General features: G+C 37.0%; 3 protein-coding genes across 6 annotated transcripts; all 3 read left to right on the forward strand.

Moving 5' to 3' along the window:
- Positions 1-42,431: 42,431 nt before the first annotated feature.
- On the forward strand, positions 42,432-165,821 carry lrp4 (low density lipoprotein receptor-related protein 4). Its single transcript, XM_079840089.1, has 38 exons — positions 42,432-42,716; positions 96,964-97,110; positions 102,866-102,982; positions 108,595-108,708; positions 113,448-113,564; positions 113,822-113,950; positions 115,325-115,444; positions 115,523-115,648; positions 118,182-118,307; positions 118,454-118,588; positions 121,161-121,286; positions 121,382-121,612; positions 124,977-125,133; positions 126,681-126,898; positions 132,269-132,445; positions 133,281-133,406; positions 134,379-134,587; positions 137,805-137,886; positions 138,062-138,167; positions 141,818-142,019; positions 142,110-142,299; positions 143,192-143,323; positions 144,443-144,583; positions 145,353-145,439; positions 145,564-145,735; positions 148,228-148,390; positions 148,580-148,805; positions 150,784-151,087; positions 151,274-151,492; positions 152,584-152,718; positions 154,743-154,851; positions 155,133-155,277; positions 157,122-157,235; positions 158,089-158,191; positions 158,287-158,351; positions 158,444-158,531; positions 158,603-158,744; positions 164,392-165,821. Exons 1-38 carry the CDS (start codon positions 42,659-42,661, stop codon positions 164,728-164,730), a joined length of 5,697 nt encoding a protein of 1,898 aa, XP_079696215.1. The 5' UTR covers positions 42,432-42,658; the 3' UTR covers positions 164,731-165,821.
- Positions 165,822-172,896: 7,075 nt separating this feature from the next.
- On the forward strand, positions 172,897-181,485 carry psmd9 (proteasome 26S subunit, non-ATPase 9). Of its 4 annotated transcripts, none has more exons than XM_079837944.1 (7): positions 172,897-172,933; positions 173,079-173,218; positions 174,277-174,379; positions 180,369-180,556; positions 180,789-180,890; positions 181,038-181,126; positions 181,334-181,485. In XM_079837944.1, exons 2-7 carry the CDS (start codon positions 173,087-173,089, stop codon positions 181,359-181,361), a joined length of 642 nt encoding a protein of 213 aa, XP_079694070.1. In that variant the 5' UTR covers positions 172,897-172,933; positions 173,079-173,086; the 3' UTR covers positions 181,362-181,485. The 4 variants fall into 4 exon arrangements, with proteins under 4 accessions (XP_079694070.1, XP_079694071.1, XP_079694069.1 ...); XM_079837945.1 differs by having other exon boundaries at positions 174,280-174,379; XM_079837942.1 differs by having other exon boundaries at positions 172,909-172,937.
- Positions 181,486-187,509: 6,024 nt separating this feature from the next.
- On the forward strand, positions 187,510-208,770 carry ywhae2 (tyrosine 3-monooxygenase/tryptophan 5-monooxygenase activation protein, epsilon polypeptide 2). Its single transcript, XM_079810313.1, has 6 exons — positions 187,510-187,779; positions 194,478-194,677; positions 201,199-201,305; positions 202,315-202,521; positions 205,198-205,334; positions 206,318-208,770. Exons 1-6 carry the CDS (start codon positions 187,716-187,718, stop codon positions 206,374-206,376), a joined length of 774 nt encoding a protein of 257 aa, XP_079666439.1. The 5' UTR covers positions 187,510-187,715; the 3' UTR covers positions 206,377-208,770.
- The last annotated feature ends 605 nt before the right edge of the window (positions 208,771-209,375 follow it).

Genomic DNA, 209,375 nt, shown 5'->3' on the forward strand with positions numbered 1-209,375 from the left:
ACAGCTTGTTTTTAAATCCATCTTTCACGACAAGCCGTTGTGCGAATCCTTCATTGAACTCGCAAAGATTGTGAAAGCTTTCCTCCGTGAAATGTGCAGCGGGAGCCGCGCACGCCCGTTGTGCATTCACACTGGCAGTGTTTGTCTCGCGCAGCTGAACCGCGGCTCGTGTATTGCAAATACAGACGAATATTGTCCATTATGTCACATTTTCCGGTCTTCTCCTCCCACCCCTGTATGTCTCATGCTTTGATTTATGATGGGCAGCATATATCTGCTGCAAATGCGACCGGTTCCCCTCTGTCTCATACACACATGCATATAACATGTTGTATGTTAAACGCACTGCAACACACCCCCGTCCCTAGGAAGGCTGAACAAAGTGGACCTGCAATCCGAATGAAAATAACAGCGTTTCGTCAGCATTGCGGCAACAACACTCCAGCCTACTAACTATACCACAACAACGCTTCCCTGCAGCGATACAAAATGGCCTCACCCCCCCCCCCCCCCCTCATTTAATATTCTCAGAGGAGGGGTTTATGTAAATATTGGGGCTGATGATGTCAGAGACCCTGGAGGAATGTCTAGTAGTCCCTACTGGCCGTTTGCTGTAGTCCTTATAAATTGATTTCTTTAAAAGCAAATATCTCCCTTTGCTTTAAACTTTGAACGTTGTAACTTTGCAGATGTTGTTTATGCTCAAACAGAACATTACACACTCAGGGTTTTTCCTACATTGAAAATTTTTTGGCGGCCGCCAAAACAAATTGTTGTCCCGCCAAAGCCTTATTTGATGAGTTATTGTGATTTAGGAGTGATGTAGAATAGATGACCGCTGCCCTTGCGTTAACTGAGTGTCAGAGAGAACGACCAGAGAGCTCCTCCCCCGCTCGCACGCTCTCTGTCTTCAAAATAAGCATTCTTAGCTTTCTAATATTTCACATATTACGTTAATCAAAATCAAAAGGTCGGAAGACCGAATCCATGTTGCACGTGGCGCTATCAGACAATGTTTTCCTTTAATTACCGCTGGGTGTGAAATGCGCTCAAAAAACATTGACTGATTCTCTGACCAGCTGACATAAAGCATACTTTCAATAAACGTGAAACAAATCCTATCCGGCTATGAAGTGTTTTCTGTGTGTTGACAAATCTTTCGCGATGTTCTAACAGAAGGGATTCACACACAGCGCGTCAGCCAATGTCCGATTCGCCACATTATGACTCCTTTGAACCGAATCATTTTAACGACTGGTTAGAACGGATCAGTCCAACACTGAACTCATGAATCAGTTGAATCATTTACTCAGAACACTTGAAATGAGAACACAAGTGTGCTTACCCACTTTAGCAAGAGTGGATAGTAAGAATTAGCTTTAATCATCCACAGTCTTTCAGCTTATTTATTTGGACAATGTGTAGTAAAATAAATAGCCTAAAATCATTTAGTTTAGACTGGAGTGAACCCAGAACAAAGTTGTGGTTAGCTAGCTGATAAAATTTATGAAATTGTATATAGCAGAAAATTAGGCTATTTGTTCATTTTTAATACTACTTTTTAATATTGATATGATTATATACCAAAACAACTATCAGTAAATAGTGTAAAAATGAGGAACAAAAACAAACATCAAGGTATCAAAATAAGATAAGCAAAAATTACAAATTTTCTTTGAATTTATTTAAAATGTTTTGTCAGTATTGCACTTGCAGATCACGTGGGTAGGGAACTTTTTTACTGTGCGTGCGTGCGTGCGTGCGTGTGTGTGTGTGTGTGTGTGTATGGATGACCATGTCTGTCAGCCACCACCGAAGACCATTTTTGACCCAGGAAAAACCCTGACACTAGCTAAAGTTAGAAAAGTGAAATCGTGGTTTACCACCCCTTTAATGCAAACTAAATTAACCTTATTAAAGTGACAGCCCTATAATTCATTAATACAGATTTGGGATGTATATGAATATAAGTAATGCATTAGGTATTCTGAATCCAGCCTTTTCTGAATACATATGTTTTTTTAAATACAAAATTAGATGGATGTGAAAGAAAATCAAGTGAGAAACGTGGCATGTTTGTCATCTTGCTCTCCCTTCCCCTAAAAATTGCCCTCAAAAGAAGTATTGTAAAAAGTTTATCACAAAAAGTCACCAAATATGGAAACTTAAGACGTATTTTTACAGTTCTCCAGATAGAGAGATAAATAGATAGAAAGATATAGTTGATAGATAATATTTAGTTTAATGGTATCTTTTTATGAATGAAGGTCAGTATCACTGACACTAATGTCTCTATGAAACATCAATGACATTACATTACAGTATACCTGAAAGCTACCAATTTCAATATTTATTAGGCTTTTAAAAATAACAACTTTTAATTTAAGTGAATTTAAAACAATCTTTACATAAACCCATTAGTCTATAATAAATGTTATATTTACCCTTGGCCTTCCCTGTTAGACATAGCCTATACAGAAATGTAATAGTTATCAAACACCTTTCTTAACTGCATAAATAATACATTAAATATAGATTAATCATCATTAAAGCAACAATTTTCTCTGTTCCCTTTGTTCTTTGATGAACATTAAAGGTGTCATGAACTGGCTTTTTATATATTATATATATATATATATATATATACACATATACTGTTGTCTGAGGTCTACTTGTGACGTTTGTGTGGTTTTTACATTCAAAAACATCATAATGAATAAGTAATAGGCTATTTTCGACCATAGTTTTGAGCCTCTCTCAAGACAAGCTCTGTTTTAATAGGCGTGCCGCAAGACTTGGAAGTAAATGCCCACGGCTAGGATTGGATAAGATTTGCATATTTAATGAGCTTAGGCTCCCTGGTGAGTATGCATGAGGCATTGTTTTGAAAGCAGCAACCGGAATGATTCGTCCCTAAGGGCTCACAAAATGTCTTTATCAAACAAACACAATGATTTATCTCTCACCCACCCGCGATTAATATGAATGTTATTTTATATTACTTGGCCCGCCCGATCAGTGGATATAAACGCAAACTGTGCATCACACACACACAAACACAAACACGCGCACGTGCGCGCCAAGTACGTGGCAAACAGCAAAAACTTCCGCAATTGTATTTTTCCTTCAAATATCAAGTCAAGAGAGTGAACAATGCACATCCCCGGGACGTTGGGCTTTGCAAGGAAGTTTTCAGCTCTGAAACTTACAGGATATTCTTATATCACAATGAACTTTTATATATCAAAGGCTCACAGGAAAGTAGATTTTTCTGTTCATCACCCCTTTAAAGGGGTGGTAAAGCACGATTTCACTTTTCTAACTTTAGCTATTGTGTAATGTTGCTGTTTGAGCATAAACAACATCTGCAAAGTTACAAGGTTCAAAGTTTAAAGCAAAGGGAGATATTTGCTTTTAAAGAAATCAATTTCTAAGGACTACAGCAAACGGCCGCTAGGGACTACTACACATTCCTCCAAGGTTGCTGACATCACCAGCCCCAATATTTACATAAATCCCTCCTCCGAGAATATTAAATAAGGGGGGGCGAGGCCATTTTGTATCGCCGCGGGGAATAGTTGTTGTGGTAGGCTAGTTAGTAGGCTGGAGTGTTGTTGCCAATGCCTACGAAATCAAAGCACGAGACAGACAGGGGTGGGAGGAGAAGACCGGTAAATGTGACATAATGGACAATATTCGTCTGTATTTGCAATACAGGAGCGCGGTTCAGCTGCACGAGACAAAAGCTGCCAGTGTAAGCGCCGCTGATCCGCTGGAGCTCACAACTACGAAAATGCCAGATAAAAATTTACAAATAGGCACTCTTTATATAAATAAACCGCAGATTTGAGCTTTAAACAACTACGTTATCGACTGAAAAAGTCTTAAAACAACGTTTTGTCACACATTAACAGTAGATTTTAACAAAAAAAGACGTGTAAACACAGCCCATGTCAGCCATTTCTCACCGAGACGAGCCGGCTGGCAGAAGTCCCTCCTATGACGCAAATTCGCGTCTGTTGTGCAGTGAATGTCACGCGCGAATGAAGCGAGTAAACTCAAAATGTTCAAATGTCCACCTTCGCGCGAATAGCGCAATTTATTCGCGTCCGGTGTGAACGCCCCATGAGACGGCCACGAGCGGCTCCCGCTGCACATTTCATGGAGGAAAGCAGACAGGAAAGCAAAAGTAACAGTGCCATTCAGTAGCGATCACTATAGATCTGCAGTCTTTACTCTTGAGGACTGAACAGGTTCTGCTCGATCATCTTCACTAAAATTGTCTAGGTCTGATTCGGGCTCAAATTGGTATGGTTTTATTGACACCATTGCACTACCCAAAGCACAGGCTAGTAGCCTGAGGCTACCGGTGAAGGTAAGGGGCGTGACGTTTCAGACAAACGTGCACTAGGCGGTTAGCGAATCACAATACACTGGGCCAGCTAACCAATCTGAGCCCATTGCGTGTTTTTGAGGGACTGGCTTCATAGAATCCGGAAACCATCAGACCGTTTTTATAAGGAGGGACAGAGCAGTGTAGAATATGAAAAATAATGATTTTTTTTTTTAAACGAAGCATGAACACATGTTGCAGTGCACCCCACAAACACAATCAAGCCTTCGAAAGAGTGTGTTTTACCACCCCTTTAATGACAGACATCATCAGTGCTGCTGTCACTTTAAGATCGGCCGCTGCCGAACATGACGCGGATCTGACGCGCTGTCACACACATCTCATCTCAATTGTGTGTGTCCCTCAATGAGCTGACTGAGACGCAGCCACACAGACAGGACACTGACAGACAGCGTGTTCTCTTGTCACACAGATGGTATTAAAGCATTTACATGAATAAGAGCGTAATCATATAATCTACCACTGGGCAAAAATGTATATAAAAACTGGTGCTGTGTTAATTGCGTTAAATATTTTAAAATGAGTTAAACTGAAAAAATTAAATCGCCCGCGTTAATGAGCTAATTTGCCCTGCACTAATTTTAAGTCATCAAGTGTATTTTCCACGTACACTGAAAAAAATTAATAAATAAGTTGTAAATTAATCAGATTATTTGGAGTAAGAAAATGCTATTTCAGTCTTTCAAATTTTCATATTTAATGTAATGTTACATTTATATAACGCTTTTCTGGGTATTCAAAGTGCTTTACATTTGGAAGGTGGGAATCTCCTCAACCACCACCAATGTGCAGCATCCAACTGGATGATGTGACGGAAGCCATATTGAGCCAGAATGCTTATCAAACATCAGCTTATTAGTGGAGAGGAGACAGAATGATGAAGCCAATCAGTATATTTGGGTATGATTAGAGGCCATGATTATGGACAGAGGCCAATGGGCAAATTTGGCCAGGATGCCGGGGTTACACCCCTACTCTTTTTCCAAAGGACATCCTGGGATTTTTAATGACCACAGAGAGTCCTTTGTTTAACATCTCATCAAAAGGACGATACTAGCATTGTAGGAAGTATACGAAAACCAATGCACTACTAGTATAGTTGTAAGAGTATTTCAATACTTCTTGGAACTAATAGGCCCACTTTTAGTGTATAAAAATATACTGTACTTTAAGTGCACACTGTTAGACTTTACCGCAATTTTACAGTTACTTACAGCAAAAAAGCCCAGTAAAATACCATTTATTTTATTTACGGTTAGCTATTGTAATATGCACTGCATTATGGGTCTTTTTATTAATTATATAATTATAAATTTACAGTAACTTACTGTATATGGGAATTTGCAGTATTTTACTGTTTACGTAAAAGCAGTAGTGCTACTGTAAACAAAGAATACACACACACACACACTGGATGTTTAAAAGTTAAATAAAAAACATGTGGATGAAAGGATGTAAAATGAGTTCTTTGTGAGAGACAAAGAAGTAGTTTTTATATTTAGTATTTTGTCCTAGACCCTTTTCACATTTTCAGGTTTCTCAGAGCAAAAGTCGTCATTGTTGGGTTAACTTTTATAGCGGTGAATGAGAAAATACATTAAATATATATATTTTTTGTGTGCCCATTTGCTCAAATAGCAAAAGAAAAACTAATAATGATTAAAAATAATGATTTCACAACTTTCGAAAAGAGGGAAAAAATAGAGTATAGAGTAAAGTATTAGTGTTATAAATGTACATACATTTTTAAAAAACGTATTAGTGTTAAAAATGTTCATACATTTTGTAAAAATGAAAATACAAAAAACTTTGCAGGATTTACGATATTGATGACCGTTAAAACGAGTCATCACAGTCTGTATAAGGATCAGTCATTCTAATTTATTTATTATTATTTTAATGCCAGAGTAATAACAGTACAAGTGTGGTGATATAAATGTAATTTTTAAATGATTAAAAATTTTTTATAAAAACTTTGTTTACACCTCACAGAATATAAATTGTTACTCTCGTGCAAAGCTCGCGCAAATGAGGTTTGTGTAGAGTGCGCGCATAACTGACGTCCCTGCCTGTTGATCGGATCGCCAGACACCAGCTGTGAGTTTTCCAAAATGTTTTCCAATTTTTTAACTAGGAAACTAGTTCAGTAATTCCGATAGCACATGAAGGCAGCATTAGATGCCAGTTGAACAGGAGGTGACGTTTGCCTACCACACCACAGGTGATATGAAGTATATCATATCATGAAATTGCGCTTATAGTGTATGAATGCTTTTTACAGAAAATTTGCAGGGGGAAAAGGAAAATGTTTAAATGAAGTCATGGAGACGGTGTGAACATGACCTTTACATGTTACAGCGTGAGCTGGAGGTGTCTTCTGTCAGTAGCTTGCTTTCTGATTGGGTATTGTTTCGTTTCACATGATAATCTCCAGAGCGCGCACGCTTGTCCTCGGGATAGATAGATAAATAAATAGATATATTTAATAAGTATAACTACGAATAACTGCTATGGAAGGATATCGCAGACAATTTTCAAAAGAAATTGCAAATTGTTTGCAATTGTGTTTTCAATTTGTGGACGCATAAAATGTGACATAATCCAAACGCAATTCAAATCGCGCATTGGCTTGCATTTTCGTTTACGCGAACGCACAACGACTGCCAAATTTCAAATGGAAAAGCAAAGTCTGTTTGCAATTGCATTTCCAATGTCTTACAAGTTATGACCCTGCCATTTTGAAATAGCAATAGAAAATCACCTATTTGCTCTTTCATTTCCTCTGTGTCCTGCCACAACCTGCACAAAATTCAAATGGAATCGCAATCCCCTTTGCGTTTGCATTTCCGATGCCTAACACAGTCAACTGTCAATCAGGCTTGAGGGCGGGGTTTATGTAGTCCGAAAGTAGGCCACGCCCTCAAGTGGTGGAAAACAGGGGATTTGGATTTAAACTCTTTAGTTCAAACAAAGTCAAAATGTAGAACTGATTGTATGTTCACCTGCAACCAGAAAAACCCAGCAAATAAGAAAAGTGACATGACTGCATTCGGTAGGCTATATATCCAGTCCCTCCAGAAAAACGTGATTATGCGATCGCATGATTTAATGCATAATAAGCCAAAGTCCGCATATTTATGCCCTTTCGCCGCATAAATTGCCTATTTCCGCGTGCAAAATATGCGGGGCTAGCATGATTTCATAATCCCCGCATTTTCTTTGCAAAAAAGTAATATATATTTGCAGAAAGTTGAAAAATGTTTGTTTACTTCACACGAGAGCCGCCGTTTCCCCCTATTGCCATGGGAACGTTTTGAAGTGACGTAATTACCCGACGCGAATGTCATCAAAAAACTGCAAACCCCGTGGCGAAACCATAGATATCGGTGAAACCATGATGAAGCACGCAAATTCCCATTTACCAACAAAAATAATAGCAAAAGAGCAAAGCAGTTTCCCGTTGTGTTGACCGATTTCAAAACACAGCATCATGAAGCTTTGAAGCGTTATGAATCAGCGAGTCGATTCAGCGGTTTGGATCGCCAAAGTCTCCTATTTCAGCAGTTTGACACACGATCCGAATCATGAATCGACTCGCTGATTCATAATGCTTCATGATGGTCTTTAGTACCTTTTATGGGTCTTGAGAGTGTACATTGTGCCAATGGAGGCCTTTCTGAGCCATTGGATTTCAACAAAAATATCTTAATTTGTGTTCCGAAGATGAACGGAGGTCTGACGGGTGTCCAACGACATGAAGGGAAGTCATTAATTACATAATTTTCATTTTTGTATGAACTAACCCTTTAAGAGATTGCTCTTTGTGCATTGGAAGCACTCAAATGTCTGTTTTGTGTAGCTACCTCTGTAAAACAGGAAGTTATTTATTCATTTTTTCAGAAGTTCATATTCCTTTTGTAAAGCTACAGAACTTGTTTGACTCGATGTTTTGTAAATTTGAGCCATGTGTTTATTAAGGTCTTCAATAAAACAAGATGAGAACTTAAATATTCCCAGCACTTTCTGTGATGTAGTGCTTTTTTTTTTTTTTCATCAAACCGCAGTTTTTGTAAATTCCCGCAATTTCATTGCATAAATATCCCACATTTTCCATCACATTTTTTTAAGAAAACATGCCGCATAATCAAGGATTTTTACCCGCAACAATCACAAAAAAAGACGCATTTTTCTGGAAGGACTGTATATCAGACAAATATCATCATATTCCAGCAGACACAGTAAATTATCATGAGTTAAAATCAGAAAATCTATAGAAACTTGACATGATGCGAGTGGTGTGTTGTCCATATGATTCTGTGCTCAAAACTTAGATTAAAAATTAAATTAGCCAACTACTAACATGGCCAAGACCAAAGAGCTGTCCAAAGACACTAGAGACAAAATTGTACACCTCCACAAGGCTTTGATTTGTTGTTATGGATTCAGTTCTCTAATTTTAGTTTTTGTTTTTGTAATTGATAGTGATGGTGAATAAAAAATATACTGATGTACATGGACTAAAGTCTCTTATTTGGAATATATTAAATGTATTATTTATTCTAAATCATTCATGTAAAATATTCAAAATAAAGATTTTGTAAAATAAAGTAAAATACATTACAGTACAATTACTGTAAAAATTATACTGTAAAATGAAATTGCGGTAAGGGCATCATACTGTAAAATGAAATTGCGGTAAGGGCATCATACTGTAAAACACATTTACAGGTAAGCTACTGTAAAGGGGCAGTAACAGTAACTTACTGGCAATAGTGCTGCCAGTAAGTTACCGCAAAAATACAATAAAATATCTAAGTTACATGAAACAGTAACAGTTTACATCAAAACTTTTCTTTTGTATTGCAAGTATGCTATAAACTATAAAAGTGTGCTGTAAACACATATACATATTATATATATATATATATATATATGAGGAAAATAAGTATTTGAACACCCTGCTATTTTGCAAGTTCTCCCACTTGGAAATCATGGAGGGGTCTAGAATTCTGACCCTCAAAGACCTGTTAGTCTGCCTTTAAAATGTCCACCTCCACTCCATTTATTATCCTAAATTAGATGCACCTGTTTGAGGTCGTTAGCTGCATAAAGACACCTGTCCACCCCATACAATCAGTAAGAATCCAACTACTAACATGGCCAAGACCAAAGAGCTGTCCAAAGACACTAGAGACAAAATTGTACACCTCCACAAGGCTGGAAATGGCTACGGCGAAGTTGCCAAGCGGCTTGGTGAAAAAAGGTCCACTGTTGGAGCAATCATTAGAAAATGGAAGAAGCTAAACATGACTGTAAATATCCCTCAGACTAGGGCTCCATGCACGATCTCAACTCGTGGGGTCTCAATGATCCTAAGAAAGGTGAGAAATCATGCCCAGAACTACATGGAAGGAGCTGGTCAATGACCTGAAAAGAGCTGGGACCACCATTTCCAAGGTTACTGTTGGTAATACACTAAGACGTCATGGTTTGAAATCATGCATGGCACGGAAGGTTCCCCTGCTTAAACCAGCACATGTCAAGGCCTGTCTTAAGTTTGCCAATGACCATTTGGATGATCCAGAGGAGTCATGGGAGAAAGTCATGTGGTCAGATGAGACCAAAATAGAACTTTTTAGTCATAATTCCACTAAACGTGTTTGGAGGAAGAAGAATGATGAGTACCATCCCAAGAACACTACTGTGAAGCATGAGGGTGGTAGCATCATGCTTTGGGGGTGTTTTTCTGCACATGGGACAGGGTGACTGCACTGTATTAAGGAGAGGATGACCGGGGCCATGTATTGCGAGATTTTGGGGAACAACCTCCTTCCCTCAGTTAGAGCATTGAAGATGGGTCGAGGCTGGGTCTTCCAAAATGACAATGACCCAAAGCACACAGCCAGGATAACCAAGGAGTGGCTCTGTAAGAAGCATATCAAGGTTCTGGCGTGGCCTAGCCAGTCTCCAGACCTAAACCCAATAGAGAATCTTTGGAGGGAGCTCAAACTCCGTATTTCTCAGAGACAGGCGAGAAACCTGACTGATCTAGAGAAGATCTGTGTGGAGTGTGTGCAAACCTGGTGAAAAACTACAGGAAACGTTTGACCTCTGTAACTGCAAACAAAGGCTACTGTACCAAATATTAACATTGATTTTCTCAGGTGTTTAAATACTTATTTGCAGCTGTATCATACAAATAAACAGTTAAAAAAATCATACATTGTGATTTCTGGATTTTTTTTTTAGATTATGTCTCTCACAGTGGACATGCACCTACGATGACAATTTCAGACCCCTCCATGATTTCTAAGTGGGAGAACTTGCAAAATAGCAGGGTGTTCAAATACTTATTTTCCTCACTATATATATATATATATGTGTGTGTGTGTTAAATAATATACTTTTATAAACTAAAATTGGACCAGTTTAGTCCCAAGTATTGAAATAGTACACTTACAAGCAGTGTCGGGCACGTTACTTTAAAAAAGTAATTAGTTATAGTTACTAGTTACTACTTACAAATAGTAACTGAGTTAGTAACTGAGTTATATCATTATAAAAGTAACTAATTACCAGGGAAAGTAACTACTGAGTTACTTTTTTTTTTTTTTTTTTACTTGGATGCCCCCAATATTAAATATGTTAAATGAATGAATTGGACACTAAATAGAATTATGAAAAAAAAACGCGCTGCAGGTTCGACTGAAAGAGAGCCTGTTCGGATGAAAACCGCTTCAGTGAGCTCAATTATAGTAACGCCGTGTTTTTTTCCCCTCAGTAACGCTAAAGGCGTTATAACGGGAGAAACAGTAATTCGTTTAATTACTCGTTACTGAAAAAAATTAATCCGTTTGTAACGCCGTTTATCTATAACGCCATTATTCCCATTACTGCTTACAATTATACTAGTACATTGACTTAAAGCAGGGGTACCCAGTCCTGTTCTTGGATATCTACACATCTGCAGAGTTCAGAATCCAACACACCTGTTTGTGATTATCAAGTACTCCTGAAGATCTTCATTAGATGGTTTAGTTGTGTTGGATCCATGGTTGGAGCTGAACTTTGCAGGAAGGTAGACCTCCAGGAACAGGATTAGGCATCCCTGACTTAAAGTATACTTGGAAAATATACTTGAACTTAAGTTTATTTAATTAAAGGGGTCCTTGATAATGATTTCACTTTTTTTACTTTAGTTTGTGTGTAATGTTGCTGTTTGGGCATAAACAACATCTGCAAAGTTACGATGCTCAAAGTTTAAAGCAAAGGGAGATATTCTCTTTTACAGAAATCACTACAACAAACAGCTGCCAGGCAGTGTTGCCAGATCTTGCGAGACAAATAAGTAACCAGGCCTGTGAAAACAAGCCCAAAACAAGCAACTTTTTCTACGGAGCCCCCCTAGGAAAAATAAATAAACTGTGTGCACGGTTTTACAATCCGTGGGGACGGATTTTAAACTGTGGGTTCAGATTGCCAATTTACATCCATGTGGACAGATTGGTAAACTGTGCGCATTTTTACAAAACTGCACACACCGTACAGTTTAATTATTTTTCTCCCCCTGAGCTTGAGGACAATGACCACAAGAAGGAGTTAAACCACCTTTTAACATTATTTAACATTAGAAAACTGATGGGATATCAAATATAGACTGATGTACCAAGTACATTAAACATCTGATAATTAATGAAAATAGCCAAAGATACAACGTAGTTCCACAGAAAGTTTTTTTATTTCGCCATTCAGCCGTTCTCTCGCCCCCACAATAAACCCCCACAAGAAGAAAAACAACAAGTCACACCGACTCACGCGATAATACATTCTTGTAGACTCGCGATAATACATTCACTTGCACATGAAGTTAACAATCTCCCTCTCTTCTTTAAATAAAAAAAAATGAACGGGTGACTTTGACATATTAAACACCGTCACCAAATACAAAACAGTTTTCAGAACACAGTAACATTTAAGTGAGCTTGAGTATTTAAACAAAAAAACTGTACCAAGATAAATGCTCAATAGTCCTGATATTACAGTTTCCATACACCCTCATACAGCGCTTTAAGAAGCATAAGTGAGGAAGCACCTTTCTTCGTCAAACAGTCAGCAAGTTGTGACTTGCCTTCTGACCAGCACACTTCTTTGATTTTGTTAGCATGTAGGAGCTCTTTGACACCGCTTATTTCTAATCTTAGTCTCTTCTCTGTGACCTGTTTTGTAGACTTAAGTGCGTCAAACAGAGAATGGTTATCAGTAACACAAATAAGGGAGAGAGCATTAAGATCAGCTTTACCAGTGGTAAGCTCAGAGTAGAGCATAGCCAAGAACATAGCATTGTCAATACCATCTGACATGGCAAGGGTTTCTGCTGCCAGCGTGCTTCTTACCACACGTCTGATTTTCTTAGATTGCCAAAACAGAGGAGAGAATTTTCCTGTTTTTGCCATGAGAGCAATTAAAGCCCCTCCCTGTGTACCTCCATCTGGAAGATTGCCCAGTGAAGCATCACTGAAGACCACCAAACCCAAATCATCACTGTTGCCCAAGTGTTGAAACTTAAGTGTGACCTTCTCTGACTTGAGTTTACGGATCACTTTGTTCACTTCATGTATGGACTGAACAGTAGCATTCTTAATGTTGGATGCTAGGCTACATGTGTCAAACATTACATCTGGTCTTGTCTGTTTAGCAACCCACAGAATTTGTCCTATTTTGGACCTGAGTTGTTCTCTTTCTTTCTCGTTTAGTGGAGCCTCTCTCTGTACAGCACGTGCTGCCTGTAAGTGAACTGGTTGTAGGTTTTCAATGTAACTGTGCTGATGCACCTGCACTACACCACCCACAGTTGCAACGTCCATCCCCACGTATGAAAAACTGTCATGCCCTTCACGACCCACGTGAAATGAAGATTTAAGTACAGGGATGACATTAGTTACAAAGTGCTCTGAACCTGCCCAAAAAAAATCATCCACATGGCATGCCAGTACTCCTGTTACCTCAGACTGCTCATTCTGCCAATAAAACACTGCAGGATCAACCCGTGACATTTTACCACCACTGTTCAGCATGAGTTCTTTGACCTTGTTGTACCAGTAGAGGGAAGCGTCTGCAAGTCCATACACACATTTCTTTAGTTTCCACAATGCATTGTTTACACCTGCTTCTGGTGGAGGACGAATGTAAATGTCTCTTGTGAGTTCCATTCCCTGCAAAAAGGCAGACTTAATATCCATAGAATTTACTTTCCACTTGTTTTGACAAATAACAGCTAACAGCAGCCTAAGTGACTCTGATGCACATGTGGGAGAATCTTTTTGTAATTCATGAATATTGACTTCTTCAAATCCTCTCGCCACAAGGCGAGCTTTGGGAACAATACCATTAGAAGTCTCCTTCAACGTACAGACCCATCTAGTAGAAATACATTTCTGACCCCTGTCTGTGACCTCTTCGTAAACATCATTCATTTGCCAGTTTTCAATCTCTTGCTGTTTAGCAGCATCAAAAGAGATGTCTTTGGTAATGAGTACATCAGCATCGGTGTCATCACATTCAGTGAGAAGATCATCAACTTGTGACATGTCTAAAGCTTTCTTTTGACCTTCGCTGCTATTTGGCTCAAGATACTGCACATTGTACCAGTTTTTATATTGCCCTTTTGCTTTTCCTGCTCTGCCTAAAACTCTGGCAGTGTGCTTAATACCATCATCTCTGTTTGTAAACGTCACTGTCTGACCTGTTCTCAGTTTGACACCAGTGGAAGCCACTGTATTAGTAGCATCACTCTCTGTCTCATTAGTTTGTCTCACGTCTTCTCTATCATCTGTTTCTGTGTTTTCAGGGATTTGCACGTCTCCATTAACACTCATTTCATCATCTGAATTCTCTGACACATCAGTGTGTATTACATTTGCCTTTTCTTTACTATTTTCAGGAATATCAGGTAGTACAGGTTTATCCTCATCCTGTGCATTGACTCTATTCAGCCTGGACTGGTGTACTCTGACAAGAATCCCACCATGTCTGATAAACACTACAGAGCCATCCTGACCGATAACTACAGCAGGGCCTTTCCACTCTGTACTGTCTGCTCGTTTGTAGTACACTCTGTCTCCTGTCTCATACTTTTCATCTGTAGGCCTGACCTGCTTTCGTAAAGCTCTTCTTATTCTTTCTGAGCATTCCACCTCTGTGAATGCTCTTCTGGAAGCATGTAATGCTGCTAGATGCTGTCCTACTCTAGTACTCATAGAAGTGCTCTCTAGAGCAGGCAGTTTATCAACCAAAACTGAGGGAAGATTAGGACTGTGACCAAACACAAGCTGGTGTGGACTATAACCATGCACATTGATCATACTGTTTTTGGCCATTAGAGCCCAGTCTAGAGCAGTCTGCCAGCCACACCCGTTTTCTCTTTTCACCTTCAGGAGGATCTCAGTCAGTGTCATGTTGTGTCTCTCCAGCAGCCCGTTGCTCCAAGGACTGTATCCCGCTGTAGTCTTCATCTCAGTGTTGAATTTTTCTGCCATCTCTCTCATCTCCTCGTTGTTGAACTCGCCACCGTTATCTGTGTATATTCGTTTGGGGGCACCATGAACACTTATCCACGAGTGAAGGAAGGAGTTAACGATCTCCGAGGCTTTCTTTGTTCTCACTATGTTTCCAGCACTGAAGCGTGTGAAGTGGTCGATGATGTGGAGGTACCATACGCCAGGTTCCAGCTCATGTAGATCCATTGCCACCGTCTCATTGTACTCTGAGGCTAAAGGCAAACCAACAGCAGGCCTGGGTCCTGCTATATCTTTGACATACCTCACAGTCACGGATGATCTCTTGCAGAATAACTGGACAGTCTTTGTCAGTATTTCCAGAGCTGAGGATGAGCCTCTGCAGCCGGTCTGCGGAGGCGTGGCCAAACTGCTTATGGAGCTTCAGGAGAACTTTACGCTTCTCTTTTGTAGACATCTCTGCTGTAACGACAAGGATTTCACTTTCATTGGTGTTCGCTTCAGTATTATCATCTCTAATGTCAACACAATAGTGTCCCGAACTAGTGAGCTCAAGAGGCACTGGTTGCTTGAACATGACAACTCTGTCATTCTCCATGTCTAAAACAGTTCCTGCTCTCTTTAGAGACATTTTGCTCAGCAGTAAAGGAATATCAGCAGGAACAACTTCCGTTTCAATGTGACATTTTGTTTGTCCGATCTTAGCAGGAAGCTTCACCCTTTTGTTGGAGTGTACCATTTGACCGTCACCAAATCTGAAAGGTCTGCTGCTTGAAGATTCTGTTTGCAGCAGTTTGTTTATTTGGCTTTGGCTCAGGTCTTTCATGTAACTATCCAGCCACTTCTCGCCACAAACTGTACGTGTACATGCAGTGTCAATGATAGCTGATCCCAGCGATTCAGTTAGAAAGATCTCAGAGTCAGTCATGACTTTTGTAAATAGTGTAATGTTACACTCTTCCACATCTTCTGCTAGCTTTACTTCATTTCTCCGATGAGGACAGTCTTTGGCCCAATGGTATGTGCTCTGACAAATGACGCATTTTGTTCTCTTACCATATTTGTCGAGTGGGTTTGTACCTTGCTGTGGCTGCCGCTGTCTGCTCTGCGACGGGCCGTTCTTTCGTCTGAATTTGTCCGATGGCCTCTGCTCCGTGAAAAATGCCGCATCTTGAGTCTCACTGCCGCCGCTTGCGCCACTGGTTTTTCCTCCGAAAATCCGCTTCAACGCTGACTTCATGGATGCGAATGTCAGATCCGTGCACGCTGTAAGTGCTAGCTGCCTACTCTTCTCCTCGAGGCAAGCCGTGTCCAGGAGTTTAAACGCTAACACAGCGTCAGGCAGTGTCATGTTGTACTTTTTCATGCGGTTGTATCTCTGCTCAAAATCTATGATGTAGTCCGTCATGGACACCGTACTGTCTTTGGAAATCGAGTCGAAATGAGAGTATGCTTCATAAGCGCGGTCTTTTTCTTCTCTCAAGAATATCACGTCCAGCTTAGCTAGCAAGGTTTCCATACCGTCATCTGTGTTAAGATCGTTCGCGGGTATTTCCAAAGCGGTCTCTCTGGCTCGCCCCTCGAGCCCCAGCACCACCGCGAGTGCCTGTTTCTTCTTTTCTAAGTCCGTGACAAGTCTCCACATACTAACTTCATTTTTCCAGCACTCGTACGGTCGAGCTTCATCAAGCTTAGGCGGTACTCTGTAGTTGGAAACCATCCTCTGCTACCATTTGAAAATAGCCAAAGATACAACGTAGTTCCACAGAAAGTTTTTTTATTTCGCCATTCAGCCGTTCTCTCGCAATAAACCCCCACAAGAAGAAAAACAACAAGTCACACCGACTCACGCGATAATACATTCTTGTAGACTCTCGCGATAATACATTCACTTGCACATGAAGTTAACAATTAAAATGTGCACACACAAATAAATATCATCCTGAATTCACAAATTCTTTATTTATTATTGCAGGGACTGCAGAAGATCCCTTTTTTAAATAACTATAACCCAGAAACAGGAGAAATTATTGATGATCTTAGTGTGCAGCAATAAAGTGACTCCTGCTCTGATAAACAAATGAGTGAGTTTAAGAAAAGACTTAAATAAACTAAACTTCCAGTCAAAACCATTTGAACAGGTGAGGATGAGGCTTGGTCTAAAACATTTTTCTTAAGACTCATAACACTTTAGCCTCATATATATGAAGAATAACACCACCATTATCTTTCAAGCTGCTTCAGGTACCAAGGTGAAAATTAAACATATTTAACAACATATCAATTTGTCTGAGCTGAACCTATGATATATCTGAATCCATCTGATGCGGAAATAAGGCGAAAATGGCTTGTCGCTATCCGGAGGGACAACTTTACAGTTACTCCCCATACCCGAGTATGTAGCTGGCATTTTAAAAAGGAGGATGTTCGTGAGCCAGGGTCCGAGACAGGGAGACAGCTATTAGTTAAAGGTCCCATGGCATGAAATTTTCAATTTATGAGGTTTTTCAACATTAATATGAGTTCCCCTAGCCTGAATATTGTCCCCAAGTGGATAGAAATGTTGATCGGTGTAAACCCGAGTTCTGTCTGTCTCTCTCTGCCCTTGAGAAAATGACAGGCCAGACGAGCCAATCCTGAAGTCTCCTGGTTTGACGTCCAAGCAGGAACAGTTAACTCCCTTTCCTCCGCCCAGAGAATCTGGCACGCCCATGCAAACGCTCGAGAGATCATTGCATCATTGCTTGTGAACGAGTGAACGCTGGCAGTTTCTCAGTGTTTGGATGTACAAATGAAAACAGAAGTCTTTTTCAGTTCCTTCTGATCTGTGATCAGTGATTTCTGATGTGTAGCTAATTATTTATTATTCGTGCACACGCAGCGGCTTCTCTCTCCCCCGACAGAACGGTGTTTTCGTGTTTTCTATCTTGTGAGTCAGTGTTTTTGTACGTCCTCGTCGCGTCTATCGGTTCTAAAATGTGCATACAGTCATGAGTTTCTGCTCAACATCAGCACATCTTTAGAGATAAACCTCACACACGCCGAAGCTCGGCCTTCAACATCCCCGACCCCCAGTACTGCATCTGGCCCACAGCGGAGGCACCAAACGCGGCGTGAGATTAAGCAGAAGGGGGGCAAGCGTGAGGGTATCCGGCTAGGCTAGCTAGCTTTCCCCACAATAAACTGGATTACATTCGATTACTGCTGTTGTGTCTTTGTTTGCGCTGTGTACTCAACGCGCGTCACTGACGCTTTTATTTTATTTTAAAAATAATGCTATTATCAACACTTACTTTTAACTCGTTCATCTCGACAGCTGTAATGGTACTTTGCATGTGTTACAAAGTTGGTAATAATGATGAAGACTCGGTGTGACTGGGACTCGTGTTTATTCAGAACTCTCAGATACAAACACAGTAAACTCGCGCTGACTGACAGCGCTCTCATAACTCAGTAGTTACTATAAATAACTTTGTTAGCAATCGCTGAGCTCCAGCTCTGGTACATTAGTGATGTCCGGTTCGCGAACGATCTTTCTTTTGAACCAGTTCTTTTTAGTGAACCGAATCAGTTCACCAAATCGGACTGAATCATTCTAAACGGTTCGCGTCTCCAGTCAGCGCTGATCCATAATTTACTAAAGTTACTAACTTTCTGACATGAGTGACAGTCCCTCCGACTAGAAATAGACTAATAACCTGAAGTATATGCTGTAACTACAACAGTTCAGACATGCTGAGAACTGATGTGAAGCGAACTCAGGTCCATCCGTCTCTCTGGCAGCAGCTCGTGCCTGCTCGTGCCTCGTTAAACCACGCCCCCTCCGCTCATTTAAAATGCAAAGATGTCAGCCAATCACAACAGTGGGCGTTTTTACTGAAGTCTCACAGCGGACACGCCTCTTGAAGCAGGGCATTCAGCCACAGGGCAAACAGCAGTATAGAAAAAATGCCTTTTATTTCTAAATTGTGACATTTTATGATGTAAAAGTCATACTAACAATATAAGTACACCTCAGGAAACATTATAAAATAATAGAAAAATGCCATGCCATGGGACCTTTAAGGGAGCTGTTCCAGCATTGTTTGAGTGGAACAATTTCACCCTTCACACTTCAAGACCGGGGGTATGGGAGGATGTGGGTGGGAAAAAACTCTACTGTCTCTTGTGTGTATGGGGAAAGGGGAGGGACAGAGAGAACAGGCTAGACAAATTCCTATGTTCAAATAACATATAGAAATTGATAACTTATTATGGAGCTGGGATCAAGCCCAAATAAGCAACTACACTTTAAGGGTCCTGCACACTGTGCGATTTTTTAAAATCCTCTGCGAATGTTGCTTGTCAGACTGTACGAACATGATCCCGAATATAATACATGTCACACTGTAGGATCTCAGTTGTCATTATGTCAGACTGTACGACAGTCAGACGCGAAAAACGGATGCAAGCAAGAGACTCGTACGGACCGAGTTTTACGTCTTCAATCCGTGACACGTTCGGTAACGGTGAGCCACATTCACAGACACAATGGTAGCATTCAGCAAACAACAAAAACAAGCGGTGGCATTTTTCATTCACCTGACTCTTTTCGACATGTTCCCTGTTGTGATTTGATGTTGTTGCATGAAATGCAACATCAGGTTCTGCGCTCCTATTGGTTCTTGGTTTGACGGTCGTCCTAGGAGAAGTCGCATTGCAGGATTGCGCCTCAAATCTTCTGACACTGCCAGAATTTTGTCCGAGGTAAAATTTGATCGCAACGGTCATTAATCGGTTGTCGGTGCACATGTCAAACTAAGGATCAAAAACTTCAGATTTAAGCCTAGGATCAGAGAAATCTTTTAGGATTTCAAAATTTGTCTCAGACGGCTAAATCGTGGCCAAAATCGCACAGTGTGTACCCGGCTTTAGAAACAAGCCCAAAAAAACACCAAAAAAAGCCCAAAGTCACTTATAATAAGCGGACTTGGCAACACTGCTGCCAGGGACTACAACAAGCTTCTTTCAGGGGTTAGTGGCATCTAGGGTGACCAGACATCCCGAAAAATTCGGGACAGTCCCGAAATCTAAACTGTTGTCCCGAATCTGGCCCTAATTGTCCCGTAAATTATACTAAAGCAAAATCTTGAGTAGTTATTGTCTGATAAACATTAAAAACTGTCTACGGAGGTTGAGTCGTCCTGCAACCAGCCCCCTGCTGGCTGCTCATTGGCTGAGGCATCTTTTTTCTAAGTTAAAAAAAAAATACTGGCTAGGCGCGAATTTAGATATGCATTGATAAGCTAATTTTCATTAATTCCGTTGGCATGGCTGGTGTAGCTTCAAGGAACCCCAACACGCTGCTAAAAAGCAAAAACGCCTCTGCAGGTACCGGGAGGAGTGGGTGGGGAAGTATCCATGGATTGCCACAGCCTTAAGCGATGAAAGTAAAGACAATACGACCTTTTTGTCCCCTTTTTGTTTTAAAGGTGCCCTAGAATGAAAAATTTAATTAACATTGGCATAGTTGAATAACAAGAGTTCAGAACATGGACATCACAAACAGTGAGTCTCAAACACCATTGCTTCCTCCTTCATATGTAAATCTTGTTTGTGAAAAACACCACGGAAAAACAGGCGAATCTCAACATAACACCGAGAGTTACGCAACCGTGTACACTAGTGATGTTACGTATGACACTGAAGCGTCGATGCGCGTATCGCGCATGCGACACATTTTGTAGTAAAGCTCCGTATCGGGGTGTGTATTGGTTTCCTAGAGTCACGTGACCGTTGACAAATGAAGCCTCACTTTCTGTCCAATCACGTGCGTGTTTCACTTTGCGTGTCAGAAGCTTCGAACCCCCAGATCTTACTTAACAAATCCTTGTTGCCTCAGTCTGGTTGATGGTTTTGTGAGGAGAGTGCTGTACTTTGAAAGTTAAATAATATATTACATTTAGATAAACATTTATTTGTCACTATTTATTATTTTTTGTTTGTTGGAGTTGTGTCTTTGTATTTTGGTAAAATATTTGCCTTACTGTCATTCCTACTGTTACACAAGCACTATCACTACCAAGTGTCATAAGCACATTTAATTACAGATGATCCTATCACACAATGTCCTTATTTTGTGTGTGTGTGTGTGTGTGTGTGTGTGTGTGTGTGTGTGTGTGTGTGTGTGTGTGTGTGTGTGTGTGTGTGTGTGTGTGTGTGTGTGTGTGTGTGTGTGTGTGTGTGTGTGTGTGTGTGTGTGTGTGTGGAGAGAGAGTAGGCCTACGTTACATCTTATTGAATCATATAAGCTCATATTATATTTTATTGACACACTTTAATGGGTAAATTAATTTATTTACTGGACACATTAAACACAAACATATAAAGCTTTTATTTGTACACATAGCATTGAAACGATGGAGTGTGTTGTGGTTGCTTCATCTGACAGAGGTTCTTCCACAGACTTCTGCCTGCTTTATTTTAAATAAGCACCAGATTGCGCTGTTCTTGACACTCTCGAAGCTTTGAATCTTTTCCCGAAACAGTCAGGGTAATAAAGCCTCACTGCTTCATGAGGCTTCATTTCCACATCACTAGTGTACACCCACAACATTTGTATATACCAGCACATGTAAGGCCAAGCGGAACTGCACAGCCGAATCATCGAGAGTTCTGCAGGTATTGTGAAGAAACAAGCGTCACGCGAGGATAGCGAAAATGACAGCTCATGGAAATAAATGTTATGTTCCAGGCTGTGCAGGGGACATGAGAACTTTTCATACCCTTCTCACAGAACAAAACTGTCAACAGGCATGGTTGATGTTTATCTATAACCGGATACCGCGACAATTTAATTCAAAGTTGTTCGTTTGCTCGGCCTATTTCACCATGGACAGATTTTCTAACCAGGCTGGGACAATATCAAACAGGCTTCACTCAGTGGCTGATACTGGAGAAGCGGCAATTCAAACTATATTCACGCAAGCACTAAGTAGTGATTTTATCCACTTATTGACTATCTAATCTATTGTTCGCTGTTTAGAGTTCGTCAAAGGGAAGTAGTTATTAGGGATGGGCGATATGGACTTAAAAATGTATCCCGATATTTTCTAGTATTTATTGCGATAACGATATCAATGACGATAAATGTAGTATCATTCCCCATGTTTTTGGATACAAGTGAGAGCTGCATGCAGACTCAGAAAAACAAATGATCTTACTTAAAACGTACCTGTCATCAAATAGGCTCCTATAATACATAATATATATATATTTATTTTTTTTATGTAAAATTCCACACCAGCCTTTTCAGAAATGGAAAAGTTGCAGATATAATTGTCTTCTGTAAAAGTGCAGGTAATGTTTAAATAGTGCAACTGTGCTGAAAAACATCACACAATACAAACAATAATAATTCAAATCAATGACAAGTTTTAAATGTAAACCGATTCTGTATTCATACACTCATGGTGCAAACAGTAGTAAAAATAGCAGAAACAGCAAAAGTAATTATCCCAACCATGTCTTCAGATTACAAAAAAGTTACAAATAAGGATTTAATGATAGAACTTCAGTCATTTGAGTTGATAAAATAATACCACGAATTCTTCAACTAATAAAAATAAACTGCACTAAGGATTAATGAGCTTCTGGGTTCATGAAAATTAATCACGTTGTCAGCGCTCATTCGAACTGATTTGCTGAAATCAAAACAGGCACAGCCTATGAGATTCCCGTTTGGTTTGTGCATTCGTCTCTTCCTGTTCACGAAAGGCTGAATAATTCCAAATAAACACCTTTATTTTACAGGAAAATACAACAAAGGATATTGTTTACATGTAGCACGTCAATTCTGTGTTGTGTAAGACTCTCTCGCTCTCTCTTTGAGTGTGTGTGAAACACTGAGCGCTCTCAGTCGCGCGCCTCACACTAGTGTTTAATGTGCGTCAAATACACTGCGCGCATTCATTGAGATGAACTGAAATAGTGTGCTTTACCGATCGATTGAGACGGAGCGAATCTCTTAAGCGCTCAGTCCAAGTGCTCAGCGAGTGAAAATACATCTGTATGTACAGGTTCAGATTGCCCTCAGGTAGCCCCTCATTTAGCTATGAACTCTTCCGCAGCTCTGCACGTGAGATGCGGATTCAGTGCCGCCGCTCCCATCACGCGCTCCGCGTAGGGCACCAAGTGCTGCGGGGAGCACCACAAGAAAAGTTAATATATACTAAGTGACGAACGCAGCCACCACGGCCATCATAAATTAATAACGCTTAGGGCATCAACACGGCCAGCGACGGCACTGTGCGGATGGGTCGCGCCATCAACTAGGCTTTATCGTTATTATCGCGGGAAGACAAATTCTTATCGTGGGGAGAATTTTTACCGGTATATCGCAAACGATAAGATATCGCCCATCCCTAGTTAGTTATCATTGTTAAATCATACGGTGACGCATTACAATGATTAAAATATTTTCACAATGCTAAAAACAAAGTTGTGACTACTGAAGTTATGAGATAACATGTTAAAAAGTTAATGTTATATGCTAGTTCACATGTCAGGCTATTGGTACTAACGATACGTTTTGCAGGTCTTACTGAAAATATAAGGCTAAACTTACCACTCAGAAGGTCCATTTCCAATCTCAAAACAATTAGCTGTTCCTCAAAAAAAGCATCATCGTCAGAAACAGGATCAAACATAAGGTTGGATGCATAATCTCTCCATTTTCATGACGGACAGTGTAGATCTGTTTGTTGTCACTGAAGCTACTGAAATCAGCCGCAGTGAAACAGCCAATCAGAGCAGAACTCCACATTAATATTCATGACCCTTCCAAATAAGGCAAAAACAGACCATTTCATTCTAGAGACTATTTCTGGGGTTGTAAATGGACCTGTAAAACCGTATTTGGACAATTTTTACCCGTAAATAACTCACATACCCTCTATGTAGATATCATAGAACAATTTAAAATATTGTTTCAACTCATTCTAAGGCACCTTTAAGCCTTGATGAAGAGAGCTCAAGTTGCTGCAGCCGCGAGGAGGACAGTAATGCACGCGTAAAGAAGTGATTGATTGTTCGCGGCACTGTGTACAAAAAATACTTCACTACACAATTATTTAGTTATTTTCGTTTAAGCTTATTAGCGTTAGGCTATACAGAAAGGTCTGATTTACGCACTGTTACAACAGTCATTGTTTTTGTTTTTTTTTCACAATGACATTTGAGTTCATGATTTTAATTGTTTTTTTGTGGCAGACTGTTGATCTTTGAATAAAAAAATCATCCCCGTTTTACCAACGTTTCCCCATATATTCTCGGTCTCTGTAGGCATTTTACAACAGTTCCCACACGTGTGATTTATAGATTATCATGACAGAACATGCTAATCGATGACTTGAAGATAGTTAACTCCACATCAGCTACATAAATTAATCAACTAACCATTCAGAAACGTCCTGTTGCATTCTACATGTTGTCACTTTTTAGTGAGTCTCTCCATCATTGTCCGACTCCGGTTTGAACATAAAAGGCTGAACAGTTTCTGACATTTTCAGTGCCTGTCTGCATGAGGTAATCCTGTTTCACGAGCAGACAGAGCAACACATGAGCTCTTAAAGCTCCGCCCACTTCTTGAAAGGAGGCCAGCAGCTCATTTGCATTTAAAGGGACACACGCAAGAGAGACGGCTATTAGTTAAAGGTCCCATTCCGCATGATCCCATTGTTCAAACTTTAGTTGGTGTGTAATGTTGCTGTTAGAGCATAAATAATACCTGTAAAATTATAAAGCTCAAAGTTCAATGCCAAGCGAGATATTTTATTTTACAGAAGTTCCCTTTCAAAGCCTACAGCGAACGGCCGGCTTGAACTACATCCTGGTACTTCCTTCTATAATTACGTCAGTATAGAACAGTAGAACAGACTAACCTCCGCCCACAAAGAATACGCGAAAAAGGGGGTGCGGTCTTGTTGCTGTCCCATGTGGAGAAGCGGACGGTCGCGTGGAGAAAAGGAACTGTTGCGTTGAGTGTGTGTGTCGCCATGTCATCGAGACGCTGTTATTTTCATCCAGGAGTCAAATCACCTTTGTTTGGCTTTCCCAGGGACGCTGTAGAGATTATTGAACGCATACATCTCTCCGTTAAGAGGCGTGACCTTTCCAACGTGCGCTAAGCTGCTGTCGAATCACAACACAGGAACCGCTGGCACGTGCGCTAAGCTGTGGTCGAATCACAACACAGGAACCGCTTGCACAATCAGAACTCGTTACGTATTTCTGAAGGAGGGACTTCATAGAACAGGAACTCACCAGCCGTTTTTAGGACAGTGGAAACAGCGGTACACAAATAAGTAAATTGTGTGAAAAATACTGTGTTTTTTTTACACGCGAAACATGAACACATGTTATATTGCACACTGTAAACACAATCAAAGCTTCAAAAAAACACGAAGAACGGGACCTTTAAGGGAGCTGTTCCAGCATTGTTTGAGTGGAACAATTTCACCCTTCACACTTCAAGACCGGGGGTATGAGAGGATGTGGGTGGGAAAAAACTCTACTGTCTCTTGTGTGTATGGGGAAAGGGGAGGGACAGAGAGAACAGGCTAGACAAACTCCTACGTTTAAATAACATATACTGTGTCTCATTTCATTAATTTCGCAGGCTGCGTCCTCCAGAGGACGCATCCTATGAAGGATGCAGTACACGAAGTGTCCTTAATCAGAATTTAAACGAGACGTCCTTCGTAGGAAGCATGGGCAGAAAAGGAAACCGGAAGTATCACGTTGCTATGCCAACACATTCACAGCGCTCTCTCACTCACCCCAGTTAAATGAATGAAAATTATTTATAACGTTGGAAAGTAATTTTTAAAAGATGTGTTCATTTGTTGTTGTTTTTTGTTCAATACTTGAGGAGCTGCGCCATACGTACAACAGATATCTGTTACAGAGAAAAAGGAGGAGGATATTAAGAAGAACAAAGTTTATCCATTTTTACCAGAGGAAGTTGTAGGGTAATGAGGCGATAATTACAAATACATTTATCTATACATAATAGTACTATTTTGGTCAAATACAATATTATTATAGATGAGCACTGTCTGTGAAACTGCTACAAATTACATAATTTAACCCAGTGTTCATGATTTTTAGATAATTTTAAGAAAAACTAAAGCAAAAAAGAGATGCTATGCAATAAAGTTGTTTATTAACATGATTAAACACAATAGTAAATATTAAGAATGAACATCTTTGCTTGCATGTGTAGCATTGTTATCAGTCGGTGCTGCCCTTTTTCAAATACAAAAAAACAAACATATGACGGTAGTTAATGGCGACGCAAAGAATTGTGGATTATCTGCAGCAACGAAGGATACATCTCATGCACACTCCGAATTCCTGAAAAGAAGGGCGCATTTGAAGGTCGCATTCGGAGTCTCCCACTTACTTTTTTGAAATGAGACGGCCTTCAGACGCATGCAGCCTTCAAATGCGACCTCCGGAGGATGCAGCCTTTCGAAATGAGACACAGCTATATAGAAATTGACAACTAGACAACTCATTTGCATTTAAAGGGACACACGCAAAAACGGCACGTTTTTGGTCACCCTCAAAAAGTGACAATTTTAACATACTATAAAATATTATCTGTGGGGTATTTTGAGCTAAACCTTCACATGCACACTCTGGGGACATCATTGACTTATTTTACATCTTGTAAAAAGGGGAATTATAGGACACCTTTAAATGAGCGATACTTGTTATGTAATGGTTACCATCAGAGTTACTACACTCCCACTCCCATAGACCTCCATAGGAACTGAGGAATGCGGAAGTAAAAAAAAGTTATATTCACCTGTTATGTAGCCTAAGCTTATGTGAGTATCATAAAATAACATTAGGATGTTAACAACATTAAAATTATAAAAGAAATGACCACTAGAACCAGTAGATGGCAGAAGAGGAACACTTGTTGGTTCATTAGCCATTTCCACTCCCTAACTCCTTCTCATGTTTTGCTTTTGAATAAATTTGTATAGATTAACAAATCACTATTATAAAATTAAAATATCGATTTTGGTCACATTATTTGTATTGAAGTGTTAAATATATAGGCTAATTGTAGGGAAAATCTGTGCTTTGTTTGTTATAATGAGAGGATTTGTAGATAATAAGAAGATTTGTGTAAAACGTAATCTTGCACTAAAATGCATTCACGATACTGAGGTAAATTAAAAATACACTCACCTAAAGGATTATTAGGAACACCATACTAATACTGTGTTTGACCCCCTTTCGCCTTCAGAACTGCCTTAATTCTACGTGGCATTGATTCAACAAGGTGCTGAAAGCATTCTTTAAAAATGTTGGCCCATATTGATAGAATAGCATCTTGCAGTTGATGGAGATTTGTGGGATGCACATCCAGGGCACGAAGCTCCCGTTCCACCACATCCCAAAGATGCTCTATTGGGTTGAGATCTGGTGACTGTGGGGGCCATTTTAGTACAGTGAACTCATTGTCATGTTCAAGAAACCAATTTGAAATGATTCGAGCTTTGTGACATGGTGCATTATCCTGCTGGAAGTAGCCATCAGAGGATGGGTACATGGTGGTCATAAAGGGATGGACATGGTCAGAAACAATGCTCAGGTAGGCCGTGGCATTTAAACGATGCCTAATTGGCACTAAGGGGCCTAAAGTGTGCCAAGAAAACATCCCCCACACCATTACATCACCACCAGCAGCCTGCACAGTGGTAACAAGGCATGATGGATCAATGTTTTCATTCTGTTTACGCCAAATTCTGACTCTACCATCTGAATGTCTCAACAGAAATCGAGACTCATCAGACCAGACTCATTGTACTTCCTCCGCCAACTGAGAAAGTTCAATCTGCCACAGGAACTGCTGAAATGGTTTTATTCTGCCATCATTGAATCCATCCTATGCACTTCAATTACCGTCTGGTACAGCTCAGCTACCAGATCTGACCTCAGGAGACTACAGAGGGTAGTGCGGTCTGATGAGCGAATCACTGGTACAACCCTCCCCACTCTCCAAGATCTGTACTTATCCAGAGTACGTAAAAGGGCTGGCAAAATCACTCTGGACCCCTCTCATCCAGCACACTCCCTCTTTGAACTGTTGCCATCCAGTCGACGCTACAAAGCCCTGAGCACCAGAACGACCAGGCACAGGAACAGTTTCTTCCCTCAGGCAATCCATCTCATGAACACTTCACAATAAACGAGAAACTCACACACACACACACACACACACACACACACACACACACCCACACACACACACACACACACACACACACACACACACACACACACACACACACACACACACACACACACACACAGAATTGTACATTCCTTTTATTCACTTATTTTTAACACACTTATTTACATTTCTAATTTAAACCTAAAATACGTGAACATAGAGAGGTAGTAAACCCTAGAAATGTGGGGTCCAGCGGGTGCTCTCCTTCCTCCAAGAGCTTTTGGAACTGGGCAGGTCCCCTTCCACGCTCAAAGTGTATGTGGCGGCTATAGCAGCGTTCGCTCAGACGACGCTAGGTAGCACGCTAGGAAGGAACGAGCTCATCATCCGTTTCCTCAGAGGAGCCAGACGGATGAATCCCCCGCGGCCCCCATCGGTTCCTATATGGGATCTGGCCTTGGTCCTAGAGGCCCTGAAGGCTCATCCTTTTGAACCACTCGAGACTGTGGAACCAAGGTTCCTTTCGCCAAAAACCGCGTTCCTGATAGCTCTGGCTTCAGTGAAACGCGTGGGGGATCTACACGCGCTCTCAGTGAGCCCGACGTGTATGGAGTTCGGTCCTAATGACTCTAAGGTCATTCTCAGACCGAGGCATGGTTATGTCCCCAAAGCGATCGGCACTCCCTTCAGGGCGCAGATTATCTCCCTCTCGGCTCTGCCAGCATCCGACGAGGGGGGCGGTGGCAATATCCTCTGCCCTGTCAGGGCATTGAGGGTTTATGTCACATGCTCCGCCGCCTTCAGGCGTTCTGAGCAGCTATTCGTTTCGTTTGGAGGGCGCACTAAAGGTCTTGCTTCCTCAAAACAGACCCTGTCCAGGTGGATAGTGGACACGATTGCAACTGCATGCGCTTCCAAACACCTGCAGTGCCCGCTAGGTGTCAGAGCACACTCCACCAGAGGCATGGCCTCTTCGTGGGCTTGGGCCAGAGGGATTTCCATCCACGATATCTGTATGGCGGCAGGCTGGGCCTCCCCGTCTACGTTCGTGAGATTTTACAATCTGGAAGTTCCTGTCTTACAGGCGAAAGTGTTATCAGTTCAATAAGGCTGTTGGTTCTGCCCAGTGTTTCTGCGCAGACATAGCTCACATACTGGTAGTAAGTTGTAACCACCCGTCAGTTCAAATGAAGTGTCCGTATATGTGGTGGCCCGTTTCCTTTACCGGCCACCCTGCCCGAGCAGTGTTTTCCCCGGTTCCCTGGGATACATATGCTGTATGCGAGGCGCGCACGGCGTTGACAATATGTTCCCGTAGCGTAAGGAACTTACGCAATACGAGAGAACCTCTCGTAAGAGAACGATACTCGGTTACTTAACGTAACCTCGGTTCTCTCTAGAAGAGGGAACGAGTATTGCGTTCCTTGCCGTGCGCCCCGCGGGCTTTTACGCTTCAGAACTACGAAAACCGAATATGCAGCCCGTGAGCCCTGCTTATATACACGTGGCCACGCCCCACCTGTAGGCAAATTAAGCCAGGTGGGCGCAAAGCGCCCTCATTGGTCGCCACGTCACGCGGGCTCACCGATAGGCTGCTGTTGTTGCCAGCAGAGCAGCCAATAGCACGCTGGAATAGCCTGCTATGGTCTGCCAGGCTGCCGCACTGCGTTGACAATGTTACAAAATTAAGGATAATTTTGGGTTTTTCATAAATCTCGAAGAAAGAATACTTTCCCGTAGCGTAAGGAACTTACGCAATACTCGTTCCCTCTTCTAGAGAGAACCGAGGTTACGTTAAGTAACCGAGTATCGTTATCATCATCATCATCCAGAGTTTTCAAAACTGTTCCAAATGCATAATCATTTCATTTGTAAACAAATCAGAAGGCCTAAATGAAAGGAAATTGAACTTTTATTTCTAATCACATCAGTGTTTGATGAAATTATAAGTGATATGTATAAGTAGATGATTATATACTGATCTGAGTTTTGTTTGAGTTGGATTTTCCGTTCAGTTTCCTGTGTTAGTTAATGGGTGTGTCTCAATCATTTCCCTAGTTCATAGTCTGGGCACTGATCCTGGGTAGTCAGCAAACGTAAAAGCGCTAACTAAAAAGTCCCACAATGCACTGTGAAAAAACAGGAAGCATTGATGCTCAATATGTTCAAAACATAATTTGTTTTATATGAACAAATTTATGTGAAACATAAATCACGTGAGCCAACTCACTACACATAATGACACATGATAGATGTTTAAAAAAAAATACAAACCATTATTCAATTATATGTCAGCATACAGCTAACATTTATAATTTATTTATGAACGAAATGTTGCATGTAAATGAAACAAGCATAGTATTTATCATAATGTACTTCAACAATAACATTAAAAAATAATATAATAAAAATATCAGTTTTGCTGTTGTTCATAAATAGCCTAATATCATGTTAATAAATAGCCTAAAGCCTCATGTTGTACAATGAGGACATTGTCATGTCGCTGGAAACAGTCAACAGTGAGTGAGTGTGTAGGGAGTCAGGGTCCTTACTGTCCTTTACAGTGCCTGAATTGTGTACACGATGTACTGGTTCATGACCTAGGAAGTTAGGGAGTTGATTGAGATGATTTTCCCTTCACATGTTACACCTGTGTCTTGTTAATTATCTCTTTTAGTCCCTGGTTTTTCGCTGTGTATTATAGCCCTAAGGCCTCGTCCACAGACACGTAAACACGTAAAAAAATCGGCCACATGACAACGCAAAAGCATGCTGTGAAGCGCTCTCAAGAGCATGCCAAACCAACAGGTGGCATTATAACCCTAACCGTAAAGCCATGTCGGCCAATCAGAAGCCTGGAAGGTTGTGGTTTTGTATACCCATGTTTGTGTGGACAGGGCCTAAGTTTCAGTTGTTCTTTGTCCGTTATCGTCATTGTTTGCTGGTTGCCCAGCGTAAGTTCTGAGATGTTTTTTTGTTATTTTGATTTGGTTATTAATAAAGACTGCTGCACATAGATCCTGCACTATTTCATTCATTGCTGCAACCATTGCGCCTTTACAGAATAATGGAAATTATTCATGGATATAGCAGCATTAAAGATCCTCCTCCTCTTACAGGGGGATCTTTCCCTCAGGTATACACACATAGGTTTTTTAGATCTGCACCATCTCATCCATTACGATGACGCTAGCCTCTGCATGTTTTTCCAGGCAGGAGATGGCCCTCAAGGGATATTCAAGGAGTATTTGGACTTGGAACTTTTCCAGTGTGGATTCCCCTACACCATCTGTGAATTTTGGTGGAATTGGACTGACTGGAATGGCTGATTAACTTGAGTGACATTGAGCCATTTCACCTCCTTGTTTCTGCCCTGGAGCATCCTTCTTTCTTGCCGTTCCCATCCTCCTGTTTAAATGTTTCCATTTCGTCCGAAGTCTTTCCTGCTCTGCTGGTTCCGTCAAGCTTCAAGCTTGTTTTTTCATGTTTAAATGTTACATTTCTGTCATGGCCAAGGAGGCTGTATCGTAACCCTTTGCCTATGCTACCCAGTTCTTCAGCTTTATCTCTGCTGGCTCCCTTAAGCTCCTCATTTGTTGGCTCCTCCTAGCAGCTCAAATCTGCCTTGGATTTCCAGTTCACCAGCCAGCCAGCCTGTTGACCAGTCGGCTTCATCTTGGTTCATCGCCCCCTCTGCTCCACCTGTGACCATCGTCCTTACAACACCACCGGGCTCCCTAGTCCCTCCAGCTTCACCTTGGTCAGTTGTCTACACCACGGACTTCCGGGCCTCTGGCTGTGCCTCGTCCCTCCACCCCTTCAGCTCTGTCGGGCTCCTCCTTCCCTCTGGCTCTGCCTCAGTCCTTCGGCACCCTGGCTCCATTTTGGCCGCTCATCACCATGGCTCCGCCTTGGCCTCCAGGTCCTTCATTGTTGCCCAGTCTCTTCAGCCCCGCCTGGCTCTCCACCTCCACTGGCTCTGCCTCTGTCAGTCAACTCCCTAGTTCCATCTTCCTGGTAGCATGGTTTGGGGTCACTCCCTGGCTCCTCCCTTGACTCCTCTGCCAGCTCCGCATCTCCGTCTAAGCCCCCTCCGGCCCTCCTTATTTTGTTAAGGTGCGTCAGTGCAACTTTTTGAAGGGGGGATAATGTTACGTTTGATCTGAGTTTGAGTTGGACTCTCAATTAGTTTAGCAATTTTTGTCCTAATTTAATCAAAATGAACTATTCAGACTGTTATTCAGCTATACAGTTACACTTTGTTTGTCAATTTACGGTGTCTACAAGCTGATACAATCTAGACCAGGCATTCACAACCCTTGTCCTCGAGGGCCACTGTCCTGCAGAGTTTAGCTCAACGCTAATCAAACACATCTGAACCAGCTAATTAAGCTCTTCAGGATCACTAGAAAGCTACAGGTAGGTGAGTTTGATCAAGGTTGGAGCTCAACCCTGGTCCTTGAGGGCCACTGTCCTGCAGGGTTGAGCTCCAACCTTGATCTCCAACCACCTAGAACCCCTGATCTAGACATTACAGCAACGTTATTTTATAATAATTAATTATTTCATGTATGCCGTCTAAGACATGAAACAAAGCCTTATTAAAAGAAGACTAATGCTGTACTCTTAAGACAAAGAAATTACTTTAAGAAGTAAGAAGTTACTTAGATGCACACCAACATATGCACTCACTCGGTTTCTCCCTTTCTTACCCCAGCCCCCACACCAAGTGCATAAAAATATTAATATATGTCCATTACAAATGAAACAGAGACAATTTCCTTACCTTGACCTTCTTAGACATGTTCACTGCCTAACAGTGGGGAAAAAAGGATGGTTCCTACTGCAACTGTCCCTCTGATCAATAATTCATGCTTGAATTCACAATGACTACATGTAGTTTCCAGTTACAGTTATCAGGTTAGTGACAGACACTATGTTAACAAACAACCTTCACAAAAAGTTTGGATCAGCTGTTTGTAAATTCTTGTAAATGTCGAGATGTGTAATTGTTAAAGGGGACCTATTAAGCTTAGAGTTTTTTTGGTCGATTAGAATAGGTTTTCAGGCTTTAATGTTCAAAAAACAAATTTTTCACATATTTTAGATTACTCTCTTCCCAGTCTGTCAGTGCTCTGTTTAGTTCCTGTCTCTACTAACGCAACTCAATCACTTTTTACACTTATTTTAAATAAGATTGTAAATATCTAAATAGGTTTTCAAACTGTGGTATTAGTATAAATTAAAGGGTTAGTTCACCCAAAAATTAAAATAATGTAACTTTATTACCCCCATGCTGTTCCACACCTGTAAGACCTCCGTTCATCTTCGGAACACAAATTAAGATATTTTTGTTGAAATCCGATTGCTCAGTGAGGCCTGCATAGCCGGCAATGACATTTCCTCTCTCAAGACTCATTAATGTACTAAAAACATATTTAAATCAGTTCATGTGAGTACAGTGGTTCAATATTAATATTATAATGCGACAAAAAAATGTTTTGTGCGTCAAAAAAAACTAAATAACGACTTGTATAGTGATAACCGATTTCAAAACACTGCTTCATGAAGCTTCGGAGCATTATGAATCAGCGTTGATTCGGTTGAATAATGATTCGGATTGCGTGTCAAACCGCCAAACTGCTGAAATCATGTGACTTTTGAGCTCCAAACCACTGAATCGATATGCTGATGTGATTCAGAACACTCCGAGGCTTCATAAAGCCGTGTTTTGAAATCGGGCATCACTATATAAGTAGTTATTTCGTTTTTTTGGCGAACCAAAAATATTCTTGTCGCTTTATAATATTAATATTGAACCACTGTACTCACATGAACTGATTTAAATATGTTTTTAGTACATTAATGAATCTTGAGAGAGGATGTCAAAAATATCGATGAACGAGGTCTTACGGGTGTGGAACGGCATGAGGGTGAGTAAAAAATTACATTATTTTCATTTTTGGGTGAACTAACCCTTTAAGTTGGTTTGTAATGTTTGAAATGGTTTGCAAAATCATTACAAAACCTTAAATGCTACTATTGTGGCATATGTGTTTTTAGATGCTGATAAGGCTCTTCCACAAATCTGCAGTCAAGGCAGTATGATTAATGAACTATAGCAATATTGGTGTATGTTGCCTTAAACTTACCATTATGAAAAAGAAGTGCACACAATTTTATTGAACACTTGTGTACTTTAAGACCTAAAATTAAAATAAAAAAAACTGTACTTGCAGATAATATATAATATTGATGAAATAAAAGACCACTTAAGTGTACTTAAAGAGAGAACACTTTCATGTTTCTTAACACACAGTAAGTACACTTATACAAAAGTGCACTTTGTAATAATCAAAATTAAAAGTTTTACTTTAAAGTACATTTTAAGTCATTATGTTTTAATAATCTTTTATCATGCTTCAAAAGTAGTAGTCATTTTGATGTGTTGACCAACATTCTAAAGTACTAGATTATCATTTTAACCAGTGCTATTCAATATTACATTTAAAATTTTAAATATATTTCAAATGTACTAAATTGTAAATGTGTAATTGCAAATATTTAAATGCATGACATACTTGACATTATGAGGGATATGACATTAAAGTATATTTTCAATCGTAAAATGGTTCAATCATAAATGGTTGTCAGTACATTCAACATCACAAACCATATTTCAAAAACAATAGCAGTAATTTTGAAATTACACATAAAGATTTAGACAGAGGCAGAGCCAGTGGAGGTGGAGAGCCAGGCGGGGCTGAAGAGACTTGGCAACAACGAAGGACCTGGAGGCCAAGGCGGAGGCATGGTGACGAGCAGCCAAAATGGAGCCAGGGTGTCGGAGGACTGAGGTGGAGCTGGTGCGAACTGAGGCAAGTGTGTGCAATTAAGTCCTACTTAAGTGGATCAAAAAAGGCCATTTAAAGTTCAGCCAATAGCATATCAATTTAAACAATACATTTTCTCTTAGTTGGATTTAACATGCAATTATGTGTCCAACCTTGCAATCAATGATGATCAAAATTCTATTACATTCTGAGCATGGTTCTCAACATATGAAAACTGAACCTTAGATTGTATAATCAGGACCACGGCTGGGGTCAGTGGTTTTGAATACAAATAATGCCGATATTGCTCAGGTAGTGTTTAGATGAAGAAAATTAAGAGAAAAGTTAAGCGTTGATGTGGAATAGATCTATGAGTTCCACTGAGACCCTTCCATTGTATAATAGGATACCAGCCACCAGTGGTAAGGGGAGCCCAGTTATCATCCAGCAAAAATAATATGGCTGTCAATCAGGGCTTAAGTGGCCTAAGTCCCAGGTATATTGATCCCTTTACGATCCTAAAACAAATCAATCCAGTTCAAGGAGATTTTGTGACCTGAGATTCTGTGGCATGCAGCTCCCTCTCCAGCCCACCAGAGGGAACTCTCGCCTAAATATTAATCCAAAGCCTCAGTTTGATTCACAACACTTGTTTGTTATAGGCTACTTCCTGTTTGGAGCATGTTGTATGTCATTCTCCTGCATTCCATTGTCAGGTGTGCAAGAGTACAATAATGATGGAGCACAACTTATTTAAATAATAATTCTCAGTGATATACAGAGTGTATAAAGAGAGCTATAGTAGCTTACTGTATTATCTAAATATGCTAGTGTACATTTCTATGTATTGAAATGCATTTGAGGGCAGGTATTGGGCCTGCAAAATTGATAAAAGTTATATTTTTTATATAAGTTATATATATATATATATATATATATATATATATATATATATATATATATATATATATATATATATATATATATATATATATATATAAGTTATATATATAACCTTTTTTTTTAAATCTCACTAACTTCTGGTTAACAAATGGATAAAATAAATGGTTGATCAGGAAAATAACTTGCTTTTTAATGTCTATTTGTACATTTTAGGTCTATCTCATCTAACTTGGGTATCAGCTTGTTGAACAAACTAAAAAGGTTATTTCTTTACTCCAAAACAAGTTGTGTATGTGCATTAATTGGAATTGGAATAATCCTAACCGAAGAGAAACACAAATCACTCTAATTACAAAATCTTATCGAAAACACTACATGGCGCTAAAACATCTGTTTAATTCTGAATAACAAATATTTAAATCCCCATGCTTTGACCAAAACACAGATTATTCCTGTGCATCATCAGTGATCAAACTGAGCATGTTCAGAAACGCATTAGTTCGGTCTGTATATGATTTTTTTTTTTTTTTTTTTTTACATTAAATTCATCTTCAAATGGGTATGAGAAAAAATAAACATGCTTGCTTTAGTCTAGATATGGACCGTCTTCTTCCCCTATGGTTTTATGCATGTCATATCGTCTCTTTTGCCGACTGCTTTTGAACATTTTTTTTGTTACTTTTTGAAGTTTTATGCAGAGAATGCTGTCATGTCCCGGATTGGAATCAAACCATAAATAATGTAAACATGCCCTTGTGTGTTCTCACTGTCTGTTTATTTTAGAAGTTAAAAAAGAATAATAATAAAAAACTTTTTCCATGAAACCATGCATTTGTATAGATGTACACTATCGTTCAAATGTTTGGGGTAAGTATGTCTTTGTTTTTTGTTTTATGAAAGAAATTGAGACTTTTATGAAGCAAGGATGAATTAAATTGATCAAAAGTGTCAGCTGTTCTTTCTTTTTATCAAAGAATCTGAAAACATGTATCTCAGTTTCCACAAAAAAAAAAACTTATTTTTTTTAACATTTATAATAATAAGAAATGTTTCTCGAGCATCCTGTAAATGATATTGAAGACTGGGGTAATGATGCTGAAAATTCAGCTTGCATCAAAGGAATAAATTACATTTTAAAATATATCCAAATAGAAAAAAAAATATTGTGATAATATTTCACAACATTACAGTTTTACTGTATTTTGATTAAAATAAATGCAGCCTTGGTGAACTAGGGAACCTTAAAAACATTAAAAATCTTACTAACCCCAAACTTTTGAATGGTAGTGTACATCATTGTTTATCATAATATGAGACACATGCGTATCTGTTGTCTCAAAAAACAATATATTACAAGTATTTGTGAGATCTTTGCTTTTGTCATGCAGTTGATTTCTACCACTCTTCTGTAGTGTGGTTTCAATGAGAAAGCAGTGAACTTTAAATCAGTTTCTTCGACTATAAGTTTTTCCTATAGAGTTCTAATAATAATAATTTGTTACATTTATATAACGCTTTTCTCTGTACTCAAAATGCTTTACATTTGGAAAGGGGGAATCTCCTCAACCACCAGCATCCAACTGGATGATGTGACGGCAGCCAAATTGCACCAGAACGCTTATCAAACATCAGCTTATTGGTGGAGAGGAGCCAATCAGTATATATGGGGATGATTAGGAGGCCATGATGATGGACAGAGGCCAATGGGCAAATTTGGCCAGTATGCCAGGGTTACACCAGCACTTTCGAAGAACATCCTCTGATTTTTAATGACCACAGAGTGTCAGGACCTTTGTTTAATGTCTCATCCGAAGGACAGTTCTCTTTTTTTTTTGACAGTATAGTGTGCCCATCACTATACTGGGGTGATAGGACCCACACAAACCACAGGGTGAGCACCCCCTGCTGACCTCACTAACAGTTGTTCCAGCAGAAACCTATGGAGGTCTCCCATCCGGGTATATTGACTAGGCTCAACCCTGCTTAGCTTCAGTGGGCAACCAGTCTTGATCTACAGGGTGATAGCTGCTGGCTTTTTAGTTACTTTTAGTTGTTAAATCTTTTAATTTAGCTTTTTACACTTTCAATATTCAATACAATTTGCTGTAAATTTACTGCAGTAAATACATTAAATTCATCCATTTTCATCCATCAGTGTCTCTGCAGGGAAACACCCTGCATGGATGGCCTTGATTTCCTTTTTTATTCAGTCAAATTCATTTAGTAAAGATATTAAGTGTTATAAGAATTAAGGTTCACTTTATTTTACAGTATTTAAATGGCTAGGTCAGCAAAAAAATAAAAGTGGTTCACCCCAAAAAAGAAAGTACTGAGTAATATAATGTAACTATACTTAATATGGGTTGGGCTCAGGGTTAGGTTCAGGTTAATACCTAGTAATTATAGTAAGTATATATAGTTCCGGACTGTAAAATAAAGTGCTACCAAAACTATTTTAAACATTGAGTGTCAACACACCTCCACAGAGGAACAGATGGTGTTGCAACAGTGTTCAATATTCATTCTGTGAATGTTATTCAAGTCTTTGCAAAGTAGTGGCGTGTCCTTGATAAAACAGATGGCTTCTGAATATGCAATTCCTTCAAAAAGACTTGCAGACATCACACAACAGACTGTGTTCAATTTTCTCACCACAAAACTTTTGATTAACATCACTCTAGAAATAAAGTCAGTAAAGAAACATTGTCTGTAAACCTTTTAAAAAACCTTTTGCTCAACATATTTTGTGAGTGTTCACATTAGAGCTTGGTTAGTCTGTTAATTGATATAAAGCAGAAGTAAAATAAAATGTAAATACTGAAAAAATTAATCTACATGAAAATTTGAAAAGTTGCCTTGGCATTAAACTGAAATATGTTTAAGTTGGAGCACTACAGTTATAAATTGAAAATAAAAACTAACGAAAACTAAAATAATAACACAACTGAAATAACATTGGAATGTTATGCTTGTGTGTGCACTAGCGAACCAAACCTAAGTCTGCTTAAATTCAAAGGGGACAACTACTTAAATAACACGGTGCTTAACTACAATAAACAGTAAATGCTAGTACTGCTGGTGGCACTGGTTGTGTGATAACATATCACCCAAAAGTAAAGTGAAAAGATAACTGCAGGGAGAAGGGGGGAAATTGTAAGAAAAGAAAAAAAAGAATAAGTGCATGATGTACACTCTCGCTACACAGTTTATTGATTAGTGCTGATACCATGATATATTATTTGCATTTGAAGATAAAAAGTCATAATTTAGCAGCCAAATTTGTAGAAACCATTTCAAGACAATATGGTCATCGGAATTTCTATTTAGTTTGTAATGAGAGTTCTGTGAGATCCTCTTCTGGATGGGGTTGACATGAAAGGAAGAGACATTTTTTTGCATAAACACAGGACAAAAATATGCTATTGATGTTATGAAATATTCATTGTTTGTTACCACACACGCCATGTGCTTCATACAACCTTGAAGGTTGCATTGTTACAGTTCTCCCAAAGACCAGCAGTTGATCAAAGTTGTGTTTTGACCTAAAGTTGTCTTGTCCAGTAGTTTAAATTTTTATTTTTTTGTTTGGAATAAAAATAAATAAATAAATAAATAAATAAATAAAATTAAAAAAATTAAAAAAAAATAATAAAAAAATATATATATATATACACTCACCTAAAGGATTATTAGGAACACCATACTAATACTGTGTTTGACCCCCTTTCGCCTTCAGAGCCTTAATTCTACGTGGCATTGATTCAACAAGGTGCTGCAAGCATTCTTTAGAAATGTTGGCCAATATTGATAGGATAGCATCTTGCAGTTGATGGAGATTTGTGGGATGCACATCCAGGACATGAAGCTCCCGTTCCACCACATCCCAAATATGCTCTATTGGGTTGAGATCTGGTGACTGTGGGGGCCATTTTAGTACAGTGAACTCATTGTCATGTTCAAGAAACCAATTTGAAATGATTTGAGCTTTGTGACATGGTGCATTATCCTGCTGGAAGTAGCCATCAGAGGATGGGTACATGGTGGTCATAAAGGGATGGACATGGTCAGAAACAATGCTCAGGTAGGCTGATGTGGCATTTAAACGATGCCCAATTGGCACTAAGGGGCCTAAAGTGTGCCAAGAAAACATCCCCCACACCATTACATCACCACCAGCAGCCTGCACAGTGGTAACAAGGCATGATGGATCCATGTTCTCATTCTGTTTACGCCAAATTCTGACTCTACCATCTGAATGTCTCAACAGAAATCGAGACTCATCAGACCAGGCAACATTTTTCCAGTCTTTAACTGTCCAATTTTGGTGAGCTTGTGCAAATTGTAGCCTCTTTTTTTTAATTTGTAGTGGAGATGAGTGGTACCCTGTGGGGTCTTCTGCTGTTGTAGCCCATCCGCCTCAAGGTTGTGTGTGTTGTGGCTTTACAAATCCTTTGCTGCATACCTCGGTTGTAACGAGTGGTTATTTCAGTCAAGTTGCTCTTTTATCAGCTTGAATTAGTCGGCCCATTCTCCTCTGACCTCTAGCATCAACAAGGCATTTTCGCCCACAGGACTGCCGCATACTAGATGTTTTTCCTTTTTCACACCATTCTTTGTAAACCCTAGAAATGGTTGTGCGTGAAAATGGCAGATTGTGAAATACTCAGACCGGCCCGTCTGGCACAAACAACCATGCCACGCTCAAAATTGCTTAAATCACCTTTCTTTCCCATTCTGACATTCAGTTTGGAGTTCAGGAGATTGTCTTGACCAGGACCACACCCCTAAATGCATTGAAGCAACTGCCATGTGATTGGCTGATTAGATAATTGCATTAATGAGAAATTGAATAGGTGTTCCTAATAATCCTTTAGGTGAGGTGATATATATATATATATATATATAGTGTGTGTATATGTGTGTGTGTGTGTGTGTGTGTGTGTGTGTGTGTGTTTTAAATTGTAATAAAAACATAAATAAAAAATAAAGGTAGAAACCTGACCTAATTAAATTCCATCCAGAATAAACTCTTTCATAAAAGTCAGTATTTTGAAGATAAACATACATCTATATGCATGTAGATATTAAACACATACACACACACACACACAAAAATAAATATATATATATATATATATATATACACATTAATCTCTTTCTATTCACAAGCCTTCTTTCTGATACATATTCAGCACATTTCCTCCATTTTTCCAGGAACACAATCCTTCCTTTAAATGAACAAAAAATTGTATCTTTATTGCCTTCTTACTGGCTGCCAAAAGCACACCCAGGCATCTATTTATTGATACAAGGGCATGGGTTTGATTTTGAAATTGGTGGGGACAGCCCCGGAAGCTTAGGATTCATGAAATGAATAGGATAATGTATTAAAGTTTTTAATCCATATTGACCTTAACAATATGTTAATTAATTAATTATATAATGTTACAGGTAACTAATAAAGATAACGAGGCAGTTTGAAAGAAACGTAACTTTACTCCATTCATAGTACACTGCCCGGCTGTGTCGCTATTTGGTTTTAAATAGACAAATACTTAAGAGTCAACGATTGGATCATTATTGCAGTGATTATTATGTTTCTAGCATGTTATACGTTTGGCAACAGTTCTTCTAACCCTAATTGATAAAGTGTGTAGAAGACACATCATGGCCATATTCCAGGATGACAATGTCAAGATTCATCAGACTCGGACTGTGAGAGAATGGTTGTGAGGGAGCATGAAGAATCAATTTTCACACATGAAGCATCTCTGAGTCCAGACCTTAAATGCGTTGAATGTCTTTGGGGTGTGCTGGAGGAGACTTGACAGAGTGCTGGACTCTTGCATTGTCAATACAAGATCTGAACCAAACATTTATGCACCTATTGATGGAAATAACATCACAGCATTTATTTTCATCAAGAGGTGCATTCATTTTTGGTCAAGATCATATCAATGCAAAAAATAACAATACAAAACATTGATTTAGAAAAAAAAAAAAATGTATGAGACTATTTTAATAGGCTAATAAATATGAAGGTCTATTTAGAGCCACCACATGTATGCGAATCTAGCATTATAGTAATAGTTTGGTATGCTTTTCTTTGTGACAGAACTAGTGGTTGTAAACCATTCAGTAAATATTCTGGGCAGATAAAACGTGCTTTACAACTGTAATTGAAGGCGTCAGTGTCCAAATACCGCCAACTGGCCTATTGACGTCTCCTTATTTGACTTGGATTGCCTCACTTTGTAGAAGGGCCGCTGCACACAGTCCACCGTTTGAAAAGGGTTCAAAGAACTTCAAAGTTTCCGTGGCGAGTTACGAGCAACGAGCAGTGTCACGGAGGAGTTGTTTTCATTGGACTTACAGAGCGGTCGAAACCTTGAGTGCGAAGTTGGAACAGTTTCTTACTAGGAAGCGGTGATTTGTGATTTGTGCCCTCGGTTTCCCTCTTGATACCTCGCGCTGAAGTTGGAACTACCCCTGAAACACACATGGTACAATCCAATGCACCTTTTGATCATTCCAGCAGAAGCAGCAGCGACTGACTGTGGAACAACATTTCAAGGTTCTTGGTGGAGTTGCGGCGTCCCGATTTGTCTGTAGTTTAACTTAACCCGTGAGCCAACGGGATCACAGACGCCTTAAACAATGGTTTTTAAAGAGTTATTCGTCTAATTCAGTTGATCTGAAGGGTGCTGGTACTTGAAAGAAACATTTGCGAAAACACAGCACGACCGAGAGAGGATTCTTCACGATGAGGCTCACTGCGGTGCTTTGTGGCAGTCTTTTAACTTTAATGCTTCTCGCCGAGGGTAAGTGTTTTGGAGTTCTTTGCCCTTGCTTTGAGAAGTAAACACGTCGTTACTTGTAAATACAGTCGGCAGTGTGCGAAAATAGCCTAGAAAACAGTCTGAGCGGACAGAATTAAACCGAGTGATCCTCAAAGAGTTCAGCAGACATTTACACAAACAAAACAAATCAGAGTCGTGATAGATTCAGACCGCGTTAAAGCAGAAAATCACCCCACGTTGGTCAATTTGCCAAGATATAAACTATTACTAGCTAATATGTAGTTGTTGATGTAGCCTATATAAAACAATTTTAATTTACCGTGCAGAGAAATTATGCTGAAACGAACTTGATGCCTTTCGTTTACGTAGCCTAAACGTGGACGTTTCTACAATATAACATGTGAACTAGTCTATCTTTTGAATACCATGTGTCTTTTATAAAATGCACAACCACCACCACTTCGTTGTAAGTCAACATCGCCGCTCGCACTGTATTTGCAACATGTTGGAACAGCCGCTGCACGCGGGCAGGAATGTAGGCACTTCAAAGCGCAGGTTCGGCCTTAATAAAGAAATACAAGGACGCAGAATTACACAGATAGCTACATTACACAGGGTTGCGTCAGTTAAAATGCATCGATAGCCCTGTAAATGTCAATTAGATGTCTTCCCTTGTATATCTGGAAACAAAAGACCCTTGGAGCGATTGCAAAAAAGTGTGCGTAAATGTATCTCTGCGAGTTACATTATTCACTGTATGCTTTCCAAACAATTTCACCTCTTACATAACACTACGTGTAATTATATGTATCTGTGCCTCGTTACATGCATATATTATATTCACATTATTCTGAAAATCTTTCATGATTAAATGTAATGTTTCTCTAGCTTGATGTCTTGTTCAATATTATCTAAAGAATAAACTTTATCTCTCAGGTCACAAACTGTTTTAAATTTTAACTACGCATGTAGGTTCACACACTATTCAAGATGTAGATCATGTTTTGTTTTGGGGGCACAACTGAACTTTCTTTTTTTAAGTGAACAAAACCCTGTGGACCTCAAAACCAGTCGTAAGGGTTTTTTTGTACCTAAGATTTATACATCATATGAAAGCTGAATAAATAAGCTTTCCATTGATGTATGGTTTGTTAGGATAGGGCGTAATCTGGAATCTGAGGGTGCAAAAAAAAAATCAAAATATTGGGAAAATAATAAAGTTCATTATGAACTTTAATGTTGTTAAAGTCCTTAGCAAAGCATATTACTAATATTAATACATTTTTTATATATTTACGGTAGGAAATGTACAATATATCTTCATGGAACATGATCTTTACTTAATATCCTAATGATTTTTGTCGATAATTTTGACCCATAAAATGTATTGTTGGCTATTGCCACAAATATACCCATGCGACTTATGACTGGTTTTGTGGTTCATTGTCATGTATAGGTTTGGTAGGACACTTCATCTACAATTTTGTTAGGGTTAGTCACATGGACATAATTTGTTTATTCACTCTAGGTTCTTTCTTTGCAAAACATTGCAGAAGAATCGACCACTCAGACATACTGAAATTGAGTTGTCTATTGTAAAAGACTTATTTCTAACGTTTCTGAAGTTATAAACTGCCATTGCACAAACCAGCCAAGTTCAACACATGAACCAACATCCACATTCTGCATGACCTTTGAACTTGTTGCTGTGTGGTACTGGTTTTATAAATTTTTTTTCAGTAATGTTAAAGACGAACTATAAAATCTGTATCGTCCATGGGTCTAGTTATTCTGAGATGTTGAAACCTCATAACAGGTTGATTCTATTTGGTGTATTCTTAAGCTGACGCTTCCTTAATGTTTGTTGCGTTTATAGTCACTGGCAACCATATAGCTCTATCAATGTCCTGTATGGGCTTTTTATAAAGTGTGTGAAAATGTGTGGCAATGTCTTAAGTTTCTCACAACCCCCCTGGGCATTAGCTCTAATGTCATGATCCCATTCAACTACTCTTAAGATGCGTATATACGGTCCTAATTGCCTTAGGAGTCCTGCCGTCAAAAACAGCCCAAGTTGAAGCATTTTCAGTAACACAAGGGAAAGATTTTGAATATTTGTAATAAACCAGTAAATTAATTCTTCTCATTAAAAACTTGGTCTTTAAAAGAAAAAATGCATGGGCATTTAATTATGCAAGATAAATTGGTTATGATATTCTAAATAAAAAAAATCTATCAATATTTCAAAAGAATAAATATTGTCACATTTATATTTAAAAAAGTGTGAAAATCAGAAAAGGGAAGTGACCAATAGACTTTCAGGTTACAATGACTGTGTGTTGAGGATAATCTCTATTTGTCTGTGCTAATAATCAGTCAGATATTAAAGACTTCAGCAACATCTCATTATAGGTGAGTTGGAAACGTTTACACTTATTGTGATAAGGGCATTTTTGTTCTTTCTTTGTCTTATTTGGAGAAGAGTTAACATTTCATCAAAATGCTGTGAGTTCTTAGTGACTCTTGAATTATTTGTTGTGTTGACATGCATAACATTTTGTGTAATTATTATTATATATGGGTCTGCATGAATGAATTAGTAATTGCGTTACAAGTTCGTACACTATACGTTTTTAAAAGAAAAGGTCTTATAGGGTTCTGTCAGGCGCTTCATAACCTTTTAGGGGTTCCAATGATAGGATTATTTTATGGATTTAGTTTTAATTAATTAATTTTGTTAATTATTTTCATTTGCAGGACATGTTATGAATACAGTAGCACGTAAACGTACTTTAACACTACTAGGCAAAATTGAAATAACCCTTTAAACATGAAAGTATTTCGCAATCATTTAAGGCATTTCTCCTTATATAGAGCCGTTTTGACATAAAGGATTCTTTAAAATTGAGTCAAGAACCCTAGGGTTCTATATAGAAACCTGAAGATTAAGAAAAATATGTCAAGCTTGAGGCATTTTAGAATATGGGCTTTTGAGGCATTTTGGAAAATAAGCTTTTGTTAATGAACATGGTGTCTACATGTAAGTACATGTTCGATAGTTAATGCAGTAATATATTACAGTCCATTTTTCTGTTTGATTTGGAGAATCCATGTAAATAATGGGAAAACAATTGTGCCTAGGGGTGGGCGATTATGTGAATCTTATTTTACATGCGAGTCATTTTATTTTCATAAGTTATTTTTATTTTATCTTTGTTAATTTAAATAATAAACCGGTAAAATAGAAGACAACAAGAAGTTTTCAGGTGCAGTAGGTCTATTCAACAAAATCTCTTAAGTAGGAATACTACAGAAATGGTAAAAATCAAACATTCAGTGCATGAAACCTACAAAAAAGTTATGAAGTAAATTACAGTGAGTGATTTTTCTCCTTGTCTTGATTAACACGACACAATAATGACTCATACCGCAGCATTAGGCTGCTGTCACTTTAAGACCAAATGCACAAATCCAATATATTGGATCCTGTTTTTTCCCCTCAACTGTTTACTTTCACTTAAGAGTTATCCAACTGTGATTGCATGAATACTCGCCAAGACAGGCATTTTGACTCAATTTGGTGTGAATTTGACCATACGAGCGCAATAAAGACCAAAGTATACTTTGTTTTTATGCGGATGCCAGGGTTTAACACTATGCCAGGGTTTTACAGTGTGCATTAGGGCTGTCAAAATTGCAAAAAAATGACGTTCGAATATTCCCTCTAAAAAAACCACGAATATTTGAACATCTGGTTGCATTACGTCAATAACAGGACAAATTAATACAAAGAGACATAACTACTTGTATAGGTAGTCTATTTAAGTTTAAACATATTTGACAACGTATTACCTACACAAAAACAATTAAATCAACAAATGGCCAAGACTGCAGACTCTCTCTCGCCCTCACCCTCTCTCGCCCTGACCCTCACGCTCTCTGCGCATAACGGTTTAAATGAACAAACACATTTTGAGTGCTGATCAAGAGTTTTGTGCAAGCAATTTAAGGTCGCGACTCTTGTCCCAAATATAGCAGGCTTCATTCAGTGATTGAAACAAATATTAATATAAGTTTTACAGCATATTATTGAACGCTCCGAGCAAGCTGTGCTGTGGTAAACATGGAACTTTTCATTGACATGAAACGGTAAATAATCAAACCAGTGGAAGCAGTGCATTTATCCTTTATTCACGCAATATCTATTCAGTCAGTACCTCGGTTCCATTGCTTGACAGAACTCCCTGAAGCCTGCCCCATCCACGACACTGATCGGTCTCATGTCCTTACATATGAACGAAATTAATTTCTCCGTTATGGCCTCTTTTCGTATTGCAGACAAAGAGCTTGTGGCGGGCGATGCAAAGTAAGGGTGGTCCAGTTGCTTATATTTACAAAATTGGCCTACAAAAGCATAAACAAGCCCGTTTAATAAATTAAAGTTCACGAAACTAAGTGAAAACTCATGAAAGTGTTAAGTGAAATTAGGAAACATTTAACATTTGTACACATTTGTTACATTTCTACATACATTTTGTTCTCATGTCACAAGTAATATCAAGGTTTATTTTGATCTGTTTTACATGGTTCTTTTGTAGTGTGGTTTTCGGTGAAGTGTTCTAAAATAAATATCGTCACCTGTGTATATTAGCCCACTTCTTCTCGACAATGTTTCCTGATGGTATATAGAACAATTACTCCGAGTCGCCCTCTATCGTTTCAAAGAATAGCACAACAGCGAGCGCGTCAAGTATAAACGCCTCGTTCGTTTTGGGAGGAGCGCGCGCAGTCAGCGGGGGCTCGCGCTGCGGAGCCAGGCGAAAGTATAAAAAAAGCAGACAGCCCCGCCTCTACTACCGCGGGCATTTTTTTCCAATTTTTAAAAAAAATTCAAATATTAATTTTCACCTTCGAAATTCTTTTTTTTTTTTTTACTATTCGAATATATATTCACATTTAGAATATTCGTTGACAGCCCTAGTGTGCATGACGCAAACTTCGTCACAAGAATTGTACGTGCTGCCTGTTTTTGTAACAACACTTACTTTGGATGCAAAGGTCGCACATGCACATTGAATTTGTTTTGCACATTTGTTTCACAAGGTGGCAACACTGGCCTGGACTTTTGTTTCACAGTAGAAAACTAAATTAAAAAGACAAAACAACAAAATACTGAGGACAATTACTGCAACAACAAAAGACTCCCGCATTGACAAGCACTTGTGTGAGATTATGAGAGAGCTGCAACTTTAGTTAAAAGAATATAAATAAATTTTTATCGTTAATATACAATAGCGCAGACACTGGTCAAAGAGCACATGTCGACCGTCTGCGCACGCTTTCAAATGGAGTATACTTTGAAAGGCTATGCGTTCGTCTGTACACATACGCTAGCGCACGCGTAAAAACAAAGTATACTTTGGGCTTAAAGGGTTAGTTCACCCAAAAATGAAAATTCTGTCATTAATTACTTACCATCATGTCGTTCGACACCCGTCAGACCTCCGTTCATCTTCGGAACAGAAATGAAGATATTTTAGTTGAAATCTGATGCCTCTGAAAGTCCTCCATTGGCTCAATGGTACTCTACACTCTCAAGACCCTTAAAAGGTACTAAAGACGTTGTTACAAAGTCCATCTCACTACAGTGGTTCTAAAATAACTTTATGAATCGGCGACAATAGTTTTTGTACGAAAAAACCCCCTAAATAACGACTTGCATAGTGATGACGATTTCAAAACAAAGCATCATGAAGCTTCGAAGCGTTATGAATCACTGAGTCGATTCAGCGGTTTGAATCGCCAAATTTCAGCAGTTTGGCGGTTTGACACGCAATCCGAATCATTATTCGGCTCAGTGATTCATAACGCTTCGAAGCTTCATGATGCTTTGTTTTGAAATCGTCATCACTATGTAAGTTGTTATTTAGGGTTTTTTTGCGCACAAAAACTATTGTCGCCGATTCATAAAGTTATTGTAGAACCACTGTAGTGAGATGGACTTTGTAATGACGTCTTTAGTACCTTTTAAGGGTCTTGAGAGTGTAGAGTACCATTGAGCCAATGGAGGACTTTCAGAGGCATCAGATTTCAACTAAAATATCTTCATTTCTGTTCCGAAGATGAACGGAGGTCTGGCGGGTGTCGAACGACATGAGGGTAAGTAATTAATGACAGAATTTTCATTTTTGGGTGAACTAACCCTTTAAGTCATGAAAGACAACTTAAGCTGGGTGCACACTGTACGATTTTGGCTATGATTTGGCCGTCAGAGACAAATTTTGCAAATCCTAAAAGATTCCTCTGATCCTAGGCTAAAATCTGAAGTCTTTGATAGTTAGTTTGACATGTTCACTGACAGCCGATTAATGACCAGTCCAATCAAATTTTTACGAAATTCTGGCTTTGTCAGAAGATTTTACTCGCAGTCCTGCAGTGTTACTTCTACAGCGACCGTCAAAATGTCATCGTTTTTCAAGACAAGCCATGACCGAAATTAACATTAGAAATTTCTTTGTAGCCACCATTTCAATCCTGCGTGTAATGCTCAGTCTCAACAAACGTGTCATTGATTGATTTAAAACTCCAGACGAGTTTTCTTGCGTGTGTCTGTTTTTAAACGTTTCTTGACTGTCGTACAGTCTGACATTAATGACAACTGAGATCTTAGAGTGTGACATGGCTTACAGCAGGGATCATGTTTGTACAGTCTGACAAGTAACAATTGTAAAGGGCTTCATAAATCGTGCAGTGTGCACCCGGCTTTAGTTCGGCACTGGCACATTGACAGATAGACCAAACGTTCAGAAGGCTATTTAAAGAAAACCCAGTTTTAACTTATTGGTTGATTTGACTGGTTGACTTTAATGTTCTTTGAGCCACCTCTAAATGTGGAATAATTTGGGTAAAAAGCTTTCTGGCCCGCTCATTCCTACTCTCAGCCATTCTTATGTCTCAGAAAGTGGATGTGTTGTTGTGCTGATATTTTCACCCTGTGAATGACATTATTTTATTTTGTGCAGTACACAATGGCATTTACTAGGATTTTCAATCTGCACACCACCACATTTAAAGGGATAGTTCACCCAAAAATGAAAATTAGCCCATGATTTAATCACCCTCAAGTCATCCTAGGTGTGTATGCATTCTTCTTTCAGACGAATACAATCAGAGTTATATTAAAAAAGTCCTGGCTAATCCAAGCATTATATTAGCAGTGACTGTTGCTCTGTTTTTGAAGTCAATAAAAAAAATGCATCTGTCCGTCAAATAACGTGCTCCACACGGCTCTGGGGGGTTAATAAAGGCCTTCTGAAGCGAATCGATGCATTTGTGTAAGAAAAATATCCATATTTAAAACTTTATAAAGTTAAGTTCCAGCCGATCGCCTTCCGTGAAAAGTGTTGAAAGTGCCTTCTCGAATTCAAGATGCGTACGCGACGTCTGACGAGCGGACCTGGTAACGTAAGCCTTTGATCGGCAGAGGCACTTTCAACAGTTATTCTATAAATTGAATACGGAAGGCGATCGGCCAAAACTTTACTTTATAAAGTTTTAAATATGGAAATATTTAAATAAATATTTTTCTTACACAAACGCATCGATTCGCTTCAGAAGGCCTTTATTAACCCCCCAGAGCCGTGTGGAGCACGTTATTTGACGGACAGATGCATTTTTTTATGGACTTCAAAAACAGAGCAACAGTCACTGCTATTATAAAGTTTGCAAGAGCCAGGACTTTTGTAATATAACTCCGATTTTATTTGTCTGAAAGAAGAATGTCATATACACCTAGGATGACTTGAGGGTGGGTAAATCATGGGCATAATTATCATTTAATCATTTAACTATCGCTTTTAAATATGGTAATTCAAAATTTTACCCTACCAAGGCTCATTGGAAAATGTGCCTGTGCCATTTCTGCAAAATATTACGTTTGCTTTTGTGTTTTGAAATGTCCAGTCAGTAAGTGGTGCTAAAAGGGCATTCAGTTTTATCCCAAATAGATGAACGTGAAGCCGGGAAGATTTTATTATGTTGGTTGTTGTATGTATTGTCAGTTTGGAAATGAAATGTCTTGCGAGTGACGCTAAAAGGTTAATGCTCTATTGCGTTTGAAAGTAACGTACACTAAACCCGACACTAACCTAACCGACAGTGTTAACAAAAGCAAATGTGAGATGAAAACACATTTGCTGAATCAATCATGCCATTTTAGCTGCTTCTACAAGTCTTTGGGCTCTTTTATCATGACAAGATTTTTGAAAAGGGATGTTTCACGGGACTTGTACCCGAGTGCTTTCCATTTCAACTGCAATGCTGTACCAGGTGAGCAGTCGAGCAAGTTTACTACATCAGAAAAGCCATACATATGGAGCTGGTTATGTGATGCAAACTTCAAAATGAATTAGTTTACAAAACCTGTACTATGGTAAAATCATTTTGAGGCCATAACATAGTATTGTGCTAGGAACCACTTAAAAAAGTCTTTATTAGTTGAGATTTTATTGACAAATATGCTCAAGAGAAAAATGAAGGTTGCTGTATTATGTAAATGTAATTTAAAAGAATGCAACATTAGTGTGTGCATTGAGAAGGTGTTTAGTGTCTGTAATGGCAAATTACCCTTTTTATCGGTATTTGTTGTATTCATTAGTGTGTTCACAATAGCTGGAATTCCTAGTGTTTAAAGAAAGCATTCTGAATCTAGAACAGCTATAGAATGAAGCAGTAAGTAATTTTATTTACTGGGTGCATTGTGTCTAATGAACTCTCACTACTCTTTTTCCCAGGCTGTCTCTGTCTTTCTTTCTCCCTGTCAAAGGCTTTCTGTGTCCTTGGCCTAGAAATCTTTCACTCATCCATGTCACGTTCAGTGGTCCCTCTTTTTTGAAACCCCTTGTCCAACCCCCAACACACACACACTCGCACAGAAATGCATTCACACCACTATGTCTGCATACCCTAAACCATCCAAGAGGCCTCAGCAACAGGCTCTGTTAAAGAGACAATATGGGTTTCTAATAGTAATAGTCCTACAACACAAGGCTTTAAGTAGCAGTATGCAAGTTAAAAGCTCCACTCACTAATGAAGTCAGAGAACTTAAGTGGTCCTTTAGTGTCGGGACAAAATGTCCAAACAAGCCAGCCTCTCTCCCTAGCAGTATAGGATGTATGCAAACAATAGCTTTTGACTCTCTGTAGTGTCCATGTTTGTTTTTTTCTCCCAATCAATGAGAAGGCAGTTGGAAAAGGGTTGTCAAACTTAGAAAAAAGTTGGGTACCTGCACAAAAAAACGGGTCTATACTGTAAAACTATTTTTTAAAATATTTTTTAAACGTACATTTTACAAGAAAACACTTTGGTAAATAGTACATTTCACTTACCCTTTCTTTGTAATTAATTGTACAATTTACTAGAAATTTCAGAGTGAACATTTTTTCAGTGTAGGATTTACTTGGACACAATTTTTACTAAGAAATTTCTAGTGCATTTCACAAATAATTACGAAGAAACTGCTTGTAACTGAATTAAATGTGAAATTTTGCAGGAGAAAGACTGAAATGGTGTTTTCTCGTAAATAGGGTTGGGTACCGAATTACGCCGGTACTACAGAGTACCGATTCACATTGAATTAATTGGTGCCAAATTTCAGTACCTGAGAACGCATCTGGTGATAGACTAGTGTCTGTGAATATTAAACCGCAAAAAGACTATTTAAATATGAACCCTGCATGTCCCACGCGTCTCTGCTAATAAATGGTGCAGACGCGCGGTTTAATTTACCTCACACACTCTGAATCGCGTGTGACGGTCGCATGTTTCCACACTGTAAAATCCAACAGTTGTTCTTACTAAGACTTTTTTAGTAAACTTTACTTAATGTCCAATAATTTGTTGAACTTACTTAAAACAATTAAGTAATCTGAACTATTTGCATGCTATGCCTTCGTTACTTAGAAAACTCAAGTAAACATTACTTGACTGATTTAAGTACCATTTTGCCAAAGCAAAAAAACAAGCGGGCGGGCAAAGAGTTTGAGGCGGGGCAATTTTTTATAGACTTTTCACTCATTTCCTCCTCTCACCATAATTGTGATTAGTGTTCCCTTTGGTTGGGCACTTGAAACTTCATTAATTTTATAGTAATTAACTCCCTATTAATGCAGCAATGCAACAAGAAATTATAGTCGTATGATTTCAAAAGAAGGGAAGTTCTATTTTTATACTATATATATATATATATATATAATGAAATATAGTTGTGTTATATATCATTAATGGACATTATATATATATATATATATATATATATATATATATAATGTCCATTAATGATATATAACATAACTATATTTCATGTCAAATAATGATCTTTAAAAAAAAAAAAAATTACTAATATTTATGGCATAACCTTTTAATTGGGTTGATATTAATCCTCTATATTTGTGACAATAGCAATTGACCATGCATGAGTGAGGCAAACACAGACTTCAACATTCAGCATGCAAAACACAACAATGGTAGCAAGGATTTTAACTATTAATAAGACCTTTACTATTTTTTGTTGTCGTTATTGTGGTTATACTGACAAAAGACAAATAGTAAAATAAAGCCAAAAATAGTAAAAGGAAGCAATTTATTTTATTCTTGCCACAATGCACTCTGGGAGTACACTTCCTCAGATCACAGATAGAATTAAGTTGACAAAACTTAAACAGTTTAAGTAAGAACAACTTAATGCAATTAAGTAATGCTTATTTAAAGGGATAGTTCACCCAAAAATGAAAATTTGACATTTATCTGCTTACCCCCAGGCCATCCAAGGTGTAGGTGTCTTTGTTTCTTCAGTAGAACACAAAAGGAGATTTTTAACTTCAACCGTTGCTGTGTGTCAGTCATAGAATGCATGTCAATGGGGTCTAATTCTATTAGGGTAAAAAAAAACATGCACAGACAACTTAAAATTAATCCATGCGGCTCGTGACGACACATTTATGTCTTAAGACACGAAACGATCGGTTTGTGCGATTAACCGAACAGTATTTATATCATTTTTTTACCTCAAATACAACACCATGTCCAACAGCTCTGAAAGCGCAGCACTTCCGGAAAGGAAGGTCAATGTACACGATCTAGTAGAGACATCACTTCCTGTGTGTGAGGTCTCTACACTAGATCGTGTACATTGACCTTCCTTTCCGGAAATGCTGCACTTTTCAGTCTTTATTAATCAATAATCTGCACCTTTAATCATAATTTGTGTAAAAAGGTATAAAAGTTGTTGGTGTTTTACAGACACTATTGTTAATTTCAGCTGGAAACTGCAGTGAATTGTATACATACAGCTGTTATTAAGATTATTGATAAAAATATTGTTCTTCCTCCAAGCTTCTTCAGAAGCGAAATATTTGCCAAACATCACAGATTTTGCGTAGGTTACATGTATAAGTACACAACTTCTGGGCAGGAGTGCTCCTACACAAAAAATGTCAGCGCAGATATCAATACATCATCTTCAACAAGTGTTTTTAACACCACTTTCTTTAATGACCTCATTTACATTAGTCTTGTGTCACCCAATCATGAGTGGACAAGGCTTAATACAGGCCCAGAATGTTTTGTGATCCAGTTACTCAAACCGCATTTAGAGGTAGGCCTAGTCAAAAACACATGCATATGTGGTGTAACTTCTCATCTCTTCTGATGCGATAACACTGAAGGACTGACTGAATTCTCATGTCAATCAACCACCTGAGTAAAAAAACAAATTTGCTTTTTTTTATTATTAAAAAGTCTTACCCACACTTTCAAACTGTATTGTATCAGGGTTTCTACAAAAATATTAAGCAGCACAACTTTTTTTTTATCATTGAAAATAATAAGAAATGCTTCTTGAGCAGCAAAGCAGGATATTAGAATGATTTCTGAAGGATCATGTGACACTGAAGGCCGGAGAATATTCAGCTTTGCATCACAGAAATAAATTACTTTTTAACATTGCTTCTAGTTATTTTAAATTGTAATTATAATACATAATTTACTGTATTTCATCAAATAAATAAAACAGGCTTGGTGAACATAAGAGACTTAAAAACAGTAAAAAAAAATCCAAGTTATTTCAAACTTTTGAAGGATGCACATTAGTTATGTAATAAAGCAATAAGTCCCAAGAAGCCCCAGCTTTAAAGGGCTTATTGTTTTTATAAAACGGTTATTCCACATACCTGGCAAGGTCTCATAAAATAAACACACAGATACAAAAATGTAATGGTATTGATAAAAATATTGTTCTTCCTCCAAGCTTCTTCAGAAGCGAAATAGTTGCCAAACATCACAGACGCTGCAACACAAAATGCTGTTTAAAAAAATACTATTTCAGTCTTTCTACTTCAAAATTTCATGTTTACTTCAATGTTTTATTTGTCGTTTCTTTATAATTATGTGCAAAATTAGCCATTTCTGAGTAAATCCTACACAATTCAGTGTAGAGTTGAGTTCTATTGTCTTGCAATTTTTATTTGCTGTTCTTCAACAGAAAATGTGCTCAAACTAAACAGCACAGTAAACATTCATGATTACAGCCTTCTCATCAATACCAATTATCTTCAGCCTCAATCTTCACTCCTACATTTGTAGTTCTTTTTTCACTTTTTTTTCACAGTCTTGTTCAAGCTCTGTAGCTTTTCAGCTTTTCAGGTAGCAGAGCCGAAAGACCATGAAAACCATGGCAACAGTGTTTTCTATGCTATTTTGCAGAAGGATTTCCAGTATGCTCAGTAGTTTCTTCACTGAACTGACTGCAAAAAAGGGGAAAAAATGGTAAAGCACAATGTATTTATTAAATTATATTAAAGCAGAGTCTTCATGCTTTTTTCCAAGTCGTGAGCCACTTTTAAAGCTTTGTCAACATATAAATATAATAATCTAAGTTATGAGATGATTATGGCTGTGGTTGCTTAGCAACCAGTATATGAGATTTGGAAATATGAAACCTCAGGCTACGAACCCATTGGAGCTGCGGCCCTGAAATTTCACACGTTTTTCTTAAAGGATTAGTTCACTTTAAAATGAAAATTACCACAAGTTTATTTAAACACAGCTCCAGGGGGTTGATAAAGGCCTTCTGAAGCGAAACTATGCATTTGAGTAAGAAAAATATCCATATTTAACACGTTATAAACAGGGCTTGACATTAACTTTTTTCCTCACCAGCCACTGTGGCTAGCGGTTTTCCAAAGTTACTAGCCACTCAGCATTTTCACAGGCCACAATTTTGCTGTTTGGAAATTACATTTTATATGGTTAAAGCTGACTTTGGCATGCTTAAATTACTTGATTTTGAGTAATTTTACTTGATTTAGAAGATTTAAAACCTTTTAAAACTTTCAAATGCAGAGTGACCACCCAAATCAAGACTACATTGTATATCAGCTGGTGTGTGCAGGTGTGCAAGGGGTGGGCAAGATGAGCATAGGCTAATATGGGAAATGTAATATGATACAAGTTATTTTTGTTAGGCTATATAAAAGAACAAAGAAGCAAATTACAAAAACAATAGTACATTTAAAAAATATATTTTTTCAGATACAGTAGGTTTATTTAATGTATACATTTATAAAAAAAAAATAAAAAAAAACGTGTGCGAAGGACTACACTTCACCGATTGAAACCACGGTCTATGGGTGAAACGGGTGTGACGTGGCCATGCACGTTTACCAGACGCCTCGCGGCTCGCGCTGATGTTTCTTTGCAGCCAAAATTAACTAGAAATACCACATTTGGATTATCATAAACAAGGTCGGAAATTAACAGGGGCTTGGGGCAAAAATCCCACCAAAAATGAATTAAGAGAAAATAATTTAAAAACGCTCCTGTATGAGTTCTTGATTTAATCTTTATCAGCTGCAGTCCATAACATTTATTGTGTTAAAAATGACTAGATGCATATGAGTGAGTACATCATGAATCAATTTTCCAAACCGTGTTTTTATCTTACCCTGAATCACTACGGTACACATACAATAAGTGTTTATATTCTGACTATTCAATTCCAGTTTGGTTCGCAGCTCTGTGGAGGAGCACAGTCCCTGTGTGATTTGCCATAGACATAAACAGAGAGAAGTAGCTCCGGCTGCAGTGTTCTTCCGCAAGACGCCTGCAGTTCTGTTTATTAAGCTCCAGAGCGCCTTAAGTCACGGACAGCTATTGCGCCGAATATTGGAATGATTGCAAATGTGATACTGATCTTGTAAAAAAGTCCAATAGACAAGTTGATATTAAGTAACAACGTTTTAGCCACAATACTGTTTATTTCGTGAAAATCAAAACTAGGCCTACATCAGAACTGTTGCGCATCTCCAAGCGCTTCGATCGAATGAATCTGCGTTTGAACGATTTAATGAACGACTCGCACATAGACTTGACGCCACCTACTGGCTGTTTTATTTTCATATTTATACTTTGCATGGACTTTTTTATTTAAAATATAAATCTTTTAACTAAGTTTAAGTTTAACTTGTACATAGCCTATTTATAAATTCAAAAACTTATATTTAAAACATTCATACAACATTATTTACCCATGAGCTGCATTAAATCTATGTAAATGTGTCTAAACAGCACTTCAGATAGAGCTGCTGTGCCACTTCTACAGTGCAAAGATTGATCTTTTGATGCTGATTTAATTAGATTGGTTACAGTCTGATTGTGTCTTATTGCTCTAACTGAATTTATTGTTTAAATTAACATTTTAAAAACAACTTTTCTATTTTAATTTCACGAAATTGACAAAAGATGATGCATACATTTAATAAGATTAGAAAACATTGCTCTTATAATGGTAAAAATGCCCCTGGACATTAATTTAAAGGGACAAAGATCGTCCTGTAATGGGAAAGTTATAATTGGAATGCGTGTTATTGATCAGAAAGTGCTCCTAAATTTTTGACTGTGCTCCTAATTTTTTTTAATTAGGAGCACAAGTGCTCCTCAAGAAAAATGTTAGCGTAGAGCCCTGTTGTGTCTCTGTAACCGGAGCAGACTGTGCGCGCGCTTCGGCCATTCACAATATAGTGAACTAGTGACCGATTTCAGCTGCAGCTTCAAGCGTGTATTTATAGTGTAGGGGCTCCGCGACTCTTTCGAATCTAGAGAGCATTTGATTGGACAGAAAATCTAATGAGAATCTGAAGTGCACCGTGAGAGCCCGCCCACACGCTGTTCTGATTGGCTGTGGGTTTTGATAGATTTTTGTCGCATCTCGTAGTTGCGTCGCATCTGGTGTAGACAGACAAATTGCTTTACGCTGGAATCTAATCAGATCGCGTTTACAAGGTGTAAGGCTAACATTTTCATAGTAAAAACCAAAAAACTTAAAGGGTTACTTCAGTGATTTAGCATTAAGCTTTGTATCAGTAGAAACCCGGTAGTATATTCGAATTATGGTACTTTCCCCCCTCATGTCCCCCTGAGCCGAGAGAATTATGCATTTTATTTCTGAAAAAAATCCTCCGGTGACGCAAATATCGTCATTTTGCGTCATCAGAGGATTTTTGTCCAGAGGCTAGAGACTACAGGAGCTAGTTCTGCATGTTATCAACCCGCCCACAGGGGAGGGATCTCACTCACAGAATGTAAATGCGCACGGCCGCTGCCGCTCGGCTCGGGCATTCATAACGGAGCGCTACGGATTAAAGTGAGTGTTTCAACTTTTCAATGAATTCCTATGAAAGTTTAGCTTCCATAGGCATGATCTGATAACACGCCAGACTGGACACACGCCGAGAATGACAGCCGCGTTTACCTCAGCTCTGCTCAGCTCTTCGCTCTTGTGATGAATGAAATCTGACTCCTGCCGCGTCTGTGACGTAACTTTCGTTCGGCTCACTCACACTTTATTGAAAAGACACGTTCAGTTTTTAATTGTATGATCTGTTCTCTAACTGAATGAAATTATTGTATTAATATGAATATCAAAGCAACGTTGGGGGCGGTGTCATGGTGGGCAAGTGATAACCAATAGCCGTGGCTTTGGGAGTAGCCTTGAAGGGGAGCGAAGCAAGTGCATTCTGGGAGTTGTCTTTAACAGAAGACAAGATGCTGAAAAAAACCCCCAATGCAACAACTAAAATGTTTATCTCATGAATATGTACATAGAAATATAAGGAAGAAAAGAGTTTTTGTGTGATTCTAGCGAGAGGGTTTCTATTTTGGCAACAGCTGACAGCTCAGGCACGGATTTTGATTTGTACAATATTATAAAATGGTTTACTATGAGTTTGTATATCATTGTTAATGACTTTAGTAGCCATAATGAAATTGACAATGAGTAAATTACCTCAGATGTTTGAGGAATACCTCAAGTGTATTACATGATAAAGATTGTATGTATCCATCCAGTTAGTATTTGGAATGATGTTAAAATGCTTTATGTATTTATAAGTCACAGCTGACAGCTCAGGTACTTATTGTGATTTGTATAATATTAAAATGGTTTAATTTGAATTTGAATTTCATTGTAAATGACTTTAATAGCTGTAATGAGTGTGATAATGGATAAATTACATTCAAACTGTGAACTGTAAAGCCTGGGACACACCAAGCCAACATAAAAGAACTAGCGGTGACGAAAGCTGACACTGTTGTTACCTCTCGACGGCTGCGTCCTTGCCAAAATGTTAGGCTTGAACACACCAAAAGGATTAAAGGCGAGTCAGGCAACTGTCAACTAGCATGTGTGTAAGTCTATATCCGGATTTTATCAATAGTCTATTTTCGTCATTAAAAAGGGAGAACTAGGACAGATATACAGATATACAAACCGTAAGCAAAGCTTGCTTAACATATTGAATATAAATGACGCTGATCACTTTCTTCATATTTTTGCATTTTAATGCTCAGGTAAGATGAGGTAAAACTATAACAGCCATCTGCTCTGCACAACTTTGCTTGCTTTCATCACTTTTGCATTTATTCTTGTGCACTGACTTGTTCGCTAAGCTGAACAGCCAATCAGAGTTCTCTCTCTTATTGATGACCCGACATCGATTCAACATGCTGAATCGGCCCAAAAAACCCTGCTGGTGTCTAACTAGAGCCATCGGTGCGAAACACGCAGAAAAAAAACTAAGCCGACGGACACTCAAAAAGTGTCAAAATGCTTTAATTTTGATTAATTTGATGTACTTATCCATTTAGTTTGCTTGCAGAGAGACTCCGCCTACACAATCTTCTGATTGGCTGTTTATTTTGTGATTGAATTCATTGCGTCTTATTGCTGTCTTGCATCTGGTGTGGACAGATAAATTGCTGGAAGTTGCTGGAATCTTATAGCATCAGGTCTAAATTGTTCTATCCTTGCAGACTCTCGTACATTTCATTTGTACAGAGTCTGGCCACTCTTCATTGACAAGCGTTTACTTCCTGGAAGGCAGGTACTCTGTTGAAGTTTATAAATATTGGATCAGCCCAGAGCCACTCTGGATCTGCCATAACCAATCGCTAAAATTTGGTCGTGGCGTAGGCTGTGTCATCTCAAACTAGCGCATGACATCAACGTCATCGTTCTCAGCCACTCCCTCTGTTCGCTGATTGGACCGGTTAAAATTTGACCGGAGAAAACCAGAGAATATACCGCAATCCCAGACGGAGAACTGAAGGAAAATGACTAAAAGGTTTACCTGAAACTCTTAATGCTGAGCTAAAAAAAAGTTAATATTCCTGTATTCACTATAGTACTAATAATACTAACTAATAAATAATATCTTGTGCAATGAATGGCACTTCCAAAGTATATGGATGGTCACGATACTACTTGGCATCATGATACTTCAGCTGGTATATTACTGTGATACTAAATGAAGGTATTGTGACACCCCTAGTCTCTACTGCTTGGCCAGTGTTGAGATACTTTGTCTCCTGCAGGTTTCATAGTGAATCATGGGGATTTGGGCTGGAATGTTGTGAATGTGCCAGTGTTCCCTCAGCCAGTCTCATACGTAAGCCCTCATTTACAGCTCTGACAGGTGCCGCGGCTTAGTTCTGTGTGTGCACACTTTTATCTATGCGGGTGTGTATTTGTCATGCTCCACTTTGTGCAGTTTGACATGCACAAACCGTATTGCATATGTGTCTAGAGACTCTGTTTTGTGTGTGTGAGACAGGTGCATGGCGCGGTCCAGTTGCTGGGCAGTCGTGGCAGTGGGTAGAAAAAAATGGCTCATTTGGTGCCTGCCTGGCTTCATAGTCAATGGTCAGATATTTTCCATTGGCAGCCTGCCCTTACTTCCACCCACCCTCTCTTTTCATGTGGTATTCTTTGAACTCTTCCCACATAGTCAGACATACAAAAAAGGCTTATACTTTTATTTCTAATTATTCTAAAACACTCTAAAATTAGTATTTCTGCTCAGTTGCCATGGTTTTTATATGCCCTATTGAATCCATCCTCCAGGCATTTTATCTGAATACAGTGAATACAGACATTGTTTTCAATATTGTATCAGTAATACTGTTTCAGTACTTCCTCATTTATTTTGGTGATAATTACAGTATACATTGTAAAAATACACTGTACACCTGGCAGCTGTGGTTGTGCCAGAATAATTCTTACAGAATAAATATTTACAGGACAACCTTTAAAATTTACAGTATGCAGCTGTAATTAACACAAAAAAGCAATTTAAATCCAACAAATCACTAGCTGCTACCAAAATCTATTTTGTATCTTAACATATACTGACAACCAGCATAGTAATGCAGGTGGTAAAAGAGGAAGCAACATGAAGAAGTTACACAAGTAGCCTTTCCATTAGTTGAATTATACTAGTATACAGAAGGTGCACCGAGTCATTCATGGTAACGCACATGACACTAAAATAATGCAATAAACATTGATTAAACAACAGAAGAAAAACCCACATGTGCATAACTGATAAAAAAGTGAAACATCACACGGGATTCTTGGAATGTCAGTTTACAGTTCTTCACTGTAAATTTATACATTGATTTACCTTTTTTCTTGTAAAACTGTACATTTAACAGTATTTTAGTGTAAAATTACATGAAATGTCCAGTTAGATCTTTTTACGCTCTATTTTTTTTTCCGTAGCATTTTTACAATATTTTATACTAATTTTTTTAGTTAAATTCTATTTAAAGCTTAAATGTGAACTGAATGTAATGTTTTTGGACTGACAATGAACAATACTTCCACTGCATTTATTAATCTTAGTCAATGGCAATTTCATCATTTACTAATAATTAACCACCAAACCATGCGCTTCACCGCGGTAAGAAAAAATCAACACCCTTAAAGAGAGAGCGAGAGAGTCTTATATACCACGCAGAATTGACGTGCTACATGTAAAAAATATTCTTTGTTGTATTTTCCTGTAAAATAACGCCGTTCATTTGGAATTATTCAGCCTTTATGAACAAGAAGAAACTAATGCTCAAACGGCAATCTCATTGGCTGGCACGCACCTATTACTGTCCCTGTTTTGATTTCAGCAAATCAGTTCAAGCGAACGCAGGCAACGTGGTTAATATTCATGAACCCAAGCTCATCAATCCTTAGTGTGCTTTATATTGTGATTAGTAGTAGAATTCGTATTATTATTATCTTATCAGTAATATTGTTATTTTTTTTATATATATTTTTTTTTTATAACAGAAACACTGAATGACCAATGTCTTAAGCACCACCCCCAGTCCTAAGTTCAGTTAAAATGACAAATATACATTCATACGTTTTCAAGTTTTTGTTCAAATTACTTAAGTTCTATCATTAAATCATTATTTTCATTTTTTGTTTTTGTAATCTGAAGACATGGTTGGGATTATTACTTTTGCTGTTTGCATTTCAAATTTCTCATTGATTTGAATTATTATTATTATTTGTATTGTGAAATTATTATTTTTGATTTTTTTTTTCTTTTAGCACCCTTGCACTATTTAAACATAACCCGCACTTTTACAGAAGAAAAGTATATCTGCAATCTTTCCATTTCTAAAAAAAGGCTGGTGTTTGGACAGTTTTTTTCTTTTATGTATTTTTTTATTACAATAGCCTGTTTGATGATGGGAACATTTTATCATAGTTTGATTTTCTGAGGTCTTCCCGAATGCATGGAGCTATCACTTGTAGCCAAAAACATGGGAAATGGTAGCACTAAATTTATATTGTCATTGATATCGTTATCCCAATAAATACCAGAAAATATTGTGATATTTAAGTCCATATCGCCCATCTCTAGTTTGACTGACAGTTTGAGGATCCAATGGAGTTAAAGGGTTAATCACAAGCTCTTTTTTTTATTGGTTAAATATTTGCAAAAACCCACTGACAAATATAAATTGTGACCGATAGTAATGATTTCTGGAAAAAATATGATTTCTGCCTGACAGTGACAATATTTTAAAGTGTATTGATTCAAAAAGTAATTGTTTTACAGAGTTGTCGCATTAATTACTGATTACGAATTGTAATTGCTCCCCGTGTGAGCATAGGCATGTGCCTAGAATGCATATGCATCCCACCTAGCTTAGATATTTTTGCTGTAATTTTTTTGGGGTGGTTTTGTGGCAAATGCAACAAAAGGGTCAGGTTCAGGTGTGTTGTGGCCCTCCTGGACCCGTTTTTGACCGTTTACACATTAGTTTATTACCTTGTGAGCTGCTTGTAAAATTACTCCGCTAACAATGTCGAGGCAGTAGCAGCAAGCAATGAATAGAGTTCAGATGAGGGCCTTGTGTCAGTAGTCACATGATTTGTAGAATAGCGCTAAGATCAAACAAACCCTTCGGCTTCTCCACAGTGAATTCATTCATAGGACTAAGATTCAAGCATGCAAGATAAGACTTTAAAAAAAGAAGCCCTCAATAGTGATAATGGGTGGATTGCCTTTGGCTTTCTTCCAGTGTCCCATGACTTGCCAGTGTATCACTGCATTATTTATTTGGGACTATGAAGACTGAGTTTTGCATTTTAGACAAGTTGCTGGTTGATTGTCATCATTTCTATTCAACGATGTGGTTTAAATTGATCCCCCCTCTTTTAATATCCGTAATAAGTACTATTAAAAGTATGCCAAAGTGTACTTCTTTTACAAAGGGATACTTGGGTCAGAAAGGTTTGTTTTTTCATCTTGTTTGTTTGAAGGCGAGTGTGTAAATTCTCCCACAGGAGGTCAATCGTTCACTTAAGCCATGTACTCTAATGGTGTCTGGGCGTTTTTCAAAGTGCCTCTCCACACCTCGCTGGAGCTGTTTAAGTATGCAGCAGGTACTCTGATCATTTTTTCATGAGCTCTGTGTCCAGACACGAGGAGGCTGCAGATGACAGGACATCATGGCAAATCTGGGTCAAAATTTAAAATGTGGCTCCCTACTGGAAGAAGAACTTATTTGTATGTGGACGGGACTCTTTGCTGCTCTGCCCTTTTCTGTATTCCTGAGTGTGCATTAAAATGAAGGTGGGGGATTAAGGTAGTCTGTCACAGGCATCACAGCTTTTATATCCCGGTCAGTAGCCATCTGTTTCCATATGTTTAGAGTGATCTCTAAATGTCCCCTCTGAACATGGGACACAGTCAACGAGGAAAGCAAAATCAGCATAATAAGCACTCCAACTTGCAAAAACTAAAGCTGATGTCAAAAGTTCAAAAGGACTGTTACTTCAGTACGAACTTGAAATACTACAGTGTAAAATATAACTGACCTGGGCTGGCAAAATGAGTCTGAATGCTCACGGGCTAGTTGTGAGCTACAGGCAAAACAAGCGAAAAATTACAATTTTGGTTGAACTTGAGGTTTTCAGAAAAAATTGTAAATTAAGCCCTTGTCTAGCCCTTGCCTATGCTCGAAGCAATTAATCTAAAGTATCTTTATTTGCACATTTTCTGAGATGAGTACCTCTTCTTTGTCCATGAAAAATGCTGGGGTTTTTTCTGCTCGCTTCTCGACGACTGGCGCTTCCTCTCAAGACAAGATTGGTATCGTTTTAAAGCACAGCATTCCAACTTTGTGAATTTTCGAATTCTCGATGGCATGAGACTGAACCAATGAAATGTGATTTTCAACTCATGCTGATTTAAAAAAAAACCTGACTGACGCATCCGAAGCATGCGCACAAAGACGCCTCTCAAACGGCGCACGATCCCGATATACACAGAATTTCAGTATTTCAAAATATCTGTCTTGGCGAGTATTCGCACACACATAATCTGACTTAAGTGAATGTTTGGTTAACCGTTGGGGAAAAGCATCTGATGTGTAACATTTATAGAAGATCTGTGCGGTACAGTAGGTCTTAATATATAGGCTGTCGATCTCATTAATGTTAATCAAACAATTGTGGTATCATGGGGAAAAAAAAGTTGAACACATTTTTCCCTATAGATATGATGTGTGCCAGATTTGGTGTTATTGTCACAGATTTTAAGGGATGGTTGCAGGGTGATTATTTTTTGTTTGATTTGGAACCTTCGGAAAACTTTTAACTTGATTTTTCTCAAAATTGACTTTGCTGACTCTATCGACTTCAAACAGGTTTAGCTCAGGAAATTTTTGTGTGATTGAACAAATGATACATTTAATTTTTATTTTTTTTTATTTTGCTAATTGCCACTCATTTTGCCAGCACGGGTGACATGAGACCCGTCTCCCTGCTATACTGGTAATTATAAAATACCACCTCAGGTTTGCTGTGCTTGTTTGTAGTTTTATTTGGCCAAAATGTTGTGATTTTATATATCAATACGGCGTTGTTGTTGTTGTTGTGTCGTTATTACAAAATTAAAATATAAAAATACTAAATATAAACAAAATAAGAAATATTTCTTACTATTTCTCATTTATTTGATAAAAAAATAGTAAAACGGTAATATTGTGAAGTATTGTTACAATTTAAAATAACTGTTTTCTATTTGATTATATTAAAATATAATTTATTCATGTGGTGAAAAGCTTTTTTTTTTTTTTTTGCATTTGTTTTCGATTAAATAAACACAGCCTTGGTGAACATAATAGACTACTTTTAAAAACATAAAAAAATTGTAATTATTCCAAACTTTTGACCGATATTATATTTAATGAAATCACAGCCTTTGCGATTTGACAATCGCACTAATACATATTGCCAATTAAATTTTATTTAGATTGATCATGCAATCTTAACTTGAGTATGTCTTTTTTTCCTCTAAATCTCTTTGGTTGATGCATCATGCTTGTCTTGCTGTTAGTTATGACTTTACCTCATCCCAACCTTCTCGTAAGGTTCAGACCAGCTGCTTGGAGAGACTGGCCTAATGCATGTTTCTTGAACCATTGTCTGATCTTCAGCTCTCTTGGGGAACCCCTTCCCCCTTTTCTTTACTCCACTGGCCCATCAGCTGTGCCCAGTCAATAGCAGTCAGTCCCTCTGGGACTCGCTTGAACTCGCACTCTGTTTTAGCACGTCCTGTCTAAAGGACGCACGGCCTGTCTCCTTTTGTTCTTCTGCAAATATGATCAGAGCTTTATTTTCTTTGCTCTTGTGTCTAGAGCAAATGACACATGCGTTACTCACAGGACTATTGGTCTTTGACAGGTCTATCAATCAGAGGCCCCATGAGCCTTCGCAAATACAGCTTCCATTCTGCTGCTTTAAAATGTGCATCTCTGAGCCAGCAAGGGCCTTTTGTAGTTGTTTGGCAGGTGGAAGTCAGTAAAAACGGACATTGTGTACACTGAAAAAGATGGGTGTAGAAGCAATTTTCTCTAAGAAATTGGCAAGTGAAACATTGAATCAGTATTGAAATTACGTAGAAAGACTGAAAATAGAATTTTCTTGTGAAACACTCTATTCTTTGGAGAAACAATTTTTTTACAGTGTAGTGTTTGAATACTAGCCTAGAAATCTAGACGCACCCTAGCGGCAGCAAATGTAATTTGCAGCCAGGGTAGTCTAGCAACTCTCCGTTGGCTTGCGAGCTGGAAAAACCAAACTCTGGTCAGGCCAATCACATCGTGTATAGAGTCGGTGGGGGGGCTTAACATAATGACGGCAGAGTTGCCGTGGTTCTGCGTGCTACTCGTAAACAAAAAAGCTGGCGAACAGCGGTCTTTCGAATCGGCTTTGGCCGCGATTCTGGAAGACTTGGAGTTAAGCTTTTCTTTGAGAAAAAAACGGCACTGAAGTCATTCTTAAGAAAGGAAGATGTGTTCGGAGTTTTGCTGACAGGATACAGCGAAAGTTTAATCTATCAACTAGCTCCGCTTCACCTTCTTCGCTGCACTGGTTGGTTGTGGCGTTATCCTATTGCGTGCAGAGGGAATTTGAAAGACAACCGTTTATCCCGCCCCTCTGATTGAGCCCTGCCAATGGTGTGTTCACAGACCCAACATCTTGATGTGGGTCTGGCTTGTCAGGCTATTTGAATACTGCATCTTCTATACTATTTTCCATTTGTCGCATGAAGCTGAAAGTGAATTGATTAGGTGCACTAAATTCCTATTCACACCAAGATCGATAACTATAAAGATAACTATATTTGTGTCCACACTAGCGGACAATATCGTTCTGTTTATTATAAGCATGCGCTGCAGTTGTTGCTGTCTGCAGCTTTCAATGTTCAAGCTCTTTTAAAGCAGGATGGATTTTGATTGGCTGTCTATGTTTTTATTGGTCAAAAAATATTTTTCTGTGCCATTATAGTTGTGGTGTGAATGCTGTTATTCTTTTATGTTTAGAGCGATTTTTTTTAGGACTATATCTTGATCTAAATAATTTGTCTGTGCCGTTATCATTTATAGTTGTGGTGTGAATGCTGCTATTTTTATATTTAGAAAGAATGATTTTTAGTAGATCTATATGTTATGGTTATCTTTTATAGTTATCCTTTTTACCAACATCTCGTCATGCATGCAGAATCACACAAGCTTTCGGCTACACTGATACCGGTTTAGAAATTATAACATAACACTATGCAGATAAAGTGAGTATTCAGCTGTGATCTCAACATGGCACACAGATTTTTCTAGGCCACTGATGTGACTGCAGTCTTAATCTTATGCTAGTGTACATTCTTTAAATGGGTGGAAAAGTTTACTTTTTTAATGCATAAAATTAGAACTGACAAAACCAAAATGTCTAATCTTCTAAATTATCTTTCTCTGACAATTTTTAACTCGAACAGACCTTATTATCCGTCTGCAGGGGACAGTTTATATCTCTTGCCACATTAGAAAGGCACAGAAAGCAGGAGCTTGAGACAAATGGTACAGGGTTTTTCCTGGCTCAAAACAAGCCAGAGGTGGTAAAATCCTGGTCACAGCTGAAGATAACACATTTTATACTAACACGTATTTTAATAATAAGATAATTAGATTTCTATTTTGAGAACACTATCATATACAGTGTTTCCTATAGTATTTTGTTAGACTTTGGAGGGTGGACTTAATTCCTTCTAGGGGAATCCGCTGTTAAAAATAAATCATCCACCCGAACCTATGATATTCTCTGATTTGGATATCTGATCATCACATTACAATTAATCAAATTCTCAGTCTTATGCATGATGATATGGTAACATATCACACTGAAGTAGACTGATTTTTAAATGAACATTTATTTAAAATAAAAGTTATTCTTTGGCTTAATTACGTTTCCTTAATAGCCTAAACACAGGCTTTACTCCCTTCAAACTTAAATTGTCGCTGTTTCATTAGGCTACATCATTGTTGGAAAACACTCTTATCAGAATAATTTCTGTTAAGCTTGTGTATATTTAAGTTAAAGGTCCAGTGTGTAGTATTCATGAGGATCTATTGACAGAAATGCAATATAATATACATAACCATGTTTACAGTGGTGTATAAAGACCTTACTTAATGAACCGCTATGTTTTTATTACCTTAAAATTAGCCATTTCTATCTACATACACCGCGGGTCCCCTTACAGTGAAATAGACATTTTGCACCATCATGTTTCGGAAGTAGTATGTCATCTGCCTACTGTTTTTCGAATACTATGAAATCGGACATACTACTCTTTTGGTGACATTTTTGTCCTGTGTCGGCTACCGTAGTGCTGATCGATTGCAATTCACAACATCACTGCTAGATGCTGCTAAAAATCTCACACTGCACCTTTAAGCAGTCCCTCCAGAAAAACGTGATTATGCGATCGCATGATTTAATGCATAATCAGCCAAAGTCTGCATATTTATGCGGGGGCGGCATTTTTTCATATATGCCGCACTTTCGCCGCATAAATTGCCTATTTCCATTGTACCAATGGAGGCCTTTCTGAGCCATCGGATTTCAACTAAAATATCTTAATTTGTGTTCCGAAGATTAACGGAGGTCTTACGGGTGTCCAACGACATTAGAGGAAGTCATTAATGACAGAATTTTTTGAAGAAGTTTTTTTTTCTCTTTTTCATCAAACCGCAGTTTTTGCTAGTTCCCGCAATTTCATCGCATAAAATTGATATGCTGCATTTTCCATCGCAAAAATGCTGCATAATCGAGGATTTTTGCCCGCAACAATCACAAAAAAAGCCACATTTTTCTGGAAGGACTGTTTAAGGCTGTTAAGTTATAAAGCAATATCTCATGTAGGGTTTTTCCTCTGTGTTTTATATAATGATGCTAGGCATATATTTTCCTTGATTGGTTTTCCCTGAAGAGAAATACTCCGAAAATGATTTAGTCCAATTTGATGAACTAAAGTTCACCATAAAGAACAGGTTCAAAAGAACGATTCGGTCACCAACTGGATGGACATCACTATGTTAAAAACGAAAGTAAAGAGTGACGCACGTTTGTTGCGTTTTACCGTGAATTGACAGTTCCGTGTATTTATTAAAATACACACATTAATGATTTATATCTCATCCACCTGCAATTAATCGGAATGTTATTTTTTTATTACTTGACCTGTGGAGTATCCGCAGACTGATATAACCGCGATCCGCGCATCACTATCGAGCGGTTTGAGAGAATGGACACAGGCCAGGAACACTCAAAAGAACCGTGTCGGTGAAAATGGGTATCTGAGCATGTGACTGCCTGTTTAAGTTGTAGACAGCCGGAAGCGACACGAAATTTGATGGACCGCGTAATTCCCTATGCAGGAAACACCCTGAGCTAGGTTTGATCTCAAATATATGCCCCTACACTGCAAAAATAATCATATTCCTAAAGGATTAGTTCAAACTTTAAAACGACTAAAATATCATCATAAAAGAGGTCAACATAGCTCATGCGCTACCATCCATTCCAAACAACAGATTTGTTTTGAGATCTGTCAGGAACAGACCTGAAATTTAAGTGTATATTATATACTCCATGTATTTAATTTTAAATATGAGCTCTTATGGATGCACTGAGGAAAAAACTCCTGTAAACTTCTCATCAGAGTTCCTTACTAAACTCTGTACGTCCAGTGTTTTTTATTTATTAATTTTTTGGAGAATGGGCCATAAACACTTTAATAGCCACTGTTTTATGCTGATGGGGAACATGAACACCAAGGTTTTGTGTAATCTTGGTGTCACTTTTCTGATTTTGATCATGCTAACGTGAAACCTTATACTTTTTGAACTCTCAAGAGAAGGTTTGCGTTTTCATGAGAAGTAGCTCTAGATTTATAACTGTTGTTTGTTGCAGTGATTCATATTACATTGTGTGAGCACATCAGACACTGCATAAAAGGTACCTTTGTAGTTACGGTAAATTGTACATTGTTGATTCATCAATGCTTCTAGACGTTAAACTGCTTTTTGTGTGTGTGAAAACCTTTCAGGAGTGCTAAGCTGTTTTTGAGTCCTGTGGCGAACTGGCTTTGTTAGTGTTTTGGTATGAGATTCGAGTATTTCCTACCTACAGCTTTCAATCAATCAGCCTCTTTCTTTTTGCTTCCTCCTTTTACCCCTTTTCTGTGGCTCAGGTTTTCTCCAAGGTGGGGGTTTGGGAGATGGGGGGACATTGAAAAGAGGGATAAGAAAGTGTGAGTTTCACGACTCCCTTCTACTTTTAACTGCAGCTCGTTCTGCCTATGGTGCTTTTGTTGGGCCCCTCGCACCCCTGCCGAGCATTGTGGGACAAACCCTCACTAGTAAAGGCTTGTGGGAAAAGCTGTGGGTTCACTCATCAAGGCTGACAAAATCAAAAGGTCCCCAGGAATCTGCTTCTCTCTGGAATAAGCGAGCAGTGAGTTTCACTTGACCACTAATAGAAAACTGCTCTTTTGAATTATGATTTTTTTTTTTAATGGAGCAGCAGATACTGCTCATATTCATATATTGTCAATATTTGTGTTAATTGACAAAATTATTAGATGCTAATTGCTTTTTACAAAGGATTTTGCATATAGAATTGCAATTAATCACTGTTTTTAGTTAATAATTGTTTAACATATTAGTTTGACGGTTGGTAAGATAGATAGATTGCTACCTACCTGTGTTATTAATTGTGATGCAATTACAGCCAGACAAAATGTGCAATACAGTATAGCTGCACGATTATGACATAAATCATAATTGTTGATTATTTCACATATTGTACACTGTAAAAAATTTTTTTTCGAATTTGTAAATTAAACCAAAATTATTGAAGTAGTTTTTCAAGAAAATACAATTTTAGTGTTCTTCAAAATGTCATGTTTATTTCAATTTCACTTGCCATTTTCTCAAATAATTGCAAAGTAAATCCTACAGCCTTTTTTCAGTGTAATTGTGAATATTAATGTAATAGACTATAAATTCAAATAATTGTGTAGGTACATTTCATGATGCCATATATTTTGTTGCACATTCAAAACATTCCGAAAACCATTTCTGAGTTAGATTATTGTTGTTGCGCATGGGTAAGTCAAGACTTTGCTTTGAAATCACTATATGTCAGTCATCGCAATTTTGATTCTCTCCCACATTTAAATGGTTGCCACTAAATATATATATGTTGTCAAAAGTACCAAGTCGGTACTGAAATTTAAAAAATATGACGCTTTGAGCGCTGTGGAGTGGAATCGTAAACACCTCTGACTGGCCATTGTGCTCACACACTCACCGGATATGTCTGTGATTGGCTACAATGATCAACGCACGGAAGTGTTTGAAAGTGTTTTTGAAAGCGGGAAAGCCATCAGCCTACCGGTCCGCTGATCGACGCCTTCTTGTGCTTTCAAACGCTCCCGCTTTCAAAACACTTTCAAACACATTTCCGTGCGTTGATCATGCTGCTTTCAAAAGCTCCCGTGTGTATATGTGCAAGCGCTCGGTGAAAAGTGTCATTGTTGTATATTTACAACATACTTTTGAAGCGCTGATTATTGTAGCCAATCACAGACATATTTGATGAGCGCGTGAGCACAATGGCCAATCAGAGGTGTTTACGATTCCGCTCAACAATGCTCAAAACGTCACATTTTTAAAATTTCAGTTCAAAATTTTGTAACAACACTAGTTGCCACTGCCGAGGTTTGTAGTGTGCACGTGGCCACTGGTCCGTGACTTTTTGCGCTCTAGCGGTTAATAAAAAGAACCGCATGCGTGTTGTGGAAGAACATTGCAGCCGGAGCTTCTTCTCTCTGTTTATGTCTATGGCGAGTCACGCAGGAACTGTGCTCCTCCGCAGCGGTTCCTACCAGACCGGTCTGAAATATAAACATTTATTATAAATGTACCATAATGATTCAGGGTAAGACAAAAACGCAGTTTGGAAAACGGATTCATGTTGTACATTCTCAGTATATCATTTTTGTAAATATTGAACACAAAAAAGTTACGGACAGCAGCTTTAAGCATTAAAAACAAAACTTATCCAAATAGTGAATAGATTTTATAATTTATTGTATACAGACAGAAACAAGCAAAGAACACTCTCTTTATAACTATCGTCGTGTGCACACTGTACGATTTTGGCCACGATTTGCTGTCTGAGACAAATTTGACCTCCTAAAAGATTCTTCTGATCCTAGGCCAAAATCTAACAGCCAACAGCCGAATAATGACCATTGCGATCAAATTTTACCCCCGATAAAATTCTGCCAGTGTCGGAAGTCGAAATCGAAAACCAGCGCAGAACAGGTCATGATCAGAATTAATGTTAGAGATTGTTTTTGTTTTCTAGGCACCGTTTTAAACACCAATCACAGCAGCACTACATTTACACGCACATATGATCCACTATCCTACCCTTGGGTGCACGCTAGGGTCAGGTTAACGCTTCAGTAGCATGCTTAACACACACACATTCACACCTTTACCGCATCCTTTTCCCATATCGCACAATAAACACACACAGACACCAGATAAGTCATCATGAACGTGTCACGGATTGATGTATAATTCTTCTTGTGCATGTCCGTTTTTAACGAAGATTGTCGTACAGTCTGTCATGGAAGACTACTGAGATCCCACAGTATGACATGGTTAAAATGAGATAGAAATGCTGACTATGCAGTGTTCTTAATTTTATTAGAGATCTTCAGATTGCTTTGGAGGTCCTGTGTTTTATTTGTGTAGTCTTGACCACATGCACTCTATTAAAAGCACGCCTGTCCTTGTAGGAATTCTTATGACCGATACTTTTCTAAGCAAATGCCATCACCATATGAACAGCTGATAATTTGGGCTATTTAAAACACAGTCTGACTATCCACCTCCTGCTAGTAACGGTCTTCAATCAATCTGGGGCCAGTTGCATAAACTTAGCACAGTCTTAACATAGTGACAAAGACTGAACTAGTTTAACCAAAGGGTGATCCATTTTACCTGTTTTATGTAACTGACTTAAAGTTATGACCAATTTAATAACTTGTAAGACTAGTCTAAGCAGTTTATCAGCTAAATTATATTGATCTAAAACTTTTTTCCCCGAAATTTTGTGTATCACATGAACACAAAATGTGACTTTAGCATATAAAGGGCAGGCCAAATGAGAGTGTGTAATCATGCTTTAGATACACATATTGCATTTTTATTTTTTTTAGTATTGAACTGAATAGGTTCTTTCACAAAACAGATGTTTACATAAATTCAATAAGACAAAATAATAACTGAATTTATATAAACAAGCCAGTAAAAAGTTGACATCTTTTCATTCACACAGAATTAATGTAAAAGATCATGATCTTGCCTACCAAAAAGTTACTTTGAGGAAAATTAAAAGAGTGACCAAGTAAAAATATTGATTTCCACCAGTCATGCTTGCTTGTGCCTAAAGGGCATATTCCAAACCTGTACATTTCTTTGTTCTGCTGAACACAAAGGAAGATATTTGGAAGAATGTTTGTAACCAAGCAGATCTCAGCAGCCATTGACTACCATAGTGGGGAAAAAATGCTATGGTAGCCAATGGCTGCTGAGATCTGCTTGGTTACAAACATTCTTCCAAATATCTTCCTTTGTGTTAAGTGTAAGCGCAACATTTTGTTATGAGAGAAGTAGCATTGTTATTGCTATATGGTGACGTTCCATCATAATTTCTCAATAATCATATTAATATGTCTGAAGGTAGAGTTTGTAATGCATGTAATATGTGTTAAATTTACACCTATATATATGCACAGCTAAAGACAATTTTGAGTAACTTTCAAAGTGACTGGAGATTGTAAACTCTTTTTGAACTAATGAATGAAATATATGAAATCATGTTCTGGGGAGGGGGTCCCAGTTGGCTTGAGATCACCGCAGCCCCCCCTTGACGCCGGGCCTGGGCAATGTTTGAAACTTTGTGTTGCTGTCACTACTTATTGCCTCCTTAAGATGAATCGCTTGGTGTGTTCCTCATTTGTAAGCATCTGCTAAATGAATAAATGTAAATGTAATGTAAATTAATGAAAGTCCTGTATAATGACTCCCAAGGACTCCATCGAAAGGAACTTTAACTCCAAATTCACTGACTACCAAAATCATTTTATTTGGCCACATGGCCCCCTTCTGTTGTGCACTGAAAGAAAATGAGAAAGACGCTTTAGGTGGAAAGAAAAGATATAGTGTCCCATTAACTGAGGACAATGGCAATGACTATTAGGCCTGGCCTAGCGGGAGACTGTGCTTTATGCTACAAATGAAGTTTAAAATGCTTAAAATGCATTTGAAATACTGTGGGAACTCTACGGAGTAAGCAAGTTTGCATACACACTGCGAGAAAGCAGCTTAAAACACGAAAGTGGCATTTGCTTTTACATGCACTGTGTTAGTACCTTGCTCTTATCACTTGTGTACATGCGGCTCTTTCGGTAAGCAGCTTTCTCCACACCTTTCCATTTCTTTATTTGTCCAACCTTTTCACACACACACACACACACACACACACTGTTCAAAAACCTGTTGGAATGACACGTATGTTTACAGGTCTGTCTTCATAGCTTCAACTTCATAGCTCACGAATCAGTATATCATGTACACAAATTTGAGCACTCGTAATGACCCTGGCTCACTACTGACACTGTATACATTAATTTTGTACTGTATACAAACTTGCAACATAAAACGTTTTTTTAATTTATTTTAAATAACAGACAGGTCCGGTATATTGATTAATTTAGATTACCGATATCTGAGATTTTTTTTCTTATGCTATCCGGGGGAAAAAAGTAGATTTGTTCTGTTAAATGCAGGACACTTTTAGCCGAATTTTAATTATCATTAAGTAGTTTAAGTTCACTACCTAGCAATGTGTCTTATTCTACTATATATTTAAATATATACACAATGAATGATGGAAATGCATGTCTACATTTACAATGTGCTTGATCTGATCTGAGGTGACTGTGTCCAAGTAATGGATTTCAGAAATGTACACCTCACGCAGTTGGCTAACAATGTATTCACTTAAACAATGTATTAATTTAAGGCAAAAACAACGAGCTCATTGAAGTAATGAATACATGTTGTTAAAGGGATAGTTCACCCAAAAATGTAAACTAGCCCATGATTTACTCACCCTCAACTAGGTGTATATGACATTCTTCTATTATTAGGCGATGTCCTGTTATATTAAAAATGTCCTGGCTCTTCCAAGCTTAATAATGGCAGTGAAAGGCTGTTTCTGTTTTGAAGTCCATAAAAGTGCATCTATCCATCCTAAAACTGTAATCTCTAACTTCCGCTAACTGTCGTACGTGTGTTCACGAGAGACTGGCGTTCCAGCGTATGACGTAGGACGCTCAGGTGAGAATATGCTAGTTCTCACAAGAACCAAGGTTTGTTTTGCTATATCCTCTGCGCTTCCGTGTTCGTCACCGGAACTTACGCTACGCCTGTTCTTACAACAGTTAAGCAGAAGTTAGAGATTACATATAGATATACATATTTATACATTTAAATATGGATATTTTTCTCACACAAACGCATCGCTTCGCTTCACTTCAGAAGGCCTTTATTAAACCCCCCTGAGCCGTGTGGAGCAGTTATATGATGGATAGATGCACTTTTATGGACTTCAAAACAGAAACAGCCATTCACTGACTGCCATTATAAAGCTTGGAAGAGCCAGGACATTTTTTAATATAACTCTGATTGTATTTGTCTGAAAGAAGAATGTCATAAACATATATTTGTTTATAATATAATATAATATAATATAATATAATATAATATAATATAATATAATATAATATATAATATATAATATATAATATATAATATATAATATAATATAATATAATATAATATAATATAATATAATATAATATAATATAATATAATATAATATAATATAATAAATATAATATAATATAATAAATATTATATGAAATTCTCACACACACTTTGATCTGTGCAATATACATAAAATGTATGTCTTATATAGAGATGCTTGGTTATGGCTTATGCAAAGTATTATTTATAATAGTATCAACAATTTCATTTTTGTCTGCTCTTGGATATTGTGCATGACAGCAAATAAGGATGGGCATGCCATCGCTGTGAACGATGCACAGAAAATGTCTAAGATTTATATGAAATAAGGTCAGTCAGGGTCCTGAGAACTCAGACATGTGTGAAACTTAATTCCCTGTCTTCTATTTCTTTGAATTTGTTTGTCTTTCACAAGACAGATTCTGTGCTGGAGGAAATGCTGATGCTGAACATGGTGGATGCATTGAGCAAGCCAGAGCAACATTGTTCAGAGCGCAGCCATAGCAGGCAGCATTGTTCATCTCTGTCTTTTGATGAAGACAGAAGCTTTCACACAGCATGCTCTGATATCCTGCTGGGCTGGCATGGGAAAGCCTTCTCAGTGGTTGATTTAAACTAAATCTGGATGATAATGCTTAGGAAAATAGGAAAGACAGACATTCTATTTATATTTTCTATTGTCCGTTGTGAAATATGATGTTTATTCTGGGCTTGTACTAAACCCCCTATTAGTGTTCAGTTTGGTCACATTTCCATTTAATTAAAGGGACAGTTCATCCAAAAAATAACAATTCTGTCATCAGTTACTCTCATGTCGTTCTAAACTGATCATTTACGCTCATCTTCGAAACTTTGCTACCACAAGGATCAATGAGGTTGTTTGTTATTGCATGTCAAACAAGCATGCTTGAGCTTCTCTTTACCATATTTGAGCGCTCTGAGTTTGCTGATCAATGTTTATTTGTGAATAAAGGTTTAATTTACATTTTAAATCCAATGATCAAGTGATCGCGTCTCTCAACTGCTCGATTCATATCTTGTGTCTTTGGGTGAATAGACTTTGAATTGATTTTATTAAAATATCTTCATTTTGTGTTCTGAAGATTAACAAAAACATGGGTTTGGAAGGACATGAGGGTGAGTAATTGATGACAGAATTTTCATTTAACACTTTATTTTACACTGTAAGAAAGAAATCTGCCAGAACATTATCTGTTAAGTTTCCTTTAACCCTAACACACAACTCCTGTGAAAAATAAATAGATATTTCCAACATATTAACACAATACATTGGGCCCAATTTTTACGTTGTCATTGGCACCAGTGCCCTGGGAATAACATCAATACAGTGGCGGAAACCATGTTGATTGTATTGAATTGTATTACGTTATACATGGCAATAACTATGACTACTTTTCTTTCATCACTTTCATGATGCTGTACGTTGCATTAGTAGTAACAGATCTGCCACTGTTGCTTCTTTACTTACAGCTGTTACCTTTCTTATTACGAGGGATGGTACGATAACCGGTTTCACCATGATAAAATGTACTGATGGTTAGTAATATCGTTTAAAAACGAATTATCATTAAAACCGGACGTGATTATCACGATTTTGAAAACTCGCAGTAAATCCTGTCCAGTCAGCGTCAGTCTGGTGCAGGCGCCGCAATGCTGTTTTTTGAATGAGAAGAAATGGCAAAAGGCAGTGATAGCAGCACTCAAGGGATTGTTCAGCCTTCTAAAAGGACCAAATCTGAGGCGTGGTCATATTTTGGCTTTTACAAAAGTCCTGAGGGAAACTTAATCGAAGATGGTCACCCTGTCTGCAGAACATGCCAGAAGAAAGTCGCTGTAAAAGGGGGAAACGGTTCAAATCTGCGAACGCAAGGCAAGTGTACTTTGACCTCAATACCAAAACTACGTCTGGTATTACTACCACTTACACTAGCCACTTTGGCAGTTGAACTTATTATAGTCTTCTCAAAAGCCATCTGTTATAATCGCGTTGCGCATTATAACCAACCACACGTGTTTCTAATAATAAGAGCGGTGTTCAGATTAGCCGGTGATTTGTTCAGAGCGTGCTCTCACTCACTGAAATCTGCACTCAAAATATGCGATATACCCAGGAGATTCATTCATCATACAGTGGTTGACTGTTTTTGTTCTATTTCAGCAGCGAAAATAGTTTCAAACAAACACAGCAGAACCATAGCGCATCTGATATGACTGGCATAAAGTTGGCTTTACGTTCGAAATGCGCAAATTTAGGGACTGTCTCTAAAGTTACATACAAGATTTGTATACACGTTTCTAACCAACAGCATTTGAAGAAAATGACTTGCAGTCATAAAACTGTTAAGTGTTCATCTAGGTGTCAGGTGTGATGCACATCTTTTTGGATTTTTGATATTTAATAAAAATAAACTTGTCGAATCATATGAAAATATGGATATGCATTATTTCAGGATACTGTTTGGGCTCGTACACAAAATATGCTAGATTTAAATGTGTCATAGCTTATTGAACAATGGTTAGAATATTGCTTGAATATATTTACAGAGATAATATTAGAGATTATATTTACACCAAATTATTATTATTTATGCTGTATGCGTTGCTATTGACGACGGCCATTATAAGGAAGGAAATCCCACAGAATCGAATCTATATTAAAAAGTGCATAGAGCTGCTTGATTTATTTGTTGTTTGTTGATTTTCAAAATATAAAACTTGTTGAAATGTTTTAAGTGTGTGCATCTATTCTTTTTGAACACATTTGTCTCATTTGAAGAAAACCGTGATAATATTGATAACCGTGATAATTTGGGTCACTATAATCGTGATGTGAAATTTCCATACCGTTCCATCCCTACTTATTACCCTACCTGTTCTGAACCAGGAAAGATGAATAAAGTTGTTTACTAAGTAAATGTAAGAGATTTTCAGATGCAAATAGCAGAAAGAAAGGATAGATTTTGTGAAATCACAGTTCTAACCTATCAGAGCAGAGAGATGAGCCGTAGTTCAAATGGAACAAAAGTGTCTTTGTGAGATGAGGCATGTCCGCAGGGAAACAAGTGACCCTTGAAGAAAGCAGTGCTGCTTCTTCCTTACGGACAGGATGTTAGTGAGTGCTGTCAGATGAGGGATTAGAAACAGGCATGCTAGATGTCTGAGCACATCTGTGAGTTTTCTGAGAAATGTATGCATTGTATCTTTGTGTGGAAGACATTGTGTCTGGACAAAAAAGCAACTGCTAAATCCTTTTTTCCTTTCATCTGACAACATCAAGACAAAAAACTGAATGTCATGAATCTCCATTAACTTTCGTAAATGTGTGCCTTTAACTCTGTGACGACCTTTGTGAGTTTAGCTATCGTCTTACACTTCTCAAGGTGAATTCCTCCCTGCTGATGAATGAAGACAACCGAAACATCTGGCACTGTATGCAAGTGATCAGCTGAGAAGCCATGACTTTATGCACAATGACATTTGTAGTCCTTAGCAGCAGGATTTAAATTGATGCAGGATTTTATACCAAACGTTGTGGCAATGCAAATTAATGCACACAGTAAATGCTAAGTGGGGACAACCAAAAATAAAGATTTGACAACACTACAGCAACCATAATGAAATGACCCTTCACAATAGATAATGCTTTACAACGAACTGCTACATATGGCATTGTATCTGTTCAGTAAAATACCTTACTCTCCTGTTGAGTAATAAAAACACCATATCTGCGAAAAGCCAAGTCAATGTCTATTCGTGATTACAATTACGGTTGCCACAAATTACATAATCGATGAAATTCGCAATTTTTTTGTAAGTTTACTTACATTAATCTGTGTGCTTAAGGCTTCACAAGAAAAAGTTGACGCGCTCTTTTAGTAAAAAGTAAAGAAAAGCTGGAAGTGTTTGGTTTTTAAATAGCACATGTCCACCGAAGCTTTTTTTAGCCAGCTGAAAACGCTAGGCGCTCTGCTGAAAGCAACTAGCTGTGAGCGCTTGAGGTCGTTTTGGCAGCGTAGTGATTTTTTTTTTTGCTTTGCTTGCTATGATACAAAATATCCACAGAAGTGTTACTAGTGTTATCTACTTTCACAAATAGTTGGTTTCAGTATTGTTTATATATAAAAATGCAGATACAACTGAAAGTATTTGCTCTGGCTCTTGAGCCTTTTAAAAAAATGTCTTCCGTTATTATGCTTGTTGTCATCTGCTGATGTTGTACAAGCAGAATGTGGTGGTTGGTCGGTGTTAGGGCTGCACAATATATCGAAATTATCGAAATATCGCAAATGTACATATCGCAAGAGCACGCAATATCTGAATGATTTTAATAGGCTACTTCAATGTTGTGAAAATTGTACGTTTTAGGTCGATGCATATAACAGAGAATAGACTTGGCACATGACTGTTACTTATGTGACTTGCTTGACGTTAAAAAGAGTTATTAAACACAATAACTTGCGAAAAACAACTCCTTGCAGTCTCGCGCTGTCTGACACACCCACCGAAACGTGCGCACAAGCCGTTCTTTTTTCTGTGTATTGTTACACACTCAAACTGTCAAATTCACACGCAGTTGTGTCAAAATGGCTGTCTTGATGAGTATTCATGAAAACACAGTCGATTATGCTTCAAGTGAACAATATCAGTCGGGGAAAGAAACCAAATGCGTGTCAATAGGATCCGTGCATTAGCTCTCAGCCTAATACAGTAAACCTGCCGCTGTTTGTCAAACAACAAAAGAGAAAATCACTCCGTGCTCTTGGCTGAATAACCTTTGTAGATTTATTATGTATCAGTGTATATTAAATTCATGTGAAGACTACTGTTTTTTGTTCTTATTTTTAATAACAAAGATAAATTAAAATAACAACAATAATGGTCCACCCCTAGTCCAGGTGTCTTTGTTTACCTGGATGTTCTTGATGTTAAGTTTTAGGTAGGGCTGAACGATTTTGGAAAAAAATCTAATTGCGATTTTTTTTTTTAACCAATATTGCGATTGCGATTTAATATGCGATTATTTTTTAAACTCTTTATCTTCTGTATTATTCAACAATACATAATTGTATAGTAATGGTGGAAATCTTTAATTAGTACTTCACGATCCGATTCCGATTCTGGGAGTCACGATCCGATTCCAAAACAATTCTTGAACTTTTTCCTTATTAATTAATCTTATTAATTTATTAAAAACTTAAATGTTTTTTATTATGATATATGTAATTATAAGCTTTTTAAAATAACTAGGACATTATAACATTTTAATTAAAACAATTGCATGTTAATAATTTTAAATATTTAAACTAATATAGCTGCAAAACATAAGCTAGTAAATCATAAAGAGGAACAAAAAACATATTACAAGCAATGAACAAAGAGTGCTTTCAGTATTTAAGAGTGTCTGAACTGTGAGTGATTTTTCTCTTTCTCAGCTTTACTGTTGTTTGATTATTAATCATGACATCATCATAGACAGCGGGAGACCTGCATTCACACTAATGCACAGATCTCTTTTGAAATATAAGATGTTTTTGCCCTGTCTGATTAATTAATTAAGACATTACTGACGGTGTTTACATTAATTTTGCGTCATAAAAGCATTTTGAGACTCACACAGACGCGTGCTCGCGAGCACTCTTCACAAAGCGCCGGGTGAGCATTTGAAATGGAAAACCTTCTGTCAGTGAGTTACTTATTTTTTTAATATACAAGCACACTGCATTCCTAACGACATGAATGAAGCCTTCGTTGAGCGTTTGTAAGGAAAATACCGGCGGGTGAGAACACGCTCTGTAAGCGTGACATCAAAGCTAAGTTTCTCACAGCGCATATCCTATGCAAAGAAGCCTGCGAATGTCATTGCGATTCGCGCCGTCAACCGTTCCGGACGTTATGAAATATTATTTTATGGTTCGTTTGTGTATGTGTGAGAGAGAGAGAGAAAGAGAGAGATAATGGAAGCAATCAGAATACGGGTGTTTCTAAAACACACGCAGCGCCTCCACGCACCTGCAGTTAAAATCTAAGCTCAGAATCGATCCAGAATCATTGGAGAAGAATCTTTTCTCTCACCTCTATTGTAGCCTATAGTATGAACGACACAATATTAGATAGATCAAACACAAACAGTTTTTTCCCCTTTTAGGCCAGGCATGTGTAACGTGCCAAGTTGCTTCTTCTGCAGACTTTACTCTCGCGTGTCACGTGACCAGACTAATCGCAGCCTTTGCGGTTAGGAAATCGTGTTTTATCATATCGCGATATTATCGCAAATGCAATTAATCGTTCAGCCCTAGTTTTAGGTTGATATAACTATATATTACCAAGTCAAGCAAAGAGTTTTTGGTATTTAAATATTGGAATAAAATTTTTTGTTTGTTTACATTGATGTTAAAACTATATTGTCAGATTTGTGTCATTAATTTGTGCTAAAACACTGCTGTCACTTTCAGAAGTTGTAGCGATGCTTTCTTTTCCCAGAAAGAATGTGAAACACAAAAATGGTATCATTCTCAGTTTGTAAATAATTTTTTTAATATAATTTAAATAGATTTTACACACTTAAAGCAATATCGTATCGAATATCGCATTATTTAACAAGAATATCGCATATCGCATTTTTCTTCAATATCGCACAGCCCTAGTCGGTGTTGTATTTGTCCCGCCCCTCCTCCCCACTGTGGTTGGTCGGCTGGGTAAAAGGTGGCAGTGATGAGCGCTGCGTTTTACTCAGAGTTGAACATTCTTCAACTCTCGGTGACCAGTAAAAAAAACGTCCAGCGCTTGAGCGTGAAATAGATGTTCAGCGCCTCATTACACTCATAGCGTTCTAAAAACATGGCTCTCCCATTGAAAACAATTGGATACCCCATCCAGCCGTGCGAAAAAACGCTTTGGTGGACGAAGTTGGTGTTTCAGAGTGTTTTCTGCTTGTTTATTTTCATATAAAATTATCTGCATCCAGTTGCTTCAAACAATGGTATAAAGCTATTCAAAACATCATTCAATGTAAATTGTAATAATCATAATTAATAATCCCAATTTCAAGGGAATAATTGACAATTACGTTTTTTTTTGTTGCCATAATCGTGCAGCCCTACTGCAGACTCTCCTCTGTTCTGAGTGTTTCCCCGGAGGTTGGAGAAAGGTTGACATGGACCTTTCCAGTTGACTAACCAGAGCAACTTTTCTGTATTTACGGGTATGACGAGACCCACGCGGACGAGTGACATATGCATTCAATTTCCCACAAAAAGCATCCCGCTTATTATAAGCTTACCATAATTAATCAGAGTAAGATAAAACACATTTTGGAAGAAGGATTGAATTGTTGACTCATTATTTAAATTTTGTTCATTTTGAACAAAAAAAAGTATGTAGTGTACCTTTTTAAATGTTTCTTAAAATGTGAAAGGTGGCTTTTTTTTTTAAGTTGGTATTTTATTGAGACTATTTCAGATAAACACACCCCGAAACTGCTTGTTTGAATCAAAACCCAACTTGCTTTGAAATAATTGGTCTTGGCCAGAATAAGCTGCAAAGTGGACTAGACCTCATGCCGATAGTCAAGTTTGGCTAGAAGATTGTAGGTTATCCAGACAAGCTACTTAAGCCTCAAGACAAATCATTTCAGTGCTGGAATTGTTTAGTCATTACATCTGCTTAGATCAGCTTGATCCAGAGATGTTTCTGTCTGTGTGTAGGGAGAGTTTGCTGAGGCATGCGTCCTGTGAAAGGCTCTCTGGGTGGGCTTACTTTGACACTGGTGTATTTTAGAGCTGGTAGCTCAGACAATGTAGAGCATTTAGCAGTGATTGGGTAACTGGAATGGAGTCAAACAAGTATTTCATAGTAAGAATATCAGAGGAATGTGGCAAACAATGACAAAAAAAAAGTACAGATGAGAAGACAAAAGAGGAAGAGATAAATGCAAGTAAGCTGAAATGGTGAATTTATGATCATGGTATGTAGATGTCGTAATACAGAGATTTACTCAAAACGTACACAAACATCAAAATGAAAAGCATTTGACTAAAATGTATTCGTTAAACATAACTATTGTAAAATCTATTGTGATGTTAAGTTAACCATTAGTATTTTGTAGGACTTCTATGGGAGATTAGGATAACAAAGTAATACTTTGGAATGTCATAGTGAATTATTACTTTTTTTTTTTATTTAACGTCATAGTCATATTTATGACCATATGTTCACTGTTTTTTTTTTTTTTTTTTCAGTTAATAGATACCTTATGTATAATTAGTTGTATAAGTCTCTCCTTTTATAATCCCCTGTCTCCTTTATTCTTCCCTAGAGGACAACTTAAGTATAGTGTGGCCCAGCTTACCCTAGTCTCCCTTAATAATGGCACTACTGATTTTGCATGACAAATTAACTCAAATGTTTAAAAATCTTACCATTGCTCATAGTGGTTTTACATTGTTGCAATTCATCTCAGCGGACTGTAAAATGATCCAAGATATTACAGATTCCTCTTCCAAATTGAGACTAAGTGACTATTAACTGCTGTGAATTTTAGTCCAGTTCCATTTGTAACAGAATTTTCACAATACATATTGTTCCAATGCAGCCAAAACAGACAAATGGTCTGTCTTGTAAAAGAGACTATTCCTAAGATGGGTTGGGTACTACACCAAGAAATCTTGGGAAGAATTGGAATTAAATCTCGTCTACCCCTCCAACTGCCAACAATTCTGTGGTTCTTTGTTGCATCTGAACACAAGCGGATTCCTTATTCTGCACGAACACGTTTGGAATTGGGGTCAGAGAAACAAAAGAAAAACACATCATATATTTTTTTTAATCATTTGTAAGCATAATTTTACAAAAAACGTGTAAGATGCCATGCAAAACTTTCTGGGAAAATTTTAAGTGTTCCATATTGCATTAAACAAGAAAATGTTTTGGGAACTAGTCCTTAGCCCAGTCTACATTCCCAGTGTTAAAGTCAAAATGAAATAAAAATCCACCCCATCTGTTTTCTAAATGCAAGGTATTGATCTTATTGTGAATGATTTACTTTTTTTTTTTTACCTCGTTATTTTTAATAAAAAATAAGCAGTACTTCTCTAAAATCCACTGCCAGCTCACATTAACATCTGCCTCCATCCAATCAACAACTTATAGATACGACTACAGTCACAATTTATTCAAAAAGTGTTCCAAGGCCAAACGACCAAAATCGATCACAGTCTGCATCTGCTGTCAAGCTCAGATCCTGGGTGCACACATTCAAAAAAACTGTCGTCAGAAGAAGCATTACATCAGCTTACATTGTGAAATGGCAGTGTGTCTTGTGACTGATTGCGTCGGTTTGGGTGAGTTTATCACAAAGCGGGATCATTTTTAGCAATTTAAAACCTCTATTCTACTCTGTTTTTTGATTCGATTGCACCCTATGACATTATTTTCCACCATTTAGAATTTTTGAACTCCTCTAGGCCGTTGGTCCGATTTTCATGAAAATTTAACCAGATCATCTCCAGACCATGCCGACAAAAAGTTATGGAATTCAAATTGATTCGTCGAACCGTACTTGAAGAACACGCAAACGAATTTGACGAAGAGTGCGCCAAAATGGGCGTGAGGCTATATCTTTGCAACGCTTTAGTGAATTCTGTCGAAACTTGGTGCGTTATGACAACCATGACTTGAGGTTACATGCACAGCTGTGCAACCTAGTGGTCAGGAGATCTGAACTTCTGAACGGTTTGGCCAAAACTGGTCTCTTTAGATTCGGTTTAGCATGTAGAGACGAACGATTTTCCCATAATGGCCATTTTGGGCATCGGCCATTTAGAATTTTGTCGTAAAATGCAATATCTTATGAACACATTGCCGTATCGTGAAACTCAGTATGTGTCTTCAGCACCATGCCCTGAAGGTACTCAAAGTTATGTCAGCTTAGATTTGTGAAATGGCATTGGCTCTTGTGTCTCGTGAACGATTGCGTCATTTTGGGTGTATCTTTTGAATTAAATTTCACAAACGGGATCATTTTTAGCGATTGACCTTAAGTTCCGCTCTGTTCTTCATATAAAGATATCGTACAACTTGTTTGCAATACTTTTATACTGTTGTTGGGTCAGTATTTACAAAAAAATAATGTGACAATACTTTTATTTGCCTTTTATTTTACTTTTATATATTTTTATTTGCATGTTTTATATTGTTTTGAAGTGGGTAGGTTTAGGGTAGGGGTGGTGTTAGGTGCTCCAAAATATTAGTAGTAAATATTAGTATAAATATTTATAAAAATATGGGTATTTATATAAATATGGGTCTGAAAAACAGTATCCCCAAAATATATTTGGAAAATTAAGACACACTTCAAGTATGAATTTCATTGCATTCAATTCAGTTAAGTCTAAATTTTGAATGATAATTGTTGTCATACTGATAAATGTATACCTTGAATGCTTTGTAAAGGTTAAAGGTGAACTATGTAGGATTTTTGCAGTAAAATATCCAGAAACCACTAGGCCAGTGTTATATATTTTGTTCAGTTGAGTACTTAGAATATCCCAAATGTTTTAAACTATTTGTAAATCGTGAGAAATTTGCTATTTTAACCAAGGAACCGGGACGTGTGAGCTATGCGTGTGAGGGAGTCGCCTGTCGATTGCGTCATATCTGCGTCACCCTCGGTCTCCGGTTTTATTCAGTGAAACACTTTACTCTCACTGCATTGTGAACAAGTGTCATAGCAGCCGCCGAGCGAACGTCATAACTTCCTTTTCAACACACTCAGATATATCTAATACGATAAACAGAGTTGGGTTACCTCAGACTCATGACTGGAAAAGAGGAAGTAGCGCCGGCAACCGTGTCATAATAAAAGTCCCGCCAGCGATTATGCCATAATAACAGTCCCGCTCTTCAATCGCTCCTGCGGCCTTGCTCAGCTCCACAACACTCGCTCCTGCTCTACTTCAGACTACAGTAATGTTAATAATCGCATCCATGAACATGATTTCTGCCCGAGTCCTATCCTGACTGTTTTCCACCGGCTGTGAGGTGAAGACCACATGTCCCGAGATTCTGCGCTCAAACGTGCCGTCATCAAACTACGCCTTTGTTTTGAACAGGCGACCTCTAGTGGACGGAAAAGTTACATAGTGTAGCTTTAAAAGCATCTACTCAAGATTATATAATAAAAAAAATGGCTTTTAGTATGAATGTTAGCTTTACTGTTATCTATAAGCTAGTGTGCTCCAAAACATTTACAAGAATCATATTTAGAAGATATAAGTATTCAAAACTTAGTCTCTCACTTCCGCTATACATGGAACAATGATTTTGATGACATCACTCTGCATTTCTGCTTCTCATCAGATTTATGTCCAATCATGTCCAATGTTCTCTAGAATCTAAAGCGTCCCACCCCCTAAATTATAAATAGACTGTCAAGCTGCGACTGAAATCGGTAACTTGTTCACACAATAACAAAAAATTTTTTTTGAAATGTTGAATAGCGCATAAAGTGCACTATAGGGGATATGGAACGATTCAGACAGTATAAATATACTTTCCATTGGGGCAAAAGTCTGGTATTGCGTCACAGGATGCTGTATTTTATCTGCCCGAGCTGTGATATAAACTAAACGCTATCGGCTATTTAAAAAAAGGGGAGGAGCTGTTTGATATGTCCCGCCCTGTCTTCCTGTCTCAGTGGAAATTACATTAACACATTGAATAATGCTGTGCGTTTCAAGGCACCTTCAGTCCTTTTAAGGTTTTTATTTTATACATTTATTTATTTACGAGATATATTTGTGAGAAATTCGATTTAAAATAGTCCCAAACATATAAATGTACTTTTTTGTCTTTTGTTATGTACGTACAAGCATACTGTACAATACATACATGCGTACAATGCATACGTACATACATACATGTAAACATACATACATAATGTTCACTTACAGAAATAAATTTTTCACCTGTTCAGCTGAGTTGCAAACATCAGGTCTGACCACTAAAGTTATCTTATTTTGTGCTTAAAGGTGCATTTAAATGCTTTCTGTGACGCTGTTGAGGTGTTTTCAGTACATTTTGTGGAACGACAACTAAAGTAACAAATGTTTCCGTTTATTTCCCATAATAACACATTCACTGATTGTTTAATCATCCTGCTCATGCTAAACTTATATCTAAATGTGTTACAATTAAACATTTCTTGAAGGCATCTTTCCCTCTTACCCTACTCAGTTTGGACTTGCACATTTCAGATTCAAACTGAGCCGAGGCTACTATTGCTGCATTTTGAACTCCTTTTCTCTCCTTTCACGTTCATGCCACCGTTAAACTTCCCCCTTTCCCATTCCTTCAGCCCACTGACTCTCAGCTCTGCCTCAAATGCAGGCTAGAACAGCCAAGTTCATTAAAAATGGCTGACTGATGGAAAAAAACCGACACTCAGTGACAAGCTCTATTTTTCTTTTCCAGTCCTATTTCCTTTTTTTTTAACCCTCTAAATACATCATATCTTCCCCCTTTACTGTACCTCATCATTCAAAACTAAAATTCTGCACTTGGCATCTGCAACAGGATACCCTCGTTTAAAATCTCAGACAAATGTCTCTTTCCGTTTTTAAAAAGGACTTCTGTTACAGTTGTGTTGTAGATATTTTAAACTTTAAAGCCAAAATCCAGTTCAGGTTATCTTTTCCCTCAACCTTTTAAAGGGTTTGTTCACCCAAAAATGAAAATTCTGTCATTAATTACTTACCCTCATGTCGTTCGACACCTGTAAGACCTCCGTTCATCTTCGGAACACAAATGAAGATATTTTTGTTGAAATCCGAGAGGTCAGAAAAGCCTCCATTGGCACAATGCACTTTACACTCTCAAGACCCATAAAAGGTACTAAAGACGTTGTTACAAAGTCCATCTCATTACAGTGGTTCTACAATAACTTTATAAAGTGACCAGAATAGTTTTTGTGTGCCAAAAAAAACTAAATAACGACTTATGTAGTGATGACCGATTTCAAAACACTGCATCATGGAGATTTGAAGTGTTATGAATCAGTGAGTCGATTCAGCGGTTTGGATCGCCAAAGTCACGTGATTTACACGCGTTCCGATTCATGATGTCGATTGTGTTGTTCTTTTTTTTTAAATGTCTATATTTTTTATAAGTTTATTTTAAATAACTTGAATAAAAATGTTCATTACTTGAAAGCTAGTTGCCAAGACAACATTTCTTTTTCATTTACATTATTTTTTACATTATTCTACATTAATTCGGATACATTTGAAAACGGCGTTTTCATTTTAAAACGCTCTCCGTCCACTAGCGTTACCAAGCGTTTTCCAAAAGTTTCTTGTCCACACTGAAACGTCGGAAAACGCTAAATTCACCTTAATGTGCATGCGTTAAACTTAATAAAAAAAGTTATAAAAATTATAAAAAAACGTATTAAACTCATAAAAGCTCACTTAGATGACAGACAGAACAAGACATAATCAAGTTATCACACAATTCTTCTGGCAGGATAATTTTATTAAGCAAAATATCTCCCCTTTCACTGATGTATCCAGGTCGCACTCACTCACCATTATATGTTTCGTATAAAACGCAACTGCTGTCATATTTTGCCACAGGACCGCAATTGCGAGTAATTTGTCATCTTTGCAGGACTGTGATATGAAGAGTGCGCGAAGTAACATATTTTGTACATAGCACAATAGCGGTATAATTATGAATACCTATGGTACAATATGCGTCACATGGCTAAACACGCATCATTGTTTTCAAATACCTCCATTTTCACAGTCCACACTACAACGCGAAGACGTTTTATCTGCTTTGGAGAGCGTTTTCAAAAAGCTGTGTTTTCGTTGACTTAAAACCCTGTCTCAGTGTGGAAGGAAGGCCAAAACGGAGAGAAAAATATACGTTTTCAAACAAAAATGTATTTGTGTGGACATGGCCTTAATAAGCTTGGTTTCAACAACTTGGATGAAGGCCTATTCACTCCATTTTAAAAGACACTATTAGAATTTATTTGCGCTCATTTCAAATGAGCGAAATGTATACAATATTCCATTTGTTCCATTTATCACACAATGAATAGATTAATCAGCTTGCATTATACAGCTGAGCTGTTGTAAGCAAATCTTTCATCAGTGCTGAAGAACTTTTTAAATGTGAATTCTTTCTTTTCTTGCTGAAAGGGTGGCTCCCGTTCATACATCCACAGCTGTGTCTTCATTTCGCCTTTGAGGGGTTAAGCTTAGAAGTCTGACAGCTTTCTGGAAGGACATGTTGATATATCTTTGTGGTCGAGGGGTAATTTCACAGTATAGAAATTAGAGAGAACGGCAGTTACACATGCACACACAGTGAGGTATTGGCATTTTTTGTTGCCAGTGTCTGTAACGGAGAGCAACCAATGCCACGGGGGGAAGAGAAGAGATTCCAGATGTGAGGGGTTTTCAGTAAATGGAAGGGTGGAATTGAGATGGAAAGCTGGAAAATGAGAAGATGATGTTTTTGATAATTTGAGTACAGACTAATCTGCTGCTCTTTTATTGTATAAGTGATCTCACTTGATTGGTCTCCTCAGCTTTCTATATTTATCTGCTTTGAGCAAAAATAAGGAAATTAATAAATGACTTTTTTTTTGGAAATGCATGTGTGGGTGCACGTCTGCAAAAACTATTTCCACCCTAATTTTGACATTTGCATGCCAACTTCACCAGTCCTGGTTCTGTGATGGTGCTACTGGATGCTAAACGTAACTTATCTTATATAACATAACATAGCTTATATAACATAATGCAAAGCAATCCAATATCTCCAACAGTACTAGTTACATCTTGCCAGTCAGTGTCCTAATCTGCAGTGCAACATTCTGCTTTCATGCTCAAGCATTTAGCTGGTATTATTAGGGTTGGGTATCGTTTGGTTTTTTTTCGATTCCGGTGCCAAACTGATACTTTTAAAATGGTTCCGGTGCCTAAAGGAACCGAAATCTGCGTTCTGATTCGGTCCGGTACATACCGGTTATATAAGCACCGGTGCCATATTGGAACCGGATTTCGGTACCCAACCCTAGGTATGATATTAGATTGACATAGAATCCAGTGAATCCTCTTACTCAACCTGTTGCTTCCGGTTTTTGCTTTGACATAAAGAGACCCATAACCACTAGTCTTGGTCAAATCAAAACCATAAATATTACTGAAATACGAAAAGATTACTCTAGATCAGTGCTAGATTTCTGGCAATTATTGCTTGCTGGGATTTAAGCACAGAGAAAATGGATTTAAGGGAAAAAAAATAAAGGCAGCATAATTAATGGATTAAAGGTCCCATGGCATGGCATTTTTCTATTATTTTATAATGTTTCCTGAGGTGTACTTATATTGTTAGTATGACTTTTACATCATAAAATGTCATAATTTAGAAATAAAAGGCATTTTTTCTATACTGCTGTTTGCCATGTGGCTGAATGCCCTGCTTCAAGAGGCGTGTCTGCTGTGAGACTTCAGTAAAAACGCCCACTGTTGTGATTGGCTGACATCTTTGCATTTTAAATGAGCGGAGGGGGCGTGGTTTAACGAGGTCTACGACGCACGAGCTGCTGCCAGAGAGACGGATGGACCTGAGTTCACTTCACATCAGTTCTCAGCATGTCTGAACTGTTGTAGTTACAGCATATACTTCAGGTTATTAGTCTATTTCTAGTCGGAGGGACTGTCACTCATGTCAGAAAGTTAGTAACTTTAGTAAATTATGGATCAGCGCTGACTCGAGACGCGAACCCTTTAGAACGATTCAGTCCGATTTGGTGAACTGGTTCGGTTCACTAAAAAGAACCGATTCAAAAGAATGATTCGTTCGCGAACCGGACATCACGGAGACTGAGCGATTGCTAACAAAGTTATTAATAGTAACTACTGAGTTGTGAGAGCGCTGTCAGTCAGCGCGAGTTTATTGTGTTTGTATCTGAGAGTTCTGAATAAACATTCCCAGTCACGACGAGTCCTCTTCATCATGATTACCAACTTTGTAACACATGCAAAGTACCATTACAGCTGTCGAGATGAACGAGTTAAAAGTAAGTGTTGATAATAGCATTATTTTTAAAATAAAATAAAAGCATCAGTGACGCGCGTTGAGTACACAGCGCAAACAAAGACACAACAGCAGTAATCGAATGTAATCCAGTTTATTGTGGGGCTAGGCTGGCTAGCCCGGATATGCTCACGCTTACCCCCCTTCTGCTTAATCTCGCGCCGCGTTTGGTGCATCCGCTGTGGGCCAGATGCAGTACTGGGGGTCGGGGATGTTGAAGGCCGAGTCAGTGCAGCCCGAGCTTCGGCGTGTGTGAAGTTTATCTCTAAAGATCTGACTCTGCCGATGTTGAGCAGAAACGACTGTATGCACATTTTAGAACAGATAGACGCGACGAGGACGTACAAAAACACTGACTCACAAGATAGAAAACACCGTTCTGTCTGGAGAGAGAGAGCTGCGTGTGCAGGAATAATAAATAATTAGCTACACATCAGAAATCACTGATCACAGATCAGAAGGAACTGAAAAAAGACTTCTGTTTTCATTTGTACATCCAAACACTGAGAAACTGCCAGCGTTCACTCGTTCACAAGTAATGATCTCTCGTTTGCATGGGCGTGCCAGATTCTCTGGGTGGAGGAAAGGGAGGAAACCGTTACTGCTTGGACGTCAAAACAGGAGACTTCAGGATTGGCTCGTATGGCCTGTCATTTTCTCAAAGGCAGAGAAAGACAGCCAGAACTCGGGTTTACACCGATCAACATTTCTATCCACTTGGGGACAATATTCAGGCTAGGGGAACTCATATTAATGTTGAAAAACCTCATAAAATGATAATTTAATGCCATGGGACCTTTTAAGCATTTATGTTTATCAATTATTCAAAATTAATTGCAATGGGTCTGAAAACAGTATCCCCAAAATATATTTGGAAAATTAAGACACTTCAAGTATGAATTTCATTGCATTCAATTCAGTTTTGTCAAAATTTTGAATGATAATTGTTGTCATACTGATAAATGTATACCTTGAATGCTTTGTAAAGGATAAAAGCATCTACTCAAGATGATATATAAAAAAAAAATGGCTTTTAGTACTAATATGTTAGCTTTACTGTTATCTATAAGCTAGTGTGCTCCAAAACATTTACAAAATTCACATTTAGAAGATATAAGTATTCAAAACTTAGTCTCTCACTTCCGCTATACATGGAACAATGATTTTGATGACATCACTATGCATTTCTGCTTCTCATCAGATTTATGTCCAATCATGTCCAATGTTCTCTAGAATCTAAAGCGTCCCACCCCCTAAATTATAAATAGACTGTCAAGCTGCGACTGAAATCGGTAACTAGTTCACACAATAACAATTTTTTTTTTTAAATGTAGAATAGCGCATAAAGTGCACTATAGGGGATATGGAACGATTCAGACAGTATTAATATACTTTCCATTGGGGCGAAAGTCTGGTATTGCGTCACAGGATGCTGTATTTTATCTGCCCGAGCTGTCATATAAACTAAACGCTATCGGCTATTTAAAAAAAGGGAAGGAGCTATTTGATATGTCCCGCCCTGTCTTCCTGTCTCGGTGGAAAATACTGTACAATACATACATACATACATGTAAACATACATACATAATGTTCACTTACAGAAATAAATTTTTCACCTGTTCAGCTGAGTCGCAAACATCAGGATTGACCACTAAAGTTATCTTATTTTGTGCTTAAAGGTGCATTTAAATGCTTTCTGTGACGCTGTTGAAAGTGAATCGGACCGAGCGCCACAACACACTTGTAGCCTATCAGCAGTAGGGGGCGTGTCCATTCACTCATGATGGGGGAGGAGAGCGAGTGAGCAAGAGGGAGATTTTAAGAAGGACTGTAGAAAGAGCGATGGCTGAGAGACATTACACAAGCCACGTTTCCACCGAAATTACCCGGAACAATTTGTACCAGGAACTTTTTTTACAGGAACTTTTTTTCCCCCAGATCTGCTACTGTCTGCGTTTCCACAGCGGTCTAAAGTACCGGGAGGATTAGGCAAATTAGTCCGGTGATGTAGGACAGCGCGCGGCTGCTCCTCCCAGTCAGAGATGGACAGTCCTAATCATTTTTGCGCGATACTGTCTGCAACAATAACGAGGAGCAGCGCTGCTTTTGGTAGTTATGTATTGGTTTAATAAAGAGGTCATTAACAAAACGGCGGAAAAGAGACGAGCACTGATACTAAAGCGTATTTTGAAAGCTCGTAAAGCTAGATTTAATGTTATTATCAGCTATTACGGACCGTGCGAATGCTGAGACAACGCGCGCTATCGGACAGACAGAGCAAGACTGATATTTACTGAACGCAGAACGAACCTCGCAAGACTTTTAAAAATGCCGGTTGAAACAAAATCCTTCGTGAGCTCAACCAATCAGCATGTTCAGCACCCAAGTCCCACCCTCGAAAGTTCCGGAACTTTGAAAAAGTACTACCTCGGAAGCAGGGCCGTTCGGAGGGGTAATTATTTACCCGGAACTTCATTTAGACCCTGGTTCCTGCGGTCGAAACACACCGAGTACCACCCCAAAGTTCCTAGTTCCTGGGGAAAGTTCCTGCGGTGGAAACGCGGCTATAATCAGAATATCACTTCAAAAAGAAGGGTTATGAACAGGCAAGAGCTTTAGGACCTGTGTTAATATTACAAAAGCTTTCCAGCGCTGAGAGACCGAAGTGGGAAGGTCTGAATACAGACTAAGAAATGCTGTTGTTGTAATGTTAGCTATAGTAATTGGACCGCTTTGAGTGTCATTGTTTGGAGCTGATGTGCTGCTTGTGACTAACAATGAACTCTTGCTTGTACCCTTGTTTACTTAATGCTAATTTTTTTGTTCTTCATTGTCAGCTTCAGCTATGATAAAGAGACATCCACTCTTGCATTGAGTGCTTGTGCATTGTGGGGGTGGAGAAATGAGGGGAGGAGTGTGTTTGTTTGGGTTGATTCTAAATGTCAACAGTTTTGCTCAGAATAATAATAATAAATGTTTTTTTTTTAAATGTGTGGTTTAAAGTCTGCTTCAGCTATCTTTAAAATATTACAAGCACCCAAATTTGCTTTGGGACTACATTTGTATATAAAATATATTTATATTTTATCAGTGATGTTGTTTACTCTTTCAAAGATATTAAGGAGTTTTTGACTTTGAAACCGAAATGGCAAGTCTTTAAAGCATACATGATGAATGTCTTGCTCCATTTAGTGACTAAACATGGCATATATAACTTGATCTCCCACAAGAGAAGGGCTGTAATTATTCAAGCTTGCCAAAAAGGAACACAGAACCATGTGCTTCACATGCCAAGTTCACTACTTGATTCTCCACACTTTTTTTCATTTGGTCACTTCTTTTATAATCTGGTCCAAAGCAAGCAGATTCTGATACAGTGAGATGAAGCAGAGAGGAACAAATAGATGCAAATGGTCTGAGTACATACATAGTCATTTTAATGAAACACATGATGAACCACATACTTGGAAGTTATTTAAAGACACTTCATTGAATTATTGTGAAGAAATTGCAAGCGTTGAAGCATATTGTTGATAGTAGTAAACTAGTCATTTTAGTTAGAACAAGTTGGATGAACTTGTTTTCACTGTATTAAGTGTTTATCTTGCCTGTGACATTATAAGGGACCCTTTTATTTTGTTTTAATAATTTGCCTCGTCTGATTTTTGGGAACATAAGCCAGTGGTGATATAAACGTTCTTTGAATTTAGTTCCCAGACTGACAGCCAGGAAGTGAGAGACAGGGAGGACAGGGGTTTTGAATTTAATGGAAAAGAAAAAAAGAAGATAATTTAAATGTATTATTTGTTGCCGGATGGATGCATTTAGAGTGCATTTATCACAGCATGTTATAATTTATATTTGCAGACACAGACTTTCAGACTTTCAACTCTGGGACTCCAAAAAGCTCACATTTTAAGTTTAACGAAATGAAATGAACTGAACTAACATAACACAACAGTTTTAAGAAATGCCATAATGATACATGTAATATTACGATTGGTCCATTTTGATTTAATAGTTACTTCATAGTTTGCACGCACGCACACACACAATCTGCTCGGCCAAAATAATATAAAAAAAAAGATTCTGTTTGTATTTAAATTGGCAAATGCTTCATTGTCTATGACTGGATCATTATTGCAGTGATTATAATGTTTCTAGCATGTTGTTTGGCAACAGTTCTTTTAACCCTAATTCTTAAACAACCATGTAGGAAGACACATCAATGGCCATATTCCAGGATGACAATGTCAAGATTCATCAGGCTTCAATAAAAGACCTTAATAGAAATAAATGTTGTGATATTATCAAATTGAGGTCTGAACTCAGAGGTGGCAATTCAAGTGTGAAAATAATTTTTCACAATATATAAAACATTTTTTATAGAATCTGTATATATTGAACAGCCCACATTGAATCTGCACACCCTTTTCACAGTTTCTGTCTAACGAACTGATTCAATTCCCTTTAGTAACTGACTTCATGTGTTTGTGTTTTCTGCAGGTGTTTTAAGTGCTGCCGAATGCTCCTGTGGGAGAAATCACTTCACTTGTGCGGTCAGTGCATTTGGCGAGTGCACATGCATCCCGGCGCAGTGGCAGTGTGACGGGGACAATGACTGCGGAGATCACAGTGATGAAGACAGCTGCAGTGAGTCGTTTACCATGCACGTTCATGAGAATGCAATAACATAATAATATAGTTATATAAAACAAATACACACGTGCGCACACGTATTTATTTATGCAAAGACAATTCGCTCCGAGGTAAAATTGTTATTTAGTCCTCTGCTTTGACTGCAAAAGTTATTTTGAAAGGTAGTGCATATGTATATGTTTGCTGGAATCTTTTTTTCAATTGTTGCAGTATTGAGCACACCATTAATTGGTCAAATGGGTTGGCAAAATGTTCTGGATTGGTTCGAAATCTCAGTTTGTAGTGCTTTCTCAGTCCTTAAAACAGTGACGTGATTCTTTTGAACACAGAGAACAAAAGGAGCACAGGGATTGAGTGACAATTTATCTACAATCAATTATAATTGATTGTACAATTGAATTGTACAAATTGAATACAATTGAAATTGATTGTACATCCCAAAGTGCATTTACATGCACTTTAAAAGTCAATTTCAGTCAGACTAAAACCATCATTTGTTTTTTTTAAAATGTCATGTAAATACTTTTAGCATGACTGAAATCATAGTCTGAGACAGTCAAGTCAATTTTTTTGTGGGGTATGACAAACAGATCTACATAATGCAGTTGTTGCGCAGCTTTGTCTTGCATGTATATACAACCCTTGTGAAAAAGATGTAGAGTTTACTTTTTATAAAGAGTATTTATTACTGAAATAATATACTTTAAAAGAATATACTTGGTGTGAACTGAATGTAAGTTTTTTGGACACTTGACATGAAAGTCATACATAGATTTATTATAGTTTAAATTTATATTAATGGCAATTAGCTGAACATCAGACTGCTTTTTTTAAACTTAAGTAGGACTTAAGTACATCTTTTACCCCCAGTTTCACAGACAAGGCTTAAGCTAGTCCTAGACTAAAATGCATTTTTGAGTTGTGTTAACTGAAAGAAACTTGCACTGATGTATCTTAAAATATGTCAGTGCCATTGTTTTGTCTTAAGATACACACCAGTAATGTTTTTTTTTAGGGCACATTTATAAAAGTTACTTAAATGTACTAATTGAACTAATGCCTAATCCTAGTTTAGCCTAAGCCCTGTTTGTGAAACCGGGCCATAATGTCATAATTACTACGGTTATCTTTGGAATATGGTTAAAGTGTACCGCTGAATGTACTGACAAGCATTTATGTATACTTCAATGTCATTTATATTTAAAACATATGTCATGTAATGATGAAATTTAAATATAATATATTTTGAATATACTAAATTGCAATGCAATTTGGAATATAAAATAAAACACAACAGTAAAAATATGTCAAATAATGTATATAAATACTATCAAATTAAAAGACATTTCTTTTAAATGTGTAGTACAGATTTTTAAATGAAGCAACAGCATATTGTAGGTAGGACAGAACAAGATATGCTATTAATATTCTTTCATTGTGCAAAAGTAATATAATATGAAAGGCTCCCATACAGAGTGGCACAAAGCACTTATGCACATCACGTATAATTAGGGTTGGGCATCGTTTTGATTGATTCCGATTCTTACTTTCGATTTCGGTTCTTTTCGATTCCGATTCTTTGAGGGGTGGAGTCAAAACATGTCACAGGCTCATTTCACAGAGGACATTTTTTTTATTCAATAATGAGTTTTAGTTTTGGGAGTTGCAGTCATATTAGGCCTGCTACTAGCGTGGGCAATTTGCGCAACGCTACATTCATCTACGTGGGAAAAAAAATAATTTCAGTAACGTTGTTGTTCACCACAATTAGCAATTTGGTCAAGGGCTCTGTTATTACACTACAATCACTTACCTGATTGTGACGAGGTTACGTTAATAACATTGGCACGTCAAACACGCTACACTCGTTAATTTGTACACCATGGAGGCGTAGGTGTTTAGTCAACACCTAAACATCTTGCATCTTCCCGAGCAAGAAATAAGCTTGTCACATGTGTTGCACTGTGCTGACCCAGGCTTTTTTAAAGTTAAATAAAGCCACGCTTTTGAGCGCTGCTTACCATGCTCCATGGCTGCAACAGAACAAGCGGGCGTGGCAAGCACTTCCGGACATCCGGTGGACACTATGGAAACCAAAACTTGCGCGTTTGGAACCGATGATCGGAATCGAAAACAAATTTTCTAAACAATTCCAATGGCATCGTTATTTTTTTAACGGTTCCAAGTTGGAACCGGTTCTCAATGCCCAACCCTAGGGATAATACGTAGACTGACATTGTGTGAAAATGTGGAGAGTGTTAAATCAAATGTGCCTCATAAATATATAAATAGCCTACAGTTATCGTTTTTTAACGCGTGGCATCAATGCATTATATCGTTAGACATTAGATCGATGTTACACCCCTACTAAACATATCGTAATTTTCAAATACCCCCGTTTTCACAGTCAACTCTACAACCACTTGGGTATGCGTTTTCAAAAAGCTCAATTTTCACTGGACACAAACGCTGTCTCAGTGTGGACGGAAGCCCAAAACCGAGAGAAAAAGATGCGTTTTCAAACAAAAACATATTTGTGTGGACAAGGCCTAAAAGTGTGCTTAAGTGATGAAAGAGATAGTTCACCCAAAAATGAAAATTACCCCATGATTTACTCACCCTCAAGTCATCCTCGGTGTATATGACATTCTTCTTTCAGACGAATACAATAGGAGTTATATAAAAACATGTCTTGGCTCTTCCAAGCTTTATAATGTCTATAATAGTGAATGGGGGTCAAGATTTTGACGTCCAAAAAGTGCATCCATCCAATTATAAAAGTAATCCACACGGATCCGGGGGAGTTAAAAAGGCCTTCTGAATCAAAGTGATGCGTTTGTGTAAGAAAAATATCCATATTTAAAACTTTATAACCATTTTTAAAACTTTATAAACTAAAATAACTAGCTTGCGACAGACGGTCATATGCATCAATTTACGTCATACATCGCGTCAGAGGTTACTCTTTAGGCGCAAGTTGACTTGCGCTACTTATTTTAGTTTATAAAGTTTTAAATGTGGATATTTCTCTTACACAAACCCATCTCTTCGCTTCAGAATGCCTTTATTAAAGGGTTAGTTCACCCAAAAATGAAAATTCTGTCATTAATTACTCACCCTTATGTCGTTCGACACCCGTAAGACCTCCGTTCATATTCGGAACACAAATGAAGATATTTTTTTGTTGAAAGCATTCTCGCGCATGCGTCGTGGAGGCACACACGGAAGGCAGTAACAAGTTGGAAAAAGGTGTTATTTTGATTTTTTTTGCGCACAAAAACTATTGTCGTCGCATCGTAAGATTATTGTAGAGTCACTGTGGTGAGATGGACTTTGTAACAACATTTTAAGTGCCTTTTATCGGTCTTGGGAGTATAAGTGTACTGAATGCCAATGGAGGCCTATCTGAAGCCTTTCTCAGCCATCAGCTTTCAACAAAAATATCTTCATTTGTGTTCCGAATATGAACGGAGGTCTTACGGGTCTCGAACGACATGAGGGTGAGTAATTAATGACAGAATTTTCATTTTTGGGTGAACTAACCCTTTAACCCCCTGGAGTCTTATGAATTACTTTTATGATGGATGGATGCACTTTTTTGGACTTGCCATTCACTCCCATTATAAAGCTTGGAAGAGCCATGATATTTTTTAAATATAACTCTGACTGTGTTCGTCTGAAAGATCGTCATAAACACCTAGGATTGCTTGAGGGTGAGTAAATTCATTTTTTTGGTGAACTATCCCTTTAAGTGCACTTAAGTGTCCTTTTATTTGTTTAATATTATGTTATTTGCAAGTACAGTTAATTAAAAATACAATTGAAGACGCTTCTTTTTCACAAGGAAAGGTTCACAGTGTGGCACAAAAGGCAAAATTCAGGATGGCTCTGACATCATTCTTCAACAGCACAATAGAAAGCATCCTTTTGGGCAGCACCAATGCCTGGTTCACAAACTGCACCTGACAGGGCTGAATGACCCTGCAGAGGGTGATGTGCTCAGCTGAGCGTGTCGCTCTTTACAGGACCATATAGAAGCCTTCTACCCTCACCTCAGGACACTTACTCCAGGAGGTTCAGAACAAACACTAGGAAAATCATTAAGGACCCTCACCATCCTAACAATGGCCTCTTGTCAATGCTGCGTTCAGGCAAAGTCTACCATAGCCTGAAAACACAGAAAGGCTCAGGAGTCTCTTCCTCCATATTCCTAATGAGGAACAAGACTGAAGAGCTTACTACACAAAGCACACACAGACATGCACAACATAACCATGCGCACACATTTCTATGGACATATACGCATATAGATGTACTGGTTCTGTACAGGCTGTTTTATGCACATACACTCCTGGGTAAAACAAGAAAAGAAAAAAAGGACCAAGCCCAAAAAGGCTTAACCCTAAGCTTTTAATTGTCTTAACCACAAAATATTTGTCAGGAAATTAGCACAATTCAAGCAAATGCACTACTTAAAAAGCCATTGGCGTCTCAGAAAAACATCAAAGACAGAACAACGTTTTTGGCAGAATATGGGAAGTTGTCTGTGGAATGATGAATCACAATGAAACATGAGTTCTGTGGTGATGCTCCAGAGCTGTGTCTTTGAAAATCTGGTGAGAAATATCACAATGAATGCATCTCTGCCACACGAAGCATGGAAGAAGAGTGTCATTGTGTGGAGAGCTTTTTTTAGCTGCTGGTATTGGTGAGCTACTTCACTGTGAAAATAATTGAATGCTTTGGAGTACAGGAGAATATTGTGATTGAAAATGAAAAACATTAACATATTCCTGTAAAAAGCTTTCTGCAAGTTGGGGAAGGCTATTCTAAGCTACTTTGCAAGAGAATACTTTATCTACAGTATTTGTGTAATTCTTGCTAATTTTCTGACCAATGATTTGTGATTAAAATAGTTAAGACCATTAAAAGACCACTAAATATTTTGCCATTTTTGGCTTGGCCCTTTTTTTGCCCAGGAGTGTATACAGATTGTGTACAGTAGAGACACACACAAACACACATAAACAAACACAAGTTGGGTTTGTATGCTTTATGGGGACTTTTTCCATTGGCATAATGATTTTTATACTGTACAAACTGTATATTATATCCCATATAACCCTACCTACATTTTTACCAGTGGTGGACAAAGTACACAAATCAAGTACTTGAGTACAGATTTACTCAAGACCCTATTAAATATTACTCAAGTAAAAGAATGAAGTATTCCTTTTTAAATTAACAAAAGTGCTTGATTTTTACTGTACTTAAGTATTAAAAGATGCTTGAGCATTAATTTTTAATACGTTTAGTTTTTACCTAAAATCCCAAGCCTGGACATGTTCCACATTCAAGCATTTCATACAATGGGCCTAGCAGCTCACCCTTTTACAGCAGATTTAGTTCACAAACAACTGACAGTCGGGACCTAAATATGATTTGATTTAAATATGAAGAATTCATTCTAAATTTCTGCATTAATAATTTACTTTTCACACCATCATCAGAGTTGTGAATTCCCTCTGACCGAATCATTTGAATCAGTGAGTTGTCGAGAACAGATGTAGTCGGATCGGTCCAATTCATGAATGAATGTATTCTACACTCATCAATTAACAACAGCTATTATTGTTATTTTTATTAATATGATAATAATTCAGATTTATTTATCATTCAAAATTGCAGAAGTTGAATTGTTTTTGTCTTTTTTTTTTTAATTGTTCTTAATTTCGTCTCATTTCTTCAGTATTGCCCACGTGCTCACCGCTAGACTTTCACTGCGATAATGGAAAATGCATCCGACGCTCCTGGTTATGTGATGGAGACAATGACTGTGAGGATGACTCTGATGAACAAGACTGTCGTGAGTACATTTTATCTTCTTTTTTTTTGTTGTTTAGTTTAAAGAGAAACTAAACTAAACTGTTTTGTTGTTTGTTCTTTCCAAGACTGATGCATGTGCGATGGACTGTGCTGAACTGCAATTCTATGTTTTACATTTTAAACAGTTAATGTAATTTATTTAAAACAGCACGTTTACACAACCCTGGTTTTGACCAAAACATTTTACGCTTTGATTTTTTACAGAAATGTTTTGTTTCATTGGAATGGTATGACACTTGGTGACTTATGTGGCACTTGCTATGTGAACACAACACACACAAAAATTGTGGACATAATTCAAAAAGATTAAGGTCCAAAAAAAGAGACTTGTACTCTTCGCGGTTAAATGATAACCGTAGAAATGAATTGGAAATAAAAATAAATGTACATTTTGGGAGTGTAATCTTCAAATCAAAATAGCACACCGCAATGAAGGGGTTAATTAAAAATAATGTAAAAAATAAGAAAAAAATTGTATGGATTAATTGTATTGTAAAAACTGTGGAAACAAATGGATCCTAATTATTGCATTAATATTACTTTGTGCCATTAAATCCCCTCAAAATACAAAATATTAAATAAAAAATATTGATGATCAAAAATATTACACTAATTTTGAAGTTACTTTTGAGGTGTTCTTTTACGTCCACTTTATATCAGGAGTATGAATGTGACTGGTTAAGAATAGTGTTTGTCACAAAGCCTCTCTTAGCCCTGTATACTTCCAATGAACAAGAACAAGAAAATGTTAAAAGGAATATTTTCCCAGCTATTTTATTCAGTCAATTAATCACACACGTTTGACCTTCTTATTTCTGTGGGGCACAAAAGGAGAACGTTTGAAAAATAAAATATTTTATTAAAGACTCATGCTGTATATTCTAGTGTTCTGAAAGCATGCGATTTTGGTGTGAAACAAACTGAAATGTAATTTATTATTTAGTGATCTTGACCTCAGCATGTACTCTCCTGTGTGCATTCTTGAGTGCATGAGAGCAGCAGTCCTATCATAAAATAATTATACTATAATTATTTTATGATACCTTTTGTGTCCACTCAAAGATGGTCACTATTGTGTTTTCATTAAAAAATGTGAATTTAACTTCACTCATATTCCTACTGTATAAAGTAGGATAAAGAGGGGTAGAACTGATGACCATATGTAGACTGTGGGAACTGTCAAACAAATTTATTTTAATTATTTCTATAAAAACCAATAATCAACGCAACACTTGTTCACATGCGAAGTGTAACATTTGTAGCATGCAAGTAATGATTGAGAACAGCATATAATTCCTATAAGACCCACATCCTAACCACAAAGTCTACACTTCAGCTTAATGGTAACCTCAAATGGCGGGTAACCTCTTAAGTCTGAATTAAATAAAAGTATATATAACCGTTTCCAGATCATTGAAGGACAACATTCGCTTCACTTTTGCCACAGAATTGATTGATCAAATTTTAGTACTAAATCAAAAAAATGTCATGTACGTAAATTGGAAGATTAGCAACACAAGTAACACACATCCCACTTGCCTTAATTATCTGACAGATTTGTGAAATAAAGCTTCAAAAATCTGTCGGCTAAATTCTAACCCAGCCAACAAAAAGAAATAAGCTACAAAGTCATACATCTAAACGTGTATGGGTCTAAAATGAACTTGGTCACATCTGTTGTGAAAGTTTACTGACCATAAATATTTTTTTACTGGCCATAAAACCGTAGTTTACATTGTTCATTCTCCTCCTTCACTTCTTATCCATGTAACATCTCGTACTGTGGGAAGTAGGGCTGTAATCAACCAAAGAAAATCTTGGTCGACTGAAGTCCTGAAATTTTCGACTAAAGATTAAAGGCACTCTTCTTATAAATAAACAACAGATTTGAGCTTTAAACAACTACATTATCGACTGAAAAAGTCTTAAAACTACGTTCACACATTAACAGTAGATTTTAACACAAAGACGTGTAAACACAGCCCATGTCAGCCATTTCTCAACGAGACGAACATGTGAAGAGAGTAAACTCCAAATGTTCAAGCATCCAACTTTGCGCGAATAGCGCGATTTATTCACGCCACATAAGTTCTTCATCTGAAACGCGGGCTAGTGAGAGATTGCCTGTTTGTCACGATGACGTCTAAAGTCCCCGCCAAAGGATGTAGTCCCTTTTAGCAACTTGTTAGCAACCATCGTTTTTAAGACACAATAAAGTTTTAAAAAATCACAAGCAGGTTTTAACTAATGTGTTTTATGTCATAGATCAAAACGTGAAAATATTTAGAGGCTTTGTTAACTACAGACCTTATTTCATGCGATTTAGCAAAAACCCATTCAAAAAACCCATAGACTTTAGGGCGAGGGAACCGGTAGGGCTAAAATGCTAACTCACTTCCGCGTTTTGGCCTACAAAGTGACGTCATTACTTCGGCACTCTATGGGCGTGCGTTTGAGCCAGCGGGGAATGAAAAACAAAGAACCCGCGAGAGACTTCTCTTCGCCAGCTGGCTGGGCTAATCCAAAAGAAGTGGAAACAATGGGGGTGTTCTGAAGGCAGACTGTTACCTGTGAAACAGGGTTGCTCTGAAAACACCCCTATTAGCAGTTAGTGCTTTCCACCTGATGAAATGAACGCGGCGCGGCAAAACTGATTAAATGAACGCAGCAAAACTAATGAAATGAACGCGGCAAAAAATCGACCAATCAGAATTTTGGTCGAGCCAGAATGTATCGACTAATAATCGACTAATCGACTGGGAGATTACAGCCCTAGTGGGAAGTACTAAAGAAGGAACACCACGTGGACCTTATCATTAATGTAAATGTGTGTTCAGTATATGTATGTGACCCATGCTGGCAAAATGAGTTGCAATGAGAAAATTTTTCAAAAATGTATGCAGTTATGTTAAAAATAAAATAAAAGCCAAAATGATGTATGATTTTTTTGAATCTGACAAAAAAAAATGGCTGAGCTACACCTGTTTGAAGTCGATAGAGTCAGCAAAGTCAATTTTGAGAAAAATTAAGTTAAAGTTTTCTGAAGGTTCCAAAACAAAATCACCAAGCAACCATACCTTAAAATCCCTGGTAATAACTCTAAATTTGACACACACACACACACACACACACACACACACACACACACACACACACACACACACACACACACACACACACACACACACACACACACACACACACACACACACACACACACACACACACACACCAAGTCAACACCAAATATCTATAGGAAATATATAAATATATATATAATCAACTTTTTGATTATATATATAGTATATATCCAATGATACCACAACTGTTTGATTAACATTAATGAAACAGACAGCCTATATATTAAGACCTACTGTACCGCACAGATCTAACATACAGTGCGTGCAGAATTATTAGGCACATTGATTTTCTAATTATATTTTTTTTCCAGGTACATTTTACCAATTCCAAACCACATGAATCTTAATAACTACTATTAATTTTGTATTGAATCATTAATAAGTGATTATATAATTGTTCATGAAAGCTGGAAATGAAAACGCCTTATATTCAGGTGTGCAGAATTATCTTTTACAGATAAAATGAGCCAAAAAAGAGATTTAACTCCGACTGAAAAGTCAAAAATTATCAAATGTCCATGAGAAGGATACAATACTAATGTAATACTAGAAATTGCAGTTAAGGCGTGACCATTGGAAAGTGAAAATCTCATTGGGTCAGCAGGGTCAGACAAAAACAGGTGGTGAAGAAAAGACACGTTAATTGCAAAATAATTAAGAATTAAGGTGAAGAATTAAGTGTGAAACCATCAGGAACTCTTTAGTCTCCAGCACCACCATTTTCCAGAACTGCAACCTACCTGGAGCCTCCAGGAGTGCAAGGTGTCAGATCTCAGAGACTTGAGTTAGGTAAAGAATCCTAAAAAATAACCCCCAATTCTGTGTATATTGGAATCGCGTGCTGTGAGAGGCGTCTTTGTGCTCGCGCTAGTGAGATTGTTTTCTTAGACAGAGGAAAGGTACTCCTCTGCGAAAATGTACAAATAAAGGAATTAACCCGTGTGCATTCTGACTCCTTTTGCCTATATAGTGTGTGTATACATGTGTATATGTATATGCATGTAGTTTACTATATGTAATGTTGTAAAGGAACAGTATGTGTGTCTGTGAGGCAGTGAGAGAAAAACAGAAGCATCTTTTGCATCTGACCCATATTTCTCAGCGCTGTACTCTTGAGGCTCTTCTCATGATGGGGGGTCTGTCTGCCATAAGCTTTCCATGAATTTTTCAGTGACATGCTTTGTACGGCAAGTGTCTTTTCTACCACACTGCTCTATGTCTGCCTCATCTCTTACATTCAGTATCTCGCTTTCTGCTTCTGTCTTTTTCCTGTTGTTTTATATTATCATTTAAATAGCATGATGTGATATTTCATGCTTTCAATACACCGCATGTCCTGTGCATTTTTATTCATTTTGAAGAAAAGCAGTTTTGTGCAAGCAAGACCTTTCCATCCCATGGTTTTATGTAACTATATGCGTTTTGCTACAAACTGTCAGGGCAATATAACAAGAGGTACAGTAATAAACATGAAAGAAATGTACATAAAGATTAAACGCCATGTAAAATACTGTAATATGAGACATGTTTTTTTTTTATATTTAATTTTTTTTGCTTTTCCAGTGTGCTTTGATGCAGTAGATTATTATGTTTTGTTTTGTTTTGTGCGTATGGCGAGTAAAAGTGCAGTGGTGCAGAAATAAATTTTATGTCTGGTGTCGGTCTGTCTGGCGCGGTGGGTGGTGTAAATACAAGCAGCATCACATTTAATGCTGCTTTTGGAGTCTCTACTGGTGTCAATAAAATGCTGTGAGCGCCACCAGTGCACTGGATTGTGTAGCTGCAGTGTGTTGCTAGCTTTTTCTGTAGCACTGAGAAGCACACGTTTAATATTTAGTTAATATATAACCATTACATTTTTTCCATTATTCCTTTTTTCCCCCCCCATTTTGAATTTTCTGGATTTGCCTGGTTTTTAATAGTTAAATTCCAATTTTTTTTTAAAAAGTCGTGAAACTTATACAATTTAACAATCATTTATTAAAAGTTGAACAAGAATTAAATTTTTTAGGGTCATATGAAATTGATTTAATTCAATTTTAATATTCAAAAAACATGTATAGTCAATTGAGTTCATACATTAAAAAAAAATGGCCCTTGAAATATTTTAAAATGCAATCAAATGAAAATTTAAAATGTAATCCTTTTATTTAATGATTTTAAAAAAAAGTTTGGCAAACAGTGCCATTAGAGGTTTACTGTTAAAATAATATATAATTTTATTATTATTATAACTTGGAGAAGTACATTCTACCGTACAATAGTAATATTTTTTGGTCAGAATTTCTTTGTTAAACCAAACTTTTATTAGGGCTTGATTCCGCGATTTATCCCACGTTTTCCGGCTGTACTTACAAGTGACTTTTTGCGAAAACAGTTATGTTTGATCCATCTGAACCCATTGCTGACAGTTATTCAATATCTGTCTTGTATTTTTTTTGTTTTTGAGCAGCACCGCGAGAGTGTGAGGAAGATGAGTTCCATTGTCAGAATGGATACTGTATCCGCAGCCTGTGGTACTGTGATGGAGACAACGACTGTGGAGATAACAGTGACGAGCAGTGTGGTGAGTTCCTTTATACTTCTTTCAGGATGAGTTGTAAAACTTGCGCTGTGCCCTAAATTGATATATATATATATTGATATATATTATACAGTATGCAAAACCCCCAAAAACCGTACACCAACAGAGTAGCATGTCCGAATTCCTAGTATAAAAATAAAACAGTACGCGAAAAGTACCCGGATGACCTACTACATCCGGAGAGATTCTGAAGTACAGGAGAAAGTCATGCTCAGGAGAGTAGCGTGGTGTATGTCAGGCTTTAATGCTTTCTCTAGTCCTCCTATTAACCAATCACAACAGACAGGTCGTCCTTGATTGTAATTGGGGCCAGCTGGTTTTAATCACTTACCTGCCAGGGCATAGTGGAAGGAGCAATATGCATTGACGTCACCTTCCTGCCGGAACAAGCCCCATCATCCGGACCGAGGGTCAAAAGAGCTGCATGACTGGATTTAATAGGGGAAACGCGAGTAAAACAAACCATTATCAGTTTAAACTAAAGGTTAGACTCCATATAGTGTTCCTTACAACTTACCAAAGATCGAGTGACCAATTGATATTGAAATGCAGCCAGGAATCGTGTTTCCTGACATTTATATGTGCCTGATTTTGACGCCGGGGAAATACATGAAGCATGTTTGCCTTTGAATGCTTTTATATAAATACAATATAGGTAGGTCTAAATCCGGGTGATCACTTATATCAACGTTATATACATCGTCATATTGTCCAGCCGACCAGCCCTAACACTTGTATAGTTTTTGACAGTGTTTATTTAAAAACATCCAATTATGCAGAATATAAGATGGTAAAAATGTAATTGATGAGTTGTAGGGGTGTGTCGAGAGAAGACGAGATTTTGACATAGTATTTTTAAGAAATCCTCAATGATGAAATACATGACTAGAAAAATTGTTTGCAGGTGCATTTGAAATGTTTTAACTCATCATCTTGTAATGAATGTCATTTCAGTTCTACTTTCGGAGTATGAATTATCATATGCAGTAAAAGCACTATAAAGGTTTTGCCAAAAAATCAACTTACTGGCTTCTCTTCTGTATGATTGTCTCTTCAGACCTTAGAACTGCACATGACTTCTTTTGACCTCCCAACTGAACTCCTTCCCTCAAAGTGATCAGTATTGATGCTGCCTTCACGTGCTATCGGAAATTTCCTAATTCCCACTTTAGAAGTCGTGATTACTAGCTTGTTGCATTCAAGTGCTTTGTTGTCGGAGTGAACAGGAATCATGGTGGACACCAGGGGCCTCATTTATAAACGTTGCGTACGCACAAAAGAAGGCGTACGCCGCTCTCTACGCAATAATTGGTATTTATAAAAAGCAAACTTGACGGGAAAATGTGCGGTCCTTCACGCAAGCTCTGACCCAGGCGTACGCACAAAAACGGGTGAAATGAGAAATGGCGACACCGTCGGCAGATGGAAGAAACACGTGAAAGTGTGTGAAACTGTAGACCGTTGTGTAAAAGAAATGGCTATGCCTCTCATAAATAACATGAAGACTTCACAAAGCAAGTCTTACAATGAACAGCCTACACGAACACCCGTTTGATTGATCTGCAGTGTTAAACAAACAAAATCAAACGAAAATTACAACATTAAATGCAAATTAACACATATTTGCAAAAAGAAAAGTGAAATATGTTCTGCAATAATATTGGCATGTTATGCATTGCAATTCATCCTCATAAATATGGTAAACAACGAAATAGCTAATGTACAAAACTGATATTCTCGTCAAGTGTCCGTCTGGCGGAGCAGATAGATGCAATTAGACAGATAGATAGATAGATAATTAGGGAGACATATAGATAAATAGATAGATGTATTAATTGTCCACTGGGGAAAGTTGTTTTCATAGTAAAATTTCTTCATCAGCTACGTTCATGGTATTCATGCATATTAGTTTTATTTTTGATAAAATTACGTATGTCTCAACCATTCAGAAATCTGCAAGACATTACATTTGCACGGAACTATTTCCCATTTCCACGTAGATTATAACCGACATCTGTAGCTTGTCAGATTCAATTGAATGGATGGAAATAAAATGCCCATCTCAATGCGTAATGACGCACAATGGCTGATCTTGTGCTCTAGAAGATGTGGCGAATGGAAGGATTCGGAGTGAACGCATCTTCAGACAGCAAGAGGACACACTCTGGCGATGGAGCACTAGACGCTTTTTTGCCTCGACTTTGATATCCGACCATTTCTTTTTTATTTCGGCGATAGTCCGAGGTTGTGAGGCTACAGCATTTACGGCGTCTGCAACCTTTTGCCACTCAAGTGTCTTTTTGGCATTAGTAATGCCCACACTGTGCCCTCCAAACAACACTTTTCTTCTCTTTTCAACCTCGCCAACGATAACTTCTACCTCACATTGAGTGAAGTTACGTTTTTTTTTTATTTCCTCTCTGTGTTTGCCATGATTTCGTAACCTATGAATATTAACTTGTGGGCGTTTCACGGACTATTTATGGGCAACTATGGGCGTGACATGAAGCCGCAAAAGCTGCGCTACATTTAGAATTGATTGTGATTTATTAAGGGAAAACTGCGTAGGATGTGCGTGCGCACGGTTTTATAAATCCGAATATTTCTGTGCGTACGCACGTCCTATGTTTCATCCGTACGCCACTTCTGACGCAAATCCTACGCAAAGTTTTATAAATGAGGCCCCAGGTTATTCTTGCCTATTTATTGGGAAAATCTTATTAAAACCAAGATCATTTGTAGTGTCCCATGCACCGTCAACCATATAAACATTACAGATAGTCCGCTTTCTGCTGGTTCTGTAATTTCAGTCAAATGCAGGCTATTTTCGCTGTGTACCAAACATACCATACGCTTCATATGATTACTCTTACATGTAAATATGCACTACATTAATGTCAAGACAAGACGACCAAGCTGTTTTGGGAAAAAAAACTATAAAATCACACCTGCCACAGCAGTCTAGTTCTCCCCGCCACCATGTTTAAAGCTTATGACACGCCCATCTCGGGAATTGGGCTATCAAAATTATTTCCGAACTTCCCAGTGGTAAACACGACATCAGAGGGCGTTCATGTGCAATTTTTACCTAGGAAACTCGTATTTACGATAATTCCGAGAGCACGTGAAGGCAGCATAAGTGCCAACAATAACCATAATATAATCAAAGTACTCAATATTCAAAGTGCATATAGAGACCACATTTTTCTTCAAGCATAATACAGAGCTAAGAGATGGTTACAACGAGATAGCTTTTATATTGGGAGATATTCGCGTGCCTCAGGGGGGCGCTTTCAAACAGCGGTAACGTATTGAAACCGTGTTTGAATGCGCGCTCTCGCTTATTTTTCACTTTCAATTTCGTGATTGTGCGTACTCTGAGAATAGGGAGTGGGTGCTGAATGCACATTTTAAAATATAAGTCTGACGCTTCTGCTGCGCAACGAATCCTCCGCCACGGTCCAGACCCCAGTTTGAAAACCACTGGACTAGCATACTAAAACACGTTATAATTTTAACTATTGTGTTATTTGATATTACATTGAAAGTTAATATATTTTAAATGAACTAAACTGCAACTTCATTGCAAAGGTGTAATTACAAATATATTTAAATAGGCCTACAACACATACAAGTTTCATATATAAATGACTTTTGAATTTAAATTTAAATGCAGTATTCTTCAAACTCGCTGTTCATTAAATATTCCTCCCCTTGCAGAAATGACAGCTGTTCAGACCTTGTGCTCTCTTGCTGTCGGTTTATTAATATATTCAGATGAAGTTTACAACATAAGGTTGTCTTATCAGTTCTTCAAGGTCTGCATAATGACTTTTTACCATTTAGATTTTTTGAAAAAAAAAATCTGCTATGTCGGTCCAAAATTTTGGCCAAAATATCCAACATCAGTAAATAGCATGAATAGGTTTTTCTCACACTGAGTGGGGCGTGAGCAAACATGCTCACTTTGTGTTTTCATGCTTGCCATGCTGGCCACTGCAATCAAAAAAATTATTATTTCTGGGAGACTAAGCTAATTAATTATTATCTTTAATAACAGGCATAAATTATAAATTATAAAAAGGTCATTTGTACCAATCATATCCAATCATATCCAATCATAACCAATAATAGCACGATGGAGGCATTACCTCCTCTCATGTGACTTGGATTATTTTCTCATCCAATTTATTTTGGAGGCACTGCCTCCCTTGCCTCCTCAGAGGAAACGCCCCTGTACAAAATCATGTTTCTCCTTGAGTACAGCATGAGCTAGATGTCTCTCTCTGTTCACTGCTACGCTTAGGACACAGCCATCACACAGCTTATGCTCCTAATGTGAATTCTGTAACCTGTTAATATAGACGCCAAAATAAAAATGTGCAGTTTGTGTGCAAAAGCTATGAATAATGGTCCATTTTGTCAAATCTAAATTTGTCTAAAAGGCTAGAGACATGGCACCAGCCCAGCAATTCTTCATAACCTTATATATAGACCTATATATAGCTTATACATAAGCTCTATATATATATATATATATATATATATATATACACACACCAATATATATGTTCCTATTCTTACAATTGGTTCTTGGTGCTGTATTTCCTTGTTACTTTTATTTCGGCTTTGTAAAACCTTTATAATATTACAGTACGGTCCCATCTGCACATCCCAAGCATCTCAAGCCCTTTTTGTGCATGACTTGTATGTGTGTCCAGATAAGAGGAAGTGCTCTGATAAAGAGTTCCGCTGCACTGATGGAAGTTGCATCGCAGAACACTGGTACTGTGATGGAGACACCGACTGCAAAGATGGAACTGATGAAGAGAACTGCCGTAAGTTGACTCTGAGTTTCTTAGTGCATTTATATGTCAAATGAGCATCCATCCATCCATCCCTTCCTCCCTCCCTCCCTCCTGCTTGGATCCCAATGATTGCTGCTCGAAACTGTATTTATTTCTGTGTTATATTTGTTTTTTCTTAATTTTATTTATTGCAAATAACTGTGCAGAGGGATTTGTTGGACTGTTTCAGGGTGCATGTGTGTGTGGGAGTGTGTGTAACTCATGTTACATAATTTCTCTCTCTCCAGCATCTGATGTGATGACAGCCACATGCAGTGTTGAGGAGTTTCAGTGTGCATATGGTCGTTGCATTCTGGACATCTACCACTGTGATGGAGATGACGACTGCGGTGACTGGTCTGATGAGTCTGACTGTTGTGAGGATCATTCATTCTTTCTTACTCGGTTATAATGTCTTTTTGTTTGAAATGCCTCTTTTCTCTCTCAACTCACAATCATTAGAAATAATTCTCTTTTTCTCTTGTGAAAAAAGAAATACTTTTTAGAATACTTATTATGGAAATAACATATTTAACTGTAAACTGAATGTAATGTTTCCAGACACTCTATTGTATGTTAAATGCAATTAAATGAAATTATATTTATTGTAGTTTACATTTATATAAAATGCACTTTGCTGCTTTTCTGACCCACCTAAAGTAGGACTTAAAAAGAGAGTTTAAAGAGAACAATTATCTCACTTACTCACCCTCAAGCCATCCTAGGTGTATAATATGACTTTCTTCTTTCAGCCAAACACAATCAGAGTTATAATAAAAAATATTCTGGCACTTCCAAACTTTATAATGGGAGTGAGTGGAGCTCCCAAAAGGGTATCAATCATAAAAGTAATCCATACGTCAGTTCTGAGGTCATTCTTCAGCCGGAACTAGACTCACGTACGGCCGTTACCAGAAGCCAGTAATGATAGTTTATGAAGTTATAAATGTTGATATTTTTCTTACAAAAACTGCTTCGCTTCAGAAACCCCTTGGAGCCGTATGGATTACTTTTATGATGGATGGATGTGCTTTTTTGAGCTTCAAAATCTCAGATGCTATTCACTCCCATCATAAAGCTTGGAAGAGACATTTTTTTAATTTAACTCAGATTGTGTTTGGCTGAAAGAAGAATATGTGAATAAATTATTGGATCATTTTCATTTTGGGGTGAACTATCCCTTTAATACATCTGTATTTATAAGTTAAATGTGCTTCTTTAAAAACTCCAGTTTAAAGTAATTAGAATTGTTTTATGCTGAAATAATTTAAATGAAACAACACCTAGTAGATAATCTAGTTTTTTTCTGAACGTGCTGTAGTGTACTTCAAATCTTTCTATTTTTAAAAACGGTCACTAAGTGTACTTTGAGAGCACACTTTCATGACTGTTTCTTAACACACTTAAGAACACTTTTAAAAACTGCACTTTGTAATAATGTAAAATATTTTTTTTTACTTTAAAGTACATTTTAAATCATTGTTTTAATGATCTTGTTTCATGCTTTAAAGACGTACACTTATTTTAATATGTTGACTAACAAACTAAAGCACATATTAAGTACTTGATTATAATTTTAACCATAGTGTGTTATTTTATATTATATTTAAAGTTAATCTATTTTAAATTTACTAAATTGAAACTTCATCATTACAAATGTGTAATTACAAATAGGCCTATATTTAGGGGTTTTAGGGGTGTGTATATCTAATTTGGTGTGTGTGTGTGTGTGTGTGTGTGTGTGAACGCAGCCTCCCACCAACCCTGCCGTTCTGCAGAGTTTATGTGCAGCAGTGGCATGTGTATAAATGCAGGCTGGAGGTGTGACGGAGAATACGATTGCGACGACCAATCAGATGAAAAGAACTGCAGTGAGTAATTGTAATAGGTGTGTGTGTGTGTATGTGAGTGTATTTTAGATCTGTCACATTCCTCTTTCTCATCATCAGGCACATCAATGTGCATGGCTGATCAGTTTCGCTGTATGTCTGGTCGATGTGTGCGGTTGTCATGGCGCTGTGATGGAGAAAATGACTGTTCTGATGGCAGTGATGAAGAAGGCTGTGAAAAGACAGGTGAGGAACACATACTTTTTTCCTCTTAAAGGCACAGTATGTAAGTTTCGCAGCTAGAGGTTGATTATTTTAAACAATAAGAAAGGGAAAGCTTGATGATGCCGTGAATGAGTGTGGAATCATGGGAGTCGTCGTCTTCACCTCCACAGACGATGTAAAGCAATGGATAAGCTAATGTATTAAAGTTTTATGAAGCAGGGTGAGGCCCAGAGCCTGGGACATTTTTTACGCTGCAGTTTTTATTATGCTTGTATGCCGCAGTCAGCCACCGCCACACCTTTCATTTTATGTATGTTTATTTTACAAAAAGTTATGTTTAACGTTTGCCGGTTCCTGTCGCCTCCTTCCCTGAACATTGTTAGTTAGATCTTAAATTTAAGATCTAACTAACTTAAATTGATCACTTAAATTTACATTGTATTTCATTCTAATGAAATAGCCGCAAGTGCTGAATTATTACTTATACAGGTCACTTTATTTGACAAATTAAAATTGTGGGGTAACTCAGCGCTGTTTTACTTGCACATTGCAGTAATCTGGATCGATATTAGAATATCATATTAATTAAAGCTGGATGACTTGTGTTGCTAAATGAAATGCAATTAATTTTAAAATATATTGTATGGTGGAGAAAATGCTGTATTACTGTTACTACAAATAGTTTACTACAAACATGTTACTCATGGTAAACAAGAAAACGGGATTTAAACAATAAGACTGTGTTGAGCTATATAACCATGATTAGTTTTCTGTCGATAAAGGTACAGGTATCTATAAAGTTGCTCACCTGTCTTATATAACACATTATACATTAAAGCTTCTTTGGTGTTTCCATTGTTTCTATGGAAGTAAAACTGGAAATCGAGGGTAACACAGATATGAAACGGTCCATTACACTGTTTAAATCCAGAGAAATCAGATATTTTAACCATTGCTGGAAACGTTTGGGGCACTGTAAGTACACAAGTCATCAAAATATATAACATTGTTCTAGTGGTTTTTATATATTTTAATCCAGAAATCTTACATATTGTGCCTTTTAAGAGTGTTTTTATTTCATTAATATTATATAACCTTAAAGTTTAAAAAAATAATAATTATTACATTTGCTGCCTTATGAAAAATCAAATAATCAAATAATTTTACATTAAATTTAAAAATTTAAAGAAATTATATTCTTACCTTCCTATAGACCAGGGGTGTCCAACCCTGGTCCTGGAGAGCTACCACCCTGCAGATTTTAGCTCCAACCTCAATCAAACACACCTGAACCAGCTAATCATGGGCTGCGTCCCAATTCGCCTACTTATACTACGTCCTAAAAGTATGTACTCTTTTTGTGAAGAAAAAGTACATACTTTTGAGTGTGTAGCAGAAGAGTATGCAAGCTTTGGGACATACTACTTCGTCATCTTTAACGGACTCTGTTACGTGCGTCCCGTCACCGCTTAAACTGTCAATCATCGTCACAGTTCAAATCCCCCACTTTCAATTTAATTTCCTACCGTATCGGAGAGAAATGTAGTCGCTCGTTGATCTGCCTTTCGTGGGTCTTTAGACTCCTCTCATGTGTTTGCAAAGTTAATGGCCAAACGTATCATTACAAAAGTTCTCAATGCTGCTGAAGGAGAAATATAATGTGGATAATATTGAATAAATATCTTTTCGTCAAGTTAAATACTGATAATTGCTCACTCAAACCACTTTATCTAATCCTCTCCACTTAACCGTCAGACTCGCGTAACCTTCATGTTTGTAGTTTTTTAAACACTTTTTATCCGCGTTTGTAGTTCTAATCGAATCCTCGTCCATCTCGCAATAGGTTGTGGGCAATATCAGCCGTTAGAGTGCGCATCGATCTGCACTACGGATTCTGACCGGAAATAGTAAACCATCCGGGAATCTTTGGAATACTCTTTTCAACATACTAAGATTTGGGACATACTAATTCTTTTTTCGAATACTATTTAGTACGGATAGTATGCGAATTGGGACGCAGCAATGGTGTTCAGGGTGATAGATAATTACAGACAGGTGTGTTGGAGCAGGGTTGGAACTGAAATCTGCTGGACGGTAGCTCTCCAAAAGCAGGGTTGGACACCACTGCTATAGACAATACAAATATTACTAGGTGTGACTGATTCTTTTCAATTAATGTGATGTGACCAGCTCCTTAATTGAGCATAAAGTCCATAAATCTGCCTTAGAATAGATAGAAAAAATAAAATGGATATAATTTTTTTTTTTATTATTTAGATTATTTATAAGATCTGGTAATTGATGCACATATGCTGTGCTTTGGGGCAACTAAATTTAATTAGTACACATTTTGTTAAAATGGGTTTGAATTTACCAAAAGTTGTTAAGGATTAAACGTTCACACGGTGCGCATAGTTTTGGTCTACATAGATATGTTGAAAATATGCGCAAAAAGCATTCATAATTTCTAATATCTGCTCAATTAACTTTTCTGCATTACTTGCCTTTTTATTGTCTTATTCTGTTTCTTTATTACATTCCCCTTGTTTCGTAGAAACCCCTCCATGCGCGTCAGATCAGTTCCTGTGTGAGAATGGCCGCTGTATTGGCCAGCGTAAGGTTTGTAATGACATCAAAGACTGTGAAGATGGGACTGATGAACATCCATTCCAGGACTGCCGTGAGTCTACAAAATGCACTATTGCATGCAGACAGATAAGTGCATGTGAAATCTTACATAAGACAAATAATGGTAGTTCCCCATTGAAAATATCACATTCCCTCCTCTTTGTTAACATTCAAATGTTTGCCTGTGTGTGTTTCTAGGCTCCAAGTCAAGTGAAGAAAATTGTAATGTTAACAACGGAGGTTGCTCACAGAAATGCCAGATGTCTCGAGGTCTGGTGCAGTGCACTTGTCACACCGGCTACACATTAACACAGGACGGGAAGACATGCAAAGGTGAGCTATAGACAAGGGGAAAAAAAACAAAGGACAGTTAAATGAGAAGACAGCAGAAAAGAAAGTTAGGTAGCAAGGGGATTTAAACTTTTGAACAGGATTATCTATGTTATATTCTAAATATCTAAGGGGGCTTTCACACCTAAACATTTGTTTCAGAACCTGGTGTTTTTTCTCCCTTGGGTCGGTACGTTTAGGCATATGTGAACACGGCAATAATGCTCGGATCCGCACCAATGCAATCGCTCCGAGATCGCCTCAACGAGGTGGTCTTGGCCCGATTGCAAACAAACTCTGGGGCGGTTAGCTTGAGGTGTGAAAGCAATCCGACCCAACGGACCAACTGGCATTATAATTCATAACAGGAAATGTGCTATATAAATAGCAGTCGTGTCTGATTCTGTGAGTGAGCACATTAGTTATCACCATTGAAAACCAAAAGAGTACCTCTTCATCCTAAAATGTTGTGTAGTTGCGCTTCTCTGTGGGTGAATGCTGTCCCGATGAAGCCTTGATTTCTTTCGTATAGTGTATAGTTTCGTATAGACATTCGTATAGTGTTTGTGTGTGCGTTGAAACAGTTATCCTCTCTCTGGAAGATCCAGAGAGAGCGCGTTTGAATTTGCTGCAGTATTGTTGCGAATGTAGAATATATTTTATCAGGAAATGACGGCTACTTTTGTATAGTGTTTGCGTTACAAGAAGCTCATGGAGTGAAGTTGTCAATCATCTTGATGGATGACGGAGAGGATACTCTGACCAATAAGAGGACCGTTGTACTCACATGTGACTTGCGTGAACACATTTTGGTACGCTTTGGAAGGTTGCCTTGTGAAATCAAACCGAACCAAGAAAGAACAAAACAAACAATTTATAGGTGTGAAAACGCCCTAAAATATTTGTGTCTCTTTGGCCCTGTTTACATCTGGTGTTAAGATGCGTTTTGGTTGATCGGATAGCAAGTTGGAGACACTAAATACAGGTGTAAACGGGGTCTAAAACCTTTTGAGCAACTTCACTTTTGAAGTGAAGAGAACTCATTCGACCGGATTGCTTTCATAGTGTAAACGCTCATGTGGTTGAATGCATTCAAACAGCCACAAAAGACCACCTACTCTCCACCTACTGACTTGATGTTTAAACGCTTGCCAGACGGGATTTTAACTTTGTCAGCTGACGACCCAAGTGTGGTTTTGAATTTACCAAGCACAATGTTCTTTCACCATTCCTGATTTCGAAAACACACTCTCAGCTTTCGCCTGGGTCTTGTGGCTATTAGAGCAGAAATGAAAGCTGCTGATTTGTGTTTTCTGTCATCTCCGGGCACGTTCATATGTTAATTGCGCAAGCTTATTTTGTCCATTAGATCAAAATATCTGAAAAACTCCATACATTTACTCACCCATACACCCTTTTTTTCTGTTTCTTCATCTAATCCCAGACAGACTGGATGGTAATGAGAGCAGATCTCATTATGGAGCACACAGTCTTTTGTCGTATTCCTTGTGCATAGAGAAATTAATGGCAAAAGAACAATGTTTGGCACACTAAAGCAAAAGATACCCTTGTTAAAAAAAATGTACTTGTTAAAATTTGATTTTTTAATAACTTTAAACGTGTACTTAAGTGTGTTAAGTAACAAAGTCATGAAAGAGTACTCTCTTTATGGACACTTAAGTGGCCTTTTGTTTCATTTAATATTATATTACCTGCAAGTACATGGTTTTATCGTCTTTTTTTTCTTCAAATCTTAAAAGTTAAGTGTTGAAGTACTTATTTAATACAATTGAGCGCTCTTCTTTCTGACACCTTTTATTTATATAGTGTTTTATACAATTGTTTAAAAGCAGCTTTACAGTGATAAACAGGTTATTTATACAAGGGTGGATAGAATCTAATGTGTCTTAGACTTCTGCACAGTACATAAACACCTAAAATACTGAGTGAGTGGGTGTAAGAAGTGTGTCAGTTTAGTTTCATAGATGTTACAGTACAATATCACTTTACTTTATTTATGTCCCCGAAGGGCAATTGGTTTTGCAGCAAGGCCAGCAAACAAAACAAGTTTTAACATGCATTTGAAACACCATTAAAAATGGCATCATTCGTTAAAAATAAATCAACAGAAAATGCCATACACAACAGAAAAAAAATCTATGACAACAACAGCCACAGACAACATTCCTACTTCCTACTACACCGCTCTCCACTCATACCCAAATTTAACAGAGAAATAGCAATGGGAATGAACGATTGTCTATACCTGTTACTCCTAAGAGAGAAGAAACTAAACCTAGATCCTGAGGGCAAAAGCTGAAACTCTGAATAAAGAGGGTGGGAACAAACTGTTAAAATAGATCAAGCTTTCCTCACTACCTAATAATTATACAGGTTTTAGGGGAACCTAAAACCTTGCTACTGGCATTAACTTTTTTCAAAAGTAATGTTAGAAATTGTTGCAAGTTCTAAGCTGTACAGTCTTGCAGTCAATCTGTGCTTGAATCATCATGTTATAACTAAAGGGGAAACTAACTAATAAATGTTTCTTTCCTGCTTCTGTGTCTGAACCAAGATGTGGATGAGTGTGCAGATGACGGTTATTGTAGTCAAGGCTGTACCAACATAGAAGGAGGATTCCAATGCTGGTGTGTTCAAGGTTATGAGCTTCGACCTGACAAACGCAGTTGCAAGGCTTTGGGTGAGGCTGAATATGTATAATAAAAGCAGCAAAACATTGGTGGTTTGGAACGGAGATGTCCAATTTAATAGTAACTTTCATGTTTTCTATTTTAGGTCCAGAACCGGTTTTGTTGTTTGCAAATCGGATTGACATCCGACAGGTTCTACCGCACCGCTCTGAGTACACTTTGTTGCTCAATAATCTGGAAAATGCCATTGCGTTGGACTTTCATCATAACAGCGAGCTGGTATTCTGGTCGGATGTCACACTGGACCGTATCATGAGAGCCAGCCTCAACGGTAGCAATGTGGAGGAGGTCGTGTCCACGGGTCTTGAGAGCCCAGGTGAGCAGTAAATATTTTATCAGTTTATCCATCCTTTTTCACAGTATATTCCTTATATGCACTGCTGTCATTTTAGGACTCTTGCTTGCTTTGCACTATGCACCACACTGCAAAAATTAGTAACCTGCAGTTGTTACTTAAAGGGTGCTTTCACACTAGCAATTTTGGTGCACACACGGATTCGATTGACGTCAGAGTTCGGTTTGTTCGGATGATGTGAGCGCTGTCTTCCGAACTCGGGTGCGCACCTGCGAACCGTACCCGAGTCCGCTTAAAAAGGGTGGTCTGGGGTACAGTTCATCTGAACTCCGGTACGGTTCGCTGGTGATGTGAACGCAATCATACTATACGGAAGGGAACTGCTATTGATGACGTATGAATTGATAAAAACGCGATTTCTCCTGGATCAACATATTTTGTTGATCCTGGAACAACAATTCCAATCAACCAATACCAAGTGACAAGTTTACAGTTAATGTCACAGCCAGAGTTAGGAGCTTAGGATCATTTCTCTCTGATTTTAGGGATAAGTTATGATTAGGGGTAGAGATAGGGTCATTTTTAAACTGAATTTTGTTTTTTATTAAGTTGTATGAACTTGTTCAAATTATCTTGATAAATTTGAAAACTGGGCAGTGAAAGTTCTAGTTTTCAGCATGATTTGCATAGGACTGGATATGGAGAGTAAATGTGTTATTTTGTTTTTTAGTAAAAAGAAAGACCTGTTAGTGTTTAATGCTCTTACATTTGACATTTTATAAGTGTTTCTGTTAACGTTTTTGTGGTTATCATTGTGCTGAATAATAGAGCTTGTGGTTATGGTTATGAAGGTATAGATTTGGATATATTGACCGGTAATGTCTGTCTGATTCATTAAAATTACAAATAGTTAGAAAAATTTAATTTATTTTATAACAACTTAAATGAATTAAAACAACTACAAAAGTTTAATTCCTCGATATACATTGTGTAGTTTTTTTTTTTTTTGTAGCCAAAATTTTTTGTGTACACTGTTGAGGTGCACTAGCCTGGATGCCAGCCGAACGTAGCCCCGCCCACAACATTTTTACTCGGGCAGTTCGGTCTGGACTTGATCCATAGAGAAGTAATTATGCCCGAACAGAAACTGTTCGGACCAATGAAATTGTCAGGGCGGGCTTTAGACGATGATGGACAGATGATCAACATTAACGTAATCATCCACGTCATCAAAGGCGCTTGGGTTGAATTTGTTCTAATCCTAAACGGAGAACTTGTTCGTATATGCATTCACCTTTACTATTTCTCTCAGAAATGATGATCGTGTTGGTAAGTACTCTGTGTATCCTTAAATTCTTTTTTTACAACACTGGCAAAGATCGTTTACACTCATCTTCTTCTTCTAACGTTAGGCAACTTATTCCAGCGTGCAGACAGGGTTGCCAAGTTTTTACAACAAAACCCGCCCAATTGCTAACGTTCCTCAAAACTAGCCAAAAACAAGCCCAATAGCTTTCCAGGGGGGGTTCTCCGGGAAAAAAGGCATTTGGGGGGTAAAATATGTGTTATTTTGGCAGGGCTGCCTGCTAAAAATCGCATTCCTGGGTCTGTATATCACATAATTGGGGTCGCTTCAACCCGCGGACATGGCAACACAGTGCAGTTGAGTTCTGTTGACATTTGACAACTAACGTTGTGCGTCGCTCCGTTGCTGTGATTGGTTGTAGGTCTATCCAATTGAGGTCTTTCCTGGTTCGGTTGAAACACGCCCCATAATCACAGCCCAACGGAGCAGAATCAGACTCATATTCTGACTAGAATTGAGTATGACGACGTCAGGCTAGAGGTGCACAATTAATCAAATAAATGGAGTATTTGTAGATGCAACAAAAGCTCCCATTACACTCAACAAGGCACAAACACAACGTGATTAAGAGATTTATACTGCAGTGTAGACAGCTGCGTTGATTATAATGGGACTGCAGATTTGAAACTACAGCTGTCTAAAGCAGTTAGTGACAATTTCATTGATTGATAATGGAAGAATTACAGTATTATGTTGTTCGCTTTGTGTATAATTTGTTCAAAATATAAATAATAGTTTTGTTCTTCATGCTGTTTAGAGAACCAATGTGAAGTTTGACAGTTTAGGCAATGTTGATTAATAGATGTATAAAACGGCAATAAAGTAAACAGTTATTGGCTTATTTTGAATACTTTTTAGCTTAGGTGAACAAAAACTTTTCTAATAAAAGCTTTTGTAAAAAACTCTGCGGACCCTGTATATACATCATCATGTATATACTTTCAATTTTAAATGTCTGTGGAGGAGCTTTACTGGAGATATGCATCACTTTGGCATTTGTTGTACACAAAGTAACTTATTTATACTAAATTACTCTGGAACCATCTCCGCCTGGATTTGGCATACCCAAATTGAAAAGCTTCCCATACCCACATACAGTGGTTTAAATTCAAAATGTTGGTGTCATTTTACAGGAAACCCTTTTGAAGTTACATAAAACACTGCTAAAAGTGATAAACATGTAAGTATATGTTGTCTGAGCTGTAATAACTCCCCAAAAAAGACCAAAAAGACGCTTTTGGATTTTTTTGGATATAAATTCATTTTTGAAAGTGTGTAACTGAGGCCCTATGTGCTCTAGCACCCTGCTGACCGTTTTGGCTGTTTCCACTAGATTCCAGAAAATACTGGAGAAAAGATTTTTGTCTGGATCATGTATGCAAGATTTATTCAAATGAATCTAAATGGAGGAATATGACCTTTTTTATGTAATTTCCTCCTGCCCCCCTCCCCCATACCTATATACAGTGGTATAAATGCAATATCCCGGTGTCTTTTTTACAGAAAACCTCCCTTCAGATCCATTTATTACCGTTTATTACAGACAACATATACTTACATGTTTATCACTTTTAGCAGTGGTTTATGAAACTTCAAAGGGTTTCCTTTTGAAATGACACCAAAATTGTGTATTTAGACCACTGTATGTGGGTATCGGAGGCTTTTCAATTTGGGTAGGCCAAATCCAGGCAGAAATCCCAAAAATGGTCCCAGAGCTTAAGAGGTTAAACAAAAGGACAAAAACAAAAAATATCAAGGACAATAATCAGCAATTATGTTTGTATAGTCGTACAGTACTGATACAGTCTAAAAGATTATATTACATTATAAAAAAAAAGAATTATAGGATATTAAAATGAAGTGAAATTTTCATAAGAGTTTGATGCTTTAATATTCTCTAATTTGATGCTCAGTTTGATTCTGTTTCCCCAAGGAAAAGAAGAAATAATACATAACATTTGAATAATAGTTACATGTAGATAACTTTTTTTTTTAATTATTATTATTCCAATATCTTAGGTGGTCTGGCCATAGACTGGATTCATAATAAGCTCTACTGGACTGACTCAGGAACGTCGCGTATTGAAGTGGCCAATCTGGACGGCACACACCGTAAAGTGCTTTTATGGCAAAGAATGGAGAAACCCCGTGCCATTGCTCTGCACCCCATTGAAGGGTAAATATTCAGACTCTTGTGTTTTACTTCACATATACTGTAAAATGCTATTTGCAAATAATGCTGGATCCTTTTAAAGGATATTCATCACAAGCTTTGCGCAATAAATACGCAAATGTTTCTTAACACACTTAGGTACACTTTTAAAAAGTGCAATTTGTAATGTCAAATGAAAAGTTTTACTATGAAGTACATTTTAAATCATTTTATTTTAATAATCTTTTGTCATGCTTTAAAGGATTTACTTATTTTGAAGTGTTAACTAACAAACTAAATCAGATGTGAAGTACTTGATTATAATTTGAACTGTAGTGTGTTATTCAATATTACATTTGATGTTAATGTATAAAACTTGTATGCAATGAAGTTGAAATTTAGTACAAGACATACACGATTCAATCGAAATGATTTTAGTGTATTTTAGTTGACCATGAATGCTTGTCAGTACATTTAACACTAAAGTTTAACCATATCTTAAAGGCAACAGAAGTGACTAAATAAACTACATAGAAATGAAAGATGTATGTATTAAATTACATATGAAGTCTTACTTAAGTGGGTCAAAGACATTCTAATGTTCCGTTAATTGCATTTAATATAAATGTAAAATCCATTAAAATCCCGTTTTTATTTAATTGCAATTAACATGCAATTAAGTGTCTGAAAGCACTACGTTTTACTTTTTAAAGTCCTCTAAGGTCTACCTCTTTTTCACAAGGGACATCAGACTCTTTCCTCATGCTGAGACCCCTTTAATTTTTGTTTAAATGCTGTACATTTATTATTTTTTATACTGAAAACTGTCACTGCCTCTTTGTTCTTTTGCATGGGGAAAAATCCCCTCTTGGGACCAGAAGTTGTTGTTATGTAATAAGCAATGGTAAGCATGAAGCCATTCTGGTGACTTCTGGCTAAACTTCGTAACTTAATTTGCCTCTAATCACAAAGGCTGTGCAAAAGTTTTATTCAGAGATTGTCACAAGGCTTGAGTTGTAGCCGACGCTCATCATGGCTCTTTGTCGTGGAAGACAGAGGGGTTTATGAAATCTGGCTTGAATTCTCCCTCTCCAACAAAATGTAGCCCTTGTTTGGACTGCCTTTGCGTCCACTGATTCTTACACACAGATGCATGTAGATCCTGCTGTATTTGAGAAAAGCCAAAGCATTACATTCTTTTTCTGAGGGATAAAATGCATGATAAAAGCAATAAATGATTATTTGTAGGGTGACATTTATTAGAATTTGTTTCAGTCCTTACAAAAAAAAAACACTCTTTTTATAGATTTGGTGCCACTAACATGGAAAACTTGGTCAAATCCAGTAACTAGTATTTCAAAAACACTTTTTGTTTTAGCCCTCACGGTAAAAACCTATGCACAGTAATTCCTGTAAATTGTATAAAGTCAAAATTGAGTTGGAAAAAGATGTTTCCAATGTAATGCCATTATCAAAAAGGACATTTATTATTTACTTCATTGGGTCCTACCTGCATATTATTACATTAAGATAAAACAATGTTTCTAACATCACTTATGCTCTGTCTTTAGGAAGATTTACTGGACTGACTGGGGAAATATGCCACGCATTGAATATGCCAACATGGATGGCTCTAATCGAAAAATAATTGCGGATACACACCTATTCTGGCCCAATGGACTTACCATTGACTATGCCAGTCACCGCATGTACTGGGTAGATGCCAAACACCACGTCATTGAAAGAGCTGACCTGGATGGGAAGAATAGAAAAGCTGTCATTAGCCAAGGTAAAAAAATAAAAACCTTTAAGCTTTATTAATTTCCAGATAATTCTATTCTCCTTATAGAGGTAAACATGGGGTTTGTTTTCACAATTAACATTTTTTATGTATGTTTTTGAAATAAGTATCTTATGTTCACCAAGGCTCCATTTATTGGATCAAAAATCCAGTAAAAGCTGTAATTTTGTAAAATATTATTACAATTTAAATTAACTGTTTTCTATCGGAATATATTTTAATATGCAATTTATTTATTTTAATGTAAAACTGAATTTTTAGCATCATTACTTCAGTCTTCAGTGTCATATGATCCTTTAGAAATCATTCTAATATGCTGATTTGCTGCTTGAGAAACATTTCTTATTATTATCAATGTTGAAAATGCTTTTTTTGCTTTGTATTTATTGTGTGGAAACTGATGCATCTTTTTTCCGGATTCTTTGATGAATCGAAAGTTCAAAAGAAAAGCTTTTATTTGTCTTTGCTGTCACTTGAGTCACTTTTGATCAATTTAATATGGGCTTTTGCTCCAGGTTGTTCTAGGAACTAGCCACCATGGTGGTTCCCCAAGAACTAAAGGTTCCCCTAGGAATATTTTACTGCTTGCATTTGCACCGGCAGTAGGAACTCTGAAGTGACATAAGCCGCGGTTGTCTTTTATTTTGACGGTGCAGCAGACCTTTATTTTAATGGTGCTGAGAACGCAACTCACACAGTTCTCACATTCTGTCTTCACTAGTTTAAGATCTGTTTAACAGTCCTGTCTAATACTGTTAAACAAAGAAAGTAGACGATATATGAAAAAGTATTAGCGTTTGCTGTGTGGTTGATGTCCAATGTCGCTAGCTTGGCAGAAATGCTTGTTCCCCCTCAAAGTTGCGTTGGATTTTCTCCTTAGCATAAAAGTTGAGAGGTCCATCTATTACTGTTTTCCATGTTCGTAGAACAGAGGCGGACAATAGAGAAGTATTTTTACATTCTACTCAAGAACATATTTCAAGTATATGTACTTTATCACTATTTTTCTTTGGAAAACTTTTACTTCACTACATTCCAAAGCATAATGTCCTATTTTTTACTGCACTACAATTTATAAATTAAAGGGTTTTTTTTACCTTTAATACTTAATTACATTAAAAAATTAGTACTTTCTTACTTGTCCTCAAGTAAAACTTTGAATTACTTTTACTTGAGTAAAAGTATACAGTACTACATTTTTAATGTAAATGAGTAATAAAAATTCAATATGAAACATTGTGCAGTAAAAATTACAATATTATGTTTTGGAATGTTGTTAAGTAAAAGTTTTCCAAAGAAGAACACTGATAAAGTACATATACTTGAAAAATAAAATTGCTTGGAAAGTAAAAATACTTCTCTACTGTCCGCCTCTGTCGTAGAGTTAGTTTCTGGTGTAAATATATCGGCTATAACTAATGTGTAGACTGCTTTTTTTTTTAAATGGCAGGTTCTGGTGTTCCACGTGCTTTCAGCCAGTCAGCGTACACTTACGTCACTGGTAGTTCCTATTGTGCTGGGTTAGACCCTACTCTGAAGCAGGAGCTTATTTAGTTCCCCCAAAAGGAGTTCCTAGAACTAAAATCATTCCTAGTTCCGTTGGTGCAAACACGCCAAGATCCGGGTACTTCCGCCAATAGTTCTGGGAACTATGAAAAGATTCCTACGGAGCGAAAGGCCCTAATGAATCCTTGCTGAATTAAAGTATTCATTGCTTTTTCCCCCTTTTTAAAAAAAAACCTTTGAATGGCAGTGTATCACGGTTTCCACAAACATATTAAGCAGTACAAAGCTTTCCAACATTGATGATAATAAGAACCATTATTAATAATTGAGCACTAATAAAAATGAATAATAAATCAGATGATTTCTGAAGGATCATGTGACCCTGAAGATTGGAGTAATGATGCTGAAAATTCAGCTTTGGCATCACAGGAATAAAATGCGTTTCAAAATGTATTCAAATGGAAAACATTGTTGTGTGATTAATATTGGAACAAAGTCTGTTAGTTTGATTTCACAAAAAACAGACTGATATGATTCAAGTCAGTCTAAACCACTTACTTGACATTTTAAAAAGACACATTATTGTTTATATAATCTGATTTAGTTTTCTGATTAAAATTGTACAGTGCGTCTTATGGACAAATAATTTTAAAACGCACTTTGCTTCAACAAAACATAAATTCCTATTGTTCGTTCAGTGTTTCATCAGCTGGACAGATTTACAGATTGTCCTTTAAGAAACTTTGTTAGGCTGCTGTGTTTTTTTTTATTGAGTATTCTGTTCCTTTGAGGATAAGCGTGTCTTGTAGATAAATTCAGATGTCTCTCTGATGTGTGATAGAGTGCAACCGATGTTCCCTCTTAATGGCACACTAGAAAGGAAGACTAAGCCTCGGGGTTTGCTGGAACAAAATACCTGTGCACCTGGGAAAGGTGGGGGAATATTTAGACGTGAAAACCGAGCTCTAAAAAAAAAATTCAGCGCAGATTTGCTTACAGTGGTCATCAATGACAGATTTACTAGGGAGGGAGGCACCAGCATTATATATAAAAAAAAATCAGAGTGCACACACACTGAGAAAACATATGCTGACTGGAAAAACAAGATCAAAAGTGAATGATGATTGAGATGACAAGAGAAAGGTACCAGCAAGGAGGGACAGCAGATGGCAGCGGAGCTGGAAACAAAAGAAAAAAGACGGAAAAGGCAAACAAACCTTCTAACTCAAACCTATGCTTGCTTCTCTACAAAGATAAGATCACAAAACAACCCGACGCTGTGTGTGTACACCTGGAGAAGGGTTGAAAGGTGCAGAAAAGGCGGCAGATACAGGCAGGGCACGTTACACGCCTATAGTTTGGCAGAGTGCCATGTTTAAAGAATAAGCTAGATTAGCACACAAGTTAGAGCAGAAGTGCAATGCAGAAAAGAAGAGAAGCAACTGAAAATTATAGGAGGTTTTAAGTATTTAGGAAAAAAATTGGTTATAGTACCAACTTTTTCGCTGCCACCTCTGACTGTTCCTCGAGGGGAAGGATTCTCCTTTGAATTCAGAGTTTACAGTACACCAGATTGTCATCATGTCTAATTTTATCCAAAAAAGCCCAATAAACCCTTGTGAAAAAGAAGTACAGTTTAGCATAATTATTATGCTTATTACAGAAATAAGTGTGAACTCAGGTGTGTGATGTTTTTGGACCCTTAATTGCATGTTAATTACAATTAAATGAAAATGTATTCTAGTTTAAAATTAGTTTAAATGATATGCAATCAGCTGAACTTTAGAGTACACCTTTATGCGTAATTTCATAATCACTTCTATTGTGTTTGAAATATGGTTAACGTGTACTGCCGAGTGTACTGAGAAGCATTTGTGGTAAACTAAAATATATTTTAATGTCATTTCTATTGAAACTTCATGTATTTATATTTGTAATGAAGTTGCAGTTTAGTACATTTAAAATAAAATATATAAATGTTAGATGTGATATCAAAAAACAAAATACAGTTAATTATAATCAAGTACTTTACATGTGCTTTAGTATGTTAGTATTGTTAGTATATAAAATGCACTTTAAAGTTCGACTTGATTAATTTGACATTATTACAAATGTCACAGGTGTGTTTAAAGAGTAAAGAGTAAACAGCTTTGAACCCATCACAGACGATCAGGGATTTGAATGGAGTTAAAATAAAATAAAAAAGTGCCTTAGAGCATCTGTGAGCCAATGAGAATCAAGAATTCTAGAGTGCCTTGATATAAATACAAATTGTGTGTGTGTGTGTGTGTGTGTAAGAGATCTTGTGACGCTCTTCACTCAAGAAAACGCAGCTGCATTGAAAACCAGCATTATTTACCCCTGGGTCAGGTTGGACCTGAACTTATGGATGTAACAGTAGAAAGTGTAGACATAAAGCTTGACATTCCATAAAGCCTACAACGTTTTTTACATATGCAGCCATTTACTGTAGTGCAGAACCCAAAAATAATTTGACCAAACATAACATTTAAGCTTGATTTTTCACTCTTAAACATAACAAGAGGATTATAAATCATCTGAGTATATTAGTTATTGGAAGACTTTCTGTAACCCGGTCATGTCTTTTAGGTATTGAGCTTTGGACTGCAGTCATTAATTCTATATTAGGGCTGTCAAAAGGAATTACATTTTTTCAGTTTAACACGTTACATTTTTTTAATACACTTAAAGCATTATCCTTTGGCTAGCTTGACATTATATGACGCTATTATTAATTCAAGTGCTATTAAACCATTCAAGCACGATAAGATGGTGGAAAAAATCGAATTTGTCTATGAAGCTGCTTTCTGTGAACAAACACCCGAAACGCGCGCACCGAATGCCGCTTCAGAGTTCTCTTTCGCACTTGAACGGACAAAAACACAAAATTGTTTCAAAATTCCCAATATTGGCGAGTATCCTCGTAAGCACAGTCTTAAATGAGTTCAAAAGTGTTAAATTAATGCAAAGATTTATGAGAAAATGGGATGCGTGTCAGGTCCGTTTCATGTGCGTCAGGTCTTAAAGTGACGGAAGCCTAATAAACCTGCTTCTGTCTGTCATTTATGTAACTCAAAGAACAAAAGACAAAGAGACAATCACTCACTGCTCTTCACTGAACTTTTGTAGCTTTAATAAGAATTAATCTATATTCAATTTATAATGTATGTGTTTATTGCAGATACAGAAAGAAATGATTACATTTCTGTATACTACCTGTTCGACCAACCTGTAAATCTTAAATCACTGTTTACAAGGTTACATGGGTCAAAAACAAAAACGTTTTTTGTGCATTTTGGCAGGACAAGTACAAATCTGGACCAGTAGGGAAAAAAAACTTAAAGTTGAGCCCTGATATATTAAAGGCACAGCTAAATATGTAATTTATTACAATGGGTTTATGAGAAGATTGTTTTAAGTTCACTTGAATTACAAGTTGTTATATATATATTTTTTTTACAAAATGTTAATTATGATAGCTTTCAATTATACTATAATGTTGAATGGCTATAATTAATGGCTAAAATTGAGAAAAAAAAATCCATGTATTAGCGTTGGTATCAGTGATACTGGCCTTCAATCATAGTGCTTAGTAAAACAGATGCCATTAAACAAATATTTAAAATATACCGTCTTTATGTTGTTTCTACATTATTTTGGAGATTCAATGTGAAAGTATTACAATATAAAAATATATTAAAAACTTACATATTAGGTGTGATTTAATTGTGATTAATTACAGAAAAATGTGCGATTTGTAAAAATAAAAAAATGTGATTGACTGCAGTCCACTCATAATTCCAAACTCTCAACCTTCTTTCCATCTTCCAGGTCTTCCACATCCTTTTGCCATCACAGTGTTTGAAGACAGTCTGTACTGGACCGACTGGCACACCAAGAGTATCAACAGTGCCAACAAGTTCACTGGCAAGAACCAAGAGGTCATCCGGAACAAGCTGCATTTTCCCATGGATATCCACACGCTGCACCCACAGAGGCAACCTGCAGGTCAACCAAACAGAAGTCTTTATTACTCATAGTGTAGTAGACAATGATTATAGTATACAATGTTTACAAGCACAAATCGTGTTAAAGTAAATGCAGCATCGGCTCATTGGCACTCCAAAAACGCACCTATACATACAATTTACTGCAGTTTTTAGCTGAAATCAACAATAGTCTCTGTAAAATACAAACAACTTTTATTCCTTTTCACACAAATTATTATTACAGGGGCAGATTATCGATTAATAAAGACTTATTGTCATCCAGTTTCTTGCACAATACGGTGTTATGACCTCAAAACACTTTTATCATATTGCATGATTTGTAAACTAATATATTAAGTTTAATATTTAAGGCTTATCTGATGTAGTATTGCATTTGTGATACGGAGCACTTGGGTAAGAGTACAGTGAAGCAAGTCATGATAAAAGAGCTGAAAGACAGATATAAGCAAGCTAAAATGGCATGGTTAATGTATTTTTATCTCTCGTTTGCATCGTTAACACTTGGTTCGGTTTAGTGTAGGTGGTAAATTATTTTAAAACATGATAGAGCATTAACCTTTTCGCGCCACTCACCAGACATTTCATTACTAAACTGCCGTGATACATGCATCATCCAACATAATAAAACATGGCCAGTCATATTTATCTGTTTTGGATAAAACTTAATTTATTCGAATAAAACTTTGACATTTCATTTTGAAAGTGCCGTGAAACGTGCATGAAGCAACTTAATATTATTTTGCAGAAATGTCACCACTGTCACATTTTTCCAATGAGCCTGGGTTGAGTAAATAAAATTCATTTTTGTTATTATTTTGTCTTGTTATTTTTAGGAGGGAGAAATCGCTGTGGGAGCAATAATGGCGGCTGCAGTCACCTGTGTCTTCCAAGCAATAAGACCTTCACCTGTGCATGTCCTACAGGCTTTAAAAGGGTGGACCACTATAACTGTGCCCAGAGTAAGTACTGCTTGTTTTAGTTATTGATCCTTATTTATGCTACAACATAAGCCCTTTACCCTGAGGGGACAGTTATGTGAGAAGTGCCATACAAACTTCGGGAAAGTGATTGAGTGCATCATTCTATTGAGACCACGAGAAGCCTTTCACTCACTGACAGCAGGCTTCTTAAGGGATTACAAGAAGAGAGGTGTAATGTAGTCTCACAGATGCATTCTGGGTAATTGACAGAAACTGAATTATATGTGTAATCAGTAACATGATGCATTCACTTCATGATAATGCGTAATAATGGTTATTTTAAAAGTCAAAATACTTTTTTAAAGTCTTTCCTTGCCATTGACGGACATTTCCGTCATTTGTGACAATTTATTGTAACATTACAATACAACAAATAACTAACCGTAATTACAAAACAACAGAAGTTGAAATGAAGTCAGCAAAGACCAAAATAATAGTACAGTAGCTGCACAATTTATTCATGCTGCAATGCATGCTGGGAACTCACAAACCCTTAACATTTCAGCAATATTGTTCAGTATCAAACCCGTTGTTCAGAAAAATTTAATTGGGACGACATTTGTGGGATTCTGTTGGTCTAGCATGGCGTTATGTAGTTTCATGAACAATGCATTTCTTTGTATTTGAGACTCAAAAGGTTTCACAAACTGGAAAATATGTAGTTGCTTTTTTATAGTGCGTTAATGTTTACACTCAAAAATAATACTTATACTAATACTTATACATTTTAATAATCATTCTGTCAATTGCAGCTGCTCTCTTTACCAACTAGCCATCCTTGTTTACATGTAACAAAAATGAATGATAAATGTTATTTAACAAATCCATACTAAATTTGTCATTTTCCTTTCATAATGATCACATTTCTGACTTTGTGAAATAAATGCTTGTCTGTACTGATGAACTTTTCAAATCTGGAGAACTGACAGGAGACCTTTGGTCTTTGATCAGGTCTTGACAAGTTCCTGCTTTTTGCCCGAAGGACGGACATCCGTCGAATCAGCTTTGACACTGAAGACAAGTTGGATGATGTCATTCCACTGGCTGATATTCGAAATGCAGTGGCCCTGGACTGGGATTCCAGTGAGCGATATATATACTGGACCGACGTCACCACTGATTCCATCAACAGAGCAAAATGGGACGGCACCAAACAGGAGGTTAGCAGGAATTTAGCCCGAGACCCAGAAACAGATTTATTGTTTTGTCTATATAAAAAACAAACTCATGATAATCGACCGTAAATGCAAATTGGTAATAATGAAGCAATAATGACACGTCCTTTAGAACTGGAAAAAGCATTAAAAAAAGCTTTAGATGGGTAACAGGTAGGTAGATCAGGTACTGTTCTTTGTGGCTGTTCATCGTATACTTGCATAATATAAAACGGTTGCTACTGCATTTCCTATTACACCTGCGATGCGTACAAAAGCTTTCTATTTCAGATAAATGCTGTTCTTTTTAACTTTTTATTAATCAAAGAATCTTGAAAAAAAAAAATTTGCACAACTGTTTTAAACATTGATGATAATAATAAATGTTTCTTGAGCAGCAAATCGGCATATTATAATGATTTCTGAAGGATCATGTGACACTGAAGCCTGTAGTAATGATGCTGAAATTTCAGCTTTGTAACACAGGAATAAACTGCATTTTAGAATATATTCAAATAGAAAAGTTATTTTAATAGTGCATTTTGGAACGAATAAATGCAGCCTTGGTGAGCAGAAGACACTTTTTAAAAACATTAACACATCTTAAAACGGATCTAAAACCTTTGAACGGTAGTGTCGGTCAAAAGTTTGGAAACAACATTAAGGTTTTTTTAAATATTTTTGAAAGTAGTCCCTTAGTCTCACCTAGGCTGTGTTTATTTAATCAAAAAACAGTACAGTGGCGTATTGTTACAATTTAAATGAACTGATTTCTGTTGTAATATATTGTAAAACGTAATTTATTCCTGTGATAGCAAAGCTGAATTTTCAGCATCATTACTCCAGTCACATCATATGATCTTTTAGAAATCATTCTAATATGCTGATTTGCTGCTAAGAAAACATTCCGTATGATTATTAATGTTAATGGTAGTTGTGCTGCTTAATTTTTTATTGTGGAAACAATCAGGTTTTTTTTTCCAGGAATATTTGATGAATAGAAAGTTTAAAAAAAAAATATTTGTAATATTTGTAATTATTTCATTTTAATAAAAATATTTTGGGTGTGTTTTTTGATCATTTAATGTGCATTTGCTAAATAAAAGTAATTAAAAAAAAAAACAATCCTACTTACCCAAAACTTTTGAATGGCAGTGTATCATTTCCTAAAAAACAAATAAGCAGCTAAAACAGCATTTTCAGCATTGATATTAATAAGAAATTATCTTAGAATGATTTCTGGACGATCATGACACTGAAGACTGAAGCAATGGCTGCTTTTGCAATTCAGCTTTGCATCACAGGAATAAATTACATTTTAAAATATATTACAACAGAAACTAGTTCATTAAATTGTAGTAATATTTCACAGTGTACTGTTTTTACTGTATTTTTGATCAAATAAATGCAGCCTTGGTGAGATTAAGAGACCACCTTCAAAAATACGTATGACCAGTAGTGTAGTCATACACACCATGTGTGAAAGTAGGGTAGCACTTTTGATATATATATATATTTTTTAATCCTCTATACTTGCCTTTGCTAATGTCGGTGGACATCACTGCTGTTGGATGTCTAATGTATGAACTATGCATGTTTTACAGTTTTTTTTTATTCGCTTTGGTACTATTTTCAAAAGCAAGGTGTACATTTTCAAAACTCATAGTGCTAATATCACAACAGATCATCAAAAGGGCACTTTTTTCAAACATTTCAGCATATTTTCAATTGTGTGAATACAATACACAAAACCACAAAGTAACCTTTTCACCACACAATATAAGTGTTTCATCTTTATAAATGTTTCATTCACAGTAACTGCCTTTCATAAAGCTCTTACTATCAAACTTTTGATTCGCATCTTTTCTTGTTCAGTTTAATACATTTGTCTATAATATAATCCAACTGACCTTAATGGTTAATCAATCAATCATTTGGTACACCAATAGATTTCTATAGATATTGAGTATATAGACAGTTTCTAATTTGTTTGCAATTTCCGAAATGGATAACCATATAACATTAATTATTTTTACATTATACGTGATTTATCTTAGATTATAAGGTGTGTGTGATAAATTCTACATTATGGGGACAAAATGTCCCCATAAAGATGGCAATATCCTACAGTAATATCCCTTGCAGGGACATTTTTTGGTCAAGCTTATAAATCATACAGAATTGAGTTTTTAAAAAATTTAAAAAATGCAGAAATGTTTCTGTGACAGGTAGGTTTAGTGTAAGGGGAGAGAATATAGAGTTTGTAGAGTATAAAAATCATAATGTCTATGGAGTGTGTGTGGGGGGGGGGGGGATAGGTGGGACAGAAATATTTGCAATTTGTGAATAGAGCAGAATAGAGTATAAGGGAATGGAAATAGTCAATGACGGTGTAACATCAGACTGATCAGAAATCAGAAGAATGGAGACAGATGGCATCAAATATAGCATTTTATATTACAGTATGTATATGCCATGTGATACTGTAAACCGATTACCATGGTAGAGACTGTCACATTACTGTAACTGTAACCCTTATAAAGCTCAACTACAGTAGATTCAGTCATATACAGTGAGAACATGTATTGGCAGCAAACTCTGATATAGCACAGAACCTCATGACAGTGTCATAACTTTATCACACCAGACAACACACTGAATACTATTACAAACATCATGGGTTCAATGACATAAGTTAGGTAATGTAAGTGTATTTTCTAATGAGGCATATGTAGCCTGTTACTGTAGATAATTCAGCAACGAGGGAGATTTGAAACATGTATCTTGCATTGTTTGCTGTTGGATAAACTGATTGTTTAAAGTACTAAACTGAAAGAAGATAATATTGTTGTGTTTTGGTGATTAAACCAAATGTTCTCATCACATATTATAATAATCTTGTGTTTGAAACAATGACTATGTGGACTGAAAATATGTGCAACTGAATGAAAGCATGAGATCAGGTTTTGAAAGAATGACTAGCTGTGTTACAAGTGTGAGCAGTTTGGATTTTTGTACCAAGAGTTTTGAAAATGTACACCTTACTTGTGAAAATAGTACCAAAGCGAATAAAAAAAAACTGTAGTATATAATGGGGAGAAATGTGTGAAATACTGTACCCTGGAGAACAAACTTGCAAAAACCAACAAATCCTTCTTTATAAAGTAGATGGCTGTAATGTATTTTCATGTAATTTCACAGATTATATTAAATTTGGTTGCAGGTTGTGGTGGACACAAGTTTGGAAAGCCCTGCAGGTCTAGCTATTGATTGGCTTACACATAAACTGTACTGGACTGATGCAGGTACTAATCTTTTATTGGTTTAATCTTTCAGACCAAGCGGATTATACATATGTTTATATTTATCTTTTTTCATATCTTTTTTTTTCTTTCAGCTAAACTTATATTCATTTTACCCAATGTTGTTAAGAAAAGATTGATTTATTATAATTTTTTCCCCCATTCATAACACTTTTAGGCACAGACCGGATTGAAGTTTCAAACACAGATGGAAGCATGCGTACAGTTCTGATCTGGGAGAATCTCGATCGTCCCCGGGACATTGTTGTTGACCCAATCGGCGGGTAGGTCAAGAAGGATCTCTTGTTTTGTTCACCACCTCATTTAATTCTTGCAACCTCCTTTTGCCAAGATAACAGCTCTGAGTCTTCTCCTATAATGTGTAATAAGGTTGATGAACACATGACCAGGGATCTGAGACCATTCCTCCATAAGGAATCTCTCCAGATCCTGTTACAGAAGTCCTCGCTTATGCTCAATCAACCATTTTTGTGTTGATTTTGAGGTGTGATTTTAGATCTAGGTCTCATTTATTAACCATGTGCGTTCACAAATTTGTGTCTAAATTCTGCGTAACAAACCATTTTACGCAGAAATCTTGAGTAACCAAAGGAGCATTATATCTCGAGCTGCGATAAGTTCAACAGCAACTCAGCCACAAAGTGGTAGGCCACTTCAAATCACAGAGCGGGGTCAGCGCATGCTGAGGTGCACAGTGCGCAGAAGGGGCCAACTTTCTGCAGAGTCAATAGCTACAGACCTCCAAACTTCGTGTTGCCTTCAGATTAGCTCAAGAACAGTGTGTAGAGAGCTTCATGGAATGGGTTTCCATGGCCGGGCAGCTGCATCCAAGCCTTACATCACCAAGTGCAATGCAAAGCGCTGGATGCAGTGGTGTAAAACACGCCACCACTGGACTGAAGAGACGTGTTCTCCGGAGTGACGAATCACGCTTCTCTGTCTGGCAATCCGATGGACGAGTCTGGGTTTGGCGGTTGCCAGGAGAACGGTACTTGCCTGACTGCATTGTGCCAAATGTTACGTTTGGTGGAGGGGGGATTATGTATGGGGTAGTTTTTCAGGGGTTGGGTGAATATGAAAGGAAAGGAACTCTTAACGCTTCAGCATACCAATACATTTTGGACAATTTCATGCTCCCAACTTTGTGGGAACAGTTTGGGGATGGCCTCTTCTTGTTCCAACATGACTGCGCACCAGTGCACAAAGCAAGGATGAGCGAGTTTGGTGTGGAGGAACTTGACTGGCCTCCTGACCTCAACCCGATAGAACATGTTTGGGGTGAATTAGAGCGGAGACTACAAGCCAGGCCTTCTCGTCCAACATCAGTGCCTGACCTCACAAATGCGCTTCTAGAAGAATGGTCAAAAATTCCCATAAACACACTCCTAAACCTTGTGGAAAGCCTTCCCAGAAGAGTTGAAGCTGTTATAGCTGCAAAGGGTGGGCCAACTCCATATTAAACCCTACGGATTAAGAATGGGATGTCATTAAAGTTCATGTACATGTAAAGACAGACTTCCCAAAACTTTTGTCAATATTGTGTATATACAGCCTGCTAAGAATCTATTACGTCCACCTATATAAATTGTGACTTAATTTGTATAGCACATTTAAAATGACACGTTAAACAATGTACTTTACATAATTTGTCAAATAACATCACAAGACACAAAACAGTCAGTCAATGGTTAAAATCCATAGAAGTTTTAAGCTGTGATTTAAATTCGTATACAGTAGTGGCGGCTCTAATATAATTAGGCAAGCTATTCCAGAGTTTAGGCACAGCTACAGCAAAAGCACAATCCCCTCTTTGATTTGCTTTAGACCTTGGAATTTTTAGTAGGTTTAGGGTATGTGAACTCATCTTCCAGACTGATATTTAGTCAGGAGATCAGGATGGTGCGACTGCGAGACCATTCAAGGATTTATATACTAATAAAAGGGGTTTAAAATCAATTATTTTACATACCGGAAGCCAGTGCGGTGAAACCAGGGTGGGGGCAATATGTTCACAGTTTAATACCCATCAAGAGTCAGAGTCTAGCTGCTGCATTTTGAACTTTTTGCTATCAAGAAATGTATTATTGACCTAATAGAGCGCATTGCAATTAAAGTCTTGAAGATTCTTAAGCGTCAAATGTGATTTCATCTTGGCTAAATTACGCAAGTGGAAAACTTTATTTTACAATTGTGTTTATTGTATTTTTATACAGGACAGGTTGTGCAGAAAGCCCTTATATTGAATTGTTTTGCTGTTTTATGCAAACTACTAACTTAAGGTACACGGACGTTCATTTAGAACACACTGAATTCCTTAACATTAGACCAAAGTTAAGAACTAATTAATGCACGTACACGCCTGTTGTGAATCGTTCTTGCGAGAAGTTCTTTTGTGCGTACAAAATGTGTAACAAATACAATAATCCACATATTTATTAGTGATTATGACCCAATATCCTGTCATGACGATGTTTAAGCTTCCTGGCAGGGTCAGTCAGGTGTTGATTTAATATCTGCTGGAACTTGATAGAGTCCATGATACCATGTTTCTTAAGTTGTCCAGGGCCTTTGGGAGAAATCCAACTGTAACATCAAACATACAGACTATATTTCACAGTTGGCATGAGATACTTCCATTGATAATAATTGGACAATGAAAATGGCCCTTTTCAACAATGGAGCTATTTACTTATAGCCATTTCCTGATTTGTGCAACTCAACAGCCTTTTGTCACACATTATTACTTTATTGGGTCTTTCCCATAGTGATGGATGAGTAAAGGAATTTGGCCTGTGCATGACCTCATTTTTGTATCCCAGTGAAACAGGATATCATGGATTTATCAGGCAGGTGAACTCAAAACATGTACATTTATGCATTTAGCAGATGCTTTTATCCAAAGCATTCAAGGTTTAGATTTTATCAGTTCATGCATTCCCTGGGAATCAAACTCATGACCTTGGCATTATTAGCTCCATGCTCTATAGAAATGCTAAAAATTTATAAAAACATATGAATTAGAATATGCAGTTATACTTTACTTGAAGCCTTTATGTATAATGCATTATAAAAGTATTCATAATGTAAGTCAAGTCACCTTTATTTCTATAGCGCTTTTCACAATACAGATGCTTCAAAGCAGCTTTACAGTGATGATAGGAAATTAATTTTGTTTTAGATGAAAAGCTAAAGTAAGTTTTTGATTGATTAATTTCTGTTGTAAAAACTGATTTCAAAATGTAAAAACGCATGTAAAAAAATATTGCACAAAATGAAAACAATAATGTAAATATTATTATATGTGTGAAAAAAATGAAAAGCTTATTAAAAAAATAAATAACAAGCATGATTTTGTCTCTTAAATGTCTTTAAATCATATTTTCAACATTTTATCTTATAATTATGACTTTTAAAATCATTTTTAAAGACTTTTTATCTAATAATGAGGACATTTAAAATCATTTTCAACATTTTCTCTCTTAATTATCTCTTAATTGTATCTCTTATGACTTTATGATGCTTGAAATGCGCTAATCAGTAATCATATAATGCAAATTATTTGATATAATACATTATAAATGTACAAGTTAAAATGCACTATAATTTTTGCAGATTCCTTGTTGCATAGGATCTTGGCTGTTTGCATTATACTTTCTAAAGGTGTAACAATGAATAGATAAGTATTTTAATGTACTATGCGGTGCATTACAGGGATGAATTGATGCATTAAAATACTTTAGATTTTTGTGTATAATTCAAATGAAAGACTGCTTTTAAGTCTATTTTCCAAGGATGCCAATATAAATGGAGGATGCTGTATACTCAATTGGATAGTATTACAGAAATAGATGTGGATGTTTACACAACACTATAAAAAAGGGTTCATAACCTTATTTGTTTTGTCTCACCATAGATTCATGTACTGGACAGATTGGGGTGCAAATCCTAAGATTGAGCGTGCTGGTATGGACGCATCCAACCGTACTGTTATCATCTCATCAAACCTGACCTGGCCTAATGGGTTGGCAATCGACTACCAAACCGAGAGGCTGTACTGGGCTGATGCTAGCATTAAGACCATTGAGTATGGCAACTTTGATGGGTCAGGCAGACAGGTAGAAATGAACGAGTGTGTGTGTTTCTTTTTATTTAATTAGGCTAAAGGTTGCAATTCATACTTTGTCACTTGTTCTTCTGCATTGAAGGTGTTGATTGGCAGTCAGTTGCCTCATCCGTTTGGGTTGACACTCCATGAAGACAGAATTTTTTGGACAGACTGGCAATCCAAGAGCATCCAAAGTGCAGACAAGCTTACTGGTTTGGACCGAAGAACGCTGGCAGAAAACCTTGAAAACCTCATGGACATTCACATGTTCCACCATCATAGAACTACAGGTAAAATGACACAATAGAGTTATGTATCAATAATCACAACTGTCATCATGACAATAGAGCTATTGTGTATCAATAATACTGGTACCGAATATACAATACATTTTTGAAAAGACGTGAAGATGTACTTAAAAAAGCCTGGTAAAATTCAGTTAATTGCATTTCATATACATTTAAACTATAATACATTTTCATTTCCATTGCAATTAAAATGCAGTTAAGTGTTTAAAGTATATTCATTTTATAAATATTTTTTCCCAGTTTTGATTGACTGTGTTTTGTGATTGATTTTTGTCACATACCATTTGGGCAAGCAAATAGCTAGTTGCTAAAATCTTGAATCCTGCCTGGTTAATACACAATGCTAGACTGAAATAAAATTACAACAATTAAAATTATTGTTTAAATTCAGTCAAGTTTGACTAGGGTGTATTTACATATCTGAACGTATTATTGCATATTTGAAAATATTTCAGTGCAAGCTATTTTTAAGGGCTTAAAGGGGGCAAGTTTTTTTAAATAATGTATTTTCAGCACATCAAATTATGTTAATGCCTTAACTGTATTCTATAAATTTAAATCAAATAAGCTAAGTATAATTCATTTTTAAGTTGGCATCCGTATTCTTTTTCCCATTGACAACTGAAATTCACACACATGCCTAGCAGATATGTGTTGAAGTGGAATGTGGGTCTCTGCCATATCCAATGTCTTGGGTTTTCAGACAGAGGATTAAGGCCAGTGATAACTGATCTTCAGTCTGGAGTCTCATTCGTGTATTATGATCTACCAGGATACCCAGAGGCCTGATAGGCATCTGTTACATCTGATTGAACGGCCATTTCGTCCCCTTTCTCTCTCACCTGTCTCCACTCTTTTTGCTTTCTGTCTAAAGTCCAGACGCCCTGTTCGGTGAATAATGGTGGCTGCAGTCACCTTTGCCTCCTGGCTCCTGCTCCCAAAGCCTCAAGCTGTGCATGTCCCACTGGTATCAACCTACAGGCGGACGGCAAGACTTGCACTCACGGTAATGCCGATAAGTCCGTGCTGCTCTACCCATCTCGAATATCTAAGGACCCAGCAATAACTGCTCATTCAGCAGCCATAACTCCACAATTGACTTGAAATTTAATGAAATGGCTGCAGGTGTTTTTTTGCTTTTGGGATTCCAGGTGACAGTTCAGTCCATGGTTTTTGTTGCAAGGGTAGAAGAATCTTTGAAATTTGAGGCTCGTTTTGAGTTGCCTTAGGGGTTTAGGGGTCACCGTAATGATGTGTCAGTGGTGATGTCATGGTGCATATCTGAAGGCGAGAGTCACTGACCGAAAACCATTTGGTTGGTTTTCAGTAGAGCATTTGTGTCTTTTTGCCCAACTTAATTGATCGGTGGGTCATTTTATGCCATCGATCAGATCTGTCACCAAATGTCACCTACTATCCCTGTGCATGCAATCAATTTATTATCTTTGTCATTATGATAATGACAATATGCTAATTTACATTACATGAAAATAGCCCATCTTGTTGGTAAAAGCTATTTTGCACTAGTTTTTCCCACCATTTTCGAGTCAGACAAAATTACAAAAGAATGTTTACTGGAACGTGTTTAAGGTCCACATTCGCTAAGATGATGTATTGCATTATTGTGAATAATTCTAAATACCATATTATGAATTTAGATTTTCGAATGCAACTTTTCCATCAACCTTTTAAAAATCTGTGTGGAACGAGTGGAGACAAACTGTAAAAAAAAATGCACATTAACTCCCTGACAGAATGGTGATGCTTATGGAAAGGCAGAAATAATGTGGTTTCCCGTAAACCAAATAGGCAGTGCAACTTCCTGTTTCTGACACTCGCTTGTCACAGAGAACAACGAAAGTCAAACTTTCAGATTTTTGTATTCCATATGGTTTGCATTTAAAACATTTTTACACTAAACGTGCCAGATATCTGAAAATGTTCCGATTTTTGATATAAATATATTTCTTCATATATTTTTGTTGCACTTTTCTACTTAATCAGTTTGAAACATGTTTTCTTTTAACATTTAAATTCAATTAATACACAAAATAGAATTGTTTTATTTATTTTAATTTTATGAAAAACACTTCATCCTTCATTATTATTCTCTCTTGTCTTACAGCAATGAACAGCTTTCTTATCTTTGCCCGGCGGACAGACATCAGAATGATTTCTTTGGACATCCCATATTTTGCTGATGTTGTTCTGGCAGTCAGTGTGTCTATGAAGAACACGATTGCCATTGGAGTGGATGCCGTAGAAGGTGCAAGGAAATTCTGAATAATATATAGACACTAGAGCTGCAGGATTAATCGTTAAAAGATTGCGATCTTAATTCAAACACCCACGCAATCTCATTCCTAAACGACAAAGATTTGCCTGTGTCTATTAAAACTGACAAAATCACACCTGAAACTTCAGATCCTCAAATCTGAGTCTGTGCTGCCGCCGAGCCAGAGAGAGCAGTTGTCATGTACAAGTAAACTGTTTTTCAACCACACAGTATCGTTATTTCTGTTACAAATATTCATATTATCACAGAAGAACTGGGATGAAAGTTTATAGTTCGAATATAAACACTATTATGATGAAGTGATCATAATATTGCAAAATACCTTTTGAAAGTAACATGGATGGCCACCAGGTGGCGACAAGTAACTGTTAAAAAGAAATTTCATTGAAACATTCATACAAGAGATTTGTTTAAAAATGCTGATTCTTCTAGTACTGAAACAATTAAGTATTTATGAGTGAGTCATTGAATCATTCATTCAAAAATGTTTTTTTTTTTTTTATAATTTATTCAGATTCATTAAACATTTTAAATAGACTGCAGCAATTAACATTTGTCAGAACCTTTAGTAAATTACATGTTATTTTGTTTAGTTGTCTGTTCGTGGGAGAATTGTGTCTGTTTAAAACCAAAAAATCGTGATTCTCAATTTATCCAGAATCGTGCAGCTCTAATGGACACTTTTGCATATAATGCTTATTTAGGGAAAATCATTTTGGAAATGTATGTGCTCCTGCAGGTAAAGTGTACTGGTCAGACAGTACGTTAAAGAAAATCAGCAGAGCCAATATCAATGGTACAGAACATGAGGACATTATTTCAACTGGTAAGGGACTATATTAAATCTACAGTTACCCGAAACACTACTTATTGTAATTGTATTGAATTCCTTTTATCTAGTCGCTCAAATTTCTCATTCATTCATTTGAATTGTTTCCCCTCTCTTTCAGGTCTAATGACCACAGATGGTCTGGCAGTGGATTCAGTGGGCAGAAAAATCTACTGGACAGACACCGGGACAAACCGCATTGAGGTTGCTAATCTCAATGGCTCCATGAGAAAAGTGCTTGTGTGGCAGAACCTGGACAGCCCTCGTGCAATCGCTCTGTTCCATGAGATGGGGTAAATGTTTTGCCCTTCACTGTTTTGTCTCCAAACAATTCATTTCTGGCCAGATTTAGTTTGTAGAGATTTTGAAGAAAAAAAAAATTAATTTATCAAAGATAGATTTGATAAAAGTATACGTTTAAAAAAGAGTACTTATCACACACTTATTCAGTTCACACACAAGTAAATGAGTTTAAACTAATGTGATGTTTGATTGTGATTTAAATGAAATTCAAATTTAAATGAAATGCAATTAGCTGAACTTTGGTGTGCTTTTGTACCAACTTTATTCCTAATTACTTCTATTTATGGTAAACTAAAATATACTTTAATTTAATTTCTATTGAAAGGTATGTGATGTTCTATTAAAAATGTAAGTCACATATTTAAATATATTTATAATTACACATTTGCAGTGAAGTTGCAATTTAGTGCATTTAAAATATATTAACTTTAAATGAAAGTTAGCACACTACAGTTAAAATTATATAAAGAATTTTACATGTGCTTTAGTATGTTAGTCAATACATCAAAAAAAGTGTAAAAATTATTAAAGCAATTATTTAAAACGCACTTTAAAGTAAAACTTTTCATTTGACATTATTACTAAGTGCACTTTTTAAAGGGTTTTCTCTCAGTAAGTACACTTTAAGTGGCCTTTTTATGTCATCAATATTATATTATCTGTATGTAGAATTTTTAGGAAAATACTATTAAGTTTTAAAGTATACTACAAGTGCACATTCAATACAATTGACCTATCGGTAAGCCCCGCCCCCCTTAGATACTGTTGCTAACTCGGACAAACAAACGGCGTTGCTAACAGTCTTACAATGACAGCTGTCAGTGTGAACACCTTATCCCAAGTTGTTTTTGGACACAGAATGTAGCGGACCCTGTCTGAATAATGGCCAAACTTTACAGATGGTTTATGAAGTTTATTACATCGTTTTTCACTCAACAAAAAAAAAAAAATTCACCGTAAGAGTTGAACAAACAAAGCAGAAGTGCGCATTAACATCTCCTTCACAAACTCTCTCTCTCCGTTGCATTATCATTAACATACACAGCAAATTATACAAAAACACTCATACAACTACTAACAGTAAACAAACATATACAGACCGTATGCCTTTTCAGGGGTGCTAATAAACTGTAAACTTTGTATCTGAAAACAACTCCGAGAAACTGCGAGCTCTCCCTTTCACCACCCATAGACTATAATACCCATCAAAATAGGAGTAAGACAGATAATGTAGACCTTTAAACATATCTAAACTCACAGAAATATAAAAAAATATATATACAAAAATTATGTGGCACAGAAGGACCACCTCTCGTCGAGGAGCATTCAAGTGGGACTTAAATATATAAAAGATTTTAAAATAAATTTGGGAGATTAATTTGGAAGCTAGGATTTACAGATCACAATGCAAACGGGAGAAGCCTCGTGTTACGGTCGTCATGATCGCTACAATGTACATCAACACTGTTCATGTTCTGCAGGGTAAGATTCAATTAATGTACATTTAACCAGTTTAATATGGAGACGTACTGAAATGCAGACCTTCGTTTATGTGTTTTTGACCTACGCTGTTAACGTTACATGACGTGAGAACAGTTAGTTATTATGTTAGCAGGGAATCACTAACTTAATCGTAACTTAATGAGAGTGTGACCACCAGAAAATCCTCTCAGGATACCTGGAATCAGTGTTGCAGTACCCCAGGCACATCCTTTTGCCATTTTTGTAGCATAAACACCATCAAACCGCTGAGAGATTCGGATTTTCCAATGCATCTCTATGGCACTGAAACCTAAAGATGTCCGAGTTCCGGTCCCAGCGCAACTGATATTCAACTGCCATTGGCTCAACTGCGTTCGAGGGGCGTGGCTTACCGATAGGTCAATTATGCGCACTACTTTTTCACAAGGGTACTGAATGAGTGAACAAAGGTAGGTGGTATTTCTAATAACTTTATTATATTCTGGTTCACATTTTTTTTTCTGGGTCTGTATTCCCAGAAGATAGAGAGACTGTAAATATTAAATGTTGACGTTTAGAATTATATGTGCATATAATGACCTTCAATATAATCAGACTAAAATGTTCATTTTAAGCCAGCTCGCCACCTTGGAATTATAAGGTTCTATCTGCATTCTGACTGGTTTGGAGATATTGAGCTTTAAAGTTTTTTGCATTCCATTTGACTGTGTAGAAAGAACCTTTTTATTTTCTAAATAAAAAGTTCCAAAAAACTTAAAACTTAAAAAACAACACCACATAATGTAAAGAAGTTGTCACAGAATAAGAATATGTGAATAACTCAATTTTGACAAAAATGTCAGATAGAACCTTATAATTCCAAGGGGACGAGCTGCAAAAAAACCTCTTAATTAAATCAAACCCCTCACTTATTATAACTATGGGTTTTCATAAAATAAGGGGTTTCTTGCAACTGGGCACAGGCACCGTATATGATTAATAATATAAAATCTGCTTTTAGGTACATGTACTGGACTGACTGGGGTGAAAATGCCAAGCTGGAGCGCTCCAGTATGGATGGTTCGGATCGTGTAGTTCTGATAAATAATAATCTTGGCTGGCCTAATGGACTTGCCATAGACAAAGCTGGTTCACAACTGCTCTGGGCTGATGCACATACTGAGGTTAGTGTCTAGCAACGATGCACACTTGTTTTTGATCATCAGTCATTTAGTGTATGATGCCCAGTGTTTTAAAATCTACCCTTTAATATAACAGCATGTTTAAGTTTCCCTACAGAAGAATGATAAGACTTGTATGAAAGCTTGCTGGTTGAATTAAATAAAACGATCTAATCTTTTTTTAACCATTAGCGTATAGAAGCATCTGATCTTAATGGTTCAAACCGGAGGACCCTGGTGTCTCCTGTGCAGCACCCATACGGCCTCACTCTGTTGGGGCCGCATATGTACTGGACCGACTGGCAGAGCCGCAGTATTCATAGAGCTGACAAGGGAACTGGAGCAAACACCATCACTGTCCGCTCCAACTTACCTGGTCTCATGGACATCCAGGCTGTTGACCGTGCAAGACCTTTGGGTAGGTTATTAAGTAGTACACACTTGTTGTTTTTATCTATCTTTTGGCTAATTTTCATTCTCAAAGCCTTTCGCATTGTGCATCAAATAGCCTTCATGTTTCAAAAGAAAAGTAGACACGAAAAATAATTTTCAGCTTTTTATATAACCAAAATTTGTAACCTGTTTTTTTTCTTGAATTAAAACTATTTAATGTTATTTACTATTTAATTTAAATGTTAATAATTATTTGAGGTAAAGCTAAAGTAAAATATAAATATTAGATTTATAGTAAATGTAAAAAATTATAAATATTAGAAATATAATATTAGAAATGTTGCCTTGGCAACTTAACTAAATAAAATCATTTTATTTTAAAATAGCTTAAAATTACTAAAACTGAAATTGAAATGATCAATTAAAGCTAAATAATTAAAAAAGTTAAAAAAAAAATGACAAACAAACAAAATTAATATAAGTAAAACTAAAATGAAAACTGAAAGTATAAATATAAAAGCTAATTTAAATAAGTATTAAGAAATCAATACTATAATGCACTGCCCGGCCAAAAAAAGTCGCTTTTAATGGGTCTACAAGATCTTTTCCAATAATTGGTGCACCTCTTGATGGAAATAACATCACAGCATTCATTATTGGCCAAAATCTTTTATTGACAATGCAAGAGTCAAGCACTTTGTAAATTAGAAGTTTCCCGCTCCCGCTATGTTCTATTCCGCGCCCTCCCACTCCCGCTTAAAATTCACTCTTGTGTTCACCTGCTTACCGCTTAGAATGCTTTTCTTCCCGACCCGACTGATCCCGCTAAATTTAGACCTCATTTCCAGATTTAAATGTCCCCTAAAGAAAGAGAGTGACTGGGATAACAACTATAAAATGTTGGCGGCTATACAATAATTTTATTTTTTTATTTGTCTTACCATGATACTTTCAACACTCTAAAAAGTGTCACAGAGAAAAATAAGCTAAATCAAATACAACATCCGTCACTCAAAATTATAAGCCAAAAATACAAATAAACGAAAGCTGTCGGCTTACTAGCTATAGCTACTGCAAAATGAAATTCTGTTTTTGCATGGATGTTTAAAAAAAAAAAGTCACTGACTGACGACCGTTTCATTACCGAACGGGTCTCCGCCAAAATCCGACCACAAAGGCTGAATGTTCTCTCTGAAGGTGCTCTCATGGACGGGATGCAAAGAACATATATTGCCAGGTTCAGGGCGGGGAAATGGGAACTCTGTGAAAGCCACCATTGCAAAAAGTTTTGTTCACTTCAAGTAAAGGCATTTACGCTCTTGTCAAAGGATGACGGGAGCGGCCGGGCTATTGTCAGACCACCCGTTCCCGTCCAAACTACACCAGAGTTACCGACCGCTACCATCTTTGATTTGGAAATTTACTCCCGTGCCGCAAGAAAAACGATCGGGTCCCGCGTTTCCGTGTCTTCTCCAGCACATCCCAAAGACTTTCAGTGAATTTAAGGTCTGGACTCAATTCATGTGTGAAAGTGATTCTTCATGCTTGCTCCCAAACATTCTTTCACAATTTGAGTCTGATGAATCTTGACATTGTCATCCTGGTATATGGCCATGATGTGTCTTTCTACATGGTTGTTTAAGAAATGAAATGCTACACACTCCATCAATGAGGGTTAGAAGAACTGTTGCCAAACGTATAACATGCTAGAAACATAAAAATCACTGCAATAATGATCCTGTCATAGACTCTTAAGCATTTGCCTATTTAAATCCAAACAGCGACTTTTTTTGGCCGTGCAGTGTAGTATACAAATAATATTAAAATAACACTAGTGTGCAGTTCATTCATTTTGTTACAGGAAATGCCTGCTAAATGTAAAGTAACCATTAAACACCAATGTGCTTGAAGTACTTAATAGGTAGTTGGTGAATAATGTTGTGTAGTTCATATAATAATAAAAAAAAATTACTTTTGCATAATCATCCTTCTTGTTCCTACAGGCTTCAATAAATGTGGCAGGAGAAATGGCGGCTGCACTCACCTGTGCCTTCCTCGGCATAATGTAACGTCTTGTGCGTGTCCCACGGGTATTCTGCTGAAAAGTGATGGAAGATCATGTGACAGTTTGCCTGAAACATACCTGCTGTTTTCGAATCGCATCAGTGTTCGACGAATCTCACTAGACACTAATGACCACACAGATGTGTACGTTCCTGTGCCTGAGTTGCATAATGTTATTTCCTTGGACTATGACAGCGTGGAGAGGAAACTCTACTATACTGATGTGTCACTGGATGTTATCAGGTATGCTAAAATTAATCATTAGTCTTGAAATATTTATTTTACTGCAGTAGTGGCATAATTTATCCTGCTTGTTACGGCAAGATTTTTCTAGAAAAGTTTTAAAAATCTCCACTCTAGCATTTACTTCTATTTTAAATGTGATGTTATTGTTAAGCTCTCTTTTACAAAATATTTCATTGATTTCAGACGGGTAAATTTAGATGGCAGCAATATGGAAACTGTGATCAGTCATGGTCTGAAGACCACTGATGGACTTGCTGTCGACTGGGTCGCCCGCAACATGTACTGGACAGACACTGGCCGTAACACCATTGAAGTGGCTCACTTAGATGGCACATCTCGGAAAGTTCTGGTGAATAACAGTCTGGATGAACCAAGAGCCATCGCTGTGTTTCCTAGCAAAGGGTGAGCATGGCAAACATATTATTATTTACTTCCAGATGTGTTGATTCAATGATTTCTTTTATATTTACATTTAAGGCCTTGATATACTCGCAGTGAAGTTCTTTTTCATTCTTCGCTTAAAAGTAAAACAGTTTAAAATGTGTGACCTGTAATATAGTGTTAGCAGACATCCTGATGCCTCCCACACTGTTGAGAGTGGCGTTTACATAAATATGTAAATATGTGCTTCACGCTTTCTTCTCAATTAGATGAAAAAACAACAAAAATGACAGCGGTAAGAAAACAGGAGTTAAGAAAGCATCTGAACATTGTTTGCACGAGCTCTGCAATTCAGAACTCCAGTCGCTGGAGTACTATAAAGCAGCTCTTTAGTGTGTTCATGTTTTTACATTTGGACGTCTGACCTCGACAGACTGAACTGAAGAAATTAACTTGAGAAGATCACCATGAACGAATCGTAGTTCGAAGGTGTTTAGAGCAAACTTTTCTGTTTCATGAGTTTTCGAACTCATGAAACAAACTTTTTGGTCTGATGTTGTTCGAAATGACGTCGCACCAGTTCAAAATGAATTCACACTTGAAGTATATTGAAGGCCTTTGGCAGATGCTGTTTAATTAATTGGAATTTGAGGTATAAAATATATCAATTAATGCATTCCCTGGAAATCTGGGAAGGGACCGCTCTACTCTTTGGGAAGAGAAAATGAGAAATGACAATATTATTCAATCCTGAAAAGTATCCAAAAATCTAAGTCTAATTCTAAATTTTTCCCAGTGTTTTTAGTTTACATTTTCTATGTATTTTGTGTACTTAGAGCAGTGGCATGCGGTATGGAAGTTTACTATATAAATTACTATATATACTGTATATATATCATAAGTACATTGTTATTTTATTTCTAATATCTGGTTATTACTAGAATATTTCTTGATGCAGCTCTAAGAAAAATTGGTAAATTTTCTTTAGTTATTTTGTCTATTGGTAGTTCAATCTAGAATTCTGAAATTAGAGAGAGAGAGAGAGAGAGAGAACTATATATAGTTACTATTACTACTAATGAATGCATTTCATCATTTTATTCTTTGGCAAGGTTCTTGTTCTGGACTGATTGGGGTCATATCGCAAAGATTGAGCGAGCATACCTGGATGGCACAGACAGAAAAGTCCTCATTAACACAGATCTGGGATGGCCAAATGGCTTGACACTGGACTATGACACTCGCAGGTAAAAGAGGAGAATTAATTAAAAAGAGTATCTTCGAAAAAGATTTTGTTGAAAGCTGGTATACATGTATAAAATGGACCTTTAACCCATATCATCACAATTCTGATGCACTTTTAGGCCACATACACCACACAGTTTTCCCTGTTGAGTGCATAATGCCTTTCTGTACAAATACAGGTTGGTCATTTATGGGAGTTACAACTGCATTCTATGACGAAATTACCTGAAAAATGCAGGTGGTGACTGCTGCATTAACATTAAATTCAGCTGTTTGTAATAAAAGGGTGTGATACTCAAACTGTCCTTTTCAAACAACAAGGTTATATACCATATTCAAGTCTATATTAAATAGCCATGTTTCCATCCAAAGTTGTGAATTTAACTAGTGCTCAAAATTGGAATATCACACTAAAACATTTCCAAATAAAGCTCCCTTTCCATCCCATGTGTCCAAGAGAGTAAAATCGTCACTTGCTGGAAAATTGGTGCAAAATATTTGAAATAAAAATGGAGTTGCTCCAATCGGAAAAGCCATTATGGCTTTTTTTTTGTTATGCATCATCAATTCTAGTTCTGGGGGAGGTCATTATACCAAATCATTTTGATGACAGACTTTGGCTCAAGCATTTCAGAATGACTACAACAACATTTGGCCTGCTGGTTAGTCCATTTATCCAATCACATCTGTTGAGGCAAAGTCACTTGAGTTGAATAAAAATAAGCCCAAATACAGGGCCATATTCAGAAAATAAGACCAAAAAATCACAACCAAATCATGCATAATAGCATAATCAAAACAGTGCTTCTGTCCTTGGAAATTTCTTTAAATGCACCTTTGCATTTACTAATATTACTTCATTCAAACCAAACAGGTTGGCATTCATGCTTCTTGTTCACAGTCATGTTTATCACTATATCAGTCATCTCAATTTCAAGGGTGATGCACACCGAATGATTTTTAAAGATTCACAACCACATTTAAACACTCCTGTCACTAGGTTGCAGTGTGTATGTGGCCGTAGATGAAACATACACACACTATTGCTGTTTTTGAAAATCATTTTCATTTCAAATTTTGTTCTTTTCTTTCTTTCTTTCTTTAGTTTTACACCTAGCTATACTTTTTCAATGCCACTTTACCACTAACAAAAACTGGCTTTGTGTTTAGGTACTTTCCATGAATAGGGTACAGTTAGTGTCCCATTATGGGGGAAATAAGGATACTGTAGCTCTGAATAATCATTTAGGTTAAAATTGCAAACTTGTTATTCGTTTAGGTATTGTGTTTATATATGTGTATATGTATGACAACTCTCAAAACAGATTTACAAGGTTATTATAGTTAACTAAAACTAAAATCATAAAAAAATAATAACATAACCTTTTTTCCTTTTTTGTCTGTTTGCAAAGCAACATTTCTCATTTTAATTTAACTTGATATACTACAATTCTAAAAACAAAAATGTTATAAAACGATATAGACAGGAAAAACTAAATATAGAAAGCTTTTGTATAGATATTGCATATAGAGAAACAAAACCTACTACTAGGGAAAAAAAAAAAAGACAAACGACAAAATTACTTAAACTTTACATTTTATATGAACAGAAAATATTTAAAATATTAATTCAAAATATTGAAAACTATAGTTGTATCTCAATGATAAAACTAGATTTATAATAGCATTTTGATAAGAATAAAATGCAAGTAGCATTGCCTTATATATTTATTTACTGGTTCCATTTTCAGTATAATAAAAATGTCCCAAATATTGATAATTTCAATTGCAAACTTCATTGAAAAATAAAACGGCTGATAAAATCATGATCAAATATTTATTTTGACATCTAGAGGCGTAATATCAACATTTTCTCAAGGCACCTCTTACTTTTCACTGTCTTCATTTGCTTAAAAAGTTGTCTTCCTCCAAGCATTTCAGACTCAATTTTGTACCATAATCATGGCAAGTACCTTCAAACATTTTGAGAACACACAACTGAATTATCACATGATTTCGTGTATAGGATCTTTTGGGTGGATGCACACTTGGACCGCATAGAAAGTTCTGACTTGAATGGCAAACTGCGTCAAATTCTCATCAGCCCCGTCTCACACCCGTTTGCCCTCACGCAGGTACCTTTCCATATCTGATCCTCACCCTCACTTATCGAATTAATGTGTCTCACTCACCTGCACCTTCATCACCTCCCGCTCCACTGACCCATCCTCTCTTTCACTTATGTCTCTGCATTTATAACCTTAGCATGATGTTCTCTTCCTTTGCATCTTTCCATTTTCTGACCCTCCTTTTTCTTCCCATCTTTCTTTCTCCCTTTTGTTTTTTTACCCCTTTTCTTTGTCTCCAGTTGAAACCGGTATACTCTCCTTTAACTCCTTTTTCCCGAATCTCACAGCAAGACCATTGGATTTACTGGACGGACTGGCAGACCAAGTCTATTCAGCGAGTAGATAAGCATACAGGTCGTAGTAAGGAAACTGTGCTGCCTAATGTAGAGGGCCTCATGGACATCATAGTGGTGTCACCACAAAGGCAGACTGGTAAGATTGACTTGTTTGGCCTGAACCGAAGAGCACAACATGTCTACATGTTTTACATTGAAGGGTTTTTGTGATATTTCATTTCAATTATTTTGCATACATTTCTTATGCATAGAACATTTAAGACATTTGGGAGATGTACATCATCTTTTCTATGCAAAACATTTTCTCCTATTTTAGCTTCAAATGTATTCACAGGTTGATTTCTCTGGAAAATATTTCTGCTATATAGGCTAACACTTGCTTAAAGGGATAGTTCACCCAAAAATGAAAATGATCCCATAATTTCTTCACCCTCAAGCCCTAGGTGTATATGACTTGCTACTTTCAGCCAAACACAATCAGACTTATATTAAATAATATCCTGGCTCTTCCAAGCTTTATAATGGGAGTGAATGGTACCACAGATTTTGAAGCCCCCCGAAAAAAGCACATCCATCCATTATAAAAGTGATCCATATGGCTCCAGGGGGTTAATGAGGGCCTTCTTAAGCGAAGTGATGATTTTTGTAAGAAAAATATCCATATTTATAACTTGATCAACTATAACTGGCTTCCCGTAACGGCCATGCGAGAGTAGTTCCGGCGGAAGAGTGACCTCTGATCTTTAATTCAAGTTTTAGTAATTTTATGTGCATTTGTCATTTAGCTTTCATTTATTTTATTTTAGTATTTTTATTACTTCAACTTATTTCAGTTAGTTGCCAAGTTTTTAGTTTTGTTCATTTTAAATATTTTTAAAGTTTTAAATTTTTGTTTTGTTTTCCAGACATTTTAACAAGCTTACATTAATCAGAATTTTGGCCTATGTATACATACTCATTCAGACTATCCATTACAAGTGAAAATTCATTAATTAACCATAATTAAATTTAGTCACTTTAGAAGTTTAAAGGTTTTTATGTTCTTCAACGGCTTTGAAGAGGGGAAAAATATTTTTTATTATTATTTATATTTTATTATTCATCACTGTTATTGTTCTTTAAGAAATTTAATTGTTTATGTCATGATTTTATGTGTTAGAATTTTCTAAATTAAAAAATATATATTTTAATTTAAATTACGGTTAGAGTATTTCAATATATTAGTATTTAATTCCTTAACTGAATACTTTTTAGTCATTTTGAGGACGCCTGGTTGAGAATCACTGTCTTACTACATTAGTACTTAGCACAAACCTGGTAAAAATGACTTGCGGGCAATGAAGGAAAGCCTTGGTTTGCCCTCCAGGTGAACGTTCCTATAAAGAAAACGTCACGTGAAAACTATGAATACAGTATCAATGCATTGGCTAATGAATTTCATTTTGAATTTTGAGTAATTTCCACACTGAATGATTCAGATGAAATGATCTGTAAATTAAAAAATCCACTCTGAAAACAGAAACCTAGCAGCAGAAAAAATGTGATTTATTGCTTGACACTTTATTAAATAATGTCTGACTATCTCACAGTGTATGGATTCTTATACACAAGTCATCTGATGGTCTTTGTCTGTAGTCCAATACAGTGTTTTCCAGCCCTGATAGTTTTGTATGTCTCCCAGTTCAAACAAATAAGATTAAACTCAGCAGCTCTTTAGAAGAAACTCCAAGGCTTGGAATTGTGCGTCAGATAAGGGAGACGTCCAAAATGTTTCCTGGACCAGAGCTGGAAAACACTAGTCTTATATATATGGTCTCTTTTGTGTGATTTAAATAGGAAGAATGTTGCCTATGAAGTGTAGTTTTATCACATGCAATATATGTCTTTGTAAATATTTTCAAGATTTTTGAATGATGAAGAAATGTTATAGTTGCCATTGAAATGAATATGTTAGTAACATTTACTATCTTATCTTTCTAGGTACAAATTATTGCAGTGTGAATAATGGGGGTTGCACACACTTGTGTCTTGCGAAGAGCAACAGTTTTGTGTGTGCATGTCCAGATGAGCCTGACAGCAGGCCGTGCTCTACGAGTGAGTTCAACATTTGTTTTTTTTTCAAGGAATGTTGAACATTGAGATGTTACACAAATTAATAATTATATTAATAATATGACTGTAATTACATCTACCAGATTACAATTTTAGTGTCATTTATGTACTGTTATAGTATTTATTAATATTTCTATTTTTATATTTTCAGTTTTCACTTCAATTTCAAGTTTGTTGAAATTGTCATGTGCTTTGTCTTTTTTTATTAGTTTTGGTTTTTATATTTCTATTTAGCTTTTATTTATTTTTAATTTTTATTTGTTTTATTAATTTTAGTTAACTTTAGGTTGACTTTTTTATTTCAGTTAGTTGCCAAGGAAACATTTCTAATTGTATTTTTTTTTTTTTTTTTTTTTTTTTACTTTTTCATGAAATATTTATTTTATTTCCCTCTATTTTAATTTAACATAAAAAATGTTAATGGTTTCAGTTTTGTTTAATATAGTTTACATAATTATCAGAATTAACATCTTAATTCAGAATATTTATTTTAAGTGAATATTCATGTATATTTGCTTGTCCTTATTATTAATTACTAATAAATTAAATAAATAGAGTTATTAGTATTCCAATTCTGCCCTGTTATTTTTGTCATTTTGATACTATTTTTTTTTATTAAGTTGTATATTTATACATTTTATTAAGTTGTTTTTGTCATTTATAATAGTTTTTAGTTTTTTTTATGTCTAAATAATAGCTTTATTAATTATTTCAGTTAGATTTTTTTTTTGTACATCAAGTTTTATTTGAAGTGACAACATTTTTTTCTTTTTTTAATGGTCCATGTTTTTATTTTAAGTTAACTATAATAACCCTGATTCTGTCTCTGGACTAGTCTCTGGTTACATTCCCACGGCACCTGAGAAGGGCACCATGGGAACTCAGGCCCCTAAAAAACTCCCCACAGAGAAACCTCACAAAGGCCTGTCAGTGGTCAAGTAAGTCAACTGCAACTATCCAGTAAAAAAAAAAAAAAAAAAAAAAGGTTTCCTTTTGAAGAATGAAGTCAAATCCAATCACTTTCTCCTCACAGTTGTACAGATGCGAGTCTCAATCCAGAGGACTGCTCTCAGAGCAATGTGGTGTCTGCACCTCGAGGTAAATGGATTAAAATTCTGTGCTATAAGAATAATGAACATTGGTCAATTCACATTTGCTTTACATTTACATTTTGACCGTTTTTTCTAAAGATGAGAGCCCTCATATCAGCTACGTGATTGGTGGAGCTCTGTCAATATTGGCGATCCTGATACTCATAGCGGCATTCATTATTTACAGGTAGGTCTCCAAGTTTCATGAATGAATTCCTTTCCTCAGCTGCTCATACTAATATTATTTTTGCTTTCCAGGCACAAAAAGTTCAAGTTTGCAGATCCAGGAGTGAGCAACTTGACTTACAGCAACCCTTCGTACAGAACTTCAACACAGGAGGTTAAAATAGAAACTGCACAGAAACCTGCAATAAACAACCAACTGCGATATAAAAAAGAGGTATTGTTTATTGTTCTTTCCTTTTTCACCTTTGCGAATTTCTCAGAGGAATCATTTTAGATGTAATTTATTGTTGATGTTGTTTGACATCAGCCATGACTGGTATAATTGTTCTCATCATTTTCGTGAGCAGTACTTCTCTACAGAGTTCCTCACTCATCTTTTTTTTCCCCATGTTCTCCACGGCAGCTCAATCATCCTTACAACTCCCTTTCTCCTTTCATCTTTTGACATCCCCCTTTTATTTTCATCAGAATGGCAAACAAGGTAGTCGAACAAATTGGGGAAATATCTGTGCTTGCCTAATTTGAAGTCAGCCTTGTGATTGTGACCGACTCAAATCCAGCATCCCAACTTTTTTGTGTGCATGTAATCAGTTTGTAGAGAATTTCTGCATGAAAGTGCAAGCAAGATAGCATTTATAGATGTTACCATTTGTTAAGATTTTGATAAAATGCTATAAAGGAGCCTATACTGCCTGAGGCAGCATGAATTGTGAACTTATTCGTTTGAAGTGCAGTGGTGTTTTTTTTATTATTCTTAGTCAGCATGGAATCAAAATTGACCCTATTTACTTTGGTAGTGCACATTACTAGTGTTGTGGTGAACCATTCATCCGTTCAAGTTGATTCTTCGTCATCTTAGATCAAACTGGGAAAATGTACTTCCCCTCTGGAATGGCCCTCCTCCTCTGATGACGTCAGTTTGGCGGTTTGGGTAGAACATTCTCTCCATCTGTCAGTCTGCTGCGAGCTTTGACAGTGAGCCGAGAGAAACACCCACTTTACTAGATCCAATCAATTCCCAGCGGGATAAAGACGAACCAAACCTCTATTTTTCTCATGGAATATTACCTTTCTCTCTGAAAGTACGTCACAATACTGTAAAGCAACTTCCAGTTCACTGTGACTTTAAAGGGTTAGTTCACCCAAAAATGAAAATTCTGTCATTAATTACATACCCTCATGTCGTTCGACACCCGTAAGACCTCCATTTGTGTTCCGAAGATGAACGAAGATTTTTTAGTTGAAATCTGATGGCTCTGAAAGGTCTTCATTGGCACAATGCACGGTACACTCTCAAGACCCTTAAACGGTACTAAAGACGTCGTTACAAAGTCCATCTCACTACAGTAGTTCTACAATAACTTTATGGAGTGACGAGAATAGTTTTTGTGCGCAAAAAAACCCTAAATAACGACTTCTATAGTGATGACGATTTCAAAACAAGGCATCATGAAGCTTCGAAGCGTTATGAATCAGTGAGTCGAATCATGATTCGGATCGCGTGTCAAACCGCCAAACTGCTGAAATAGCGTGACTTTGGCGATCCAAACTGCTGAATCGACTCACTGATTCATAACGCTTCGAAGCTTCATGATGCCGTGTTTTGAAATCGTCATCACTATGTAAGTCGCTATTTAGGTTTTTTTTGCGCACAAAAACTATTCTCGTCGCTCCATAAAGTTATTGTAGAACCACTGTAGTGAGATGGACTTTGTAACGACATCTTTAGTACCTTTTAAGGGTCTTGAGAGTGAACTGCGCATTGTGCCAATGGAGACCTTTCAGAGCCATCAGATTTCAACTAAAATATCTTCATTTGTGTTCCGAAGATGAACGGAGGTCTTACGGGTGTCGAACGACATGAGGATAAGTAATTAATGACAGAATTTTCATTTTTGGGTGAACTAACCCTTTAAAGGCACAATTTGTAAAAAAATTTGATTAAAATATACAAAAACCACGAGAACAATGTTATATATTTTGTTGACCTGTGTACTTACTTTATCCTAAACGTTTCCAGCAATGTTTAAATCCAGAGAAATCAGCTATTTTAACCAGTGTTACGGACCGTGTCATTGCGTCGCCTGTCAATGACGTCATATCCGTACCACCCAAACTATGGAAACACCAAAGAAGTTTTAATATATTATGCATTTTATTAGACATACAAGCAACTGTTTGGATGTACATTTATCAACAGAAAACTAATTTGTATACAGCGCAACATGGTTATTCTTATTGTTTGAATCATTATTTTCTTGATTCACTGCGAGTAACGTTTTAACATGCCTCAGAGACAACACTATTTTGTCAAGTGGCTAACATAGCATAATCAGAGAGAGCTTTTTCCATCATACAATATATTTTCAAATTAATTGCATGTCATTTAGCAACAGTCATTTAGTCATCCTGTTTTTATTATGATATTCTAATATTGATCTAGATGACTGCAAATTGTCTCTCATACCAGCCACCAAGCAAACGCATGAAGTTATAACAACTTTCAACACACTCAAATGTATTTAGTATGAATGTGTTTTAACCATGTAAAACAGCACTGATTTACCCCACATACTGCAGCATAAGCATAATAAAAGCTCAGAGCCTGGGGTTTCATGCAGGTCTCTATCATTAGCATTCACTGCTAAGGGCTCTCGGCGCGTCCTGCTTCATACCACCGTAACGTTAATAAAACTTCAATGCATTCGCTCATCCATGAACATGATTTCTGTCCATCGGCTACGGAGGTGAAGAGTCAAGACTGCAACTCCAATGATTCCACACTCAAGCTACGTTTTCTTTTTTATAAAGTGACCCCAAACGGTGAAACGTACATGCTGTGCCTTTAATGCCATTGAAATAGAAATACTGTACTGTTTAAAATCAACATGAAGGCCCCGAACCAGAAAATGTGTCACATAATTATAGAAGTAAATGGGTTGTAATATACAAATTAATAACACATCCTTGTGAAAAAGTGCACTCCATTTTATTTTATTTGAATGTGCAAAAGTATATTTGTACTTGCAGATAGAATAATAACAATGAAATAAAAGGCCACTTAAGTGTATTTAAAGACAGGGTTTCCGCAGGGTCTAAATAAGTCTAGAATTTCAAAATCAAAATTTTAGGCCTTAAAAGTCTTAAATTCGCTGAAGTATTCTGTTCTAGGTCTTAAATAATTTTAAACAGGTCTTAATTTTCCTACGTCCATGTAACGCTACCTCTTGCTCATTGAAATCCTGCAGCACTTTAGAATGTTCAAATAGTCCAAATATAATTTGCTGTAATTCGACTACAAATGAGACCAACATGCAGCTTATATTGCAGCCAATCAGCTTTCGTGTTATTGGAGTCTCTTTCAGATTGTACCACAGACTCATAAAACGGATTTTATTCTTCAGCTAATAGTCCTCCAGTTTTTCTTTTTCAATTACTAAATATAATGAAAAATCAACAAGCATTTTTTGAGATCCTGCATTATTTGTAAACCAAAATAAACAAGATTTATGTATTTTGTTTATTATATTGTCATGTGTGGCTATTGTGCATCTAACATGATACATAATATGGTAAATGTGGTGTCCTATAATGAAAAAAATGCAAATGCAAATTTCTAGAAATTACAACCACAAACTCAGCAATTTTGATCTCAAAAATCACAAAAAAAAGTCAAAAAAAAATATTGAGAGATAAGGAAGTGCAAGTTTATCAATTTGTTCAATTTGAATAAATTAATTTACTTTGCAAGTAAATTTGTGACTGCATTTCCTTTATAGGTCTTAAATTTCATTCATAATGGTCTTTAAAAGTCTTACATTTGACTTGGTGAAACCTGCAGAAACCCTGAAAGAGGGTACACTTTCATTACTATTTTTTAATACACTTTTAAAGTGCACTTTATAATAATGTCAAATTAAGTATTACTTTAAAGTACATTTTAATAGTGGTGGGAGAAACAAAGCTTTTCAAAGCTTTGAATCAATTAAACCAATTGCTTCGCAACTGTTTTGAAGCGCCACACGCTGGTGACCCCTGCTGCTCAGAACAGTGTAGTTGCAACTATGATTTGCATCGAAAACTCAGGCCAAACATGCATAAAAACAGCTTTTACAAACCCATTGCTAATGTTTTATTGAAAGTAAAATCTATTCAATGCAATTAACTAATTATCTAATAAGATTAATGATTAAGATCTGTATAATGTGTATTTATCAATTTTCAAGGCTTGTTTTGTTTGTTCCATGGATGGCTCCGCTAAACAGGCCAATTAACTACTATTATTCCTTTTAATTATACTAATGTCTAATTAAAACGTCTACAAATGTATAAAACTGATCAGAGATCATCAGGTAAAAAACAACCATAGACACTTGTTCAGTGGTACACAGCTGAGGGGCGATCTCAGTGAATCCGCATGATTCATGGGTTCACAGGTCATCGCCATCACAAAACGTTTCGAAAACACAGCCTCGTTTACTAAAATCACAATAATCTTCTGTCATGTTTTATAGAAGTAAGCTTATTTGATGTGTTGACTAACATACTAAAGCACTTGATTATAATTTGAACTGTAGTGTTATTCAGTATTACATTTAAAGTAAATATATTTTAAATATGTAAATTGCAACTTCATTGTGTGCAATTATAAATATATTTAATTTCATGTTTAAATAGAAATTACATCAAAGTAGATTTTTGTTTATCACAAATGTTTGTCAGTACATTCAGCAGTACACTTTAATGCCGAGGTCACACTGCACGATTTTAGCCCCGATTATGACTCGCCAACAGTCGCAGACACCCATGAGATTTTTGGCATGCTAAATATCTGGACCTGTCGTCGATTCAAAATCCTGCTGTTTGAATGGGTGTTTGACTTAAAATTACATCGCCGATTACCTACAGCCAATGAGAGAGCGAGAAACAGTGCAGCTGGAAGTTCGGGGAGGAGTTATAGATCAGAATATCTGTATTCTAAATATATTTACAATTATATAAAACAGAATCGAAGCACAAATATTTGCTTGACCAGTAGCACAGTGCAAAATGATATATTTACCTCCAACTTTCTTTGCAACCTTTGTTTGGTTGTGAAACGTAGTTTGCGGTTGAGACAGAGTTGTCGGCGATTCTTCCTATTATAAAGTCATGCAGTGTAAAACCCCCTGTCGCCGATCCATCATGCAGTGTGAACTCAGCAGCGACTGAATGCTACCCCAGATAGTCATGCACTGTGAAAAGAACTGTGATCTGATGAGTTTGAAAGCCGTGCAGTGTGAACTCGGCATAACCATATTTCAGAGATAATAGAAACAATTATGAAATCGCATATAAAGATGTACTTCGAGTTCACCCAAAAATGAAAACTGTCATCATTTACTCATCAAACCTGTATGAGTTTCTTTCTTCTGCTGAACACAAAAGAAGATATTTTAAAGAATGTCTGTAACCAAAAAGTTGATTATGGGCCCCATTGACTTCCATGGTATTTTTTTTCCTACTATGGAAGTCAGTGTGTCCCATCAACTGTTTGGCCCATATTCTTCAAAATATCTTTTGGTGTTCAGCAGAAGAAAGAAATTCAAACCGGTTTGGAACAACTTGAGGGTGAGTAAATCGTGAGAATTTTCCTTTTTGAGTGAACTATCCCTTTAAGTCCTACTTAAGTGTGTTACAAAAGCACTATGATGTTGCCGTTAATATACATTTAAACTATAATATATTTTCATTTAAGTGCAATCATATGTACTTTTTAAAAGAATGCTAAAGTGCACTTACTTTTTCACAATAATATCTCCAAATTGAAGTGATATTTTAAAGTGAAATTGAGTCTAATGCCAGTTGAATCTCATCTCCAGGTCCAGGGTGTTGGGGATGGAGGCTACACTAAAGAGAAGATCCGCATCGTGGAAGGCGTTTGTCTGCTCTCAGGAGAGGATCTTTACTGGGAAGACTTGAGACAGTTGAAGGTGTGTCGAGGAGCTGGGCTTCACACCTGCATGCGCACTGATACCGTCTCGCTACAGGCAAGCTCCGCCTCTCTGAACGATGGAGAAACCGAACAGCTGCTGCAGGGTGACCAATCAGAGTGCTCGAGTATCAACACCACCCATGCCATAACGGCTCAACATCATAGTGCGCATCCCGACACCGGCTGGGTCCCGAACCGTAAAGCCTCTACTGAGAGCGAAGTGTGAAAATGTACGAACAGAAGCGGTCAACATGGAGGCAGACACATACGGGAAAACGGTTTCACTTCAAAATCTGCCTGAAAAAGGCTTGAATGCACACTGTTGTTAGAAGTAAAACAGGTAGGTACAGTCTTATTGGACCATATATATACTTAAGCAGCTGGTACAGAGGAAAGCTAATACATAAATACACCAACAGCCAAATGAACTGTAAATAGATTTGAGACAGACCTCATACTTGAAAGTTTCCTTTTCATTACTCGACACGTCAATAATACATAAATATGAAAACGGTACGCGATGTTAGTGCACACAAGCCCTTGCTCGGTTCATCTGGATTGCCTCTAATGTCTTCTGTCCTCTCGCTTTGGACTACGCAACACTTTTTTTTGTGTCCTTTGAACTATGGAGAAGGTCACAGCACGCTGGAGTCAAAGAACAGACCATGTGAGAAGGAAAAAAGAAACACTGACCGATATTTTGAGCCTTTTTGTATACAAGAGAAACTCTTTGAAGTAAACTGCTTTTTGTTTCTAATGCAAGCTTATATTATCTGTTCATGGACTATCAGTTTAGGAAAAAGCTCCGCATCCAGCTCTCATCTCGTCATGATAAAAATGTATTTATGAACTTTCTGTCATTTGGATTGGGTTTTTAATGTTTTATTCTTTTGAAGTAGTTTTAAAAGCGTTAGGACTGTTGAAAGACTCGTTCACAAAACCTTGTGATGGTGCCAAAGGACAGGATTTACACACTCATGAAGAATCAGCTTTTTTTTAGTCACACTGAATAAATTACAGTCCATTTTAAAGAGTATTACAGTTATTTTGACATATATACACACACACACACACACACACACACACACATTTGGTACATGGTTCTGGTGTTTCTTGTTTGGTGTTAAAATATCTTCAGAGTTTATATAGCAACCAAAACAAAAAACCAGCCAACCAGAATCTGTAAAGCACCTTGCACTTGCACATGATTTAGCCGTCTATGAAATGATAGGGCTATGCTAATTGTGTAGGTGAATGCAACTGACTGGGTGAATGTCACAAAGCCTGTCAGGATCATGTCCAAGCCATCTTTTCCCCAAAATGAAAAGGAAAAAAAAGAAAAAATTTTTTAGGAGTAAGCCCGTTTTTAATTACTGTAATCCAATAATAATAATAGATTCTCATTATTGTAATATATTTAAATTGTAAAGTATTTATACTACATGGTTGTAATTTTTTGTATTGCCTTCATGCTGATTTTTCTTCTTTCTTTTTCTGTAATACCGTAAAAATGTATTGCATTAATGAGAATCCTATTTGAGAATAATGAGCTTGAGGACAATGTGGAAAATGTGTTGAACTGTCATGGAAAGAATCTCATATTGCTAAAGTTTTGATTATGTAAGGGATCATCCATGGCTAGCAGTGTATTAAAGGGTTATTTCGCCCAAAAAATGAAAGATTCTGTCATTAGTTCCTCACCCTCGTGCTGTTCCACACCGGTAAGACCTTCGTTCATCTTCAGAACACAAATTAAGATATTTTTGATGAAATCCGAGAGCTCTGACCCCTCCATAGGCAGCAATTTAATTAACACTTTCAAGGCCCAGAAAGGTAGTAAAGACATAATTAAAATTAGTCCATGTGACTCCAGTGGTTCCAACTTAATTTTATGAAGTGACAAGAATCCTTTTTTTTGCGCAAAAAACAAACAAAAATAACGACTTTATTCAACAATCTCTTCTCGTCTTTGCCAGTCTCATACGCTGTTGTCGTAGTGTAAACAGTGCAGAACTTCCGAGTTCTACGGCTCACCATTTGCTAGCTCCTGCGTCAGCATCACACTGTATTTACTACGTCAACAGTGTAGGAGATTGGCCCAGACAAGAAGAAATTGTTGCATAAAGTCACTATTTTGGGGGGTTTTGCGCATAAAAAAAAAAGAAATATTTGTTGCTTCATAAAGTTTAGTTTGAACCACTGTAGTCACATGGACTATTTTAACGATGTCTTTACTACCTTTCTGGACCTTGAAAGTGTTAATTCAATTGCTGTCTATGGAGGGGTCAGAGATTTCTCATATTTCGTCAGAAAAATCGTAATATCTTAATTTGTCTTACGGGTTTGGAACGACATGAGGGTGAGAAATGAATGACAGAATTTTCATTTTTGGGTGAACTAACCCTTTAAGCTATTTTAACGCATGACGTGGAGGCAGAGCACCAACCGACGTGAAGTGCATTCAAAGCATTTTATGCACAGCTAGCCAAGGAATATCCCGCTCATACCACGGTCATGTGCCAGCATTGACAACTTAAAGCTAAGTTATTTATATATTTGACTGGAAGAGTAAAAATGACGGTTATTTTAATCGGTTTACGGCTCTAGATTTAAATCATACACAGAGATAAAGTGTTGTATAAGATTACATTTATTTGAAAGAATGAACTATAGTGTTTATCTGCATTAATGAGAGAGAGATGCGTATGTTAATTACATGCAGCTGTGAGTTTAATTGCTTCAAAAACAGCGACGTAACCCCCTCATTGCTGAGAAATATAATGTAGCAATTCAGTGCTCCATTCTCGATGTGCGACTGATGTTTGCGTGCTTCAATAAAAGCAGCGCATTAAACCGACTAGAACTACCTGTGCATCGAGCGCTTTTAATGCACACCTTCCAGCCAATCAGAATCAAGTATTCAGACAGACCATAGACTTTTTATGTAAAGCCATTTCTTTTTATGTTGGGTTTCATTTTACTTGGGCGTGGTTTTGTGATATTCACCCTATATATTTGGAATTGTGTATGATGCTTTCAAATTTGTTATGTACATGTTTTATATAAAGATTATTTGAGGATTGTTATAAACCCATACGTGTTTGAGTTCTCAAAACCACCTTGGAGTCGGTTCTCCGAGGTTCAGGACTATGTTTTTGCTGCTAAAACACATGGCGCATTTAGGCCACATAGTAGTTTATTGGTCTTGGCAGCTCTAATTGTTGGCTGGCGAGGCAACCGGAGATCATTGCTGTTTAGTTTTCCTCCCTCCGTTCCTTCTTTTTCAGAAAAGAAATCCGATTTTCACAATGGAGTCAAAACTGGTTAATGTATACAGAGTCTTTTGAACAAACATGCATTAATTTTATTCATTTAAATTATATAACCACTTCATTTGTTTGTAGGGTTGGTGCCAGTTATTTAACAGAGTGCTGTTTTTTTTTTGTTTTTTTTTAATTTCCAGAAATTTCAGTCTTGTGTAACTGCTGTAAGTTAACTAAGATATATTTATAATTTTCTTTGGTTGTAACTTTTATGTAAATATGAAGATGCTGTATATGTAGTTCTCCTTTGCAATACTAACAAGCTGTGTGTGACACTGATTTACTTTGTTGTTGTTTTTCTATCTTTAATATAAAACTGCATTTGCTTTTGAATACAAAAATGGCACTTATTTGAGTCATTTTCTTTTAAAGATGCTACATGTATATCACATTTTATGCAGGGTTTGTATATGGAAGACCAGGGGCAGTTTTTGTTTTAACATTTTACATCACAATTCAGATTTCTATAAATCTGCCAGCTATCTTTTTGGATAAAGCAGATATATATATGAGTCAAGTAATAGGGTCTTTAATATATTGACATTGTGAAAGACTACTTCCTAAAATTGAATTTACAACAAATGAGTGTCACAACTGCCCTTTATGGTGCCGACTTGGAAAAATTAAATAATATAAACCTGCTGTATCTCAAATATGAGCACATCTCAATGGAACAATATTCATGCTATAATAGTTAATATTACTGAATTGTTTTCTTCGTATGGTACTGCTGCTTCAAGCTTTCAGGAAAAATGTGTATAAAGCAGAAGTTGTACCAACACTATTAAAAAGGATTTCTCTTTTATCCTTAATAAAATACACACATAAGCTGACAAGATAACAGTATTCAGCCAGGTACTTTAATGCAGTGATTTGAAATAGTTCACCCTGAAATGAAAATAAAGACATCTTTTACTCACCCTGCTGTTTTTCCAATGCCCTATGCCACGGACCTCGAAAGCATGAATAAAAAAAAAACGTCCTTCACGCGTTCCTCCATATAATGGCAGTGAATGGCGACCAGCCTAAAACTTTGCAAAAAGGATACAAAAGTATCACGCAATGATACAGGGAGACGCGCGCCATATATGGGAAGTATTTAGTTTCCCCATATATGGGGTTTTGGTTTCCTTGCCACTGTTGCCTCTGGCTTGGCGTGCTCAGTTGGGGACACAACATTTTTCAACTAAATATCCAAAATAAATCTAATTATTAAACTAAATTAACCATATGAACTAAATTACTGATCTAATTACTGTTCTAATGCCCACATTGTCACTGTATGATAATTGAAGTGAGCTGATGACATCCCCGTTTTCTCCAGAACGGCTATACGGCTGAATACAATTCTGTTGCATTATTTTCCTGTTTAACACCGTGAAGCTGCTTTGAAACAATCTGCATTGTTAAAAGCGCTATACAAATAAAGTTGACTTGACTTGACTTGAAGTGTTCAGGAGGCATACTATAAGGTTTTGTGAGAAAGAAACATTATTCAGTCAAAATACTGAGCTTGGCCGTTACTCTGTGGCATTCCTGTGAGTGCGTGCGAGCCGTCAGCAGCCGCTCATGCAATGTTGTCATGAAAACCGGTGCACAACATTGACTTCAGGAGGTTTACCTTATTATTAGTATTATTTCTTATCAAATACATTATAGAAAAGATGAGTCATGTTTGTTTCTATTGAGCCTGATTTGTCAAAATGGTGCGTGTTCTTATCTTGGGTACCATGACAACAGTGCGAGTAAGCATGAGTATCTGCTGATGGCTCGCACACACTCACAGGAACGCCACAGAGTAACGGCCGAGCTCAGTATTTTGACTGAATAATAAGGTTTCTTTCTCACAAAACCTATGCCTCCTGAACACTTCCCATATATGGCGCGCGTCTCCCTGTATAATTGCGAGATACTTTTGTATCCTTTTCGTAAAGTTTTAGCCTGATTGCCATCACTGCCATTATATGGAGGAGCGTGTGCAGGATGTTTTTTTTTTTTAATTTCTAGGACATAGGGCATTAGAACAACAGCAGGGTAAGTAAAAGATAGCTTTATTTTCATTTCAGGGTGAACTATCCTTTTAATATTACAGTAGGTTCACAAAATATGGTTGCTGTAAGCATCTGTTCAACATGATGAAATGTGATGATTCAATTTAATCTATAGTGCTGAGCAAGCAGAGGTGACACTGATTCTTGAGATAAGGGACAAACATGTTTTAGATGTTCAATTATGTAATAATTGTGTTTGGTAAAGGAGCTAAGTGATGAAATACATTCTCTACATTTCTGTTTACACACTATTATAAATAATCCTCTCTGGATTATGAATCTCTGGTCAACACTCCTACACTTGTTTGTTGTTTGATTAACATTAATGACAGATGACAGCAGGTTTATTAGGCTGCTGTCACTTTAAGACCGAATGCGCGGATCCAACATACTGTTACATGTTTTCTTTCTCAACTGTTTATGTTTACTTAACCCTCAAATGCATGAATGTTTCGCCAATCATTCTTACATATTCGGGTCTTTAGCGACCGGGATCTATATCTAACACAGATGGATCTCTTCATGCCGCGATAATTACAGAAGAATAAAATAAAGCATATTTTGTTACCTTTTGGAGCTTAGAAGGGTTCCGTTTGAGTTGATGTTTTATACCATAATCACTGTCCTTGTCAGAGCTCATTACCCAGTACATTCAGCATCTGGCTCATATACATATATACATATGTATACATCTCAAACATATTCTCAAAACTACCATTTTCAACATCTTCAAAATCAATATTTTGATAACTTACAGCTTCTTCACCAGATTCCCCATCAAGTGACAGACACACTAATATCTGATTGTGTTCGGTACTTGTTCATGTGGTAAATTGCTGAGCCATTTCAAATTTTGCAGGTTATACTTATTATTGTTTCGTTTTCAATAATCCATGAAGTGAAACGTCACTTCATCATTGTATATCAGACATGGTTACCTTGTGGAATAAAGATGAATTGCACTTATTCCGTCATTAAAGATTCAATTATTATTGTCCCAAAAAAATATGTACAATTTTACACACCTCGGGTCGTTAGCGACCCTATACAATTTTTTACAAAAAAATTATGGAAAAACAGGCATTTCTTCTTGTTATATTGTTTATAATGAATTGATTGAGGAATTCTAAGAAGGTTGATGTCTAACTTTTTAATGAGGAGAGTAGTGAATGACATTCCGGGTTGCTGAAGACCAGAGGTATGCATTTAAGGGTTAAGGCATAAATGACTGTGTTTACGAGAACAGGCATTTTGACACGTATTAACCATTCAAGCCCAATTAGGAGGCAAAAAGAACACACATGCTCTATCAGCAGCGGCTTCATGTGTTCTCAGACAGCGCTCAGAAACCATCTTGACAACACCTGCATATAGCGAAATGAGTTCTCTTTCGCAGCTTATTGCGTTTCAACCAAGCGTGCCGCACACGTCCTGAAAAGTTAAGCCAAATGTCTCGATCGCCCCCCAGGTGATTGGTCCCACCCAGAATAGCTCATAACCCCTGCCCCTCCATGTATTCACATGGGACGCGAGACAAACGAAACAATCAAATTATACTTTATTTCCCAAAGAGGGCTTCTATCATTTTTATCACGCTGATTTCATTTAAAGTGTTTTTTAAATAAGTTTGGTTTTAGTTAGTTATTTAATGTTATAAAAACGGTGGTGTGACGTCATGATTGACAGCTGAGATTGACGGCTTCTCTGAGCAAAGTTGTCACTGAGGCACCTACAGACTTTTTTCAGGATTTTTGGGAGGAGTTTGGAGCTTTAGCTTTAATTTCTACATTTATTTCACACGACATAATGAATTGTTCTGCATCTGCGACAGTGTGGACGGGCTCTCTACTGCGCAGACTCCGTCCCGAGCTCACTACTGCGCAGACTCGGTCCCAAATCAGCGCAAGATTTCAGCGCCATATTCAGACGTTGGCTGCTTCACTTTTCTTCAGTAGAAGGTAGTGAAGGCGCGTCATCCATATTTTTTATGGTCTGTGGTTTGATACAGTTTACAATCACTTGTTTTTAAACCGCAATACTTAAAAAAAACCACCAAAAAAAAACCATTCATGACTGCGCAGCACAGCAACGTCATGTGTGCGTAACCATAATAGAGATGGAAGTCCAAAATCTTTACCAAATGATAAATTTCTACGGGTTAATCGTGTCTACAAGGTAGTCACCTTCGAAATTTGTTTCCGCCACGGAATAAAACAATTTAAAAGATAATTGCGACTTTTTATCTCACAATTCTTACTCTTGTTTTAGGGTCACAATTGCAATATCTCACCATTTACCATTTACTTGTTTTCTCAGAATTGCGAGTTATAAAGTCAGAATTGCAAGGAAATATATCTAAATAGCCAGAAAAAGTCAGAATTGTGAAATATGAAACTCGCATATTATAGTCGTAATTACCTTTTTATTTTTTATTCAGAGCGGAAACAAGCTTTCGATTTGTTCACTCTTACTGTAAACAGATAGGCTATATGATATTCTGAAACTTGTGTGCAGGCTCCATAATCATTCATTACATTTCTTTGTGTTCCTGCACACATAGCAAAAATCATTAAAATGCAATAATGTCGAAATCACAGATCTAAAGCCAAGGCACTTGTTCGAAAACCTGCAAATAATATGGCAGAAACTGTGGGATACAGAAACAAATGTAGCCTACTTATTGAAAATGTGGGTAGCCTATTGGAGGAGGAGTCATAACATTGTTTAGAAGAAAAGAAGAAGAATTTACAACAAGATTATATACAGGCTACACTGGACTTAATGGTAACGTATATAAAACAAAACAAAAAGCATCATAATTATGGGTTCAGTCATTTAGAGACAGTTGAACATGTCATAGATATTGTACAGAGTATGAAAAAGAAAAACAGGAATCCAAAAGAACTGCCAAAAGAAAGAACTGAAGGCACCAAAAGCCAATAATGTCATGGATTCGCTCTCCAGCACACAGATGGCGTTGTGCAGCTCTTTAGTTCGTTGCAACCCAGCAGTGAATCCACTGGAGAAGAAGAGGCTTCGTGAGTGACAACATTTAGTGCGTGCGTTTCTGTTGAATCATTTCAGTTTATTACAGTTTGTAAGATTTATTTAAATAAAATAAGTAAAATCTGTAATATTTGAGCACTCAGAGATTATTTTGATTTCGACCGTTCAGTACATTTTTATTTTTATTTTGGCAGGAATTGTCATGAAAATGACAGAGGTAACGTTAAACAACGCTGTTGAGCCAAGTGTAACTGAAGAGGATGTACGACTTCTAATGAAAAGAAAGGATGACATTGAAGAGCAAATCAAAGCATACTACGACATGCTCCAAACGGTGAGTTCGAACCATATTTATATGGATTTAATCATATATTTATATAGATGTTTTGTCATTCACCCTAAATAGACACTTGGCTGCTTTGAAGTTGTTTACTTAGGTCGTTCTTACAGGAACGCTTTTTTTCCGATGCATGCAACGGTCTTGAGAGGAACGAGTTTTTAAAAAGTTTTTAACTTGACGAATACTACTTTGGCTAATGTGTATGACGCTCGAAATGTATCTTTCCTTGCGTAACTCGTTTTACTGCGTTTGGAGAACGTTCGTTTGTCAAGAAAACAAGCTATTATTATACGTAACGTGACAGGTGGTTTTTAATATAAATTACATTTAGTGTGCTATACGGTTTGATTTTATTAATATTTCACCACAACATTATGAAATAGAATAGTCAGCGCTGCAAGCTCTGGGACCATTTTTGGGGATTTCCGCCTGGATTTGGCCTACCCAAATGGAAAAGCTTCCCATTCCCACATACAGTGGTCTACATACACAATTTTGGTGTAATTTTTACAGGAAACCCTTTGGAGTTGAATAAACCACTGCTAAAAGTGATAAACATGTAAGTATATGTTGTCTGAGCTCTGTAATACCCCAAAAAGAGGCGCTTTTAGATTTTTTTTTGGTTATAAATTCAGTTTTGAAAGTGTGTAACTCAGGCCCTGTGTGCTCTAGCACCCTACAGACAGTTTGGGCTGTTTCCACTAGATTCTAGAAAATACTGGAAAAAAGAATTTTGTCTGTATCATATTGCATGCAAGATTTATTCAAATAGATCTGAAGGGAGAACACCTAAAATAAACATCATGTGGTTGAAAACACTGAATAGTTGTGATATGTGATGAGCGTCTGTCTCTTTAGCCAAAAGTACGTTTGAATTTAAGTGCCACCGAAATGAGGCACCGAAATCTGCATTCTGATTCGGTCCAGTTACATACCAGTTATATAGGTGTTTCGGTACACAACCCTACTTATCACCATGTTGCTTGCTGACATGTTTTCGTTGAATATTATGCAGCTAACTAACACATAATTTCTTCTCGTGGTTTCTTCAGCAGGAAGGTGTAGGCACCGACGGTCCTCTGGTTGATGTCGAAGGCTTTCCTCGTGCAGATGTGGATTTGTACCAGGTCCGATCAGCAAGGCACAGTATCTCTTGTGAGTACATTTTTCATCTTTACCGGTAGACACAATAAACCGGTAGATATTCGTCAACCTGGAACTACTTTAGTTGTGCGTTTCGCTGAAAATAATTTCACACCTTAGAACATTCGTCAACCAATCAGATTCAAGCATTCAATAGCCCCATAGTATAAAACCATTTAATGCACAGGTAGTTACAAGTCAGTTTAATCACTGTTCTATATTAATGTGCTGTTTTCATTGAAGCGAACACACATAGGGCTATGTCACACACACAGAGAGTGGAGATCACGCTGTGCACACAGAAACATTCAGGAACGTAGACTCTTATTAACGCTGCCCCGCGACTTTGTCAAATTGATTCGATTTTCCATCGAATAATGAATGATAGTCGTGATAATTTTGGTCACTATAATCATGATATGAAATTTTCATACCGTTATATCTCTACTGCTCATACATTTTTACGATACCGGTGCCAAACCGATACTTTTAAAACGGTACCGGTGCCTGAACTGATTAAAAAAAAAATCCACAAAACAATGGTGGAAGACATTAAAGAATGGCTTTTTATTTAATTTTTTTTTTTCCAAAATTCTTTAGATTGAACAATTTATTAAAAGTTTAAAGTATACTTAAATATATAAATAGATACAAAGCACAATTTACTTAACAAATTCACAGTGAAACCTAAGCCACCTAACCCAACTACAATAGGCCTAATTTAACACTAAATAACAGTTTCAGTACTAATAACAGCAAAGTAGTCGGTATTCTTGGTATGCTACAAACCAGCGTCATGTTTCTCTCATGACACACAGCATCCACACAATAGTGCTGTATGACAGCTCAGCTGTATTGCTTTTATTTTTTTTTATTTTTTTTCTTCATTTTTATTCAAAATATTCACAAACGTGTTAACTATGTGACAAACTATCTGATATTCTGATTTTCAAATATGTGTAAGTGAATGTGTTTTGTCATTTAAAACCCTTTATAATGATCATGTTATTTGATCTATAACGCACGATGGGCGCCGCCATGTTAGTTTGCACCTCAGAGAATCGGATCTGTCGGATTTACATCACGAATTGGCACCGGGCTTCGGTACCCAACCCTACTCATACAGCATGCGAGTACTGAACTGAATTTTTTTTGTCAATTTATTGGGCTTGAACAGTCAAATACCCACACTTATACCCACACGAGTATCCTCATAAACACCATCTTTTATGTCTAAAGTGAATGTAAACAGTTGAGAAAGAAATTGTATGTGTATCCGTATATTAAAGGGATAGTTCACCCTCATGTCGTTCCAAACCCGTAAGACTTTTTTTCATCTTCGGAACACAAATGAAGATCTTTTTGATGAAATCTGAGAACTTTCTGTCCCTCCTATGAAGAGACATGATCGATTGATACATTGAACAGGTTTAATTTAGGCTTTTATTCACATTTAAACATTCATCAACTCACATATTGTGGTAAACGGAAGCTCAAGCATGTTCGCTTAACTTGTGAGAACCAATGAGGTCTGTTGGACGCAGCAGGTTTGATCTTTGCTAGAACCAATGAGATTTGTTCTCATGCATAAAGCAGGTTCGATTGAGCTCCTGTTTATGTTCATGATCAATGTTTATTTGGGGTGTAACGATTCACTCGTTTTCTCGATGCATCGATTACAAATCCTGACGATGCATATGCATCGAAATGGAAACATGTATTTTTGAATCGTGAATCGTTGATTTTGGTCGATAACCGATTTAAAATGCTAGGAATCGAATTAATCGCGATTCTATAGTGATTCAATGCTTTAAAATAAACATTAGATTATATCTACTACATGCATGAATTAATAGAGACGTTGTGCTGCCTCATCTGCGCCCTCAGAGCTCTCCTTCACAGACACACGCTGCACTCTTTACCGCCTTCACTGGATTGCTCTCGCGCACCGTCCATAGCTCATTGACACATGTTTGAGCAGCCCACGTTTGAACTCTCCTCAGGACGGCCACTGCGATCGCATGAGCAGATGGCAGCTCTCTATCGAGACAGGAATAGTTCTGAGTCAAACCGCTCAAGCCATTGTCAACTGCTAAGTCACTAGGGCTGCAACAAACAATTATTTTAATAATCGATTAATCTAATGATTATTTAGACCGATTAATCGACTGATCGTCGTTTATTGTCATTTACATCAACGGCTAATCTGTACATTTTGAACGATTATTTAGCTTTTTCAATTAGTTAAAACATTGAGTTATACATATTCTAACTATAATATATAAAAAAGAAAGTCACTTCAGCTTTTTAAATGGTTGTTTTAATTAACTTTGAGCCAAGTTCTCAGAATTCAAATCACACTCAAATGCTTTCTAAGCATTGTTCAAATATTGTTCCCTTTCAATTTAAAAAATAAATAATAACAAAAATTAGCTGCATTACAGACCAAAAAAAAAAAGATGTTTGAATGTAAATATCTCTTGGCAGCAGTGTTAAGAGCTTAATTTGTAATACAATAATAGGCCCGCTGCTTTTCTTAGAACTGAAACAGAAAAAGAGGACATTTACTTCAGGACACAAAGAATGGTAAAAATATTAATCTGCAAATGACATCGCAGACAAAATGACAATATTAATCTCTTACATGACAATTGAGCTGACCATTCACCTTTTAATTAACAATATGAAAAATTAACTTGACATAATATTCTTCCTAACATCGCCTTTTGTAAGTCTTCATACATATTGAACAAAATACAGGCAAGTGATGAGACTATAATACGTAATAGTGTTATAATAATAAAAACAGTCCTGACTCCAAGCTCGATCAAACTTTATTCTATGCTAAATAAATCATCACATTACTGTAATTATATTATTACTGTTAAAGCTACACTGTGTGATATTTCCCCCATCTAGCGGTGGAAAGGGTATATGACCATCCAGTGAATAATAGTTTCTGTTCCTCTCAATTCCGATTTCGTTTTAACTCCTACGGTGGCCGATTTAGTCCAAGATTAACGTGGCTTCCAGTTCGACCTCGTCCACATTCGACACGGTGCCATCGAGTGTTAAAACGCAAAAGGCGAAGTTTGAATTTACCGGTATGTCCCTCTTTGGCTAATGTACTTTCAAGATGGAGGGGCAACATGGCGACCTGCATTCGAACCCCTTACCCGTATGTATTTTCAATGGCATATTATAAATTTACGAGAATACTTTATTACTTGAAAGAAGTAAATATACATTAATGAGCACATATATTTTTGAAAGAACTAAGTGTTTTTAGCTAAGAATAAACTAAAAAAGTTACACAGTGTAGCTTTAATATTATTACAATTATTAGTAGTATTGCATTCTCTAATAAAGAGATTTGCCGCTAGTTAGTTGTTTCCTCTTTAAGTGCTCCAACAGGCACGTTGTGCTCCCGTGAAAAGTTTCGCCTTGCACGTCTCAATCAGCTCCTGGTTCAGTAGTCAGGGCACTGATCAGGTCAAGAGTCAACTCTCTGATCAGTGCCCTGACTACTGAACTAGGGAGCTGATTGAGACGCAGTCTTAGTTTGAAGCTTTGTGAAACTTTCCCACATCTTGCTAGTTCAGATTTGTTTGCACACCGTCATTCGCCATTTTCTTCTACTGCAATAGCATTTGTAAGGGCTGCATTACACTCTAGCGCTACAGTGCCGTAGCGGTTAAATCGCGATATTGCAGGCCCTTACATTAGGTCACATGAGATCAAACGACTACTCGACAACAAAGATATTTGTCGACAGTTTTTTATTGTCGACAATGTCGACTAATCGTTTCAGCCCTACAAGTCACTGGTCACTACTGTTGAAATGAAACGCTTTCATTGCGTGGAAACATCACGTTAATTTATATAAAATAAAATACTGAAGTTTTACGGAAATGAGTCATACCTGAGCAGTTGAAGTAAAACCCCACTTATTCAAGGATGCACATTTATTGCATGAACGGAGCAAACACATTTTTAAGTGTCTAAAATGCATATGCACAGTTCTGATGAATGATGCATTCAATTTAACTTAATGCTGTTTAACTGAATATACGAAGGAAACTGCTAAAGTAACTACAACATTAACAACACTGAAATAAGAGCGTGCAGGTTATCTATCAATCAGATGCGCCTTAAAGTTGCGTCCGATAGCAACAGTAGACACTGGCGCGTTTTCTTTCAGAATCATCGTAAGGAAAATGTTCTGTATAAAGAGAACAAAGAAGGCTTTTCTTTCTATTCAGTGAAGAAAAGTTAGTTTAGGATTAGTTGGAAAAGTGCATGATATTCTAGCCTCTTCATAGAAGCATTGCATGTTTGTTTAATGCCTGGAACTCTTTAATAAGGTTGTGTAGCCATTAACATTATCCTACACAATAGCATTAACTAACAATACTTTTAAAGCCTTTTTAAATTTTGGCTTATGTAAATTTCTACAAATGCCATTTTTATAGGCTAAAATAGTTTCTAATAATAATAAAACAATAATAATATGAACTTACATTAACAATGGACAAAAGGTTTTTCTTGCTCACTCTCTGACCTCCGAAGTCCACTGGGGAATTCACACCCTGACTAAGACACATTGGGGGAAGCATCTTAATAATCCTATGAATGCATATAAAAAATGCAGAATCTAATTAATCAAATCAAATTTTAATGTGAATGTGAAAAATCGTTCTTGAATAGAATCGAATACCTATGAATCGTGAATCAAATCGATTCGCTGCCTACCCAAAGATTCACAGCCCTAATGTTTATATGTGAGTAATAAAAGCCTAAATTAAATCTGTTCATCTTATAAAGGGATTGAGTCTCTTCAGAAAATTTAGACTAAACCACTCAATTCATATGGATTAATTTTACGATCTCTTTATGAACCTTTTGCAGCATCTAAGTAGTAGTTACGTAGCTGTCTATGGAGGGACAGAAAGCTCTGAGAAATGACAGACGAGAGCTGCATCTCTGATGCATGTGAAATTGCAGAGACGTATCTCTCGTCTGTGTGTGCAGTGCACGAAATCAAAGGGAAAGCGGTACGAGCCTGGTCTGGCTATCACCAGACCAAGCTCAATTTAAGACTGAACATCGGTCTGGGGAGTCTGCTCTGTATTTTCTACTGCACACGCGAGCATAAACGCGCATAAATTAAGTGACTCTGTACGCAATTGGATAGTCCTTTAACCAATCAGACCACAAGAGGCGTGATCAATGGGCAACGACCCATTGCTTCTCTATCCGTCATCGTGATAATCCCTCCAATTGCGTGCCAGGTGGATAATCCAGTCTGTGATTGGTTCCCCCAAAAGTGTAACAGAAGCAGAAGAAATGAATGTACAGGTTTCCAGACTGAGTTGCCGGGCAAAATCAAATCGCTGGCAGATCAGGCTGGGTTTACCCAGTCTAGTACAAGCCTTTACTCATTCGTGTTGCTAGATCTTGCAAGCAAATCAGCAAACAAAAACAAGCCCATTAAAAAAATGAAATAAATGGAAACGTTTTATGGTGAAAATAAGACCGAAATATCGCAACCTACCTCTGCTCAATTTACAACACCATAAACTCGATCGCTGTATGAACCAAGCTTAAACAACAAGCCCAAAAACTCATATGTATCTCAGTATTTCTTTGGAAGTGAAAGGATGTTAGCTTAATTTCTGAGGGAATTGCTGTAATTCATATCAAAACATTTATTAACCCCTTGTACTCTGGTGCATGTTTTGTATTTCCACTTGAATTTGACATGCCTTTTATATAAGTTTATATTCACCCCCCAATAGTGCTGTTTTTACTGTATTTTTGATCAAAAAAATGCAGCCTTTATAAGCATAAGAGACTTCAAAATCATTTTTAAAAAATCCTAATAATTCCAATCATTTTACTGGTACTATATAAGTATATATATCTACTAAACATTTGTAATCATTTGCCATTCTTGTAACTCTTCAAGTGCCTAACATTTTTTAATCAAATCATTTTAAAGGTTTACAGAATGATCACAAAGCTGTCATGGTGGAGATAGAGGAGGCTCTTCATAAACTCCATGCTACAGCACGGGTCGGACAAGCGAAGGACGAGACAAAGATGGAAACCACTGAACAGACGGTGTCTCTGCAATCCCCATTTGCCCTGGTAGATGCTGTAACACAGGGTTCCCCTGCTTTTCAGGCTGTGAGTTTGTGCCCCATCAGCCATTTCTAACCTCCTGATTGATCGAAGTCATCTTGAAATTAAAATGCACCCTCTTTGCTTAATACACCTTCCTGGATTTTGCTTAATACAAAATCCTAGGCAAAACTGATGATGGAGAGTTGTGCACACAAATGTACAGCACTTTACAAAGTGGCTGTGTTTTGGGACAACACCTTACAGTTCATTGATTTCTGTTTTCTTCTGTGTGCAGGGTTTGCGAGTTGGTGATGAGATTATGGAGTTTGGGTCCGTAAATACACAAAACTTCAGGAATCTGCGTGACATCGCTTCTGTTGTCCAACATAGTGAAGGGGTGTGTAACTTGAAACTCTCTCCATTTAGTTTAAGACTCTAGCACATTTACATATTATTTTTAATACCCCGCATTCCTGTTTGTGTAGTACATGATTCAGTTTGATTTTTGATGTCTTAATGGTTTATTCTCCGATCTATACTGCAGAAATCCCTACGTGTTGGAATGTTTCGAAATGGACAAGAAGTTCATCTTAATTTGACTCCGCAGCATTGGTCTGGTAGAGGACTACTTGGGTAAATAATAAAAACATTTTTTATTAATTACTTATATCAATAATGTTAATTCTGGTAACAAGTAATGAGGTAATTTATATTGTCTTATGTTGAAGTCTTGTAAGGTTTTATTGAACGCTGATAAATGGGGGCTGCTTCTTTTGTAAATACAGCAAAACATTCTTTTTAGTATCATTAATAAATTGATTTGTATTCTTCTGTCAATAGGTGCAACTTGGTACCTCTTCACAGATGACCAGTGAAAGCGCAAGGATCATGTTTATGCCAAACAATACGCCTCTGAACTAGATACATTTTCTTTCTTGTTTTGCTCTTGCAAATTGTAAAATTGAGTTAAGTAAATAAATACCCAGGAGAGATGACAGTCCATTCTTAATCTGTCAGGTTTTCACTTACCCTTTTCTCCGTTTAAATTTCTTGCATCCATTTTCGTTTAAATGCTTGTTCTAATATTGGTGCACTATGGAACAAATCTGTGCATGCTAAATTTCAATTGCGCTCTGATCCGCTCCAAACAATCGCTCCAAGATCGCTATATATATACACACACACAAAATTGCTGTTTGGATTTAAATAGGCAAATACTTCAGAGTCTATGACAGGATCATTATTGCAGTGATTTTCATGTTTCTAGCATGTTATACGTTTGGCAACAGTTCTTCTAACCCTAATTCATGGATTGTGTAGCTTTTCATTTCTTAAACAACCATGTAGAAGACACATCATGGCCATATTCCAGGATGACAATGTCAAGATTCATCAGGCTCAAACTGTGAGAGAATGGTTGTGAGGGAGCATGAAGGATCATTTTCACACATGAATTGACACCTCAGAGTCCAGCCCTTAAAGGGTTAGTTCACCCAAAAATGAAAATTAGCCCATGATTTACTCACCCTCAAGTCGTGTACATGACATTCTACATTCAGATGAATACAATCAGAGTTATATTAAACAATGTCCTGGCTCTTCCAAGATTTATAATGGCAGTGAAAGGGTAGTTCTGTTTTTGAAGTCCACAAAAGTGCATGTATCCATTATACAAGTAATTCACACGGCACAGGGTTAATAAAGGCCTTCTGAAGCGAAGAGGCGCGTTTGTGTAAGAAAAATATTTAAAACTTTACAGACTAAAATAACTAGCTTGCGGCAGTCAGCCCCTGACCCCTGACGCGATGTACAGGAGCATCGCAAGCTTTGACGCCTCTCACGGATAGGGCTGGGCAACAAACTCAAGCCCCTCTTCTCTTACATCGAAATCCTCCAGTATTTCTCTTTAAAAATTCTCATTTTAGACTTCTAATTCATGACCGGTGTTTTGTTTTGCTCTATCCTCTGCGGTTCCGCACTGTAAGACCGCATGAATTCGCTCCAAGGATCGGTAGCGAACCGCGGTGAAGGCCGCACGCGTTCAGTGTTTCAGCTGGAAGAATGGATTTGATTATAATATTCTTTATCTGACTCCATTTATCATAGTTGTCGCATTTAGAAGAGAATCCCAACCGGTTGTTTGGTCATCTATATTTGATAGTTAATCATACATTTGATAGTTCCGTTTTAACCCTTTGTTACAATTATACCGTTCCACATTGGAGATAGTTAATAATTACAGATTAATTCAGAAAGGATCAAAATGTAACAATTTATTAACAATCAAGTAAATGTAAAATGTCAATTACATCATAGACATAAATCTATTCTAAAAGGAAACACAAATTCTAGTTATGGTTACACTTAAAATCGTTTCAAATGGATGTAAACATAAACCCTTAATTATGCTCAGTAGGCCTCTGCCTAGAATGTTACCTGTGAGATAGAGAGAGAGAGAGAAAGAGAGAGAGAGAGCTAAAGAACAGCTCTCTCTAGAGAAAGCCAGAGAATCCAAAGAGAGTGAGCAACAGTTGAAATCCTCTTTTATCCTTTTCCCTGATGTCACCAAATTCAAATCTGACTCTTTTAAAACTGACCAATCAGACCAAACCGTAAGACGTTTGAAAGTAACCAATCATACAAAACTTCCCCCATTGAATCAAAGGTGTAAAAACCTTTTTGCCATCCAGCCATTCTTTTGTTCTTCTAACTCCAACTGGCCCCTCTGATGGCGTTAAGGGGGAGGGGGTTGAGTCAATTTCAATATCTTGATCACGACGATGGCTGCTAACAGCAAAGCAGATGATTTTGTTCTATTTTAAATATCTTTGATTATTTTCCACCTTACAGTGAATACGCATGTCACAGGGGTTACTCTTTTGCCGTAAATCGCTGTGTACGGTTGTCCACCGGAAGCTAGTTATTTTAGTTTATAAAGTTTTACTTACACAAACGCGCCTCTTCGCTTCAGAAGGTCTTTATTAACCCCCCTGAGCCATGTGGAGCAGTTATATGATGGATAGTTGCACTTTTATGGACTTCAAAACAGAACTACACTTTCACTGCCATTATAAAGCTTGGAAGAGCCAGGGCATTTAATATAACTGAAAGAAGAATGTCAGCTACACCTAGGATATACATGGGCTAATTAAAATTTTGGGTGAACTAACCCTTTAAATTAATAGAAAGTCTTTGGGATGTTCTGGAGGAGAATTTACAGAGTGCTCGACTCTTGCATTGTCAATACAAGATCTTGACCAATAATTGATACACCTCTTGATGGAAATAAATGTTGTGATGTTTTTCCATCAAGAGCTGTATCAATTTTTGGTCAAGATCTTGTGAATGAACGGTTAATGAATTAAAGGTCTGGACTCAGAGGTGTCAATTGATTCTTCATGCCCCTCTCATGCTTCTAACATGCTAGAAACATAATAATCACTGCAATAATGATCCAGTCATAGACTGATTTATTCAAGTGTTTGCGTGCGTCTCGACAGCTACAAATAAAGCCACAGTAAGCTTGTTGGATGACTCAGAGGAAACTCCAATAAGAGGACAGATTTCCTCACACGTGACTTGCATTAAGCACATTTTGGTACGCTTTGAAATGTTGCCTTGAAGAAACTGCAACATTGTAACAAATAAGTCTCTGTTTCGGAACAAGGCAAACAATCTACAGGTCCGAAAATGCCCTTAGTGTTAAAATGCAGCAGAATTATAAGAATAGTCATTATGAAGGGCTGGGCCCTGATGTATCATAAGCTGCCCATTGTTGCATTAGAACAACAACAGGGTGACACACCAGGGTGAATAAATAGTCAAGTCGCCTTTATTTATACAGCGCTTTATACAATGCAGATTGTTTCAAAGCAGCTTTACAGTGATAACAGGAAAATGATTCAATGATGCGGAGTTGATTTTGGCTGTACAGCAGCTCTAAAAGAAAGTAGTTCCATTGTTCAGTATTGATTCAGTTCTGTTGTAAATGATTAAATTAGTTCATTTCATCTATAAAGCAGTTCTGCATCGTCCAGCTCAGTTCTCGTTCAATAGTGTCAGTGCAGTCAAATCGATAATATTGTTAAATATTAAGTGTCCCCAACTAGGCAAGCCAGAGGTGACAGTACCAAGGCACTCAAACTCCATCAGGTGACGGAACTGAGAAAAAAACCTTGGGAGAAACCAGGCTCAGTTGAGGGCCAGTTCTCCTCTGGCCAACAAACATACACGGTGACATTATAATTCAGGCTGCATCACAGTTCAGAGTTCATTCAAATATTTCATCCAGTTCCTTTTGATTGAAGACCGGATTCATCGCGCTGGTATGGAGACGAAGCTTGTCCTTGAAGAGGACTTGTCTGGTTCTTGTGGTCTTTGTTGAGGATCTGTGCCGATGAGGCCTTCACAGGGGATTCTGCTCACATTCAGGGCTGCATTGTGGTCGTGTCTAGGTGCAGATCCACCATCTGATCTGGATACGGCCCGGATCCGGCTGACTATGGTAACCTCGGGATAAACAGAGAGACTAATATTAACGCAGACGCCATTTTTCTTATGATGTAACGAGTACATCAGGTGTTATGGGAAGTGTTCCTGGTTCCGGCTGACCTAATTTATCCAGCCTAATATTCGTTTAACGGATGTGAATTATAGAAATGCGATATTGTGTTGTGTATATGCCAGGTTAAAGAGATGTGTATTTATTCTAGATTTAAACTGAGAGTGTGTCTGCTTCCCGAACAATGCTAGGAAGACTGTTCCAGAGTTTAGATGTTGAATAGTAAAAGAATCTACCGCCTCCAGTTGATTTTGATATTCATGGGCCAGTTGTTCAAAGGTAAGCTGATCGGATTTTGGTTGTCGGATTGGATCAAATCTTGAAAATGGGTTGTTCAAAAGAGAAAGAAGGGATCTGAAATCAGATTAGATCACGGAATCAAATCCTAGTTTTAATCTGGATCAAACCTTCGATTTGTGTTGTTCAAAACTTGTCAGTAGGATTTGGATAACTTTGATCCAAAAAAACAGGATCATCCTGATCCCAACAGGGGGTAGGATTTCAAGGTGGATTCCAGGAAGAAAATGTAGTCAAAAACTGGTCAAAAAATACAACATTTGTATCATATAATACACAAAAACATATTATTTTATTTTGCTCTTGATTAGTTAGGCTAATTGTTAAAGTAAATTAGAACTAGACATCAGGCTAGCCTTTCGGTAGCCTACAGTCAAAGTAAAAAAAGATTTAGCCATATAAAATAATCCCCAAAGCTGTAAAAATCAAACAAAAATATTATATTACATTAAATATGTTTTTTTTTATCACATAAGACTTTTTAATTTTATTATTTATAAGAGATGAACTAGTCAAAAGGTTTCTCGGGTGAACGCTACGTGAAACTTTTCTGAGGGAATGCAAAAGCATTTGAATTTTTTTTCCCCATCACCATTTCCCTTTAGGGGCTCCGTAGAGCACTAGTAATCCAGATTTGGTAATCTGAAATGGTGTGTATCTGGATCAGGGTGATCCAATCCAATTTTGCTTTGAAAAACCGGTACAAAAGTAAGATGGATTACCTGATCATGGATAACAAAACATGGGATTTCAAAATCCAGATCATTTTGATCCAGATAAAATGTTTTGAACAACTGGCCCCTAGGGATTATCATCTGGCCAGAATTAAGATCCCAAAAGACGTGAAGGACTATAATGCATTAAGAGCTCGCTCGAGGACTGAGGAGCTAAACCATATAAGTAATTAGCAAGATTTAAAAATGTATGCAATGTTTAATATATAAATAATGTCTGGATTTTTATTTTTGGGGGAACTATCCTTTTAATCTACGTACCAGAGCCAGACTTTAAAATTTGAACTAAAATTTTGTAGAAATAATATAAATAAATTATTATATGCTTAACTATGACCATCTAAACAATGTAAGAGAAAGTAAATCATTTCAATATTTCATCGTGTGAGAATGTTTTATCTCTTCAAAATGATATCTTGAACCATATTTCTTTCTAGTAAAATTATAATTGCACATATCTCTAATGCTCACTTTGACTTTTTAACTATCTGAAATATAATTATGGATTGTCAAACCAAAGCATTAGGCAATTACTATTAAAAATCCTATAATACACTGATTTGGGATGTTCTTGTAAAATAACTTTGAGAAACCAAATGACATTTAATTAGTAAGAATTATGTTTTGTCATAAATCAAATGTAATGTATCTACCATGTTAGGCCATTTTGACTAATAATATCTTAGTTTAAGATCTAAAAAATCTATTCTAGATATCATTTATAATGAAGAGATGATAAAAATAGTATCAATTAGAATTGTAACAGATAAAAAAACAATCAAACAAACAAATTGGCAATTTTACTAATAATAATGTAATTATACATCTCGAATTACAATTCTATTTAGGCTAGTAAAAACTCAATTGTGGATAGGCTATTTTTAATAAACACAAATAAAAACTAAAATATTTCAAATGCCTTGCCAGTGAAGCTTTAAATAATAAAATGTTTTGAGACAAACGTTCATGATTTTTTTTCTAAGTATGACATCACAAAAACCAGGCAGAGGACTATCCATATGAGATCTCAACATAAAAAAGAAAAGAAAAAGAAAAAAAGATGACAATGTTATCTTGGAAGATGTGTAGTTGGTTAGAAACAAAGGTCCAGTCACCATCACGTTGGATGACAAAAAAGCTTAATTTGTCATTGATTTTATGTTGATTCTTGGTAGATTGTTTAAAAGCAAGTGTATGAAGACAAAACCTTACCATTCTAAATTAATTTGCTTGGATAGGAGACTTGAATGAATAAAAAGATTAATAAAAAATACCCCTCTTTGTACACTGTTTTTGTTTTGCTTCTAATGTATTTATGTCCTTTTACATTTACAGAAGCTATTTTAAATGTGTATTTTGTTTATGTTCTTAAAAAAAAGAAAGAAAAAAAGAAGGAGTATCCACGTTCGTCGCGAAGGAAGTGCGCAGGACTCGCTGCGCATTTCCCGGATAGAGTTTTATCGCCATATTTAGTGCAGGGTCGCCGGCAGTGTACGAGGATTTTAAGCCGCCGTTGCTCCACTAAGTAACCCATCATCGTGTATTCGTTCACTTTCTTACAACCTTCGCATCCATCTGCTCAAACAAACAACGATTTCCATTTCCACCTCCTCCCGATCCCCAAGTAACCATGGCAGACCGAGAGCACTTGGTATACCAGGCTAAACTAGCAGAGCAAGCGGAGAGATACGATGGTGAGTTGATGATTTTGGCGATTTGTGTTGTCGCGCATTTGATTCACGGCGGAGGAAGAAGAAGAAACAGAGCAGGATTTGTTTGTCTTATTACTGATGAAATTGTGGGTTGAACCCTAAAAGACGAAGCGCTGGCCATTCGCATTCGCGTGCGCACGTCCAGGTGAAAGGAATGGGAAGAAATATCCGTTTGGAAAGGCCTAACTCAACCCAACCTACTGCATTGTTAATGCTTCAAGCTGGGCTCCGTCTAAAGAAAAACTGTAAAAAATGATTTAGTAATAAGATGAAGATAATTCAATTAGATTTAAATAAACGAATAAAAATGTGTGTATAAAATAAAAACACGTTATTGATCTATTAAATGGATTAAATCAGATTATACATACAAATGTATATAAATAAATATATTGCAATTAAATGAGTAACAGCTATATTTAACAGTACATTACTATAGTGATTAGGAAAAAATATATAATAACGTAACTTAATAGAACATTTTAGGATGGAGTCCCTCACATTTTTGGGGCTCTGGCATCTAGATGATTGAAACCCCTTGTCTAAATTAACCCAACCTAAGCTTATACTGCATTGTTAATGTATTAAAGTAAACGTTGATCTGTGCTGTCATTGCCAAGAACTGTTCTGTAAAATCTGTGAATGGTTAATTTGTAATGGCTAGGGCTCACAAACTCACACTAGTAGAATTAGTTACACTGCTGGTAACTTGTATCTGGGACTGGGAGCATATGAGTAAAAAAATATGCATTTAAAAATGCACTAAAGCGGGGGTTGTCAGTTTTTTTTTTCTTTTTTTTTTTCTTCAATGCTATGGATCCACAAATATGATCATCCTGGTGCGAGGGACCCCATCCTAAAATGTAAAAGGCAGCTATATATTTTCATGTATAATGACCAAATTTAGACTATGAAAACTGATATGTTTTTTCCCCCTACTCTCTGGATTACTGTGCTGTACTGTAGATGCATTTTCAATTTTTTATTATTATTTTTAAATTCCTTTTATGGTATTAAATTAATTTAGTTAAAAACATTTTTTTATTTTTTATTATTTATTTATTTTTAACACTGTTTTTCTTTAGACTTTACACTCCCAGACTCCCTAGCACTCCCTTGCGGCCCCCTGTTGGTCCCTGGATGTCAGTCTGAAAACCCCCGCACTAAAGAATACATTGTTTTCATTTTGCTGGAAATTATTTAAAAATAAATAAAAAAAACAGAGTGATGTTGGGTTGATAAATGGTGTGAGGTTTTATTAAAATTCATATTTTCAATATGTTTACTGGATCAATGTTTTTGTGGACCCTTGATATTGACATATAAATTAGTACACCCCAAGCTGAATTCAGGTCAGTGTTTTTCTGTCATTTTCTTGGGTGCATTAAATATGAGACGGGGTAATAAACAGTGTAAGTTCCTGTTAAAGTAATATAATTTTGAATATTGCATTTGTACAGATGTTTAATGGATTCTTTGGATTGATATGTTGGATAACAAAGAACTAGATAGATAAAGTTTCAAGCCAACAACTTTTGTTTATTGGCTTGACATACTCATAGTTAAAAATAAAAATATGCATTTTAAGAGAGTTTTTACAGACCACTCAGAAAAATACACAAAGACTTCCTGATAGATATAGACCAGGGGTGTCCAAACTTAACAATATATATATATATATATATATATATATATATATATATATATATATATATATATATATATATATATATATATATATATATATATATATATATATATATATATATATATATATATATATATATATATATATATATATATATATATATAACAATATCTGTAAAACTTTCATCAACCAAAAAGTTTTAATGGGTGAAATTTTAATATTATTACGGAGTTAGAACTCTATTCTTATTTAAATTTAATAATTGCTCTATTTAGATCACCACAGGTACAACCACACTACAAAACATGCTTTTCTGACTTGGTATTTCTGTCTTTTTTCAGTCCAAATATCAAAAAGTTCTTAAATCAAGATGCTTTTACTAAGGAAAATTACATATTTTTTCTTGTTTCCTGGGGGAAAAAATAAAAATGAATTGAGTTTTTGCTTGAAACAAACTAAATTATCTGCCAATGGATTAGAAAAATAATCTTCCAAAATCTTCCTTAAAGATTCCAAACAGAAACATTATTTTTCTTACCCCATTGGCAGATATATTTGCTTGTTTTAAACAAAAACTCGCTTCAATTAAATTTTATTTTCCAGAAAACAAGAAAAAATATCTAATGTCATTTAACTTATCTCGTAACATCTTGATTTAATCATTTTTAGATATATTTAAACTAGAAACAGGACAAAAATACTAAATGACAGCATTTTTTGCAGTGCACACAAGGCAAAAAGTAATACATACATTATATATATATATATATATATATCTATATATATATCTAGAATGGTATTTAGTCTGTAGACATAAATACAAATGCACAAAACTGCAAGTTTATGACAAAAAAATTGTCTGCAATTTGGCCTTTATTACTCATTTAATACATGTCGACATTACAAATTAAATAAAATTAGATATTAACCTACATTTCTGACAAATTACCACGGTTACAGGTGTTACCACAGTAAATCCATGATACATTCGAAATGCGAATTGTTGTTTGAAAAGTATTTTGAATCGGCTCAGCTGATTTGCACGTTAGTGTTGTTTATTAAGTCAGCACTATTTAACTGGATTTAAATTAAATCAAATCACAGAGAGATTCAGTACCGGAGACCTCTGCGCTGAACTCGAACACTTCTCATGGGCTTCGGAAGGCTGTTAAGTGGGCGCGTGATCGAGACACTCAGCAGGTAAACACATTTGTTCAGAGCTCGCGAGTTGCGCAGAGCACAAGCAGCGCTGTTTCGTTCCGCTTTGGCCGCTGTTTCCCTGGCCTAAAGTCTAGTACTGCCACCTTGCGGCGACATCGTGAAACTGCATGATTTGTAAATGATCCGTGGCGGGCCCCATATAATACATTTTAATAGACGCGCTGCGGGCCGTTTGAAATTCATCCCCGGGCCGCATTTGGCCCGCGGGCCGGACTTTGGACACCCCTGATATAGACAGACAAATTGTTAAATAAACCAATAGATAGACCACTTAGATGACTGATGAAACAAAATTATTGGACTGTGTTAAATCTTGTAGTTACCAAATTTTGTTGCTCGCTATAAATGCAGGTTCACATCAAGAACCATAACTATATTGGCATTAGGGATGGGCATTTTTGTCAATTTCTCATTTTGATCATCGATAGGTCTCAAAAACGAGTACTCTATTACTCGGGGGCGGGGCATGTGCAGGGGGCGGGGCATGTCCGTCATTGAGATAATGAAAACTGTTATGAAAATGGTTGTTGACAAATACAAACGTGACATGAAAACAGGTATATGAAAACATGAACATATAAAACAAAAAAAATAACTGCTAGATTATGATGCATAAATGTCTTTGAAAAAGAAACATCTTTATAAAATGACCGTCTCAAATAACCAAGTCAGTAATATCGAGCATTGCCTTTGAGCTGAAACTGTGAAATAACACCACCCTGCAGAGCTTGCTAGCTGGTTAATAAACTCAACCAAACGCACCCTATATCAATATTAATATGAAGATTAATAGGAACCTATTACAACTTAAATCAACACAAAAGGACGTGAATGCGCACGTGAACTTCAGCGTGCTAGATTTTACAAGCTGGTTTGAAACGGAACATTTTGAAAGCGTTCTTCCCTTAACATCGCTGATACACGGACAACGAATTCACACAGAAACAACATTTTATTAAAATCGTGTTCTCATTATAATGCTTTGACAGATTGACTCTGCACATCATGCACTTCATTTTATTATTCATGATCGAAGCGTTTACAGACATCACTGCGCGTTTTCAAACTCATAACGAAAAACAGCTTTAAATAAACTAGTCTACTGTTAAAAAATACGAGAACAGTATAGCACTGCTGCATTACTAATATTAATGATTCTGAGAAAGAAATAGCCTATCTAAAAAGAATATCTGTCTCTAAACCATGTCGAGCTCGAGCATTAATGCATTTGAGCTGAAACTGAAGAGAATGAACAGCCGGTATAACGGCAGCGCTTTGCTAGCTTATTAAGCTCAACCAAACGCTTCTTACATTAGATTAATCAGATATAGACAACATAAAAGTAATCTTACAACGTGCTTTTGCATGAACTTCACGCGCTAGTCTGAGTGTTCTCGCTATAGTTTCTCTATGGATCAGCTGATACACGGGGATCTAAACACAGATCATTTACAGCATTTTCCATCGTGTTGTCATTATAATGCTATGTAGGCTATGACAGATTGGTGCTGCACATCTTGCACTAACCATTTAATGATCACAGTGATTCCAGACATCACTGCAGTGCACGCCTCAGTTTCACTTTATTTCGCCGCGGTCTGGAGGTTGTATAACGCTAACCAATCAGACCTCCGGTACCGCGCAAAACGACGCAATAACCAATAAAAGAGACAATTTTTTTTTTTTTTCAGGGCGATCATCGTTCTCATGATCGATGATCGCTGTCACGTTCGAGTACTCGATTACTCGACCACTGTTGCCCATCCCTAATTAGCATCCACACAAATGCGCAATAATGTTCTGTTTAAGCGTACGCTGCAGTTTTTGTTGACTGCCACTTAAAACAGGATGGATTTTGATTGTTTTTATTGCTCATCAACTTCATTATGAAAGTGATTTCAACTATGGGGCTGTTTACACCACGGTTTTCAACTAACAACATAAAACGTATCCGTTTTAGTAGTTAATTTACTCAACAACAGTGTTTTGGGGCCTAAAAAACGCACGTTTTTGAAAATGGGTTTTATAGAGCAAGTTTTTGAAAACGATACCATTATTGTCTGTGTTAAAAGCGTGAATTTTTGAAAACGGTGACGTTATGTGCATGCATATTTTGTGTTCAGTCTATAGGTGCATAGTTTTTCTTTACAAAGTAGCATCGCCAACTACTGGCGTGGCGTTGCATAACACTGCGGTTTTAGTCGTTTTCGCGGGTCTGTGTGAACGGGGGTCGTTTTGACACAACGTTGTCGTCTGTACATAAAACATACAAAGGAAAAACTTTTTGGGTTTTAGTACATCATTGTCATGTAAATGTACCCTATATCGTTTCTTTATTGTGCCTTTATAGTTGTGGTGTAGACGCTATTCTTTTACCTTTAGAATTATGTTTAAAACTAAATTGTTATAATTATAGTTATCATTCTTGTGTGAATAGGCCTTAAAAGGTTAGTTCACCCAAAAATGAAAATGTACTCACCCTCAAGTCATCCTAGGTGTATATGGCATTCTTCTTTCAGACGAATACAATCAAATACGATGAGTTATATTAAAAAATGTTACTTTTTTACAGTCCGTAACTTTTTTTTGGTTCAAAATGATCCAAAATAAAATGACGTGCATCATTACGTCACGTCTGTATACATAAAGGAGGAGTCCGGCTAGTAGTAGTATCGCATGTGTGAGGATGCTGCAGGTGGCGGATCATTTATAGCATTTTCTCACAGCAGCTGGAATAATTACATTTATCATTTTGATGGCGGATTGTAATCCATAAAGGTCCAAATGACAATCATCAGTGACAACTGGAGATTCACCTGGAATCAAAAGCAAAAGATTAGACACGTTAGACTGTACAGAAATTGAAATCTACAGGTAACGCTAATACACACTAAAAACACAGTCACGCAATGCTGATGTTGTTAACATTAACAATTTGAGAACAAAGTATAACAATAATAATAATTTACACGGTTTGATGTGATGTGAGCTAAGCGATCGTTAGATTTAATCACCGTTGATAGTACGATTTATTGTAATGCTTTTTTCCTCAGTTGGTCAGAACAAAAGTGGCAGTTCGGATGACGTTTTACGGTGAAACTTTTTTGGTCGTAGTTCCGAGATGCAAAACATCAAAACGTTAAATTCAGCCGCACTGAGGAGCCGATGCACAACCCACATGAAGATAATCATTCTGCAGTTAACTGCAATTCCAGGTTTCAAACAGAGTTTACGGACTGCATCTTTAATTTATACTGGACTAAAAGACCATCCAGTGTTATTTTATATTTGATTACTTTATTCAGTTTCTGTACCATTGTTGTTCTGTAGTATTTCTGAATGCTAGTGTTAGACCTACCCAAAACACTCCCCCATAATATTCACATTAGTGGGGAATCCTACCCCCCATTTTCTGAAATTTGTGCAGTGCTGTATTTTAGCAAACACTTCCATTTGCTAATTTCAGTATGTTGTTTGTCTGTGCTGTTTCTGCTACAAAGTATAATTTGTTAGGCTACTTAGTGTAAAACAGTAGTGATCTAAATGTACTATTGTTGCAATTCATAGACTAGGTAGTGAAATAAGGGAACTTGAGTGGTTGAACAAAAAAAAGATAATGTCTTTTGTTTTCCTTTTTTTTTTTCAACCACTCGGGTTCCCTTATTTCACTACGCAGTCTGACATTTGAACATTGTTATGGAGTGCATTTATGAATTGTGACAGAAGAGCTCTGTCCTTTTCCCCTTTGATCTCCAGATCTTTGTTGGGTTCACTTTGTGCCATTAGGATCAATCTTCTATCTCTTTTTCAGAAATGGTGGAGACCATGAAGAATGTTGCAGGGAAGGACATTGAGCTCACAGTAGAGGAGAGAAACCTGTTATCAGTTGCATATAAGAATGTGATTGGTGCACGGAGAGCCTCCTGGAGGATAATCAGCAGCATTGAGCAGAAGGAGGAGAGCAAGGGCGGAGAGGACAAACTCAAAATGATCCGAGAATACAGACAAACGGTGAGACTACATTTTATTTTTAAAATTGTTTTATTTCACGTAACACTTTTTTTGTTTGTTTGTAGTTTTAGCTTTTACACCGGAGGAGCATTAGCATAGTTCCTATAACTATTGGCAGAAGTACCTGAGTTTGCATCACAGGAACTGGGAATGATTTTAGTTATAGAAACGCTTTTTGGGGGAACTAAATTAGCTCCTACTTCAGAGTAGGGTCTAACCCAGAACAATAGGAACTACCAGTGACATAAGTGTATGCTGATTGGCCAAACACAATCCATACGAAACACTGGCTCTAGGGGTGGGCATCTTTAGGCACCTCATGAGCTGATCCGATTCCAATTATGGGAGTCACAATCCGATCAAAACAATTCTAGATCTACTTTTTTTCTTATTAATCTTATTTATAAATCTTTTTTTTATTTAATCAATTTAAAATAATGACACATAAAAAAATTTTTTTTAAACAATTGTATGTTAAGAATTTTTCATATAGAAACTATAGGGTTGTAAAGGACTTCCGGTACGGTGCATGTGTTTCGAATGCAATCTTTAACAGTTAACAGTAGGCTTGTTTTACGAGTGGGACATACTTCAAATCCGACTTCCCACATATTAAGTATTCTGTCCATTTTATCATGAAATTCAAACATTAAATGCTGCTTTGACGCTCTTTAATGTGACGTGACTGATCACTGTAGAGGCGCGTCTGTTCAAGCGGGAGCGCGGCGCGAATGAACGCGTTCATCTCTTCCTAGTCAAAGAATAAACATGAATTAAAGGGTTAGTTCACCCAGAAATTAAAATAATGTCATTTATTACTCACCCTCATGCCGTTCCACACCCGTAAGACCTCCGCTCATCTTCGGAACACAAATTGAGATATTTTGGTTGAAATCTGAAGGCTCAGTGAGGCCTCCATAGGGAGTAGAGTGCGGATCGGGCCGCATTTTTCTGTCCGAGCCCGGCCCGCGTCCGACAGAGCAGTAACCGAACCCGACCCGAGCCCGACAGGCATTAAGATATTTATGTCTGAGCCCGACCCGAACCCGAATCTATTTTTTTTCTCATACTAAAGACACATGTACGTTTGTTCATGTGGAAAGCCCCTTTTATTAAGCAACTGTAGGCATTCTGAAATGTTTACAGATAAGCGCATCAGCGTGCAGACGGGGTAACAAATACACACGTTAACACGGGGCCCAATCAAATAACCAATTGAAATTAAATGAACAAAGGTCTACCAAAAATGGCCCAAGCAAACAGAACAAAACATTAACGTAACACAAATGCAGCTTATTGAAATGAAAATCACTCTTACCATTTTTCTCAAAAACTGTATGGCTACTAAACTGCAACATGGGATCTATTTACGTAAGCCATCCATCAAAGTTTACGCTAATCCAGGTTTTTATGCAGAAAAAGGATTGCATCATTTGTGGATGGCTTCAAGGCTGTCCTCCTCTGCTCGATGGTCCTGCCAGCAGCGCTGAAGTTGCGCTGCCGGTCACATGTAGCCTAATATGCAATATGCATGCACATGTTGCGCGTTGTCACAGCTACGCAAACAAATTTCCGCACACAGGAAGACGGATGTTAGGGTAATTTATTTTAATCACAAAAATATACCTTTGCATCAAGTTAAACAGGCCCATTGGCTACCTACATAATAAGCTGTTTTAAATTTCAAATGTTCAATGCCTTACTGCACTGATGTGACCGAGCCCGACCCGAACCCGAACATTATTTCTAAATATCTGTCCGAACCCGGCCCGGCCCGTCAGTTACCGGGTATCCATCCTCTAATAGGGAGTAAAGCAGTTTACACACTCAAGATCCATTAATGTACTAAAAACATATTTAAATCAGTTCATGTGAGTACAGTGGTTCAATATTAATTTTATAATTGCAAACGTGCAGCAAAAAACCCTGAAATAACGACTTGTATAGGAATGGCCGATTTCAAAACACTGCTTCATGAAGCTTTGGAGTGTATCGAATTAGCGAGTCGAATCATGATTCGGATCGCGTGTCAAACCGCCAAACTGCTGAAATCACGTGACTTTTGACGCTCCGAGCTGATTCGATACGCTCCGAAGCTTCATGAAGCAGTGTTTTGAAATCGTTTATCACTACATAAGTCGTTATTTCGGGGTTTTTTTGGCGCACCAAAAATATTCTTGTCGCTTTATAATATTAATATTGAACCACTGTACTCACATGGACTGATTTAAATATGTTTTTAGTACAGTAATGTATCTTGAGAGTGTAAATTACATTGATCCCTATGGAGGCCTCACTGAGCTATCAGATTTCAACAAAAATATCTTAATTTGTGTTTCGAAGATGAACGGCGGTCTTACGGGTGTGGAACGGCATGACATTTTTTTTTTTTAATTTTTGGGTGAACTAACCCTTTAACATCTGAAGGTATATTGAGGATACATTACAACTTACTGAAACGTATCATATGTTGTGTAATCTTTCAATCAGTGTTTTAACCACGGAAAGACAGCAATAAAACCGCTTGAAAAAAATGTCATGTAGCTTCACATTTACATCAGAAGTCATTCAGTGTCACAGCTGTTAGTTCACTAGAAAAATGAGCTCTTTTGTTAAATATGTGCACTATATTAGCCTATATATTCATTATATTTTACTTAACCTGTTACTGATGTCTTGGTTGTTTAATGTATGTTTAAATAAATATCATGAAAATGACAGCCACTGTGTTTAAATGATTATATTTCAACATCAAATTGGAGATTTAAAAACATAATTTTGTAATTAGATTTAGAAGGTAATGTAAAAACTGCCTTATGTGAAGTTTACATGTTTGCATATACAATATGTTATTTGAGTGTTGATTATTATATCTAAAAATAAATAGCAACTGAATTTAGGCTAATAGTTTGCTAGTTTGTTGTTAATCTTTAATATTATAGTAGTGTGCAAGTAAGGGCTGCCTATTGTTTACAGCATTAGCTTAGATCTTTTTTCTTTCTTACGAAACTTGTTATAATTGCATTAATTTAAGCATAGACACAATTTGTTCAGTAAACTACTGTTTAAATTAAAAAAAAGCAATTGTAGTCCCCTGCTGTACCGAGGTACATACTGAACCGTCCGTTTTGTGTACCGTTACACCTCTAATAAACGAATATAGCTTCAAAACAAAAGCAAGTAGTACCTCATAAAGAGGGAAATGCATATCACAAGCAATAAACAAAGAGTGCTTTCAGTATTTAAGAGTATCTGAACGTTCGCATTCAAGAGCTGTGAATGATTTTTCTCTTTCTCAGCTTTACTGTTATTTGATTATTACTGATGACATCATTGACAGCAAGAGATCTAATAAGCTGCATTCAGACTAATGCACAGAACTTGAAATGTAAAATGTGGTTTGTCCTGTCTGTTTAATCCCTTAAGACATAACTGACTGTGTTTACATTGATTTGGCATTATAAAAGCATTTTGAGATGCAAGTACATTAAACCACTTAGTCGCACACAGCCGCATGCACGAGAGCTCACAAAGCACACGTGAGCATTTGAAATTGAAAGCAGCCTCCTGTTAGTGAGTTTCATATTTTTAATATATAAGCCCACAGCATTCCAAGTGACATAAATGAAGCCTTCCTAGAGCATTTTTAAGGGAAATAACGGCAAACGAGACCGCACACTGCAAGCGTAACAGCAAGCAAAGTGCACGTTTCTCACAGCGCATCCTGTGAGATTATTTTATGGAAGGTTAGAGTGGTGTGTCGGTGTGTGTGTGAGGAGTTAGAAGCAATCAGAATACGGGTGTTTCTACACACACAGCGTCATCTGCGGTTAAAAACTAAGCTCTGAATCGATTCTGAATCGTTGGAGAGAGAATCACAATGCATGGTTTTTTTTCTTTTCTTTTTCTCCCACCACTAACCGGCACCCGCCATTTTTAAAAAGCCTTGTAAACACACTGTTTACATACTCCAAGAACGAACTCCACAAACACTAAGTGATTATATAGCATTTACCAGTCGTCTTTGCCTGAGGCGTTGTGTTCTTTTCTCAGCCTCGATGACAGCGAATTGTCGTAGGAGATTTGGTCTTTAGCCTAAATGACGTCGCTCTTGGCCAGCTTACGTCAGTTCAGTGTTCCTAGTGTCGGTGTGAATGCAAACAGGTAAATGGCCCTAGGGCAAAATTTTTTAGTTCTCGGGGAACCGCCCTGGTGACTAGTTCCTATAACTGAGTTTCTATTACTACCTGGTGCAAAAGCCTCCTTAGAAGAACCATTTTGGTTCCCCAAAGAACCTTTCAGTGATCAGTTCTTAAAAAAACTATTTTTTCTTAGTGCAAGAAACATTTTGAAGATATAGATCTTCTAAAAAAGATCTAAAAAAGAGTCCATTGATGTTAAAGGTCCCATGGCATGACATTTTCATTTTATGAGGCATTTCAACATTAATATGAGTTCCCCTAGCCTGAATATTGTCCCCAAGTGGATAGAAATGTTGATCGGTGTAAAACCGAGTTCTGGCTGTCTTTCTCTGCCTTTGAGAAAATGACAGGCCAGACTTGCCAATCCTGAAGTCTCCTGTTATGACGTCCACACAGGAACGGTTACCTCCCTTTCCTCCACCCAGAGAATCTGGCACGCCCATGCAAGCGCTATATTTGTCCTGGAGAGATCATGGCTTGTGAACGAGTGAATCCTGGCGGTTTCTCAGTGTTTGGATGTACAAATGAAAACAGAAGTCTTTTTTCAGTTCCTTCTGATCTGTGATTTCTTATGTGTAGCTAATTATTTATTATTCGTGCACACACTGCGGCTTCTCTCTCTCCCCCGACAGAACGGTGTTTTCGTGTTTTCTATCTTGTGAGTCAGTGTTTTTGTACATCCTCGTCGCGTCTATCTGTTCTACAATGTGCATACAGTCATGAGTTTCTGCTCAACATCGGCAGACTCACATCTCTTTAGAGATAAACCTCACGCACGCCGAAGCTCGGGCTGCACTGACCGGTCGGCCTTCAACATCCCCAAACCCCAGTACTGCATCTGGCCCACAGCGAGGGACCAAACGTGGTGCGAGATTAAGCAGAAGGGGGGTAAGCGTGAGGGTATCCGGCTAGGCTAGCCAGCTTTCCCCACAATAAACTGGATTACATTCGATTACTGCTGTTGTGTCTTTGTTTGCGCTGTGTACTCAATGCGCGTCATATGATTGGAACATATCTAAAAATAATGCTATAATCAACTCTTACTAACTCGTTCATCTCGCTGTAATGGTACGTTGCATGTGTTACAAAGTTGGTAATAATGATGAAGACGGACTCGGCGTGACTGAGACTCGTGTTTATTCAGAACTCTCAGATACAAACACAATAAACTTGCGCTGACAGACAGCGCTCTCACAACTCAGTAGTTACTATAAATAACTTTGTTAGCAATCACTCCGTCTCTGTGATGTCCGGTTTGCGAACAAATCATTCTTTTGAATCGGTTCTTTTTAGTGAACCGAACCAGTTCACCAAATCGGACTGAATCGTTCTAAACGGTTCGCGTCTCGAATCAGCGCTGATCCATAATTTACTAAAGTTACTAACTTTCTGACATGAGTGACAGCCCCTCTGACTAGAAATAAACTAATAACCTGAAGTATATTCTAGTAACAACAGTTCACTGAACTGAGACATGCTGAGAACTGATATGAAGTGAACTCAGGTCCATCCGTCTCTCTGGCAGCAGCTTGTGAGTCGTAGACCTCGTTAAACCACGCCCCCTCCGCTCATTTCAAATGCAAAGATGTCAGCCAATCACAACAGTGGGCGTTTTTACTGAAGTCTCACAGCAGACACACCTTTTGAAACAGGGCATTCAGCCACAGGGCAAACAGCAGTATTGAAAAAAATGCCTTTTATTTCTAAATTATGACATTTTATGATGTAAAAATCATACTAACAATATAAGTACACCTCAGGAAACATTATAAAATAATAGAAAAATGCCATGCCATGGGACCTTTAAAGGTTATTCATGGAACCATCAATGCCAATAAATAACCTTTATTTTTAAGAGTGTAATGCATAAATCCATACCTTGAAACGATTTTTCTTGAGTTGTGAGCTCTATGGCTCAGAGACTGACACTGTGTCTACACCGGACACAACCGTTGACGGCGCAACAGCTAGAAGCTGTCTACACTGGACACGACAATGTGACCATTGCAAATCCATCTGTCTTTCCTATGCGAAGGATCGCGAATGCTTGGAGAATGACATAAATAGAACGAGGCATCAGTTTACTGTCGGGGTTTGTCATGTCGCTCCAGCCGAATCCAGTGTAGACAACATCACTGATTATAATGGGTTGGGTTCTATTGTCTTTTGTTGCATCGCACCGCTCTCATCCAATGTAGACATGGTGTTACATAGTGTCTTGTGAAAGGCTTTTAGGCTGTTTTTTTATTTTATGTCAATTAATCTAGATGTATGCGATGCCATAATTAATGTGCCATTTCTCATCTAACCCTTTTGCAGGTTGAGAATGAGCTGAAATCTATTTGTAATGACATACTGGATGTACTGGACAAACACCTCATTCCTGCAGCCAACACAGGAGAATCCAAAGTTTTCTACTACAAGATGTAGGTTTGACACGCAACACTTAAATGGGCGAGGGTCAGAGTGTTCAGTACAAGACATGAAAATGAGCTTTATTTTCACATTTCTGTAGAGCATGGCACTGTACTCTCACCTAGGCCATGGGCTTGATTCCCAGGAAAAACTCATGATGATCAAATGTGTACCTTGAACATACTAAATTGCTTTTGATGTAAGAGTCTGTCTAATGGTACAATAACAGTACAAGTACATTTTGAAATTGACCACCCCTGAATTGTTTTGTTTGTTTGAAAAGTAATGTTTGTTTACTGCATTTATTTTTATTTAACAAAATCATTTGCATAGTGTGCATTTTAACCGTGAACATACTGTAGCCTTTGATATTATGCTTTATTCATTAGGCTGGTTTTGTATAATATGCCTGTCTGGAATTGTGTGCTAATGATTAATTGTCATACAAATGATTGAGATTAATGATTTAATTCTGTTTTCTTCGTAACATTTCAAGGTGGTTAATATATCGTATATAAAATGTATAATAAAATAGGCCCATATGATTTACTTCAGTGCTGTGAAAATGAATATATAATATAATTCATATAATATAATAAATATAATGCAGTCTGATTAAACCCACAGGCCTTTATTTCGTATGACTGAAGACCTTTGACTATTTTTATGTACTTTACATCAGTGTTTTTTCTATTTTTTATTCTTTACTCCCTACCAAATTATGACTCTTTACACACCAGAAAAGGAGACATGATGTCATGCATTTCTTAACATTTTCCCTTATTTGGATGACAAAATTAGATTGAAATAAAATTGAAGCTCCACAGTTATGGTTATCTCAAATAACTGTGATTAGATCAAACAACCACGATCAGACGATTCATTAATAATCATGACATTTCTCATTTCATAACTTTTTTGAACACATTTCTGACATTAAGAGCTTGAAAATTAGTCAATCTAGCTAATGCAAATTTAATCAATCTTTTCCCCCATGCTTGTTTTTGTGTGTGTTTGCAGGAAGGGTGACTACCACAGGTACCTAGCAGAGTTTGCCACGGGTAATGACAGGAAGGAAGCAGCAGAGAACAGTTTGGTAGCGTACAAAGCTGCCAGTGACATTGCTATGATTGAGCTCCCACCCACACATCCCATCCGGCTCGGCCTAGCACTCAATTTCTCGGTCTTTTACTACGAGATCCTTAATTCCCCCGACCGCGCATGCAGGTTGGTGTTTTTTTTTTCTCCTCACTTAAAGTGTGTAATGCTCGTTTGATGTTAACTTCTAGGGCTGCAATAAAACATTAGTCAGACAAGCGGCTCTGTCAACCAAATTTTAATTAGTCAGTTAGTCACAGATAAAAAGAACCCACCTCCACAGGAATTGGCGAAGTCACGCAGACAGATCATCATCTCGTTTTAAAGTCTTAAAGGAACACTCCACTTTTTTGAAAATAAGCCCATTTTCCAACTCCTCTAGAGTAAAACAGTTGAGTTTTACCGTTTTCGAATCCATTCAGCCGATCTCCGGGTCTGGTGGTAGCACTTTTAGTATAGCTTAGCATAGATCATTGAATCTGATTAGACCGTTAGCATCTCGCTCAAAAAAATTACCAAAGAGTTTCGATATTTTTCTTATTTAAAACTTGACTCTTCTGTAGTTACATCATGTACTAAGACCGACAGAAAATTAAAAGTTGCAATTTCCTTTATGCCCCATTTGGACAGGACTAGTTTTACAGGGGGATGTTAGAGAAATTCATGTTTCACAGATGTACTTTGCGATTTTAATCCCGTCCGAATCTGCCAAGTCAGTGTTTTTCTCACACAACCGCTGTAAAAAAAATCCAAATTACCTACAGTTTTCAGCAAAATCAATGGCCCTTTGAGAAATCTAATCCTATCTGAATGCGATTGTCTGTGATTGCTGATGTTGTATTATTCTTCTAACTAGAGATGTGCCAATAATCTGTATCAGCCAAGCAATTATTTTCACTATCAGCCTATTTATTTATTTTATTTTTAATTTTTTTTAAACAGCTGATGATAAGGATGAACAGGATGGTATCCTGTCAATCAAAAGGGTGTAGAAATACGTGTCCGACTGCATACTGTGTGTGTGTGTGTGAAGAAAATGTCTCATGTTGAATTTAGGACAAATTAGTAGTCAAGTATTAGTAGTTCAAGCCAGGGTTGCCAAGTCTGCAGTTTTTCCCTTCACAAAACATTATTTGTTGCACGCCTCTCATCCAATAATTGCAAATATCAATGTGCTTTACTTCTAAAAGGAAACAAAGTGCCATCTTTTCAAATTCTGTCCATTTAATCTCAATTCAAACAATAAATGCCGCTTTGACGCTCCTAAACGTGACGCGACAGATTGCTGTAGTGACATTGCTGAAGTTATATCTCGAAAAACATGCATGAATATCAAAAGGTAAAAATACACTACAACTTAAAGAAATCCATATCATGTACTCATGTAATCACTCAATCAGTGTTTCAACCGTGGAAAGACGTCAATAAAACAGCTGTGAAACGATAGGTCACTTCAGTTCCCTTTCGAACGGTCAGTATTATATGGAGTGTTGACTTAGAATCGCCCGGGCCAATTCTAAACATGATGCGTTCACAGATAACGCTTGAATGTCACCGACATGCTTAACAGATGCCAGTGCTAATAGCAGGCGAAAGCGGCTTTTATTCAGCCGTCTGCAACGGCTCAAAGGGAGGTCTTTTTAGTGCTCTTAGGACCAATGAAAGGTCCCAGAATGGCACCGTAGGAGGGCGAGGGGGGTTAAGCCTCCTGTCTCCTTTTAAGAATTTTATGACCATGTCGTGTCTGCCCACTGACTGGCCCGCTATCGGTGCATGGGATGCGGCAATAGCTGCCGTGTAGACTTTGAGTGTGGATGGAGTGCGTCCTGCATCCAGCATCTCTTGTAGAAAAACGAGAATCTGTGATATTTCGCATGACACTGGGTTATAGTTGCTGACTGAACACCAGTCAGAGAACACTGACCATTTAAGGGCATAGAGACGCCTAGTAGACGGAGCTCTAGCTTCACTGATGGTGCTAAAGACACTCACTGGGAGGTTCTCGAGCCCCCCTTAAGTGGCCAAACATGTAACGCCCACAGATTGTCCCGTTCGCCCGAGAAAGGAGATCTTTCCTCAGGGGAACTGGCTATGGGGCTGGTGATAGTAGCTGGATCAACTCGGGAAACCATGTGGGTTCGCCAGAGTGGAACCACTAGCAGGACTGTGTGCTTGCATTCCCTGATCCTTTTTAAAATCTGGCGAATGAGCGGTACTGGTGGAAAAGCATAAAGTAGGCAGCTGGGCCATTCGTGGGCCAGTGCATCCTTGCTCTTTGAAAAATAGATTGGGCAATAACAGTTGTCTTCGTAGGCGAAGAGGTCAACCTCTGCCCTCCCAAAAACCCTCCATATAATTTGAACCTGACGCTTAACCTTAGGAAAGTCATCTGATGTTCAGTTTGTTAGTTAGCAATAAAGAAACACTAGAGAGGAGCTTACTTGCTGTCAATTGTGTATATATATGCTTGAATAAATTTGTCATGAAGACTAGTGTACCATTTAAAAAAATGTGCAACCGAGTTGTATACAAACATTTCAGATTTTTATTTGAGTGTAATTAGCCTATTATATCTGAGAATAAATAGCAGTTTAATATAATACCTGTTGTCATGGGCGTGCATTTCATCTTAACAGTTGGGGGAGACAGTAAACAAAAAATATCTCATAATAAATAACTATTGTTTTTAATAAAAAACAATTTTTATTATTCATTTATTCATTTAAATACAACATCATGCAGTCGCCTGGTTTAGAACCACTGCCTGGTTACCCCAGTCTGACTCTCCACTCGCTCCTCCAACAGGTTGGCGAAGGCAGCGTTTGATGATGCGATAGCGGAGCTGGACACACTGAGTGAGGACAGTTACAAGGACTCTACGCTCATCATGCAGCTGTTACGGGACAACCTGACGCTGTGGACTTCAGACATGCAGGGAGACGGTGAGACATGCACACCTTAGAGAAGGGGAAGCAGCTTTGCCATAGTAGATGAAAGCAGAATCAATTCAAACCTCTGGATTAGATACTGATTATAATAGGAAAATTGTTCTGAATGCAGTCAGTGCAATGCAAAAATCATCTGTTAACATGTTTGAGGATAACAGACCTGAAATTGGTGTGGTGATGAGAGTTTTCAAATTGAGAGATCAAATACACCCTGATTATTATTGGATTGTAATATTACTGTTCCTCTGAGGACATTGTGTTGATATCCTTGAAAAGGTTTTTAATCATTTTATAATTTTTAAATATCTTTTTTAGTTTTTATTTTAATTAACAATTATGGTTTAATTGTCTATAATTCTATAATTGATAGTTTCTATCATTTTTAATAACTCAAGTATGGTTTTCGTCATGAGAAAAGAAACATGGTGGTGTTTAAAACAAACGAACAAATTGTTAAATGTATAAGTTCTTATTTATGAAAATAAATAAAAGGCTAGAAAAGATTCCATTGATTGGTTAATAATGCTATATTCATGAATTGTTATTAGTCAAACAAGCGGCTCCATTGACCCATGTTGTTTGTCATAAGCACACTTTAAAGGGTTCGTTCACCCAAAAATGTAAATTCTGTCATCATTTACTCACCCCTCAGGTTGTTGTGCGAGAAATGTGGCACCCTCATGTGCCAGGAAAACAATATTTGCAGTTTTTTTTACATTTTATTTGTAATTGTCCATGATCCTCAAGCTATATGCTTTCATATGATAATGTAAATATGAACAATAACTAGTCGTTTAAAATTGGCTGTCTGTTAGCATTAGCATCTGTGACTAGTTGCAGAGTCTCACAAATGCACGTGAAGAGTGTAAGCGACGGCCATGTGACTTCAGCTTTTTGTCGCAGGCTTGAAAGGTGTAAGGTGTCGAGTTTATCTTAAACTGTTAATGCCACTGTAATAACACAGACTCTTCTTTCAGGTGAAGAACAAACTAAACCAGCACAGCCAGATGCTGCTGCTGAAGAAGAAACCCAGTGAGATGTCACCGCCAACATACTAAACCTTCTCTCTGTCTCTCTGTCTGTCTGTCTCTCTCTCTCTCTCTCTTTCTCATTCATCCCTGCCCTCAGGGAACCACATGGTGTCATAGAGAAGAGTTCAGATGCTGAATGCTGTTGTCCCTCCTTGTTTATCACTTTGCCCTTTCCCCCTCTCGCTTTTCTCCTTGTTTCGTACCTTTACGCTCATCAATCTGACCATCTACACTAGTTTGGATTCATTGAGATTTTTCATGGAGAGCAAAAGAGGCTTCTTTCAAAAACAAAGCTGCATTTATTGGGTCAAAAATACAGTGATACTGTGAAATATTACAATTTATAAGAACGTTTTCTTGTCATTTATTCCTGTGAGGCAAAGCTGCATTTGCAAGTCTTCAGTGTCACACGATCCTTCAGGAATCATTCTAATATGCTGCTTTGCTGCTCCATTATTATTATTATTGCTGCTCCATTGTTAATAATGGTTCTTATCAAAGTTGAAAACAGTAGTGCTGCTTCATATTTTGATGTCCCTTTTGATCAATTTAATACATCCTTGCGGAATTTAGTATTACTGAAGAAGTATTAATTTCTTTAAAAAAAAAAACGTTCCCCAGACTTTTGAATGTCCTCAAAATTAAAACTAAATTAGCATATTAGAATGATTTCTGAAGGATCATGTGAAACTGAAGACTGGAGTAATGATGCTGCTTTCATCAGAGGAATGCATTTTAAATATATTTAAATCATAATAATAATAATTTTTTTACTGTATTTTTGATCAAATAAATGTAGGCTGGTGAGCAGAAGAGACTGCTTTCAAAATCATTAACTTGTAAAGCGGTAGTACATATTTTTTAGAAGGTTTTAGGGTTTCATTTTATTTTATTTTTTTAAATCTTAAGCATTTTTTTAAATAAACTATTCACTTAGATCTTTATATGATTATATGATGCCAGAATGGAGAGTTTCCTCTGTAAGTTATGGCTTTACTACCTGTTGTGAACTCTCTCGAGAATCACACTTTTAAGTTTGCTTTGGTTTATTTCTTTATTAGTGTTGTTCTGTCGATCGTTTGGTTGAGCTTAATGGCCTTTATTGGAGATGTTTATTTTTAGAAGCTTTTTTTTTTTGAGGTCGGCTGAGAGTAAAAATAACTCGAGCTGTGTATCGTAAATTTGGCCTCAAAAACATTTTGCCCTCCTTTTCTAAAGCGCTGGATTTTGTCAGAAAGTTCTCTGTCTGTGGTATGGTGTCCTGTGGTTGGTTACAATAAGTAACTATACGCTTTTTATAAATGAACGCAACTCTCGCCTCACTGTTATTCGAAACGTTGCTGCTGCAGAAATATTTCTACAAAGCTGTTGTCAAAGCTTTTGTGCTTTGCCTCAGAGGCTTTTTGTGTTTTAAGGCAGGAAAAAAAAAAAAAAAACAGATCTTTCTCAAGATCAGATGCAAAACAAGCAAGATGCATTTGTGTTTTTCTTCAATGGACTATGAGGTGAAAGGGATTTTGGTAAGACTTTTACAATGAGGTTTCATTTGTTAGCATTAGTTAACTGCATTATTTAACATAAACCAACAATGAACGGTAATTCTACTGCATTTAAACATTTACTAGTACATTTTTGTTTGGGATATTCGCCCAAAAATGAATATTCTGTCATTTGCTCACCCTCAAGTTGTTCCAAACCTGTACGACTGTTTCTTTCTTCTGCTGAACACAAAAGAAGATATTTTGAAGAATATGGGTAACCAAACAGTTGATGAACCCCATTGACCTCCATAGTATTCAGCAGAAGAAAGAGATTCATACAGGTTTGGACCGTCTTGAGGGTGAGTAAATGATGAGAACTTTCATTTGTGGGTGAACTATCCCTTTAATGCACTCTAAACTAACATAAACAATCAATTAACAATTGTCTTTATTCTCTATCATTAAAGGCTAAATGCTATAAAAATAATTTGGTTACACTTTAAAGTGTCCTTGTTACAGTGTAATTATACAATATCAAACATTTTCTTACTATAGGTTTAGGGTTAGTTGCTTGAATTTATGCATACTTTACTGTTAATACTGTAGTATGTACGTGTGACGTGTAACAAGGATACTGTAATATAATGTTAATATGTTATGACACCTTATTGTAAAGTGTTACCTGGATTTCAATTCTTTGTGTATCTACTCTCATTCTGACTCTTTCTCTCTTCGGTCTGCATCGTCATGTATTTCTTCTGTTCAGTACATGTAACTTGAATCTGATTTGTACTGTTTATTCTGCCTGAAGCCAACAAACACCTGTCTTCTTATGGAGACACAGCATGAGATCGACTCGACCTTCCGAATAAATCAAGACTAAATAAATGAATTAATAAAACACTATCTTAACCTTTCTCTTTGTTTTTATGGATTTATTGGAGTTAAGGATGTTTATTTGTATGTATGCACTCCTTCACCAGTGATTATTCTGAGTGGTGATTTGATAGTAGACTGGAAAAGGGTTATTCAGGGTCCCACTCGTCCAGGAAAATTGATGAAAAAATGTTTCCAGTCCAGGAAAACGCATAGAAAATTTGAGAATGTAAAATGTCCTAGAATTTTTTTAAAGTAAAAAAAAAAGTTTATCACTGGCCCAAAACAATTTGGTTGCAGGAAGTGCGATGTTCAGGAATGCTGAGTTTTGACACGTGAAAGTATTTGATATTCCCTTGATATTGACACGTAATGAGAATTAACAATTTGTCATAATATATGATTAGGAGCTCATATTAAAAACTGATTTTATAGTTAAGTCATGGCAATTCTAACTTTATAACTCGCAATTGCGAGAAAGTCAGATTAGCAAGATAAAAAGTCACCTTTTTTTATTGTGTGGCATATAAAACCTTCCATAGTCATTTATGATTAAGAGCTCATATTAAAAACTGATAATATAGTTAAGCCATGGCAATAAACTGTACACCTTTTAAAGACTTTGAGAGCTATATATTACTTAGGGT

The sequence above is a fragment of the Gobio gobio genome (genome assembly GCF_949357685.1).
Source record: "Gobio gobio genome assembly, chromosome: 2".
Taxonomy (NCBI): Eukaryota; Metazoa; Chordata; class Actinopteri; order Cypriniformes; family Gobionidae; genus Gobio; species Gobio gobio.

Bases quoted from the DNA above. Each gene is read 5' to 3' on its own strand.
- lrp4 (XM_079840089.1), top strand. From the start codon at position 42,659: ATGAGGCTCACTGCGGTGCTTTGTGGCAGTCTTTTAACTTTAATGCTT. The intron at 133,407-134,378 runs GTAAGTACTGCT...GTCTTTGATCAG, and splicing joins CCACTATAACTGTGCCCAGA to GTCTTGACAAGTTCCTGCTT. The intron at 134,588-137,804 runs GTTAGCAGGAAT...ATTTGGTTGCAG, and splicing joins GGGACGGCACCAAACAGGAG to GTTGTGGTGGACACAAGTTT.
- psmd9 (XM_079837944.1), top strand. From the start codon at position 173,087: ATGAAAATGACAGAGGTAACGTTAAACAACGCTGTTGAGCCAAGTGTA. The intron at 180,557-180,788 runs GTGAGTTTGTGC...TTCTGTGTGCAG, and splicing joins GTTCCCCTGCTTTTCAGGCT to GGTTTGCGAGTTGGTGATGA. The intron at 181,127-181,333 runs GTAAATAATAAA...TTCTGTCAATAG, and splicing joins TCTGGTAGAGGACTACTTGG to GTGCAACTTGGTACCTCTTC.
- ywhae2 (XM_079810313.1), top strand. From the start codon at position 187,716: ATGGCAGACCGAGAGCACTTGGTATACCAGGCTAAACTAGCAGAGCAA. The intron at 194,678-201,198 runs GTGAGACTACAT...ACCCTTTTGCAG, and splicing joins TCCGAGAATACAGACAAACG to GTTGAGAATGAGCTGAAATC. The intron at 201,306-202,314 runs GTAGGTTTGACA...GTGTGTTTGCAG, and splicing joins AAAGTTTTCTACTACAAGAT to GAAGGGTGACTACCACAGGT.